Source organism: Neoarius graeffei, chromosome 25 (assembly GCF_027579695.1).
Source record: "Neoarius graeffei isolate fNeoGra1 chromosome 25, fNeoGra1.pri, whole genome shotgun sequence".
Taxonomy (NCBI): Eukaryota; Metazoa; Chordata; class Actinopteri; order Siluriformes; family Ariidae; genus Neoarius; species Neoarius graeffei.
The window spans coordinates 7,158,429-7,423,369 of NC_083593.1; the positions used below are offsets into that span (position 1 = coordinate 7,158,429).

The 264,941-nt window shown below is 42.2% G+C and overlaps 6 protein-coding genes across 12 annotated transcripts; 2 read left to right on the top strand and 4 right to left on the bottom strand.

Moving 5' to 3' along the window:
* Positions 1-2,033: 2,033 nt before the first annotated feature.
* Positions 2,034-2,987, bottom strand: LOC132873801 (uncharacterized). Its single transcript, XM_060909601.1, has one exon. It carries the CDS (start codon positions 2,985-2,987, stop codon positions 2,034-2,036), a length of 954 nt encoding a protein of 317 aa, XP_060765584.1.
* An 8,411-nt stretch (positions 2,988-11,398) lies between these two features.
* LOC132873802 (alpha-1A adrenergic receptor) lies at positions 11,399-12,364 on the bottom strand. The gene has a single exon (XM_060909602.1). It carries the CDS (start codon positions 12,362-12,364, stop codon positions 11,399-11,401), a length of 966 nt encoding a protein of 321 aa, XP_060765585.1.
* A 6,228-nt stretch (positions 12,365-18,592) lies between these two features.
* Positions 18,593-84,575, top strand: cplane1 (ciliogenesis and planar polarity effector 1). Of its 5 annotated transcripts, none has more exons than XM_060908843.1 (52): positions 18,593-19,168; positions 22,236-22,371; positions 26,597-26,716; positions 26,809-27,041; positions 27,173-27,273; positions 27,369-27,525; positions 27,618-27,721; positions 28,438-28,620; positions 30,861-31,110; positions 31,720-31,872; positions 31,974-32,662; positions 32,769-32,959; positions 33,117-33,197; positions 33,314-33,454; positions 35,281-35,448; positions 35,534-35,762; positions 38,036-38,166; positions 38,290-38,507; positions 46,692-46,856; positions 47,000-47,123; positions 47,201-47,310; positions 47,398-47,544; positions 47,665-47,794; positions 50,313-50,637; positions 50,823-51,678; positions 54,603-54,766; positions 54,916-55,055; positions 59,910-60,010; positions 60,110-60,171; positions 60,866-61,049; positions 62,013-62,327; positions 62,405-63,010; positions 63,176-63,342; positions 63,579-63,660; positions 64,148-64,199; positions 65,300-65,482; positions 65,602-65,673; positions 68,029-68,159; positions 68,372-68,573; positions 68,733-68,980; positions 70,753-70,843; positions 71,280-71,459; positions 71,951-71,986; positions 72,111-72,144; positions 73,905-74,033; positions 74,147-74,309; positions 74,410-74,465; positions 75,633-75,764; positions 75,867-76,027; positions 76,122-76,217; positions 76,720-76,883; positions 84,116-84,575. In XM_060908843.1, exons 1-52 carry the CDS (start codon positions 19,088-19,090, stop codon positions 84,245-84,247), a joined length of 9,306 nt encoding a protein of 3,101 aa, XP_060764826.1. In that variant the 5' UTR covers positions 18,593-19,087; the 3' UTR covers positions 84,248-84,575. The 5 variants fall into 5 exon arrangements, with proteins under 5 accessions (XP_060764826.1, XP_060764829.1, XP_060764828.1 ...); XM_060908846.1 differs by having other exon boundaries at positions 68,781-68,980; XM_060908845.1 differs by having other exon boundaries at positions 65,348-65,482.
* A 2,039-nt stretch (positions 84,576-86,614) lies between these two features.
* LOC132872966 (WD repeat-containing protein 70) lies at positions 86,615-171,308 on the top strand. Of its 2 annotated transcripts, none has more exons than XM_060908104.1 (18): positions 86,615-86,851; positions 98,174-98,230; positions 98,341-98,424; positions 101,408-101,495; positions 101,595-101,817; positions 102,702-102,761; positions 103,415-103,548; positions 110,164-110,317; positions 115,196-115,272; positions 131,457-131,631; positions 148,717-148,816; positions 149,416-149,500; positions 149,620-149,758; positions 158,285-158,385; positions 158,961-159,040; positions 159,989-160,105; positions 160,642-160,804; positions 170,923-171,308. In XM_060908104.1, the coding sequence occupies exons 1-18, from the start codon at positions 86,800-86,802 to the stop codon at positions 171,008-171,010; spliced, it is 1,977 nt and encodes a 658-aa protein (XP_060764087.1). In that variant the 5' UTR covers positions 86,615-86,799; the 3' UTR covers positions 171,011-171,308. The 2 variants fall into 2 exon arrangements, with proteins under 2 accessions (XP_060764087.1, XP_060764088.1); XM_060908105.1 differs by having other exon boundaries at positions 86,616-86,851; positions 101,598-101,817.
* A 5,881-nt stretch (positions 171,309-177,189) lies between these two features.
* Positions 177,190-185,617, bottom strand: gdnfa (glial cell derived neurotrophic factor a). Of its 2 annotated transcripts, XM_060908147.1 has the most exons (3): positions 185,602-185,617; positions 182,266-182,475; positions 177,190-177,997 (listed from the first exon to the last, which is right to left on the bottom strand). In XM_060908147.1, exons 2-3 carry the CDS (start codon positions 182,459-182,461, stop codon positions 177,459-177,461), a joined length of 735 nt encoding a protein of 244 aa, XP_060764130.1. In that variant the 5' UTR covers positions 182,462-182,475; positions 185,602-185,617; the 3' UTR covers positions 177,190-177,458. The 2 variants fall into 2 exon arrangements, with proteins under 2 accessions (XP_060764130.1, XP_060764129.1); XM_060908146.1 differs by lacking the exon at positions 185,602-185,617 and having other exon boundaries at positions 182,266-182,487.
* A 49,004-nt stretch (positions 185,618-234,621) lies between these two features.
* LOC132873005 (macrophage mannose receptor 1-like) lies at positions 234,622-249,702 on the bottom strand. Its single transcript, XM_060908175.1, has 7 exons — positions 249,661-249,702; positions 241,068-241,089; positions 237,137-237,178; positions 236,443-236,832; positions 235,941-236,285; positions 235,387-235,749; positions 234,622-235,286 (listed from the first exon to the last, which is right to left on the bottom strand). The coding sequence occupies exons 3-6, from the start codon at positions 237,174-237,176 to the stop codon at positions 235,388-235,390; spliced, it is 1,137 nt and encodes a 378-aa protein (XP_060764158.1). The 5' UTR covers positions 237,177-237,178; positions 241,068-241,089; positions 249,661-249,702; the 3' UTR covers positions 234,622-235,286; position 235,387.
* Positions 249,703-264,941: the final 15,239 nt, after the last annotated feature.

The following is a 264,941-nucleotide window of genomic DNA, read 5'->3' on the forward strand; positions in this document are numbered from 1 at the left end:
CTTCCTTCAGCTGATCTTACAGACGTAAGTGCGTGTGATTTGGATAAGCTGCCAATATATCTTTTCAAAATTTCTTCTTCTGTGCCCTGATCCAGGCTGGAGGTGATGTGAGTCTGAGTGTGCTGAGGTGTCTTCACTGCTGGAAAGCAGCTAATTGTCACCTTTCTTAAGATTTGATAGGAAGCGATTTAAGAAAAATAGCTTTGCATGATAAAGGCGGGTACAATGCAAAATATTTGGTTGAACTTGGAGTGAATTATGTCAATTTGTTTTCCTAAAAGTTGAAAGAATACAGCATATAATGGGTCATGAAGTCTTACCCTCTCAAACATCTTGTGTCTCCATGTCACTTTCACTCTTAGTCAATTTTTTTTTTTTTAAACCGAGTGACCAAATTTCACATGATACCTCAGGCCAAATACCCCCCCACACACACACACACACATCCATCCCCTCATTTGAGACCTGCACTGATCTTTTCCTTTGTTTTCATGCATCCCTTTTTTCTTCCATACACTTCCATTCATTTTTAGCCCCATTCAAATGAATGAAGTTCTGCTCAGTAACACTTCAACACACATCCACCAAACTTCATATGGCATCTCAGGCCAATGTACCCATCACACACGCTTGATGTTAACGGTCTGTTGCATGACACTTCCTTCTCATTCTCTTCAGAGAGTGCACATTATTATTATTAAGATATTAATTAGGGCGGCACGGTGGTGTAGTGGTTAGCGCTGTCGCCTCACAGCAAGAAGGTCCGGGTTCGAGCCCCATGGCCGGTGAGGGCCTTTCTGTGTGGAGTTTGTATGTTCTCCCCGTGTCCGCGTGGGTTTCCTCCGGGTGCTCCGGTTTCCCCCACAGTCCAAAGACATGCAGGTTAGGTTAACTGGTGACTCTAAATTGACCGTAGGTGTGAATGTGAGTGTGAATGGTTGTCTGCGTCTATGTGTCAGCCCTGTGATGACCTGGCGACTTGTCCAGGGTGTACCCCGCCTTTCGCCCGTAGTCATCTGGGATAGGCTCCAGCTTGCCTGCGACCCTGTAGAACAGGATAAAGTGGCTAGAGATGAGATGAGAAGATATTAATTAATTTTCTATAATCTTCAATTCCCTGGTTAAAATGTTTTGTACCAGAAGGATCATGTTTTATTCCATTTTGCTCCATCCTAAGTGCAGGTCACTATTTTCACCAATATCGCTTCACAAGTATCTATCCTGATTACCTGTCATTAATTTCCAAATACTGTAGCTCATACCACATTCTTTACAAATTGCAGATGGTAAAAAAAACCACAATCTTGAAGCAGGTTTGTTCTCATTTCAAAGTTTATCAATCCCCCCCCCAAAAAAAAAAAAAAATAACATTCAAGTTTTTTACATTCCGTGTGGCTGTATACTGAATAAAATATTTGGTTTTCCCCCTTAAGGGATAATCACCATTACACCAAATTAACCATCTCAACCTCCTCTATGACGCAAAAACAAATTGCTGGTGCTCTGTGTACAGATAATTGAGAACGCGTCGGTTCATAATTCCGCACATGACAGCATGATTAATGCTGTGTAACTGATGTCTGACAGCAGAGGATCAGTCATGATAAAGTGCTGCTCAACTTTAATGACCAGTTTGACCAAATGAAAATAAAAAGCTAAAACAAATCCTGCAATATCATATTTATTCTACAGCAGCTTATTTTAGTTATAGATTGGTACCAGATTTCAGATAGATTTAGTACTAGATTATGAGCAGGCAAACTAAATAAAATAAAACAAAACAAGAAATTACATGAAAAATGTGAAATTAAAAAGGAAAAAAAACCTGCAATTAAGAATAAGTGACCAACCATTTTACATAACATTATTACAGTTAGATGTTTGGCAGATAATTTTCCAGCATGACTAGTGTTTTTTTTTTTTTATTTACCTATAGTCTATTTTCAGTCTCTTTTTATTGTATGAGGAATCTAAACCCTTCATAAACATATACATTAAATTACAGCTTACTGAATTACTCCTATCACACATCCTTAATGTCTGGAGCAGGTCAGCTTTTGTACACCGTACAAGTAAATATAAGGGATAATGCATGTATAGGATGCTCCTACAAAGCTCTCAATGTCCTCTAACGCACTGGATGTGAAGATGGGCTCAAGGATGCTGACAATGATGTGAATTGCCCAGCAAATTAAGAAAAAAATGGCCACTGCCAACACACTCTTGGCGGCCCTCACCAGACTTCCCGATTTGGCTTGTGACTTGGATTTGGTAACTGTTGACGTATTATTACTGTTGTCTCCACTTTTCTCAGTTGAGGTGTTTCCTTCATTGCTGACTTCTGCACCCATTTTCTTCATTCGGTTTTCATTCTGCAGCAGTGTATTCGCGATCTGGATGCTTGCATAAAGAATCCCGGCAAGCGGTATTGCGTTCGCAAGCATGACATAGACCACCTTGTAAGCCTGATCGGCTTCCTGCGAAGGCAGCTCTTCCTTGCAATCCACTGTAGTCGTCACGTTCTCATTGCCTTTGGCAACTAAGAAAAAACGAGGAATGTTGATGACAAGTGCAAAGGTCCAGCTTCCTGTCAGCAGTGCAGCGGTAAATTGGAGGTTGTCCATTTGCACAGGAGCTCCTCCGCGCTTCAGGGAGCCCACGAGCTTCTGATGCCAGTACATAGTGATGAACATGGTGGTCAAGATGCTACTGGTTTCCGAGAATTCAGGCAGGAAAAAACGAAAGCCACAATACACCACAGGTGTTTCCACAGGTAAATAATGATCAATGTCAAAAATGTTGAAGATGTCCACCGTGTAACTCGTGATCAGATTGGACACGGCCAAGTTTACGAACAGGAGGTCGTTGGTTTTGAGCTGAGAAACGGATTTTGGCAGGGAGCAAATGCACAGCCAGTTGTTACCAATGATTCCAGCCAGACACAGAATGCTCCTGATTATAATCTTTGTCCAGTTTTCTGTATCCATCTCCATCTCAAGTTCTATTTTCTTTCCAAACACAGTGACTGGTGCAGCTGCCTGGATAATCAATGTTGCTGTCTAAACCACAGCTCGGTGAAGTCTGAAATTTATACTGAAATCAGCAGACATCTAATTTCATCACTGGCTGTGGTATGTAGATCTCCTCCTACCAGGTGCAAATGTAGGCAAATGTGTGTTTTGAAAATTTGCTTCCATTGTCAACAAACAAAAATGTATGGGCAGTCTATGTTAATTTTGCACCAACAGACAGACTTTCAGGCAGTCAGCCTGTATAGTTACAGTCAGAAGTTTACATACATGAACAACAAATGTCATGGCGGTATTGGACTTTCGATTATTTCTTCGAACTGTTCTTTTTCTGGGGCAGAATGATTGCACAACATGCATCTTTAATAGAAAATAATTTGGTGCGCAAGTTTTAATTTATTTTAGGTTTTCTGAAATCAACACGGGGTCAAACATTTACATACGCCCATTTAGATTATTAATTCAGTGGTGCTGAAAGTTCCAAAATGTCTTAACTTGCCAAGGCTAAAGCCTCTTAACTTCCTGTTAACAATCATGAATGACTACAGCTGGTAGCTTCTCTGTGCCAACATTCAAAGGGTTGGTTTGACAGAACTCGCTGGATTGACCAATACGCAGTACAGTGTGAAAGTCCAAGGAGCTCAGTGCAGATCTGAGAAAGAGGATCAAAAATTTTTTTACACAACTCAGGAATGTCTTTTGGAGCCATTTCTAAAGAACTGCAGATTCCAAGATCATCAGTTCAAACAATTTTGGAGCAGTAAGAACAAGTTTTTGAGAGGTGCAGTCACTTTGCTGGAAGAAGACCTAAACTGTCTCCTTCAGTTGAGAGGAAATTGGTCTGGATGGTCAGGAACCACCAAGGTACAGACCAGCTACAGACAGGTACAGAAAGCTGTCTATGGTCAAGTGAGTTTTACACTGCCATGGACTGAGGAGGCTGCCATCCAAGACAGAAACTCCTGCTCCAAAATTGACATCCTTCAAGTTTGATTAAAGTTTGCAACTGAACACATGGACAAAGAAAAAGCCTTCTGGAGGAAATTTTTATGGTCAGATGAGACAGATTGCATTGTTTAGCCACAATGACCAGAGGTACAGAGGAACACCGTACCAACTGTTAAGCATGGTGGTGGTAGCATCATGCTCTGGGGTTGTTCTTCTGCCAGTGGAACTGATGCGCTGTACAAAGTAGCTGGAATAATGAACTTCAGAATTCATAACCTCAAGTCATCAGAACCTTGGACACAATAGGGTGTTTCAACAAGACAGTGGCCCCAAATTTCCATCAAAGCTGGTTGTGGAGGATAAAGCAGGTTAACATTTAAGTTTAAAACAAGTCCTGACCCCAACCCAATGAAAATATGTCAATTACGCCACATATCGGTAAGTAAGTTGGGTCTGTACTCAGAAAAACGCTCTTAATTGAACTCTACCAATTCCACCAAAAAGAGGGGTCAAGTAGCCAACCAGAATTCTGCCAAAAGCTTGTGGATAATTACCAAAAGTATGTGGTCAAGGTGAAACTTGCTAAGAGATGTTTGACTAAATATTAGGCGTGCTGTTTGTATACTCTGTATGTATAATTTTGACCGTTTGTTGATTTTAAGCAAACCTGAAATAAATGAAATCTTGTGCACCAAATTCTTTTTTTTTCCTATTCAAGATGTATGTCGGGCAGCACGGTGGTGTAGTGGTTAGCGCTGTCGCCTCACAGCAAGAAGGTCCGGGTTCGAGCCCTGTGGCCGGCGAGGGCTTTTCTGTGCGGAGTTTGCATGTTCTCCCCATGTCCGCGTGGGTTTCCTCCAGGTGCTCCGGTTTCCCCCACAGTCCAAAGACATGCAGGTTAAGTTAACTGGTGACTCTAAATTGACCGTAGGTGTGAATGTGAGTGTGAATGGTTGTCTGTGTCTATGTGTCAGCCCTGTGATGACCTGGCGACTTGTCCAGGGTGTACCCCGCCTTTCGCCCGTAGTCAGCTTGGATAGACTCCAGCTTGCCTGCGACCCTGTAGAACAGGATAAAGTGGCTAAAGATGATGAGATGAGATGTATGTCATACAATCATTTTGCTACAGAAAAAGAACAGTTCAAAGAAGTTACTGAAAGCCCAATACTGCCATGGCATGTCCATGATGAGTGTATGTAAACTTCTGAACACAGCTGTGTGTGTGTATATAGAACATATCAATCCTATGTAATAAAGCGTATTATTGCACATGCATTGCATGGCCAAAAGTTTGTGGACACCTTACTATCACACCCCTATATAGTTCATCCCCAAATTGTTGCCACAAAATTAGAAACGTAGTTTTAGAGGCTGTCTTGGTATGCTGCAGTATTACAATTTCCCTTCAGTGGAACTAATAGATGTAGTCCAAACAATGCCAATGAGCACAAAGTGAGCTCCATAAAGACGTGGTTTACCAAGGTTGGTGTGGAAGAATTTGAGTGGCCTGCACAGATCCCTGATCTCAGCCCTACGGAACACCTTTGGGATGAACTGGAACATCAGAAGGGTGCAGGTTACTATAAGAGCAAAGGGGGGCTAAATCTAGAATGTTCAAAAAGTACATGTGGGTGTGATGGTAAAGTTTCCACAAACGTTTAGCCGTACTGTACAATGTACCTGCCTGCTACCCTGTAGAGCAGGATAAGCGGCTACAGATAATGGATGGATGGATGGATGGTGTGCCATTATGTTGTAAAGTTTTTCCAAGAATTGTTACCTTTTTTGACCTCATTAATGCTCTTGTGATTGGACGGACAAATCACCATAACCACATTATGAAATCTAGTGGAAAGCCTTCCCAAAAGTGTGAATGCTGTGATGGCACTGAAAGGGGGGGGACCAATCCGTCCATATTACTGCCCATGGTTATGGAATGGGATGTTCAAGAACAGATCGGGGTATGATGGTCAGATGGTCACAAACTTTTGATCATATAGTGTAAGTATACAATAATGTTTTTTACTTCATTCATCAGTGGAAAAGGACCAGATGATATTTGGGTGGGGCAGCATGGTGGTGTAGTGGTTAGCGCTGTCGCCTCACAGCAAGAAGGTCTGGGTTCGAGCCCCGTGGCCGGCGAGGGCCTTTCTGTGCGGAGTTTGCATGTTCTCCCCGTGTCCGCGTGGGTTTCCTCCGGGTGCTCCGGTTTCCTCCACAGTCCAAAGACATGCAGGTTAGGTTAACTGGTGACTCTAAATTGACCGTAGGTGTGAATCTCATCTCATTATCTCTAGCTGCTTTATCCTTCTACAGCGTTGCAGGCAAGCTGGAGCCTATCCCAGCTGACTACGGGTGAAAGGCGGGGTACACCCTGGACAAGTCGCCAGGTCATCACAGGGCTGACACATAGACACAGACAACCATTCACACTCACATTCACACCTACGCTCAATTTAGAGTCACCAGTTAACCTAACCTGCATGTCTTTGGACTGTGGGGGAAACCGGAGCACCCGGAGGAAACCCACGCGGACACGGGGAGAACATGCAAACTCCACACAGAAAGGCCCTCGCCGGCCCTGGGGCTCGAACCCAGGACCTTCTTGCTGTGAGGCGACAGTGCTAACCACCCGTAGGTGTGAATGTGAGTGTGAATGGTTGTCTGTGTCTATGTGTCAGCCCTGTGATGACCTGGCGACTTGTCCAGGGTGTACCCCGCCTTTCGCCCGTAGTCAGCTGGTATAGGCTCCAGCTTGACTGCGACCCTGTAGAACAGGATAAAGCGGCTAGAGATAATGAGATGAGATATTTGGGTGGTGGTGGTGATGGTGGTTTGTTTACTCAAAACTAACATTGATGAAGTGTAGAGAACCATTAACACACAATGGACATCATTTATCTATCTTTTAGTCAAGGTGTGTGTGTGTGTGTGTGTGTGTGTGTGTGTGTGTGTATCCCAAACCAAACGAAGTTTCAGAAACGCTGATTTTCAGCATATTTGCATGTATATATCGATCACCCGTAAAGTGCAAAGCATGTTCCTGACACTTATTGTTTGCATGTAGGGATGCCCAGCCCACAAAACTCCATAAAAGGTAAAGTATACAGAGAGCTGAAAGATGAAATGAACAATGAAAGAAAAAAATGGAAAGGCAGAAGTGGAAGTTAGTTTAACTCCCTTCCAGCCAGTCCTGCATTTATACAGTGACTTTGACGTCAATCACATCAATAACTGGCTTTCGCAACATTTATTTGATGATGCTCATAGTCCTTAATTGTGATCCTATAGCGGAGACTCCAAAGCACTTGTAGAAGTCGCTCTGGATAAGGGCACCTGCGAAATGGCAAATTTGAAGATTATTTCCAAGTGTCATAGAGAGAACGGGAAACAGTCTGTTCTGATCCACTGTCTGGAGAACATAGAAGGGAAGCTTTTACTGAACCACTAACTGTTCTACTTTATCACAGAATTGAGTGACGATATGAACATACAGCAAGTCCAACAGAGTCGGAAATTGTTCTCAGTGGAGACGACGTCGACTCTTTGTAGGGTTCTATACAGAATCATTAATTGTTTCCTGAGAGAGACAAATTACTGATTTTGTTGTGTGTTCATTCTTGACATTGTGTCTCCAAGGCCAACAAGTTTTAGTCATGAATGCAACTTTTGCTTGATTGCCTGTTTTATGTGTTTGTGGATCTGCATTTGGCTTCACTTCTGTCTGGCTTTTCACCCTTTTAAATTCATTACTGGTACTGGTTCAAAATTGCTTAATGAGTCATTTAGTTATATACGTTTTCTTTTTATAGTCAGGTTGATTTTTCTCCCTCTATTGCTATTTTAGTGAAGAAAAGGACAATTCTATTTGAAGAGAATACTAATTCATTTTCAGTAACCTTAAAGTGTATGTAATGCCTTATTGTAATGCTCATCTCATCTCATCTCATCTCATCTCATCTCATTATCTCTAGCCGCTTTATCCTTCTACAGGGTCGCAGGCAAGCTGGAGCCTATCCCAGCTGACTACGGGCGAAAGGCGGGGTACACCCTGGACAAGTCGCCAGGTCATCACAGGGCTGACACATAGACACAGACAACCATTCACACTCACATTCACACCTACGCTCAATTTAGAGTCACCAGTTAACCTAACCTGCATGTCTTTGGACTGTGGGGGAAACCGGAGCACCCAGAGGAAACCCACGCGGACACGGGGAGAACATGCAAACTCCACACAGAAAGGCCCTCGCCGGCCCCGGGGCTCGAACCCAGGACCTTCTTGCTGTGAGGCGACAGCACTAACCACTACACCACCGTGCCGCCTATTGTAATGCTTTAAAATGAATATATATCATAAGTAACAACCAAAATGAATTAATAAAACAGGGGGGAAAATAATATTAATGATTTGTTATTTTATTATCAAGCACAAAACTATCAATAAGTCATGGCGTCCGAATCCCGGAAAAAGGTAGCCTTGCCCCAGGGCATGTCTCGCATGACATCATACTGTATATGGAATCCCAGCTATCTGGGTAATTTCAATTCATGTGGGTCCGTGCTTGGTTACTCACTGAAATTGGATATTATTGTTGGAATCTTACAAAAATAATGATGAGCTGCGTTGTATTTGGATATTCAAATCCATATACAAAAGGGCATCAGTTCACAAATTTCCAAGACATGATACGAATCTAAAGCAACAGTGGGTGAGGTTTGTGCAAACAAAGCGGGCAGATTTCATGTCACCTACTACTAATAAATTTGATTCATCGAGTGTTCATCACCAGAACGACCACATGGGAATTATTGGAGCAAAATAGAAACCCGTTTATTTAATAGATTCAAGATTCCTTTATTGTCACTGCACCGTACAGTACAGTGAAATTGAAGCACGCAATCCAGTTGGTGTATTCAAACAAACAGTATTAACGGAAAAAAAAAAAAGGCAGATCTGTACAAGATAAACATTCAGGTAAAAGATAAACAAATCTATACAAGATAGATAGATAAGTCAATAAAAAAAGATAAACATGTCTTTTCAAGAACTGCTTAAAAAAAGTAGTTCTATGTATCTAGGGTGTGACCTATTGCACAGTAATAAGTGAATATATTGGACAATTACGCGTGATATTTGCACATTTGCCCATGCTGACAGAGTGCATTTGAGCAGGAACGATATAAATAAATATAGGTGGTCGAGAGAATACGGTGCATGTGGTTGTAAAAACATATACTATTCGGGTAAGAGGTAGGCATGTAGAGGTGTAGACATTTGATCTGACATTTGGACAGTTTGTCGTTTCCCCCATTATCACCCACTTCATATTTTCTTTCAGTAATTACACTGAATAAGTGTACGTTTTAAAGATTATACTTCTGCATTTGTTGAGGTACATGTAAATATTTCCTTATATTTTGCATCGGGGCGGCACGGTGGTGTAGTGGTTAGCGCTGTCGCCTCACAGCAAGAAGGTCCGGGTTCGAGCCCCGTGGCCGGCGAGGGCCTTTCTGTGCGGAGTTTGCATGTTCTCCCCGTGTCCGCGTGGGTTTCCTCCAGGTGCTCCGGTTTCTCCCACAGTCCAAAGACATGCAGGTTAGGTTAACTGGTGACTCTAAATTGACCGTAGGTGTGAATGTGAGTGTGAATGGTTGTCTGTGTCTATGTGTCAGCCCTGTGATGACCTGGCGACTTGTCCAGGGTGTACCCCGCCTTTCGCCCGTAGTCAGCTGGGATAGGCTCCAGCTTGCCTGCGACCCTGTAGAACAGGATAAAGCGGCTACAGATAATGAGATGAGATGAGATTTTGCAGCAGCCAGCTTAGAATAAAAATCCACAAACCAATCTGTGTTTCCAGTTCTCTCTGGCTGGTGGTGCACTATCGGTGCTGAGTGGGACTGTCATGAACTGAGTGAACTGGTAGTTTCTCATCTTGGAGGCTTGAAAAGATTACCATATACTCTAGAATATCCTTGATAATCATTTGCCCCTTCATCTGATATACGTATAAGAATCCCAATCACTATCAGACTTCTCTCAGAAACGTGATTCCATATCGAGACTGGTCTAACCACTGCTGCGCACATGAACGAAATTGATACCTCAATTGTTACACATGTGACGTCACGCACCCCTTCGGGATCTTCCGGTTCAGTCTTGGCAGATTCTGTGAAAATTGGCTGATTTTATTGATTTTCCATTAATTTATGGCCTTTTGGATCAGCTATGGTTCGAAAACACATGATCAATCAACATAATGATTGTTGCTTTGTACAAGGAAAAAAGTGTGGTTTAGGGACATTAAATTCACTTTCAAAAAAATTCCCTGGTTAAAATATTTGTAGAAGAAGGATCATGTTTTGTTCCACTGATACTGGTTAAGGTTCCAGGTCACCATTTTTACTGATATCGCTTCACAAGTATCTAACCTGATTACCTGTCATGCTAATTTCCAAATATTGTAGTTCATACCACATTCTTAACAAAATGCAGATGGTAAAAACACAATCTGGAAGCAGGTTTGTTCTTATTTCAGAGTTTATCAAATATTGTTTTTCCCCAGAATATCTTTACATTCTGTGTGGCTGTATACTGAATAAAATATTTGGTTTTCCCCCTTAAGGGATAATCACCATTACACCAAATTAACCATCTCAACCTCCTCTATGATGCAAAACCAAATTGCTGGTGCTCTGTGTACAGATAATTGAGAACGCATTGGTTCGCAATTCTGCACGTGATTAATGTTGTTGTAACTGACGTCTGACAGCAGAGGATCAGTCATGATGAAGTGCTGCTCAACTTTAATGACCAGTTTCACCAAATGAAAGTAAAAAACTAAAACAAATCCTTTAACGTCATACCATTTATTCTCGTCTCATCTCATTATCTCTAGTCGCTTTATCCTGTTCTACAGGGTCGCAGGCAAGCTGGAGCCTATCCCAGCTGACTACGGGCGAAAGGCGGGGTACACCCTGGACAAGTCGCCAGGTCATCACAGGGCTGACACATAGACACAGACAACCATTCACACTCACATTCACACCTACGGTCAATTTAGAGTCACCAGTTAACCTAACCTGCATGTCTTTGGACTGTGGGGGAAACCGGAGCACCCGGAGGAAACCCACGGGGACACGGGGAGAACATGCAAACTCCGTACAGAAAGGCCCTCACCGGCCACTGGGCTCGAACCCGGACCTTCTTGCTGTGAGGTGACAGTGCTAACCACTACACCACTGTGCCACCCTAAGTGAGCTACTATTTAAAAAAAATATAATTAGTTATACAGTATACTCTCAGCAGATTATCGCATTATTAATGGATTTTTTTTCACCTACAATCTATTTTCATTCTTTTTTCCCCATTGTGTAATATTTCAAGTTTAAGCCCTTCATGTACAGTAATAAATTACAGCTTACTGAATTACTCCCGTGACACGTCCTCTGGAGCAGGTCAGCTTTTGCATACCGTCCAGGTAAATATAAGGGATGATGCATGTATAGGATGCTCCTACGAAGCTCTCCAAGTCCTCTAACACACTGGCTGGTGAGACGACCCCAATGATGCTGACGATGAAATGAAATACCCAGCAAGCTAAGAAAAAAATGGCCACTGCCAACACACTCTTGGCGGCCCTTACCAGGCTTCCTGATTTGGCTTGTGACTTGGACTTGGTAACTGTTGATACATTATTACTGTTGTCTCCACTTTTCTTGACTGAGGTGTTCCCTTCATTTCTCACGTCTGGACCCATTTTCTTGAATCGCTTTTCATTCCGCAGCAGTGTAATCGCGATCTGGATGCTTGCATAAAGAATCCCGGTAAGTGGTAACACATTGGCGAGTATGACATACACCGCCTTGTAGGCTTCGTCGGCTGCCTGCGAAGGCAACTCTTCCTTGCAATCCGCAGTCGTCGTGTTCTCATTGTCTTCAGCGACGAAGAAAAAATGAGGAACGTTGATGACGAGTGCAAAGATCCAGCTACCTGTCAGTAGCACGGTGATGAGACGGAGGTTGTCCATTCGCACAGGACCTCCTCCGCGCTTCAGGGAGCCCACGAGCTTCTGATGCCAGTACATAGTGATGAACATGGTGCTCAAGATGCTGCTGTTCTCTGAGAATTCGGGCAGGAAAAAACGAAAACCGCAATACACCTTTCCCATAGATAAAGACTGTTCAGTGTGGAAAATGTGGAGGATGTCCACAAAGTAATTAGTGATCAGATTGGACACGGCCAAGTTTACAAACAGGACATCGTTGGTTCGGAGCTGAGAAACAGATTTTGGCAGGGAGCTAATGCACAGCCAGTTGTTACCAATGATTCCAGCCAGACACATAATGCCTCTGATTATAATTTTTGTCCAATGTTCTGTATCCATCTCAAATTCTCATTAAGAGCCCTCTTCTTTCCAAATGCAGTGACGGATGCAGCTGTCTGGATAATCGATGTTACTGTCTCAACCACAGTTTGGTGAAGTCTGAAATTTATCCTGATCTCAGCACACACCTAATTGCCTTCATTGTGGCTGTGGTGTATAGCTCTCCTCCTACCGGCTGCGTATGTCTGCAAGTGTGTATTTGTCTTGCAGGTTTATTTTAAATTTGTACTGACAGACAGACTTTGACACGGTCAACTTATATGTAATATAACGTAGTAGAACTATCCTAATTCTAAGATCACCCACCCGCCGAAGAATCTCACTGTATTTGCATGATTTATTATTATGCTGAAAAATGTAAAACTTGTGTGCATGCATACATAAACACAATGCAAAGTATAGTGTAGTTTTTTTTTTCTTCAAAAAAGTTATTTTTCTTTATACTACAGATACTTTGCATGTTCTGCACAAGCTCGTCTTTCCGAGCAATGAGTTTGTCTGAATCCCAAATCAACTCGTTTACAATTTTATGACGTAGAGTATGAAACGATGGTTTAGGCATGATTCAAAGATAAATTCTTCTGTAATACATGAGAGAGCAGAAGACTTCGACAAATGGATCATGAGCCCATACTATAAGGCTGAAGATTTTCATTTGTTCATAAATACAAAAACATGACTCATATAGCAGATATAACAACATGCTGAGATATACACTACTGTTCAAAAGTTTGGGGTCACCCAGACAATTTTGTGTTTTCCCATGAAAAGTCACACTTTTATTTCCCACCATAAGTTGTAAAACGAATAGAAAATATAGTCAAGACATTTCTCTGGCCATTTTGAGCATTTAATCGACCCCACAAATGTGATGCTCCAGAAACTCAATCTGCTCCAAGGAAGGTCAGTTTTATAGCTTCTCTAAAGAGCTCAACTGTTTTCAGCTGTGCTAACATGATTGTACAAGGGTTTTCTAATCATCCATTAGCCTTCTGAGGCAATGAGCAAACACATTGTACCATTAGAACACTGGAGTGAGAGTTGCTGGAAATGGGCCTCTATACACCTATGGAGATATTGCACCAAAAACCAGACATGTGCAGCTAGAATAGTCATTTACCACATTAGCAATGTATAGAGTGGATTTCTGATTAGTTTAAAGCGATCTTCATTGAAAAGAACAGTGCTTTTCTTTCAAAAATAAGGACATTTCAAAGTGACCCCAAACTTTTGAACGGTAGTGTAACTGAATATTCATACGACAGATTGGAAATGCTTGGGTTTTTTAAACAATGTTTTCTGAGGCTAAATAAAACTATTTTAGAAAAATCAGAAACCTTAACAAGGGTCATAAAAAGAGTGAAAAAGAGACAACACAAAGATTGGTTTGATGAAAACAATGACGCCATTACAGCCCTGTTGAAACAGAAACACGACAGTTTCCAGGCAGTTCTCAGATGACACAGCACAAAACCACCAGCGCTACAGAGCTTTTCGGAACAAATGCCAGACAGAGCTTCGTCGCATGCAGAACCAGTGGTGGCTTGAACGCGCACATGATATTGAGAAATATGCAGAACGCCATGATCCAAAGAGTTTCTTTGAGGCTGTGAAGTTTGCGACTCAACGTCGATCGTCTGTTCTGACACCCATCAATGATCTAGCCGAAAACCACCTCACAGAGAAGGATGACATCATATAACGCTGGAAAGTACCTTTCAGTACTCTTCTCAACCAGCCAAGTAATATCAATCCATCAGTTCTGGATGACATCCCTCAAGAGGAGATCCTCACTGATCTTGAAGCACCCCCAACTGAAGAAGAGCTTTCCAAGGCCTTGAAACAACTAGCCACTCCAGGTCAAGACTGCATCCCAGCAGAGGTCTTGAAAGCTGGTGGTCCAAGGCTACACGCTGAACTACTCGGATTATTAACAGCTATCTGGGAACAGGAGCAGGTGCCCCAAGACTGGAGAAAACCCACACGGACACGGGGAGAACATGCAAACTCCACACAGAAAGGCCCCCGTCAGCCACTGGGCTCAAACCCAGAACCTATCTGGGACAGCTAGTATAGACACACAGGTGATAATCTCATCTCATCTCATTATCTCTAGCCGCTTTATCCTTCTACAGGGTCGCAGGCAAGCTGGAGCCTATCCCAGCTGACTACGGGCGAAAGGCGGGGTACACCCTGGACAAGTCGCCAGGTCATCACAGGGCTGACACATAGACACAGACAACCATTCACACTCACATTCACACCTACGGTCAATTTAGAGTCACCAGTTAACCTAACCTGCATGTCTTTGGACTGTGGGGGAAACCGGAGCACAGGTGATAATTTAAAATAAAAATAGTATTTAAAAAATAATTTATTTCAGTCTTCAAAGGCGGCATGCAAATGTAATTACGGCGCGCACAGACTTATCACTTATCTACACCGACTCACATAAAATACTTCCTTTTGAAATAGATAAAATAAATCACAATTCCACCTTACCTTTGAATCGTGCTTTTAGGAACAGCATTTTCTTTCATCATTTGTAATTCTTCCTCATTTACGGTGAAGGCGATTGGCTGCCATTTTGCCGAGTCACTCGAGGTAATTATTGAGGAATAATCCAAATCTCTCAACCAATCAGTGCACATGATTTCCTATAATCACCTGTGTATTTATTTATACTGAAGACAATTCACATCTATTACATTTGGAATTACAGAGTACTGGTCAACTTGGGGCGGCACGGTGATGTAGTGGTTAGCACTCTTGCTTGACAGCAAGAAGGTTCTGGGTTTGAGCCCCGTGGCCGGCGAGGGCCTTTCTGTGCGGAGTTTGCATGTTCTCCCCGTATCCGCGTGGGTTTCCTCCAGGTGCTCCGGTTTCCCCTACAGTCCAAAGACATGCAGGTTAGGCTAACTGGCGGCTCTAAATTGACTGTAGGTGTGAATGTGAGTGTGAATGGTTGTCTGTGTCTATGTGTCAGCCCTGTGATGACCTGGCGATTTGTCCAGGGTGTACCCCGCCTTTCGCCCGTAGTCAGCTGGGATAGGCTCCAGCTTGCCTGCGACCCTGCACAGGATAAGCGGTTACAGATAATGGATGGATGGATGGATGGTCAACTTTGAGAGGTCAAAAAAGCCAAAAGCTGTATGATTAGAACTCTAACTTCTTATACTGTTATACTTTTGCACATAATTTGTATTTGTCCCTTTTTTCCTTTAATCCTTTACAAACCTGCCTTTTGTTTATCCACAATCTTATTAAAGTATTATTAGTAGTAATACTGTAATAATACCTTCAAAATTGATGCCTGTCCAGTTGAATCTGTAAAGACGACACCACCCTCATTGGACTCATCTCTGATGAGGATGACTCTACCTACAGGTAGGAGACTGACCATTTGGTATCCTGGTGCAGGCAGAACAACTTAGAGCTTCATGCTCTAAAGACAGTGGAGATGATTGTAGACTTCAGGAGGAGCTCTGCCACACCCTCCCCATCGCCCTGTTTGACTCCCCAGTAACCTCTGTGGAGTATTTTCGCTTCCTGGGCACTACAATCACTCAGGACCTCAAGTGAGAGATGAATACCTGCTCGCTTACCAAGAAAGCACAGCAGAGGGTGGATTTCCTGTGGCAGTTGAACAAGTTTGATCGGCCAAGGACAATGATGGTGCACTTTTACACCACCATCATAGGGTCCATCCTCACCTCCTCCATCACCGTCTGGTACACTGCTGCCATCTCCAAGGACATCATTCGCTCTGCTGAGAGGATGATTGGCTACAACCTTCCGTCTCTTCAGGACCTGTACAAGTCCAGGATCCTGAGGAGAGCAGAAAGGACTGTGGCCAACCCCTCTCATCCCAGATACAAACTTTTTGAATCACTTCCCTCTAGTAGGAGGTTGAGGTCCATCAGAACCAGAACCTCACACCCACGCTTTTTTCCCACTGCACCTGGACTCATCAATAAGGTCGGAGACCCCACTGACTCTAACCTCACACTTCCAATCTGTAACATTAATGCACTTCGTCTCCAAACTTGCATGTTTCAAGGTCATGTCATACATCTTCACTCTGTGAACTTGCATTGCACATTCCGAAACACACTGTACAGCTTGGTTATTGACTTAGCCCATTACACATACCGTATTCTCTTCTTCTCACACATTCATATCATATCTCTTCTCCATCCTCATCATATGACCTATTTTTGCACATTCTGGGACACACTCCGACAGCTCATGCACATAACCCTTAAATTTGTCCACTTTGTATTATTTATTCTATCTATATAGCTACGTTTTTGTCTTTGCTAAATACTTCTAGCTTAACTGTTCAAGCACCAATCCATCCATCATCTGTAGCCACTTATCCTGTGCAGGGGCAAGCTGGAGCCTATCCCAGCTGACTACGGGCGAAAGGCGGGGTACACCCTGGACAAGTCACCAGGTCATCACAGGGCTGACACACAGACACTCACTTTCACCAATTAGCCTAACCTGCATGTCTTTGGACTGTGGGGGAAACCAGAGCACCCCATGCAGACACAGGGAGAACATGCAAACTCCACACAGAAAGGCCCTCGTCACCCGCTGGGCTTGAACCCACAACCTTCTTGCTGTGAGGTGACAGTGCTTAATCACTACACCACCATGCTGCCTCAGTCACCAAAGCAGATTCCTTGTATGCGAGAGCGTACTTTGGAATAAACTTGATTCTGATTCTATTATAACATTCTACTTCCTACTTTTTAATGCCCTGATGGGAACATTTTCTTTCTCAGATGCATGTTTGAAGTAAATTACTTTTTTGATTTGTTTATTCAATCTTAAAATGGTTGTGCAAATAACATAATATATGGATGACACAAGAAAGTACATTTACTTATTTCCATTGTGGTCCATCATCTCATCTCATTATCTCTAGCTGCTTTATCCTGTCCTACAGGGTCGCAGGCGAGCTGGAGCCTATCCCAGCTGACTACGGGCGAAAGGCGGGGTACACCCTGGACAAGTCGCCAGGCTATCACAGGGCTGACACACAGACACTCACTTTCACCAATTAGCCTAACCTGCATGTCTTTGGACTGTGGGGGAAACCAGAGCACCCCATGCAGACACAGGGAGAACATGCAAACTCCACACAGAAAGGCCCTCGTCAGCCGCTGGGCTTGAACCCACAACCTTCTTGCTGTGAGGTGACAGTGCTTAATCACTAGCACCAAGCACCAATCACCAAAGCAGATTCCTTGTATGTGAGAGCGTACTTTGGAATAAACTTGATTCTCATCTCATCTCATTATCTCTAGCCGCTTTATCCTTCTACAGGGTCGCAGGCAAGCTGGAGCCTATCCCAGCTGACTACGGGTGAAAGGCGGGGTACACCCTGGACAAGTCGCCAGGTCATCACAGGGCTGACACATAGACACAGACAACCATTCACACTCACATTCACACCTACGGTCAATTTAGAGTCACCAGTTAACCTAACCTGCATGTCTTTGGACTGTGGGGGAAACCGGAGCACCCGGAGGAAACCCACGCGGACACGGGGAGAACATGCAAACTCCACACAGAAAGGCCCTCGCCGGCCACGGGGCTCGAACCCAGGACCTTCTTGCTGTGAGGCGACAGTGCTAACCACTACACCACTGTGCCGCCCTAAACTTGATTCTGATTCTGTTATAACATTCTACTTTTTAATGCGCTGATGGGAACATTTTCTTTCTCAGATGCATGTTTGAAGTAAATTACATTTCTGATATGTTTATTCAATCTTAAAATGGTTGCGAAAATAACATAATAATATATGGATGACACATTTATTTATTTCCATTGTGGTCCATTATAAAAATAAAAGAAAATACACGTAACATAGTTCAATAGCACCAATAAAAAAAAAAAGTTAATGGTGACATCATTATACCAACCACTCTGTTAAACATGGGCTCAGGAAAACCAATGAAATAATGACATAAATTATGAAATAAAAAAAAATTATAAAACATAATTAAGCAGTTTACCTTGAAAAAGGTGGACAATTCTTAAATGATAGGATTAAATAGGTTGTTTGATTTGTGGCTGATTTTATTTTTATTTAAAAAAAAAAAAAATCCTTTTTTGGACCACTCTCCTGTGCGCGAGCTCGCTGCGCGCTCTCGTGTCGGCGTGAACGCGTCTGGTTCCATGGCAACGAAACGGGAATCTGTGTAGTACCGGAAGTGGAGGGAAATTCGAAAGAAAGGGGAAAAAAACCGTTATAAATTTTATACAAATACTCACTTTATTTGTTTTTAGAGTGTTTGGGATAAATATACACTTATTATCAATAACAGAAATTGATTCGTTATTGATAAATAATAAAGTTTTCCTTCTTTTTTTGGGTCTGTTTAAACGCCTGGCTTCTATCACAGGGTTCCATCTCAGGTTGCTAGCTTCTTTGCTAACAAACATGACTCGGTATTTTTTTCCCCCCCGGTACAGTAAGTCTTTTTAATGTTTTAGATTAATTTAAGTCTTTGTTTTTACTCCCAACATGCTTATTATTTTATAATTTTACCACTGGACGTGAATTTCTGACCGTTATTTCGGAATTCTGTCGGTGTTTAGCGAGCTAGCTCAAACCAACATGTCCTCATTTCCAACATGAAGTGTTTCAGTGATTTTAAAAAGCAGTAAACGTGGAGCATCTGAAGTCTCTCATAATAGACACCAAACATGGAGGTGAAGTTCGAGGTGTTGGTGTCGTCCAGCATCAAGAGGAAAAAACCATGGCCGAGATTTTGTTGGCTGGGAAAGGTGAGACTGACAGATTTATTCACTGAGGGCTGACAAGAAAGTGCCTTTTTAGTTTAGTTTAGTTTGTCACAGTTGCAAAATATTACAAACCAAAAATATTATCTATTTACACAAACAAAAATCAAACAGAAAAAAAAAATACTATGAAACAAAAAATAAATAATTTGTGACTGGAAAAGGAGACAGGACTCTTGTCCCAATTGCCAACCCTTCCCACAAAGGACAAAAATATATACACACTAATTTGAAGAAATAACAAATTTGTACTTTAAAAGGAGTTCATTTAGGCTAAAAAAGTAAATCTTAATTTGGGTGTCTAACTAAATAATAATGAGATACATATATGAGTGATTCCACGCTTATGGGTACTGAAATGGGGACATGAACTTATTCACCTAAAACCATTTCTTTTTTTACCATCAGGTCACAAAACATGTAATCTTTAATGAATGATATGTTAAAAGATAACTTTAATTTTCTGAGATGTAATAAAAACATATTTATATGCCAAAGTCAGAACGTAACAGAAGTGTTGTGGACATATATATTCTCAATTTTAACAATGTAGAATTACTTTTTGAAACATAGGAAGGTGATGTTTTAGCAAATATAATTAATAAACATGTGTAGTAGAATAAACATACACATTCTTTCAATAAGATTAACATGGTATAGAGCTAGATTGTAATTAATTTGTAACAGACGCGAGATGGACAATCGTAACAGAAGTAATGGAACAGACATCATTTTGGAACTCATAGGCTTGACTTTGGCATATAAATATGTTTTTATTACATCTCAGAAAATTAAAATTATCTTTTAACATATCATTCATTAAAGATTACATGTTTTGTGACCTGATGGTAAAAAAAGAAATGGTTTTAGGTGAATTTTTAAAAATAAGTTCATGTCCCCATTTCAGTACCCATAAGCGTGGAATCACTCATATAAAATGACTAAACCTACATATAATTAATACAGTTTATGGAGCTTGATAAAATGCTTGTTTCGTGTAGCAGAAAGAGTTAATGCAGGTTTTGAATTTGTACAGAGACTTAACATTTCACTTCGCTTGGGAGGTTGTTCCACAGATCGATCGATCTTGGAAAGAACGAAGACCTGTAGTACAACCCCGATTCCAAAAAAGTTGGGACAAAGTACAAATTATAAACAAAAACGGAATGCAATGATGTGGAAGTTTCAAAATTCCATATTTTATTCAGAATAGAATATAGATGACATATCAAATGTTTAAACTGAGAAAATGTATCATTTAAAGAGAAAAATTAGGTGATTTTAAATTTCATGACAACAACACATCTCAAAAAAGTTGGGACAAGGCCATGTTTACCACTGTGAGACATCCCCTTTTCTCTTTACAACAGTCTGTAAACGTCTGGGGACTGAGGAGACAAGTTGCTCAAGTTTAGGGATAGGAATGTTAACCCATTCTTGTCTAATGTAGGATTCTAGTTGCTCAACTGTCTTAGGTCTTTTTTGTCGTATCTTCCGTTTTATGATGCGCCAAATGTTTTCTATGGGTGAAAGATCTGGACTGCAGGCTGGCCAGTTCAGTACCCGGACCCTTCTTCTACGCAGCCATGATGCTGTAATTGATGCAGTATGTGGTTTGGCATTGTCATGTTGGAAAATGCAAGGTCTTCCCTGAAAGAGACGTCGTCTGGATGGGAGCATATGTTGCTCTAGAACCTGGATCTACCTTTCAGCATTGATGGTGTCTTTCCAGATGTGTAAGCTGCCCATGCCACACGCACTAATGCAACCCCATACCATCAGAGATGCAGGCTTCTGAACTGAGCGCTGATAACAACTCGGGTTGTCCTTCTCCTCTTTAGTCCGAATGACACGGCGTCCCTGATTTCCATAAAGAACTTCAAATTTTGATTCGTCTGACCACAGAACAGTTTTCCACTTTGCCACAGTCCATTTTAAATGAGCCTTGGCCCAGAGAAAACGTCTGCGCTTCTGGATCATGTTTAGATATGGCTTTGTCTTTGAACTATAGAGTTTTAGCTGGCAACGGTGGACGGCACGGTGAATTGTGTTCACAGATAATGTTCTCTGGAAATATTCCTGAGCCCATTTTGTGATTTCCAATACAGAAGCATGCCTGTATGTGATGCAGTGGCGTCTAAGGGCCCAAAGATCACGGGCACCCAGTATGGTTTTCCGGCCTTGACCCTTACGCACAGAGATTCTTCCAGATTCTCTGAATTTTTTGATGATATTATGCACTGTAGATGATGATATGTTCAAACTCTTTGCAGTTTTACACTGTCGAACTCCTTTCTGATATTGCTCCACTATTTGTCGGTGCAGAATTAGGGGGATTGGTGATCCTCTTCCCATCTTTACTTCTGAGAGCCGCTGCCACTCCAAGATGCTCTTTTTATACCCAGTCATGTTAATGACCTATTGCCAGTTGACCTAATGAGTTGCAATTTGGTCCTCCAGCTGTTCCTTTTTTGTACCTTTAACTTTTCCAGCCTCTTATTGCCCCTGTCCCAACTTTTTTGAGATGTGTTGCTGTCATGAAATTTCAAATGAGCCAATATTTGGCATGAAATTTCAAAATGTCTCACTTTCGACATTTGATATGTTGTCTATGTTTTATTGTGAATACAATATCAGTTTTTGAGATTTGTAAATTATTGCATTCCGTTTTTATTTACAATTTGTACTTTGTCCCAACTTTTTTGGAATCAGGGTTGTAATTCTACTTGAACTTCACCATTGGAACAACATTGTTCTTGTCAAAATTTCTTGTTTGGTACCTTGTTTCATTACGAACCAGGAGATGATTTCCTTCTTCCATGATAGCTTGTACATTCTTAAACTTGTATAGTTGGACCAAGTCAAATATCTGACGTCTGTGTTCCAGTGGTTGGAGTTCCAGATGAACAGCCTTTCATTGTATGTCAAGTCCTTGAACGAACATGGTGGCTCATCACTGTACATTTTCAATGGGTCGCTGATGTTTGACAGTGTATGGTGACCAAACACCACAGCATGATTATAAATATCTTTTTTTGTTTTGTTTTTCCAGGAGAAAGAAGGTGTCTTTCTTTTGGATGACAATCGAATCAGCGAAATCAGTTTACGCTCAGGACAGACCAAGAAGAAGATCCCAAAACTGCAGCAACTACTACCAAACGTACTGACAATGTCCAGCTCTCAAAATGGTGAGCTCTGAGCTCGATTGATATTTCACAGCATTTCGTAATACACAGTTTCCCCAATACTGCTCCTGGACGACCCTTTTTCCTGCACATGTGAGTTTTTGGGTTGCACGGTCGCCCCACAGCAAGAAGGTTCTGGGTTCGAGCCCAGCAGCCGACGGGGGCCTTTGTGTGTAGAGTCTGCATGTTCTCCCCATGTCTGCGTGGGTTTCCTCCGGGTGCTCCGGTTTCCCTTACAGTCCAAAGACATGCGTTTAGGTTAAATGGCATATCACGGGTAAATTCAGGAGCAAGATCAATCTCCTATTTTATGGGTTGTTTTACAATCAGGGTACAAAGTTTGTGTCACAGGGGTCCAAAATTCAAATTGATTCAAACTGGTTCTTGTACCAGTTTTTAAGTGAAGGACAAGTTAAAGAACAGATTTCAGGTAATTTTTTGACATATGTGTATGGTAGTTTTGTGTAATCTGCTATAAGATGGGAGAAACCAATGAAGTGATTCTCGGAGAGGACATTTTTTTTGACAATTCAGAATCCGCTACTTCTATAGTGCTTTTAAATATAAGGCTGTAAGCTTTGTGTTAGTTGTCTCTAATATTTATGTCCCAATATCTTGACCACATTTTAGGATGAAAATCATTTTAGATATGTTATTTTATATTGAAAAATTAGCTGTCTCGGAGAGGACATTTTTTTTTGACACAATTACATACTAATTTGGGGCGGCACGGTGGTGCAGTGGTTAGCGCTGTCGCCTCACAGCAAGAAGGTCCTGGGTTCGAGCCCCGGGGCCGGCGAGGGCCTTTCTGTGCGGAGTTTGCATGTTCTCCCTGTGTCCGCGTGGGTTTCCTCCGGGTGCTCCGGTTTCCCCCACAGTCCAAAGACATGCAGGTTAGGTTAACTGGTGGCTCTAAATTGAGCGTAGGTGTGAATGTGAGTGTGAATGGTTGTCTATGTGTCAGCCCTGTGATGACCTGGCGACTTGTCCAGGGTGTACCCCGCCTTTCGCCCGTAGTCAGCTGGGATAGGCTCCAGCTTGCCTGCGACCCTGTAGAACAGGATAAAGCAGCTAGAGAGAATGAGATGAGATGAGACATACTAATTTGATCAAAATAGTCTGAAAACTTACTGGCATTGAACATTAAAACTTAACCATGTTTCCAATGATATGGAACCAAATATTTGTTTTATGGTATAAAGAATGATTTAAGTGCATCCCTTTTGGAGCTACCTGTGGTCAAAAAAGCACTTTTTCTAAATGACACGAGTAATTTTGCTAAATATGACATATATTGCCATACATTCACCAAAAATAACGTTATCACCACATTTTTTTTGCATGGTAAATAGAGCTATCACAGGGCTACTATAAACAACCAAGTTTATTTAGTCAAGCCTTTTGATATTGAAGATAAGTGTTAAATGTGATTTTTAGCTTGCGTACCCTGATTGTAAAACAACCTTTAGATTAAACTTTGGTCAAATATCTGTAACATTCTGCATTTTGTGCAATTTTTTTACCTTGCGCAATACCAGAAAAATTCAGTTGAAATCAAGCCATTTGAGGCGAATTGGTCCGCCTCTGAAAAAACTTGGCGTTTGGATTTCCCGGCAAACATTGATTTTCGTGACGTCGCGTGCGGGACGCCTCCTTCTGAATCCTACGTCAGCACTGGTTTGTTTATGAGAAAACGACCTGGTGGTTTCCTGCACATTTCTTCAACGTTATCGCGTAATTATTAAAATGGTTAACGGATGTATCGTAGGAGGGTGTAGCAACACCAATCTTGATGGGATTAGTACTCATCGTTTCCCAAAAGACCGGACAATGAGAGAGAAATGGGAGCGCTTGGTCTACACAGGCTGTGCACTGAAACCGTGCAAAGCTCTCGCAGCCTGCTGGCGCTTCCGCAGGTGACGTCACGAATCTGGCTCCAGACTCCCTTGGGATTTTTCCAGACGCGTTTTGTTATTTGATTTTTTTCTGCTGTAGACAGATGGCCTTGTGCAAAATTACCCTTCTGGATGAGTGTGTAAAGGGACATACTTTTCATATTTAAAAAAAAAACTAAATTGGTCCAGAATATGCCCTTTAATATGGGACGGCCTTGAGCTGAGGTGCCCTTCAAAGTGTTTGTCATATGCACAGTAAGGACATGTTCTCTTGCGCAATGAAATTCTTAGTTTGCTGTCCACCATGAATGCCAATTACAAACAAATAGGCGGAAGAAATAATACAAAGTAAAGGCAAGAAAGTGCAACAAACCAAAACCCAGTATAGTATAAAATAAAGGTAAATGTAGTGCAAAATATGTAGCGTAATACAACCCCGATTCCAAAAAAGTTGGGACAAAGTACAAATTGTAAATAAAAACGGAATGCAATGATGTGGAAGTTTCTAAATTCCATATTTTATTCAGAATAGAACATAGATGACATATCAAATGTTTAAACTGAGAAAATGTATCATTTAAAGAGAAAAATTAGGTGATTTTAAATTTCATGACAACAACACATCTCAAAAAAGTTGGGACAAGGCCATGTTTACCACTGTGAGGCATCCCCTTTTCTCTTTACAACAGTCTGTAAACGTCTGGGGACTGAGGAGACAAGTTGCTCAAGTTTAGGGATAGGAATGTTAACCCATTCTTGTCTAATGTAGGATTCTAGTTGCTCAACTGTCTTAGATCTTTTTTGCCGTATCTTCCGTTTTATGATGCGCCAAATGTTTTCTATGGGTGAAAGATCTGGACTGCAGGCTGGCCAGTTCAGTACCCGGACCCTTCTTCTACGCAGCCATGATGCTGTAATTGATGCAGTATGTGGTTTGGCATTGTCATGTTGGAAAATGCAAGGTCTTCCCTGAAAGAGACGTCGTCTGGACGGGAGCATATGTTGCTCTAGAACCTGGATATACCTTTCAGCATTGATGGTGTCTTTCCAGATGTGTAAGCTGCCCATGCCACACGCACTAATGCAACCCCATACCATCAGAGATGCAGGCTTCTGAACTGAGCGCCGATAACAACTTGGGTCATCCTTCTCCTCTTTAGTCCGAATGACACGGCGTCCCTGATTTCCATAAAGAACTTCAAATTTTGATTCGTTTGACCACAGAACAGTTTTCCACTTTGCCACAGTCCATTTTAAATGAGCCTTGGCCCAGAGAAGACGTCTGCGCTTCTGGATCACCTTTAGATACGACTTCTTTGAACTATAGAGTTTTAGCTGGCAACGGCGGATGGCACGGTGAATTGTGTTCACAGATAATGTTCTCTGGAAATATTCCTGAGCCCATTTTGTGATTTCCAATACAGAAGCATGCCTGTATGTGATGCAGTGCCGTCTAAGGGCCCAAAGATCACGGGCACCCAGTATGGTTTTCCGGCCTTGACCCTTACGCACAGAGATTCTTCCAGATTCTCTGAATCTTTTGATGATATTATGCACTGTCGATGATATGTTCAAACTCTTTGCAATTTTACACTGTCGAACTCCTTTCTGATATTGCTCCACTATTTGTCGGCGCAGAATTAGGGGGATTGGTGATCCTCTTCCCATCTTTACTTCTGAGAGCCGCTGCCACTCCAAGATGCTCTTTTTATACCCAGTCATGTTAATGACCTATTGCCAGTTGACCTAATGAGTTGCAATTTGCTCCTCCAGCTGTTCCTTTTTTGTACCTTTAACTTTTCCAGCCTCTTATTGCCCCTGTCCCAACTTTTTTGAGATGTGTTGCTGTCATGAAATTTCAAATGAGCCAATATTTGGCATGAAATTTCAAAATGTCTCACTTTCGACATTTGATATGTTGTCTCTGTTCTATTGTGAATACAATATCAGTTTTTGAGATTTGTAAATGATTGCATTCCGTTTTTATTTACAATTTGTACTTTGTCCCAACTTTTTTGGAATCGGGGTTGTACAAAAATAAGGCAACGATCGGACGTAGCAGCAAGAAGGGCAGTAATGCCCTCCCAACTGCTCCCCGGGCGCTGTTAGCATGGCTGCCCACTGCTCTGGGTATGTGTGCGTGCGCTCACTGCTCATGTATGTGTTCACTGCTTCAGATGGGTTAAATGCAGAGAGGAATTTCACAAGTGTGTCATCAATAAAGTTCTTCTTTTCCAACACCCGTACAGTGGCATGTCCAGGACCAGGATTGGGATTCTGTGTTGTGGTGCATATCTCCAAATATCTTGTGTATCTCTCTGTGCTGTGTGTAGGTATCTGGCTCGCTGGTATATTAGTCTCCGGAGAGGTGTTTCTGTGGAACAGAGACAAAGATTCTTTAAAGATGGTCCCATCTGTGCCTGCGGTGTATGAGTTGACCTCTGCTGCTAAAGGTCTCTGTGTGTGAATTTGTATGACTTGAAATGTCATTTCAGCTTCATGTAAAAGTCTCTTGCTGACCCAGATCTGTCTTCCACATGTGTAGCGAACTCCCGGCGCCTGTCTCTGCTGGTCTCAGGGGACGGACGGAGGGTTCTCGTGGCCTCTTTGACAGGACAGCTTTTCCTCTGGGAATGCCTGGTGCCTCAGGAGCTAAACAGCTTTCGGGATAACACCGTCAAGGGCCGCTGGAGTCAGATAGCACCCTCGGAAACGTCACAGCTTCCTTCTGTGAAAGACAAGGAAGCGTGTCTTCACTGCGTGTTTGTCCAAAGCCAGGTGAGCGCCGCTGAGGTTTGGCTGTTTTCTGGCGCGCATTAATAAACATTTGCGTACTGTAAAAAGTCCATCAGTACATCTTTTCAAACTTTCTCTGCTGTTTTTTTTTTCTTCCCTGTGCTTTTATCCAGGCTGTAGGTGATGTGTGCCTGAGTGCTTTTGTCTTCACTATTGGAGAACACCTGATTGTCACCTTCCTGAAGATTCAATGGGAAGAGACGTGGCAAAAAAGGTTGGACTCTGTCTTTTTTAAAAGCAGCTGGAAAGCAAAATGCTCAGTCGAACTGCGCATTAATTATTAAATAAAAATTTTTGTCTTTTCTCCAGTTTGAAAGAATACAGTGTCAATTGGGTCACTAAATCCTACCCTCTCGGCCATCTCGTGCCTCCGTGTCGGCCTGTGAAGTCAAGAGGTGCGCTAGTACCGGCGTTCTCGCCCGATGGACAACTGTTTGCAATAATCCTTAACCAGAAAGACCCAAGGGTAATGTGTACGAGTTGTCCCGTTATTGATTGAACCATGTATCATTTCGCCATTATCAGGAAGCGTTTCTAATATGTCCTTATGATGAACAGGCTACTCAGGCATTATTCATAAGCGTGCAGAACTTTGTGACCGTATCCAGCTCACTAGGAGGATGTGGCAGTAAAAAATTCTCGATTCCACCCAAATATGTGAGGTGAGTGAAGATGATGGAAGAAGGAGGATTTATTTGTACGTAAAGTGCCATTCCACCATTGGATGTATTTTTTTGGCATAAAATACAATATATTTTATGACAACATGACTAGACAGAGAAATCTTTTAGCTTCAAAATGATATATCAGACATCATTTTTTGACAACGACAAGTATATTAATTTTGCGACCAAAGTCACCTACCCTTTTAATTTCCACGCGGTAGTGAAACGTGATGTCATCGGCAGGTTCCCCTTCTTGTGTACCGATTATCACAGATTATCAGCAATGGCGGATAGAACGCGATTGTCAGCTTCGGAAAAGAAGCGAAGGAAAATAGCAAGTGATGCCCAAAGGAAACGGTCGATGGTGAATATCGGCACAGCAATCGACAAGTGGAAATCGCGTTCTATCCGCCATTGCTGATAATCTGTGCCACGTAACATGTGACGTGGTACACAAGAAGGGGAACTTGCCGATGACATCACGTTTCACGACCGCGCGGAAATTAAAAGGGTAGGTGACTTTGGTCGCAAAATTAATATACTTGTCGTTGTCAAAAAATTATGTTCGATATATCATTTTGAAGCTAAAAGATTTCTCTGTCTAGTCATGTTGTCATAAAATATATTGTATTTTATGCCAAAGAATACATCCAATGGTGGAATGGCACTTTAAGCTTAAAAAAAAAAAATTGACGGCTTGTCTGTTGCTGAAGGTCGTACTGGGTGAGCTGTGCGAGTTGGACGCCGGAAGGTCTCTATCTAGTGTGTATACTGAAGAGAGGCTCTGTTTTGATGCTGGCTCGATTAGGAGGGCTGGTCTCTCTGTCCACGAGTGGGTGTGATATTGAGTTTGGCCCCGCACACTTCCTTCCTCTTCATCCATTAGTCACTTACAGGTGAGCAGAGTTGTAGTACTTCAAGTTTGATTCATCCCAAGTTCATTATTATTATTTTTTTTTCCAATAACACCAAACCCCGAAGTGGTTTATTCAGTTTGCCAACAAGTGCAATTCCACCACCATACAGTCAGCTGTTACTATAGAAACAACAACACTGTAACAGAATGAATGCTTTTTAATATAAACCTATGCAGCCAGGAACTACCGTCATTACTCAAAACCATCTGACCATCAGATTCAAGAATTCGTCTGTTTAAATTTGGTCTCAAATATGACAAGTGGGCTTTGAATTATATTCATGGATAATTAAGTTATTCCACGAAATCGAGTCGTACCGCCGAGCTGGCTATAAGCCATGTAATAACTGTTTTATTCTATCCACATTTACTGGATTTTGAGAAACAGCATTTTTATTTCTCATCTCATCTCATTATCTGTAGCCGCTTTATCCTGTCCTACAGGGTCGCAGGCAAGCTGGAGCCTATCCCAGCTGACTACGGGCGAAAGGCGGGGTACACCCTGGACAAGTCGCCAGGTCATCACAGGGCTGACACATAGACACAGACAACCATTCACACTCACATTCACACCTACGCTCAATTTAGAGTCACCAGTTAACCTAACCTGCATGTCTTTGGACTGTGGGGGAAACCGGAGCACCCGGAGGAAACCCACGCGGACACGGGGAGAACATGCAAACTCCGCACAGAAAGGCCCTCGCTGGCCACGGGGCTCGAACCCGGACTTTCTTGCTGTGAGGCGACAGCGCTAACCACTACACCACCGTGCCGCCCTTATAATAATTCTTGAAAAATAAATAAATAAATATATATATATATATATATATATATATATATATATATATAATTTACCAGCTTAAGGTCGGTTCGTGTCGTGAAGTACCGTGATCGAGGTCTTGAAAATACTGACCGAGGCCTCTGGGCCGAGGTCACGGTATTTCACGAAATGGACCGACCTTAAAGGTAGTATCTCACTGGGTTGCGACAGCTTGCGACCATCATTCGCGAGAGAGTTTCAAAAGTGTGTTGAAACATTCGCGGGGCTTCTCAATTTCCTCACATGAGTCGCAAAGTGTCAAAATAGCTGCAAATGTGTTGCTGGTGTCGCAAAGCCGTCGCGAACCCTTCTCAAGTCAGTTTCCGTGAGGCTTCCTCTACTTCCCTGCCTGCCAAGGGAAAGCCGGGCTGCGACAGCCTGTGGCTAGTTGGAGACACAACAGTTGCGGTATAATATGCGAATATCAATTCAGTGTGATTCCAAGTGAAAATTGTCACTAATTCGCATATTTTATCGCAATTTTTGTGTCTCCAACTAGTCGCAGACTGTCGCAGCCCAGTGAGATACTGGCTTAAGCTGGCAAATAATATATACATTTTTTTTCTTTACCAAATTCTGACAGAAACAAACCTGCTACAAGCTCATCAAAATCCTGTTTGACAAGCTACGTCAGCTCGGAATGTTCCAAAAATAAAACTCGCTTTCGCTGTGAACACTGTCGTTATCGCTATCCATGCTGTAAAATTAATGCTATTATACTGAGAAATGCGAAAATAAACGTTGGCAAAAAATTGCTACTATGTTTGTCGTTGTGAACGAGCGAGTCACCAAAGGTCTGTAACCGGGGTCCGTATCGTAGGATTCCGGACCGCTTGCGAGCCAATCAGAGCGCACGATTTGATGGAAACCGGACCGCGAAAAAAATTTAAAAAGCTAAGTTCTTACCATCAACTACTTTTATTCCATATTTTGTTGGGTTTTGTTTTCGAGTGGTTTTTATTTCGTCCTCGGTTGGTTCAACGACACGCTCCGCCATTTTGTTTTTCTCTACTCACGGTATATGAGCTGATAGCCTAGTCGTAGAGTAGCCAATCAGAGCACACGATTGCTCATATCCAGTGAATGTGGATAGAAGAAATGTTCTTCCACACAGTGCTATTTCAGGTCATTGCTCATTTTCTTTTCCACCGATATTCATTCTGATTTTCTTGTTCTTATCCCTGTCCTCTTTTACCATCGTTCTCTTTTCTTTTCTTGCATCTCTAGTCATCCACTCTCTCTCTTTCCTCTTCCAGCATGGCCATTCTGTGCTCATGTAAGTACAGGAGCAGTAGAACTTCGGTGTAATAATGTGGAAACTCTTGACCTTCACGCAAAAAGAGTTTTTCTTTCTTCGTAAATTACTGTATGTTTAACACGGCTTATGTCGCTCCTGACAGACCTCCAGTGCCTTCACAGCCACCAGATGACGCCTTGTCCAGCTCCAGCGTGTCTCTCCGTGACCCGATGAGACAGCGTTATTCTGTGACCTGGCACCCGAGGCTGCCTTGTCTCATTGTGTCTGACGGCTACATGGTGACGGCGCTGAACATGTCCAGCCGGCCTGCCTCTTCCTTACTGATGAGCAGCGTCCTGATGGAGACGACTCAGGCGCTGGAGAGACTGCGCAAGATCATCCACTCAGAGTTGGTGAGTTGGGGCCTGAATAGCCTGGGAAATCCCATGCTGCTTTGCACAATCGTTCCGATCTGAAAAGACAGCATGGAAACTATGGTCTAAAGGCTCGCCTGAGTTAGGGAGCCAATCAGAGAGTGGGGAGGGGTGGAAAGACGGTGACGCGTACTACTCGACAAACGGAAGCTTGTAGTTTATTTGGGACTGTTTACGGATCACGTTTAACATGGCGGCGAGCGATACGAACCAAACTTTCGATCAAGCTTTGTCTTGCACAAACGGCAGTAATCGTTCGGTGCCATTGTTTTCCTATTTTTGTTTTGCCTTCTCTTTCTCTTTCCTTCTCTTCTTCGTCGCTCTAACTACGTCACCGGGTACAACTGCCATGATTGGCCATGGGCTACGTATACGCCAAATGATAGACATTCGCAACGTCCAATAAACGGCCGTTGACAATCGTAAACCACACCTCCCCTACGAGAAATTCAATAGACGGATTCCAGACCATATTTCACTTGTGATATGGTCTGGTGTTAACCAGACTAGGGCCTGAATGGTACGAACATGCTGTTCTCTGTCTTTGATGGAAAAATACCATGTATGTATGTATGTGTGGTTGTTCAGCCCCAGGTGAAGTCCAGACTGGAGTCCATGTCCACTCTGAAGTTCACAGCCAGTCTGTTGGTGCTGAAAGAAAGAGAGACGCCTGAATCGATGCTCCCTCTGTTTTTACGAAGCGGAAGAAGCACAGGAGGCTCGAGGCTGATGACCGAGAGGGTAATCCGAAGATCAGTTGCATGAGGATTTTGGGAGGTGATGCATGACTTCATCGTTCCTTACTATCAGCTTCTCTCATCTTTTTATAATTGTTTTGTCAGATTGAGGATGACGACGGTGATGACTCGGATGATGATCATTGCGCCGGCTCGGTGATGCAGGACGGGGGCCGGCTAGAATTCGCCTCAATGTTTGACACCCTTCATGCCCAGTCCGAGGCTGAGTTGGAAGATTCAGACCGAGGTTCCTCGGCTCTGTTGGAGGAACTGACCAGGGCACAGCGGAGTTTGCTAACCGCCTGGGCTCTTGGTGTTTCTCTCGGTGGTGCTATGGATCAACGAGAGCGTATGCTGAAATACACCGTCACCTGCGCTGTTCGCTTAGCTCGCCTTCTCTGGATTGCCAATCCATTGATACTGCCTTACAAACAAGATGGCGTGTTTGAATTTTTCAGGTCTCTACTGTCCTTTCTGCCATGGGATTCCTCCCACCAAGGTGGCACCAGCTGCCTAGGGGTCGTTTTGGATCTCGCTCGACGTTTTGTTAATCTTTTTCTCCCGTCATCCTTGCATGCCGTTTGTTCCTCTCAGAACTTCATGGCAGCTCTTTTTGTCCTCCGGGCAGCATCTAAGGTTCTAGACCAGACGCACAGTCTATCTCAGAAAGCAGTGCAGCGAGAAAAGGGCCCTCCTTGTCCCTCAGACATCTTCTCCATCCCGCTGTTACAGGATGACGAGGATGCTGAAACTGTGAGCTCTCGGATATCAGATATAAACAAACCCTCGGTTAGGTACTGCTGATTTTTTTTTTTTTTAAAGATTGTCTCCGAATTAATTGATAAAGCTCGAGTCTAGAATGCTCGCTAATGTTATGAATGGATGATCTCTGGTTTTTAGATTGGTGGAAATATGGCGAGAAATCTACGGACAAGCCTTGCAGTTCCAGAACAAGTTACGGAGCGATAGTAGTTTAGTGAATCGAAATAAAGAACTGGAGAACATGTCGAAGGTCATTTCTCAAATCCAAGAATCGCTACAGAAAGCCGGAGACGACCTGGAGGAAGGTCCTGCCCTGTACAGCATAACAGGTTCAACTCAGACGAACAGTGAACTTTTTTTTAAGATAATTAAGACGGACTTCATCAGTGTATTATTATTATTATTATTTTTTTCGTCATTTTTTTTCCCCCCTGTTGTTTTATCGTTGTTTTGTAGTCAGGAAATTCTGTTTCTCTCTGTATCCAGGAGAGGAGCATTTCATTTCTGGTGAGTACAGTGAGTGCATCCAGGTTTGGCGAGACCAGCTGTGGGAAGAGAGAGCGCGAGGTATGCTTCTTACTACGTCATGCTAACTTCGGTGAATATCCTTTGCGATGAGGTTAGGTTACGTAGCCATGTTCTGCTGTCATAAGCACCTGTCTTTTTTTTTTTTTTCCAAGCAGCTGGGCCAAGGACGGTCTTCCTGGAGACGCGCTACTGTCTGGCGCTTCTGTTTGGCCAGCTGTTTCAGTATAGATTAAGGGAGGCCCAGGCCTTGTGTGACGCCATGGTCAAGCAGCTACTGACTGTAGAAGATATTGTCGGTAAGGTTCGGAAGAATTCTAAAATTGCTACGAATTGAAACCTACCTCGTTTTCTGCAGATAGTTATATGAAAAAACGTGAGCCTATCCTTCAAGTATCTTCACATAAAATTAATCTTTTTTTAATCTTGGACGTTTTTTGTGATTTTACAGTGGTGCTTGAAAGTTTGTGAATCCTTTAGAATTTTCTATATTTCTGCATAAATATGACCTAAAACATCATCAGATTTTCACACAAGTCCTAAAAGTAGATAAAGATAACCCAGTTAAGCAATGAGACAAAAATATTATACTTAGTCATTTATTTATTGAGGAAAATGATCCAATATGACATATCTGTGAGTGGCAAAAGTACATGAACCTTTGCTTTCAGTATCTGGTGTGACCCCCTTGTGCAGCAATAACTGCAACTAAACGTTTGCGGTAACTGTTGATCAGTCCTGCACACCGGCTTGGAGGAATTTTAGCCCGTTCCTCTGTACAGAACAGCTTCAGCTCTGGGATGTTGGTGGGTTTCCTCACATGAACTGCTCGCTTCAGGTCCTTCCACAACATTTCCATTGGATTAAGGTCAGGACTTTGACTTGGCCATTCCAAAACATTAACTTTATTCTTCTTTAACCATTCTTTGGTAGAACGACTTGTGTGCTTAGGGTCGTTGTCTTGCTGCATGACCCACCTTCTCTTGAGATTCAGTTCATGGACCGATGTCCTGACATTTTCCTTTAGAATTCACTGGTATAATTCAGAATTCATTGTTCCATCAATGATGGCAAGCTGTCCTGGCCCAGATGCAGCAAAACAGGCCCAAACCATGATACTACCACCACCATGTTTCACAGATGGGGTAAGGTTCTTATGCTGGAATGCAGTGTTTTCCTTTCTGCAAACATAACGCTTCTCATTTAAACCAAAAAGTTCTATTTTGGTCTCATCCGTCCACAAAACATTTTTCCAATAGCCTTCTGGCTTGTCCACGTGATCTTTAGCAAACTGTAGATGAGCAGCAATGTTCTTTTTGGAGAGCAGTGGCTTTCTCCTTGCAACCCTGCCATGCACACCATTGTTGTTCAGTGTTCTCCTGATGGTGGACTCATGAACATTAACATTAGCCAATGTGAGAGAGGCCTTCAGTTGCTTAGAAGTTACCCTGGGCTCCTTTGTGACCTCTCCGACTATTACACGCCTTGCTCTTGGAGTGATCTTTGTTGGTCGACCACTCCTGGGGAGGGTAACAATGGTCTTGAATTGCCTCCATTTGTACACAATCTGTCTGACTGTGGATTGGTGGAGTCCAAATTCTTTAGAGATGGTTTTGTAACCTTTTCCAGCCTGATGAGCACCAACAACGCTTTTTCTGAGCTCCTTAGAAATCTCCTTTGTTTGTGCCATGATACACGAAATCTCCTTTGTTTGTGCCATGATACACTTCCACAAACATATGTTGTGAAGCTCAGACTTTGATAGATCCCTGTTCTTTAAATAAAACAGGGTGCCCACTCACACCTGATTGTCATCCCATTGATTGAAAACACCTGACTCTAATTTCACCTTCAAATTAACTGCTAATCCTAGAGGTTCACATACTTTTGCCACTCACAGATATGTAATATTGGATCATTTTCTTCAATAAATAAACGGCCAAGTATAATATTTTTGTCCCATTTGTTTAATTGAGTTCTCTTTATCTACTTTTAGGACTTGTGTGAAAATCTGATGATGTTTTAGGTCATATTTATGCAAAAATATAGAAAATTCTAAAGGGTTCACAAACTTTCAAGCACCACTGTATTAAATCTAATATCCATTATTTCTCACCGTCCGCAGACGAGACTCCGTTTGAGTTGTGGCTCCCACAGCGGGTGAACAGCGAGGCTGCCTGTGCTGTGGTCCAGTCTCTCGGCAGGTTCATGGCATCTTACTTCACCAACCAGCCACTGGTCATCTTCCCACCACACAACGTGGACGTCCTGCCTCCTTTACATCTGCCACAGTGTGAGTAACAACTCTGTAAGGGTAACAGATATCACAATACAAACGGTCTCAGCGTTTCATTCACCAATCCGGATTGTTGTTACAGTGACAGGGCAACGCACGGTGGCTCTCTGTCAGAGGCAGGTGGCGGCCGCCGTGAGATCGCAGCACCTCTCGGGTGTGTGGACAGTAGAGTATGCACTGGAGCTCCTCCTGGTGGGTGGGCTGATTCCCGAAGCAGCATGGTTGGCTCAGAGTTTGGGTGATTGGAAGATGGCTGCCTCTCTTGGTCTGGCTTATACCACCTACTGCAGACTGCACTATGATTTCAGCAGGTTGCTTACTGACTGACCGCAACACACTTTGGCTCTATATTTATCAACATTGCATCCATACCAATCTGTGAGTCAGTTGTGTGCGTAGCTGGACAAAGAACCCAACTTCATTACTTAAGTCAAAGTACAGATCCCACTGGTCAAATACAAGTGAAAGTTGTCCAGTCAAATTTTTACTTCAGCACTGAAGTACTTGCTTTGAAAAGTACTTAAGTATTAAAAGGACATTTTCTGTCAACGCATCGTTGTATTATTGCCACAACGCTGACAAAACCTAACGCCGTTACCAAAGACAGAAATGTGAATTCACAAAATGAAAGCATGCTGTGCCATCATGGTGGTTTAACGTTAAGCTAGCTAGTCAGCGAAACTCCACCCGACATGCTAGCAAACTCTTTTCAAACTCGAAATTATATTGGGTATATCTAACGTGACTAGAAAAGAAATGTTTTATGTAAAAATCTATTTCTGAAAGGACTTCAGACAAGTTAACGTTATTCATGTTAGCGTAACTCTGTTTGTTTTTACATGCTAACAGTGTCCAAGTTAACTAGCTGTGTGTTAATGTTAGCAGTGGACAAGGCTACGGCAACTTGGTGGGCAAATCCATAGAAAGTCATTTGACTAACCAGACTGCATAGCTACGTTTGCAACGTTATCGCTAGCTCTAAAAGCACAGACAACTTCGTTGCAAGCTTCCTCTTGGAATAAAACGTTTACAGACCTCAATATGCTTCCGCAGGTTGGATGATGAGTTTTTGTAGGCCGTGATGTGGTTCGTTTTCGGCAAACATTTCAAACGAAACGAATCTTTAATCCTTTCAGAAAACTGAAACATGAGTTCTAGGTAAAGCCATGGGTGTGTGGATTCCCCGGAAGAACCGCCTCCTTCCATTCTGCCATCAACCGATCGTGTTCAATCATTGAACTTGATTTTATACAGTCTATAGATGTGACGTGACCCTAGTGATTACTGATCGGCTGTCTCAGTGTCACCTGTGAAAAAACCAATCACGTTTTAGAAAAGCAAAGAAAAAAACATCCACTTTCAGAGCTTGCTTCATAGTAACGAGTAACAAGGACCTTAATAGAAATGTAGTGGAGTGAAAAGTACAATATTTGCTTTTTCAAATGTAGTGAAGTTAGTCACAAGTTTCCAAAAAAAAAACCTCAAAAAGTGGACCTAAGCTGGGTGCGATTTGCTGGGGGGGGATGGTGGGGATCATCCCCCCCTCTGGTTTTTATCTCTGCTGAAAAAAAATCCTCGGGGACAACCCCGTCAATAAAACAAACAAACCAAAAATAAAGTTGACATGACAGGCATGTTGTGACACGGTTTTCTATGGTCTACATTGCACTCACTTTCAAAATGACCCGAAGTGGCAGCTTTGATGTTCACGAACGTCCCCAGCAAATAGATACATTGCAGATAATAACAATATCTTTGCGTTCTATGCAGGGATGCAAACAGCGCACCTTTTGGCGGATGCCGCCTTTTTCACGGCCGATTTTTTTTTTTAGGGGGGACGTTGGAGTGTCTGATTATAATTTCAAAGTAAATTCTGTATTAAAATTACTAAATAAGCAAATCCGTTACAGTCCACGAAACAGGAAGTATAAGGATGAGAAAAAAACAGTTTAAATCGGAAAGCTGCGCACAATGTGAACTGCGCCATCAGAGCAAACTGTTCATTTAGTATTCATGTATTTTAGTGATTTTCGAGTCACTGTTCATTTAATCCGTAGGGAGAGAAACATCACAGCAACGCGACAAGCAATGCGAACTTTGTTGTGTTCGTGTATTTAGTCAGAGAGATAGGAAGATGAATTTACTATCTCTGGTTTAGTGTTCGTTTTCATTTAGTATTATTCATTTGATATCATTGGATGTTATTGAGCCGTTAGCCTATTGTTACCTTAATTTTGTGACGTTTCATGATTAAAAAAAAAACATCCCCCCTTCTGGTTTTTTGACAAATCGCACCCTGGACCTAAGTACAGTACTCAAGTAAATGTACTTCGTTACTGTCCACCTCTGGTTGTGTGTATGAATTTTTCAACGCAGTCGTGTTGGATTCATGAAAAAAGAATGAAATGTGTATATTTAATGTAATGCGTTAACTCCGAAGCGCTTATTAAATCATGGGACAATATATTTAAGTACAAACGGAGCTACAGTCAAATCCTATTAAAGGCTAACAGACTCACAGAGTGTGGTTTATCTCACCGAAATGTTTCAAAGGTCATAGTATAGTTTTTGCACTTTATTGTAGGTTGAAATGGAGAGAGTTGCATCTTCCTGTAGAGCTGCAGCCTGGGTTTATCTTCCAGACTCAGCTGGAGTCATTATTGGACTGCAAAGCTTCATCTGATAGACAAGACAAGGCCTTCAAAAGCCTTCCAGGTTTGTGCTTTATTTAGTTTCATTTTTCTGCATAATTGACTGTTATGTGTTTTAACAATACGGAGTGATGTCATGATGGCTGTTGCTTTAGCCACCTGTCTGTCTTTTTTTTTTTCATACAAGATCTTGTGGAGGTCGAGGACATGGAGGTGCTCCACGTGTCCGCACAGGAAATCCTGAAGGCGTCGGTCATGGCAGAGGTGGATGTTGTGTCACGGCCTCTCGCCAAGCTGCTGGAATCAGCCAAGGAGCATGCGTCTTCATTCACTGCTCTGGTTCCTACTGCGTTCTACCTCCCTGCACCTCCTTTATACTGTCCACAACCTTCTCTTAACACACAGGTACTCCACTCTGAGCTTAGGCTTTGGTTGTTTCTAAATTGCGGTAACCGTCAGGCACGCTAGCTTGATCCTTCTCTCAGTGCAGCTTTTGATACTGTTGATCACAACATACTGCTATATCGACTTGAACATTGGGTTGGGTTGACTGGTAAAGTTATCAATTGGTTAAAATCATACTTAAAAGATAGAAGCTTCTTTGTTACCATGGGAAATTGTACCTCAGCGTCAATGTCCTTGACCTGTGGTGTCCCCCAGGGGTCGATTCTTGGACCATTACTATTCAACCTTTATATGCTCCCACTTGGGCAAATTATCAAGAACAATTCAATTTTATATCACTGCTATGCAGATGATACCCAAATTTATCTTGCTCTATCACCTAATGATTATGCCCCCCTTGAATGTCTCTACCAGTGTATCGATCAAATCAACAACTGGATGTCACAAAATTTTCTTCAGCTGAACACAGATAAAACAGAAGTAATTCTATTTGGAAAAAAAGATGAAGGACTCAGGATTACCACTATTCTTGACACAAAGGGGATTAAAACAAAAGAAATGGTTAAAAATCTTGGTGTTTTCATTGACAGCGAGCTAAACTTTGACAGGCACATGAAAGCAATCACCAAAACGGCATTTTATCACCTAAAAAACATTTCCAAACTAAGAGGACTTGTGTCAAAAAATGATCTGGAAAAACTTGTACATGCCTTCATCTCTAGTAGGGTTGATTACTGCAATGGCCTTTTCACAGGCCTGCCAAGAAAGACCATCAAACGACTTCAGCTGGTTCAAAATGCAGCGGCGAGGGTTCTCACACGAACAAAAAGAACAGAGCACATTACTCCGATTCTAAGGTCCCTTCACTGGCTTCCAGTAAGCTACAGAATTGACTTTAAAGCATTGCTGCTGGTGTACAAATCTCTAAACGGTACAGGGCCCAATTACCTCTCTGATATGTTGTGGCGGCCGAACCCAATCAGATCTACCAGATCGCAGCAGCAAAATTTACTGGTAAAACCTGTTGTTAAAACAAATGGCCCTTTTCCACTACCCTTTTTCAGCTCACTTCAGCTCGCTTCAGCTCACTTCAGCCCGACACGGCTCGCGTTTCGACTACTAAAAAACAGCACGACTCAGCTCGCTTCAGCCCTGCTTAGCCCCTAAAACTCGCACGGTTTTGGAGTGGGGCTGAAGCGAGCCAAAGCGAGCCGAGTGAGGCTGGGGGCGTGAGCAGACACTCCCCTGTGCACTGATTGGTGAGGAGGAGTGTCCTCACATGCCCACACACGCCCCGCGAGCACGCTGGGATCTGTAAACACCGCAAACCCGGAAGAAGAATAATTACGAATTACGAGAATTTCTGAAGCCTTATGCGCCTCGCCTCATCTATACGCTCTTGCCAGTATCTGTTGGCGTTGTTGGTGACAACAAGCCGCAGCACCAAGACCAGCAACACTAACGACTCCATGTCCTCCATGTTTATTGTTTACTATTCGGGTCGTGAGACTACCGCTTAAAAGGTCACTGATGTCACTGTTTGCGCTGCTTAACGACATCACGTGACGTCCACCCACTTTCGCTAACTCCACCCAATGTGTCCACCCACTTCCAGCCAGCACGGTTCAGCGCGGTTGTAGTCGAAATGCAACTCCAATAGCCCCGCTCAGCTCGACTCAGCTCGACTCAGCACGGCACGGCTCAGCCGCGTTTGTAGTGGAAAAGCGGCAAAAGTGTGGTGAAGCAGCTTTTAGCTACTATGCAGTACAGCTATGGAACCAACTGCCAGAGGACATCAAAAATGCTCCTGCTGTTGGCAGCTTCAAATCTAGACTAAAGACCAAGCTGTTTTCAGATGCTTTCTGCTAAATTATTAATATTGCCATCTCTACATGTTTTAAACTCTTTACTTTTACAGTCTCTCCATGTTTTAAATTTGACTTAACTTTTATTCTGTTTTATTCTGCTGTTTTTTTTTTTTGAACAAGGTCTTTTTATTTGAAGTTTTCACTGTATGCAAAATACAAACAAAATACAAACAGAAACTAATCCCTGGACACCCCCACCCACCCAGCCACCCACCAGACCTGTACCGCTAAATTAAAGATAGTCATCTCATGTACTTGTTGATAGGGTGAGTCAAGTAAGCAAACATAGCAGAGATAGAAAAAAAAAAAAAAACATGACAATAAAAGTAAGGGGTTCATATGTATTACAGGGTTACATTTTCTGCTTCCATTTGATTCACAAAAGCCAAGAAAGGCTGCCAGGTTGCGTAGAATTTCAAAACAGACCCTTGGAGAGAGTATCTTATTTTTCCTAGCTTCAGATGTTGCATAGTCTCTCTGATCCAGTGGGAATATGAAGGGGGAAGAGGGTCTTTCCACCTGAGCAGGATCAGACGTCTGGCCAGTAGTGTACAAAAGGCCACCATATTGGACTTAGAATTACTTAAATTCACAGCCTGTGAAGTGACACCAAATAAAGCAGTAAGAGGGGATGGATCTATCTGTTCCATTAATATTTTAGAAAGAGTATTGAAAATTGACTGCCAGAAGTGATGTAGTTTTGGACATGTCCAAAACATGTGCAGTAGAGTTGCATGAGCTTGTTTGCATCTATCGCAGGTAGGGTCTAACTCCGGTCTAATTTTGGACAGCCTAACCTTTGACCAATGAAGCCGGTGCACTATCTTGAATTGTACAACTGTATGTCTTTGACAAATAGATGATGTGTGAATCCTCCTAATAACTTTCTGCCACACTGCATCTGGGATCTGTTCACTTAAATCCTCTTCCCATTTGTGTTTGAGATAATCTAAAGTTGACAAGTTAAATAGATTGAGAAGGCCATATATCTTACCTATAATCTGCTTTAAGTTTTTCCCCCATCTTGAAGATGGAGTCTAACAAAGATACCTGGGGATATAAGGGGAAGCAGTTGGAATGAGAGGCAATAAAGTTTCGCAGTTGTAGATATCTAAAGAAGTGGGATCTAGGGATATTAAACCTATTTACTAATTGTTCAAAAGAAGCAAAATTATTGTCTACATATAGATCCTGCAATGAATGTATCCCACTCCTGAACCACACTCCAAAGGTTCCATCTGACACCGAGGGAGGAAACATGTGATTTTTTGTTATCGGAGCAAAAAGGGAGAGGCTGTTAAGAGTAAATGCTCTCCTGAACTGGTTCCAAATTTTTACCGAGTGTGCCACAACAGGGTTAAGGGTATAATAAGAAATCTGCTTTGCTAATGGGAGTTCGGTGCACAATAAAGCTGGTAAGGAGGAGGGTCCACAGGAAGTACGTTCCAAGGTTAGCCATTTAGGGGTGTTTGAGCTGTCTAAATCTGACATCCAAAACATCAGTGCTCTAATGTTGGCTGCCCAATAATAAAACAAAAAATCAGGAAGAGCCATGCCACCCTGAAGACGTGGTCTGTGCAATATGCATTTCCGTATCCGTGGGTTTTTTTTGTTCCAGATAAAGGTCGATATGAGCTTGTCTATGGAGCTGAAAGAGAATTTGGTCAGAAATATGGGAAGGTTCTGAAACAGATAAAGGAACTTAGGTAATACATTCATTTTGATGGTACTGATCCTTCCACTCAGGGAAAGGGGCAACAGATCCCAACGTTTAATGTCCTGTTTCAGACCATCTAACAGGGGTAGAAAATTAGCCTTATATAGGTCTTTATAATTATGTGTAACCCAAATTCCCAGATATTTAAACTTTTTTGTGTTTATTTTAAAAGGGGTTGAACTGAGAGAGATGTTGTCTGCAGATACATTGATCGGCATTAATTCACTTTTTTGCAAATTTATTTTATAACCTGATATCTTGCTGAAATTTTCCAGTGTGCCCAGCAGTTTAGGGAGACTTAACAAGGGATCTGAAATATATAGCAGCAGATCATCTGCATAAAGCGATACCTTACACTCTGATCCCCTTCTCTCGATTCCCTTAATATTAATATCCTGTCGAATAGCTAATGCTAACGGTTCTATGGCAACTGCAAATAAGAGCGGAGACATTGGACAGCCTTGTCTGGTGCCTCTTTGTAGTTTAAAATAGGGAGAAAGATTATTATTAGTACGTACTGCTGCCATTGGGGAAGAGTAGAGAACTTTAATCCAGGACATAAATTTTGGACCAAAGCCAAATTTGTCAAGAGTGTAAAAAAGGTAGTCCCACTCCACCCTATCAAAAGCTTTCTCAGCATCAAGAGATAGTAAAATCTCTGGAGTGTTAGATGGGGAGGGACTATAAAGGATATTAAAAAGGCATCTAATATTAAAAAATGAATATCGGTCTTTCATGAAGCCTGTCTGATCAGCTGAAATAATTGAAGGAAGGGCTACCTCAAGACGTTGAGCCAAGAGCTTTGCAAGAATCTTTACATCTGTATTCAAAAGGGAAATCGGACGATATGAACTACAGTGAAGGGGATTTTTATCTTTCTTTAAAATAAGGGAAATAGTTGCCTCTCGCATTGTTAAAGGGAGAGAATTTGAAGAGAATGATTCCTTGAAGACGGATAGAAGAAGAGGGGCAAGTGTTACCGAAAATGTCTTAAAAAACTCTGATGGGTAGCCATCAGGCCCCGGAGATTTGCCACTTTGCATCTTCCCAATCGCCTCTGTGACCTCTTCGACGGAGATGTCGTCCTCTAGCACATTGGCTAACTCAGGATCTATTCTGGGAACATCGAAATTGCAAAAGAACTCATCTAATGCAGACTTATTCTGTGGTGATTCAGAGGTGTAGAGGCGGGAGTAGTAACGAAAAAAGCAAGAATTTATTTCCGAATATTCTGTATGTTTTAGAGCTTTTTCATCACTTATCTCAGATATATACTGACTGGCAGCCTTCTGACGTAACTGATGTGCTAAAATTTTCCCTGCCTTTTCTCCATGCTCGTATGAACTATGTCTGGACTTTAAAATGAGGTTCTCTGCTTGGCGTGTTGAGAGGAGGTCAAACTCTGTTTTAAGCAATAGGCGTTGTTTGACTATATCATCCGAGGGCAAGTGGCTATACTTCGCATCCAGTTTAAGAATATCATCTGCCAGCTGTTTAAGACGCTTAGTGTTAGCTTTCTTCCGCATTGCACAGAAAGAGATAACCTGTCCCCTTAAGTATGCTTTCAGCGATTCCCATACTGTAGAGAGTGACATTCCTGGTGTCTGATTGTGGGCGAGAAAAAATTTAATTTCTGTGTTAATAAAATTTACGAAAGTATCGTCTGAGAGAAGTAACGGATTAAGTCTCCATGGGCGATAGCTAGAATCTGCGCTGGGAATGCATAACTTCAAAATTAAGGGAGCATGATCAGAAATAACTATTGACTGATATTCACAGGCAGTTACCATTGGAAGGAGTTTCTTATCAATAAAGAAATAATCTATCCGTGAGAAAGTTTTATGGACTGGGGAAAAAAAGGAATAGCCCCTAGATGTAGGGTTGAGGAAACGCCAGACATCAGCTACACCATAAGCCTGAAGGAAGAGTTGGATTGTTTGTGCTGACTTTGATTCAGAAGAAGTGTTAGAGGAGCTACGGTCTAAATTTGGGGAAAGTACACAATTTGTATCCCCACCTAGAATGAGGTGATGTGAATCCATGTTAGGGATCCGAGAGAAGGTGTTAATAAAAAAGGTCTGGTCATCCCAGTTAGGGGCATAAATGTTAGCTAAAATAACGGGGAATCCGTACAGTCGACCCACTACTATAATATAACGCCCCATAGGGTCTGACACAGTGTCAGATATTACAAAAGGAATATTCTTACTAATTAGGATTGCTGCTCCCCTTGCTTTAGAACCAAAGTTAGAGTGATATGCTTGTCCTATCCATCCACCTCTCAGTCTATGATGGTCAGTAGTGCGGAGATGAGTCTCCTGAAGGAATGCAATGTCAGCTTTAAGATGACCAAGATGTGTTAATACCCTCCTGCGTTTAACAGGATGGTTCAGAGACTTCACATTCCAACTTACAAAGTTAACAATGCACCCTGAATTCATTCCTAAATTACTTGTATTATACATTAGGAGTCATGTTGGCCAATATTCTATAGATACTCCCCAAAGCCTCAACAAGACAGAGTTTAAAACATGGAAGACAGTCAAAAATATAGCCAAACAAGATAGGTCTGGTAGGTTCCCAACCCCAGCCACCTAACTGAACACGGCGGCTGCAATACCCTTCATAAGCAAAACCACACATTAAGTGATGGTAATGGGGAACAACTTAGTGTCAAATAGGCTGGCCCTTGCCCAACCCTGCACTTAAAAGTAGAACCAAAGTGCACTAAGTCTTTAAGCCACATGCCCGTGGAGCAACATCCCATGCAATACAATAATAAAAAAAAATTCAATAAATAAGAGTAGGAAGAAAAAAAAAAACAATCAAATATAGAAAGAATATACATCATAAATAAACATATGACTCTGGGCATGTACCTATGTACCAATATCTAATCAAAAATATCCATAAGTACCACTCAACTGAAAGATCCTCTATACCCTTGACCTTTAAGTCAAAGAGAATAACCAAATAGTAAAACAAGTTCGGGTGCTTATTCATCTTTAAGCAATCGGTGTGGGATTACATGTCTAAGCATGTATACAAATGAAAAAAAAAAAAAAAAAAAAACCAAAAACATTATTGACAAAAATTTGTACTCACCCCGTAGTATAAGAGAACGATAGTATTATAACATGTAAATCAAGAATATACAAATTAAAAAAAAAAGTAAGTAGTCTTTGAGTAGGACTATCGAATCGTCCATATCCTAATGTCCATCCAAAAGAAAGGAGATGAGAACAAAACCTCACTGTCGTCACTTCACAACATCCGCTGCCGGCACAATAGTCTTAGCATAGGCCATCGCCCTCTCCGGGTCCAGGAAGTCTTTGCTATCTCCGTTATAGGAGATGCGGAGTCGAGCTGGGAACATAATCCCATAGCGGATCCCTTGTCGACCTCGGAGAAGGTTCCTAACGTTGTTGAAAGCGGCCCGGGCCTTAGCGACACTCGCGGTGTAGTCTGGAAATATAGCCACTGGGTCTCCCTTGTACCGGAGCGGGCCTCCCTCTCTGGCTCGGCGCAGTACATCGATGCAGTCCTGATAGTAATGCAACTTGGCGACAATTACCCGGGGTTTTCCATTGGGCTTTCTCGATGCAAGTCCTCTGTGAGAACGATCAATCAGAATATCCTTATCCAAACGCAGAACTTCCTTTAATAGTTTAGAGACTGAAGCAGTGGAGCATGAGCCAGGCTCCTCCGCAACTCCCACTATACGAACATTGCATCGTCTCATTCGCCCCTCCATGTCCTCTGTCTTCTCCCTCAAATTAGCCAACTCTGTTTTAAGCTCAGCAACCGTCGCCTGTAGCGTGGTAACCTCACCCGACCAAGTTGACAAACCTCCCTCCATGTCGCTGATGACGGCCTTCATGTTGTCCATGTCGGAGCGAATGGCCGCAGTGCTGTTAGCAATTTCAGACTTGACTTCTTTCAGCTCGTTTTTAACGAAGTTGAATTCATCAGTGAGTGCATTCTTTAGCTCGGTTCTAATAATAACGGAGATATCTGCCTTCAGTGAGGAGATGATATCCGCTTTCAGGCCCTCGGGATCCATTTCTGACTCCGGCTGTGACGCACTTATCCTCTCACCGCTGACCTTATCACCTCGAGCCGCGGTGATTTCGGGCCCAGCGCTTGTAGGGCCGCAGTATTTATATTTACGGAGCTTGGTCGCCATTGAAGTAATGCGGACAGTTTAACTCTGCTCCAGGGTGTTTCGGTTGCGGTAATTAATGAGATTTGCGACAAAACTACAGAAAGTGCACTTTAAAATAATATTTTTTGAAAAGTTAGGCAAGAACTCAACACAACAGGTCTTACTCCATTGCCAGCTCACTAGCGCCCCCCTGCTGTTTTTTTTTTTAATTGAACTTTTATCTCATTTTATTATTTTATTTCTACTATTGTTTAATAATTCTTATTAATTTTCTTCCCCATTTATTTTATGTAATTTTATTTTCTATTGTTTACTGTTTTGCTTTTACTTCTGTAAAGCACATTGAACTGCCACTGTGTATGAAATGCGCTATATAAATAAACTTGCCTTGCCTTGCCTTCTCTTAACTCGTTCATCTTGTGTGTTTTTGTCAGGACTCCATCGGTGACATCTTGTTGGCTTTGGAGAGGGAATCACGTTGCCATGTAGCTGCAGTGTTACAACAAGTGCTGCTGCTGTTCAGAGCTGCTCACTGCTCCCGGCCAGCTGTGCAGTGGTACATCAGTGGCCTGCGTCGATGCCGTAAACTCTTTCGCAAGGTAAACGTTTTCGTGCCATATTCATTCTCAGAACTCTTCTTTTTCCACAAAGGATCAACTGCTTTTGGACTCCACTGACCACCACAATAGAAAGCATCAAAACAGTATTTTTAACCGCTTGTTTGGCTGCGGTTGGTTCACAGGTTAGGAAGGGAAACATGCAGCCTAAAGACGACCTTCCAGAAGGGTTGAAGAAGTTCACGAATCGTCACGGGTTTTTTCACTTGGGATCCAAAGACATGGACAGTGTCATCATTCAAACCATAGGTGCGTACTGTAGATGCGAGTCTGTAATAACAATATGCAGAAAACCTGTTAGTGACAAACCTGTGTGGTGATCTCAGTGTGCTTTAGGGAATTATGTGGGCTGTGCTGGATGCTGCATGTCCGTGACCAGCTCACAGTGTCCTGTAGAAGGTACCAAGCTACAAGGAACAAGCCTGAAGACTCTCAGGTAAAAAAAAAAAAAATGCTAACAGAATTATATCTCTGTGTTTATAGGATGTTGAGTGTTTTTATATGATGTTCTTTGTGGTTCTAGGTTACAGATAACAGCATGTGTGAAATGCAGGAGGAGGTCCTGCACTGGGCTTGTCGCCTAATGCCTTTCTCTCGCTTCCTTAACGCAGAAGAGACGTTACAGGACTTGGTGCTCAGCCTTGTGGCCGAACTGCCCGCTGTTCCACTGGTGAAAACAAAACCAGCACACATGCAACACTCTATTGCCTTGTTCTCTTCTCAACCACTCCTACACCCCTTATTTGCTTTAATTTTCTTTATTTTTTTCTTTATTTTTCTTTATTTCCAGGTGGCAGAGACGTTAGTCACTGTGTTTCCTGACGAGGAAGAATCTGTCCGGGTGCCTCTAAGAGAGAAGTACACTTCACTGCTGCAAGGGTTAAGATCCAGCACTGTCCAGGCTTCTACATCAACGCAAGGTTAAACAGCAGTTGTTTAATGGATAAATCTGAATTTGCTCCATATTTAACAGTTATTCCACGAAATCGAGTCGTACATGAGCTGATAGCCGACGAGGCGCGTACCACCTAGTTGTCTAAAATCCATGTACAGCGAGATTGAGTGGAATAATAGTTTTATTCTATCCACATTCACTGGATTTTGAGAAATAGAGCATTTTTTATTTTTTGCAAATTTGATAAATAAAAACTTTCTACAAAATATCCGAGACAATCATTTCCGCTAAGACGGACTTCTTAAAACCCTATCGACGGCTGCACGGATTGATTTTAATGTTGGTTTTTTTGTAGAAAGTGCCGTCTTGCTGTCGTGCCGAGGTACAGAACAGCTTTAGACATTTATTTAATTCTTCCTTGGACATTTCAGTGATGTGATTTTCAAACTTCTTTGAGCTTTTGAACCAGTCTAAAAAAATCCAGCAAATTTTAATGCTTAAAGATGAAGAATGTAAACAAACCGACAAAATGACTGGAGCAATTTGTGAAAAATGTGATAATAATAATTCTTGAAAAAAAAAAGATGCATTCTTACCATTAAATACTTTCATTCCATATTTTGTTGCTTTTTTGTACTTTTTTGGGGGGGTTTGTTTTCAAGTAGTTTTTATTTCATCCTCGGTTGGTTCAGCAAAACGCTCTGCCGTTTTGTTTTTCTCTACTCATGGTATATGAGCTGATAGCCTCGTAGTAGAGCAACCAGTCAGAGCGCATGATTGCTCATATCCAGTGAATGTGGCGAGAATAATAGCTATTAGTCGCACACGAATTAATTTCTCATATAATGTACCATGTTATTCTATAAACCCAGTATTAAGAGACAGAGCTCAGTGTTTTTATTTTCTGGGCCAGAAAAATATCAACAGAAGCCTTGTAAATAAACCAACCAAACTTTTTTTTTTCACGGCAATTATATTGTTTTTTTAATATTTTAAGTTCGTTTCTTAGACAAGGATATTTTTTAAGCTTGTTACCTCGTTAACAGTTTCGGCGAGAAATATCCTTGTCTAAGAAACGAACTTAAAATATTTGTAATAGTTAGACATAATGAACATCCACTACGTATATTGTTTTTTTTAGAGGAATTTTTGAAACAGTATGTTTTTTTTAATACACGTTTAGATTTTACATATTGCACCTTTAAGGTTGATTGCAGATTTACTATCTTTAAAAAAAAAACATATATATAATGCCAGTGATTTTTTTGTTGTTGTTGTTGTTTTCTTAAATACAATATTTGTGAGAGATTTTAGATTGTTACATTTTACATATGGGCAATTCCATGTAAATGTCAACCTCACCATGCAAAAATAAAGCAACATGTAATACATCAAAACCACTCCCAGAGATATCACCTAGGCCTGTATTTTACAGATGTGAATAAGTTGAACCAATTTGTAACCAACCTAATATGTCACTGTCAGTCTTTCTTTCTTATAATGTAAAACCCAAGCTAAAATCAACTTTGATCATGTACAATTCTATATTATTGCCACAAGCCACAGAAATGTATGCTAAAATCCACAAAACAGCAAAACAATAGCCATCCTAAATATTATTTAAGAACTTTGATAGTTTTAGCTGATATTTAGAGAGTTTTTCAAAGGGTTATGGTGGTTAAATTGCTGATTTTCTAAACATACGCCATGTCTATTTCAGACGCGTCACATCCGTAACGGAATTTCGTCACATCCATAACGCTGACTTTTCCTTCCGAAACTCTGCATGAAATACAAAATATTTTAAACAAAGATTTTTTTAATATTCACCTTGGACCCCTCTATCAAATGGATATCTCCATTTCGACATTAGGTTTACAATTTCACAGAGTTTGATAAAAATGTACAGTCACCCAAGAAAAGTGATACTTTTTCTGTCACATCCATAACGCATCTTTTATTGGCGTTTTCTGGCATGCCCTAGATGTACTATGGGAATTGTTCTTGTTCTATCACTTCTCCAGTATGGTACAGCCTTAAAATATGCAACACTGTTTAAATACCGGGAGACAATAAAACATGCACTGGGTCATTTGTTGCCATTTTGAGTTCAAGTGTCACGTCTATAACGCTGGAATTGCGATTGCACCTTTAAGGTTGATTGCAGATTTACTATCTTATTTAATAAATAAATAAATAAAATGACATTGTTAGTGATTTTTTTTTTCTTAAATACAATATTGTTATAGATTTTAGATTGTTAGATTTTACATATTGCCCCTTTAAGGTTGATTGCAGATTTACTATCTTATATATATATATATATATATAAAATGACATTGTTGGTGATTTTTTTTTCTTTTCTTAAATACAATATTGCAATCCTGCAGTAAAACTACAGAGTACCTTTTGTTATATGAAATTATATGAATACTATTAAATTATATGAATATACTATTTTCACTCTTTACATTATATTGCATTACAGAGGTCCAGTATTCATAGGATGAGACATGTTCATTTACTTTCCAATTTATGCCCAGATACACAGGCAAGTCGTATGCAAGAGGAAGAGGAGGGAGTGACACTGTTTCTGCTGATTCAGGAGCAGCGGAGGCAGCGGGTTCGAGAGGGGCGCCGTCTGGCAAAGAGCAAAATCCCACTAGAGCGACACATCTGGGAGAGGGAGGAAGAGGACGACGGGGCAGGAGCCAGTGCCATATCTGACCGGTTGTCCCAGTGCACGAGTTTGAGTAACAGCACGCTCACAGACTCTGAGCGCCCCCCAGTGGTCAGTGAGGCTGACATTGCTGATGCAATATTATCAGAGCCTCATTCACCGGAACTGCAGAATGGGCCTCATCACAGGTACACTTACACTCGCTGTCATTACTTTTACATCTTGTGTGAAAAGCCAAAATAATAAGCTTATTAATAGTAATTCTTGGAAAATCTTAAGTAAACTTATTACTAGATGCCTGGTTTTGGGTTACTGATTTCATCTATGAAAGGTTTCAGAGCTTCATCTTGGTTTTTCATCTTTTCTTTTGCAGCTCGGTGTCACGCAAACCTCAGAACACTTTCAAATCAAAAGATGGAAGTAAAATAGTTGGAACACAGCAAGAACATGAAAGTTTGACCTTACCTTCTGTGGGGACATGGGTGTTTGAGCTTGAGGATGAGGAGTATCCATGCTTTTTGGAGCTCTTCCTTAGCTACATTTTGGAAAAGGACAGCCTGGACATGGAGGAATCTGAGCTTCCTCTGCTGATTAGTTTCTCATCATGTCTGCGTGACAGAGAGCTTCACTCTGACATCTTTGACATATTGACGGCATTGAAAAGACGGCAGGCTGGCCGGAGAAAGGGTGTGCGGCTTCCTGTGTTCCGTGCTGGCAGCTGCTTTCACATTCTTCCTGAGCCTCTCGAGCAGCTGCCGTCTGTTGGTCCTCCTCCGTCCGTCCTCGGTGAAACCCACACAGCTCGAACCAGCACAGGTGCTCTGCCTCTTCCTGGGAAGCAGCCAGGTTTGTTTAGCCTCCGACGACAGAAAGAGACGCCACTCGGACAGAATGTAATAACCACGGGATCCAGCTGTGTTCGGAACTTAATGGAACGCTGGCCCTTTAAGACGGTTTCCTGCCCTGATCTGGACCTACAGTTGGAGCTGGACTCCAAATTGGAGGCCCAGTTTTCCCAGCTGGCCAGGCTGCTGGAATGGATGCTGCGCTGGGCAGACAGAAGTGTTTTGCTCACTCATTCCAACAGGAAGAAGACAGGTGGAGCCGTTGAGCCGGTGGTGATTCGGGCGAAAGCCTCGGCTCCTGCAGTGCTCACCGCTCTGAGCCTGCTGGAGCAGAGATACACCAAAGCCTTACTGAGGACTGACGAGCACTATACTCCGATTACGGTGAGAGATTTATATTCAAACGAGAGTGTGGATACACTCCTGTGTATGAACTGGAGTAATGCAAAAGTAGTGAATAATACAGGATGAAGAAGCTATACTTTTAATATAAAGCCTGTATTTAGTGAGTGTATCTGAGTCTAGGCCCAAGTCCAGGTCTTTTTTTTTTTTTTTTTGATACTTTTTATTTAGTTTTTCAATTTAAGAAGAAAAAGAAAAAAAAAACAAAACAAGAAAAACAAGTTGACAACAAGCTGTCAAGAAAATAAATAAAAAACAACATCATGGGGGCTCCTCGATCGATAAATCTATATTAAATGTCCAGTGTCTTTACTAGTTAATGTGACGCGCCCTCAATTGTTTTGATAAAAGCAGTCCATTTCTCCCATTCCCTATGAAAAGTTGCTCCTCTAGATCTGAGAGAGAAAGTCATCTTTTCCATTAAACACATTTCCTCTACCTTGTCCATCCATTGCTTAATGCTTGGAGACTCAGCTTTATACCAGCATTTTGTTATAGCTTTTTTACAAGCCATCAGCAGTATTTTACATAGATACCGGTCTCTTTTAATAATCACATTTTCATTAGGCAGCTGGGCCATAGAAGGTTCACGCTGCACGCTGCATGCTGCACGCTACACGCTACATGCGTGTAAAGAAAAGTGGACAAACGTAGCATGACTTGCTCTGGGCCATAGAACGGCGTTCACGTTGCACGCTGCACACTTCACGCGTGAAGCGAGAAATGAACATGCACACTTTTTTCTAGGCGTGAAGATGGAAATTCCAGTCAATGCATGCACGACCCCAAGGTCACCGCCGCGCCAGCCAATCAGAACGGGTCTAGGGAGATAAAATGGACGACTACCGAGAAAAGTTGATTGAGTTTGTTCGAGAAAGGCCCCTGCTATGGGATCCGCGTGTGGTGGATTATAAAGACAGGGACCAGAAGGCACAAGTTTGGGAGGACTTGAATGAGCGTGTGAAATCACCGACAGGTATGTGTTATAGTCTTCGGGCGTGTGCCGTCAAAAAGCACTGGGCTATCGTTTTGATTTTGATATCAAACGGAAAAGCAGAATGAGGCGATCGTCGTCATCCGAAGAGTCCATATTGTTGGTTACTCGGTCAAAGTAGAACAGACGCAACACGTGAACATCCAAGCAAGAAGTTTAATGGCCCAGGGTCCGGTTCTTCACGTGAACGTGTAGTGTGTAGCGTGCAGCGTGAACCTTCTATGGCCCAGCTGCCTTAAAGACACAAAAATAGAGGATCTTCACATTGTTAGGAATTGTGTATCCCAAGATTTTTCCCATTGTAACACATATATATTACCCCAGAAAGTTTGAATTTTGGGGCATAGCCAAAATATATGGGAGTGGTCTGCGCTCATGTTTCCACACTGCCTCCAGCACTGTTCTTGTGATTGAGAGAATTTGCTCTTTATAAAGGGCGTAATGAAAAAACGAATCAAATTTTTCCAGCCAAATATTCTCCACTTCCTTGAACTTGTAGATGAATGCTGTGCACACCACATAAAGCGCCACTCCTCTTCTGATATTTCTCAGCAGAGTTGTACAGGCACGTCTCACCCTCGTAGAACACCCTTAATCTGGCTGGGAAAGGCGTCTGGAACCGTGTGTTGTTTTCCCGCAGCACCTTCTTCGCTTCTGCGTATTCCCGGCGCTTCTTGAGGGTCTCCGGTGCATAGTCGTGGTCCACAAAAACTCTTCTTTCCTTATACAGAAAACCTTTTTTCTGCCATACCAACTTCAGAATTTCTTCTTTAGTTTTGCTGCTGGAGAATTTAGCGACTATAGATCTCGGGGGAGATTGAGCCGGGGGCTTCGGTCCCAGTGCGCGATGCACACGTTCAATCTTCAGGTCATGGGTGGGGGGCAGCTCCAGTTTCTCCCTCAGCAGATTTTCCACGAATGTTATCATCGATGTGGAGTTGCTCTCGGACCCCTCCTCTATGCCGTGGATTCTTATATTCTCCCGTCTTGCTCTCCCCTCCTGGTCCGTTAGCCTGTCCTCCAGCTTAGCCTGTAGCTTTAGCAGCTCCATCGTAGCTTCTTCCAGCCCCTGCACTCTTTCCTCTGTCTCTGAAATTCGCATTTCGGCTTCTTCGACTCTGTTGTTAGTTGCCTTAATTTCTTCTCGTATCTCTCGAAGAGTATCTACATTTTCACGCCGAAATTCTCTCAGCTCTTGCAATATCATCTGCAGGCTAGCCGTGTCTGCATCCACCTGTTGCTCCGCCATGTCAGGAAGGCCGGGTGTGTCGTCCTCGACTGACTCGTCCTCGGTTGTTTGAGCTCTTTCCCTCGTCTGTGATACGCTTTTTTGTTTTGGTTTGGGCATATTATAAACGCCTTTTTAACTTGTCCTGTTAATAAGAAACAATCCCTCAAAAAAATAACGGCGTTTTCTTGATGATCGGGGAGCTCCGATAGTGTGCTGTCTACCTCATGGCTGCCAGACCGGAAGTCCCTCTTCTGATATTTCTATGTTTAGTTCTTTCTCCCATTTCCAAGTCCAGGTCTTTATATGAAGAAGTTTCTATCTTGACCAATGTGCAGTATCTCTAGGCTTTATTGAACTCAATCAGAATCAAGTTTATTGCCAAGTACGTTCTTACGTACAAGGAATTTGCTTTGGTGATTTGGCATTGAACAGTTAAGATAGAAGCATTTAGCCAAGACAAAAGTAGCTATATACATCGAATAAAAAATAGAAGAATCTGAAATATACAAATCAGAAAAGTGGATGAGTTGGTGAAGTCCAAGCTGTACAGTATGTCCCAGAATGTGCAAAAATAGGTCACATGACGAGGATGGAGAAGAGACACGTGTGAGAGGAAGAGAATGTGTGTAATGGGCTAAATCCCCCCCAAAAAATCAGTGTTTCACTCTCATCCCCCTGCAGGTCCCAGAGAGGGAAGCTGAAGCCACTGTGGCTCCAGTCCTGCCACTGGAGTTCGGCTGGAAGCGTGAGAGAGTGAGCAGTGTGGACACTGGCTATCCTTCCGCCTCAGTAGGGACTCCCATTACCTTGCCTGATCTAGACCCCCAGCATGGACACCCTTCTGAGTGCGTGCTTTTTGAATAAACCCAGCAGAACATTTTATGAATGTTCTGTATAGTTTGGCTTTAACTAATTTATACACTCCAGACCAAACACTGATGACCTGAGCAGCTTTGTGCTCTGGTTATTTTACAGTACTGTGTTTATTGTGCAGGGCGCGTGAGGTCGAGGAGGTTCAGGACGAGCAGAGTCTTTCTCACTTGGGTGAGCATGACGACATGAACACTAGCCTGGAAGTAAAAGATGGAATTGTTAGCAGAGTGAATGAACCACTCCCAGAGGCCGAATTGGATGGTAAGTGTCTTGGTGAAAAACCATTTTGTTCTCAGTTTGTACTTGAAAGTTGCAGTATGTAACTGCAGAGCTCCCTTGAAGATGGTTCGAAACGTTAGAGGGGGAAAAAAACAAACACGCACATTAAGCATTAAAGTGCCATTCCACCATTGGATGTATTTTTTGGCATAAAATACAATATATTTTATGACAACATGACTAGACAGAGAAATCTTTTAGCTTCAAAATGATATATCAAACATAATTTTTTGACAACGACAAGTATATTAATTTTGCGACCAAAGTCACCTACCCTTTTAATTTCCGCGCGGTAGTGAAACCTGATGTCATCGGCAGGTTCCCCTTCTTGTGTACCACGTCACGTGTGACGTGGCACAGATTATCAGCAATGGCGGATAGAATGCGATTGTCAGCTTCGGAAATGAAGCGAAGGAAAATAGCAAGTGATGCCCAAAGGAAACGGTCGATGGTGAATATCGGCACAGCAATCGACAAGTGGAAATCGCGTTCTGTCCGCCATTGCTGGTAATCTGTGCCACGTCACACGTGACATGGTACACAAGAAGGGGAACTTGCCGATGACATCACGTTTCACTACCGCGCGGAAATTAAAAGGGTAGGTGACTTTGGTCGCAAAATTAATATACTTGTCGTTGTCAAAAAATTATGTTTGATATATCATTTTGAAGGGGCGGCACGGTGGTGTAGTGGTTAGCGCTGTCGCCTCACAGCAAGAAGGTCCTGGGTTCGAGCCCCATGGCCGGCGAGGGCCTTTCTGTGTGGAGTTTGCATGTTCTCCCCATGTCCGCGTGGGTTTCCTCCGGGTGCTCTGGTTTCCCCTACAGTCCAAAGACATGCAGGTTAGGTTAACTGGTGACTCTAAATTGAGCGTAGGTGTGAATGTGAGTGTGAATGGTTGTCTGTGTCTATGTGTCAGCCCTGTGATGACCTGGCGACTTGCCCAGGGTGTACCGCGCCTTTCGCCCGTAGTCAGCTGGGATAGGCTCCAGCTTGCCTGCAACCCTGTAGAACAGGATAAAGCGGCTACAGATAATGAGATGAGATGAGAAATCATTTTGAAGCTAAAAGATTTCTCTGTCTAGTCATGTTGTCATCAAATATATTGTATTTTATGCCAAAGAATACATCCAATGGTGGAATGGCACTTTAATCTGATTGCTGCAAGTAGAATGGCAACACATTAAAATGTTTAAATCATGCTTCAGATTTGATTTGTGATGAGTTCTGATATATGACATACCATGTCAGACTCCTGTCTTTCAATATTTTTTCCCCCAGTGACTCAGTTTAGGCCACACCAATTTAATTAGTTGGTTCTTGGATTTTTTTCAGGAAAAATATGAAGCGAGCGAGCGAAATAAAATAAAATAAATGCTCTGATGGTAAAATTAGCGGTGGAAATTAGGGATGTTAACCGATGATCGTTTGACCGATGATTGACCGAATCAACGTCAACCGGTTAATTTTTTTTTTTTTGGTTGTCGGTTAAAAAAAAAATCAATCGTTTTGAAACTGCTGAATTTGGAGCGGAGAACCTGGAATTCTGTGTTGTAAACGCTTGGGGCATGCCATGCAGTGTAAGGACAACAGCTGACAAATCAGAAACACCCATTCAGTCATGCCCCGCCCTCCCGCCCCAGTTGAAGACAGCTGCCACTCGGTGAAAGAAAAGTGTAGACACAGGCTTTTTAGCTTACAAATTACTATTCTGTTTTTTTTTAAAATTATTATTAGAAGGCACATGGAGTTTAGTCCTGCCTTGGCCAGTGCATTCTGAAAGTATGTTTCGGTCTGTAGCCAACAATGCATGTTACTGCAGATCATATCTCTCCACACAAACTAAAGGCGCAGATGCCGACTTTTGGAGGGAAGGGGAGAGAATGAAATGACAGCGGTGTCTGGAGGGGGAGTGACAAACGCAGCTTTTATGTCTGTGAGCCAAGTCGGTGACGGCTTCAGAGCAACTTCAATACCATGCAGTAACGGCGTTATAACGATTGTAGCTAATTAATTAGATTACCCGGCGTTATAACAGCCTTTATTTTAACGCCGTTATTCCCATCACTGAATGGTATGTACTTCTTCTAGCACTTGACTTTATTTTCAGCGCAATCATGGCCAACTGAAACTGTCTCTAAAGCTAGCCGCACACTACGCCGATTTTCAGCGTACCGAGCCAACTGAAGTCGCGAGTCAGGCGTAAAGACTAGTTTTCGATGGTACCGACTCATCTCACAGCCGATTCGAAAAACTAATCGGGAGCCAGACTGATCGGCGAGAGTCGCTAGCAATAGCCAATCATCTCTTTCGCATACAACACGTGATATTTCGTGATCATGTGACTTCTATCTTTTCGAAAAATGAACGGACTGACAATAATGTCAAACTGAACCGTTGATCAAGGGAGCTCCGCGCCCCGACATGCGGTGTGCGCGCGCACTCGGTGCATGCTCAGTTGCGTGAATGTGTCATGCACCGAAAATAAGAGATTTACAAGCCAGGAACGCCTCATGATGCAATACGCAAGAAAAGAAAGAAGATTTACTTCCATTTTACTTTGTATTTGAGTAAAGTGAATAAATAAATGGTCTGTGGAAAATACATTTAATCCTGGGAACTGCGTGCACAGGAGTTTTTGTGTTTACTCCCCCCGGCTGGCTACTTATTTGTCCTGGCTGGCTAGTATGAGGCTTAGTGGAAAGCCCTGGGAATGCGGAAATGTCAAGTTCGATTTTAGATTTACGAACCCGAAAAAAATGTCGAAAAACCGGCATTAAAAAAATTTCACCCGCACAAACGGCACTCACCCGGCCGGTGGACCGGAAACAGAACATTTTTTAATAATGGCCCAAGATATTAACCTCTGCTTTCTTTCAGTCGTGAGTTAGTCGGGGATATGTGCGTGCCCTGTCGGGAGTCGGCTCTGAAATGGGTCGGTTCGGTACCCCGTGGATCGGCGTAGTGTGCGGCTAGCTTAAACTGGAGCCATTTGTCCTCCGCTCCAATACAAACCCCTCGACATCAGTGCCGCGTTTGACTAAATGTTTCGCGCTGTAGAAAAGGTAATGTGAGTGGAGGGCAGCGACTGGGACTGAATGTGCGGATGCTCGCGGTTAGATTTAGAATAGATTCTAATAATTCCAATTCTAGAATTTTAAACTCATAGGTTAACTGACTTTAACCGGCTAATGAGGCTCGGTGGTCGGTCAAGATTTTTTTTAGTTTTCGCCATCCCTAGTGGAAATAGAGGGCTTTCATAATAGAGAAACAAAACAAAGACAATACATTATTGTTACACATTTCATATGGCTCTTTTAATAGAGCCATATGAAATGAAAAAATGAACAAGGGAATAAACCCAGTAGGCCTACAGTAAATTTGTGTCCTGTATTGTCCTTGTCAGCAGGGCTAGCTCTGGCTGCACGTCTTTTATCAGGCAAACCAGTAAACAGATAGGCTAAATAAACGATTGAATTACAGTCAGTTGAACATCTACAATGCACAGAAAAAAAAGATTTGACCAGGAGTAGCTACTTCTGATGGCTAAATACTTGGAATGATTTTTTGTTTGCCCCTCACATCAATCAGTGAAATATATAAATCAAATCCACCTCCACAGAGTTATTGTCCAAGTTGGCACATCGCAGGGTAACAAGCTCACGGCATCTTGAGTACAACTGTGCAAAGTTTCCCCCTCTTGAATTTCGACACGCCTGTCAAAGATTTTACGCTTCTGTTCGCTGAATATCCTAACAATCACAAACACAGGTTTTGCAGGATTCCCCTCCACAGCCATGTTTCTTCCACAAGTCTTTATCTAAAGTGAAAGGGGCGATTTGATTGGTTTTCGATGTCACGTGACCTCAACCTGCAGTCTTCAGTATTTTGAACCATCAGCTACGATGTTTTTCTGTTGGTGGGAGTTTGATTTCGATTTTTTTTTTTCGTTTTGCATTTTCTTCAAGCGGTGATTCCGAGAACCAACTAATCGAATTGGTGTGGCCCTAAGAGCTATTATTATTATTATTATTATTGGCGGCATGGTGGTGTAGTGGTTAGCGCTGTCACCTCACAGCAAGAAGGTCTGGGTTCGAGCCCCGTGGCCGGCGAGGGCCTTTCTGTGCGGAGTTTGCATGTTCTCCCCGTGTCCGCGTGGGTTTCCTCCGGGTGCTCCGGTTTCCCCCACAGTCCAAAGACATGCAGGTTAGGTTAACTGGCGACTTTAAATTGACCGTAGGTGTGAATGTGAGTGTGAATGGTTGTCTGTGTCTATGTGTCAGCCCTGTGATGACCTGGCGACTTGTCCAGGGTGTACCCCGCCTTTCACCCGTAGTCAGCTGGGATAGGCTCCAGCTTGCCTGCGACCCTGTAGAACAGGATAAAGCGGCTACAGATGATGAGATGAGATTATTATTAACCCCGCCGACAGTAGTCGGAGGGGTTATTATTTTCACCTGCGTCAGTCTGTGTGTGTGTATCTCTCTGTCTGTCTGTCTGTCTGTCTGTCTGTGTGTCTGCAAGATATCTCAAGAACCAATGGATCGATTTGGACCAAATTTTGTACATGTGTTGCCAATCACCCAGGAAGGAAACCATTAAATTTTGGAGGTCAAAGGTCAAGGTCATGGCAGAACTTCGAAATTTTCGCCCAATGTATTTTAATAGGGAAAAGGCGGGGTTTGCACTCGTTAGAGTGTCCCTGTCTAGTTATTATTATTATTATTATTATTATTATTATTATTATTATTATTACTTTTTAAACTAGCAACAAAAAAAGCTATGCAGCGCCGCTTTAATTATGAACACCATTTTAAGTCTTGTTTGGTTTCACAGGTGAAAGTAGTATTATGGAGATACTGGAAGAATCTTCAACTGGGCCAAATATCTCAGTACAGATCAGGATGAAGAACAAAACACACAGACCCAGAGATCAGGTGAACTTACGGTACAACCGCCTGCTCAAACAACTGTACAGATTTACTTTGGTTTGTGTCTTAATTCACTGTTTTGCTTTTCGTTTCCCCCCCAAACAGCCTTTAACCTTAGCGGATTTGGAATACTCCAAGGCAGCCGACGACTCCTCCTGTGAATCTCCGTGAGTTTACGCCATGCTTAAATAAATAAATGTTAGTTAATATAGAAATTGATATAGCTTATTCCAAACGCACATTTAAAGTGTGCCAGTTTGGAGTTGACTCTCGAGAATGTGCATGAAAGCACTCGGAGTCATCTCACAGTTGCCACAGTGACAGTACAGTATAAACAGCTCATTCCTTGTGCGTGTGTGGTGCAGTGTTTGAGTAAACAGAAAGCGAAGCATTTGGGATTGTTTTTGGTCAGTAATTATGCACTTTTGGGTCAATCTAAAGATGATCTCTGTGTTGCAGCTCGGATGATGTTAGCACACTGGGTAGTGAACCTGTAGAACCAAGAAATGAACCAGCAAGTATAGTGTAAATTCCAAGACGAGACGATTTATCGTACACTCATCTTAAGTGTCTTTTTCTTTACTTCTCCAAAATGTTTGCTCTCTGTTGACATTTAAAAAAAAAAAGTTATTTGGTCTAAAACTAATGTACTACACCTCCAGTTATAAATATCTTGTATGCTTCATCCTTGGACTCCATTTTGAGAACCAGGGGCGTAGTACATTAGTTTTAGAGCGCTTGTAGGATATTACAGAAGTAGCCAATGGTATTTACTGCAATAGCTAGGCTTATAACTAGTCAAGTGCGTTAGCTTTTTTTGTAGATTCCAATACAGTCCTAACCTGTGCTTTTATTTTTCAGCCCTGTACATGAGGCTCCTGAACCTGAGCCTGTTCAGCAGAGAAAGCAGCAGCTCCCCTCGGTGTCAAATCCTCCAGCTGAACCAGAGTCTGTAAGCCATTCTCAAAGTGTCCAGAATGGAGAAAACGTTGACCCTAACCCAGTCAGACAGCTGCTCCAGGATGAGCTTTTACGATTAGTACAAGTATGTGACGAATTCCAGCTTTTTATTATTAAAGGAGAACTGAAGTCACTCTTAAACTTGCTTTATTTCTTAATTAACCTGTTATTACGTTTTCGGTTTTAGTAACCTTATATCGTGACTCGGATTGGCAACTAATTGCAATTAAATATGATACTTATCGGCCGATTCGGTTTTTAGCCGTGTTGAATTTAGCTCGTTTGGTCCATGGCAGGCTTCGCTTATCCGCGCGATCTTCACGAGACTTGTGCGAGACTTCGAAACGTCAAGTGTCAGCCAGGTGTCAGTGCCGCCATTTTGAAAACTGTTTTCCAAACGAAGTATTGCACAAAAACGAGTTTAAATGACGATTACTGACTACTTTTTTTCAAACTTTCCTGATTGCTATCAAAACAAACGAAACTTCCAGCTTGATTACGTCAGCATTCGAAAGAGGGTGCGCGCATCTTTTGACGACTTTGGCAGATGTCGGTCACTTTGATTTCCGCTGTACGTTTTACTCCCGTCTTACGATGTCTCGCACAGGTCTCAACGAATCTCGTTTATGGCCGTTGCTTTGACATACGGACCGATATATTACAGAGCATATTTCAAACACTCATAACTTGATATAGCAGTGACAAAATAGCGATCAAAAATGCATTCCGGGGGGGCGTCATAGCTCAGCTGGCTAAGGCGCCATACCATAAATCCGGGGACCCGGGTTCGATTCCAACCCGAGGTCATTTCCCAATCCCTCCCCGTCTCTCTCTCCCGCTCATTTCCTGTCTCTACACTGTCCTATCCAATAAAGGTGAAAAAAAGCCCCAAAAAAATCTTAAAAAAAAAAAAAATGCATTCCGATATTTAATAAAATGAGATAAATAGAACTTTGATGATAAAAAAATTTGCCTTCAGTTCTCCTTTAATAGTTGCGCTTTTATTATACATTCTTGTATGATATATAGTGTTGGATTTCCATTTCAGTTGCAGCAAATTAACTTCATGAGTCTTATGCAAGTGGTGGGAGCCTCCTTCGCCAGCCTGCCCCTCTACCACGCCATCTCGCTGGTTCCACAGCTTAATGTTTCGACATCGCTACCTGCACAACCACAGACTCAACCCACTGTGGCTCAGTCCTCAGATCCTCCTCCCCGTGACACCCAAAACACAAGATTAGCGAATAAGCCAGACACTGTTTCTCCGCTACAGAGCAGGAAACCCAGAGCTGCTGATCAGCAGTGGGTGGAAGCAGGTCCTGGACTAAATAGTCAAGAAGAAAGGAGTAGACTCAACCCTCAGGTAAAACCTCTAAGATTTTCCAAAGATATAACTTCTTATTAAATTGCTTACTTCTTGTTCTACTTGCTTGGTCGCAGGAGCTCCGACAACTGACCATTCGTCCTGATTGCTCACAGGAAGAAAGAATTCATTTTATTCCTCCATCTCAAGGACTTCTTACCACAATAGATAATCAAGCTCCGCTGCCGACACCCCAGCGGAATTGTCCCCTTGAAAAGACTGCTCCGATTGTACAGGGGATCAAACTTCTCCGCTTGCCTCCTCCTCAGTCTCAGTCTCGATCTCCTCCTGCCCCAGTGAGGGAGGCCTGGGGTCCGAATTGGTATAAGCCTACTACCGGTATGTACAGGAGATCTGAGCACTATAGGAGGCGTGCTGAGCCAACAACGCAAGCCCAGCAGCGAAATCTGAATCACTACAGCACACAAACTCAAGCTTACACTATATCAGAAACCAGCAGGAGAGAACGAGAAGCAGTCCATCTGCCGCCTGCTCCCAACGCGGCAGTGTCGGATATGGGACTCCCACTGCTGCGTTTTCCTCCTGACATCCAGGTTCAACCCATCCAGCTGCCCCGCATCCCACTGCCTACATCCATTAAGCTGAACACAGCAGTAACCGTAGCCAAGGGCAGCTTTCACAAACCACAGCTACTGCGTGTTGATCCTGAGCCATCTCGTACTGTAAGCATTACATATCTTAATCTATTTAAATCGTCCTCTGTGCAGTCAGGCCTGGCAAATATTAAATATTAATAGTAGATACTGTACATAGAGTCAAGAGTTCACACTGTGTGTGGAGCATTCAGGTGTTTATCGGTGGAATAAGAGTAATTGTTGCTGGTGTAGGGTTTGAGCTACAGCACTCCTCCTCGGCCCACTCCTCGCCTCATCCCGCTGGAGGAGCTGATGGCCTGGGCAGCGGGAAAAAAACAGGACGCGAACGCCAAGCTCCAACTCCTGAAGGCAGACCCAACGACGCAGATCAAACTCACGGCCACGCCCTCCAGAAAAAGGTATCTCACTGAGCTCTTTAAATTGTCCTACCGTAATTATGCACCTATTTATTTATTTATTAATGGTCACTCAACTTTATATTGTGAAATCAGTTATTATTCTGTTTGGCAATGTATTATTTTTTTAGTTAAAAATGTTCAGTCAGCATGCGTATGATTTCTGATCATGACCGTAAAATATATTTTCAGTATGCTCTTTTTTGATGACATCACTTTTACTGCCTCTTCTTCTTAAGGCATAAAAGGAGAGAGGATAAAAAGAGAGAGGAAAAGGTTGTGTCCTTCAGACCAGATGATTCTGTAATCCCTCCATCTCAGGTAAAACAACAGGCGTTATCGTTAAGAAAACACTGCATGGCCTCTTGAAATTAAGAGCAGGAATGTGTTTTTTTTTTCTTCTTTTTCTTTTTACACGTTCTACAGATGAGTATTTGTTTGAGGAATCGTTTGAGTATGATTCACACCATGTTGCTGCAAAATTGGGGCAAATGTATGTCGTCTGTGCGTTCGCATTTCTGCAAAACTACACAGCAAAGCAAAAAGAGTAATAACAGCCGTTTCGAAGCCAAAATAAGAGATGCTGTTCAGATTTTGAAGTTTAAAAGCATGGTTGGACGTCCATGAGAAGCATTAGAACAAATATGAATGAGATTGAATGCATGTCTACAGTATAAAATGTGTGTATTTAAATTGTATGTAGTTTGATCCTGTGTCTGTCTGCTCGTGAGAACATGCACATTGGATTGCTCTGTATAATGAGTCATTTTATTAATAATCAAGTTTTGTTTTTGTTTTTTTTAATCAGGAGCCTGCAGAAGACAAATCTACTTCAAATGATGGCTATGCCGTTCCTATAGGTCAGTATGTACACACACGGGCGCAGATAGAGGGGGGGACGGGTGGGATTCGTCCCACCCAGATTTAAATTCACCTCGTTCGGTCCCCCCCACTTATAGGGAGGAAAAAACGTCTATGCTGTCTTTCTTTGCATAAGGCAAACCTCACGGAAAAATCAAAAGACTAATTACCATTCGGTTTATTGAGGTGCACAGCAGTACAGACATAGTTGCAACAACTCACATAAAACAAAACAAAGACTGATATTCGGTTGGTTGAGCTGCGCAGACTGCACAGGTTGCGAGCTCGAGCTTGGTTGCTATGGTTACTCACAACAAGTTTGACGGGCATATCGGGGACAGCTCCTAGTTCAGGACCCCAACACGGCATGATGAAGGGTGCCAAACCGAAAAGGCAGAAAACGATTGCATCGTTTTTTCAAAAAACAAACTGTGCCTTACTTTATCATATCACCTTGCAATTTTTTTGATAGTCTGTTCAAAGTAATGTCGTAGTGAAAGTAAAATCGTACAGAGTAGAGATGCCTTTCTGGTAGCCTCCTTCTTTCGGTGGCAGCCTGGAGATACAGTGCTCAGAAGGCAGTTTTAATGTTTAATCTGGCGTTCCCTGCCATAATTTCAATGAGCATATTGTTTCATAAGGAAACTTTGCGAAGAGTTGTTGACTGACTGCCGCTCACGCAACACACAGGCATAGTTAGAAAGTCAGGATGCACTGGTTTACACTTTACACACACACGCAGCCCAGCCTCTCGCTATGTTTAACAGTTGGAACTTAGCGGTTTTAAAACTAGTTTTCCTAGGAATTAGTTGTGCGAGGAACTAGTGTTCCTCGCACAACACATGTTGGGGGTGGGGGTGGTTTGCTGGCAGCTTTGTCCCCCCCCAGTTCAAAAAACGTATCTGCGCCCCTGTGTACACACACAGAATCTCTGCTATCCTTTAAACAATTCTATAAAAGCTATGAAAGGAATGTTTAGACCCAAAATACTAATTTTTGTAAGAATTAGGAGTTGCTTAATATTCCTTTGCTGATCATCATATTCGCAGTTTATTTGCTGTTCATTAAAGCTGTAGAGGTTTTTGTTTTTTTGGTGTAGCTGCACCACTGTCAGACTTGACACGCTCCCTTCACTTTGGCTCTTCAGGCTCCTTCGAGTCAATGTTGGCTGGTCAGAGGCTACTGGCTGAAGCTCAGGCCACATCAGCAGAGCTTCACGCTTTTGCAGCCACACACAAACGACCTCCTGAAATCCAGGACGCCTGCACCAACACGGACCCTGGTGGGTGATGCTTTATTATTTTAGACGCTTCTTACTCAAGCTGATAACATTTTAGTGATGGTTTTAAAAGAACTCGACTGTTTTTTTTTGTTTTTTTTTCTCATTTCTGTCTTGTCTAGCCTCACCTCGCAGCACCACTGATAAAGCCGTTTCAGCAAAGCTTCCTGTCTCCCCTGGTTCTCCATCTGCATGTGAGTTCAAAACCATTCTCCATCTTTACTCTGGATAAGATTTAATTGCACATTGGATTTGGGAAAAAAAAAAAAAACAATGCCTGTGGGATTAAAGAAGACGGACAGCTTGAATTCAAGGCTGTCGAATGTGTATATATTTAGTTAAACGGCACGGTGGTGTAGTGGTTAGCGCTGTCGCCTCACAGCAAGAAGGTCCGGGTTTGAGCCCCGTAGCCGGCGAGGGCCTTTCTGTGCGGAGTTTGCATGTTCTCCCCGTGTCCGCGTGGGTTTCCTCCGGGTGCTCCGGTTTCCCCCACAGTCCAAAGACATGCAGGTTAGGTTAATCGGTGTCTCTAAATTGACCGTAGGTTTATTTTATTCATTTATTTATATTGATCCACATCAGCTTCCCCTTCACAGAAGGATGCTGTTCTCCCTGTGGTCAAACTTACAATTCCTTAAATTTTTTTAACATAGACATGCATTTTTACAGACTGTACAAACAAAAACATAAAATAAAAACAAAAGAGGAAATAAAATTTGTTTCTTAAATATGTTGCTGTATTTGGCCCGTTCGCCGGCCACACGCACTAATGCAACCCCATACCATCAGAGATGCAGGCTTCTGAACTGAGCGCTGATATCAACTTGGGTCGTCCTTCTCTTCTTTAGTCCGAACGACACGGCATCCCTGATTTCCATAAAGAACTTCACATTTTGATTCATCTGACCACAGAACAGTTTTCCACTTTGCCACAGGCCTTTTTTGTTCCTCTATAAATAGGATATGTGGTACGATGACTAATTGATGGGACCGTAGGTGTGAATGTGAGTGTGAATGGTTGTCTGTGTCTATGTGTCAGCCCTGTGATGACCTGGCGACTTGTCCAGGGTGTACCCCGCCTTTCGCCCGTAGTCAGCTGGGATAGGCTCCAGCTTGCCTGCGACCCTGCACAGGATAAGCGGTTACGGATAATGGATGGATGGATAAATAAGTTATCTCATCTCATTATCTCTAGCTGCTTTATCCTGTTCTACAGGGTCGCAGGCAAGCTGGAGCCTATCCCAGCTGACTACGGGCGAAAGGCGGGGTACACCCTGGACAAGTCGCCAGGTCATCACAGGGCTGACACATAGGTGGGGTTTACATTAGACCGTATCAGCGGATCATCAGATTAACGTTTTTAAAACGATTAGTGTGCACACAGCAACACCAATACACGATTCGCGTGCACATAGCAACGCCAATACACGGATACGCTCGGCTCCGCAGGCATCCTGCGCTCCAAATCACTCCGCCCTGAACAGCGAGTGCCCTCTGGAGGGTGCGCACTCCGGCCCTGCGCAGCTCACAGAGCGCGCGAGTGAAGTGAACAAGCTGTGATTCGGGACTGAGCCGCTGTGTGTGATCCCAGCGCATATCACTTACTACTTGCAAGTGGAAGGATGGCAAGCCTAAAGACAATCATAACTACACAATGGGCAGTATTTGCATCAGTATTTGCAGTATTTTCATATTTTTATACTCTTTAATGAAAGGTGATACAAGGCGGAAGTCCGCGCCGTTTTTCAGCAGTCGCGTCACATGACCAACGCCAGCGAATCAGGAAGGTGGATGTCACAGTGACGTTGTCCAATGACGACGCCAGCTAGAGCACAGCACAGCGTATCCGCGTATTCTCAATGTTTACACAGCACCGGATCAGACACGATCTGGATTGAATACGTGGACCCTGGCGGATTCCCGTTTCCCGGCGTTTTAATGTAAACGGACAGTGCATCCGCGAAGAAAATGAGACAGATACGGTCTAATGTAAACTTGGCCATAGACACAGACAACCATTCACACTCACATTCACACCTACGGTCAATTTAGAGTCACCAGTTAACCTAACCTGCATGTCTTTGGACTGTGGGGGAAACCGGAGCACCCGGAGGAAACCCACGCGGACACGGGGAGAACATGCAAACTCCACACAGAAAGGCCCTCGCCGGCCACGGGGCTCGAACCCAGGACCTTCTTGCTGTGAGGCGACAGCGCTAACCACTACACCACCGTGCCGCCCTAAATTATTTATTTATTTATTTCTAAATCACAGACATTTTAATACATAATCCACCAATTTTCATCATAATTTAATTATCGGATATTTGAATGCTACTTTTTTTTTTGAGCAGCTGCGAATCAGTGTTTCAATGCACTTTCCCTCTCGGGCATTGCTTTTATTTAAAATTCACAATTTTTTTGTATTAAAAAAAAGTCAGAATTTGGATTCACTTACTATATACGAGAATGTATTGTCATCAAATGCTGTATTGTTCAACTGTTAAAAAGAAAAGGATTGATTTGAGCTTCGTGTGCCACTTTTCCAGGTTCTGGACATGTGGACATTAATGTTGCTCCCGCTGCTCCCCCTGAAGTGTTCCTGAACCTTCCCTCCTCTGAGAGAATGGTTCCAGAGCAGCCAGAGAGCTCCGTTCACATAGAACCAAAAGCCCATGCGGTAAGGAAGGACTGTTTTTGTCTTGACTCATTAAGAAACCCTTTCTCATGACAGAAAGGTATAATTCGTTATTATTAGTGTTGCAGTTTTCATGCACAGGATCTGTCTCACATTGATGATGTGTGTGTGTGTGTGTGTGTGTGTGTGTGTGTAGTGCCGTGTCACTTACTTAATTAATACTGTTCTTTAAATTATTACTACCTCTCTTTAAGAGGGGTCAGGAGCTCATCAGTGTGATCGACGTGGAGGATGGCTCTCGATTACTCGGCCTGCCCTCTTCCCAAACCCCTGTCCAGCACCAATCCTGTTCTCCACCAACATCTGCTCAGCTTCACCTTCTAGCAGCTTCTGTGACCAACTCGACCCAGACCAACACTGAGATCAGACCAGATGAGCGCACTGCGGAATCGCCAGGTAGTGAAATTTTTAAAAAGTGAGATTGTGCATCTTAATGATATCATGTAAAGTAATTGTACGAAGATTTTGGCACATATTTACAGAAAATAGTTTAGGTGAGCTTCCCAATGCCATTTCTTTAATGCTTGAAATACATACATACATTTCTCGTTCCAGGTTATTCATTAACTTGCACTCCTCCTCCACTTGTGCTGTCAATGCCAGAACCCAGCGGAGATCCAATCACAGTAAAGGTGCTGACTGAATTCGGGACACAACAGGAGGCCGTGCCAGAGGGACGCTTGGTAGACCAGGCGTTTTCTCGAAGCCAGGTCTCAGCTTGTATCTCTGATATGGATGCCCGACTGGCAGCTCTCCAGAGCATCGCCGACCACATGGACAGAGAATTTGCCAACACCAGGCTGGTAAGTAAAATCTAGTGTAAATACCCTCCACCTCACCCCCATGTGTTTTTAAATTTATACAGTGGTGCTTGAAAGTTTGTGAACCCTTTAGAATTTTCTATATTTCTACATAAATATGACCTAAAACATCATCAGATTTTCACACAAGTCCTAAAAGTAGATAAAGAGAACCCAGTTAAACAAATGAGACAAAAATATTATACTTGGTCATTTATTTATTGAGGAAAATGATCCAATATTACATATCTGTGAGTGGCAAAAGTATATGAACCTCTAGGATGAGCAGTTAATTTGAAGGTGAAATTAGAGTCAGGTGTTTTCAATCAATGGGATGACAATCAGGTGTGAGTGGGCACCCTGTTTTATTTAAAGAACAGGGATCTATCAAAGTCTGAGCTTCACAATACATGTTTGTGGAAGTGTATCATGGCACAAGCAAAGGAGATTTCTGAGGACCTCAGAAAAAGCGTTGTTGATGCTCATCAGGCTGGAAAAGGTTACAAAACCATCTCTAAAGAGTTTGGACTCCACCAATGCACAGTCAGACAGATTGTGTACAAATGGAGGAAATTCAAGACCATTGTTACCCTCCCCAGGAGTGGTCGACCAACAAAGATCACTCCAAGAGCAAGGCGTGTAATAGTCGGCGAGGTCACAAAGGACCCCAGGGTAACTTCTTAGCAACTGAAGGCCTCTCTCACATTGGCTAATGTTAATGTTCATGAGTCCACCATCAGGAGAACACTGAACAACAATGGTGTGCATGGCAGGGTTGCAAGGAGAAAGCCACTGCTCTCCAAAAAGACCATTGCTGCTCATCTGCAGTTTGCTAAAGATCATGTGGACAAGCCAGAAGACTATTGGAAAAATGTTTTGTGGACAGATGAGACCAAAATAGGACTTTTTGGTTTAAATGAGAAGCGTTATGTTTGGAGAAAGGAAAACATTGCATTCCAGCATAAGAACCTTATCCCATCTGTGAAACATGTTGGTGGTAGTATCATGGTTTGGGCCTGTTTTGCTGCGTCTGGGCCAGGACGGCTTGCCATCATTGATGGAACAATGAATTCTGAATTATACCAGCGAATTCTAAAGGAAAATGTCAGGACATCTGTCCATGAACTGAATCTCAAGAGAAGGTGGGTCATGCAGCAAGACGACGACCCTAAGCACACAAGTCGTTCTACCAAAGAATGGTTAAAGAAGAATAAAGTTAATGTTTTGGAATGGCCAAGTCAAAGTCCTGACCTTAATCCAATGGAAATGTTGTGGAAGGACCTGAAGCGAGCAGTTCATGTGAGGAAACCCACCAACATCCCAGAGTTGAAGCTGTTCTGTACGGAGGAACGGGCTAAAATTCCTCCAAGCCGGTGTGCAGGACTGATCAACAGTTACCGCAAACGTCTAGTTGCAGTTATTGCTGCACAAGGGGGTCACACCAGATACTGAAAGCAAAGGTTCATATACTTTTGCCACTCACAGATATGTAATATTGGATCATTTTCCTCAATAAATAAATGACCAAGTATAATTTTTTTGTCTCAATTGTTGAACTGGGTTCTCTTTATCTACTTTTAGGACTTGTGTGAAAATCTGATGATGTTTTAGGTCATATTTATGCAGAAATATAGAAAATTCTAAAGGGTTCACAAACTTTCAAGCACCACTGTAGATCTTGCTCTTGGGCCGATTAAGCTAGAATGAAATCCTGGACCATATAATCGTGAAGACTAATTTAGTCACACTTCTTCCGTTGTGTATTTCTCTTACAGCTGGTAAATACCATAGACGCTCTCACGCCTGTTATGATGGCCAGTGTGGAAGAGGAGTCTTATTCCAGCCTGATGAGAGCTACAAAGAAAGGTGAGAAGAACTGTTGCCTCTACTGATGGCAAATTGCTGTGGTGTAAGAGGACTAAAAGGCTTCATGATGTGCTGTTGGAGGGAAATAATTAATTCGGGGTGATAACAGGAACCACCACTTTACACCTGGGTGCATGAGTCCACCCTGTCGTTGATTATTTTCCTCTAACGGTAAACCCAAATGTTTCATTCCTGACATGTATTACAGATGTATATCACTTTGTCAGTGTCACAAATGTGTTTGTGTATATACAATAAATAGAGGTAAAATAAATTATCGATGCAACTTTCTTTAAAAAAACCAAAACACGGGCGTTAAAGATAATTTAATATAATTTCAGAGTGATTTACTCTGCGCTCCGTATTCTTTTACTCAGTATAAGTATGTAATGAAGAAATGGAGATTATAAGATGTCTGCTATGTGCTTGTGCTCAGCAAAGAGACGCACAGCTCGAGTGAACATGGATGAGGAAGAAGAAGAGCAGGGCGAGAGACGGGTTTTGTCATCCACACCAAATGGTGTTGTCCCTCCAAGTCAGAGGGGGCACTCCTCTCCATACCCAGCCTCTCCGTCCAGACAGAACCCGGTCCACCAAGGCCACGTTACTCCTACAGGTATCACAATACGTTTCCTTTATACGTCTGACTCAACAGTATTTTATTTCCATCTTTCTAGTCTTAATTTCAGAAGTGTAACTTTAATGAAATACTGCTTGTTTCATGTTTACCTGCTGTACCTCAAGTGCCCTTGACTGTTTGGTTATTTGAACCAATTTGTGTGTGTGTGTGTATATATATATGTATGTATATATGAGTGTTTAGTCTACGTCTAGTTCATATCTAGAGTGTTTATACTGTTTATATTGTCTGTTTGAGTGTTTAGTCTATGTCTAGTTCCTATCTAGAGTGTTTATACTGTTTATATTGTTAGTTTTTTTCAATTATTCTATTTTTATTTATTGCATTGCACCGTGGGTCAGAGAGGACTGAAACTTCATCTGTGCTGTATGTCGAGCATGTATAGCATATTTGACAATAAACTTGACTTGACTTGACTTGAAGTTCTCTTTTAAACTCGGTGCTGAATCTGATACTTTTTTTTTCAGTGAAATCAGAGCAGCCTCTCAGGGATGTAAACCAAGGTTAATTTTTCTTTTTCCTGACACACAGTGTAACCATATAGCTGCTGATTTTTTTTTTAATTACTAGTGCTGCTTCTCATTCTGTGTCATAGCAAAAATCTTAAAATATTTCTTGTGATTGCAGAATTGACTGAATCATCGATGGAGAATTCAGGATTGTAAGTGTTTCTTAATCGATAAACCCTTCTGTCTCTTAAAGCAGATACCCAGAACCTTTTATTTTTAAATAAATTTCTGAGTGGATAGTATCTCCATCCTTGACTCTTGTATGCTGCATAAATGGGAATAAAAAAATACATTTTTGAGAGTTAAAACCAACCGCAAAGTTGGCATTGGAGCTGCCCCGCTGATCCAGCCAGCCCCGAGTGTGTGACGTCACAGCAGGAACCGGTTTTAAGGCCGAGCCCTTTGACAGCTATAGACCAAAGTCATATAAATAAAAATTGATGGTGAAAGTAAGAAATGCTGTTACCGACTTACTCAACTAAGACTGATTTGACTTCATTGATTGATTGTGGGTTGACTCTCATTAAAACAGGATGGGTGTTATAACTTATGCAACATACATGTACATGCATGCATTTTCACTGATAAAACGTAAAAGGCTAATTAAATAATCAGATGAACTGAGACAATCACATTCTGAAGCAAATTAAATAATCTTATACCGGTAACTTAAACACACAATGCAAGTTACATGTATTAATCTAAATGCAGGTAAACAACAAGTGTTTTTGTTGTTTTGTATCCAAATGAGAGTCGCAGCTTATCCGTCTGTGTTCTCGCTTGTTGAAGGCCGATTGTTTTGAAACAATCTGACTTCCAGTTGTTCGTTCAGTTCTCCGTTCATTCACTTCTTCCACGTAAGGGCGAGATATTGCTGCTGAGGCGAGCATATCCAGCAGAGAAATCAGACGGCTGGTCCACTCCTTCTCCGTTTTCTCTGTACTGAATACTCCGCCATGACTGCTCGGCTCAGGCAATTACTAAAACTTAAAAATTAAAAAAATTAAATTACCCGGGACGGGACATGACATCATATTGCTCGGGCAGTGACCTCCCCGCGGTTGTTGCTAAAACCAAGCACAACCCTCGGCTCACGCTCCAGGAGAACTGGTGCAAGTGAACCTACTTTCATTTTCTTGTAGTTTTCTTTTCCTTTAATTGTTGGTACTGCACCCTTTTTCAATACGGGCTTATAGCCAACACTCCTCAACAGATCAGAGGTCTCATACAAGTCTTGAGTAAAATGTGCAGAGCAGAGGAGAGACCACTTCGTAGGCGCCCAATGTGCCCGTGAACTTCTCGCAAAATGCATCCAAATCTTTGCAGTTTGAACATTCTTAGGCCATGAATACAACGTAAATCCACCTTCTGTCATGTTGCTGCACCGGCCAGCAACACATCTACGTGGCACGGCTATAAATTAGCTCAAAATGGAGGATCGGAGTTGCAGTCAGCTCTGTGTTTTAGTATAGCGGAAATGGCGATGAGACCGATAGCCTTCCTGCTGTGACGTTACGGACGTCAAGGTCATTCACTCAGACCGCTACCTATATGAATCATTTTAATCGTAAAAATTACTATATTAGATTTATTGTTGATGCTTAAAACTATTCCTGTGCCATTCTTGGGGTCTCAAGGCATTTATAAACAAAAAGTGAGGCCATGGTTCTGCGCATCTCCTTTAAAGACTATAACGACCAGAAATGAAAATCTGAACTCCTAAACATGGTTTTAGGGAAGTGGAAGGTTCTAACTATTTGGAGTAAACAAATAAAAATGGTGGCATGAGACCGGAAGTAGTAATAAGCGTCACTGCTAGTGGAGATGGGCAGCATTGTTTGTTTGTATTTTTGCTTTTGTGTGTGTTTTTTTTTTTTTTTTTTACTATTATCTGGTGTTAACTAATTATCAGGCTAGCTGAAAATCTTTTGGCCCTGACTGGACTGAGTGATGTTGCGGACATCTTGGGAGATTTAGTGAAAGACGGGGCGCTTTCACCCTCGGCACTCCTTCGCTCTCCCTCGGTGACCTGGACGAGAAGGTATGATCTTATTTCGAAGGATGTGACATCACTTAAAAACGAATAAGTTTACAAAGCCGAAACACACGAACAAGTGGGTGAAGAATGTTTTTCTCTCTTGTTTTGCGGAGCAGCATGCCAGAGGAGCAACAGAGGAGAGGCGTGATGGAGGAAGAGAGGAAGGAGCTGAGGAACTGGATGAGGAGGAAGCAGCGAGAGAGACTGGTCGAGTACCACAAACAGAGGGAGGAGAAGAAAGAGAGGGAACGTGTTCCTTTCACTCCTCGTAATCCACTGGTCAGGCTCCGTCTTGGCTGTTAACGTTCCTTGTATTTACTAATATTTTGCCTGTGTCTAATTTGTATCTAATACAACTTTTTTTTTTATTGTTTCATAGAATCTTTCCACTAGAGACCTGGCAAATAACAGGAAAGTTAAAGAGGAGAAGGACAAGTAGGTTTTCGTGTAAATACATTTGACAGTAAATAAACAATAATGTAGAAGAATGAGCGAGTGCATTTATATGATTATATAGAAAAGTCTAACCAGTCCTCTTTGAGAATTCCACAACACTGTAGTATAATATATATATATTTTTTAAAGGCTAACCCTGTGTCTGAAATCACTCACTCGTTCACTACTCCCTACTCCCTATATAGGGAATTACTATATAGTGAGCTCATTGGTAAAATGAAAAACCGCTTTCGGTATTTACGTCATTACTGCCGCACAATTAAAACGTGGCGGATCAGTCGGCTGGTGGGTTTTCAATATAATAAATGCATGCATGTATTTTTATGATAAATCTATATTATACTGAACGTATTTCCCAGGGCAGCACGGTGGTGTAGTGGTTAGCGCTGTCGCCTCACAGCAAGAAGGTCCGGGTTCGAGCCCCGGGGCCGGCGAGGGCCTTTCTGTGCAGAGTTTGCATGTTCTCCCCGTGTCCGCGTGGGTTTCCTCCGGGTGCTCCGGTTTCCTCCACAGTCCAAAGACATGCAGGTTAGGTTAACTGGTGACTCTAAATTGAGCGTAGGTGTGAATGTGAGTGTGAATGGTTGTCTGTGTCTATGTGTCAGCCCTGTGATGACCTGGCGACTTGTCCAGGGTGTACCCCGCCTTTCGCCCGTAGTCAGCTGGGATAGGCTCCAGCTCGCCTGCGACCCTGTAGAACAGGATAAAGCGGCTACAGATAATGAGATGAGATGAGATGAGACGTATTTCCCACATTAATAAATACAAAGTACCTGTATGTTTCAGTTTTTTTTTTTTTTAAATCAAGGCTGAATACTTTCTTCTTTGCCGCTGCCTTTTATTCAATCAAATTTGAGACTTTTAATTTGATTTCTTTCAGCATGACCACAATGCGTGACTGGATATATTGCTTGGTTAGTGACCATCGGTTGTACACTACTTTTCATGATGGATTGTGGGATACTTTGAGTGCACTATATAGGGTGTAAATAATCCTCACTAAGGTTTCGGACAGCACTACAAAATGGCGTCCTCACTATACAGTGAGTAGGGAGCGATTTCGGACACAGGGTGAGTCTCGCTTCCTGTAAAATAGAAACCTGAACAACACTTGTCGTTTGTAAGAAATCATATCTTTATTTTTAGGGCAGTTCTCCTGGAGCACCACTCCCAGAGAGCACATGAGGCCTGCAGGCTCATCACAGACATGCTTACTACCCCACTCATCCTCCCTGCTGCTTCCAACAGCACCACCAAGACGCAAGACTCCCGGCCTGGGTCAGCATGCACCCTCAGCTTCTAGGGGTCTTATCTCAGGACACTATATTTGCTTGAACGTAAATGGCACTGAAATAAAGAATCCATTTTTATCTGTTACAGGAGTCGGAGCCAATTTCAAGGGCCTGTGCGGAAAAGCCCTAAGAGCCAACGGGGACGAGCGCGCTCTGCTTCAACATTCGGGAAGACTGTGGTTCTGCAGAAGAGAGGTGCATCAGCTCCACCTGGGACCCTGAGCAGCAGATTTGGACTCCATAGACCTGGTTCTCTTCCTTTAACGCCTGCTAATTTTTTCGATTTTGATAGAATTATTAAATTATGGTATTTAACAATGACTATATGTTTATACTTCATCAGTGAGTGCACTTCCTGGTGACCGGCTGTCCCAGGTAACACGGCGAGGCATGCTGACAGACCTAAGAGGAAGACCGAGGGTGAAAACGACCGTCCAGCGTAAGCTTTTATTCATATACGTTGACTTCATATTGACTTAACTACTACTAGCACTCTTGGAATGTGTATTATTATTATCATCTCATCTCATTATCTATAGCCGCTTTATCCTTCTACAGGGTCGCAGGCAAGCTGGAGCCTATCCCAGCTGACTATGGGCGAAAGGCGGGGTACACCCTGGACAAGTCGCCAGGTCATCACAGGGCTGACACATAGACACACAACCATTCACACTCACATTCACACCTACGGTCAATTTAGAGTCACCAGTTAACCTAACCTGCATGTCTTTGGACTGTGGGGGAAACCGGAGCACCCGGAGGAAACCCACGCGGACACGGGGAGAACATGCAAACTCCGCACAGAAAGGCCCTCGCCGGCCCCGGGGCTTGAACCCAGGACCTTCTTGCTGTGAGGCGACAGCGCTAACCACTACACCACCGTGCCGCCGTATTATTATTGTTGTTATTCTTTCTTTTTTTTTTTTTCTGGCAAACCCTAGGCGTCAAAACTGGGTTCAATAAATCCCCAATGGAGCTGAAGGCTGTAAGACAGCAAGAGGAGTCCTGGTTAGAAGACAAAGAGGAAAGAGACGTGGTGAGTCCGTGGGACGTTCCTCCCGTGATCCGAAGAATTCTTGGACTTGACAGCCAAGCCAAGGAACAGGTATGAAGCAAAGAAATATTTCCACAGTGCTAGATGAAAGAATGTTGCACGTGGTGTCCAACCTTATATTTATATCCTAAGGATACACCGAGTACAAAGTCGTTAATATTTAATCACTCATTCCGTGTTTGTGATTGTTGTAGAAATCCAGAAAAGCGTATTGTGACATCATGCATCACAGTAGTTACATCATATTGTCCAGCCACTTTAAAGTGCATATCCTGGACCAATTTCGTTTTTTAAAAAAAAATATAAATAGAATACAAATCCGCACACTTGAAGTCTGTGCAATGATTTCTTTACTGAGATAGCAAGCTTTCGGTCGCTAGACCTTCATCAGGCAGAGTGCATAGTCCAACAAACAGTGCTGAGTTAATACATCTTAATTCGGAGCACCTGTAGTCAGTGCTGCAGCCACTCTGTCAGTAGAGCATCATGGGAAATGTAGTAAAAATAGTCATGAAACATGTACAAAAAAGAACAAGTCCGTGCTGTGTACACATCAGGCTCCCGCCATCATAAAACAAAGCATAAACAGTTCAACATTCAATAAACAATTCAGAATTAAATAAATACACTCACGTCAAAATCCTCGTTTAGACCTGATGGTTGTCGTGCTTCTAATGTGTATATATCCAAAAAAGTTCCCATTGGCATAACTTCTTGTCAACGTCACCCCCTCTGTGTAAGGTGACTTGTTCTATACCTCTAAATCTGAGTGAGGAAACAGGATGTGACTGATCATTAAAGGACATGGGACATGGATTTTTTTCTGGGTATAATTATGTATAAAGGACATAAGAAATGCCATCTAAATCACTGCAGGGCGTCAAAAATGTGAAAATCATCCCATTATTCAACTTTTTTATACATCAGTGTAAAACAATGATTCGTTAATTAGCTAAGCAGTCACGTGACCCGTGACGTAACAAAAGCTTTTCAAGGAGCCAGCGCTTGGGTATCTAATGTAAACTGGTTACCGAAATGGACACCATCGACAGTGACATTCCCGATGTTTCACAGAGATGTGAAGTTAGACCCTATCAATTCGAACCGATAGCTGGAAATTCACATGAACATGGATCTTGTCTTTACTCTGACGGGTCAGATGATTCTGAGAGTGAGGGTTCATTCAGTCCCCATGAAGCTGAAAGCGGTCGGCTCGATAACACTTCCTGGTAAGTTAAAAACAATTCTGCTCAAAGGCTAATGATCTGTTGAAAGAAGTATTATTTTTGTATCATACATTGGAAGTTCATCATAGATCTAGCTAAAGTCCGTTGCAAGCTAGTTTTTTTTTTTTGCTGATATTTTTCGAGATTGATTGAGATACAATGCTTCCAGAGTCCGAGATGAAAACATTCAAAATGGCGAAACGAGTCAGAATTATGATAATCAATAATTGATACACCCAAAATTATAATACTAATCCTTACCGCATGAGGCCCATGGTAAAACCACACTTCCAGGAGGGGCTGCCATCTGCCTCCCAAGCCGGCCGAGAGCGCTCCTCGTCGGGCACGGCCAGGCGGGCGAATGCCCTGGTCCGTCCGCCCTGTCTAAAAAATAATGGTACAACTCCGAGTGAAGGTATCAATGCGCTGTCGAAGCGCGCAGAAGGTGTTAGTACGCCTGTCATTATAGTGCGGACTTTCCATAGCATAGAAAATCGCCACGTTTCAATTTGTGTAACTGAACTTTGTTTCATGTCACTGGTCATATAAACCTATGTAAACAGGAAAAACGCGGAAGAGTTTGGTCGCATCTAACTACAGCCCCCCAAAAATACCGTTGGCCATGCTGAGCCTAGCTACATTGCTAACAGGAGTAAAGGTGATGATACACGGGGCAACTTTTTGGGCAATGTTGCCGAGCAATGTTGCTGGCAACGGGCAACTAGGTGAGACACAGGGCAACTTTTCAGGGCAACTAACAATGGGCAACAACAGTTAGCAACGGCAGTTTACAGTTAGCTAAAAAAAAATCGATGTCTTAATTTTTGCTGTGACCATTTAATCAAGCTGTCTGTTGTTTTTTAGAGCTTTGGTGAGGTAAATTCCTCCATATAGAATATTAAAATAACAACTTACCGGCGTAAAAACAGATGAGGAGTCTCTCTATCTCTTCACTCCACTGACACTGAGTGGCCACCATATTTGTTTGAAATTTCTGATCCGAACCTCACCGGAGGTCACATGACTCGATACTCGCGTTCTGATTGGCTTATCTCAAAAAGTTGCCAGAGATTATCAAAACCATTCAGAAAGAAACAATGTTGCCCAATCTCAATAGAAAAGAGTCAAAACGCAATTGCCCAGCAACATTGCTCGGCAACATTGCCCAAAAAGTTTCCCCGTGTATCATCACCATAACAGCGCGTCTGACTGACTGGGAGGTCGCAATACACCATGATGTTCAATGTACGTTAAACACTCTAAAAACGAAACAATTTTCTTGTCATCCAAGACACAAAAACTATTTTGTCGCATTCGTCATCATCACGATTCACACTTCTCCATATTCATCTACCCACTTGTGCTGTACCCGAAAGTTTTTGTGACGTATGATCACGTGACAGCGGCTCTTCCGGTTGTAAAATATGCATATCGGAGCTCGAGCAGAAATGCCATATAATCATCACGAATATAACGATTTTGCTGAATTTAATAGATAATTTTGTATTTGTTGATGCAATTATTTCATATTTTTAATGGAAAGAAACTGATATAGCGTGCATTTATGTTTCATGTCCCATGTCCTTTAAAATGACAGGCAACAGGATAGTTTACATCTTTCCTCCTAATAGAACTCTTATGTTCACTAATTCTTTGTTTCAGAGGGCGGATGGTTTTACCGATGTACATTTTATCACATGGACATGTTAACATATAGATAATATTCTTTGTGTTACATGTGATGATCCCCCTGATTCCAAAGATTTTCCCAGTTCTAGGGTGCTTAAAAGTGTTTGTTTTCACCGAGTTGTGACAATGAGCACAATTTCCACAGGGATAATTCCCTTCTCTAATGGGAGTTAATAGAGTCTGTTTCGGAGGAGGTAAGATGGTAGATCTGACCAATTTATTACGATCCTGGATCCTGAAAAAGTGCAAAGATCTGTGGTTAGAATATGCCAGTATTTCATAATTGTTTTTTTAATAATGTGGGCCTGGGGACCTGTTTTTTTTTTTATATGAAAGTATGTCCCTTTACACACTCATCCAGAAGGGTAATTTTGCACAAGGCCATCTGTCTACAGCAGAAAAAAATAAAATAACAAAACGCGTCTGGAAAAATCCCAAGGGAGTCTGGAGCCAGAATCGTGACGTTACCTGCGGAAGCGCCAGCAGGCTGCGAGAGCTTTGCATGGTTTCAGTGCACAGCCTGTGTAGACCAAGCGCTCCCATTTCTCTCTCGTTGTCCGGTCTTTTGGGAAACGATGAGTACTGATCCCATCAAGATTGGTGTTGCTACACCCTCCTACGATACATTTATTTTTTATTTTATTGGTTTATTTGATGGGGACATTACATCTTAATGAACATTAGTATAAATACAGTGGGGAAAACAAGTATTTGATCCCTTGCTGATTTTGTTGGTTTACCCACTAAGAAAGACTTGATCAGTCTGTAAGTTTAATGGTAGGTGTATTCTAACATGTGGAGACAGAATATCAAAAAGAAAATCCAGAAAATAACTTTTAAATATCTCTATTAATTTATTTGTATTTTATTGAGAAAAAGAAGTATTTGATCCCCTAGTAACCATCAAGAGTTCTTGTTAATACAGACAAGTTAGACTCTCCAAATTACCTTGTCACCTAAATTGAAGACGCCTGATATCACTAATGACTTGTATAAAAGCCACCTGGCCACAGAATCAATCAGTTTGTCAGACTCCAAACTCTCCAACATGGGAAAGACTAAAGAGCTTTCTGTGGATTTAAGGGAGAAGATTGTAGACCTGCACAAGACCGGTATGGGCTACAAAACCATTAGCAAGAAGCTGGGCGTTAAGGTGACAACTGTTGGTGCAATTGTGCGCAAGTACAAGACTCACAACATGATCATCAATCGACCTAGGTCTGGGGCTCCAAACAAGATCTCACCTCGTGGGGTTTCCAGGATCATGAGAACGGTGAGAAATAGACCTAATACAACATGGGCAGAGTTAGTGGACGATCTTAAAGCAGCTGGGATCACAGTCACCAAGCAAACAGTTGGTAACACTTTACACCGCAATGGTCTAACATCTTGCAGTGCTCGCAAAGTACCCCTGCTTAAGAAAGCACATGTGCAGGCCCGCCTGAACTTTGCCAATGAACATCTGAATGACTTGGAGAGTGACTGGGAGAAGGTGTTATGGTCAGATGAGACCAAAATTGAGCTCTTTGGCATCAATTCAACCTGTCGTGTCTGGAGGGAGAGACATGCTGCTTATGACCCCAAGAACACCATCCCCACTGTCAAGCATGGAAGTGGTAACATTATGCTTTGGGGGTGTTTTTCTGCACAGGGCTACTTCACCGTATCAATGGGAAGATGGACGGAGCCATGTACCGTAAAATCCTAAGTGAAAACCTCCTTCCCTCTGCCAGGAAGCTTAAAATGGGTCGTGGATGGGTCTTCCAGCAGGATAATGACCCAAAGCATACAGCCAAGGCAACCAAGGAATGGCTGAAGAAGAAACATATCAAGGTCATGGAGTGGCCCAGCCAGTCTCCGGACCTGAATCCTATAGAAAATCTATGGAGAGAGCTGAAGCTCAGAGTTGCCAAGCGACAGCCACGGAATCTTGATGATTTAGAGGTCATTTGCAAAGAAGAGTGGACCAAAATTCCTCCTAATATGTGCAGAAACCTGGTCATCAACTACAAAAAACGTCTGACCTCTGTGCTTGCTAATAAGGGGTTTGCCACAAAGTACTAAGTCCTTTTGGCAAGAGGGTTCAAATACTTATTTTCCTCAATAAAATGCAAATAAATTAATACAAATTCTTTAAAGTCGATTTCTTGATTTTCTTTGTGATATTCTGTCTCAGCATGTTAGACTACACCTACCATTAATATTACAGACTGATCGAGTCTTTATTAGTGGCCAAACCAACAAAATCAGCAAAGGATCAAATACTTGTTTTCCCCACTGTACATAGTGTAAAGACATGGGAATTAGCATAACTGCTAATTTTCATCCGTTGTCCCTAGGCAGGTGACAAAAAAATAGCCTATCTACAGACACACATTACAACTAAACATTTACTAAAACAAAACCAAAAAATCACAATGCACAACATAAAAAACAAAACAGGACAAAAACAACAATTAAAAAGAGAGAAAAAAACTGTATCAGATATATGACATATATTAAAAATGAGTGCGATTCTGGTTTACCATCAGCCATGATTTGACATGGACTTTAAATTGGTGGTATGTAGGGTACTCCCTTAATGTAAGTGGTAAGCTGTTCCAAAATTTGCAACTCTTTATATCTGTTAACCATTTTAATAATTACGTGATAACGTTGAAGAAATTTGCAGAAAACCACCAGGTCGTTTTCTCATAAACAAACCAGCGCTGATGTAGGATTCAGAAGGAGGCGTCCCGCACGCGACCTCACGAAAATCAATGTTTGCCGGGAAATCCAAACGCCAGGTTTTTTCAGAGGCGGACCAATTCACCTCAAATGGTTTGATTTCAACCGAATTGTTCTGGTATTGCGCAAGGTAAAAAAAATTGCAGAGAATGCAGAATGTTACAGATATTTGACCAAAGTTTAATATAAAATAGGAGAATTACATTGATCTCGCTCCTGAATTTACCCGTGATATGCACTTTAAACCAGAGGTGGACAGTAACGAAGTACATTTACTTGAGTACTGTACTTAAGTACGCTTTCTGAGTATCTGTACTTTACTTGAGTATCTTTTTTTTAAACTTCAGTACATTTGAAAGGCAAAATCGTACTTTTTACTCCACTACATTTCTATCAAGGTCCTCGTTACTACGTATGAAGCAGCTTTGAAAGTGGATTTTTTTTCTTTTCTTTTCTAAAACGTGATTGGTTTTCCGCAAGTTACACTAAGACAGCCTATCAGTAATCACTAGGGTCACGTCACGTCCATAGACTGTATACAATCAAGTTCAGTGATTTCTCAGCAGTGTTATTGAACACGATCAGTTGATGGAAGAATGGAAGGAGGCGGTTCTTCTGGAGAATGGACACACCCATGAACCCATGTTTCAGTTTTCTGAAAGGATTAAAGATTCATTTCATTTTAAATGTTTGCTTTGTTTGCCGAAAACGAACCACATCACGGCCTACAAAAACTCGCCATCCAACCTGCAGAAGCATATTGAGGTCTGTAAACGTTTTATTCCAAGAGAAAGCTTGCAACGAAGTTGTCTGTGCTTTTAGAGCTAGCGATAACGTTGCAATAGCTATGCAGTCTGGTCAGTCAAATGACTTTTTATGGATTTGCCCGCCAAGTTGCCGTAGCCTTGTCCACGGCTAACGTTAACACATAGCTAGTTAACTTGGACACTGTTAGTTAGCAGGTAAAAACAAACAGAGTTACGCTAAGATGAATAACGTTAACTTATCTGAAGTCCGTTCAGAAATATGTTTTAGCATCATCTTGCTAAATAGAATGTAGAAATCTTTCTTTGCTAGTAGCGTTAGCTACCCAGTATGATTTTGAGTTTGAAAAGAGTTTGCTAGCATGTTAGGTGGAGTTTCGCTGACTAGCTAGCTTAACGTTCAACCACCATGATGGCATGGCATGCGTTCATTTTGTGAATTCACATTTCTGTCTTTGGTAACGGCGTTAGGTTTTGTCAGCGTTGTGGGAATAATACAACGATGCGTTGACAGAAAATGTACTTTTAATACTTAAGGATTTTTCAAAGCAAGTACTTCAGTACTGAAGTAAAAATATGACTGGACAACTTTCACTTGTATCAGAGTAACATTTGACCAGTGGGATCCGGACTGTGACTTAAGTAATGAAGTTGGGTTCTTTGTCCACCTCTGCTTTAAACTATTGGAGTTTGCCTAATTATACTGGATACATGAAATTTTTGCTCCTTACAACTGGTATCGGTGGCAAATTTTTTCATCATGGTCTCGCCTTTGAAATGACAAATTCCACCGTGTAGAGCCTTGCTTGTATCCTGAAGTGTCAAATCCTCATCATTTAAACATGTAGAGAAACATGTTTTTGCTGTCACACTCTAGACAATCCAGGGCTTGGTGGAGAATAACGATGACGACTGGCTGGGCGCCCTTTCAGAAAGCACCAGCAGCATTTTGTGTAAGATGGACTGGGAAGCCATTGAGAGGATGGCGGCTGAAGGAGGAGATGCCTGACTCGATGAAAGGAAGGCTATAAAAAGCTTAAAGTTAAAAAGCATGAACATGTGTGATTTGGAGTTTACAGCTGCTACACACACCTGTGAGTGTTAATCATTGTGTGTCGTTTTAGCTTTTGTATCTGGATCTGTGAGGGTCCGTAAGTACGCTTGTAGCATTTTAATAATCTATCAGGTACTTTTATTAAATGCTAAATATGGTGAATATAAAATTCTAATGTACAGGTGAAAAGTGAAATAGACTGAACTACTTGTACTTTTTTTTTTATATTGAAAGTACATATATCAAATACTTTAATTTATATTTTTAGCATTATCTGGTTTTAAAAAACGTATGGTATGTAAATAAAAAATTAAGTCTGACAGAAAAGATCCAAAATGATCTGAAGGTATGGTATAAAAATTGTTTATGGTTTGCCTTGAGTATATTTAATAAAAGTTTATTTTCACATTACGTAACTGTCGTTGTTCTTCTGTCAATAGAACTGTAAAGTAATAATGCTTGGGACGGTGAAGCACGCGAGTACAGTGGCTTACTGTGGCATTTCACATCCTCTTCCTGTGTCCTTATAGGTTTCCTCCCTTCATCTTCCAAAAACATATATAAGCACGTGGTTAAATTGAGTGTGTGTGTGTACATGGTGCCCAGCCTGGGTGTATTTCCATTTTACACCCAGTGTTCCTGGGAGGAGCTCCAGATCCACCTCGACCCTCAGCTGAATAAAGATCTCATCTCATCTCATTATCTGTAGCCGCTTTATCCTTCTACAGGGTCGCAGGCAAGCTGGAGCCTATCCCAGCTGACTACGGGCGAAAGGCGGGGTACACCCTGGACAAGTCGCCAGGTCATCACAGGGCTGACACATAGACACAGACAACCATTCACACTCACATTCACACCTACGCTCAATTTAGAGTCACCAGTTAACCTAACCTGCATGTCTTTGGACTGTGGGGGAAACCGGAGCACCCGGAGGAAACCCACGCGGACACGGGGAGAACATGCAAACTCTGCACAGAAAGGCCCTCGCCGGCTGCGGGGCTCGAACCCAGGACCTTCTTGCTGTGAGGCGACAGCGCTAACCACTACACCACCGTGCCGCCCTGAATAAAGATGAATGAATGAATGAATGAATGAATGAAAACTAGGACTAACTTCATTTTTAAATGTAAAGGATTTTCTATGAAATCCTAAGCCAACTAAGAGCTACTTATTTCCTTGAAAGAGGAGGAGCTTTGTGAAGTAACGGACAACATGACTGACAGCTCCTGATTGGTTGGATGTTAATGGTCCACATCATTTCTGTTTTCTCCAGTTTACAAGCCAACACTAATGGGGCACCACATTTGAGCTTTCCATCTCAACAGATGTTTTATTGACCGTCCCCCCCAATGGTGCCTACAGACTGAGATTTCAACAATCATATAAGTTTATTGCAAGCCACACTGTGAGACATGGATATAATGGTATAAACTTTGGTACATCAAGTTTGATGTATGTAGAGTACACAATAATAACACCTACTGAATTGTAGGTTATGATGCAAGTCATTAAACAAGAATAAAACATCATTGGCATGCATCATCCATTTGGACTGCAAATGAAGCTAAGCAAGAATCCAGCCCTTGCTGGTTTGGCACCAGTGTCGCACTGATCAGTACGCCATTTCATGCTGAATTCCTATTGGTTGGTAAAAATATATTTCTAGGCTGGGTGGCACTGTCGCCTCACAGCAAGAGGGTTTTGGGTTCAAGCCCAGCCGCCGGTGAGAGCCTTTCTGTGTGGAGTTTGCATGTTGTCCGCGTGGGTTTCCTCCGGGTGCTCCGGTTTCCCCCACAGTCCAAAGACATGCAAGTTAGGTTAACTGGTGACTCTAAATTGACCGTAGGTGTGAATGTGAGTGTGAATGGTTGTTCGTCTATGTGTCAGCCCTGTGATGACCTGGCGACTTGTCCAGGGTGTACCCCACCTCTCGCCCGTAGTCAGCTGGGATAGGCTCCAGCTTGCCTGCGACCCTGTAGGACAGGATAAGCGGCTAGAGATAATGGATGAATGGACGGACGGAGGAGCGAGTCATTGTTCTGACACCAAGATGTGAGATGGAAAATGTAGTTTCCATCCACTTTTATTGAAGATCCTGTTGATTTGAAACCAGGATAGCCTTCAAATCTAAAGGCAAGCATTAATTTAACAGATATAGACAGATTTAGACCATCTTTAAATGGGGGTAAAAACCGTTATTTCATAGCAGCAGGTGGAATTCAGGTTGGCGACTTTTATTTTGACAGCTCGCCTGGACATGACCAGGAGAAAGACTGAAGACGGAAGTGAACGCAGTTCAGAAAGCCTTTTCTTTCGACACCTTGTTAGGTGAGCCTAGATTAGGAAACATCACTCTTGTTGTTTTGTGTTTTTATTTCATTTTTCTTTGACATGACATCCATTTGATTGCACCTCAGTCCAGTAGATGGCGGTAATACACTTTGCTTGTAAACTGCCATAAAACCTGACCGAAGAAGAAGAAGATGACCAGGAAGTAATTTCATGTAATGTTGATATTCGTGAAAAAAAAAAATATGGCGGCTCAGAGAGATAGTGATGGTAGGTTTCTAGTCTTGTTTTTCGTTATTATACAGTATTCTGTTGTAAATTCATGTTATTGTTTATTTATAGATTGATGTACAGAAGCAGCAGCATTATTATTATTATTTTGACCGCAAGTACACAATCAATTAGTCATCTTGGTTGTTAGTTTACTAGCTAGCTAGCAACCTATTTTAACTCATTGTTAATGTTAGAAATGTATTTTATCTATCTATCTATCTATCTATCTATCTATCTATCTATCTATCGGACAAAACAAACAAATACTGTACGTGACTCAAATCTAGAATGGCTGCATGTATGAAACAGGGTTCCCCCTGGGTTCTGAAAAATATTCTCCACTTGTTTTTTCCTTGAAAAATAAAAGTCAAATAAGTATTCTTCACTTTTTCTTAGTCTGCGTTTTTTTTTTAAATTAGTTACCGACTTATCAAAGTAGACTTAATACAGGTTTATACCAACCAAACTAGCACAACTCAAATATTTGTCCAGATGCAGCTAGGCTTGGTGATTTACATATAAAATTTAGGCTCAAATCCAGACTCTAATAACAAAGGGTTGATTTCTGGGCTCCCTGTGCACCATCAAGCTCAAATAAACCTCTTTATTTAGCATGGAATTATTCACAAGAGGTATTAGGACTCCTTTTAGCCTTTACTTCAACACGAAACTTGATTTTCAATTGAACACTCAAGAAGAATAACAGTGAAGGAATCTGGATTTCCTGCTGATAACCGAACCGAACCCAGAATGAGACAGCATTTTTCATCAGACTGTTAGCCAGCCCAGGGGCTGAAGCCGGCTTTCCTGGGGCTTGGATTTTTAAGCCAGATTGGCATCGATAGGTTGGGGATGTTATATCTAACTTTACAAGACATCATCACCCATACACATTTAAAGGTTATGACCTCTTTATTAGTGATTTTGGCACTGCTCTTTTTAAGTACTTAACTTCAGTTTCTGTCTCATCATCATCATCAGCACCCATAATGTCTCAGGAAACTGAAGCATGTGCAAGCAACTGACTTACACTGATCATCACTTTCATAAAGATATCATTTCTCACTCACATATCTCTCCTCTAGGACCACAAAGACACATTCTACCGAACGGTTATTCCACAAAATCGAGTCGTACATGAGCTGATAGCTGACGAGGTGCGTAGCGACGAGATTGAATGGAATAACTGTTTTATTCTATCCACATTCACTGGATTTTGAGAAACAGAGCTTTTTTTTTTCCAAATTTGATAACTTTTTATTCATCACACACTTGTGAAATTCCTCTCTGCATTTAACTCATCTGAAGCAGTGACAGGGAGAACATGCAAACTCTGCACAGAAAGGCCCTCGCCGGTCGCCGGGCTCGACCCCAGAACCTTCTTGCCGTGAGGTGACCGTGCTAACCACTACACCACCGTGCCGCCTGCTTAGAAAGAAAGAAAGCACAACTTTATTCCTGTGAAATTCCTCTCTGAAGCAGTGAACACACACACATACCCAGAGCAGTGGGCAGCCATGCTAACAGCGCCCGGGGAGTAGTTGGGAGTTAGGTGCCTTGCTCAAGGGCACCTCAGCCCAAGGCCGTCCCATATTAACCCTAACCGCATGTCTTTGGACTGTGGGGGAAACCGGAGCACCCGGAGGAAACCCACACAAACACGGGGAGAACATGCGAACTCTGCATAGAAAGGCCTTCACTGGCCACTGGGCTCGAACCCAGAACCTTCTTGCTGTGAGGTAACCGTGCCGTAAACAACAACTTCTTTTGGCTGCTCCTGATTAGGGGTCGCCACAGCAGATCTTTCGTCTCCATTGCTCCCTGTCTTCTGCATTCTTCTCTACCACACCTGCCACTTTCATGTCCTCTCTCTCTCTCACCACATCCACGTATCTCCTCTTTGGCCTTCCTCGTTTTCGTGTGCCTGGCAGCTCCATCCTCAACATTGTCCTTCCAACATGCTCTGCATCTCTTCTCAGGATGTGCAAATACCATCTCTCTTAGCTTAATTCCCAAGCTCTCCACATGTGCTGTCCCTCTGATGTGCTCGTTCCTTATCCTGTCCAACCTCCCATCGCAAACCTTAACATCCTCAACTTTGCCTCCTGTCTCTTCGTTAAGGGTACGGTCTCCAATCCATACATCACAGTTGGTCTCACTACTGTCTTATACATCTTACCTTTCACTTTTGCTGGGACTTTCTTGAAATCCTTCTCCAACTGCTCCACCCTGCTTGCCCACTCTTTCTCACCTCACTATCACAGCCCCCATTTTCCTGCACAGCTGACCCCAGGTACTTGAATTCACCAACTTTCTTTACGTCTACTCCTTGCATCTTCACTACACTCTCATCCCCATTCTCATTGATGCACATGTATTCTGTTTTGCTACTGCTCACCTTCATTCCTCTTCGTTCCAATGCATCTCTCCAAACCCAGCCCAACCTCCTTTCACCACATCACAATATCATCCACAAGCATCATGTTCCATGGTGACTCTCGCCTCACTTCGTCCATCAAGCTATCCATCACTATGGCAAACAAGAAAGGACTCAAAGCAGATCCTTGATGGAGTCCCACCTTCACCTTGAACCATTCAGTCGTTTCAACTGCACACCTCACTGCTGTTTCACTGTTCTCATACATGTCTTGCACCACTCTGATATACTTCTCATTCACTCCACACTTTCTCATATTATACCGTAACTCATCTCTCGGCACTCTACCGTACGCCTTCTCCAGGTCTACAAACACACAATGTAGCTTTCTCTGGCCTTCCCTGTACTTCTCCATTAACATTCTTAAAGCAAAAATTGCATCCGACATACTCTTCCTTGGCATAAACCCGCACTGCTGTTCACAGATTGCTACCTCTCTTCTCAAGAATGTAAACAACCTGGCGAAATGACAGTACCGATGTTGTTGTCGGCAATCCCTCGTATCCGAGTATTTAATTCCTTCTGGCCACATCTGATGGTGTGCTCGTTGATGCCTGATCAGCCCAATTTTAGCCCTGAAAACTTGGGGGCATTGATGGCACTGAAAGGTCGGTGTTGGTTGGGGTTGTGCCTCTTTCTCTTTTCTGCGCTGTTGCTTGGTTTCCAGATTCATTCTTCTGTTCGCTTCAAAGAGTTCCGTCCCTGTACGGATGGTGTTTTGCCACTCGGTGCGCTGCCAAGGCCATCCTTAAAAAAAAAATCCGTTTCCTGTCCACCGGGTGAGCAAAAAAATTTTCAGTAGGGAGGGAGGGATTTTTAATTTTTTATTTATATATATATATATATATAAGTGCTGTCAAGCGATTAAAATATTTAATCGCGATTAATGTCGCAACTGTCATGGTTAACTCACGATTAATCGCACATTTTTGTCAGATGAAAAACCATTGTAATTCTCTTATCAGCATAAAAAAGTGAATGGGCTTGCTCACCGTTCGAACTACGGGGGTACTCGGGGGATCCGAGATCCCCTGAAACAGACATGAGATCCCTTGAAAACATGATTTGGGAAATGTTGGGGGGTCTCTAAAATATTGGCAAAATGATGTTTATTGACATAGCAATCGTGTGTAACGGGAAGCATTTGCATATCCGAAGTGAGCGCACGATGGAGATCTGCGCTCTGAGACAAGCGCAAGCACCCCCCCCCCCAAGGGAATAAAGGGACCCCCCGAAAATATCGGCATAGTTCGAACACTGGTTGTACCAATGTTTTTTTTTTTTAATTGCAGAGCATAACACGTCTTGTCACAGCCACTGCAAAGTGGGGCTGGAGCCGCCGATGGGAAAACGAAACCTAAGCCGAGCACCGTGGCTCTTCGGGGGAGGGCAGAGGACTCTGGCTGTGCGGGGCGTGGCACCATGTCACAGAGCGTTAATCTCGCGATAAAAAAATTATCGCCATTAAAATTGAGTCAAGTTAACGCGTTAATAATGTGACATTTTTGACAGCACTAATATATATATATATATATATATATATATATATATATATATATATATATAATATACTCAGCAAAAATAACTTAACACTCATTATTTTTCAAATAGTGTTTAGAAACTTTTCTTGAAAGAGTTCTTGTTGTGATTATGGTTAAATGCATTGTCAAGGGCATTACGTCACACATTCATTCTACTGGTCGGGCCTACGTAGCACGTGCGAGAGCACTGCACGCTAAAATCACGTTTCCACGTGACACAAGTGATGTGACCTATTGATACACGTGCAATTGATCTCACGGTACCAGAGTAGAGTGTCATCTCAGAAAAACAAGGTTTTATGGTTAATTATTCATTAATTTGCAATGCCACGACTGTCAAAGATTCAGCGTGAACGTGCCATTGGCATGCTGAATACGGGAACATCCGTCACTGACGTTGCGAGGGTTATGGGATGCAGTTGACAGACCATCCATAATCTCCAGACACGTCTCCATCAAACTGGCACCACAGCCGACTGTAAGGAACCCTCCACAGAACTTGCAGGAGCTTGGTGCCATGTTGGTACAAATATGGCGGCGCATTCCCCAAGCTGTGTTCAGACGCATCATCCAATCCATGAGGAGATGTTGTATCGCGGTTGTGAACGCCCATGGAGGACACACCCGATACTGACATGATTTCATTAAGTTGTGACTCTCAGTTTTTGATCATGGACATTGTCGTCGCATTTCCGGTGGAACCGATTCCATGACCAACATGATCTGTATGCTATGGAGCACTTGCATGTGACGTCACAGCCGATCCAGATTGTGACAGACGCCATCTTGTCGGTCAAACGCCATATTCCGCCTTCTACTTCTACTTCTGGTTCTACTTCTGCTTTTACTTCTACCTTTTCTTCTGGAAAAAACCCTACTATATACAATTCTACTACAACGGCTGCGGCTACAAGCTCTCCCTACTGGTGCACGGTTTTTATGTTTTTTGTGTGTATTTTTGCGTGTTGTTCGTCTGTACCGGACTTCAATATCCACTGCAACCGTATGGACTTACTGGACATTGGTTTCCAGCAGAAAATGACGGTTTGTAGCGATTTCCATCGCATGCACAACATTCCGGACGAGAAAAAAAAAAATCATTCCGGACGAGATAGCGAGACCAGCGGGGTCTCCGTGGATTGTTATCGGAAGCAAAGCGAAGGAGGCGGCGCCGGGAGCGGAAGCAAAAGCGAGGCTGCAGAGCCGACCTGTTGACTAAGCTCAGAAAACAGCCACTCAAATCTCCACTGCCAAGCCTCTACCTCTCCAACGCCAGATCCATGTAAACAAGACGGACGATTTGGAATTACCTTATTCTATTCTATAATCGGCTGGTCAGTGCTATACTCAATACTTAAGTGACTTACCCATCCAATGAGGATTCTTGTTTACAAGATGCCACATCTGAGTCACTGACAAATCCTGAATTTCTGTAAAGATAACTGTCCAGAGATTTATAGGCACACAGTGCTTCACCACTGAACAGCGAGGGAAAGTTAATGAGGTAATTATACACGTCCGGGTATTCCGCTGGCAGTTCAAAATCCGGTCATGAAAACTCCATCCGGTAAGCCATAAGGGTCACAAATCTGTAGATCGTTTATTTTAGACATATATCTAGTTATCTGTTCATTAGAAAAATGAGCCGTGTAGTCCGTCGGTTGAAATTGATCCATTCTGTACACGAGTGCAGCAGTATTCAGCTGTGTTTTTTACCGACAAGATGGCGGTTGTGTACTTTCCGGTCACGTGACTGCAAGATCTCTATAGCATCTTTAATGACAAGATAATTGAATGCAATCGTTATTTCAAACCTATTTTCCAAAATGTTTAAATTATTGACTTTGAAACGAGTGTAAAGTTTTTATTTTTGTTGAGTTTATATATATATATATATATATATATATATATACATATATATATATATATATATATATGGGTAAGAAATTGCAATGCTGTGTTTGCTTTTTCTTTCACTGCTTTTTTATTACAAAAGGGCAATTCCATGTAAATGTCAACCTCACCATGCAAAAATAAAGCAACATGTAATACATCAAAACCACTCCCAGAGATCTCACCTAGGCCTGTATTTTACAGATGTGAATAAGTTGAACCAATTTGTAACCAACCTAATATGTCACTGTCAGTCTTTCTTTCTTATAATGTAAAACCCAAGCTAAAATCAACTTTGATCATGTACAATTCTATATTATTGCCACAAGCCACAGAAATGTATGCTAAAATCCACAAAACAGCAAAACAATAGCCATCCTAAATATTATTTAAGAACTTTGATAGTTTTAGCTGATATTTAGAGAGTTTTTCAAAGGGTTATGGTGGTTAAATTGCTGATTTTCTAAACATATGCCATGTCTATTTCAGATGCGTCACATCCATAACGCTGATTTTTTTCTTCCTAGATTCTGCTTGAAATAGAAAATATTTTAAACAAAGGCTTTTTTTATTTTCAGCTAAGACTCCTTTATTAAATGCATGCCTGCATTTGGATATTATGTTTGCAATTTCACAGAGTTTGATGAATATGTGTAGTCACCCTGGAAATGGGGTATTTTTTCCGTCACATCCATAACGCATGTCTTTTTTGTCATTTTCTAGAGTTCTAAATGTACTGTGGGAATTCTTTTTTCCCATGACTTCTCCAATATGAGAGGTCTTAAAAATATACAACAAATTTTAAAATACTGGAAAGGAATAAAAATTAACTAGGTCAGTTGTTGCCATTTTGAGTCCAAATGTCACATCCATAACGCTGGAATTGCTCAAAAGCAGACACATTTAATAAAATATGACAGTTTAATCAACTGAAACTTGTACAAAAACTTTAATATTATTATAAAACCTACCGTGCAGGAACAGGCGTCACCACAGACGGTCCTCGGCATTTCACTGCCTCTTTGATTCTGTCCTGGCGGCCGTCTAAATACCACAAGCAAGTTTGTAATGTTCATTACTACAGTCGTTCTTTCAGTTTGGCCAGTATGTCTAGATAGACAAGGTCCTTCTCTCTGGATGTCTTTTATAATTTCGTTGTGTAATTCGTTCTTTTTATTTGCTACAGGCACAGTTTTTAATTCTGTCCAGCCAACCTGCATTAGTTCCGTAAACGCATTTTTTTGTTCAGTTCCGTTCTCATTTTGAATAGATCCATTAGGTTCTCCTACAGATCTGTCAGGGTCATTAACAAAGTAGGCAATGAATTTCTCATAACAAAACTCAAAAGCTGTTTGTAACGTCTCGGATGGATCAAGATCAAACGAATTTTCCAGTAACGGTTTGTGACGGTCCGACACACGGACTTTTTGTAGTTCTAAATCGAGCGTTAGGCCTAGTTCGGATGAAATTACACTATTAAAATGATCACTGAATGATTTGTTTTTCTGAATCTTTACTATTTTGTTGTTCGCTAGAATACCATTTTGCGATTTCACGCTTAAGCAAATGTTTGGAAACTCCGGATCTCCTTCCTTCATGGTGGCTGCCATTTTTTTGTGCCGCACGGTGCATGCGCAGAGCTGATTCAGTTCTATATTCTGTGTAAATGTCAAGTTCGAGTTTAGATTTACGAACCCGAAAAAAATGTCGAAAAACCGGCATTAAAAAAAAAAATTTCAACCACACAAACGGCACTCACCCGGCCGGTGGACCGGAAACAGAACATTTTTTAATAATGGCCCAAGCTGCTTCCTCACAGGTCTCAGGGTTTGTGTTGGTTGCCTTGAGGGTCTGCTTCTGCTGGTCTTTGTAGCGTAGCATGGGGGAGCCCCGAGGGCGTTTCCCTGTGCGCAGCAGAAGATGAAGTGGTCCGGAAGGAGGCCACTGGCGTGAATTTGTTTGCCAGAATGAAGCCCACACACTTGGCTCCCAGTTCTTGCCTGCGGCGCCAAGGGAGGAGATTGGCAGGGGTTTCCTAGGAGTTGCATTGAGCTGCCGGTCACCCAGTCTGTCGGATGCCACCTTGTAGCCAGCCCGCCTGGCATAGCCTCCTTCCACCTTCACAGCCACTGGGTATTTCAATAAAGTTCACCTGATCCGCCGTTGAGGACTTTTAACCAGAGCCCCTTTCGCCGTCTCATTTTCAGGGTTCCCGTCGGGCCTTCATGGTTACCGTCACGGCCTGGAAGCTCAAGATCCCACCGTACTTCGCCCCAACACGCATTCCCCTACTTGATCTGTTGCCCAGGTGTCATGACAAGGATGTGGGGTTGGATTTCTGACACCTAATGACGATAGCGATTTGTGAAAAATGCTATAATAATAATTCTTGAAAAATAGAAAAAGATACTTTTCATTCCATATTTAGTTGCTGTTGTATTTTTTGGGGGTTTTGTTTTCGAGTTTTAATTTCGTCCTCGGTTGGTTCAGCAACACGCGCCGCCATTTTGTTTTTCTCTACTCACGGTATAGACCCTTCCCACTGACGTCACCGGAAACCGGAAGTAAACAGACCCTGCGCCATATTGGAAGACCAACAAACTCGTGATCGGGGGAAATAACGGCAGCGCGCGGAATTTAAACCCACGAGGCACTTGATTCATCATTAACCTACAATGGTAAACTTTTGTGCTGTGTTAGGGTGTTCCAACAAAGCTGATGGGAAAGGTGAAAAGAAGCCTTTCTACAGAATACCAGCTGTGATTGAGACACAAGGGGAGCAAACCAAGGAGCTTTCTGCCAGGAGACAGAGAATAAGTGCATTACTGAGTGTCTGTGAGCAAAGGAGAGCCTGAACGTTGCAACCTCCCTATTGGCTGTTTATTGGCTGTTTGTAAAAATGTATCAATTGTTGCCCTTCCCACGGGAATCATCGCGGGCTCGAGAGACGAGACCTGACGAGTTAGTTTGTTGGTAGCAGAACAAAATGTCTGGACACAAATCGGGTTTTCAGAAAAGGAAAGAAAATAAACGGAGGGTCGAAAATACAAAAAAGGAGGCAGAAAATGCAAAACGAGTTAAGGTAGGACAAATGGTTACTTTTCTGAGGCAGCCCGCCGTGGCTGCAGGCTTTCAGTTGTGTCATTGAATGGTTACTTTTCTGAGGCAGCCCGCCGTGGCTGCCTGCAGGCTTATTTATTATAGCCCATTTAGTTAAAATAGTTGATATAAAATGTTTATAGTTATGTGATGGTTGTCCTCAGTGTTCGAACTATGCCGATATTTTCGGGGGGTCCCTTTTTTTCCCTGGGGGGGTGCTTGCGCTTGTCTCGGAGCGCGGATCTCCAAACACGAGAAGCCTATCTTACGCACATATCACGCGGACTCCACACACGCATCGCGTCTGAAGTCATAACTCATCAGGGGAAATCGTGTCCGCATTGGCATGTTCAAAAAACAACCTCGCGTCAACAATGATACCACACGCAAGAACAAAAAAAACAGTCAGGCTACTCAACAGCCAACCTGGCAGCAGCAGTCGTTGTCATATCGGTTTATTTTATCTTTGATGTAAACACAACACTTCGGATATGCAAATGCTTCCCATTACACGCGATTGCTGTGTCAATAAACATCATTTTGCCAATATTTTAGAGACCCCCCAACATTTCCCAAATCATGTTTTCAAGGGATCTCATGTCTGTTTCAGGGGATCTCGGATCCCCCGAGTACCCCCGTAGTTCGAACACTGGTTGTCCTGATTTAGACTGGTGTTTTTTTGTTTTTTTTTTGGGGGGGGGATTTGCGCGATGTTGCACCCGGGTCCAGATTAGGGCAGAACCGGCCCTGGCTACATTTCAGGTGTAGTTTGTTTTATGTATGTATATACTTGCATAGATGTGTACTTGGTCTTCCAATATGGCGACTACCGAAATCTCGCGGCGCGGTGACGTCATGTGGGAACCCTCTATATATGAGCTGATAGCCTAGTCGTAGAGAAGCCAATCAGAGAGTGTGATTGATAACAGCCAGTGAATGTGGATAGAATAAGCTAAATTATTATATCACTACAATATTCAGAATCCTAGATGACATCTAAGTCAGTTGTTTTCTATTAGTCTCTTACTTTTTTTTTTGAGGGTGAAAATACCCAGGGGCTTTAGCCCCGAGCGATGGGGCCGAATGATGCCACAGCGTTAGCCATGCAAACCCAACATGCCATGTCGCCCGAAACAGAGCCCTTCAGTTGCTTGCTGGCTGACAGCACTTTCACTCTGGCGTTTTTTTTTAAACCAACCCCAAGCACTGAAGAAGCCCGCCCAAAAACTTCATCAGCTTCGACTGCACCATTGTTTGGTTCATGCAGAGATAATTACGTACACCATCACACCAGGCTGATTTAAGATCCGTTACAATTGGTCAAAAGCTCGGTGCTCATTTGGTCATTACGCGTAGTTGATTTTTATTGGTCACAAGCACGTGTTCATAGCTTACACTCTAGGGAAGTCTCTTCACTGGGGTGGATTTCGGCAAACGGAGGGATATTTCTATAAAAAATGACTTCATGATAAAGATGACAAATACATTCGTCACTGTGACGACTGCTAGTAATTTTCTCTTCATCACTGATTGATTATGTTCGTCAATGACGAGCGCCAGCGGGAACCTTGATGAAATAATGCCTTAAAGGAACAGTCCACCGTACTTCCATAATGAAATATGCTCTTATCTGAATTGAGACGAGCTGCTCCGTACCTCTCCGAGCTTTGCGCGACCTCCCAGTCAGTCAGACGCGCTGTCACTCCTGTTAGCAATGTAGCTAGGCTCAGTATGGCCAACGGTATTTTTTGGGGCTGTAGTTAGATGCGACCAAACTCTTCCACGTTTTTCCTGTTTACATAGGTTTATATGAGCAGTGATATGAAACAAGTTCAGTTACACAAATTGAAAGGTAGCGATTTTCTATGCTATGGAAAGTCCGCACTATAATGACAGGCGTACTAACACCTTCTGCGAGCTCCGTATCAATGCACTGCCGAAGCACGCAGAAGGTGTTAGTACGCCTGTCATTATAGTGCGCACTTTCCATAGCATAGAAAATCGCTACGTTTCAATTTGTGTAACTGAACTTGTTTGTTTCATATCACTGCTCATATAAACCTATGTAAACAGGAAAAACGCGGAAGAGTTTGGTCGCATCTAACTACAGCCCCCAAAAATACCATTGGCCATGCTGAGCCTAGCTACATTGCTAACAGGAGTGACAGCGCGTCTGATTGCGTCTGACTGGGAGGTCGCGCAAAGCTCGGAGAGGTACGGAGCAGCTCGTCTCAATTCAGATAAGGGCATATTTCATTATGGAAGTACGGTGGACTGTTCCTTTAATGTCCAATAAAGAAGAATTTGTGTATATATTTATAATTCTTTGTATCTTTTTTCTGTTTTCAGAACAGAAAGGCGAGGCAGAAGAGGACGTGTCCTCTGTTATGGGTTTCTCTGGTTTCGGTTAGTACTCTTGTTCTTGAACCCCCCCCCCCCCCCCCCCCCCTTTTTTTTTTTTTAAATGATTTCCTTTTCTGTTTGAAATGTAAAATCTGTATATCACATGTGAACAGGTCGAAAAGCTCGGACGTTCGACCTGGACGCTATTTTTGAGCAGACTCGGAGGACGGCCATCGAAAGAAGTCAGCGGGTTTTAGGTTGGTTTTGATTCTAGACCTGAAGTGTCGGAGGCTTTATTGTCCTCACAGGCAAATGTGATGTTCGGGATGAAATCTAGTTCCTAGTCGTATACAGTGCAAATAAATATAGACAATAGACCCCTTCGCAGTAAACGTCATTCATACGCAAGAGGAAATTGCGCGCGCAACCTGGACCCAAAAAAGACTCAGCGACGGTAGAGACGAGAAGAAATATTTGGATGAAATGCCTAGTTGTTGTGTTGTCGGGTGTCAGAATCGTAGCAGTGATGGGGTTAAAATGTACAGAATTCCAGCAGGATCTCACCCATTCCAAAAAAATCGCCGACGTCTATGACTACAAGCCATCAAACGTGTAGACTGGGATGAAAGCACCATCAAAAATGCGCGGGTTTGCAGCGCCCACTTCATCACAGGTAAGATCAGGCTATTTATTAAATCTTTCTTTTTTATTCTTTCTAGTCTTCGTTTATTGATGTAGCAAAATACTTTGGTAACGTTTGTCTGGTTAGCTGGGTCATAGTTACACAATGTAATGAATATCGTTAGCATGTTAACTTAGCTTTGCATGCAGTTTTGTTTGTAGGAGATTACTTACCCTGCCATACATGTGCAATTGGCTGTCAAAACGTAGCCTTGCAGCTTGTTGTAAACCACCCAGGCTTCATACATAGCAACCTTCTGACCTTGACGCTGACTTGGTAAGATTTTTGACTTCAGAACACAGAAGTTTTCATCAGTTTCAGTGTAAAACAAGTTCTGTACATGCCCGCACATAACATAATCATATGCGTCTAAAGCAGACCTGGGCATTTTCCGGCCCGTGGGCCGCATCCGGCCCTTTGGTTCATTCTGACCGGCCCGCGTAAGGTTAATTAGAAATTACAAAATAAACGTATTTTCTAATTTTACCTCATGCATGGACTGAATGTGCATTGCTTTTATTTTGAAGTTGTGTTCAACAAAAACGCAATGCGCGCGACATGAACGTGACATGAAATCCCACGAAACCTAATCCCGCGATAACTACTGTACTTCCGTAATTTGTCCAGACCAACCACAAACTTGTACGTCATCCTTCAAACGGTCCAGCCAATCACATAGTGTGACGTCACCAGCAGGCGCCGGAGCCCGAGCCGATCTGTAGATCTGATTCCTACACCGAATCGACTGATGATCATCTGTCAGCTGTGCTTCGCATCTCCACCTCAGACATTCAACCTGACTCTGATGCACTCGTTAAAGACCAACAGAGACTAGATTTCTCTCACTGAACAAATAAAAAACACCAAATGAGGTGATTAGACTAGAAATGTGGGCATCGTTATTATAATATGATGTATCTTGTTTGATATTTGGAGTAGAAAGACAATATTGTGATCTCTTTATTGTGTTTTGGGCTGAATGTGACTGAAAAAAAAATGGTACAAACGTTCACATTTTGTTAACCATTGTTTTGGGAAATTTGATTGAATAAACGACATTTTTTGTAAGGCAACCTCGTTTTTTCCATACTCTTACCAGTCTTAGCAGCTTGTAAAAACAATGATATTTATTGCTTTATATAAAGAAATACAATTAATATTATGCAGAATTTAGTTCAGCCTTTTGGTCCGGCCCGCCATAAAATTTCCTGTTTCTCATGTGGCCCCATGGAAAAAATAATTGCCCACCCCTGATCTAAAGACTTGTAGGCACGGTTTTTCGTGGGTGTACACTGAAGTCTTGTCAATAAGGTACGAGTATATATCTGGCCATTGTATACCAGGGAACTTACTAACATCGTCCGTCCACTCTTTAATTAAATACGGATCCGGCAGGCGATGCCCACTTGTTAGAGTTAACTTTAGTGCTGTCAAGCGATTAAAATATTTAATCACGATTAATGTCGCGACTGTCATAGTTAACTCGCGATTAATCGCAATTTAATCGCACATTTTTGTCACATGAAAAACCATTGTAATTCTCTTATCAGCATAAAAAAGTGAATGGGCTTGCTCACCGTTTGAACTACGGGGGTACTCGGGGGATCCGAGATCCCCTGAAACAGACATGAGATCCCTTGAAAACATGATTTGGGAAATGTTGGGGGGTCTCTAAAATATTGGCAAAATGATGTTTATTGACATAGCAATCGTGTGTAACGGGAAGCATTTGCATATCCGAAGTGAGCGCGCGATGGAGATCCGCGCTCTGAGACAAGCGCAAGCACCCCCCCAAGGGAAAAAAAGGGACCCCCTGAAAATATCGGCATAGTTCGAACACTGGTTGTACAAGTGTTTTGTTTTTGTTTTTTTAATTGCAGAGTATAACACGTCACAGCCACTGCAAAGTGGGGCTGGAGCCGCCGATGGGAAAACGAAACCTAAGCCGAGCACCGTGGCTCTTCGGGGGAGGGCAGAGGACTCTGGCTGTGCGGGGCGTGGCATTACAGTCTAGCTGCTATCGTTTTTCTAAGCAAAGTATCTGTTCCAAGTTCCTGGCAGTTTCAAAAGCTTATGAAAAACCTACATCATGTCACAGAGCGTTAATCTCGCGATAAAAAAATTATCGCCGTTAAAATTGAGTCAAGTTAACGCGTTAATAACGCAACATTTTTGACAGCACTAGTTAACTTATTTATGTAGCATTCTCGATCTTGTAACGACAATTGTTTTGCATAATCTGACAGCTCATAATGCCGGTCTATGGGCAGCGCCATTGTTTCTGAGTCCAGGCTGCCGCGCGCATCCTAGCAACGGTCGGTTTGTTTACAAACATGCGAAGGGGTCTATAGAATGGCCAATGAATTCTACAATAAAACAAGATTGACTGCGTATGTGAATTAGTGTTACGTCACTAAATAGTCCTAAATGTTGGTTTTAAGTGTACTAAATACTTAAAAGTAAGTAGTTTAGTGATTAGGTTAGAGGTCTGACCCTTTTTTTTTTTTGAGTCGTTTTGGACAGATAACCACCAATAAAACCATTGTGTGTTTGAGCAGAAGAGCGTTACCAGCAGCAGGAGTCCCGGAGTACCGGTCGTAGTGCTGCCTCCAGCCAAAAACAGACAAAGTCTGCTTCTACTTCTAGGTGACTCGAAATCTGTTCTGGGATGTGCAAGCTGCTTTCTAAAGTCCGACCTTCATCCACATGACTGTGAGAGTTCATATATTGATCTTTTGTCCTAAGCAGGCAGAAGGAGAGTGACGACAGCAGCGACTCTGAGCTCATTGGTCCTGCTCCTCCTGCTCTCTCTGCCCAGGCTGATGATGATGATGATGATGATGATGATGATTCGATTGGGCCGCCGCTTCCACCAGGCTTCAAACGCGCTACAGATGATGGCGATGATGACAGCGACGATGATAATGATGACACCATGGAGGAGGAGGAGGAGGAGGACGACGACGACGTAGGTGTTGGTTTTCAGTCTCGTCAAGTTGTAGATACTTTGGAGGAAATGTGCGTATGCATGCGTTTTATTCATCATCGCGCTCTTTAAGTGAAAGCTTAAATCCTGTAAAGGTAATCAAATCGTATTATTTACAACGTGTCATCAACCCCTATATTAAATCTGGAATGCTGTACAAATTTGTATTTGCTTACTTTTGGAATTTTTTTTTTTTTGCAACAGCGTGATGTTTACACTAGGGGGCAGTACATTCCCATCATGACAAGTTTTTTGATTTCACAAGTTCTGTTTGTCGGACTGATGAGTCGTGATTAATATGCAGTAATAATAATAATAATTAGTATCCTGTGACGACAAGCTCGATAGGACTGGATCACTGGAACGGTTCCCTTCCCTATAATGACGTTTAATCACTATTACGTGCGTGCGTGTGTGTGTTACTGTATATGACTGTATTACACACTCCTGTGTGATGCCTAAATATAAAAAGAGTGCACAGATGTGTTTCCCAGCACCGCACGGGTTTTTTTTTTTTTTGACATAACCACTTCATGCCACTTGTGCTCGTTCAGTTTTGTGTGACGGTCAAATCTGTCCCACCTCATGATGCCTCAATGCAATGAAAGTGAAGTTACAGGGGGCAGTGACCTTTACTGGTGACTTAGGTGGCATGATTTGGGCCGTAAACAATCACAGGTGCATGACAACTAAATGCAATAATTTCTGAGAAGGAAGTAATAATATATCTCATTAAAAAAAAAAAAAAATTTTAAACCCTGCAGTACAGAGAATTTCTAATTTTCTTTTTGTCACTTCCTGATAGTTGACTTATGGTATAAATCTCTTTCATTTCTTTCATCTCTCTCTCTCTCCCCTCACTCCAGGACCCAGTAAAGAAGATTCCAGACACTCATGAGATCACGCTTCAGCATGGTACAAAGACAGTAAGTTGTTCTGACCTTTCTCTCCTCTCTCTCTCTCTCTCTCTCTCTCTCTCTCTGTTAGTTTGTAAAGCCTGTAAATGTAATAAAGCTGGATGATGTAACGTGATCTACACTTTGCTGCTGTTGGTTTTCCCGCCTAATAGATTCCTTCAGCAGGCTTGTAAAAGCTCCTCGGTTGGATTTAGCGGAGTGTCTGAGCCACACACAGTCTTAGCAAGTCGAAATTAATCCTTGTCAAAACACTAGAAAAATACCAGGGCTTTTACAGAGCAGGTTTGTTCGGGGTTCGAAAACTCATCAGCCTGGTTGTTTAAAAATCTGAAAAAAAAAAAAATCTGATTTGTTGATGTACATACTAATTTCGCTCCTTCTCCTCCTTATTTTTGATTTTTTTTTTTTGGTTGGATTCTTCCTCGTCTTTTTCTCTTTTTTTCTTCTCTCTTTCTTGGTCCATACTTTATATTCTACATTTCTAATAAAGTCCTTATTGTCCTCTTGAGAAAGGGTTTTGGCAGGTGGCGAATTTTTTTTCTGTCAAGGAAAAAAAAAAGCAGACGTGAGGTATCTTCTCAGCTTTGGGTGATTCTGTGAAACTTTGTTCACTACAGATGAATAACACGTTCACAGTTCTTCCTCTTGGTGTTGTGGTGCAGGTCTCAGCGCTGGGTCTCGACCCCTCTGGCGCTCGTCTGGTCACCGGCGGCTATGATTTCGACATCAAGTTCTGGGACTTTGCCGGGATGGATGCGGCGCTGCAGGCCTTCAGGTCCCTCCAGCCCTGTGAATGGTGAGAACGGTGACTGTAATAAAGATTTTTCGCCTTATTAGATGGATAATCCCGTGAATTAAAATAACACCACTGCTTTAATGGTGATGGTCAGGACAAAGATGGTAAGCAGGTAAATATGTATATACACACGTATATGAGCAGGGAAAGAAAACAGATTAAAAAAAAGCAGTTAAAGTAGGCAAGTAAGTCGTTCATAGGTGAGCAAGTAACTAAGCAGGAAGGCAAGTAAGGAAGTATATAAAATGCAAATCGGTAAAGAAGTGGTCAAAGAATTATGTGAGCAAGGAGGGCAAAGCAGGAAGTAGGGACGTAAATAAGAAAGAAAGAAAGAAAGCAGGCACGTAAATACGTAAGTAGGCCAGTATTTGTGTAAGCGCACAAATGTATACACAGTGGGGCAAAAAAGTATTGAGTCAGCCACCAATTGTGCAAGTTCTCCCACTTAAAAAGATGAGAGAGGCCTGTAATTTTCATCATAGGTACACTTCAACTACGAGAGACAGAATGGGGGGGGAAAGAATCCAGGAAATCACATTGTAGGATTTTTAATGAATTAATTGGTAAATTCCTCTGTAAAATAAGTATTTGGTCACCTACAAACCAGCAAGATTTCTGGCTCTCACAGACCTGTAACAACTTCTTCTTTAAGAGGCTCCTCTGTCCTCCACTCGTTACCTGTATTAATGGCACCTGTTTGAACTCGTTATCAGTATAAAAGACACCTGTCCACAACCTCAAACAGTCACACTCCAAACTCCACTATGGCCAAGACCAAAGAGCTGTCAAAGGACACCAGAAACAAAATTGTAGACCTGCACCAGGCTGGGAAGACTGAATCTGCAATAGGTAAGCAGCTTGGTGTGAAGAACTCAACTGTGGGAGCAATTATTAGAAAATGGAAGACATACAAGACCACTGATAATCTCCCTCGATCTGGGGCTCCACGCAAGATCTCACCCCGTGGGGTCAAAATGATCACAAGAACGGTGAGCAAAAATCCCAGAACCGCACGGGGGGACCTAGTGAATGACCTGCAGAGAGCTGGGACCAAAGTAACAAAGGCTACCATCAGTAACACACTACGCCGCCAGGGACTCAAATCCTGCAGTGCCAGACGTGTCCCCCTGCTTAAGCCAGTACATGTCCAGGCCCGTCTGAAGTTTGCTAGAGAGCATTTGGATGATCCAGAAGAGGATTGGGAGAATGTCATATGGTCAGACGAAACCAAAATAGAACTTTTTGGTAAAAACTCAACTTGTCGTGTTTGGAGGAGAAAGAATGCTGAGTTGCATCCAAAGAACACCATACCTACTGTGAAGCATGGGGGTGGAAACATCATGCTTTGGGGCTGTTTTTCTGCAAAGGGACCAGGACGACTGATCCGTGTAAAGGAAAGAATGAATGGGGCCATGTATCGTGAGATTGAGTGAAAACCTCCTTCCATCAGCAAGGGCATTGAAGATGAAACGTGGCTGGGTCTTTCAGCATGACAATGATCCCAAACACACCACCCGGGCAATGAAGGAGTGGCTTCGTAAGAAGCATTTCAAGGTCGTGGAGTGGCCTAGCCAGTCTCCAGATCTCAACCCCATAGAAAATCTTTGGAGGGAGTTGAAAGTCCATGTTGCCCAGCGACAGCCCCAAAACATCACTGCTCTAGAGGAGATCTGCATGGAGGAATGGGCCAAAATACCAGCAACAGTGTGTGAAAACCTTGTGAAGACTTACAGAAAACGTTTGACCTCTGTCATTGCCAACAAAGGGTATATAACAAAGTATTGAGATGAACTTTTGTTATTGACCAAATACTTATTTTCCACCATAATTTGCAAATAAATTCTTTAAAAATCAGACAATTTGATTTTCTGGATTTTTTTTTTCGCATTCTGTCTCTCATAGTTGAAGTGTACCTATGATGAAAATTACAGGCCTCTCTCATCTTTTTAAGTGGGAGAACTTGCACAATTGGTGACTGACTAAATACTTTTTTGCCCCACTGTGTGTGTGTGTATACAAGTATGCAGGTATGTTTGTAAATAGCTAAAGAAGCAAGGAAGTGGGCATCAAGTAAGTAAATAGACTCGTAGGAACCTAAATAATTCATAAAGTCAGTAATAAACACCTGTCTGATATTAGCCTTGAACTGAACATCTGCTATTAATAATAGACACTGATGAGCCGATTGCGTAACTCCAAGTTGACAACAATTGTGCAGTGTTGATACACTCACCAGCCACTTTATTAGGCCCATCCATCCATCCATCCATCCATCCATCCACCTGCTGCGTGTCTGATGCAGTTCTCTAATCAGCCGATTCCTTGACAGCAGCCCAATGCATCAAATCACTCGGGTACAAATCAAGAGCTTCAGTTAACGTTCACGATGTTCAAACATCAGAACGGGAAAAATCGTGATCTCAAAGTATGGCTTTCTTTCACTGTGGCATGGGTGTTGGTTTGAGCCAGATGGACCGGTTGGGTTTGAGTATTTCCGAAACTGCTGATCTCCTGGGGTTTTCACACACAACAGTCTGTAGAGTTTACACAGAACGGCGCGCAAAACAAAAAACAGTTCTGTGAGTGAAAACGCCTTGTTGAGAAGAGAGGTCAGAGGAAAACGGCCAGATTGGTTCGAACTTTTTTTTTTTGCCGCCAGGAAGGATATAGTAACTCGTATAATCGCTCTTTACAACCGTGGTGAGCAGAAAAGCACATTGGGTTCCACTCTTGCGAAGAACACGAGTCTTAGAATCAAGAACAAGTTCCTATTGGGTTTTGGACATAAGGGCTGGTATTGGTTGCTAAATTCCAGCTTTGTCTGACCCTCTGCGTCTTATTCAGTGTTGTGTTTTCGACCTCAGGAATGCATCGAATCATACAGATACAAATCAAGTGCTTCAGTTCATGTTCACTTCAAACATCAGAACGGGAAAAATTGTGATCTCAAAGTGTGACTCTGCCTGGGCTAACTGGGACCAGATGCAGCGCAGTAGGGCAGGGCAGGGTTTGAGTGTTGATATGTCTCAGCCTTCTAAATAGTGTGTGTGTTTTTCGAAAATCAGGAGTCTCGAGATCTCGAAAGCCAGTTGGCTGAGCTAGAGCGGGCTTTCCTGTGTACGAAGAGAAGGAAGCAGTACTACGGCACATTAAACAGCTCATCAGCTCACAGTGCCGTTCCCCCTCTAATAAGCTCCTGGCTTTGCAGCTATAAAAAAAAAAATAAATATTGCTCATGTGGAGACTATAAAGGCTGTGAATAACTGTCGAGTAACGCTCCTGTACATGAGTCTCAGTCAGGCTTTGACATATCCTCCGAGCTAATTCCGTTGCATGTCGTAGTGACTATGTCTAATGCATTTCAGCTTTCCAAACGGCCCTGCTGAATTTTTTTACGTTGACTAAATCCAGAAACAGGTCTGCACGAAATAAGTGGATGGACTGGAATTGTTTTATCATCATACCCCTGGGGTGTACAGTTGGACTTTGAGTTGTTCTTTTTTTTTCCTTGACCTTTTTTGATTTGCTTTTTTAAGTCCAAAGCCTCTGTACAAATGAAAACCAAAAAAAAAAAAAAACATCTTACACATTCAGCTGGTATTGTATTTCAGATCGCCATGGCTACCATAAGTAATAATGTCTTTTGTTGGCATTTTATTTTATTTTTTTACAGCCATCTTTTCACGATTAGAAGTTATGTAACAAGCTGCGAGGCCGGAAGTCTTGCACAACTGGCAGATGCCTTAGACTATGGAGTCAGACAGATGAAACCTCCTGAGTTTCCTGTACAAAAAGAGCGTGTGGCCCGTCGCCGTTCAGAACGTAGTCGCCATGTCTCGCTACACATCTGTCGCTCCGATCAACTGACCTTTAACCCAAAGGAACCAAGCATGACTTGGTGAATATAACCAATGTATAGACCCCTTTCACATGACGTCACCGCGCCGCGAGATTTTGTTAGGCGCCATATTGGAAGACCAAGTACATGCACTCACAATATAAAACAAAGTACGAGCGAAAGTAAAGTGACACGATGGATGATAATTCGGGTTATGTGAGTACATTACCAGCTGCAGAAAGGGCACGGTATGTGGAGAAACTGACTGTGATTGATGGGTTTGACCCATATGATAAGACTCGCGGCAAGGGAGAATGGAAACATAAGGAGGACCTGACACCAATTCTGCCATCTGTTTGCTACCCAGACATTGTAAACTATTTGTTGTTTACACCCAGTGCCTACACTAGGGCTTTGACTTCGAACTTCGATATTCGAATACAATTCGAATGTTGTGAAAAAAAAGTGATGTTCGAACGAATATTAGGCAGCTCTAAATATTCGAACCTGTATATGGTATCATTAGGCATAATTCTTTTATTTTTGTGAATGTGGTTGTAAACGTTTTCAGTTCAGGTCGCAGGTTTTTTTTTTTTTTAACGTCTGTGGAATTTATGTGAATCGCGAAGGTCATTGTCTTTTGTCTTATCTGGGCACCTGTAGACATTAGCGTCAAGCTGGCAGGCATTGAACAATGGAGTCTGATGCTAGCACGTTGGAGATTTGCACTCCGGAGAATTTAAAAAGTGATGCGTGGTGCTATTTTGGATTCGAAAAAAAAGATGGAGAATGCGATTAAAAAAAAGGTTACCTGTAAAATATGTGGAAACAAATTGGCCTATCAATCAACAACTTCAAACTTGAGGGCCCACTTGAAGACATTGCACGCGGGAACGCTAGAAGGTGAGAGGGGGCTGCGAGAGGGGTCTGTGATACGCCGGCAGGTGAAGATAGACACTCTAATTCCTAATATTAACTCTAATATTTTTCATTTCCTCATCAGAAGTCAGTCATTTTTGCGAGATTGGACAGAGTCTGACTTTATTAAGTACAACATAGGCCTACAATAAATGAAGTGTAATGTAACTGCTGATGTGATTAAATGCAATATAAAATGTGACTTTTTCTTCTGAAAATATCGGTGTTTGTTTTTTTTTCTGCAGATATTTGGTTGGTTTTTGTACACCTGATGTTATAACATAAATGAAATTACTAACGTAGACTATGCGACACTGCGCAGTAATGCTTTCATGTGCTGTTATTTTTGTCAACTTTGGATAGTTGCTAAAAAAAAATAAAAATAAATTATTAGCTTACTTGCGCAAGTAGCCTATAGGCCTAAATTAATTTAGCCTACACATGGTGGAATTTACATACCATGAAGTTCATAAGTTAACGAAGTGAGCACGTAAAACTAATCTGTGATCTTATAACATATCGTGTCCGTGTTTGTTTGAATTGTGAATCAGAGACGCGAGCAGGAAGCAGTGACATGACAGCTGACACCGGTCTCATTCAAAACAAACATTCTCAAAAGCCAACACGAATGGGCTCGGAACGGCAGTGTTATAAACTCACAGATTAGGTGTAGGCCTAGCAGTACCTGCTCATTTTGTAAACATTCCCCTTTGATTGTCAGTGAGGCTACAGTTTAGAGGCTTTCATCAGTACAAGCAACCAGGAAACCGAAGGAACAGCGTTTCACACAAAGGCAACGGACAAACGACGAAGTTTGTGGATTATGTAACGTTAAAAGTGTCAGCCGGTATACTACGACACTGCACGTTTCATTAGTAGTGGTTGTAAAAACACGCCTGAATATTTCATATTTCCTGCACGTAATCTTATTGACATTGACTGAACACTGCCCCCTGGTGGACTGAATATCATATTTAATTTTGATGCCGAGGTGTTAGTGAGGCATTTAAGAATAATATAATTAATAAAAGTTCGAATACTATTCGAATGTCTAGATTAATTTCCAAACGAACTTCGAATATGATTTTTGGGCCAAGGTCAAAGCCCTAGCCTACACTCAGTGTTCGAACTATGCCGATATTTTCGGAGGGCCCCTTTTTTTTCCCTTGGGGGTGTGTGCGCTTGTGCTTGTCTCGGAGCGCGGATCTCCAAACACATGAGAAGCCTATCTTACGCACATATCACGCGGACTCCACACCTCCACACACGCATCACGTCTGAAGTCATAACTCATCAGGGGAAATCGTGTCCGCATTGGCATGTTCAAAAAACAACCTCGCGTCAACAATGATACCACACGCAAGAAAAAAAAAAAACAGTCAGGCTACTCAACAACCAACCTGGCAGCAGCGAGCAAGCCCCAAACCATCCTAAATTATTATTATTATTAAATTGTAGAAGTCTGGGAGGCTTGCTCCTCATCCAGTTATCAACTTGGGGCCAATTTAGCATGTTTTAAATCTGAATTTCTTGCGTTTGCTTACCTCAAAGTGTCCGCAGATCATGCACAGACTTATCCATTATATCCACAGTTTTTTGCCAAGTCTCACACAGGTTTCTTTCAAGTCTACGGTTGGGCCAATAAATCATAAATAAAACAGCTCAGATTTGTTTGTTTAAGTCGTTTGCCACTCCACTTTATTCTCGTGGGTTCACATACCGCTGCCGTTATTATCCCCTTATCACGAGTTTGTTGGTCTTCCAAAATGGCGCAGGGTCTGTTTACTTCCGGTTTCGGGTGACGTCAGTGAAAGGGGTCTATACGTGTTTAATATCATTTTTGTCTTCTTTCCTTTCAGTCACCAAATCAAATCCTTACAGTATAGCGTAACCGGTGATGTGATCCTGGTGGTGGCAGGAAACGCCCAAGCCAAGGTCCTGGATCGGGACGGCTTCCAAGTCCTAGAGTGCATCAAAGGGGACCAGTATATTGTGGACATGGCCAATACCAAGGTATAGTTCCTTTCTGTCCCGTCAGTGACTATAGATGTGTGTAATAGACCTTCATTTGGCCATTTTTCTTGAAAACAAAATTATATCATTATTTTGTATAAGATACTGATCAGCCATAACATTTTGACCACTGACAGGTGGCGTGACTAACATTGATTATCTCATTACAACGGCACCTTTTAAGGTGTGCGATATATTAGGCAGCAAGAGAACAGTCAGTTCTCTTGTTGGAAGAAGGAAAAATGGGCAAACTGCTGAAAAAGTGAATGCTGACACCTTTCTGTTTTAGCCAGCATTAACTTTTTCAGCAGTTTGTGCTACAGTAGCTACACTGGGATTGGACTATATGGGCTAGCCTTCGTGCCCCATGTGAATCAATGAGCCTTCGACACCCAGGACTCTGTCACCGGTTCACCGGTTGTCCTTCCTTGGACCACTTTTGTTCGGTACTAACCACTGCATACTGGGAACACCCCACAACATGTGCCATTTTGGAGATGCTCAGACCCAGTCGTCTCGCCATCGCAATTTGGCCCTTGTCAAAGTCGCTCAGATCTTTACGCTTGCCCATTTTTCCTGCTTCTAATACGTCAACTTCAAGAATTGAGTATTCTCTTGCTGTCTAATATATCGCACCCCTTGACAGATGGCACTGTAATGAGATGATGTAATTCACTTCACCTGTCAGTGGTCCTACACTGCGTTCACACTGCAAGGCTTAATGCTCAATTCCGATTTTTTTTTTTTTTGTGAAATCCGATTTTTTTGTGAGGTCGTTCACATTAACAAATATATGCGACTTGTATGTGATCCTCGGTATGAACGAAAAGCGACCTAAAAGTGTTCCGCATGCGCGCTGCAGGATACGACGACGTCACACGCAGTGAGCATGGCCAGTGTTTACGGAAGTAACCTAAAGTTTCCTGTGTATGACAGTAGCCAGCATGGAGTACCTGGCGATGATGCAGTTGTTGTTGCGATGGAGCCAGAACATGCACAATAGCCTGATGTTAAGGAGGAGGTTGAGAAGGAAGAGGGCAAGGGTTTTGGCTCAGGCGTTCTGCAGGGTAGTGACTGCCACCTCCGTTCAAAGGAACATCAAAGCCATGTTGTTGTAACTTTTCTTGAGAGACCCGCCGCCTACTTCAGCGCAGAATAGTGACGTTTGTGGCTTGTTGATGACGTGTAAGTCGGATAAATGCGACCTGGCGGTTCAGACTGAAGTCGCATATGAAAAGATCGGATAGGAATCGGAATTAGGACCACATATCCAAACGGCCTGGGTCGGATTTGAAAAAATCGGATCTGTGTCGTTCATATTGTCAATAAAAGATCGGATACAGGTCACATATGGGTGAAAAAATCGGATTTGAGTCACTTCAGCCTGCAGTGTGAACGTAGTGATAATGTTATAGCTGATTGGTGTATGGTATGTCGTGTGTGTGTGTATGGTTTTTCATTATTCTAAAATGTTCTGAATTGTAGATTAATACTAAAGTCATCGACGTTATGAAGAAATATATAAATTTTTAATAAAGCTTTTATCACCTATAAAAGCTTTATTAAAAATTAAGTGATGTTTTATTTTCCTGCAACTGTGTTTAAATCAGTTTGAGATATTGAAACCTTGTCATTAATTTTTTTTAAAAGCGTATTTCCTTCATATTTTCTTTTGACATGCCTAAGACTTTATTTTTTATATCCAATCCTATATATATTTTTTTAATTTATATCCACTTTTTTTTCCCTCTATGGCAGACTCGCACTTAAAATCACCATCCCTTAAACGTAAATATAAACTTGAGAGTTTTTGGTTCAAGGATTTTTGGTTTCCAGATAATTGCTGATTTATTTTAAGCCGAATTTAAAAAAAAAAAAGTGCTGTGTGTGTGTGTGTGTGTGTGTGTGTGTGTGTGTGTGTGTGTGTGTGTGTGTGTGTGTGTATTTGCCAATGATCTGGAAAGTTTGTCTTTTTTTTTTAAATTTTGCATGTGTGGATTTCAAAGAGGTTCTTTTTCAGCGATTTTTCTCAGAGCAGTGACCTGGATAGTTTCTGGGTGCGTCCTGTCGTTTGTTTCCTTCATCTGCAGACTGTTTGTTGAAGTCTCGGTGAAGTACGGTTGAAATTCCTGCATCAGTGAGTGGAAGGGTCACTAAATCATGCACCTGGTCAGCTCGCTTTATCTTGGTTCTCTCTCTCGCTCACACACACACACACACACACACACACACACACACACACACACACACACACACGGGTGAATCGACATGCCTCTTTATAACCAAGTGGTAGAATTACTGTGCTGCTCCATTGGCCTCCAATTTGCAAGTAGTTTTGTGTGTGAGCGGTGGCCCAGTGAAGGTGACCCAGGATAATGTACTGTATCCACAAAGCATTCACGGATCTTCTCTCTTTACACACACACACAGATTTCCTAAAATCTAGAGTGACACTTCTTCCTGCTTCTGTTTGTAATTTAGCTGTTTCTCCTTGCGGAGTGCACGGCATGTTTTGCTCTGTGTGTATACAGTGGTGCTTGAAAGTTTGTGAACCCTTTAGAATTTTCTATATTTCTGCATAAATGACCTAAAACATCATCAGATTTTCACACAAGTCCTAAAAGTAGATAAAGAGAACCCAGTTAAACAAATGAGACAAAAATATTATACTCGGTCATTTATTTATTGAGGAAAATGATCCAATATTACATATCTGTGAGTGGCAAAAGTATGTGAACCTTTAGGATGAGCAGTTAATTTGAAGGTGAAATTAGAGTCAGGTGTTTTCAATCAATGGGATGACAATCAGGTGTGAGTGGGCACCCTGTTTTATTTAAAGAACAGGGCTCTATCAAAGTCTGAGCTTCACAACACGTTTGTGGAAGTGTATCATGGCACAAGCGAAGGAGATTTCTGAGGACCTCAGAAAAAGCGTTGTTGATGCTCATCAGGCTGGAAAAGGTTACAAAACCATCTCTAAAGAGTTTGGACTCCACCAATCCACAGTCAGACAGATTGTGTACAAATGGAGGAAATTCAAGACCATTGTTACCCTCTCCAGGAGTGATCGACCAACAAAGATCACTCCAAGAGCAAGGCGTGTAATAGTCGGCGAGGTCACAAAGGACCCCAGGGTAACTTCTAAGCAACTGAAGGCCTCTCTCACATTGGCTAATGTTAATGTTCATGAGTCCACCATCAGGAGAACACTGAACAACAATGGTGTGCATGGCAGGGTTGCAAGGAGAAAGCCACTGCTCTCCAAAAAGAACATTGCTGCTCGTCTGCAGTTTGCTAAAGATCACGTGGACAAGCCAGAAGGCTATTGGAAAAATGTTTTGTGGACAGATGAGACCAAAATAGGACTTTTTGGTTTAAATGAGAAGCGTTATGTTTGGAGAAAGGAAAACATTGCATTCCAGCATAAGAACCTTATCCCATCTGTGAAACATGGTGGTGGTAGTATCATAGTTTGGGCCTGTTTTGCTGCGTCTGGGCCAGGACGGCTTGCCATCATTGATGGAACAATGAATTCTGAATTATACCAGCAAATTCTAAAGGAAAATGTCAGGACATCTGTCCATGAACTGAATATCAAGAGAAGGTGGGTCATGCAGCAAGACAACGACCCTAAGCACACAAGTCGTTCTACCAAAGAATGGTTAAAGAAGAATCAAGTTAATGTTTTGGAATGGCCAAGTCAAAGTCCTGACCTTAATCCAATGGAAATGTTGTGGAAGGACCTGAAGCGAGCAGTTCATGTGAGGAAACCCACCAACATCCCAGAGTTGAAGCTGTTCTGTACGGAGGAACGGGCTAAAATTCCTCCAAGCCGGTGTGCAGGACTGATCAACAGTTACCGCAAACGTTTAGTTGCAGTTATTGCTGCACAAGGGGGTCACACCAGATACTGAAAGCAAAGGTTCATGTACTTTTGCCACTCACAGATATGTCATATTGGATCATTTTCCTCAATAAATAAATGACCAAGTATAATATTTTTGTCTCATTTGTTTAACTGGGTTCTCTTTATCTACTTTTAGGACTTGTGTGAAAATCCGATAATGTTTTAGGTCATATTTATGCAGGAATATAGAAAATTCTTCTAAAGGGTTCACAAACTTTCAAGCACCACTGTATGTGTGTGTGTGTAATATATAGATCCCAGCATCTGTCTGCTTCTATTTAGTCCACTGACAATTTGCTCTCCTGCACTGTCGATAGAGTGGATCAAATGTGCATAGCAAGAACACTTCCTGCGATCCAAACGAAGCTGTGCTGCTTCGAGCGCTGTTGTTTATCTTGCTGTTCTCTTTCCGTATGGGAGAAATTAGCTTTGTCATATCATTAACGACGTGATTAGCGTGCAGTGTTCGGAACAGTAAGGAGAACTCGCGCTTGTTCGTTTGATCTGCTTCTCCATAACAGGCCAAATTGGTAGTGAGGTTCTGGGTATGTACGTGGAGGTTAACGGCAGCTTCGAGAGTTCAAGCGAAAGTGAGGTTTTGGGTGATGTGCTGTATAGAAGGAACTGCATTAGGAGCTTGTTTTTACGACTAATTTTACTGTACAGGAAATGACTTGAAGATGAGTGATCACACAGCTTGGAACATTTGAAGGCGTATGGGAATTTCTGACAAGGGTGTCTTTTGTGTTGATTAAGAATAAATTGCTCTTTGACACGGAATACGTTCACGCCATAGTTCTTTTTTAACCCTCATTTCTCGTAATCGTTTCTCTTTGCATATTTTCACATGACTCAGGTAATTGGTATTGCCTTACTGCACGCATTCATAATGCAGTATAACCCTCGTTCTCTTTGCCTGAGGCACGGAGGTGGCCGATAACAGCCTGATTGTCTCATGTTCCCCTCCACAGGGCCACACGGCCATGCTGAACAGCGGCTGCTGGCACCCCAAGATCAAAGAGGAGTTTCTCACCTGCTCCAATGACGGGTGAGTAATCCTTAAAGATGAGCAGAAATCTGAGTACGGAAATTGGCCCCTTGAGGAGCGCCAGCCCTGCAGCTCAATATAGCTGGTTAAGGATATGAAGATGAGACGTGCTTGCTGCGGCGGCGGCGGTCTCTCTGACTTTGAGTAATATAACCACCCTGATCTTAAGTGTAGGTAAAAAATTTCATGGCTTTGACAGATTTTGCCCTCCGAAAAGTACGTTCGAGTCCTCGCTGAACATGGACTAGGCGATTTATTGAACGTCACAATGTTGTGAGGTGGATTTTTTTTTTTTTTTGAAGACCATTTGCTCTTATAATCCCAGATCATTTTCAGGATCTCTAAGCCTCCCTGCGGGGTTTTGTAGTTACTGAATCTTGCCATGCAACCTCGAAATATTTATTATTAATCCAGCCATTATGGCTATTATAAGGCTATAATAGAACTAATTTTGGTTAACCTTTGGTCTTGGTTAATAACACCATCACTAGTCCTGTCAGGTAAGGAAACCACCAGTGTCTTGAGCAGTCACTTTTAGCCCAGTCTTCCACTGACTGGCTGTAATTCAGGGTTCATATGGCCTATTTTGGTACCAAATAATAAATCAAAGTTGTTGTTTTTTTAATATGATTGAGGTCTTTTAATGTAATTTTGCAGGTTTGGTGCTCCATCAGACTCAGCCCATGTTTACATTAGACCGTATCAGCGGATCATCAGATTAACGTTTTTAAAACGATTAGTGTGCACACAGCAACACCAATACACGATTTGCGTGCACACAGCAACGCCAATACACGGATACGCTCGGCTCCGCAGGCATCCTGCGCTCCAAATCACTCCGCCCTGAACAGCGAGTGCCCTCTGGAGGGTGCGCACTCCGGCCCTGCGCAGCTCACAGAGCGCGCGAGTGAAGTGCACAAGCCACGATTCGGGACTGAGCCGCTGTGTGTGTGATCCGGTGTGAATGGTAACATAAAAGAAGAAACACAAACTTCTTTCTATTATCTCTGTAATTGGTATTTCAGGGATGTGTGAGGATAATATTCACGTGAGGGGCTGAAAAGGCTGAAGGTGAAGTGGTAAACTCTAAAACTTGTTAGCCTATGCTTTGGCCCATGCTTGAAGCCTTTTGTGACAAAATAAAAACTTGTGAACTCTGGTCTTTTTTACACTCCACTGTTTTACACTGTTATTTATTGATTCATTAAAACGTAATGGTTTTGAGCCATCTAAAATAGCGAAAGCGGGCATCTCGCATTTACTGCCCGGGCTCCATCCATTGACAAGACGGGGCGTCAATTTTTTTTCAGCGCGAAATTATGGCCCTTTTCCACTACCCTTTTTCAGCTCGCTTCAGCTCACTTCAGCCCGACACGGCTCGCGTTTCGACTACCAAAAAACAGCACGACTCGGCTCGCTCCAGCCCTGCTTAGCCCCTAAAACTCGCACCGTTTTGGAGTGGGGCTGAAGCGAGCCAAACCGAGCCGAGTGAGGCTGGGGGCGTGAGCAGACACTCCCCTGTGCACTGATTGGTGAGGAGGAGTGTCCTCACATGCCCACACACGCCCCGCGAGCGCACTGGGATCTGTAAACACCGCAAACCCGGAAGGAGAATAATTACGAATTACGAGAATTTCTGAAGCCTTATGCGCCTCGCCTCATCTATACGCTCTTGCCAGTATCTGTTGGCGTTGTCGGTGACAACAAGCCACAGCACCAAGACCAGCAACACTAACGACTCCATGTCCTCCATGTTTATTGTTTACTATTCGGGTCGTGAGACTACCGCTTAAAAGATCACTGATGTCACTGTTTGCGCTGCTTAACGACATCACGTGACGTCCACCCACTTTCGCTAACTCCACCCAATGTGTCCACCCACTTCCAGCCAGCACGGTTCAGCGCGGTTGTAGTCGAAATGCAACTCCAGCAGCCCCGCTCAGCTCGACTCAGCACAGCACGGCTCAGCCCGACTCAGCCGCGTTTGTAGTGGAAAAGCGGCAATAGACCGTGAGCCAGGGCCTCAAAATATGGAAACAGTTACCGAAAAAGTGGCAAAGGCTACCATACCTTTTCTGAAAGCTTGGATTCTCAGCTTTTCAGTGATGTATGATGGCCATCTGACAAGAGTAGCAGTTTTGAGTTATCACACATAATGTAAACTAAGGTTGAGAAAATATTGCATATAAATCAAGCAGAACACTGTATTCATTTTGTAATGTAAATTCCATGAAAGTTGGGACCTGATATGAATTATATGTGGTGGACATGTATTAAGGACCCTTTGAAATATCTCAAAATGCCGAATAACAGCTTTTTCTAAAAATGTTTTACCTCAGACTTTCAACTCGACATGTCAACAAATTAGAATCGTACACTACTGTTTTGTCTTTGAAAAAACGCCATGTCTGTTATCAGACTGAAAATCCCCCCTCCAAATCAGATAATATGGGTAAATGGTACGTTTTCTGAATCCTCAGGGTCATGCCAGTATTTCAGTGTTTGGATTTTGTTTTTCTGGTGCCACAGAATTAAAAGACAAAGGATGACTTAGGCGGAAATGGAAGGAAAATGTGTGTGATTAAAAGTTTGAAGAGCTCCAGGGTTGGCTGTACTCATCTAAAATGCTCACAAAAGGATTTAAATGAAAGCTCAGAGTCTCCCCTTTTAAAATGACGGCAAACATCTCATCTCATTATCTCTAGCCGCTTTATCCTGTTCTACAGGGTCGCAGGCAAGCTGGAGCCTATCCCAGCTGACTACGGGCGAAAGGCGGGGTACACCCTGGACAAGTCGCCAGGTCATCACAGGGCTGACACATAGACACAGACAACCATTCACACTCACATTCACACCTACGGTCAATTTAGAGTTACCAGTTAACCTAACCTGCATGTCTTTGGACTGTGGGGGAAACCGGAGCACCCGGAGGGAGGAAACCCACGCGGACACGGGGAGAACATGCAAACTCTGCACAGAAAGGCCCTCGCCGGCCCCGGGGCTCGAACCCAGGACCTTCTTGCTGTGAGGCGACAGCGCTAACCACTACACCACCGGACGGCAAACATAACAAAATAAAATATTCCAATATGTCCAATATAGATTTTGGCAATATCAGTGTTCTGCTTGATTTATATACAATATTTTCTCAACCTTAGTTTACATTATGTGTGATAACTCAAAACAGCTACTCCTGTCAGATGGCCGTCATACATCATTGAAAAGCTGAGACTCCAAGCTTTCAGAAAAGGTATGGTAGCCTTTGCCACTTTTTCGGTAACGACCAACCCCTCTAGGTCACGGACTAACAGTAGAGAGTGGTTTACAGTTGATGCTGATGTACCACTTGCACTAATACAAACATTATCCTTAGAATGAGCATGTTAGGGGAAGAGGACGCTGCAGCTGTTAAGCTGGATGCAGGCATTAAATGCAGCTGGAAGTGGGCCTGGCTTAAGCTGGAGGGCAAGGTATCTGAAGGGACAAGAGGTGTCCTTTCATGTTGGGGATTTCTTTAAGAAAATTGACAGAGGGATTGGCCAGGTGTGTCCTCTGCCACAAGGACATAAATTATGCAAACAAGGGCAGCCATGCTTTGATTGCTCACGTCCAAACTGCGATACATCAGTGTACCGGAAGTATTTCCTCCGCACCACCAACGCCCGTCGCCCGACAATACCCCACCCCCGCGCGTGCGCACCCTTCTCACCTTTTCAACCCCTGACCCATTTTCATGCCTGATCTCCACTTTGCCACATCCAATATGGCGGCGAGGATGACGTATGATTCTACGCAGAAGGCGGCGTCTGTTTATATGTCTATGACTTCACGGTTGGCGGGATTCTCGCAATACGGTGTGCGCATGATCAAAAGTGGAAGGAAGTCTCGCTACCACAAGATAACGCGCGATTTCATAAGATTCTTTACTGGCTGTCTGTGGTGTACAGTACGTTTGTAAATGTTATGCGCTCTTTTATCATCGTGGGAATTGATTATAGCTCTAAATAAATATTGAAGTTTTTTTAAAGAATCCGTATAACTTTATTTATATGCCCGTATACTACGTTTATTGAATCAAATCCGTATAAAATACGGACATTCCGTATAAGTTGACATGTATGCAGATGTCATTATAGAATATGGACGTGTGAGTGTTCTTCTGCTTGCTTGGTGATGAAGCATAAAAAGCAACCCCAGAGACTGATCAATAATCAGCAATCTGGTTTTATGCTGTATAATACTGGGAAGGGGAAAAAATTATATATATATATGTGTGAGAGAGGATATTATACAGTTGCGTGAAGATATGAAGTTGATAACATATTCACGAGTGAAAATGTTTTCAAAGCGTGAAGATAAACTTCATATCTTCACGCAACCATGTAATGTTCTTTATATGGCCACATTCCACACACAAAATATACGCAAGTTAAACAAAAGAATTTTAATTTTGAACCGGTTCGCCATTTTGATAACACGCGTCTAGTCAGCGGGAAAACACTGGGAGTGACCTCATCGGAGTGAAATATCGGGAAATATTATACACACGACACTTTTTTTGATGGAATAAAAACACGTGTTCTATTCCCTTTTAGCAGGTTTCATTCATTTGGTTTGATAGCATGCAATATTGTTAGCGGTTTACGATATTGCATGGTTGTCAAGATAGTCCGGGAGCCATGGGGTCGGACCCGGAATTTTTGGTTAAAGTTTTTTTTTTTTTTTGCTTTATCTTATAGATTTGAGGTAGCTCTTCAAGATTTAAGAGGGTGCCCGGTGATATCCCTTGGGCAATTTAATATATTAACCCTTTAATGCCCTATATGCCCAAATAATGGAAGAAAATACAAAAAAAATAATATCAGTGTAAATACTGATATTAAATGCACCAAGTTGGCTGTATCTGATAGGTATTCACATTTTTCTCTATATTTGTCATTCAAATACATCAAATGTGGATTAATTAACCCTTTCATAACTTTTCCAAATTAGCGATTTTTATACAAGTATTACATAAACTCTACAGTTAATACAAAATAATGATCAATATCTATGTAAGAACTATACAGCATGCAAAAGAACTATATACAGCATGCACACACACACACACACACACACTAATGACCAATAACTATGTAAAAGAACTATATACAGCATGCATACACTCACACCAATGATCCACTATGTAAACGAACTATATACAGCATGTATACACTCACACCAGTGATCCACTATGTAAAAGAACTACAGCATGCAATAGAACTATATACAGCATGCATACACTCACACCAGTGATCCACTATGTAAAAGAACTACTGTATATACAGCATGAAATAGAAATATATACAGCATGCATATACATTCACACCAGTGATCCACTATGTAAAAGAACTATATACAGCATGCAGTAGAACTATATACAGCATGCATATACACTCACACCAGTGATCCACTATGTAAAACTACAGTATGCAATATATCAAGCATGCAAAATGGCATATACAGCATGCGCACGCACACACAAGAATAGCAAAAGATACTGATTTTCAATTAACCAAATTGGCTGTACAGTATTCACGCTTTACTGTCATTCAAATTAGTCAAACGTGTAATTGACCCTTTCATAAATTTGCAAAATTAACAATTTTGATACAAGAACTACAGTACATAAAGCATGTACGTGCATGCATGCATGCACACGCACACACATACACATGCACACACACTAATGAGCAATAATTATGTAAAATAATTACATACAGTATGCAAACACACACACAAAACACAAAAACTATTTAAGGAAAGAACTAAGAGTTCAGATGAAAAAAAAAACCCTCTAAACCCTTTGCCATTGCTTAGTGTCTGTAAAAATATGCTTATGTACTGGATGCCAGCTAGTACAGAGGAGAATGTTAAGTAAACCTTACTCCCCAACGTTTTAAAAGTCGTGCTAGTCAGTGGAAGAGCAGTGTGGTTTGGAGTGGGGGTGAATCGGGGACAATGCCCTGAATTTTATTAGGGAACCAGGAACATTACTATTTCAACAGTCAATATCGTAAAAATAAGCAATCTATTAGCTTAATGTATTAGCTTAAGGAAACCTTTCTGCCCAACGTTTTAAAAGTCGTGCTAGTCAGTGGACTGGCTAGTGCACATGACTCTCAGTCCACAAGCAGTGTGGTTTGGAGTGGGGGTGAGGGTAAGGTTAACAGACTTTTGAGATGATAATCGGGGACAATGCCCTGAATTTTACTAGGGAACCAGGGACATTACTATTTCAACAGTCAATATCGTTAAAGTAAGCAATCTATTAGCTTAATGTATTAGCTTAAAAAAATCAGTGACTAGCATTTACTAGGTGAGAGTTGGGTGTGCTAGCCAGTGTTGTGAAACTATGGGTCTAGTTCACTGGTGAGCAGTGAGTACGTCACTGCTCTTTCATGATTACAGTCAAATAGTTTCTCTGCTTAGCTTATGCGTGCTGTGATCTTTTGGGGGCAGTGTGATTGACAGAGTTAGCAAGATAGCTACACAAGTTGGCTTGAATTAGCTAATTGTGTCCCTCATATGCCCCTGCAGAAGTAAACACAAGGATGACAATGGAGTGTATGCCTAATAATTTAAGGCTCGCATTAACAACCAAAGTAATAGAGTAATAAAGGGCTTTTTGGTATAAGCCCCGCCCCCAATTGCATGGCCACACCCCCAACCATGGCTGGAACCCCACCCCCAGGCCTTAAACTCATCCTATTATGTTAACAAACACAAAAATAAGTATGATATATAGACTTTGGTGAACATAAAGTGAAGAATGTCAAAATGTCAGAATTTAGGCTATGACTGCAGCACATCCAACAATAAAGGGCCAATATCCGGAATTGCCCAAGGGATATCACCGGGCACCCTCTCTTATCTTAATGAGTAGACCTTGGACAACAACAAACAGCAAAAAAAAAAACTTTAACCGACGAAGCCAGGTTCAGCCAAATTTGGGCCTTTGGCTCCCGGACTAAGACAACATGACGTCACTTATGCACTCACGAGCGACTGGGACAATTTGTAAACAGACATGGCCGCCAGGTTTGCGTCGTTAAATACAGATTTTGAGAGAATTTTGAAAGAGAAAGATGCGTTGAACACCCGAAAGGAATGTGTATGAATAATAATAACATTGGCTGGCTTTTTTTCATGGTATATTGGATATATTCCATTCAGCTACTCGTTTTCGACTCATTCAGTATCATGCTAGCTGAATGGAACGTATCTGGTATACCACTCAACACCAGCTAATATTATTTAAATATGTTACTCAGATCCATGATGTATTTCATATGAAACGTACAAGTTTTTCAACACAAGAAGATAAACTTCAGATCTTCAAGCCAACATGTGATGTTCTTTTTATGATATCGACACATTCACAAACAAAAAGCACCCAAATTTATCAAAACAATTCATCAATTTCCTCAAGAGTAGCATATACATATATTTATGGAAAGGTTTAGGTTCTCTATGTCCCGGATCTAGCTGGCAAATGTTTACAGTGTGGCCTACAGTTCCACATATGAAGCCAATTTCTTCCAGTTTTCCTTCCATTCTGGAAATTGTCCTGTACCACATTGTTACTGGTGTTGCTGGCTGTTGAAGAGGTGCAAAAATGCTGAGAAATTTTAAGCCAAAGCAGCTGCAGATGTTCGCGCTTCCTGGCTGGGCGTTGGTTCAGCACCACAGGGGTGGCACATATATCTGGGGGAGTTCTGTGATAAACTCGTGTACCCTTGTATTTCATGCCCCTGCCCTCACTCTCACTCGTCCAGACTATGGGCATCTCAGAAAGAATATAACAGCAATACTTGGTGTTAAACATGGGAAGGGATCGTCAGTGGTTGTATCCACCACTCAGCTCAGTGAAGCATGTCTGGTTCGTCCAATTGGCTGTGGGTTGAAGATACAAGGTACCGTATGCTAATGTATAAGTATTCCCTGACCACTGGTATTGCACCACAGCTCTTCCCAGCAGGGCAACACCCATAGTAACACTTTTTCCAGGCCAGTCCCAGGACACCAAGTGCCTCGTCTCGTCACGTCCTGTTAAATCGCGATGGAGTTTCCTGTGAAGTTGTGTGGTGAAGAACTATGTTCTGTGTCCTTTATAACATTCAAATTTCATCGAATTGCTTTGTAGGATGCTGTAGCTTGAAAACATGGAAAGGAATTCTCTTTGGTATCACACGTTCGTCCTTTTTTTTTTTTTTTTCCTCCCCCAAAAACAAAAATTTTACTCTCATGATATTAAATATACTCAAATCTGATTGTCATGAACATGTTTGTGAGTATTAGGACATGCACCTTTCAGAAATTTTGGCTTACGATGTTTAAAGTGCATATCACGGGTAAATTCAGGAGCAAGATCAATGTAATTCTCCTATTATTAAACTTTTATCAAATATCTGTAACATTCTGCATTCTCTGCAATTTTTTTTACCTTGCGCAATGCCAGAAAAATTCAGTTGAAATCAAGCCATTTGAGGTGAATTGGTCCAACTCTGAAAAAACTCGGCATTTGGATTTTCCGGGAAACATTGATTTTCGTGACGTCACGCGCGAGACGCCTCCTTCTGAATCCTAGCCTAGTAAACTAGACCCACCCGCCTAGCGGCCAAAAATATTTTTGCCTACGAGTGGGTCTAGCCTCGCACCATATCAACAAAACACCCCGGGCATCAAATCGTGCCCGCCAATCACAGTGCAAGGTTTTTGTTTGGATTCTTTGGTCGGGCTTTTGCAGGAGTGACGACAAGGCTGTGCGACGCTGGAGAAAGCGCAACAGGAAAGATGGCTACCGCTAGTGAACAGCGCGCGTTTGACTCCGCTTTGGAATCAGTTTTAGAAGAATTAGACTTGGAGTTTTCATTGAAACATGAGCAGGAAGAGGCTCTCCGCTCATTCCTTTTCAAGAAGGACGTTTTCGCTGTTTTGCTGACCGGCTATGGCAAAAGTCTGATCTACCAGCTGGCTCCGCTCGTAGCCAAAAGGATGGGGCTAGTTTGTGCAGTACGAAGAATTAATAAACAGCTTTGAAACATTACTTTTTGATTGTTTCTTATTTTCCCGTTATTTTAAATTTAAGGGAAATTATTTCACCAAACACCACTAAATAAAAACTCTCAAACAGTTTAAGCAAACCCTTGAAAAACACTTGGAAAAAAAATAAGAGTGTATGTTAAGTATGTGGTACAGACTCCAAACTTGTGGTCATTATCTTCAAACTACTTAATATCTAGAACCTGTTTATTAATTAATACGCATTTTGAAAAATTATTTATTTCAAGGTCTCCCCCACTGCTTTCTGTCGCTCTGACTACGTCACAGTCACTGTTGCGCTGATTGGTTGGAGCGTTGGCCTATACGCACAGAGACAGTTTGAAAGACAATGGGTTGTTCCTACCCACACCCTTCGGAAATGTCTACGAGCGAGGCCAGACTAAATATTCACATTTAGTCTGGCTTGCCAGGCTATCTGAATCCTACATCAGCGCTGGTTTGTTTATGAGAAAACGACCTGGTGGTTTTCTGCAAATTTCTTCAACGTTATCGCGTAATTATTAAAATGGTTAACAGATGTATCGTAGGAGGGTGTAGCAACACCAATCTTGATGGGATTAGTACTCATCGTTTCCCAAAAGACCGGACAATGAGAGAGAAATGGGAGCGCTTGGTCTACACAGGCTGTGCACTGAAACCGTGCAAAGCTCTCGCAGCCTGCTGACGCTTCCGCAGGTAACGTCACGAATCTGGCTCCAGACTCCCTTGGGATTTTTCCAGACACGTTTTGTTATTTTATTTTTTTCTGCTGTAGACATGGCCTTGTGCAAAATTACCCTTCTGGATGAGTGTGTAAAGGGACATACTTTTCATATTTAAAAAAACCCCTAAATTGATCCAGAATATGCCCTTTAAATTAAATTAATTCAGAATTGCATTGAAACAAATGCTACATACCTGTTGGTGTGCTTTCAATAAGTTTAAAGTGCAGCTCTGAAAGTTTAACTTCCAGTTGGGTTTATTCAGCCTTTTACTTTCATGAGGTAGCTTTTATCACCCACAGTATGCTGCAGGCAAGCTGTAAAATCTGATATTTTTTGGACTGACTTCTGGGAGCCAGTTTCTTCTCTATAGTTCACATCTGTAACATCGACTTCAGAATCTTCTGCTGTAGAAAAGTTGCTGCAGATTCCCTGAATATCATGTTGGATGTTGGTGTCGGGATCTGGCCCAGGACAAAGATCTATCCGAGCCTTTAGTGGTGGTGCACCACGTGTTCCTGCTGGCATTCCACTATATTGAAAAAAGTTGCTTCTTATTTGGTGTTTCACACTGTTGAATCCAAAGGTGTCTAAACTGGCAGCGAGAGGGTGAAAAACAGGATTCAGCTGAAATACCGTTCCATAAACCTTTCAGGTTGTAGATAAATGTCTCTTTCTGCTATGCCTGGCTTGCCTCTTTAGATTCACTTTACTCATTTGTTGTAAGATGACCCTCTTCGACACTCTGGGACAACTTTTATATCTTTTCATTTTTTGCATACCAGAGTTGTCACCACAATATGTACCCCATTTTTCTATACGTAACTCTTTGCTCCTGCACCTTACCAGGGCCCAATTTGGGCCTTTCACTAATCTAAGCTCTACCTTCCAGAAACATGTTGGGGCATTGGATGGGAGACATGTCAGGTTCATCTACAGTCCAGTGAGTCTGAAGCTGTACTCCTCTTTACAGATGAAGTGTTCCATGCCCTTGTCAAGTAACACGCATACCATTCCGACTTTTCAGTTTTTATGACTTCTTGTGAACCCCACTCCTCCACCTCATAGATATTCTAACGGACGTGTCCCGTTCTTCAGCACCTGATTGGACGTTAATATTCACCACTTGGGAAACCCCACTAAAAAGAACGATTGATGGTGTGTGTCCAGGTTTAATACAAGTCTTTAACAAGCTCTTGTTGTAAAACCTTGTTAACAGTCTGTCCTCCGATGAAGGGCTTTCTTGTTAAGAGGACTCCCTACTGTCCACCCCAGCCTTATTTCTTCCCCCGTCCTCTTCTCTCGCTTTGGACCGAGAATACAACAAGGCGAGCTTCTCTTCATAATCAACAGGGTGACAATACATCGTCAACCTCCTAGGGCCTCAACACTCCATCCCATTCAGGCCAATCTTCTGCTTTGTTCAGCCGCTATTTTATACTGACATCCTTATCCATCCATCCATCTGGGGAATTTTTCCAACCACTTGTGTATCCCAGGCAGAAACGCCAGCCTTCGACAAGATAGCATCTGTACAAGTGGAGAAAGGTGAAGGAGTGTGTGTGTGGGGGGGTGTCTTTACCCAGCTTATAGTTCTGGGTTTATGTGTGAAAGGATGTCTTGGGTCGTAAACTGCTCACGCATGACTGCGATTGTATTGCTACCGTCTTTTAAGGCATTCCGTCCTCGGTGTGGGTGAAATTAACACATTAAAAAATAAAGAGGAGGAACAAAAACCAGTTTGGATAAACAGGCTTCACTTCCATTTTGTGATCTAAAGAATTATAAGAGCACTTCATTTGCAATTTAGTATACAAACCCTCCTGAGAGCTGAGAGACAGCCAGGACCCTAAGGCCACTGTATCTCTCGTCCTGCAGAGACTCAGATTGTTGGCGCGCCCGCGTCTAAGGGCCTCTGCATGCTCTTGCGACAAGGCTTTCGCAGATAGCTTTTCGCAGACAGTTGTAATTTATCGTTGAGCGGGGAGTAATAGGCGTGCGCGATGTTATTCACCGCCACAACGCAAGGGGGCGCGAAGTCGCGAAATCGCTAGGAGTAGTTGGTGGGTGTGGTTAGTGGAGTGTTTATCCTCTGGTTACTTATAATGACTAGAACTGGAGTCGTATAGATGTACGTACTTCCTCACTTCCTCGATCAACCGCTCTTCGTGCTGCTCCATCTTCGCTCGTGTTTTTAAAAATGGCGGTAGTGAAAACAAACCAAACCGGGAAAGTAGGGAAGCGGAAGTGCGTGTACAGCGGATGTAGAGTTGACCAATCAGAGCCCTCTTGTCTGCGACGCTGTCTGCGAGGCTTCTGCGGTGGTCACAATTTTTGGGAGGTGCGCGCAGAGCGTCTGCGAAGGAGGGGGCTTCGCAGACGCCATCTGTGACGCCATCTGCGACGCCATCTGCGACGCCATCTGTGAGGACTGCGTTGTCAGCATAAATTGGCCTTAAGACGCACTACTTCGAATAATGAACGCATTGTCGAGAGGGGCAGGGGCCAATATGGACACGAGCATTTTATACCCTATTTGGAACATTTCGTGGCGTATTACAGACCCTCCAGGATTTCGCGACGTTGCAATTTGCAACTTCAACGCAAATTCAACCAATCCCCGCGAATTCAGGGCGGTGTTGCAATTATATCCAATCACCGCAACTTTCCCGCAAATTTGACCAATCGTTGGCGTCGTCTTGAGGTGACGTTGACAAACTACCTTCCGCCATACTTCCAGTGTTGCCAGATTGGGCGGTTTCCCGCTCAGTTGGGGGGTTTCAAGTGCATTTTGTCAGGTTTTAAACATATTTTGGGCTGGAAAACGTTAGCAGTATCTGGCAACACTGCTTACTTCCATGTTTCTGTTCAAGAGAAGCAGCATGTGTGAGTCAGTGTTTATATAGGCTTAAATTCTGTTACTGAAAGTGTGTTATGTTTACAGTGAAGGACTGTGCGCACTTTATTTTTTTACTTAATACAAGAAATTAATGGATGCCAACATTTTTGCCAAAATGGTATTTTATTTTCCATTGTTTAGGCAGCTTCAGCATCATACTGTGAGATTCTGTTCAAATTGTTTTTTTTCTTCTATGAAGCCTGAGCCATTTATTTTATTAGTTTATAATTATCGTTTAATTTAGTCTTCAGGAGAGACTGCCTGCACACAGTACTAGCATTAATAGTTTTTTTTTCTTACATGAAAGCTGAGGCATTTATATTATATTTTAAGGTAACTTCATGTTGTGCTGTGAGGTTCTCTGCACTTTAACTTTTGAACCAACAGGTGCATTTGGATAAGTAAAGCCTATTTTTCTGCATTTTTGTAGTCCTGGTAATCTTTTATATTGGTAAAGTTGTTTATAGGACCATTTCTCAGTGTCTGTTTTTTTAATCAATAGTTTTTCAGTAATAACTTAATATTTAACATATCACTCAATTTTAATCACAAAAAGAGAAAATCGCAACAATTCCTCGCAACTTTCACTTCCTCCTGCAATGTAATCGCAACAAAAACCTAAAAAACACCGCAACTTTCATCGCAATTTTTTGGAAAACCTCAGCAACATCAGACATTTTAGCCCACAACAATCACAAAAAAGGCCCGTGAAATCCTGGGGGGACTGACATTACTTGACTTCATGGTCTCAATATCGAAAATCTTGCACAAATATGCAACTTCCAACATAATTATCTGGATATTCAGCAGATTTCAGCATCGGATGAATTTGTTTTGACCGCCGCCATATTGAATATATGTCGGACCCGTTCGTGTATTTACACCGCCCCGTTTGTAGCGTCCCAAGCGAGTAAAACCTGATCCAAGTCTTTCGCTAGGTGGCGTCTTACGGTCTATGTACGAATATTCGAAAGAGACAAGAAAACATGGATAAGAAAAAAAGAAAAATACATCTATTTTGTCATTCTTCGGCAGAAAGAGAGTACATTCACCTGAAAAAACTGATACCCCTGATACCCAAGGTAGTCAGTCATACTAGATTTACAACAACTACTACTGCAACATCAACTACTACAACAGCAACCACCACTACTACTACTACTACTACCACCACTGGTGATGACTACTACTACTATAGACCTACACCAAACTGAAAACAAGTTAATAAAATAAGTTATAATTTACAAGGAGGAGATAATATAGATGTGATATATAGTGACCTGTGGTTGAATTCCAAAATATTGCCACTGATTAAACAATATCTCAATATATTTGGTTGAAGTATTGATTTTTGTCATCTACATTGCTTCATATGGCTTCTAATACCAAAAAAAAAAAAAAAACAGAATTGAGAAGAAAAAAACAGCCCCTGGGCTGCCCCAGCTGTACATTGGGCTCGCTTCGCTCACTAGGTTCGCTTCAACTGAAGGATAATCACTGGGCCCCCCATTGTAGAAATGGACCCCTGTTTTTTCCCAGGAGGGGCCCTGTGGGCCCCTTGACCTGCAAAGCAATCTGAGTCTCTGGTCCTGTCGAGGTAAAGTTTTTCTATTTTGTCAAGGAAACCAGGATGCCACTGAACACTTCTCAGTTGTTCCTTTTGTTCTCGAGGAAAGGTTGTGTTACTGGCTCGGATGGGTGATGTGGGCAGGAGGATCCTATGTAAACAACACCGAAGCAACTCCGATGAGACAGGTGGAGCCATCTGTTCCAGTTAGAGTCAGCGATTACTGCCATTGACAAACGACTGAATCATTGCTACTGTCTAGGATTGAGGCTCATTGATCCAGTGATTTTGCCATCCTTGACCCATTTTTTACAGTTCTGTTGGGCTACTAACAAAAGGGTATTGCTGTCGCATGTCTGAATTTGTTGCTGTTTATTTATTTATTTTTTTTATTTGCTGTTTGCATAGTTAATTTGTTTTTACAGGCCACAATAAATGTCCTGTTACGTGATGAATTCCCTGCCATCCTCAGACAAGCTTTTGGACGTTTTTGTTTCCTTTGTTTACTATGACTATGTAGATGTTGTCTGTTGTTGCCCAAATGAGGATGGGTTCCCTCTTGAGTCTGGTTCCTCTCGAGGTTTCTTCCTCGTGTCGTCTGAGGGAGTTTTTCCTTGCCACCGTCGCCACAGGCTTGCTCATTGGGGATAGATTAGGGATAAAATTGGCTCATGTCTTGGGCCGTTCAGATTCTGTAAAGCTGCTTTGGGACAATGTCTATTGTTAAAAGCGCGATACAAACAGACTTGACTTGACTAGATGTGTTGGAATCCAGTCGTGGCCTCTATCGTAGCTATCGTTCGTTGTGCATTCAGGACCCTCTGACATCAGGAGTCATGGCTAGTTATAGCAGACAGTGGCATGGAGAAGTACTCGGACACGCTTAGCCTGCTCATCCCATTTGCTCATCTTTGAATGGGTTGACTCACCATGACCTCTTACCATCAGCCCTTTCCCTCTGATGATGCATCTCCTCTTTCTTGCATAAGCTCCCAGTCTGAGTGGTTTGAAGTCAGTGGTGAGGAGGTCTTTTTGAACAATTCTAAGGTCTTCACTTCTGTCAGCAGACCATGACATCACGAAGCGGTGTTTGCCTTTGTAACCAAGGTAAAAAGACGTTGGCGGCAGACAGCTGTAACAGCCTGCTTTTGACTCTTGAAAGACAGCTATGATCCATTTTACTATGTTCTGTCTTTCCATCTGCCTTCGCTGTATCTGTTTCCCCTGTTCATCCTGTCAGTATGCATACTCTCCAGTGATCTGACCTAAATAGAACCCAACTGGTACGACTCTTCTTTTTTTTGAATGCTTTTTTTTCCTTGGTTGCATTTTGGCGGCTGTATTAGCCAGGTGAATCAGGTGTGTCAGCATCCTGCACTAAAACGCAACCTTTAGTATCTGGTAATTGCATTGCATTTCGTTTCACTTTTTTGTTTTTTGTTCCCTTAAATTCTCCAATGGAAAAGATGTACATGTGTCTGTTGTGTGTGTGCGCGCGCGCACGTGTTTTTTTTTTTTTTTTTTTCCTGTCCTCCCCTAACATCTCTAATGTGTTCAACAGCTGTAGGGAAGAAAATTGGAATTTCATGGAACCTCCGAATATGCCTGTAATGCTGATCTACCGTACCCCTGTGTTCCCTTACTCCCCTCTCTTCTTTTATGATCCCTCTTTGTTGATGGAATATTTCAGCAATACGGGCTGAGAACTCGGCAAAGGGCTCACAGTAGCTCGGTTTTGAGCATCCAGCACTAATAGCCTCCACCCGATAGTAGATGCACGCATACAGCTGTTGAATTTGGCCAAACAAGCATTTTCCAGTGTTGTTTTTTTTTTTTCTTTCTTTTAATGTCCACTAAACACTGAAAAAATTTCCCATTTTGTGACTTGTGCTTTGGCCTCTGTTTTTATTAGGACTGTTCGGACCTGGGACTTGAACAATGAAAAGAAGCACAAGTCCGTATTCAAGCCTCGATCGATGCAGGGCAAGAGAGTCACCCCTACTTGCTGCACCTACAGTCGAGATGGCAAACTGATCGCTGCAGGCTGCCAGGACGGCACCATTCAGATCTGGGACAGAAATTTAAGCGTGAGTCGACCACTGTTTCTAAAGTCATGTCGAATTTCTGTAATTGGCATAGATAATTGGAAGCAGTTTTAGTGTACTTTTGTTTTCATGGCTTCTCAGCTGGATGGTTAAGTGGTTTGGATTCTTGCCGTAGGTGGGCTGCTTCCCTCCTTTTTTTTGCAGGGAAATGTTTTGTCTTGAGAGATAAAATGGTTCTGACCACATTCGTACCAATCCTGGTGTGCGGGAACCGGAGGTCAGTAAACGCCTTGACCGGGACTGAAGAGGGTCAGTGTTTAGTGCAGCCAGTGACACTGACCAGGTCTCTGCAGTGTTAGGAAGTAGGAAGGTGGAGGTTACGGAAGCACTCATCTGTAAATAAGCTGCCTGGGTGTCCTCCTGCCTAGTCTCAGGCCTGACATGGATGAATAGAAACTGCGGTCAGAGTTGATTTGTGCTGTGTACTGGTCTCCGAGCAGATGTGGGGCCATTTGAGGATCTGTGCCTTTTGTTCAACCCTGAGGGTGGACTGGTCATGTGTATTCGGTTCAGAGCGTGACCCAGAGAGCAATGGAAGGTATGCTGTTCTAAAGCCAGAGTTGGTGAACTCTGTTGGACCTCGGGAATATAAAGGTTGAGGGGTGGTTCAGGTCCACATTTTGAGTTTATGTAACTAAGCTGGGTGAATGCTAGTCTTTTTGGCAGAAAGATTCTCGAAGCTTGTGCGTGTTTGTATTTTTAGTCATGTGTGTCTCTGTGAAAGGTATGATAAGGAGCTGTCTCATGGAAAAAACATTTAGTGATGTGTTGTAATTGAAGAGAACTATACCGAGGTAGCCTGTAGGGCTAATTATAGTTCGCATAGCTAATTACACTCAAGTAAACCGTAGATTTCTTTTCTTTGACTCAGACATTCTGCTTGTAGGTTTTGGCGCCTGGGTTGCCTGTTTAAGATAAAGAACAGTACACATACGGAGACTAATTCTGTATCAGTTTCTGTAAAGGTTGAGCACTGAGCTGTGCCCGAGAACTCGGTGCATCTGTGATCCATAGCATTTGGTTTAAACTTGTGACCCGAATGGAACCAGACCACTGATCAGACACTTCTCTCTTTTTCTGCGTGAAGCTCAGGCTGCTCTATTGTCATCATCTGCCAGCCTGAGAACCCTTGACCTCAAACTTCTGCTCAGTTTTCAAATCTGGGAGAAAATTACCAAGTGCTGCTTCCTCTTGAGGGATCGAAGAGATAGAATGGACAGATTAGGTACTCCCTAGTTTTTCATAAACTCACTCGCAGCTGTCCTGTTGCAACCTTACCAATGTTAGCCCGTTTGTGTATTTTTGATTTTATGATAGAAAGTGTTCCTAGAGCAAGATTTTTTTTTTAAATGTTTGTTAGTTTTTTAGTCCCGCAGAAGTGTCCCAAAAGGTTTTCCCATCAAACAGAGAGCACAACTGATGTTAAGTCGAAATGTCTAAATGGATTATTGTTATTAAATGACAAAGGCGTAGGCCGAATGTGGGCTTAATTGGTAGCAGAAACGTAAGAAGTAAATGCAGAGCATATGCACCAAACGTGATCCTTCCCCTTTAAAGCCCTGCCACTTGTCTCTCTCTCTCTCTCTCTCTCTCTCTCTCTCTCTCTCTCTCTGGAACGTTGAATGAGTGTGAATATGTATGACCTTGTCATGGGCGGGGCTTGGGGATGCTGCAGCGACCCCTAGGATACCCAAAGCGACCCCTAAGGATACCCAAAGCACCACCAAGAAATGTTTCTGGTTTATTTTTAATTTTGAACAGGTGAAAAACTAGAAATTGTATTTTGAAAAATAAATAAATGCATTAATAAAACAAACAGATTACCGTATTTTCTGGACTATAGAGTGCACCTGTATATAAGCCGCATCCGCTCTATTTTTAAAAAAAATTTAAAAAAAAGATATACAAGCCGCACCGGGCTATAAGCCGCAGATATCTATGTTGAAAAATTAGATATTTACTGCATGTACAGAACGATTTTGTACTGTAAATGTACATGTATGTACCTGAACAGATTCTTTCCGAACAGTGCCTTTTAACACGGCAGCAACTTTGCTGATTAAAACGGAACAGAACCAAGAGAAAATAACCGGTATTTATTTACCTTCATTTCTCCTGTGTTTGAAACCACAAGTCACTTTAATCATCTTCGCTGGATTTGAAAATAATTACCAGTTAGTAATTTGTCGTGCGTGTTCTATCTGCTAAAGATCTGCTAATTCTTCTTTGCATTGATTTTTCGTCTATCTTATTTTTGATTCTACTTCCGGTTAGAGCGCCCCTAGCGGTGGAAGAAAAATCCACAGAATAGCCGCACCTTTGTATAAGCCGCATGGTTCAAAACCTAGGAAAAAAGTAGCGGCTTATAGTCCAGAAAATACGGTATTTTTTGATTGAAAAGCAAATCCAACACAGGTGAGCTGATTCAGCCAGTGGGCGTAGCACCCGTCGAACATTTGACCTTTCACATCCTTTTATTTATATTTATAATATATATTTATTAGTGCTGTCAAGCGATTAAAATATTTAATCGCGATTAATGTCGCGACTGTCATAGTTAACTCGCGATTAATCGCAATTTAATCGCACATTTTTGTCACATGAAAAACCATTGTAAATTCTTTTATCAGCATAAAAAAGTGAATGGGCTTGCTCACCGTTCGAACTACGGGGGTACACGGGGGATCCGAGATCCCCTGAAACAGACATGAGATCCCTTGAAAACATGATTTGGGAAATGTGGAGGGGGTCTCTAAATATTGGCAAAATGATGTTTATTGACATAGCAATCGTGTGTAACGGGAAGCATTTGCATATCCGAAGTGAGCGCGCGATGGAGATCCGCTCTCTGAGACAAGCGCAAGCACCCCCCAAGGGAAAAAAAAGGGACCCCCTGAAAATATCGGCATAGTTCGAACACTGGTTGTACCAATGTGTTTTTTTTTTAATTTTTTTTATTGCAGAGCATAACACGTCTTGTCACAGCCACTGCAAAGTGGAGCTGGAGCCGCCGATGGGAAAATGAAACCTAAGCCGAGCACCGTGGCTCTTCGGGGGAGGGCAGAGGACTCTGGCTGTGCGGGGCGTGGCATCATGTCACAGAGCGTTAATCTCGCGATAAAAAAATTATCGCCGTTAAAATTGAGTCAAGTTAACGCGTTAATAACGCGACATTTTTGACAGCACTAATATTTATTTGTAATTCCACGTGTGGAGACTCAATCAACAAATGCGTTGATTTGTTATAAAGATGTCTAACAGTAAGTGCATGATTTTTAAATTTTTTTTTCCTTCTCTGTTGCCATTTTAAATTTAATGCGTTTGGTGGTTGAGGCACAAATTCCGACTCCATATAGTTATCTATATGCGATGCTCATTCATTATAATTTTAGCTCTATGGAATGGAATACTGTTGTTTCATTAGTCGAGATGTTGGTAACTGGCAGCTGAATTTGTGATCTTAGAATCCGAGGCTGAAACTTGCAGAAACTTCTGTGTCTGCGGGATAATTGTGTGAAATTTTATATTCAGAGGTGTGTTTACGTAGGCTGGCTCGTGAACCTTACATCTATACTCCATGGGCTTAATATCTCGCCTTGTGTTTAGCACAGAATGGCATTGTAACTGTCAAAGAGTGGTTACTGCGTAGGTGTGTACACGTGTCAGCGGTGTTTAAGTCGAAATTAGAAGGGAACTCGAAGAGCGTAGACCTCCGCCAAGGCCAAATGCTGCAACGTTCGCGAAAGTGAAACTAGATTCGTCAGGCTGCCCTGTGAGTCGGAGCCACTCCAAAATTTAATGGGTTCTTCCTTTCCCTATGGTACACCTTTCCACCAATTTCCATGAAAATCGGGCTGGGAGTTTTTGCGTAATCCTGTTTAAAGTTGGACAAACTAACAAACCAACCAACCAACCAACCCCCATAGCACCAGCAAAAGAAAATCTCTGGTGGTCCCGTTCCTGGACAGCACCTGCACGGAACCTTCATTGTTAATCTATAGACCATAAGTGACGGATCATGGTTTGTTGTTTAGAACCAGGTAGAACAAGGCAGGTAATGGACTCGAATGGAATACCAGAAGCCTTCATTGACCACATTACCCGTTATATTCATGTGTTCGAGTGCAAATCAGGCTGATGTATATACGTCGGGGGGTACAAGAGTTAAAAAAAAAAAAATAGTTGTTTGATTTAAGAGGTGGGAACTGTAATGTTCATCAATCTGTTGCTGTTTACTTTTTAATTTTGAACGCATTTCTGTTCCCTTTTGCCTTGTTGCACCTCAGATGAGGAATGACCTGGCTTGATTTGGGTTTTTGATTTTGTCTGAGAATTTTCTTTCCACCATCTTTTGGCTAAAGGCTCACCCTCCAGTGTTATTTATTTAAGAAGGACTTAAGAGCTTAGCTTTAACACTCCGCAGAACCCCATGTCAATGGCTGTAAGTTATTTCTATTTAGATAGGAGACGATGTCCCCAGGTGTCTTGCATTCCTGGCTGCTCAGCTCGGGTCCTGCATTTCATGCACAAAGACAGAATAAGTAAGTCAGCAGCACGATGTTATTTGTCCATGCTGCCACGTTCGTCCTTGTACCGAGAGAATTTGGCAAATATTTTAAAACTTTTTAATCAGATAACTCAATAAACATGTGGATGCAAATACATTATTCATTGAATAGACGTACTGATCAAGATTGCCAGGCTCTGATCTCAGACCCCCGGTTGCATCTGTCTGCAGCAGCTGACCCACAGACATTGGGCAAAGAACATAATTTATTACAGGTTGCTCTTACAAACTAAATATTTAACCAGCATTCCTTAGCAGCTTACAATAACAACTTGCTTTTTTAAGGTCCAAGCCTTGGCCCATGTCTCATCTTCTAGGATGTGGTCCAGACACTACCTACCCTTTACATACTAAAGGTCATGAAGATGGCGACAGCTATGGCAGGGTCATTCTTGCATTGAACTCACTCTGCAGTTCTTCTCTTGTATTATATTCTATCGTGCACAATCCGTGATAATCCAGGTTACAACCAAACCTAGAGTACCTTCTAAACTTATTGCATCTTTCTTTGAATATTCGAACCGTGTTCTGAACTATAACATCCCGCTTTGCAAAAGATGAGATCTTTTCCTTAAGCCACTGGCTTACCTCCTCATCCATTACTCATAAGTTTAACATGCAGACAGACAATATCAATTTGCCGGATAATGTTGGACTCAATCATGTACCATTTACTGTTATTGGGATAGACAAGCCGTCTTCTGGGCGGCTGCTGGTCTTGATTGGCTTTTTGATGTCGATCGCAGTGATTCCTTTGGCTTTACTCAGGTTCAATACTGATTGCTTGTTTGTTCCTGAAATATCTTTGGCCTCTGCCAGTGTTCCAAAGCTCCAAGTTTACTTTCTGATGGTTTCTAGGTAACACGCTCTCATTTGACTTGAACTCTCAAGAGCATCTTGTTTATTACAATTACAACGTGTATAAGAAATGTGTGAATTCGTCAAGAAAAGCTCGGGATGCACTGAGCCCCGAATTTGATACAGTACCAGCAGTCAAACTTTAGCTATCTGCCAGTACCCAAGACCGATCCCCTTAAGCCCTATTCGGACTGAATTACAACCCCGATTCCAAAAAAGTTGGGACAAAGTACAAATTGTAAATAAAAACGGAATGCAATAATTTACAAATCTCAAAAACTGATATTGTATTCACAACAGAACATAGACAACATATCAAACGTCGAAAGTGAGACATTTTGAAATTTCATGACAGCAACACATCTCAAAAAAGTTGGGACAGGGGCAATAAGAGGCTGGAAAAGTTAAAGGTACAAAAAAGGAACAGCTGGAGGACCAAATTGCAACTCATTAGGTCAATTGGCAATAGGTCATTAACATGACTGGGTATAAAAAGAGCATCTTGGAGTGGCAGCAGCTCTCAGAAGTAAAGATGGGAAGAGGATCACCAATCCCCCTAATTCTGCACCGACAAATAGTGGAGCAATATCAGAAAGGAGTTCAACAGTGTAAAATTGTAAAGAGTTTGAACATATCATCATCTACAGTGCATAATATCATCAAAAGATTCAGAGAATCTGGAAGAATCTCTGTGCGTAAGGGTCAAGGCCGGAAAACCATACTGGGTGCCCGTGATCTTCGGGCCCTTAGACGGCACTGCATCACATACAGGCATGCTTCTGTATTGGAAATCACAAAATGGGCTCAGGAATATTTCCAGAGAACATTATCTGTGAACACAATTCACCGTGCCATCCGCCGTTGCCAGCTAAAACTCCATAGTTCAAAGAAGAAGCCGTATCTAAACACGATCCAGAAGCGCAGACGTCTTCTCTGGGCCAAGGCTCATTTAAAATGGACTGTGGCAAAGTGGAAAACTGTTCTGTGGTCAGACGAATCAAAATTTGAAGTTCTTTATGGAAATCAGGGACGCCGTGTCATTCGGACTAAAAAGGAGAAGGACGACCCAAGTTGTTATCAGCGCTCAGTTCAGAAGCCTGCATCTCTGATGGTATGGGGTTGCATTAGTGCATGTGGCATGGGCAGCTTACACATCTGGAAAGACACCATCAATGCTGAAAGGTATATCCAGGTTCTAGAGCAACATATGCTCCCATCCAGACGACGTCTCTTTCAGGGAAGACCTTGCATTTTCCAACATGACAATGCCAAACCACATACTGCATCAATTACAGCATCATGGCTGCGTAGAAGAAGGGTCCGGGTACTGAACTGGCCAGCCTGCAGTCCAGATCTTTCACCCATAGAAAACATTTGGCGCATCATAAAACAGAAGATACGACAAAAAAGACCCAAGACAGTTGAGCAACTAGAATCCTACATTAGACAAGAATGGGTTAACATTCCTATCCCTAAACTTGAGCAACTTGTCTCCTCAGTCCCCAGACGTTTACAGACTGTTGTAAAGAGAAAAGGGGATGTCTCACAGTGGTAAACATGGCCTTGTCCCAACTTTTTTGAGATGTGTTGTTGTCATGAAATTTAAAATCACCTAATTTTTCTCTTTAAATGATACATTTTCTCAGTTTAAACATTTGATATGGGGGGGCGTCGTGGCTCAGGTGGTTAAGGCGCCATACCATGAATGCAGGCGACCCGGGTTCGATTCCGGCCCGAGGTCATTTCCCGATCCTTTCCCGATTCTCTCTCTCTCTCCCGCTCATTTCCTGTCTCTACACTGTCCTATCCAATAAAGGTGCAAAAAGCCCAAAAAAAATCTTTAAAAAAAAAAAAACCATTTGATATGTCATCTATGTTCTATTCTGAATAAAATATGGAATTTTGAAACTTCCACATCATTGCATTCTGTTTTTATTTACAACTTGTACTTTGTCCCAACATTTTTGGAATCGGGGTTGTAGTTTTACATATGTAGAAATTTAATTATTGGCAGAGTAGCTCTGAAACTTTAATCCCGCCATATTTTACCTTCTATAAAATGACCAATAGAAATAAACCCAGACAGTATACCCTGTCCAACTGACATGTTGGTACTGTTGTACCCTGTGGGAAGAAAGTTTGGCCCTTATGAAGAACTACTTTATGTGCACAAGCTGGTGTTTCCAGTAAATATCGGGGTGCGATTCTATTCCTTGAGGAAAATGCTGGATGATTATTTAACAGACGCTCTTATCCAGAGCGACATACAACATACCCTGGGGAGCAGTTGGGGGTTCGGTGCCTTGTGCAAGAGCACTTCAGCCATTCCTGCTGGTCCAGGGAACTGAACCGGCAACCTTTTGGTCCCAAAGCTGCTTGTCTAACCATTAGGCCATGGCTTCCCCACTCCTTCAGAGAGAGACCACGGCATCATTTCCTGTTTTTACTTTCACAAGGCCTTAACTGTTTTCACCAAGACAGAGGTGCGAGACTTGGATGCCTGAAAAAGGTCCATGCACAAGTGTTAAAAGTGTCGAGTCTATTGTCATTGAAATATATTGGCGGCAGAAATTACAGCCGACCCATATAGTAGAACAGCCTGACTGGGGATTTGAGACTTTCTCCTCCCTCCCTCCCTCCCTCCCTCCAGAGTTTTCCTGCCGTACGTTTACCAGAACCATGCACTCTACTCCCATTGTTATTTCAGGATCTTCCTGTCATCAATTTCTTTTCTCTTTTTCCCTTTGTGAATTTGTTTCTATAATGCCCCCTCCACTGACCAACTTGTGTCCAGCTGTGCCTCAGGTGACCGATGTTTTGAACGTAAAGCTCTGAGCAGCTGCTCTAATTTCTTAATCAGCAACATGCAAGAATCTAAGCCACTACATATGCATGCATAGACATTTAAAAGTTTTCTGAAACTTGTGTGTGTTTGCCAAGCATCCAAAAGTTTCTCTTTCCATTCCATTCATACCATATTTCCCGCCTTGTTCTTGTTAACAACACACCATTCAACCTAAAGGCCCAGTATCAGATACCATTCTGGCAATCAAAGGTATAAATGGCAGAAGATCAAGTCTCGAATGTGAGCAATGGAAATGACATTGAGCGTTTGACAAGCAGCAAACATCCCTGTTTCACGATTTGATTGTGTTCCTCCTGCTGTGATGGAGAGTATTGACTGAATTCCTTTTAACAGAACATCTGGATAAGTTTGCTCACACTTGAAAAGTTTTCTCAAGGCAAAGTCATAAAAACGAAGGAGACGTTCCAGCTTTGTGTCAGAGCCTGAGTTTTGGCCCGACCAACATTTACTCTGGTTTTGGATTGAGAACTACGTTCCAGTCATTGCTGAACCTAAGTGTCTTTTTATATGCCTAACTTGCACTAACAAAATGAGGAAATGTCACATTAATTACTTAAGTAGTTCTAGCGCTACTTATAGTGGTGCCTGAAAGTTTGTAAACCCTTTCGAATTTTCTGTATTTCTGCATAAATATGACCTAAAACATCACATTTGATCGTTTTCCTCAATAAATAAATGACCGAGTATAATATTTTTGTCTCATTTGTTTAACTGGGTTCTCTTTATCTACTTTTAGGACTTGTGTGAAAATCTGATGATGTTTTTGGTCATATTTATGCAGAAATATATAGAAAATTCTAAAGGGTTCACAAACTTTCAAGCACCACTGTAGCTATAAATATTAATACTGTGCTATTAAAAAAAAAACCCTTGAAACCTCATTCTCATTTGAAACCTTCTCACGATCTAAGGTAGATTTAATAGGCTTGTTTTCAAACTGTCATTTCAGCCCAAACCTTTTTGCAAAGAGGAATTGATTTGGAATTGGTGAATAGGTTCTTTTGAAAAATGTTCTTTTGTCTCGAGATTAGTTGACCTTAAATTTTACTATTGAGGTAAAAAAAAAAAAAGATTTTCGACTAACAGTCTAATTTTGATGAGCCAAAGTTAACCCAGCTGTCTCTCCCTGACTTTTCAAAAGACAAGCCAGAGCACAAAATTTGCTCAGGCTGATTCTTCGTCAGATGCTCAAGTTGATCGGATCAAAGGTCAGAGGTTTGCTTTTGGTTCCCCAATAATTGGGGTTGTTGGTCAGGCCAAAACCTGACCCATTTCCTCAACTTTGGTAGAAACGCCAACCTCTTTACCGTCATGAGAGGGCCTAAGGAAGGTAGCTGGATGCGTCACGTCAACCCTAATCAAATCTCCTGATTCAGGGCTCTGCTGCAAACCAAATGTACCCTCAAGGCTTCACATGACCTTCAGGAGCTGCAGTGTTCCACATGCTCTGCTGCCAAGCACTGTAACTGGAGAAGGTGCTGGGCCAAGTAGCTTGGCCTCTGATGTCCACCTATGATTCATGGACCTGTACACTTTTCTGAACACCAGCTTCAGAATGTTGAAGGCTGCCATCCAGTTTTCTGTCTGAAGTTTTGTGGATGTGCACTTTTACAAATCCTAGGCTATGAAGTTCAGCATTGACGGTGCTCAGTCCTTGGTGCAAAACACCTTCAGCGTCCAGTCCCCCCCCCCAGTTCTCAGGCTGCTTTCAGTTGAAAATGGTTCAACTTTTGGAACACCAATGTTACTTCTCTCTCACCAACCAATCATAATCGAGAAGGGAGCAGAACTTATGACGGAACTCTTGCACAAGTTGGTTGGACTCTCCCAGCTGCTTTCTTGCATTGTTTATCTCATGCACCCAGACTCTTCCCATGTCGAGAGCTGCTGCCAATACCAAGACGTGATTTCTTTCCATCATTTTAGCTAATGTTTCTAAAGTAAATAGAGACCTGACGTTCACAACAAAGGAATGCAGAAGTGCTACAAGATGTTTTTTTGTAACCTAGCAACCAAAATCGCTTGAGAGAAGGTCTCTGGAAGCGTGAAGAAAACGAGGACATGGGCGCTGCCAGGACAGAAAACGCATCTGGCGGACACAGGCCCTGCATCTGGTTTTTACCTTGTTTTAGACTTTTGTTTGAAACATTTAGTTGCGTGTAAACTGTGTTTCTTGGCCATGTTTGATACAGGTCTGCCCTGCAAAACCAAGCCTACACTGAATATCAGAATTCGTCTTGAATGAATTTAGGCTCTGTGCTCGCATGTTGTTGAGAAGTTTGGGAATATGTTGGAATCGTCTCTGCAAACATTTTCGGGCGCGTGCCAAACTTGACGGAGATAAGAGGCCAATGTACCATCCCTTTCTTAATTTAACACACTGCGTCGTCATGAATGAATTCAAACGAAGTGGGGCTGGCAAGCTTTAATAATCAGCACAGCCATGCTCCATTAACACACTGAGCAGGTGGTGACAGACAGATAGTGTTTTCAGCTTGGCGACAAGACCCCAGCAGAGTGGGAGAGAAACACAGACCAATTAGATGAGAGAAAATTGGTCTGGCAAAGAGCAGTATTGGGTGCTGGGGAACGTAATTATGGAGCTTAAAGTGCGTGAAGCAGTGTTATCTGCTCAGTCCATGATAATGACTTCTTCTCTGCTCCTGTGAGCGTGCTCAAGACTGCACCTCCATTACTCCGTAACCCCAGGACATCGCCCAAGTGTACTGACTGTACTGGTGAAAACATTATCAGAAGATTCCAGAATGCACTGTCAGTATATGACGGGGTTGCCCTGAGTTAGTGCAGAGATTCAGCTTATCGAGGTCGCGATCTGCAGAGTCGGAAGTTGGTGCCACTGTTAGCCAGCAGGCGAGTGGCACATGTTTAATCATGGCAAGTCAGAATTTCTTCACTAAAGAAACCTTGGATTCCACTGAAGATTGTGTGTTATTTCGAAAGATAAATATGCAAGCTGTTCACAGTGGAGGTTTCCTTTAAAGTGCATATCACGGGTAAATTCAGGAGCAAGATCAATGTAATTCTCCTGTTTTATATTAAACTTTGGTCAAATATCTGTCACATATTGCATTTTGTGCAATTTTTTTACCAGAAAAATTCAGTTGAAATCAAGCCATTTGAGGCGAATTGGTCCGCCTCTGAAAAAACTTGGCATTTAGATTTCCTGGCAAACACTAATTTTCGTGACATCGCGTGCGGGACACCTCCTGAATCCTACGTCAGCGCTGGTTTGTTTACGAGAAAACGACCTTGTGGTTTTCTGCAAATTTCTTCATTATCGCGTAATTATTAAAATGGTTAACAGATGTATGGTAGGAGGGTGTAGCAACACCAATCTTGATGGGATTAGTACTCATCGTTTCCCAAAAGACCGGACAATGAGAGAAAAATGGGAGTGCTTCGTACGAGGCACCCGGAAAAATTGGCTACATGTTACAGACTACAGCATTATTTGCGGTGCTCACTTCACAAGGCCCGACGACTTTGAGAACTATTTGCAGTGGGAAATGGGCTTCGCGAGGCAACTTGATCTGAAAAAAGACGCAGTTCCATCTGTCAGAATGCCCAAAGCAACACCGTCTCCATCAGTGTCAGCGTCACCAAAGGAGCCAGCCGTGTTCGTCTCCCCTGACAGAAGGCGAAGTGCCGCATCCACTGAGGCCCTCGAAGCCGAGGACCAAGCAGAGCCGAGAAAAAGACCAAGAAATTCGTCAATTCACAAGTTGACTGTTGCCAGGGTAAGAAATAATTCTGACATTATATTCTTCATCCAAAGGTGAAGTAACATTGCGCTCAGGTGACAATTCCATATTTCAGTGCAAAATCGCTAGCTGCTAAACTTGGTCTACGCAGGCTGTGCACTGAACCCGTGCAAGCTCTCGCAGCCTGCTGGCGCTTCCGCACGTGACGTCACGAATCTGGCTCCAGACTCCCTTGAGATTTTTCCAGACGCGTTTTGTTATTTTATTTTTTTCTGCTGTAGACAGACGGCCTTGTGCAAAATTACCCTTCTGGATGAGTGTGTGAAGGGACAGACTTTCATATAAAAAAAAAAAACGAAATTGGTCCAGGATATGCACTTTAAGGACCTGATGATGCAGCATCTAACAACAGTTGTTTTCGAAGGCTCTTCTAAAATGATACAGGAAGTTCTTTTCCTCCTTTCCCTACACCCATCACAACCAGCCGAAGCGCCTCATGGTTATAAGCTAGGATTATTTTCTGTCAGTCTTTATTTCATTTGGCCTATATATATACGGTACTGTGCAAAAGTCTGTTGTCCAAAAATGGTGTAAAAAGTAATGAAACGAAATGTTTCAACGTTAAAAAAAAATACTATAAACCGCAGTAAGCTATGATAAATAAATGAAACAAAGTCAATATTTGGCATGAGATGACCCTTTTGCTTTAAAACAAAACAAAAAATTAGTAGTCTCAGGTACAATGAGTGCTTCATTATGTTCATTTCATTCATCTCATTATCTGTAGCCGCTTTATCCTGTTCTACAGGGTCGCAGGCAAGCTGGAGCCTATCCCAGCTGACTACGGGCGAAAGGCGGGGTACACCCTGGACAAGTCGCCAGGTCATCACAGGGCTGACACATAGACACAGACAACCATTCACACTCACATTCACACCTACGCTCAATTTAGAGTCACCAGTTAACCTAACCTGCATGTCTTTGGACTGTGGGGGAAACCGGAGCACCCGGAGGAAACCCACGCGGACACGGGGAGAACATGCAAACTCCACACAGAAAGGCCCTCGCCGGCCACGGGGCTCGAACCCGGACCTTCTTGCTGTGAGGCGACAGCACTAACCACTACGCCACCATGCCGCCCCGCCTTCATTATGTATTCTTTTTTAATCTAAAAAGCGGTCTTTTATGTAATATGCTGCTCATATACAAACTTTTTTTTTTTCTGCAATATTTCATTTTGTGCTGGGGAAAAAAAAACCCGGAACGTTTTGGAACTCTAAAATGTTTTTTGTACTGACTCGATAATGTAGAAGTCATAAAATAGAAATCTATAGCAAATTTTGTATGAAAAAAATCGGTTGCCTACATATACAATATGCATACACAGCCTGGCTTGTTGCTTTGTGCATTTTGCCATATCAAGGAGAGACAAATTACGATGAAATATTTCTATATATCACAAGAATATGAATTATTTTTCTCACAAAAATATCCCGGCGGGTTTTGGTAATTAGTTGGATTAGGTCCGTGCCCCCTTTGGGGGTCTCCTGATGAGTTGTCACACTTTGTCACTGAGGCCAAGTTTACATTAGACCGTATCTGTCTCGTTTTCTTCGCGGATGCACTGTCCGTTTACATTAAACCGCCTGGAAACGCCGGGAAACGGGAATCCGCCAGGGTCCACGTATTCAATCCAGATCGTGTTTGGTCCGGTGCTGTGTAAACATTGAGAATACGCGGATACGCTGTGCTGAGCTCTAGCTGGCATCGTCATTGGACAACGTCACTGTGACATCCACCTTCCTGATTCGCTGGCGTTGGTCATGTGACGCGACTGCTGAAAAACGGCGCGGACTTCCGCCTTGTATCACCTTTCATTAAAGAGTATAAAAGTATGAAAATACTGCAAATACTGATGCAAATACTGCCCATTGTGTAGTTATGATTGTCTTTAGGCTTGCCATCCTTCCACTTGCAAGTGGTAAGTGACTTGCGCACAGCGGCTCAGTCCCGAAACACTGCTTGTGCACTCCACTCGCGCGCTCTGTGAGCTGCGCAGGGCCGGACAGCGCACCCTCCAGAGGGCACTCGCTGTTCAGGGCGGAGTGATTTGGAGCGCAGCTGCTGAGGAGGAAGCGATGAGCCGCACTGACACATTTCAACTTGCGTGCCGAATTAATCATGTGATTAGCGTATCCGTGTATTGGCGTTGCTGTGTGCACGCTAATCGTTTTTAAAAACGTTAATCTGATGATCCGCTGATACGGTCTAATGTAAACCCCACCTCAAGAATACAGTAGAACGTTCAACAGAGAGGTGCTAAGAAGTCGATCAGCGGATTTTCCGGCCCATCTTGAGAACAGCTATTGGACGTGCTCTTCGGTTAGTGCGTCATTCTGTGCTGAAAAGAAAAGTGGACAAAAAGAGCTTTTTATAGTGGAATAGTGTTCATGACTAACAGCTGATGTGGATTTTATATGCGTATTGTACTGGAAAGCGGCTTTGATTTGGTTTCTGGTGGTATGTGGAAACGAGGTTTTTTTTGGCGATTTTAATAATTTGGAGATTAAGTTTGGAGTTCCAGCAAAGCGCACTCTGGACCATTTCGATTAATGACGTTGCCCACATGTTATAATTTTCTATTTAAAAGGAAATTTCCTGTGAACGAAGCATCACTAACGAGCTTTTATAGATTTTATCCCATGGGGAGCGAGGCACGTGTCCATTCTGTCACTGCAGTCCTTTACTCTAGCAAGCACCGCTATTGATGGTTCTGAATAGAGGCTTTTACTGCCTGTTTTGGATTAACAGTTCAACCATTTCCTTCCATCGGGCTTTACTGTTATCTCCGTGCATCAGTGGATGACCAAACATGACAGAAGAGCAATAAATGTCACATAGCATAAGGGCTATTATCCACATCCTTAACTGCAGTATAGAGCATGAAATAAAGGCGCAATTACTGAAATTGCTGCACTTAGGGCCTGTGCATGGCGACGCTTTAACCAAGTTCGTGTAGTAACAGCCTCCAGTAATCGTCAAAAACTTTGTTCTTTCATGCGAATCAGAGCAAGACACTCGTTCACATGGTGTGAACGTAAATGAAATGAGTGCAACGTTCTGTGAATTGTGCACATGGAGGTATTTGTGTGTGTGTGTGTGTGTGTGTGTGTGAGAGAGATGCAGGATTTTTTTTGTTTTTTCTGTGACTCAAGGCTTTAGCAGAGTGTTGGGATCTTCATACTGCCATCGAATGGGACATCGAAGCTTCATCTCCACCCTCGAGAGAATATCTGGGCTTCAGATGGCTTAGTACAAATGATTACAGTAATAAAGTCACTTTCATTAGCGAGGAGTACCATTTTGCTCTCCATTCCAACATGAGATGATTTTATGAGTTTTTCAAATATTTTTATCATCATTTATTATTAGTAGTAGTCAAGTCAAGTTTATTTGTGTAGCGCTTTTAACAATAAACATTGTCGCAAAGCAGCTTTACAGAATTTGAACGACTTAAAACATGAGCTAATTAATCCCTAATCTATCCCCAATGAGCAAGCCTGTGGCGACGGCGGCAAGGAAAAACTCCCTCAGACGACATGAGGAAGAAACCTCGAGAGGAACCAGACTCAAAAGGGAACCCATCCTCATTTGGGCAACAACAGACAGCCTGACTATAATATTAACAGTTTTAACATGAGGACAGTTTCGTTGATGTTATAGCTCTTCATTGATGGAAACTTGAGTGCAAAACTGTTCATGATAACTGCAGTCCTAATGTTAGCAAGTCAACTGTAGACCTCAGCCATAAAAGCATTACTGTAAGAGTCCAGAGCGTCCTCCAGGTATAACCCTCAACTGTCCTCATGGGGCCGTCCTTCACAGGAGCGGTGCGATAAAACTCCAACCAGACACAGGGGATCACGCAGGTCCGAGGGGCAGAAGAGGCCAGCATCTCAATCCCAGGACCAACATGTAACTCAGAGGGACAGATTGGGGGGGAAGAGAGAGAGAAAGAAAACACATGTTGTTAGGTATGCCCTAAAAATGACAAGTATTAAATCTGTGTGGTAGGCTCGCAGAGACGAGAGTCTTTACATCAGGCATAACACACAACAATGGCATGTTAATATGGTAAAATATATCATGACCTGCTCTGGCTGGATGCTTGATTGGGTGATGGGAGCACACTCCTCAGCAATGATGAGATGCGGATGGGATCCTTAGGGCTGGCCAAGACAATTCAGTTACATTTCACCGGGTCTGGGACATGCGACAGAAAGTCTGACAGCCGATTCCCTGCAGGCTACGATAGCCAGTCGAGGTCTCCACCCTCTCCACCAAAAGATTTCCTGTTGACTCCATGTAACTCAGAGGGACAGATTTGGGGTGGGAGAGGGGAGGGGAGGGAAAGAAAACACAGGTTGTTAGGTATGCCCAATGCCACCTGAATAAGTAGGAGCAGTATACATATTGCACCGAGTACAAGCAGGGACTCCGGCAACTAACTATGACAGCATAACTAAAAGGAGAGAGCCAGAAGGTAACGCAGGCCTGAGGGAGCCCTGGGACATAAAGCAGCAGCCACTACACCGTCAACAAACTCGAATGAGCAAGCGAGTAGGGGACTGACAGCATCCATACATCCCAGTTTACCGAAACACTCTGTCTGAGGACCCTCCAGATCTACACCTTTACCTCATAAACACCATTAACACAAGGCTTGACTAAACAGATATGTTTTCAGCCTAGACTTATTATTGCTGTATTGATTCCTAAAAGGGTAATGTTAACAACGTGGCAGAAATCTGCTTTTGTAAGTAAACAAGGATGCGCATTTTTTAATCAAATCCACTTTTACATCAAAACAGTGGTGAAATTGTGGAGATGTAAACATTCCCTGGATGGAAGTCAAGTATGGTACGTTTTTTTTTTGTTGTTGTTGTTGTTTCCCCCCCATGTTTTACACACACTCATGGATGAGAAATGAGAGTGGTGGATTTTATTTACTTGCAAATGTTTTTTCCTTTTTTTTTGGGGGGGGTCTCTTCTAGGTTCATACCAAGTTCCATTGCCGTCAAGCCCACGCTGTTGGTTCGGACACATCCTGCCTTACCTTCTCCTACGATGGAACCACGCTCGCGTCACGAGGAGGTAAGATACGCTCTACGTCACCGGCGTTGCTGTTCGAGAGAACGAAACGCTGCTGTTTCACCCCTAACCATTCCCAACCTCGGGGTTATAACGTCTGACCCTGACCACAAAGCTGTATTGTTCCAGAAAAATAAAGATCTTTTCTTTGCTCTGAAACCAAATTGACATGCCACTCTTAGGATGGCTGGCAGGATTGACATGGACACACTCGCTTGGGTTTTGGCTTGCATTACAGGCCTTCCTTTGAGCATGCACTTCCCAGCTGGCTCGTGTTCAAGCTGGCTCATGGAGCTTTAGTCAGCGATCGGAGATCCCCAGTCCAGGCGTGACTTAACCTTCAGCTTGACGCATCCGGGTGAAGTCTGACCTCAGAACGGTCTGCCTAGCCGCTCTAGTGTACACTGACTCTGATTCACGCGCTAGCACAATCGATCGTATTCAGGTCCCCCCCCCCCATTCAATTACAAGCGAGAAAGAGGAACGTCTTTGATTTTTTTTTTTCTCCCCCTCTCTGCATTGATGTTCAAATTGCTCATCTTTGGCATTCAGTACTGTTCTCAATTTTTGACATTTTCTCCCGTTTATCTGCGTGTTTGCAGGGGATGACACGCTAAAGACATGGGACATTCGCAGCTTCAAGAAGCCACTCAATGTTGCCACGGGGTTGTGCTCATACTTCCCAATGTAAGCCTAGATATTCGTTTGTTGCTTTTACCATGTTATCCGAGCATGTTGATGAAGCAGCTTTAAATAAAGCACTTAATCACTGATAAAGCCGTGTGTTATCTCGTGTCTGAGCGCAGGACAGACTGCTGCTTCAGTCCTGATGATAAACTCCTGGTGACGGGTACTTCAGTGAAGCGAGACCAAGGGAACGGCAAACTGGTCTTCTTTGACAGAGAGTCCTTCAAGAGAATATACGAGATCGAGGTGGCTAGTACGGTGAGTGTGCCAACTGTATACACAAAACATTTTTTTTTTCTTCATAAATTCAGTTGAGATGATACATCTGCCCTGAGTCCAGAGTTCTGTAGGCGACCTTTTATCTCCCAGAAACATGGACGGTGGTGGAAAAAAGGTCATGGTTCATAGATTTACATGTTAGTTTTAATTCTTTGTTTAGTCTCGTTCAACAACCAGAGAAACAGGGATCCCAGACGTCCGCTATTTAGCGGAATTCCGCTATTTTTCTAGCCAAAGTGGTGGTGTTTTTTTTTTTTTTTCTTTTTAAATCTCTTGTATATCCGTTAAAAATATGTTTAAGTAAAATGACCAGCAGAATACGTTCTGATTTGGTTTGCTTGTTTAGCGTTGTTTTTGTCAGCTTCGTTTGTTCTCGTTGACATTCGGGAACACTCGGAAGTTAAATTGATGTAAATATCACGAGACTGTACGCGATAGAACGAGAAAACAATATGGCTGCGCCCATTTGCTAGAAAATGTGTTTTAATTCCGTTCGTGCTTTTGTTTCTAATGCGTTGAACAACTTCATTCAATATGTCGTGGAAAAAAGATATCGTCCATAAAAGAGATAGCGGAACAGTGTCCAGGTTAGAAGAAGTATATTCTTCAAAGCTACATTTTCATCTAATTTTTATAAATAACAATTTTTTTTTTTTGCCACTTATGTCATTGATTACAAAATATGGCATCAAATAGATACACATTATTGTTAAATTCTGTTGCTTTTCTATGTTAAATCTATGTAAAAAATGTGTTCTATAGCATCTTTAAATGTTAAAATCTCAACAGCTTCAGGGGGCTTGCAGCGCCCTTGACCCCTGCTGATAGTTTCTTACATTCCTCTATTTTTTTCAATTACTGCTGGGATCCCTGGAGAAAGAGAACATACAACATGCCAGCCAACCACGACGTGTTTTGTTTTGGAGCTTCGCTTTTGGCTTAGCAACATGCCAAATGATCCATTCAACACATTTCTCTGGAATGACCGACAGTTGCAAAGGTCTTTGGAAGTCTCCAGTATTAACGGACGCACTGGAAGCTCCACCTCCTTCGCCCATCTCATATTCGTAATCTTGTCTCTTCTTGATTTTCTTGCTTGAAAGATCTGCTGGAGCAGTGCCTTCGCTTTGGGTTGACGTAAAAGGACAATGTTTTAAGCCTAGGTCACAACCGGACGTACGATTTTTTGGCCGTGCGATTTTTGGCGTTTCCCAAATCGCTGCTTTTTTTTTTTTTCGTGGAGAAAGACACGTGTTGGCCGTAAGTTTGTCTTGCAGCCTGAAAAAAACGTAAGCGCCCGCAGAGTTTGTTTGACATGACAAAGAACCTCTGCGGCCGGTCTGCGGCTCGAAAATCAGCACGTCACACGCGCGCCCTCCATGCGTTTTCATGTGCGCCCTCTGTGCGTTTCTTGCGTTTTTTGCACGTAGACCAGCCGTAGGAGCACGTACGGCCGGTTGTGACCGAGGCTTTAGGTTCGTCTTTATACAACCCCGATTCCGAAAAAGTTGGGACGCTGTGTAAACTGTAAATAAAAACAGAACGCGATAATTTGCAAATCATGGAAACCCTATATTTCATTGAAAATAGGACAAAGACAACATATCAAATGTTGAAACTGAGAAATTTTATTGTTTTCTGAAAAATATCTGCTCACTTTGAATTTGATGTCAGCAACACGTTTTCAAAAAAGTTGGGACAGGGGCGTGTTTACCACTGTGTTGCATCACCTGTACTTTTAACAACACTGTAAACGTTTGGGAACTGAGGAGACCAACTGCTGTAGTTTTGAAAGAGAAATGTTGCCCCATTCTTGCCTGATATACAACTTCAGTTGCTGAACAGTTCGGGTTCGGGGTGTCCTTTGTCGTATTTTGCACTTCGTAATGCGCCAAATGTTTTAAATGGGAGGCAGGTCTGGACTGCAGGCAGGCCAGTTTAGCACCCGGACTCTCTTACTACGGAACCATAATTGAGTTATTTTGATCAAGCAAAAGTGAAGACTCTGGATAGACGGATTCAAAGAACAATGAATGGGAGAAGGCAAACTGAAACAACTCTATATCTACATAAAAGTTGAACCTCGCAGGGATTCGTGTAGTCGCTTATTTTCCATGGAATTTATTAACGCGCATACTTGTTCTATGTTTTAATTAAGTTGCTACATTAGTGCTGCTTTTTGGCAACCCATTGGAGATTTGACGAGCTAGCTAATGAATTTACAAGTCTAAATCTTTCACTACATGCTACCTGTTAGAGCTGCCAGGAGATTGATGTAATTTAGATTTTTTTCAATAACTAATTCCTGACAGCACATCTCGGCACTCTTCTTGAGTGTTGGTTTGAAGCGAGTGAAACATCTCTGTCAGGACCTCTGCATATGAAAGATTGGGTGAAAATCTCCAAAGCGTGTGCTCTGAAAGTCTCCCGAAGGCTCCCTTGGCCATCCGTGATGGAATGCGCTCTTGAGAAGATTTGTCATGGGAGCGCTTCTTGAATTTAGATTTCCCCGTCACTTCTTCTCTAGTCATAACACTGCAGTCTGAAGAGGCCCTGTTAGCCTCCATCTTCCCTCCATCTGGCTTTCCATCTTCAACATCTTCACTACCATGGTGGGAACCTGTCCTGCCTTCTGGCTCGCCAAACCCGACATCAGTAAAGTCTCGAGCACTGAAGGGCATTCCCTTTATGTTTTTTATCTCAGGAATGGGCTTTACACTTGTGTAAAAGCTCATGTGATCTCTCCGAGGTCCACACGAGTTATTTATCGGATGATTTGCCCTGGTGCGACCCTGACGAGCTCGCTATTTATCATGTTTATCCAAGGTTCTCGGCAGGACAGCTGAAGAATTTAAGTGCCGTCTCTTTATGAAGTGGCGCGCCAGGCTTGTGAAAGGAAAGGCCACTAATCATCCCGGTGTAAACATTTGACATAACCTCACAGCGGGGTCGTGCTCTGGGTAGAGAGGTGGGTGGCAGCGAACACGTTTTCAGGATTGTTTGCGTATTGTAAATACGCTTTTGGCTGAGAAGACGTTTTCCTGAGGTGTGAAATTGGCCAAGACGTCCAGTTCTTCATCAGGGTTCGAGAGCTGCGTAGGACGAGTGTTTGCAATAAGGACAGCTAAAACGAAACCTTTTTTTTTTTTTTTTGCTAGACAGTTGATATTTAAGTGCAGTTAAGATTTTTGTAGATATAGATGTAGACACGGAGTGGAATTGCACCGTAAAGCCGAGCCGATGGATTTAGCGGATGCTAAAATTGTATACAGTCCAATGTAATCAAACCGCACGAATCCACTAAAAGCTTGTCCATTGCAGATTTATCCATTAGGACACATTGCAGGTGTGTTAGCTTTTGATGTTTGACTTCTTCATGTGTCCCAAGCATGACACAACCCAGAAGGACGGAGACGGCGTGATAAAACATTTCCTCCAGCCGCCTTCGGAGCGTTATTTTGAAAGATTCGTCCAAACATCACTGACAGCCTCAAACCTGTATCTGGCTTGTTGCTTCGTTCCTTTTGTTGGTTCATGGGTTTGATGAATTCCTGAGGGTTTTTCGGGGGGCCTGGGGCTGGCATCCAGACCACACATTTGCCGTTCTCATAGCATGTGTCACACATGCGTATTTGTTTGCACGGGACACTGTATACAGCTCGTGCTTGACAGATCTTGAGAAGACAAATCTTCTCCTTCTCTTCCTGCCTTTGATGGTGGACTTGTGTGCCTTAACCTTTGGCGTGGAGGTTGAGGCGTGGCTGGATTTTTTTTTTAATTTATCTTTTTGGGTTGTGTAGTACGGTGCTGTGGTTTAGCAGACTACACTCCAGCATTAAAGCTCCTCTTTATCCTTCTCGGGTCTGCAGAGACTCTCTTTATGGCACTTGTTCAGTCTGGCTCAAACCTCCAGCTTGCACGACTGCCCACACTGTTTAGGAAAGATTCAAGATCAAAGGGGATGCCTCGGTGTCCCACTATAATTCCTCCAAATGCTGTAATGCGTTCTGGAAAGGATCGGATTCTCACACCACGCGCTTCACGCAAGGATCCTGGCAAATCCTAGCTGCAGGTTCCTCGTACCGTTCCATCACATCATTCCATTACTAGCGCAACAGCATGGTTCTTATTTTATTTTCTGCCACCGTGATGTTCAGTTCTCCAACCTGATTGGCCAGACTGTGTTGAGCTCTAACAATAGTGCCAAACAGGTTTTTGCTCAATCGAATACGTTATTGTTTCTATAGCAACAGCTAATTCGTATGTCAGACACCCCAAATAACGTATCTATAGTAATGAAGTTCAAATTTACGATGACTCTTTCAGTAAGGAGTCTCCAGTGTCGGCGCATTGCAAAGAATAGTACTTTTTTTTTTTTTTCCCACCACAGGAAAGTCTTCAGAGGATTTTCCAGCTACGTTTTTTTCATTACAAGAGAGAAAAGTGAGTGTCTGGTGAACGAACGACTGTTTGTACATGCTCTAATTAACAATTATTCCACAAAATCAAGTCGTACATGTGCTGATAGGCGATGAGGCGCGTAGCAAAATGCCCGACAAAATTATTTCTGCTTAGGGCCACACCAATTCAATTGGTTGGTTCTCGGAATCGCCGCTTGAAGAAAATGCAAAATGAAAAAAAAAAATCGAAATCAAACTCCCGCCAACAGAAAAGGTTACGTGACGTCGAAAACCAATCAAATCGCCCCTTTCGCTTTCGATAAAGACTTGTGGAAGAAACATGCCTGTGGAGGGGAGTCCTGCAAAGCCTGTGTTTGTGATTTGTTAGGATATTCAGCGAACAGAAGCGTAAAATCTTTGACAGGTGTGTTGAAATTCTGTTTACTGGTTTTACTGTATTGTTTGGTCTATTTCCACTGCTAATTTTACCATCGGAGCATTTTTTAATTTTAATTTTATTTTTATTTCACCCGCTCGCTTCATATTTTTCCTGAAAAAATCCGAGAACCAACTAATTAAATTGGTGTGGCCTAGGCGGACTTCTTAAAACCCTGCACAAGTTGACTTTAGTCTTGGTTTTTTTGTAGAAAGTGCCGAGGTATAGAATAGCTTTAGACGTTTATTTATTTAATTCTTCCTTGGACATTTCAGTCATGTAATTTTCAAACGTCTTTGAGATTTTGAACCAGTCTGAAAAAAATCCAACAAATTTTAATGCTTAAAGATGAGGAATGTAAACAAACCAGTGAAATGGCGAGCAATTTGTGAAAAATGCGATAATAATAATGCTCGAAAAAAAAAGACGTTCTTGCCATCAAATACTTTCATTCCATATTTTGTTCCTTTTTTTTTTTGTATTTTAGGGATTTGTTTTCGAGTCCTTTTTATTTCGTCCTCGGTTGGTTCAGCAAAACACTCCGCCATTTTTGTTTTTCTCTACTCAAGGTATATGAGCTGATATTCTAGTAGCAGAGTAGCCAATCAGAGCGCGCGACTGCTCATATCCAGTGAGTGTAAACAGAATGATGCGGGTTATAACAGGAACCGGAACTGTTGTGGTTGTAAAACACCATGCTGTTGGAAAACAATAGCATTCGTTATCCTTTCCATCGTACCACATTACACCGTGATTGATCGTTTTCCTGTCACAGCTCACCGCCAGATCTCAATATCAATCTTAACGTCTTGATTGACGACGAACCGTTTAAAAATGTCCTGCAGGAATTTCACTCGCCGCTAAAGCTCTTCAGAATTAGAACCGAACAAGGTGCCAAGGAAAGCGAGCGGTTTGTGTGTGAGGCGTCCTGCTTGCTCAGTTTGGCTAGTCGCAGCACAGTTGTTAGCCAACAGAGAGCAGACGTGTCGGGGGATGGGAGGAGAAGTGTCTGCCAATGGTTTAAACAGCTGATGCGGTAAGCGCACAGTAGCGGCGCCACTTCCAGTACACTCCCATGTTAATCAGTGTGGCCTTTTCGTGTGCATGATAAGCAGCTCTGCTGTAGAAAAAGCAGCCTTTTCAGTATACTCTCTGCACAGGACGTACAGCGCATACACTATTCTGCACGTCATCACCCTTCTTTTCCCGCTGGTTATTAGTTTGTTGTCGAAGAGACGTGATAAATCATGCTTCGTAGGCGTAATTGCAGGGTCGGAAGGTTTCACTATAACTTTTCACAGCTTTATACAAACTCAAACTTGATCCAATAAAAGTGAAATGGAAAAATTTTGGTCTTGTGAAGCAGTACCTTTGTACTTTGCACATATCGACAGTAATCTGGTATATTGCTCTAACTGTTGTTTGCACTCGAGCTGATATAGCGCGCGCACACACACACACACACACACTCCCATTAGGGAGGTTAAATCCAGCTGCATGTTTTTGGACTGCTGCATCACATGGCAGCGTAACACACACTCGAAGGAAAGTGCTATCTGCCCTCTTCTACATACATGAGTAGGGAGTATACTATCTTTCCCACCCAAAGAAGGGCGAGAGAAAGCACTTCTGCTTCTTGATACTTATCATATTACAACACTGCAACTGTCATATTTACCTCGTCCGCTACGGAGTAAGTGGGACGAGGTATTGTTTTCGGTCGGGTTTCTTTGTTTGTTTGTTTGTTTTTTTTGGTAAACGATATTACCGGAAAACAGCTGGACCAATCTTCATGAAACTTTCAGGATAAATGGGCATTGGTTTCAAATCGAAGACCCTCCAACATTTTAAGGGTCATCCAGCCAAGGTCACCGAAAAGGTCGAAATCGTTTTTGTTGTGTCATATACAGGCGCTAGTCACTACGTCATCGTGCTGTAAGAATGCAAGTGTAACGATCGTGCACTGCACATGCACGTACACGTGTTCCGATTAAAATGGCCGGTGAGTGTATACAATTCGGTTCACCATTCGGAATAAATGGACTAGACTAAATAAATCGCTTTCAGACATGTTTATGCTTATTACAGAGGGAAAGTGCGTTCCACTGAGCTCTAGCGCCGGGCCATTTCCAGGAAATAAGAGTTTGGGTCATGGCAGCAGCGTGTGTTTGTCAGCCTCGGTTCGGAGGTTTCAGTTTCGAAAACTGTAAGAGTAGAATAGTAGACAGACACTTACTTCTGTGATTTTTTTTTTTAAATTGTTCATTTTTGGATTACGCTTCATTTGTGTCGCTACTGTCTCGTAGAGTAAATATACTGTATATATGCTATATTTACTGTATGGACATGGATCAGAAAACAATGTTATTTATAAGCAATAGCCACATGTACACATAGGGTACCTATTTTTTTCGCGATGTCTTCCTTCATATTCATCATCAACACTTATTTCTATTCCTTTTTTTTTTTTTTCCTGCAGAAGCTCGACTTTGCACGCGGTCAATCCGAAGCTGCTATATTCGCAGATTCAGTGCCCCGTGTCATTCTCGTGGAACGGGATTCTCACGAGCGGCTTTTGATTTAACGAGCTCGCTTCGAAGACGACACCGAGCTTTATTCTCCTGTTGTGCCTGAAGATGCACCGAAATCAAACCATGCGTACGGTCATGACATAATGGAGCCAACATTACAGAAGGATTATTGGCATTCCTGCAAAGAAAAGTCTGTCATCATTGGAGAACTTTCCAAATCATGAGAACGAATCCATAATACACGCAGGCGTTTAAGTAGATATGAGAATGCAGCAGGCAGGTTGACCTGTAGTCCTCCACACATGGCTAGCAGACCCAGCGGGATGATGATGATGATAAAGCTTTATTCTGGGTCAGGCGGGCTTAGCGGAGCCAAAGACGGCCTGAACAGCTGGACACTAATCAGCTTTCCTCGTCCACTCCCTCTGCTGCTCCTGTGAGTCTTTCTTTTCTGACCCGTAGACTTTCTCTTGCGCTCTCCGCCACTAGGACTTGTTTAGAACAAAGCCGACTTTCCTTTCCACTCCCTCCCGTGCCTCGAGTGTTTCTTCCTGTCTTGTCTTTGTGTGTTGCTGCAGTTTATTTTTGGAAGACTCGTATCTGTCCTGTATTGTACTGTTTACTATATAAAAACGATTCGATCAATTCGTCTTGTGTGTACGGGACTGCCTAATATGCGTAATGCTTTATTTTGTAAATATAAATACAGTCCTTGGCATTGTGGTTCTGCTTCTTCACGGTGTTGTGAAAGGAATCAAGGGGATCATTTCTTCACTGTGAAAAGTTAATCATTAAAAAAAAAATACTCATATTGCACCGTCTATGATATATCTGTGTGTCTCTCTCTCTCGCTCACACACACACACACACACACACACACACACACACACACACACACACACACACACATGGTCACATCCTCCATCTGTCACACAGAGAATCCAGGCCTCTACCCAAAGCCCAAATATAGTCAACGGCAGCGTAGTGTGATGGAGAATCCACTCTCGCTGCTTCTCAGGCTTACTTTTTGGCGCTTTCTCATGACCGTCTCATTCCTTTTCTCATCCAGACTGATTTTTTTTTTTCCTTTCCCTTCCTGTTTTTCTTCCTCTCTCCATCTCTGTCTGTCCCTCTCCAGAGTGTGGTTCGCTGTTTGTGGCATCCGAAGCTGAACCAGATCATGGTCGGGACGGGGAGCGGCCTGGCCAAAGTTTACTACGACCCAGTCAAGAGCCAGAGGTGCGGTGAGCTCCAGAGTCCCTCCTCTTCCAACGTCTTCGCTACTGCACAGGGAGAAATATTAGCTGTGCGCGCGCTCAGATCAGTAATTACTCTACACAGGGGTCAGATAGAGTAGCGAGGACCACGGGAGAGACAGAGACCGACAAGTGTGTTGAATTAACTACCGGTCGTCCCATCAGTTCCAGCTGGGAGGCTGTCAGATGGAACCGCTCATTAAACTGTCCCGTTTGAGTCCATTAGCCGTGATTACTGAGGGCGAGGACGAGGACAGCAGGGCCTCACACAACACGCAGCCTGTCTGGAAAATCAATGCTCGCAAGCAGTAATGGGATTTCCTGATATTGTGTGTTTTTGTAAACAGTTGAAACGTTTTCTCAGAACATATTTATCGTTCCTTTATCAAGTGTCCTCCGTCACGTAAAGCGTATCGTGACTCCTGGTGTTTTTAACATATAATTCCGCTCCTGTGGTTCAGTTTCAGTGCGTTCATTTTTTTTTAAAAGAGAAAACTAAAAGAGATTGCAGGGAAAGTGTCACTCACATGCTCCTGTTTTGGGACTTTTTTTTTTCAGGGGCGCCAAACTTTGCGTAGTGAAGAGCAAGATGAAAGAGAAGCATGCCGAGACGCTGACACAGGACTACATCATCACACGTGAGTACCCAAACCATATAAATGCATACACGCAAACGGACGCACACATGGTTGTGTGGACATACTATACACACTGCGTTTGCACTAATAGAATGGTCAGACGGGTTTGTATGGAGACCAGAACTGCCCTTGAAGGTGTCACAAGCCCATTAGTGTGTGTGTGTAAGTGCTTTCCATCGGATTGCTGTCTCACGCGGCCCTTCACCCGCGAGCCATGATGCCATTAGCGCCCGTCACTCCATCCGCCACGCGCCTGGCATGAGGGCTCCAGTCAGGTCAGCGTGTGCCACACACAAACCCCAAACACGTCCTGACTCTCCACCCACATGACACACACAGGTCGCCGTCAAAACTCTCATTTCCCTCTGTGGACCATTAAGGACGTTCTCAAGCGGCCGTAGTAGCGTTCAGCATTTAGCGCATGATTTAACAAGTGCGCCGTAAGCCGATAGGCTGAGCCGAGTGACGCATCGTCGGATAGCCATGGAAAATTCAAGGAGGAAAGGCGCGTTGAGAGAGAGAGGAAGGCAGAGAGCGATTCAACGTGTCACCACTAACCTCTTTGCTTAATGTAGCATGTAGGAGAAGAATTAACACTGCACAGTGACAACAGGGCTCCTGAATGGAAAATCGCTTCATCTTTCCTACTCCTGATTTTTTTTTTTTTCCCGTCTTTCTCACCCCCCACATGATCCCATGTCCGCCCTTTCCCTCACAAGAGTCAAGTGATGGTGTTCGAGACACCGTGAAATCAGGAAACGTTGATCAAATGTAAATAAAAACACAGTGAACGAAACACGTTACTGCTGTCTGTAACGGAGCTCGGTTTACAGTTTTGTTTCTTTTTCCTGATCTTGATGATGTGCGTTTGTTACTGAGTTGCATAGTTTGCTTGATGCATATATGTGTATTTATTTGTGTGTGTGTGTGTGTTGGTTTTTTTTTCAGCCCACGCATTGCCGATGTTCCGTGAGGCCAGACAGCGCAGCACCAAGAAGCAGCTGGAAAAAGACCGACTCGATCCTGTGAAATCCCACAAGCCCGAGCCGCCCGTGTCCGGCCCAGGTGATGTAAAACCCCTAGTGAAGCCGCGGTATCTTCCGTGCTCACTCCTGGCCGTGGTTCTTAAGATCCTGGCTGTCGCGGGATCTAGAGTAAACACGCTGTAAGATTACATTAAAGACTTGGCTCAGGACCAGGCACGACTCTCTTTGGCACCTTTCCTCATTTCTGTTCGAGGCGAAAGTGCGGCACTGGTGCCCAGAGCGTTCTGGTTTCCTCAGCTTTCTAAAGCTCTGCTAAACCTGTCAGTCATACAGGACGAGTCTCCCTTCTCGCATGAGCTCACTCAGCCTCCTGATCTCTAGGAGATTCCCGCCGAGCCGAAAGCAGGTCTCCGTGACTCCCGTGTTTAAACATAATGTAAATGTAGTGACGCCAAGGAAGGGAGGCCCGGGTTTTCTTGACCCATCTGTCTTTACACAGGGCGTTTAAGTTGGTATTGGTGTCGGTATTTACTGTACGCGAAAGACATGTACGTTTGACTTGTATGTTATGTTTTGCATCATGATGCCTTTCTTCTGTGTGGTTTTGGCAAGCAGGCAGGGGGGGTCGCGTGGCAGCGCACGGAGGCACTCTGTCATCCTACATCGTGAAGAACATCGCTCTGGACAAGACGGACGACAGCAACCCCCGCGAGGCCATCCTGCGGCACGCCAAAGAGGCAGCAGAGAACCCCTACTGGGTCGCTCCTGCGTATAAAATGTAAGCAAGCAGTCGGTTCAGGATCAAGAGGTAAAAGCAGACAGCTTGGGATGAAAGACAGATTAGATTAGATAAGAGGAAAAAAGGAAAATGTTGCAGCTGACATGGAGCCCCACACACACACACACACACACACACACACACACACACACACACACACACACACACACAAGGCTATTGTCACTGACAGGTCCTGATGTCACTAGAAGCCTGTGTGTGTGCAGGTGTGCGTGACTCAGGTCAGGTTGCATCTGCGTATCGCATCCTTGTTGTCACGCCTCGGCTGACAGATGCATGAATGTTTTAAAAAGCTGTGTGTGTGTGTTTGAGGGACTACCTGAGACGGCTCATGTTGCAGATTGAGCTGAAAAAGAAGCAGAGGAAATGGAATCAGCGTTTATCAGATAAATAGTACATTTAGCGTGCCTTAAATGGTTTTTGATGCACAGCTTTTCTTCATGCTGGTCACCGGTTTCAACGACTAACGCAATCGTAAAATGATCTAATATCGTTTTTAACTCGCCCCAAATCTAATTGCATTAATGTACTATCCGGACTGTACAACCCCAAATTCCAAAAATGTTAGGACGCTGTGTAAAATGTAAATAAAAATGGAATGGAATGATTTGCAAATCTTATAAACCGATATATTTTTTTTTCCACAATAGAATGTAGACAACATATCAAATGTTTAAACCTAGACATTTTACTATTTCATGAAAAATATTAGCTGGTTTTTGAATTTGATGGCGGCAGCACGTCTCAAAGTTGGGGCAGGGCAACAAAAGGCTGGAAAAGTAAGTGGTACTGAAAAGAAACGGCTGGAGGAACATTTTGCGACTAATTTGGTTAACTGGCAACAATTCAGGAGCATGATTGGGTATAAAAAAGAGCATCTTAGAGAGGCGGAGTCTCTCAGAACTAAAGACGGGCAGAGGATTACCAATCTGTGAAAAACTGAGTCTACAAATTGTGGAATAATTTCAGAATAATGTTCCTTAACATAAAATTGCGAAGACTTTGAATATCATCATCTACAGTACATAATATAATCAAAAGATTCTGAGAATCTGGAGAAATCTCTGTGCCCAAGGAACAAGGCTGAAAATCAATATTGGATGCCCGTGATATTCGGGGCCCTCGGGCGCGGCACTGCTTTAAAAGCAGGCATGATTCTGTAATGGAAATCACTGCATGGGCTCAGGAACACTTCCACAAATCGTTGCCCGTGAACAAAGTTCCATAAATGCAAGTTCGAGCTCCGTCATGCAAAGAAGAAGCCATATGTGAACACTGCTGAAGGTTACAAATGACCTACTCCTCACTCTGGACTCGGGTGAGAATGCAGTCCTGGTTCTGTTGGATCTCAGCGCGGCCTTCGACACAGTGGACCACAACATCCTCCTTAACCGCCTCGAGGGGCGGGTGGGCATCAGTGGCACAGCACTACTCTGGTTTAAATCATATCTACTACACAGAACTTTCTCAGTCTCTATCGACCACTCCTCCTCTCCCTCAGCCCCGGTCTCATATGGTGTCCCACAAGGTTCCATTTTGGGCCCGGTGCTCTTCTGTTTATACATGCTCCCCCTTGGTGACATAATTCGCCAACACAATGTTTCATTTCATTTTTATACAGATGACACTCAGTTATACATACCATTTAACATCAAAGGAAGGATTCCACCCAGTGTTTGTTGGACTGCCTGGATGCCATTAAGTGTTGGATGACCAAGAACTTTCTCCAACTCAACGATTCTAAGACTGAGGTTATCATTTTTGGTCCCCCCAAATTAATCCCCTTTGTGACTTCTAGTTTATCTACCCTCTCACCTTTTGTGAAACCATACGCCAAAAGCCTCGGGGTCATCTTCGACTCCGAACTTTGTTTTAAGAGACCGATAAACTCAGTCATTAAAAACAGCTACCACCAACTCAGTCATTACCCGCCTTAAGCCCTCCCTATCATTCCAGGATTTAGAAACCATTATACATGCCTTTGTAACATCTCGCCTCAACTACTGTAACGCCCTATATTTTGGCCTCCCCCAGTCTCAGATAGCACGCTTACAGCTGGTGCAGAATGCTGCTGCTAGACTTTTAACTGGTACTAGGAAGCATGATCACATCACCCCTGTCCTCTCCTCTCTGCACTGGCTCCCCATATGTTTTAGAATCCAATTCAAAATACTTCTTTTAGTTTTTAAGTCTTTGCATGGTCAGGCCCCTTCCTACATTTCAGGCATGCTGCGACACCACTCTGCACCCAGGTCTCTCAGATCCAAGGCCTCCTCCATGTTCCCCGGTCCCGTCTCATACATAAAGGTGACCGAGCCTTTGCAGTGGCAGCCCCACGTCTTTGGAATGGTCTGCCTCCAGACATCAGACTCGCTCCCACTATCACTACTTTTAAATCTAGACTGAAAACACACTTTTACACCTTAGCCTTTGCTTCTTAGTTCTTAGCTTTCTTCTCTCCCTTAAAGGGCTGATGACACGAACATGACTCTGTGCAATTTCTTAAATAAACTATACAACATGGCAAACATGTTAGATTTCTGTTATAATTGCGTGAAAAGAAGCTGTTGTTACGCAAATATCCAACTTTTAATTGCACAGCGCAAGAAAACTGGGTCCGTGGCTTGCGGCCATGTTGTGACGAACACGCTGCGGTTCACTGGCTGTTCTACTCTGGTTCTACTCAATGGAAATGGCGCATGAAAACGCCGGTGAACTCTCTAGTGCTAGCGCTTCCTTTTCTGGGAGTCTAGAATTGTGTTGATCTCTTCCGAATAGAATCTATGATAGCCTACCCTCTTTACCCTTTGCCTCTCGTTGCTAGGCGGCAGTTACATGAAAGCCGCAAGCTTTCACAAGCAAATACATGACTGATATCACGACGACTTTATGATTACATTTATGATTATCATGTAGAATCTATAGCTCTACGTACCTTTATCTTATGTCGTTTCACAACACATGTTCTGACAGGAGGACTGTCTTTGGATCCGGCATAGCTACTAGTAGACCCCCTCCGGAATACTGGCAGTGTTGCCAGATTGGGAGGTTTCCCGCCCAGTTGGGCGGTTTCAAGTGCATTTTGGTGGGTTTTGAACATATTTTGGGCTGGAAAACTTCAGCAGTATCTGGCAACAGATACTGCTGACGTTTTCCAGCCCAAAATATGTTCAAAACCGCCCAACTGGGCGGGAAACCTCCCAATCTGGCAACACTGTGTAGGCACTGCTGATGGTAGTAACACACGTTTGTGCTGAACTGAACACCCAAGAGATTCCTTGAAGCTGGGAAGGGTGTCAAAACAATCCAAATCGAAGTGTTCAGAGCACAGGACGGATGTTGGTGAGGGCTCCCACTTGTCATGAGCGCGCCTGACTTGCCTCACCCACTTCGCATGCAGCTCGGGATCTCTGGGAAACTTGAATAAACTTACCCCATCCTTGTGGGTTTTGGAGCAAAAGCCGGCAACACAACGTGAAGGCATAATAACTAATATATAATAATGTATAATAATACTAATAATGATAAACTGAACACCTGTCGCATCAACAACAAACTGGTAAGTTAGGAGGAAGGTTCTTTCGCTGACGTCATATAGCTCCTCCTCCTCCTTCGTCTCCTGGGTGCTGCAGCCCCGTCAAATTTGCCCAAATAGCCGCATTTTTTATCATAACTTGTAAAATAGGCGCCTTCGTGAATTAATATATGGATCATCGGGAATTACTTTTTATGTTATAAAACATCGCCAAAGATGTCAAAAACGTGTCATCAGCACTTTAAGCCACTGCCCTTTAACACTTTTTATGTATCTAAATTGCTTTTTAACACTTTTTATGTATCTTAATTATTTTGTGCTTCATCTTTTACTATGTGTTGGTCAATGCTGTCAGTGTTTTGCCACTGTACACTGCGCCCAGTTGTCTTTGTCTATTGGAATGCTGCTAAGATGTTTTCTTACTATATGCTACTAATATGCTTTATTGCTTTTATTTTCTTTTATTGTTTTAGCCAGACACTGTACAGCACTTTGGTCAGTTTGCACTGTTTTTAAATGTGCTTTATAAATAAAATTTACTTACTTACTTCCTTACTATGATCCAGAAACACTGTTGTCTTCTCTGGGCCAAAGCTCATTTACAATGGACTGAGGCAAAGTGGAAAACTGTTCTGTGGTCAGACGAATTGAAATTTGAAATTCTTTTTGGAAACCGTGGACGTCGCGCCCTCCGGACTAAAGAGGAAAGGAACCATCCGCCTTGTCATCAGCGCTCAGTTCAAAAGCCTACGTCTCTGATGGTATGAGGGTGTATTAGTGCCTGTGGCATGGGCAGCTTGGACATCTGGAAAGGCACCATCAATGCTGAAAGGTATGTACAGGTTTTAGAGCAACATATGCTCCCATCCAGACGACGTCGTTTTCCAGGAAGGCCTTGCATATTTCAGCAAGACATTACTAAACCGTATACTGCATCTATTGCAACAGCATGGCTTTGTAGTCGAAGAGTACAGGTGCTAAACTGGCCTGCCTGCAGTCCGGACCTTTCACCAACTGAAAACGTTTGGCGCATCATGAAACGAAAAATACAACAAAGACGACCCAGGACTGTTCAGCAGCAAGAATCTTATATCAGGCAAGAATGGGGCAACGTTCCTCTCCCAAAACTCCAGCAGCTGGTCTTCTCAGTTCCCAGACATTTATGGACTATTGTTAAAAGTAGAGGTGATGCAACAGAGTAGTAAACATGGTCCTGTCCCAACCTTTTTGAGACACGTTGCTGCCATCAAATACAAAATTACCTTATTTTTGAGGACAAAACACTTTCTGACCAGTCAGATTTGAGGATTCAACAGCGCTGTGGTATAAATAAATCATACTTAATCTATATTATCATCTGAAGCACTTCGAATGTAAATTTCTTCACACATCTTTGCCCAGTCATGTATGAGAGTCTGGATGGAGATTACTACTGTTGTGTTGTTTTTTTTTTTTTTTTTAAGCTGAGTAATGTAGTTCGGTCTGCCACATAAAAGGTTACTGAGGCGACTGAACTCGATGCAGTTTGAGCCAAGTGTGTAATTTTGGTTTAAATTAGGCCTACTTATAAACATCCCACACTTGTTAAGCACGTTAAGGTATAATTTAATTACGCTTAAATTAAGAAAGGGCACAGTAGGACTTCCTGGTGATTTTTCTTTTTTTTTTTCCACTCAGGTTCACACAAAACGTCTCAGCAAAGTTCCAGCTTTACGGAATTATTATTATTTTTTTTTTAAATGGATGTTAAAGCCTTGATTTTATGTTCTGTTTGCAAGTAATAAACACGACCGTGGGATGGCGGACTCTTGGGCGCAGACATTTATCTCGTTTGTATTAACATATTTTCCATGTATGGATCACAGTAAAGACGCGGCTTTTAGTTCCCTCGAGAACTGAGAAATGCTTTCTTTCCAAGTGTTGGCTGATAAGAAGCTGTCAGCCTGCTATCGCTCCATCTCTCCTCCGTCGTTTTTTTCCCCACCGTGGGATGTTTCCCTGGACTGGAGCAGATGAATGAACTGATTTTCACAGGTGGTCTGTTCAGAGTCCACCCTGACGAGGGTGATCAGAAACGCATAGATCAGCTCTGAGTGTTAGTGAAGAGATTTACGCCTTCTGTGCTGATTAATTATTATTATTACTATTATTACCTCTGTGGGTGTCTCAAGATTGGATTAGTCAGAGCTGTGAGTGTTTCAAAGGTGACTTGTGATGCAGGTTGATCCTTGCAGATCTGCTGCATTGTAGATGAGTTTGTTTAAGAACTCGTACAACACAGGAAGTAAAAAAACCACCACCACAGTGTTGCTATCATGAATTATTATACATACAGGACACTTTTTGGATGGAATAAAAACATGTGTTCTATTCCCTTCTCACAGGTTTCATTCATCTGGTTTGATACTGTAGCATGCAATATTGTTAGCATATCGCTTATCCTACGTGTATGATATCACTCTATCCAATGGCGAATGAGCGTTGAATATGGTTTACGATATTACATGGTTGTCAAGACAACATGACATCACACGTCGGAGCTGATGCGAATATCCAATGAGAGAGTTTTCTGCTGCGCATGTGCAGAAGCATTTCTTTGTTCACCGGGAAAGAGAAAGACGCGTTGAACACCTGAAAGGCTACCGAAACTTCATGAGAGATTCTTCACGCATATTTACAAGAGAGCATACCAACGGACATCGAAAAACTGGAAAAGGGACACATTGAAGGCGTAAAACTTCCATGCTAGTGAGCGACTATGACAATTTGTAAACAAACATGGCCGCCAGCTTTGCTTTGTTAAAAACGGAAGATTTTGAGAGAATTTTGAAAGAGAGAGACTTTTAGCTATTTCTGTTTCTTTTAAATACCTGATGACAATTTTTGGGGTTTTGTTTTCGAGTAGAGTTTTTATTTCGTCCTCGGTTGGTTCAGCAACACGCTGCGCCATTTTGTTTTTCTCTACTGACGGTATATGAGCCGATAGCCGAGTAGTAGAGTAGCCAATCAGAGCGCACGATTGCTCATATCCAGTGAATGCGGCTAGAATAATTGTTTATTAAAAAGCGGGTACTTTTTATCTCTTTATAGTTCCATGTAATGTTCATGAAACACGTTGGCATTAGTTCTAACAGCTATCAGTATTCATTGTCTCACTTTTATTCATCTTATTCCAGAGAAACTGCAAAGCGTAAATGTATCCATCCTAAAGACCTTCCTTTATTAGGAAACGTAGAGGAACAGCTTTACTTCCAAACGTTACACAAGTAAATCTTCCTTTCACCATATCACTAATTAGGCATTTTGGGGTTTTTTTCGATAACAGAATGCTCTTTAAAGGAACAGTCCACCGTACTTCCATAATGAAATATGCTCTTATCTGAATTGAGACGAGCTGCTCCATACCTCTCCGAGCTTTGAGCGACCTCCCAGTCAGTCAGACGCAGTCAGACGCGCTGTCACTCCTGTTAGCAATGTAGCTAGGCTCAGCATGGCCAATGGTATTTTTTGGGGCTGTAGTTAGATGCGACCAAACTCTTCCGCGTTTTTCCTGTTTATATAGGTTTATATGACCAGTGACATGAAACAAGTTCAGTTACACAAATTGAAACGTAGCGATTTTCTATGCTATGGAAAGTCCGCACTATAATGACAGGCGTACTAACACTTTCTGCGCGCTTCGGCAGCGCATTGATATCTGAGCTCCGTATCGATGCGCTGCCGAAGCGCGCAGAAGGTGTTAGTACGCCTGTCATTATAGTGCGGACTTTCCATAGCATAGAAAATCGCTACCTTTCAATTTGTGTAACTGAACTTGTTTCATATCACTGGTCATATAAACCTATGTAAACAGGAAAAACGCGGAAGAGTTTGGTCGCATCTAACTACAGCCCCAAAAAATACCATTGGCCATGCTGAGCCTAGCTACATTGCTAACAGGAGTAACAGCGCGTCTGACTGCGTCTGACTGACTGGGAGGTCGCGCAAAGCTCGGAGAGGTACGGAGCAGCTCGTCTCAATTCAGATAAGAGCATATTTCATTATGGAAGTACGGTGGACTGTTCCTTTAATTCCGTTTATTATTGGCGTTAGGTTATACAGATTATCGACCGAACAAGTCTGTGTGTAAGTTGTTGCTAGAGCAGAGGTGGACAAAGTGCCCAACTTCATTACTTATGTCAAAGTACAGATCCCACTGGTCACATGTTACTCCGATACAAGTGAAAGTTGTCCAGTCAAATTTTTACTTAAGTTAAAGTACTGAAGTACTTGCTTTTAAAAATACTTAAGTATTAAAAATACATTTTCTGTCAACGCATTGTTGTATTACCACCACAACGCTTACAAAACCTAATGTTGTTACCAAAGACAGAAATGTGAATTCACAAAATGAACGCATGCTGTGCATCATGGTGGTTTAACGTTAAGCTAGCTAGTCAGCGAAACTCCACCTGACATGCTAGCAAACTCTTTTCAAACTCAAAATCATATTGGGTAGCTAACGCTACTAGAAAAGAAAGATTTCTACATTGTTTATTTGGCAAGATTATGCTAAAACATTTCTGAAAGGACTTCAGATAAGTTAACGTTATTCATGTTAGCGTAACTCTGTTTTTACACGCTAACTAACAGTGTCCAAGTTAACTAGCTATGTGTTAGCATTAGCCGTGGACAAGGCGATGGCAACTTGGTGGGCAAAACCAGACTGCATGGCTATTGCAACGTTATCGCTAGCTCTAAAAGCACAGACAACTTCGTTGCAAGCTTTCTCTTGGAATAAAACATTTCTATCCCTCAATACGCTTCCGCAGGTCAGACGACGAGTTTTTATAGGCCGTGATGTGGTTCGTTTTCGGCAAACAAAGCAAACATTTAAAACGAAACGACTCTGTAGTCCTTTCAGAAAACTGAAACATGGGTTCATAGGCCATGGGTGCGTGCGTTCTCCAGAAGAACCGCCTCCTTCCATTCTGCCATCAACTGATCGTGTTCAAATAATGCTGCGGAGAAATCACTGAACTTGATTTTATCCAGTCTATGGACGTGACGTGACCCTAGTGATTACTGATCGGCTGTCTCAGTGTCACCTGCGAAAAAAACACTCATGTTTTAGAAAAGAAAAAAAATCCACTTTCAAAGCCGCTTCATCGTAACGAGGACCTTGACAGAAATGTCGTGGAGTGAAAAGTACGATATTTGCCTTTCAAATGTAGTGAAGTTAAAGTCATAGGTTTCCAACAAAAATAATACTCAAGTAAAGTACAGATACTCAAAAAGTGTACTTGAGTACGGTACTCAAGTAAATGTACTTCGTTACTGTCCACCTCTGTGCTAGAGATGATGAAGCTTGAACATATTGTGTGAGAAACTATCTCTAGATCTCAAACTGTACGTTTTAGAAATTCGAGATAAGATGAATTCCCCATCACTAACGTTTGTATAGTCCGTTGAGCAGTCCTTGCGTTGTGATGCGTGCCGAAGCGTCGGCTTGTAACTTAATCTCCCGACTGCAGCCTTTTAGAGCTACGAGTGTTAATGACACTGTCGACACTAACAAGAGCTATTGTAGCACTTCCATGCACAAATGATCCCGTTTCTTCCTTTGTTGGCCCACCTTAATTGCTTTCCTCAGGTATCGGCCTGATGGGGGTGCAGACGCGCGTGCGCACACACACCTACCTGACCTCACCTCAGTCACCTGCCCACACAGAAATCCTACCCAGCTGATACACGAGAACCTGGAAACTGATTGCTCGTCCAATACACGACTTCTCTTGTGTCGTCCATCACCACCGTCTTTGTCTTGTGCTGTTACCTACAACGTATCTGTCATTAAAGAACCCTCGGTTCTGCTTCCACAGTAATTACTCGCACTGCTGGTCTCGCTGAACTCGTCAGAGAATACGCCAGGCCTCAGCGATGCGATGGGTTGTATGGCAACAGGTCTCTGTTAATCAAGTGCATCCAGGAAACGTAATTTGTTTGAAATGTACAGAGCTGGTTATGAGGTCAGTGTTGGCCTTTAGAGCAGAAAGGTACTCGATAAGGAGACGTCGGAGCACAATACTAGCGTTGACGTTATCTGCGTTTTGGTTTTTTTTTCCCTTTGTTTTTTTTTTTCCTCCCATCCTCTCTAACCAAAACTACCATGACTCAGTGAGGACCAGATGTTGCATTTTAATCACTGTACGGAATTGAGTGATGAAAATAGGGGAATGGTTTCAACCTCTCCCTCTCTCTCTCTCTCTCTCTCTCTCTCTGTCCTGCTTGACTTTTTCTCCTCCTCTGTCATTTTCTCCAGCCCTTCCTTCTTAATCTCTTTCTCCAGGGACCTTATTCAAACACTCTTCGATCGAAGCCTTGCCATGCCAGGAGTAACAGTAGCTCCGAGCAGTTTTTCACCGCGCGGCCTTTATTTCTGTAGTTCATCCATGATTTGTCATTTATCAAAGCACCTTCTTGTTTAATTTTTGCATCCAGATTAAAAAAAACAAAAAAAAAAACACTTTACCAGATGTGGACGAATTGCCGTCATCGTTATTATTTACACTCTTTTCTTGTGCAGGACGCAGCCGAATCCATTGTTCGCGGAGGACGAATCCGAGGACGAGGAAGACAGTCAGGAGCCGGAGTGGAAGAAACGCAAGATCTGAAAACGAGAAGGCGACTTTACCGTTCTGCTCATGAAATCAGTGGAGCGTATATTTTACCCTAAGCATGTTCGCTTGTTTTGGTGTGTGTGTAAAGGAAAGAAATTGAGGAAGGGATAGAAAGCGTCAGCATCATGTACTGCTCATGTGTAACTGATTTTCATATTAGGTAAACGTGCAAGTACTGAATGTACAGAATGTCGGTTTTGGATACTTTTCGGTAATAGCTTGTTTTTAAAGAGTTTCACTTCGTATTTTTGTGTCGTGTTGCAAAATAAACATGCAGCTTGTGTGGTCAAAAGCAGTGTGTGCCAGCGTGGCTTTATTTCCCCCAAAACTCTTTCCAGAATCGGTTCACCTTTTTTGGTTAAGCATCATCAAGCTCTTTCCAAATGATGTGTGTCCGTCCATTAATTTCTCTAATAAGGGAATGTGGTGGTTTGGGGGTTTTTTTTTTTCTCTCTTTCTTTCCTCACGTTCAAAACACGCACCACGTTTTGTCGCAGCTCAGCGAACTCAGATGTTTGTGCTGAGGTGACTCCCGGCTTGTACACAAACAAGAGACTGCCGTGTCACAACAGATTCCAATCTGCTGAGTCTCAAGAGCTCGGATCCATCCATCTTCCTGTCCCTGAAGCCCCTCGCTCTCGCTTCAGCCAAAGGCACTCTCTTAGTCCGTTGGTTAGCTCCTGGTGACGTACCGTCTTCAGTAAATATTTATTTTGAAATCATTTTTAGCTACTTTTCCAGTTCTTCAAAAAGCTATTTGTGCAGAGAGAACTTTTTTTTTTTTTTTGCTGAAAAACACGCAGTTCTATTACAATAACAAAATGTCAGCTGTTGATTCTTTTAAAAGCTGGATTCAGCATCTGATGTCTGAGGATCTAATTTTTTGGCTAATCAAGGAACGTTTTTATGTGTAATTATGGCAAAGCAGTCTTCATCATCATCTCACTCATGTTGGCCCTCATGTTGTTCCTATAAATATTTCGTCTCTGATGTTCTGTGCCTACTTTTAGGTCTGTTACATAATAAAGAACTAATAATAAGTGATGAACGGGGGGGGGGGGATTTTGTCGGAGACATGGAATGCATACTTGTGCTCATTACCACTCTGTGGAATTTACCCTCTGGTTCACCTAGCAGAACATCAGCAGGGATTATTATTTATGTATTTATTTATTTTTAGACATGATATTGCCATAGTATCAGTTGCAAAGTTTTGTTTGACCCACCAAAGCGCGATGAGTCAATCAAGAAGCTTCTCTCCTTCGAGCTTCTGCTCCATTCATAATATTGATAAAGCTTTCAATTATACGCCGAGCTGTAAATTTCTCCAGCACTACAAGGAGAAAGCATTCACTCGGGAGCCTGACAAGCAGTAATGTGTAGGAAAGCCAGCCCTGCGGCCCAATCCATCAGCGCCTAGTCCGAGTGCTGATGTCAGCAGCTGTCCGGTCCACTCCAGTATCCGTTTCTATCAAAGGAATGTCGGAATGCCACACTGTGTGATGTCATGGCATAATCATGCCTGCTGGACTCACCACGCCACTTTAGTTGTGGCCCAAGGGGTGTGTTGCGGGTTTGCAGGCCTGCCAAGATCTCTATATATCAATGGGAGCCTGTCAGCGGATTGGCCTGCGTCCTTCTTGTTTTCACGTTGAGCTCAAATGGCAGGCCGTAGTATTTTTCTGAACAGTTAGAGCTACCAGTGATTATTCATGAGAGGATGTTTTCTTGTATCACTCGACCTTGCAGAATTTTTTCAATGGCAAATTTTGGATATTTACATACTGTGTGTATATATATTTTCTGATCTTTGTGTGTGAAACATCAGGTTCTGAAGCAGGACATGTTCCTGGATCGTTTTGTTTCAGAGACCAAGTTTCTTTTAACCTCCTAGGGCTTAGCGGTCACATGCGTGGACAGCACTTTATGGAAATTCGGAACAAGAATCCACATATGTGGACATACTTTTTGATGCTTAGTTTTTATTCTAATCAGGTTCTAATAAGCCCAAATAGCAAAGAGAAATAAAAAATGCATGTAAAAAAAACCAGCTTGGGCCTTAGGAGGTTAAAGCAGCATTGTCGTCTGAAAATTCCTTCCAGAACACAATGTTGGCTTATAGACAGGAAAATCATGTGTTTCAGTTTGCAAAATCGAAAATATTGAAACACATTTGGTTGCAGCAAGCAATTAACCCCCAAATCTGTGAAATGTACAGTACTGTACAAAAGTCTTAGGCGCATGTAAAGAAATGCTGTCGACCAAAAATGGCTTAAAAATAATGGAATGAAATGAAATGTTTCAACATTAAAAAAAAAAAAAAAATTACAAGCAGCAGTAAGCCGTAACAGATGAAGCAAAGTCAATATTTGGTGTGAGATGACCCTTCGGTTTAAAAAAAAAAAATGAATAGTAGTCTCGGGTACAATGAGGTCAGTTTTATGCGGAAATGAGCTGTAGGCTTTACTGAGCATCTTCCAGAACCAGCCACAGTTCTTCTGGACACTTTGTCACACTCGCTTCTTAATTTTACACGAAAACTCAGTAGCCTTCATTATGTTTTCTTTTTTAATCTGAAAAGTGCTGTCTTGTGTAATATGCTGCTCAGATACAACCTTTTTTCCTGTAACATTTAATTTTGTGCTGAAAAACAAACGTTTGGAACTCTAAAATGTTTTTGGACTGACTCGATAATGTCGGAGTCATAAAATAGAAATCTCTAACAAAGTTTGTACGGGAAAAAATAGTGTGGCTCAGGCTATATCTACAATGAGAGAGTACTAAGAGCCAATAGAATCGACTGGAATATTGAGCTACACCGTTTTGCCGTTGTCAGGAAGTCGACTGGTGCGTTGCGGAGGAACCCAGAAAGTAATGATTGCTTAAACACCAACTTGATGAACTCAGCTTCACCAGTTAGTGACCAGTTTTTCCACAGAAATAGGATTGATGCGATGCTAGTTCAGCAAACCTTTTTAGGAACTAGCCCACGGGTTTGTACACCAAGCCATTATGTAATCAGATTCTAACTGCACCAGTGCTAGCACCATGTCTGTGGAAAGGCGCCAATGGAGGCCAGCTGTAAGGTTGAAGTGTCTTGATGCAACATTTAAGCTTCGCTCCGCAGCACAGCTTTTTTTCCTCCGAGCCAAATCCCCTCTGCTTGGTGGAAACATTTCCTCCAAGTGCCCAGATTTACTGTGTCTTTCTTTACAACCCATGATTGTTTACTGTACGATCCTGAGCCTGTCTTTAGGAATGTAGAACAGATTTCTTCAACCTAATCTATTCTAACAGCCCCGAGTCACACTGCAGCAGGAAAAAAAAAAACACTACTACTGACGGACTACACTGAGAGCTTTCCTCCTTTCTATCCAACTTGTCCTGATGGTGTGGACATGTATCTGGTTATAAAAATAATCATAAATCATCTGTGAACATGAACATGGTCAGAATATAAAGAATATTCTATCTACATTCACTGGATATGAACAATCGCATGCTCTGATTTGGCTACTCGACTACTAGGCTATCAGTTCATATACCGTAAGTAGAGTAAGACAAAATGGCGGCGCGTGTTGCTGAAGCAACCGAGGACGAAATAAAAACTACTTGACAACAACAACAAACCCCCCCCCCCCCCCCCCCCCCCCCAAAAAAAAAAGGCAACAGAATATGGAAAGAAAGTATTTGATGGTAAGAACTTTTTTTTTTTCAATATTTATTATAGCAGCATTTTTCACAAATTGTTCCTGTCATTTCGCCGGTTTGTTTACATTCTAAGCGGAAATTATTTTATCGGACGTTTTGTATAAAGTTTTATTTACCGACTTTGTAAAAAATAAAAACGCTCTTTCTCAAAATCCAGTGAATGTGGATAGAATAAAACACTTATTCCACTCAATCTCGTCGTACGCAGCTTATAGTCAACTCAGCGCTACGGCGGCTATCAGCTCACGTACGACTTGATTTTGTGGAATAACTTAAATATTCCTCGCATTTTTTAATACCTTGAAGTTTTTTTTGGGAGGGGGAAATATGAGTGTTATTGATTTCTTCTGACATTTAAGTGATAGAAACAAGTTTTATTCTGTAAAAAGTTATAAAATGAATATTGTACAAAAATAAAAGTCTGCAGAGAGCTTTGGTTTAGTAACACGAAACAAGTAAGACAAGTTGTGTTTTTTTTTTTCTTTCCCCACAGGACTGGCAATACACTGCAGGGCGGAATTGTTAGTCAGCTTTCTTTTCATATTCTTACTGGAAATTTTCACCACATGTTTTAAAAGTTGCTTTGCATGTATACACTTTTTTAAAGAGTTTGTAAAAAGCTTCTACAAACTTAGTCACAACAAGACGACATTTAACGGTTGAACAAAGCGTCGTACACCAGGACAGAGGATAACAGGACACGACATGGACACGGGTGTGTGTGTGAGGATGGAGCCACGGGGCTGAGCTATTCAACACGCCGTGTCACTTTACTCATCAGAAGATGGTTTAGCGAATCGTGATTGAGCAGTTAAATCGAGGCGACTTGTGATTTGAGGACGATGAGGCTGAACGTATTGAACAGAACGTCTGAATTGTATGGATTTTTTTTTTCGCTCTGTTTGTGTTGCTTGCGAAAGACCAGGTTTTGTTCTGTAATCCCAGGAAATATTGTGCCATTCCCATAGGGCCTTTCCATGTGGCAGTGAGCTACAGTATGGAGAACAAACTCAGTCCCCTCGTCCCATGACGTACACATCACCAGCTGTTTCTGGTAGTGTGTGTGTGTGTGTGTATATGTGACTCTTCATGAAAGCCCTGTTTCACTGTTTGTGTGTAAGTTTGGATCTGGACTTTGTACTACGCCTGTCCTGCTTTTCAGGCATGTGGTGGGATACAGAGTGGCTCAACTTTCTTTTAACGAGGTTTGTTTCCGTTTACCTGAGAAATCCAGACAAAAATCAGATTTAAACTGTTGTGGAGCATTCTTTCAAGCACAAGACCCATTGGAAGGGTTCGTGAGGAACCTCAAGGACCTCCACCACGTTATCACCTTCCTGTCTAATCGGATGGAGATTTCAGTTTCGACTTTACTCTAGGAAGGATGTTTTCTATTTGTGATGATGCGTCTCCATGGGGCACAGCATAGTTGTGCTCAAAACCTTTGCTGTAGTGACTTTATTATGGTTGAAACTAAACATTGGGCAAGGACTGTATTTTCTCTCGCAAACAGATAATTGGTGGAAAGAGCACTTGGAGGACCGATGTTAACGTTTTTTTGTTTTCCCCCCAAGCTGCTCTGATTGAGTAAACACGATACTGGTCTACCACAGACCTAACTTTTTTTTTTTTTTTGTCTAATTTAGATGATTTTTTTCCTCACTGGTGCCAGATATAGTGAGGTGTTAGATGTGTCTGTCTTTCAAAATTAGATGTCAGCTTTTCTGTGGTTATGGGTTTTTTGTTTCAAAGCGTAATTGGTCCACTTGCCTTTGAGTTATTTCAGGGTTGTTGTTGTTGTTTTTTTTTAACGAGGTTGGACCATACAATTTCTCAAAACCAAAAAGTCAGTCGAGACGCTAATGTACTAATGTCCTAAAATGAGTAATTGATGATTTTTCCAGCCCAGATAAACCGTGAGGTCTACGTAGATGATCGCATCAGCTGCTTTTTCATAAAAACACATGCTCCACTTTGGCACCATCCAAGGTGAAGAGGGGAAAAAAGCTTCACAAATAAATAAGAGAAAAAAACACTCTAATACAATGGATTGCAATAAATAACAATAAGTTAATTAAATTTCAATAAATACATTTTCCATATAGACTATATATATATATAGATAACTTTCTGAATATTAAACATTTTTTGTGATGAGTCTGTTCTGGCTGCTGCGTCTTGAGTCTGGGTTGTGAGATGCGTGCTCTGTCTCGTCCGCACTGGCATGTTCGGCTATTTCTTCGGAAGGGCTTCAAATAAAGATCCACCGTTCTGTGCTCTCCACAGACGCCTTCATGCCGACACCACTTGCACCCATCTCGAGCACTCCCACACAACTGAAGTTATAGTTTGTGTATACCCAGACTGTCAGGTTGCGATTTTTCTGTGACTTGCTGATGGACTATGTTATTGTTGCCATTTAGACAGCATTTACATTTCAATCCCTGCTTATAATACTCTGAAGTGGTTTTGTAACAGTGAATACTGAGGTGTTGCTCCTGTCGCTGAAGTACATTTCCTGAAGGGTTGTTTTTTTTTTGGACATTAAATCTTTCTCCTTCGATTCTAACGTGCACCTATGTGCAGGAAAAAAAAACCCCCAATGACACACTCGAGACCTGCACTTTTCCTCCGAGAAGCAGCATTTGTCTCTGCACTGGCTTTGAGCCCTCTGGAGTGCGAGACTTTTGTATTTTGTCCAAGTGTCTTTTCGCTTCCCCAAGCGCACAAATCAGACGCAGGCACACTTCTTGGCGGAATGCTTCTTGAGAGTGTGGTACTCCAAACTGTCGTCCAAGAACGAGAGGTCATCGTCGAACGCTATGGGTCGACAGCAGGTCTGAGAAGGCGACTCTTTGTCAAGCTTCTTATTTTGGGTGAGGTTGTTCAGGATCTTGTCGTAGTTGGTCTCCGAGTCGTAACAGGGACCACTGCAGTACCTAAATATCAACTCCTCTTTGGTCCGGTAACCTAACCCCAGGTCTGTCACATTGAGGTGGATCTCTTTCAGAAGGCACCCGCGCCCTTGACCTTTGATCAGTTCATCCCGATTCCCTTTACCCCCTCTGCCTCCACCTCGTCCTCGACCTCTCTTCCTTTCTCCTCGTCCTCTCACTCCTCTCTCTGTGTTTGCTGCTCCTCTACGCCTCCCTTTTTCTTTCCCCGTGCCCTCAAAGTCCATCTCAGGAGAACGCCGCAGTCTGCCAATGGTTGCTGCAATGAAGTCCATTACATCATCAAACTGGTCTGGATGCAGTCCATTGATGTCATCTTTAACAGATAAACCAAGAGAAATCATCATAAGTCATGTCCTGGACTTGGGTGTGTTTTAAACTGTGTCTACATATTTCTATAAGGTGCAATATGATAAGCAGCTCCTTGTTTTACTGATTTGTATTTTCTACATTCTGTTCTCAAGGATGTTGAAAATGCATTTGGATTATGACATTGAGGTACAGCAGAATATATCTGTTCATCCACAAACTCAAAACATACGCACTGTCCTGCGTTTGAATAAAATGTAGCATCCTTTGATCTACATGTAATACACAATGATTTCATTATAGAAGGAACTCCATGAAGTTCCCTCTCTCACATGTCTGCTGAACAGACTGCACTATGGCATCTGGAAAAGCTCTCCTGAGACTAATAGGTGTTTTTGAAGCAAATTTTATTATGACTCAACAAGTAATTAAATCAAAAGAAAGCAAGAGCCCTTAAAATTCCATTAAGGTCCACTCTGAGTCAGGTAAGTCGAGGTAAGAAAGGGTATGGAAGGGTTTACCGGAGACAGGCAAGTCAGAGGACTGAAGGTTTTTCTTGTCCCAGGTCAGTCAAGGTAAGGAAGAATTTACTGGAGTCGGGTAAGTCAAGCGATGTTGGAGAAGGTTTTACTGGAGTCAGGAAAGTCAAGGTGGGGAAGAGTTTATTGGACACAGGTCAGTCAAGTTGGGGACGGGTTTACTGGAGCCAGGTAGGTCAGGGTAAGGAAGAGTTTACTGAGGCCAGATAAGTCTCAATAAGGAAGAGTTTACGAGAGACAGGGAAGTCAAGGTAAGGAAGGGTTTACTGGAGCAAGGTTGGTCACAGTAAGGAGGGGTTTACTGGGGCCAGGTAGGTCAAGGTATGGAAGGGTTTACTGGGGGCCAGGTAAGTCTAGATAAGGAAGAATTTACTAGAGACAGGGAAGTCAAGGTAAGGAAGGGTTTACTGGAGCAAGGTTGGTCATGGTAAGGAAGGGTTTACCGGGGTCAGGTAGGTCAAGGTAAGGAAGGGTTTACTGGGGGCCAGGTAAGTCTGGATAAGGAAGAGTTTACTGGAGACAGGGAAATCAAGGTAAGGAAGATTTTATTGGAGCCAGGTAAGGAAGGGTTTACTAGATCCAGGTAAGTCAAGGTAAGGAAAGGTTACTGGGGCCAGGTACATTGAGATAAGGAAGAGTTTACTAGAGCTGGGTAAGTCAAGGTAAGTTGAGGAAGGGTTTATTGGAGCCAGGTATGTCAAGGTATTAGAGTAAAGGTTTCAGGGAACATACTACAGTGGTGCTTGAAAGTTTGTGAACCCTTTAGAATTTTCTATATTTCTGCATAAATATGACCTAAAACGTCATCAGATTTTCACACAAGTCCTAAAAGTAGATAAAGAGAACCCAGTTAAACAAATGAGACAAAAATATTATACTTGGTCATTTATTTTTTGAGGAAAATGATCCAATATTACATATCTGCAAGTGGCAAAAGTATGTAAACCTTTGCTTTCAGTATCTGGTGTGACCCCCTTGTGCAGCAATAACTGCAACTAGACGTTTCCGGTAACTGTTGATCAGTCCTGCACACCGGCTTGGAGGAATTTTAGCCCATTCCTCCGTACAGAACAGCTTCAACTCTGGGATGTTGGTGGGTTTCCTCACATGAACTGCTCGCTTCAGGTCCTTCCACAACATTTCCATTGGATTAAGGTCAGGACTTTGACTTGGCCATTCCAAAACATTAACTTGATTCTTCTTTAACCATTCTTTGGTAGGACGACTTGTGTGCTTAGGGTCGTTGTCTTGCTGCATGACCCACCTCCTCTTGAGATTCAGTTCATGGACAGATGTCCTGACATTTTCCTTTAGAATTCACTGGTATAATTCAGAATTCATTGTTCCATCAATGATGGCAAGCCATGCTGGCCCAGATGCAGCAAAACAGGCCCAAACCATGATACTACCACCACCATGTTTCACAGATAGGATAAGGTTCTTATGCTGGAATGCAGTGTTTTTCTTTCTCCAAACATAAAGCTTCTCGTTTAAACCAAAAAGTTCTATTTTGGTCTCATCCGTCCACAAAACATTTTTTCCAATAGCCTTCTGGCTTGTCCATGTGATCTTTAGCAAACTGCAGACAAACAGCAATGTTCTTTTTGGAGAGCAGTGGTTTTCTCCTTGCAACCCTGCCATGCACACCATTGTTGTTCAGTGTTCTCCTGATGGTGGACTCATGAACATTAACATTAGCCAATGTGAGAGAGGCCTTCAGTTGCTAAGAAGTTACCCTGGGGTCCTTTGTGACCTCGCCGACTATTACACGCCTTGCTCTTGGAGTGATCTTTGTTGGTCGACCACTCTTGAGGAGGGTAACAATGGTCCTGAATTTCCTCCATTTGTACACAATCTGTCTGACTGTGCATTGGTGGAGTCCAAACTCTTTAGAGATGGTTTTGTAACCTTTTCCAGCCTGATGAGCATCAACAATGCTTTTTCTGAGGTCCTCAGAAATCTCCTTTGTTTGTGCCATGATACACTTCCACAAACATGTGTTGTGAAGCTCAGACTTTGATAGATCCCTGTTCTTTAAATAAAACAGGGTGCCCACTCACACCTGATTGTCATCCCATTGATTGAAAACACCTGACTCTAATTTCACCTTCAAATTAACTGCTCATCCTAGAGGTTCACATACTTTTGCCACTCACAGATATGTAATATTGGATCATTTTCCTCAATAAATAAATGACCAATTATAATATTTTTGTCTTATTTGTTTAACTGGGTTCTCTTTATCTACTCTTAGGACTTGTGTGAAAATCTGATGGTGTTTTAGGTCACATTTATGCAGGAATATAGAAAATTCTAAAGGGTTCACAAACTTTCAAGCACCACTGTATGTGGTGAGTGTGAGAAAACTTGTAATTCTTCATGTCCTGGGATTATCTTTTTACTTTTTCAGTTTATATAGCAAGCAGACTGGCTTTGCCCTCAGATAGGTGGAGCTGTCTGAATTTCATTAACTGTCCCCTGTAGATTCTGACACCAGTAGTGTTGTACAATCCATGTTAATGCCTGGCTGGCTGGCTCCGTACAACAGTACCAGGTGTGATCATGAACACTGTTTATATACACACTGTCCTTTGACAAAAGGACTGTCTTTTGTTGTCCAGAATGACAGGGCTATGATGCCCAGGGACATGCAAAATTTGAGCTGTTTACAACTGGCGTTCTAGAGTTGAACACTACTTCTGAGGCACTGTAACATGGTCGGCTGGGCATCAAACCACTGAATTGATTTACTTAGCTGACTTGAGCAAGAGTTTTGGTTTCGATACATTGGTGTATTGTGAAAACCAGACATTCATAATGGCATTTAAATGGATACTATTCCAGACAGTGATGCTCGTCACTAAACATCGGAATGGCGTTAAAAGATGCTGTTCTTAAGATAAGAGGTGGAGCGTTCAGCAAGATATGTCTCACTTAGCATTCCATGCCTTATCTAGAAAATTTGCAGGTTTACTACTGTGTAAAGACAAGCTAGTGTCATCTTTAGTTAAACAAATGGAGATTCCTCCCACACAGCTGTTGAAATGGACATAAACACAATGAAAGTACGAGTGTTGCCTAAAACGTCCATCCTCTACAAAACCTTTCCCTACGGATGCTCATTTATCTAGATTCTCAGCAGCGTTGTGGTTATGGACATGGGTATTTCATAGTAAACACATTCTCATTTACTGAGCAAAGCACTAATGAGGACCAACCATTCAAAGAAGGAATGTCATTTTGGCCGTTGCTGTGCCTCCTGACCTCTCCTGTTGTCTTCGAAAAGTCATTATCATGTTTCGGAATGTCAGATACTAATTAAACCATCTCTGACCATTGTGTACAAAGTACGGCTTTGCAAAATGCTGAAAAATACGATTACATACCTCTACTAAGAGAAATCTTTTCTAAGTGGTTTCTGCTAAATAGTTGCTAACCATAGTGGTTTACAAACTCTAGTTTCCCTGCAACCACATTTGGACAGCAGTCTGTTGGCAATTGTGTCATTGTGGGAAAATTTTGCATGATCATCCATGGCACAAGAAGAATGGCTTAATATAATTTTTGTTTGGGAAAATAAACTGATAAACACGTACTGACAGTCCAATGCTGAAAGGTAAGATATCATACTGATATCTGTATTTTTTCAGCTGATAAACAAGGTGATGTCTCAAAATAATAAATAAGTATATGATCATCATCATAAGCACTATTCACTGATTATTCACCGACTTACATTGTTCTTCCATGGAGCCTTGTTTCAGACTGTCTGTTTCGAGATGTGAGTTTATGACTGGGTCCAGGACGAGCAGCTCACTGCGACGCTCGGCTTGAGGAGCTCTCCTGGAAGGCTGCAGCTGGTTGAAGAGAGGGCGAGCGGATACAGAGCTCAGGAGCAACAAACACGTAGCTAGAACATCCCATAACTTCATTTTAGACTCAGTTCCTACGGAAGGAGCTGCAACGAAACAAAGATAGTTCGGAAGCTTGTATGGTCGTTAATGCACATGATTAAGTGAGGAATTCTTTCCATTCCTCTTCTGACAATAATGCAATCAATAAGTGTCGAGTAAGCTCACGTATGAAATTTGTGCACTATGATTTGGGGAACAATATCCACAATATTTTATTTTCTCCTGTCCTGTTTCTCCCCCCCAACATTGCTTCAGACATTGCATGGTGCAAAACAGGCTCCAGAATATTCGAACTAAATCTGATTAAAAGTGAATGAATAGCCAAAATCCCAAACGTTCTTAAAAATGTTATGGATTTCAAGCATGTTCATTCCAGACACATTATTTATAACTTCTCAGAAAAATGCAGTACTGTTTCTGCACATTTTCAGTTAATGCTTAACAGATTTTTGTCAATATGCTGAAGAGAAAATGCTTTGTGGCAGACCAACTTCTGTTCCCTATTTACAGTTCCAGCCTTCAGCACAAGATAGCTTTATAGACGACATCGAAAGTTGATGATAAAATGCTTTTTATCATCATAGATAAATATTGAGGTTGGTGAGGAGATACTTGCGTTACAGTTTTGCTTGATTTGTTATATGTGGCAAGAGAGATGAAGTTGGGAAATCTATATAAAATTCTTTTTCTCAGGATGAGATTTGATTGCATTGGGAGCAGATTTGTGTATATATAAAGGCAAAACGGTTGAAGAAATGACTTCTCTGAGAAGTTAAATGGATGCATAACAGAACCCCAGGGCTGCATGTGAGGTTATGACCCAAAGTCAGAGTAGGAACTGAGAGAAGCATGCAGCTCTGGTGCCACGAATGCAAATAAACACCACACAACTTCTGCACTCACATCATCATCACATGCATCATGCATGCACGACCCTGGTGATCTGGGTTTCTGTGCAGAGCTCAAATCGGATCCATATATATATATATATATTTGAAGTAATTTCTGCATAATTTTGACTCACCTTAAATTGGGCCCATGCAGACCTGCAGTTCACAACACATAAACGCAGTTCTAGATGGCTCCAAAAAGCATTAGAGAGAGTGTATCCGTGAGGGATCCCCCCCAGAATATTGTCTTTCCTCATCCATTTATCCACAGTATCCAAGTTGCTGTGTTTCTGTCTCTACAGAGAAATCTTGGGCTCGTCTGTGCGCACGGAGTCGCGCGATAACCGGATGCTGCTGAGCTCCGTGTCGGTAATCTGAGAGAAATCCACCATCACCGAGTGCCAAAAGCTAAATGAAGACATCAGGGCTTTCCGAGCTGCCGTGGGATCAGTCTACTGTTTACTTCTGAGCGCAAAACATCGTTGCGCAACAAAGAGCGAAACCCGAGGGCATCCTGCGCTCAGGGGCACAAACCCAAGTACATTCCTCCTCGGGTCAGCTCGAGACTCAGACCCAGCGCAGCGCATTGCATGCCTTCCGTCACACCCGCGATATTCCGGCGTGAATCAGGTCCATTCGCGTCTCCCCGCAGCACGCAGATGCGCCTTTACGCGTGAAGCTGTGCCACCGACCGCACGCGCTTTAAATAGATTAATGCCGCTGACGTTTCTTTAAGTCCAGCCTCCAGCCTTCAGTTCCACCAGAGCAGCGCGGTATGTTGTCTGTTCATCGATATCGCGATTTTTATTTATTTATTTGTGTGTAATACCGGTATAATATCATTGATACCGATATAGCTGCAATCATGAGCTCTGGACCAAAACTGATGCACTCTGAGAAAATCAAAGTACCAAACTCGACTTTTCCGTGTCGCAAGACTGAAACTTTTCAAGTGCAGAGTCTGGACCTTCAGTAGACCTTTGCACCTCTGAACCTTTTCAGATCCCTGGAGTCCACTTTTGGGCCTCTCATTAGACTTTCGCGTAAAGGCAAAGCAAATTGATTTACAAAGTGCATTTCATACACGCAAGGCATTTCCAAATCAAATCAACAAACACAGAGACAGAAATACATGTGAAAAGAAATGAAACTAGACTTTCCTGCAAAGAAAAAAAAATGTAAATAGATAGATAGTGATTGAAAGAGAGAGGGAGTGAAAGACAAAGGGGTTAATCAGTGTTTAAACACAAAGAAATTAAGAAAGAGATGGAGAAGGTGATGAAGATGGTAAGATGGACAGAAATAAAGAGAGAGATTAACTAGATAGATAGATAGATAGATAGATAGATAGATAGATAGATAGATAGATAGATAGATAGTAAAAGACTGAAAGAGAGAGTGAAAGACTGAAAGAGAGAGGGAGTGAAAGAGAAAGGGGTTAATCAGAGTTTAGACAAATAAATTAAGAAAGAGATGGGGAAGGTGATGAAGATGGTAAGATGGACAGAAATGAAGAGAAAGAGAGATTAGATAGATAGTGACTGAAAGAGAGTGATGAGATAGACTGGTACCAAAATTCAAAAAAGTGCTTATTTAAAGAGTTAAAGGCATTTTTGAGACAAAGTCGGCAAACAGTCTTATTTTGTCAATTTGGGTGTGCCGAATTCAAATCTGCAATATGCCGAGCTCTATCTGACCTCTGTTGACCTCTAGAGGTCATTGAACTTTGGGCCTGTAAACGTCTCAGCTGAACCCAGTTTCTCAGCTTTCTAAGGAATGAAATGTACTAAAATGATTAATGAAGTTAGCAAATGGCCTTGTTTGTTAAATGTTTGGGTGCTGAATTCATTTTTCATTTGTAAAACGACATATGACCTCTGATAATCTCAAGGTCATTAAACTTGGCCTATAGGCCTATGCATTTAACGGCATTTTTAAACTGACTTTACTCCCCCAAAAAGAATATGAACAGGCAAAAAACAAATAGAAAGGAACAAAGACAACATTAAATGCCAGTCCATGTACATGTGACTTACTTTTCACAATGAGAATGCCTCGGCGATCACCTTACATAACATTGCATTACATTTAGCGGTTATTGTTTATACAAAGCTACTGAAAAAAGGACAGATTCAGCAGCATACAAAATGTGGGGGCATACAGGGTATACAGGTTAATCAGGGTTAGTATATATGAGAGTTTTTTTGTTTGTTGTTTGTTTTTTGTAAAGGCTTTACCCCGTTTAAAACAAAACAAAAAACAAACAACAAAGAAAAAAACTCTCATATATACTAACCCTGATTAACCTGTATACCCTGTATACCCCCACATTTTGTATGCTGCTGAATCTGTCCTTTTTTCAGTAGCTTTGTATAAACAATAACCGCTAAATGTAATGCAATGTTATGTAAGGTGATCGCCGAGGCATTCTCATTGTGAAAAGTAAGTCACATGTACATGGACTGGCATTTAATGTTGTATTTGCTCCTTTCTATTTGTTTTTTGCCTGTTCATATTCTTTTTGGGGGAGTAAAGTCAGTTTAAAAAATGCCGTTAAATGCATAGGCCTATAGGCCAAGTTTAATGACCTTGAGGTTATCAGAGGTCATATGTCGTTTTACAAATGAAAAATGAATTCAGCACCCAAACATTTAACAAACAAGGCCATTTGCTAACTTCATTAATCATTTTAGTACATTTCATTCCTTAGAAAGCTGAGAAACTGGGTTTAACTGAGACGTTTACAGGCACAAAGTTCAATGACCTCTAGAGGTCAACAGAGGTCAGATAGAGCTCGGCATATTGCAGATTTGAATTCGGCACACCCAAACTGACAAAATAAGACTGTTTGCTGACTTTGTCTCAAAAATGCCTTTGGGTGTCACAATTCTGGATTTTGGTACCAGTCTAAGAGGTCATCAGAGTTTAGACACAAATTATGAAAGAAATGGGGAAGGTGTTAGATAGATAGATAGATAGATAGATAGATAGATAGACAGATAGACAGATAGATAGATAGATAGATAGATAGATAGATAGATAGATAGATAGATAGATAGATAGATAGAGAAAAATTGAAAGACGGAGTGAAAGATTGAAAGAGAAAGGGATTAATCAGAGTTTAGACACAAATAAATTAAGAGATGGGGAAGGTGATGATGGTAAGATAGACAGAAATAAAGAAATGGAAAGAGAGATATATATATTAACTAGATAGATAGATAGATAGATAGATAGATAGATAGATAGATAGATAGATAGAGTGCTCAGCGTAAATGAGTACACCCCTTTTGAAAAGTAACATTTTAAACAATATCTCAATGAACACAAACAATTTCCAAAATGTTGACAAGACAAAGTTTAATATAACATCTGTTTAACTTATAACGGGAAAGTAAGATTAATAATATAAACTTAGATTACACATTTTTCAGTTTTACTCAAATTAGGGTGGTGCAAAAATGAGTACACCCCACAACAAAAACTACTCCATCTAGTACTTTGTATGGCCTCCATGATTTTTAATGACAGCACCAAGTCTTCTAGGCATGGAATGAACAAGTTGGTGACATTTTGCAACATCAATCTTTTTCCATTCTTCAACAACGACCTCTTTTAGTGACTGGATGCTGGACGGAGAGTGATGCTCAACTTGTCTCTTCAGAATTCCCCATAGGTGTTCGATTGGGTTCAGATCAGGAGACGTACTTGGCCACTGAATCACTTTCACCCTGTTCTTCTTCAGAAATCCAACAGTGAACTTAGATGTGTGTTTAGGATCATTGTCATGTTGGAAAAGTGCACAACGACCAAGGGCATGGAGTGATGGTAGCATCTTCTCTTTCAGTATAGAGCAATACATCTGTGAATTCATGATGTCATCAATGAAATGCAGCTCCCCGACACCAGCAGCACTCATGCAGCCCCACATAAGGACACTGCCACCACCATGTTTCACTGTAGGCACCATGCATTTTTCTTTGTATTCCTCACCTTTGCGACACCATACAGTTTTGAAGCCATCAGTTCCAAAAACATTTATCTTGGTCTCATCACTCCAGAGTATAGAGTCCCAGTAGTCTTCATCTTTGTCAGCATGGGCCCTGGCAAACTCTAGGCGGGCTTTTTTTGTGCCTGGGCTTTAGGAGAGATTTCTTTCATGGACGGCATCTGTGCATGCCATTCCTCTGCAGCGTACGCCGTATTGTGTCACGGGAAATAGTCACCCCAGTTTGGCTTTCTACTTCTTTAGATAACTGCAGTGAACTTGCATGCCAATTTTCTTCAACCCTTCTCATCAGAAGACGCTCCTGTCGAGGTGTTAACTTCCACGGACGACCTGGACGTCTCTGTGAGATGGTTGCAGTTCCATTGTTCTTAAATTTTTGTACCACTTTTGCTACAGTATTCTGACTGATCAGTAAAGCTTTGCTGATCTTCTTGTAGTCTTCACCTTTGTGATGGAAAGAAATTATTTTCTTTGGGGAATTCTGAAGAGACAAGTTGAGCATCACTCTCCGTCCAGCATCCAGTCACTAAAAGAGGTCGTTGTTGAAGAATGGAAAAAGATTGATGTTGCAAAATGTTGCCAACTTGTTCATTCCATGCCTAGAAGACTTGGTGCTGTCATTAAAAATCATGGAGGCCATACAAAGTACTAGATGGAGTAGTTTTTGTTGTGGGGTGTACTCATTTTTGCACCACCCTAATTTGAGTAAAACTGAAAAATGTGTAATCTAAGTTATATTATTAACCTTACTTTCCCGTTATAAGTTAAACAGATGTTATATTAAACTTTGTCTTTTCAACATTTTGGAAATTGTTTGTGTTCATTGAGATATTGTTTAAAATGTTACTTTTCAAAAGGGGTGTACTCATTTACGCTGAGCACTGATAGATAGATAGATAGATAGATAGATAGATAGATAGATAGATAGATAGATAGATAGATAGATAGATAGATAGATAGATAGATAGATAGATAGTGAAACATTGAAAGAGAGAGGGAGTGAAAGAGAAAGCGGTTAATCAGAGTTTAGACACAAACAAAAGAAAGAGATGGCGAAGGTGATGATAGTAGGATGACAGAAATAAAGAGAAAGAGAGAGATTAGATAGATAGTGATTGAAAGAGAGTGATGGGGTCATCAGAGTTTAGACACAAATTATGAAAGAAATGGGAAAGGTGTTAAAGATTTGTAGATCGATAGATAGTGAAAAATTGAAAGACGGAGTGAAAGATTGAAAGAGAGAGGGAGTGTGTTAGGTCTAAGATGCATTTAAGTGATTAATGTTAGTTTTATAGTTTTAAGTTAGTTTTATAATTACAGAATATAATTTAGGATTGTTAAGACTTTATGATTCTAATGTTAAGAACATATTCTTGATATGAGATGTTTTGCTTATGACTGTCTTTGTTTAGGTTTGTTCTAAAGAATCGATTCAGTGAAGCTTTCGTTGAGATCATAATGAATATACAGAATGTCCGTATTTTATACGGATTTGATTTAATGAACATAGTATATGGGCGTACAAATAAAGTTATACGGATTCTTTTTAACAAAAAAAAACCCTTCAATATTTATTTAGAGCTATAATCAATTCCCACGATGATAAAAGAGCACATAACATTCACACTTTGTGGTTTTTTGTCAAACATTGAAGCTTTGTATTCATTCTTAAAAAGTAACTGGGATATATCATTGTTAATTATCATTCAAATTTTAGGTAAATCATTTTAATTTGCATCTTATAAGGATTTTATAAGGGAAATAAGGATTTTGGAAGTTATAGATTTCTATAACTATAATTTCTATTTCTATAATTTCTATAGATTTCTAACAATCTTAAATCACAATCCTAGCTATAAACTAACTTAAATCATGGCTTTAAATCTAACTTTTAATTCCCAATACACATTGGCTATGCAGCTGTGGTTGTGTGTGATATCAAAGGCCATTGTGAGTGTGTGTGATATCATCGCAGACCCTGTCGCCATCTAGACACATCTCTGATCAAAAATACACGTTTCATATCAAAATAAACAAAATGTTCCCAAACAATGTCCAGCCGAGACATAAGGTCATTTTAACTGAGAAATTAATCCTTAATTTTGTCACAAATATAAATTGCTGCCTTCTTGGTCAAGAATAATACTTATATAAACCTAACAGAGTGAAAGAGAAAGGAGTTAATCAGAGTTTAGACAAATAAATTAAGAAAGAGATGGAGAAGGTGATGATAGTAAGATGGACAGAACAAAAGAAATGAAGAGCTAGAGAGAGAAAGAGAGAGATTAGATAGATAGATAGTGATTGAAAGAGAGAACGAAAGTGACGGGGGGTCATCAGAGTTCAGACACAAATTATGAAAGAAATGGGGAAGGTGTTAGATAGATAGATAGATAGATAGATAGATAGATAGATAGATAGATAGATAGATAGATAGATTTTTAACATTCCTGTATGTTAGTCATGAAGATTCCACCTTTCATTTCGATAGGAATTTGTTCTAGTTTTTCTTTAATATCTATTCTTAATATTCTTTAATACTTCTTTAAAGTGGCGGCACGGTGGTGTAGTGGTTAGCGCTGTCGCCTCACAGCAAGAAGGTCCGGGTTCGAGCCCCGTGGCCGGCGAGGGCCTTTCTGTGTGGAGTTTGCATGTTCTCCCCGTGTCCGCGTGGGTTTCCTCCGGGTGCTCCAGTTTCCCCCACAGTCCAAAGACATGCAGGTTAGGTTAACTGGTGGCTCTAAATTGAGCGTAGGTGTGAAGGTGTGTGAATGGTTGTCTGTGTCTATGTGTCAGCCCTGTGATGACCTGGCGACTTGTCCAGGGTGTACCCCGCCTTTCGCCCGTAGTCAGCTGGGATAGGCTCCAGCTTGCCTGCGACCCTGTAGAACAGGATAAAGCGGCTAGAGATAATGAGATGAGAGACTTCTTTAAAGTGTAGAGGAATGAAAATCACAGCTGAAGTGTCATTTATAAGACCTACACTATAACGTTCTGATGAAGTTTCTACATTAAGCAGTTCTTGAGGAATTACAGTATTGACAGAAAATTGGTTAGAAGAAAAAAAAGGAATAATAATAATAGGAAGAGCCTAGGAATAACAATATCGTGCTTTGCAAACACTATAATTCAATTAAAGCTTAGATTAAAGTCAATTTTAATAGCGTATAAATAAGTATAATATTATTTAAGGGGGGATAAAAGTACAGTGTAAAACATGACAGAACAGAAAGGTTCTCAGGCTCGATTTAAATTTGTCAAATGTTGTTCCACTTCTGAGGCTCTGTGACAGCCAGTACCATCTAAGAGCAGCATAAAAACTGCTTGAAATTTACATAATTTGTTTTAAAAGCGTGCTACAGTATATTCACAGGTATTCCATATAAAAGATACATACTAAAGGGCCAAAATAAGCACCTTGGACACATTTTGTACCTTTATTATGTCTCTTCAACTGGGAACCCAAAATAATTTCAAGTAAATAACTAGACCTTAAAATCTTATTAAACATCCACAGCATGCAGTGTCCTAGGTAAAAGACGAATACTAAAAGTTAGGTGGTACTGTATATATTGTAAAGTACACCGATCAGCCATAACATTATGACCACTGACAGGGGCACGAAGGCTAGCCCATATGGTCTAATCCCACAGAAGAGCTACTGTAGTACAAACTGCTGAAAAAGTTAATGCTGGCTAAAACAGAAAGGTGCCAGCATTAACTTTTTCAGGAGTTTGTGCTACAGTAGCTACACTGGGATTGGACCATATGGGCTAGCCTTTGTGTCCCATGTGAATCAACGAGTCTTTGACACCCAGGACCCTGTCACCGGTTCATTGGTTGTCCTTCCTTGGACCACTTTTGTTCGGTACTAACCACTGCATACCAGGAACACCCCACAAGATGTGTCATTTTGGAGATGTTCAGACCCAGTTATCTCACCATCACAATTTGGCCCTTGTCAAAGTCGCTCAGATCCTTATGCTTGCCCATTTTTCCTGCTTCCAACACATGAACTTCAAGAACTGACTGTTCTCTTGCTGCCTAATATATCGCACCCCTTGACAGGTGCCATTGAAACGAGATGATCAATGTTAGTCACTTCACCTGTCAGTGGTCAAAATATTCTGGCTGATCGGTGTAAATGTAGTGTGATTAAAATGTGCGCCTTTCCCAATCAGACTTAAATAAATGTTACAGAATGTTATGTTAAAGAAACCGATTGCTTGAACATGAACCAAATATTTTCATAATAAGATGTTCAAAAGCATTTGCCTGGTAGTATATCTATATTTCAAGGCAGCTCTTTTCATGATTCTATCATTTGTCCTTATTGTGGAGCCCCATTTTAAGATAAGCTATGAAAACATCTCATCTCATTATCTGTAGCCGCTTTATCCTGTTCTACAGGGTCGCAGGCAAGCTGGAGCCTATCCCAGCTGACTACGGGCGAAAGGCGGGGTACACCCTGGACAAGTTGCCAGGTCATCACAGGGCTGACACATAGACAGACAACCATTCACACTCCCATTCACACCTACGGTCAATTTAGAGTCACCAGTTAACCTAACCTGCATGTCTTTGGACTGTGGGGGAAACCGGAGCAAACCCACACGGACAACATGCAAACTCCGCACAGAAAGGCCCTCGCCGGCCACGGGGCTCGAACCCGGACCTTCTTGCTGTGAGGCGACAGCGCTAACCACTACACCACTGTGCTGCCTGCTATGAAAACATAAGACTCAAAAATGTGCACATTTTATCTGAACCAACATTTTAATTGATATTTGGAAAAGGAATGATGTTGAATTTTGGTCTAAAAGTGTTCTGCCAAGATCTGAACCAAAGGAATCATTTATTGTAATATGTAGCTCTTTGAAAAGGAAATAAAGAGCACAGTTGGATTGCAATGAGTGTGAAGGCTACGGCATATGATTTAGATCATTTTCACCATTTCATCCAGAGGAACATGACACATTGCTCCTGAAGGAGAGAGAGTTAAGGGCCCAACACTAGCAGTACTGAGGTTTGAACTCATGACCTTCAGAGCAACAACCCAGTGCTTTAACTGCTAAGCCAGCACTGCCTCAGGTAAGTGATTCAGTGAACTCTCTGATGCCCTGGGGATGGGATGGCATCAACCCAGAAGAGACCACGCCTAGGGTGGCACGGTGGTGTAGTGGTTAGTGATGTCGCCTCACAGCAAGAAGGTCCGGGTTCGAGCCCCGTGGCCGGCGAGGGCCATTCTGTGCGGAGTTTGCATGTTCTCCCCGTGTCCGCGTGGGTTTCCTCCGGGTGCTCCGGTTTCCCCTACAGTCCAAAGACATGCAGGTTAGGTTAACTGGTGACTCTAAATTGAGCGTAGGTGTGAATGTGAGTGTGAATGGTTGTCTGTGTCTATGTGTCAGCCCTGTGATGACCTGGCGACTTGTCCAGGGTGTACCCCGCCTTTCGCCCGTAGTCAGCTGGGATAGGCTCCAGCTTGCCTGCGACCCTATAGAACAGGATAAAGCGGCTAGAAATAATGAGATGAGATGAGACCACGCCTATCAAGATGGAAATGCTTCGTCATACGATAAAGGTGATCAGTCAGAAGCACTGTGATTTGATTGGCACTGATGAGTATATTCAAGGGGACAAGTGGACACAAATGATGCCAGCAAAAGAAATAAATGTCCACCACACAGCATAACCCTTCTGTATATTGTGAACGGAATTAAACTGCAGATCAATCGATAAATATAACATGACCCAGGCCATAACTCTTCACTCTGTATGAATTACACCTTTCATCTGTGAAATACGGCGTTCGACTACAAGGTGTTTAGTGTCACAAGTAGCTGTTGGGGATTACACTGATGACAAGAGCCAGTAAGGCAACACTGCTCCTTCTGTTACTGCTGTTTGGCACCTGAGGAGCTCCAACCATTCTGTAGGTAATGTAACACCACCAGCTGCCTTTTGATCTTTTCCCAAAGTTCTGTACTTCGCCATTTATATTCTGGACCGCTTGGTTATATATAAATTAGACGTGTAATGCAATGCCACTATCTGTATCTTTATCTGTTTAGCACTCCAAATATTCATATCTGTATCTGGATTTGAAACACAAAGTGGGTGTGGCCTAACTGGAAGGGCTTTTCTTATTATTCTACCTTCTAATTGTGCCCCAGTCCTGTTGCACATCTCTAATCCCAACCAGACACCGTGTGAACATTTCTGGCAAACGTTCCTGTTTCCTCCTATTTGTTTGGAACACATTACCTGTTAAATCCCGAATCTAAATTTGACACAACAGTATTTCAACAAGAAGGAAGTAAAACACGCCCCTCACTAAACTGGTTTCATTGTGGTTGTCGGATGGATGGTTTACTATTCAACTACGAAACGGTCTCAGATTTTCAAAGACAAGGCATGTCTGGTTTTGGCTTTCAGTAGGAATTAAGACGAACGTTTCTGATGCATGTTATTTAGACTGCGTCTCTTTATTTAGCTGTTCAGCCTGGGGGTGAATCTATGGCCTGAGCTTATAGCAGTCATGCTGTGCATTCATGTCATGTACTGTATGTTTCTTTGCTCAATATAATATAGGGCGTTATATAATGACGACACGTAAATATGTGAAGGTAGATCCTTTGGAATTACCTGGATTTCTGAGTGAATGGCTGTTCCACCTGTGATCCAAACATTTGTCGTTTCTATCCAACCAGTGATTCAAACTGTCGACGTTTGCTACTGAGCATGAGCAGAACCTGATCTATTGACAATACCCTTCACGTTCTTTCTCGAGCTGTTTCTGATTATTGTTTCATTCATTTCTACAAAAATATTTTTCTTCATCTATATTTTGGGGTTTTCATGTTTGACTGGTCTGCCTCAGATCCAGTTATAGCTTTTCAACGGCATTGAAAAATATCAACGGCCAAAATACCTTCCGTTGGAGTAAACAGCTACTCATGTTTACTCTTCTGTTTTGGATTATTATCTCATTGCATACATTTTAGATTACAGACAGATGCCCTGACGCGATGCTGTGGAGTTTCCTGATGTTTCTTGGTGACTCAGTGAGGCAAGCCTTCCAGAGTCCGAGCAGTCAAAGCAGTCGCACAATGTTTTCCCCCCATTGCCAGGTTTTGGTGTTGCTATGCTGTGTTTTTGCTAGTTCAAATATGTATCTAGCAAGAAAATCTTTCACACGGTGAAATCTGGACTCATTCCTGAACTGAAATGGTTCTCTTTTGCATGGATCTCAACCACAATTAAATGTATTCATGCAGGTACCCAATCAGAACAATGCATACAATTGTGTAGGTAAGCAACATCAAGCAACAGATTAATTAAAATTCTGCTTGTCTTTGTCTATTTTCTTGGCTGACAGGAATGAAACCTGATGTAGTCTTCTGCTGTTGTAGCCCATCCACCTCAAGGTTCAGTGTGTTTTGAGATGCTTTTCTGCTCACCACGGTTGTAAAGAGTGGTGATTTCAGATCTCGTAGGCTTCCTGCTCTTGATCTGAATGTGCATAATTTTATACATTGTACACAAGTTCATATTAATGACTATTAACAGTATACATTGAACATTCAAAGTTCAACTTGTATGTCATCTCTCCAAAGAACTTAGTTCTCATAGTGCTTTCTGGATGAGCCATGTTTTCTTTTAAAAAGCAGCGGTTTCCTGTGTGGTAACGTCCCATAAACACGGCCCTTTTTTTTTTTTCCTTTTGGTTCACTCATGAATATAAAGATTATCAGATTATCAGTTACGACACAAGCCTTCAGGCCCATAACCATAATGCTGTAGCTTTCTGTCACTTGTTTATTAACTTTTTGTTGATCTACACTGATCTGTGTAGGACACGTGGAGGGTAGGAACAATACTGAATGCCTTCCATGTGTGAACTGTTTGCTTGCCTGTGGACCAGGGGAGGCTTAAGTGTTTAGGAATTTTCGTAACCGTTTAAGTATTCGAATTTTCCAGAGCTTTAGAGTATTGTTATATTGTGGAAGATTCAGATCTCATACTGACGGCCAGACACTGCTGTGGGAAAAGGGGAAATGTGTTTTCTATAATCCTCCACAATGTGCAAAAATGCAATAAAATAAAATCAAATCACACTGAAATGATCTCTTCTGAAGACTTTTTTTTTATAGCGGTGAGGTCAAGCCTTGAGAATATCTGGCCACTTTATTAGGAACACCCTGCTGTTTTATGCAGTTATCTAATCAGCCGATCCCTTGACAGCATCAAATCATGCAGATACAAATCAAGAGCTTCAGTTATTGTTCACGTCGATCATCAGAATGGGAAAAATTGTGATATCTCAGGGCCCGTTTACACGAGGACGCTGTCGGGTAAAAACGACTAAATATTTTATCGGAAGTGCCTTTCGTCTACACGGGGACGGCGTTTCCGAGGCTGGAAAACGGAAAAAATTGAAAACGCCTTCCAGAGTGGATAAGTTAAAAACAGCCCCCGTTGCATATCCGTCTAAACTACCCAATACGCGAAACTCTGCTCGGATCTGCTCACGTCGGATACGCGTTTACGTCATACATATGTCATATACTGTACATGCCAGCCCGGGAAGTAAGAAAGTAAGTAAAAAAGTAAGAGCATGTCTGATTACATCGATCCAACGGACCTTCAAGCTGCTCTGGCAGCTTTAATAAACGTCCAGGAGTCCTTCGAACATCTATACCGAATCTGCACATATACCGTTAATGAACAGAGGCGGGTATAGTATGCTCTTACTTTTTTACTTACTTTCTTATTTACCATAGCCAGAGTAGTCAAAGTTTTCACGGCGCAGATGTGCAGATCAGACAAGACGGAAGACGTTGCGCATGCGTGCAGACATAGCGGAGGTCTTTCACAGCACCACCTAGCCGCCTGGCATGCACATCCAATTGAATTCCACACATTTATGCGTCACCGTATAGACGCAGATTTCCTCCTTGAAAACGGTCGTGTAGACGCGGAAAAAAGTGAGAATGAAAACGGACTTTTGCGTTTTTGTTTCAGACCGTCCCTGTGTAAAGTGGGCCTCAAAGTGTGACTTTCACTGTGGATTGGAACTGGTTTGAGTATTTCAGAAGCTGCTGATCTCCTGGGGTTTTCACACACAGCAGTCTCTAGAGTTTATACAGAATGGTGCGAAAAACAAAAAACACTGAGTGAGCAACAGTTCTGTGAGTGGAAACAAACGCCTTGTTGATAAGAGAGGTCAGAGGAAAATGGCCAGATTGGTTCAAGCTACCAGGAAGGATATAGTAACTCATATAATCATGATTTACAACCGTGGTGAGCAGAAAAGCATCTCAGCATGCAAGAGCAGAAGAGCACATTGGGTTCCACTCCTGCGAAGAACAGGGATCTAAGAATCAAGAACAAGTTCCTATTAAAGTGGCCGGGGAGTGCATTGTGCTTTTGTCAAATGGATTGTTTCAATTTATTAAAATTCCAATCATTTTAATTATTACAGAAATTTCAGAAAATCTAGAGGCTTTACAGGGTGTTTTTTTTTCTCACAATTCCAGCGTGTACATTCGATTGGATCACATATGATTGGATTAAGAAAATGCTGATTGATTAGCTTTAAATTGTTTGAAATTAGATTCCTGGAAAACTACCCAAATATTTCTTTTGTGAATCTGTTTTTTTTTTCCTCTCAATTTTTCCTTGTGCTGTTTTGTGTGTGGTAAAGAATCACTGACCTATTTCGAACCTCTTTTCCTCAAAATATTGATTTGGAAAGACCGTGCTGATATATTTTCCATAAAAAATGGCCAGCTAGGTCTGAAGCTCTGAAATATGAACTTGAACAGGAATGATTATCTTTTCAAATCTTCCCATTACAGTGCCTTGCAAAAGTTTTCATCCCCCTTGGTGTTTGTCCTGTTATGTTGCATTACAAGCTGGAATTAAAATGGATTTTTGGAAGATTAGCACCATTTGATTTACACAGCATGCCTACAACTTTAAAGGTGCATATCGGGTTTTTTTTTATTGTGACACAAACAATAATTAAGATGAAAAAACAGAAATCTGGAGTGTGCATAAGTATTCACCCCCTTTCATATGAAACCCCTAATGCTGGGCATACACTGTGCGATTTTTGGCCCGATTTTGACACGATTTTCATTCGTGCGACTATTTTGGAGATCGGGCCGAGTTTTGGCTCAATCGTGCATCTCGGGTCGTGTAGTATACATGGGGTAACGACAAGCAATTAACACCTCACGACCTCCTCCCGATCGATTGGATGAAAATCAAACCTGTTTGAAATCCTGAGCATCGGATCCGAGCATCGCATCCGAGTATTGGATCGTATAATGTGAGAACAGGAATCGTAAGCTGCGTGCTGTTTACCCCTGCGATTCACTCGTACAGTGTGAGCACCGGCTGAATACCGCGATTGAAAAAATCGCACAGTGTATGCCCAGCTTAAATGAGAGCTGGTCCAACCAATTCACTTCATAAGTCACATAATTAGTTGATTAAGATCCACCTGTGTGCAATCAAAGAGTCACATGTCCTGTCACATGATGTCTGTATAAATCAACCTGTTCTGGAAGGACCCTGACTCTGCAACACTACTAAGCAAGCAACATGAAAACCAATGACAACTCCAAACAGGTCAGAGACAAAGTTGTGGAGAAGTATAGATCAGGGTGGGGTTATAAAAAATATCCCAAACTTTGAATATTCCATGGAGCAACATTAAATCCATTATAGCAGAATGGAAAGAATATGGCACCACTACAAACCTGACAAGAGAAGGCCCCCACCAAAACTCACAGACCGGGCAAGGAGGGCATTAATCAGAGATGCAACAAAGACACCAACGATAACTGAGGGAGCTGCAAAGATCCACAGCGGAGATGGGAGTATCTATCCATAGGACCACTTTAAGCTGTACACTCCACAGAGCGGGGCTTTATGGAAGAGTGGCCAGCAAAAAGTAATTGCTTAAAAAAACACATTTGGAGTTTGCCCAACAGCATGCAGCAGACTCCCCAAACACATGGAAGAAGATTCTCTGGTCAAATGAGACTAATATCGAACTTTTTGTCCATCCTGGGAAATGCCATGTGTGGCGCAAACCCAACACCCTGAGAACACCATCCCTACAATGAAGCATGGTGGTGGCAGCATCATGCTGTGGGGATGTTTTTCATCTGCAGGGGCAGGAAAGCTGGTGTCAGGACTGATGGAAAGATGGATGGCACGAAATACAGGGCAATTCTGGAGGAAAACTTGTTTGAGTCAGCCAGAGGTTTGAGACTGGGACAAAGGTTCACAGTCCAGCAGGACAATGACCCTAAACGTACTGCTAAAGCTACACTGGAGTGGTTTAAAGAGAAACATTTAAATGTCTTAGAATGGCCTAGTCAAAGCTCAGACCTCAATCCAATTGAGAATCTGTGGCATAACTTGAAGATTGCTGTACACCAATGCAACCCATCTAACTTGAAGGAGTTGGAGCAGTTTTGCCTTGAGGAATGGGCAAAAATCCCAATGGCTAGATGTGCTAAGCTAATAGAGACATACCCCAAGAGACCTGTAGCTGTAATTGTAGCAAAAGGTGGCTTTATAAAGTATTGACTTTGGGGTGGTGGTGGGGTTTGAATACTTGTGCACACTCCAGACTTCTGTTTTTTTCATTTTAATTATTGTTTGTGTCACAGTAAAACAACAATTTTCACCTTTAAAGTGGTAAGCATGTTGTGTAAATCAAATGGTGCTAACCCCCCAAAATCCATTTTAATTCCAGCTTGTAATGCAACAAAACAGGACAAACACCAAGGGGGATGAATACTTTTGCAAGGCACTGTACTTCATGACAGTGGTGGCCCACATGGACTGCGTTAATGAAGATTTGCGACGTGGCTGTTGCTTTTGATCGACATTTTATTTTGAGATTTTCATTCCATCCTATAGTGCGACCTGTTCACTGATCCTCCATGAAGATAAATGTATGCAGTGAGGTTATAATCAGCTGGAAGCCCGATACCTACGAGTGAGATCTTGATACAGAAGTGTAATATTTGTGTGTAATTAAAAGTGCAGAAACATGGAGCGTTTCACATAAGTGAGGAATCAAACACTTTGGAGCATGCTGTTTTTGGAAAACAATCAACGACCAGCTAGTGTCATGTGGCTTGATATGAATCGGAGTTTGTTTTTTTTAATACCTTTTTATACCACAGCAGTTTGACAATGGTGACAATTTTTAATGTGTTTCATGTAATGAACCACACGTTATGCTTTTTTTTATCCATTTCGAGTTGCTGCATGAAACGTCTTGCTGTTACATTCCTCGTCTTGTGATGACATCTTGCATGACAGGCTTCTAGTGTTTTTGAGTTGAGTCACTAGGGAACTTTGGGCAATACAAATTGTTTAATTGTTCTCTTTTTATGCCTGTTATAGGGAGAGTGGCCAAAGATCAGAGTGCCACGCGACATGGGTGCCAGTCATATGCATGCGCTTCGTTGGCTTCTTTTCCCATCACGAGGAAAACATTTCATCTTGTCCAGGTTGGAGCACTGAGTAACCTCGACTAGGACGTGTTAAAAGTTCATTTTGGTCAAGATTATAAATGTTTATATGCCTTTAAAACCTAAAGCGTGAAGAGTTTGTGTACTTTATAACCCATGTGATAAATGAGGCACTACTTATCCAGGCAAGCATTTCACCTGCATTTACAGAGACAGAGGCAGGACTTCAGAAGTAACATACAGTATAACACTACGGTTTGACCTTCTTGGAGCACTTCTCATAACAACAGAGACCTCTGGACTGTATCTTTGTATCCAGTGTAATCAGCTTGTTACTGGAGATCACAAATGATCTGCTATACAGAGAGATCGCAGGTCAATGCAACCTACCGTATAAGCACACTCATGTGTAGTTGCAGTTGAAGAAAATTCAACGAATGTTTTTCTCCTCTAGTTTTTTTTTCCCACTGTTAGTCAACTAGCATTAACAGTATAAAATATTGCATAAAGTGTACACAAAATATTTCAGGAAAAGCCTGATTTCTGTAACTGTCTGGCAATTACTCAGAATTTTGCTATAAGAAAAAGTGACAGCATTTGTTTGCAGATTTTCTGAATTCAATTCATCGCTAAACCTGAAGCAAAATTCTACACACATTCTTTATGTCATTTAGCAGACACTCTCTTATCCAGAGCAACACCTGGGGGTCCAGTGCCTTGCTTAACCCATTGACGCCTGAAACGCCTGCAAAAAAACGTCTGCAAATGCCTAAGCCAGTTTTTAGAAAAGGTCCCCATCTGCCTAACAAAAATAATTAATTGAAAACACCCATGAAAAATTCAATATCTCAGCCTCTGAAGCACATAAAGACATGAAATAAGTTGCATTTAAAAGATAAAATTCTCTGCTTTTATTGGATCATGCTCATTCAGCATTAACACTAACACATTTTTATAAAAAAAAAACAAATCTGGCATGCGTCTTGAAAATAATGACAAATCAACAATGCTGCGTTATGCAGCAACCAGCATTTGGGGCAATGTTGCGTGACGCAGCATCCGGCGTCAATGGGTTAAGGGCACATCAGCCATTCCTGCTGGTCCAGAGAATCAAACCAGCAACATTTTGGTCCCAAAGCTGCCTCTCGAACCATTAGGCCATGGCTTTCCCCTGTCTGTTTATGTCTTGCACCCGCACACATGTTCTAATATTCTTTAAATCATAAAGACACTTTCACCCACAAGCTAAGGCCTGAAGCCAAACCCAGTCAAAAAAAAAAAGTCAAACTGAAATTCATGACTTGGGCGAGTCAGAGGACATGCAAAGCTCCTGAGTCCGACCACGTTCACATCTGAAGAGTACAACATGTAAAAAAGATTAGATTTTAGTTGCTCAGTCATTTCAGCAACTAAATTACTTATAAAACAATGCAAGATTCTTGCAAAAAAAAAAAAAAGTTAAGTTTCGATGATGTTCTTGCAGCTATTCCAGATACATTTTATTTCTCTGACAGTAAACACTCAGTGCTTGAAGTTTACCCACCATGCACAGTGTTTAATTTTTCAGCAATGACATTAACATGAAATCATCACTTCTGGATATTATTTGAGGCAAATAGCAGAGGAGCCTCTCCTTCACTGCACCTCTCTTGGCTCAAGTGCCTCAGCAGATCTGATTTTTAAAAAAATCTGGACTCGATTGGAAAGGCTACGGTGTTGCAGAATCACAGCTCCACTGTTATTAGGCTCCGTGCAAGCAGACTGACTTGGGTTTAGTGCAGAGGTCAGAGCTGAAAGAGTGAGTGAAGTTTCCACTGGGCCACGCGCCCGGGGTGTGGCAGCTCGATGTGGTAAACGCAGATAAGACATGACTAATGTTTGGATGCACAGATACATCTGGACTTTCATCAATGAAGGAGGAGGAGTGTGTGTAATCTCAGAGGCCTGAAATGGATTTATAAAGCAGTGCAAACAATATAAACACTGGATAATTTGCATTACAATATTTTGACGTACTCAAATTTGAAAAAACCGGATTTTCTTGTTACGAACATCTGCTGTCGTAACATGATTTTTTTTTTTACCAAATATTGATATATTACAGAGATAATAACAATTTCAGCCAAAATGTTCTTGCTGGGCGGCACAGTGGCGTAGTAGTTAGTGCTGTCGCCTCACAGCAAGAAGGTCCGGGTTCAAGCCCCGTGGCCGGCGAGGGCCTTTCTGTGCGGAGTTTGCATGTTCTCCGGGTGCTCCGGTTTCCCCCAAAGACATGCAGGTTAGGTTAACTGGTGGCTCTAAATTGACCGTGAATGTGAATGGTTGTCTGTGTCTATGTGTCAGCCCTGTGATGACCTGGCGACTTGTCCAGGGTGTACCCCGCCTTTCGCCCGTAGTCAGCTGGGATAGGCTCCAGCTTGCCTGCGACCCTGTAGAACGGGATAAGCGGCTAGAGATAATGAGATGAGATGTTCTTGCTCTCTTACCCTGTTCCTTTAAAAGTCAAAAAATGTTATTTTTAGTAAGAAAAAAGGAACCGGAAATACAGAAAACAAACAAATTTTCAATACGTGTCAAAATATATAGCAGAAAATCTCACCATGTAAAGGGCTTTCCCTTTGGGCTCTCCCCCCCCCCCCCCCCCCCCCCACACACACACACTGCCTGGCCAAAAAAGTCATTATTTATACTTAAGAGCCTTTGATTGGATAATTACTTCAGTGATTAATGTGTTTCAGCTACAACAATTCTTTTAACCTTAACTGATGCAGTGAGGGCAGCATGGTGGTGTAGCGGTTAACACTGTCGCCTCACAGCAAGAAGGTTCTGGGTTCGAGTCCGGTGGCCAACAGGGGCCTTTCTGTGTGGAGTTTGCATGTTCTCCCCGGGTTTCCCCCACAGTCCAAAGACATGCAGGTTAGGCTAATTGGTGGCTCTAAATTGACTGTAGGTGTGAATGGTGGTTTGTTTCTGTGTATCAGCCCTGTGATGACCTGGTGACTTGTCCAAGGTGTACCCTGCCTCTTGCCCATAGTCAGCTGGGATAGGCTCCAGCTTGCCTGTGACCCTGCACAGGATAAGTGGTTATGGATGATGCAGTGAGTAGCTTCTCATTCCTTAAACAAACATATTGGAAGATGCATCCCATGGTTGTGGAACAGATATTACTGTGTTTCAAAGGGTCAACTTATTGGCCTGCATCAAGCAAAGAAAACAACTAAGCAGATTGCTGAAATGACTGGAACTGGGTTAAGTACTGTCCAAAAATAAGTCAAAGTCCTTTCTGTCCAAGTGCTAACCAGGCACATTGGGCAGTGCCGAGCTCCATTTCAATAGCCTTTGGCCTCTCGCCTATTATATAGCTAGGATTACATTGGGGGGGTCAGTCCTCTGGTAGCTGTGAGAGTTTGACTCCCTACTTGCACCTGTATTGTGGTGCACCTCGCCATATTGCAGTAGGTACCATTTTTATGATGGTCTTTGGTATGAACCAACCACAAGTATGGATGGGTTCCCTTTTGAGTCTGGTTCCTCTCAAGGTTTCTTCCTCATTTCGTCTGAGGGAGTTTTTCCTTGCCACCTCTTGCCACAGGCTTGCTCATTGGGAATGGATTAGGGATAAAATTAGTTCATGTTTAAGTCTTTACATTTCTGTAAAGCTGCTTTGCGACAATGTCTATTGTTAAAAAGCACTATAAAAATAAACTTGACAAGTAGAACTCACGACCTCCCAGTCAAGAGGCGGACACGTGAACTACTAGGCCAGTTCGTGGGCTTAATTATTGTCCAACACATGATTAAAACCTGGAAGGATAGTGATGACCCATCAACTTCACGGAAGAAATGCGGTCATTAAAAAAAAACAAAACTCTTGGCTGACCATGATCAGACATCACTTAAACACTTGGTGAAGTTGAATCATAAAACAAAATCAACAGTAGAGTTCACAGCGATGTTTACTAGTGAAAATAAGAGCATTTCCACATACACAATGCGACAAGAACTCATATGACTGGGACTAAACAGCTGTGTGGCCAGAAGATAACCACTTGTTAGTGAGACTAATCAGGTGAAAAGGCTTCAGTTTGCTTGGGAGCATAAAGATTGGACTTTGGAGCATTGGGAAAACGTCATATGGTCTGATGGGTCCAGATTTACCCTATTCCGGAGTGATGGGCATATCAGGGTAAAAAGGGAAGCACATGAATTGGCCACTGTACAAGCCTTTGGAGGCAGTGTTATGATCTGGATTTGCTTCAGTTGGTCAAGTCGAGGTTCCTTATCTGGCAATCAAATGAGTCAGCCGATTATCTGAATGTATCCCATCAATGAAATTTTTTCTTCCCTAATGGCACGGCCATATTCTAGGACAACAATATCAGGATTCATCGAGCTCGAATTGTGAAATTGTGGGTCAGGAAGCACAAGGAATTGTTTTCACACGTGACTTGACTTCCACAGAGTCCTGACATTAACCTCATTGAACGTTTTCAAGATGTGCTGGAGAAGACTTTATGCAGTGGTTCAACTCTCCCATCGTTGAGACAAGATCTCGGCAACTCTGGATGGAAATACATGTTGTGATTTTGTATAAGGTTGTTGAAACAATGCCATGGTGAATGTGTCCTGTAATCAAAGTTAAAGGAGGTCTTATATATCAGAGGTGGACAACGTACTCAACTTCATTACTTAAGTCAAAGTACAGATCCCACTGGTCAAATGTTACTCCGATACAAGTGAAAGTTGTACAGTCAAATTTTTACTTAAGTTAAAGTACTGAAGTACTTGCTTTTAAAAATACTTAAGTATTAGAAGTACATTTTCTGTCAAGGCATCATTGTATTCTTGCCACAACACTTACAAAACCTAACGCTTCTAAAGCAACTGACTGGATTTACTGGATTTATGAAATATGGCATGCTGTGCCATCATGGTGCCAACATTAAGTTAGCTAGTCAATGAAACTCCACCTGACATGCTAGCAAACTCTTTTCAACTCGAAATCATACTGGGTAGCTAAAGCCTAGGTCACAACTGGACGTACGATTTTTTGGCTGTACGATTTTTGGCGTTTCCCAAATCGCTGCGTTTTTTTTTTGTTCGTGGAGAAAGACGCACGTTGGCCGTAAGTTTGTCTTGCAACCTGAAAAAAACGTAAGTGCCCATAGAGTTTGTTTGACATGACAAAGAACCTCTGCGGCCGGTCTACGGCTCGAAAATCAGCACGTCACACGCGCGCCCTCCGTGCGTTTCTTGCGTTTTTTGCACATAGACTGGCCATAGGAGCACGTACGGCCAGTTGTGACCGAGGCTTAATGCAACTAGCAAAGAAAGATTTCTACATTTTGTTTATTTGGCAAGATTATGCTAAAACGTATTTCTGAAAGGACTTCAGATAAGTTAACATTATTCATGCTAGCATAACTCTGTTTGTTTTAACATGCTAACCAACAGTGTCCAAGTTAACTAGCTACGTGTTAACATTAGCTGTGGACAAGGCGATGGCAACTTGGTGGGCAAATCCATAGAAAGTCATGTGACTGACCAGACTGCATAGCTACGTTTGCAACGTTATCGCTGGCTCTAAAAGCACAGACAACTTCATTGCAAGCTTTCTCTTGGAATAAAACATTTACAGACCTCGATATGCTCCCGCAGGTTGGACGGCGAGTTTTTGTAGGCCATGATGTGGTTAATTTTAGGCAAACAAAGCAAACTTTTCAAACGAAATGAATCTTTAATCCTTTCGGAAAACTGAAACATGGGTTCTAGGTATGGCCCTGGGTGTGTGCATTCCTCAGAAGAACCGCCTTCTGCCATCAACTGATCGTGTTCAAATAACTCTGCTGAGAAATCACTAAACTTGATTTTATACAGTCTATGGACGTGACGTGACCCTAGTGATTACTGATAGGCTCTCAGTGTCACCTGGGAAAAAAACAATCATGTTTTAGAAAAGAAAAGAAAAAACATCCACTTTCAAAGCTGCTTCATAGTAACGAGTAACAAGGACCTTGATAGAAATGTAGTGGAGTGAAAAGAACGATAGTTGCCTCTCTCTCTCCCTCTTATATATATATATATATATATATATATATATATATATATATATATATATATATATATATATAAAATGAATTGCATATATTGTCAGTGTTTTTGTTTGTTTTAATTGCTTTGTAATTAACCACTATTTTCAGCCTGTGTTTGTCTACATCTATGAGACTAAATGCTCTAAGTCTGAGTCACACCTCGTGATCAGTTCGAGTTGTGTGTGAACTCTCACTGTGGTTATGTCATGCCTTTGTGTTGATACTGTACCTGCGAGGAGACTTTTGTCTCCCGACCACCTGCGAGTCACACCCTGGCCCCAAGGGGAGTGTACTGGTTTCATTTAGGATGTGTCACTTCTAACCTGCAAGCTTTTAGGAGAAGTTACAGAACTGATAACTGTCTCCTGCCTACGGCGATCCTAAACATGGATTATTCTCCATGTGCTGTATGCACAAAAATATTAACCCTTCCTAGCCATGACCGCTTTATGAATCACAAATCAACCTCAAATGATGTGACTCCCTTCACCTTAATTCCTAGTGAAGTGTGCGACGTGGAACCAGTGCTTCAATTTGAATGATTTAATTTTAATTATTTTATGGCTGTATTATGTAATATTAAAGTTGTTGCCATTGTTGCTATGTCTTTATTATTATAACGTGGGTTTTATACAACCCTGATTCCAAAAAAGTTGGGACAAAGTACAAATTGTAAATAAAAACAGAATGCAATGATATGGAAGTTTCAAAATTCCATATTTTATTCAGAATAGAACATAGATGACATATCAAATGTTTAAACTGAGAAAATGTATCATTTAAAGAGAAAAATTAGGCGATTTTAAATTTCATGACAACAACACATCTCAAAAAAGTTGGGACAAGGCCATGTTTACCACTGTGAGACATCCCCTTTTCTCTTTACAACTGTCTGTAAACGTCTGGGGACTGAGGAGACAAGTTGCTCAAGTTTAGGGATAGGAATGTTAACCCATTCTTGTCTAATGTAGGATTCTAGTTGCTCAACTGTCTTAGGTCTTTTTTGTCGTATCTTCCGCTTTATGATGCGTCAAATGTTTTCTATGGGTGAAAGATCTGGACTGCAGGCTGGCCAGTTCAGTACCCGGACCCTTCTTCTACGCAGCCATGATGCTGTAATTGATGCAGTATGTGGTTTGGCATTGTCATGTTGGAAAATGCAAGGTCTTCCCTGAAAGAGACGTCGTCTGGATGGGAGCATATGTTGCTCTAGAACCTGGATATACCTTTCAGCATTGATGGTGTCTTTCCAGATGTGTAAGCTGCCCATGCCACACGCACTAATGCAACCCCATACCATCAGAGATGCAGGCTTCTGAACTGAGCGCTGATAACAACTTGGGTCGTCCTTCTCCTCTTTAGTCCGAATGACACGGCGTCCCTGATTTCCATAAAGAACTTCAAATTTTGATTCGTCTGACCACAGAACAGTTTTCCACTTTGCCACAGTCTGTTTTAAATGAGCCTTGGCCCAGAGAAGACGTCTGCGCTTCTGGATCGTGTTTAGATATGGCTTCTTCTTTGAACTATAGAGTTTTAGCTGGCAACGACGGATGGCATGGTGAATTGTGTTCACAGATAATGTTCTCTGGAAATATTCCTGAGCCCATTTTGTGATTTCCAATACAGAAGCATGCCTGTATGTGATGCAGTGCCGTCTAAGGGCCCGAAGATCACGGGCACCCAGTATGGTTTTCCGGCCTTGACCCTTACGCACAGAGATTCTTCCAGATTCTCCGAATCTTTTGACGATATTATGCACTGTAGATGATGATATGTTCAAACTCTGCAATTTTACACTGTCGAACTCCTTTCTGATATTGCCCCACTATTTGTCGGTGCAGAATTAGGGGGATTGGTGATCCTCTTCCCATCTTTACTTCTGAGAGCCGCTGCCACTCCAAGATGCTCTTTTTATACCCAGTCATGTTAATGACCTATTGCCAATTGACCTAATGAGTTGCAATTTGGTCCTCCAGCTGTTCCTTTTTTGTACCTTTAACTTTTCCAGCCTCTTATTGCCCCTGTCCCAACTTTTTTGAGATGTATTGCTGTCATGAAATTTCAAATGAGCCAATATTTGGCATGAAATTTCAAAATGTCTCACTTTCGACATTTGATATGTTGTCTCTGTTCTATTGTGAATACAATATCAGTTTTTGAGATTTTGTAAATTATTTTATTCTGTTTTTATTTACAATTTGTACTTTGTCCCAACTTTTTTGGAATCGAGGTTGCACTTTAAGAATTAAAAAGCTCTAATGACTCGGATACAGTTTTAACTTTATACATTCATACATACACGTGCCAGATATTCCTGTTCTCTGCTCTTGTAGCTCATCCGTCTTAAGGTTTGACATGTTTCCATTCTGAGATGCTTTTCTGCTCAGCACGGTTATAAAGAGTGCTTGTTACTGTATCCTTCCTGTCACTATGAGTCTCGGGCTATACTTTGCTGAGGACGTATTATTCTTCCTCTGACATATGACATAGTGTTTTTTAGTTCTGCAGATTTTCTGAAGACTCTTCTTTTTTGGTTGATAAATCCATGCCATGCTTTTGATTTTCTTGGTCCGCACAGTGTTATTATACGTCATACATCTTCACTGTAGCTCACTGGCTTTCGAAAAGCCTGGAGCAGCACAAACTCGACTTTCACCATGAGGATCCTGCATAAACAAGGTCATACTAATTGGCAGAGGAAGTGCTGTGGATTTTTCAAGCTCAGAGAGTGAGCCGAGCCTGAGTCAGGATACTGTTTCTTGCTTTCAGTCGTCCTGATTTAATCCAAGCACACTCATGTGTTTGAGGAGGAGGAGGGTGTCCATCCGGGAGTGCTGCACAGGGAATTGGCAGTGCCATGCTGCCTCGGTAATGCAGTGGATCAAAAAAGACAGGCAGCTGATCCCTTTGCTGGATTGGTGTCATTCTATACCCTGAGGATATATTATAATGTGGCAGCTGGCCTGCTGTACTTACCATGATCATGTATGGCCACAAGTTGAAAAACATAGCAGAGATTCGCTTAAGTAGAATTCGAAAATGTCACCGCTGATGATCATTGATAGGACGAGTCGGCTAATACATTGAAAGTAACAGTGGTACAGAAAGCAGCTTTGTTAGTCTGAAAATGTTAGACCGGATGAAGTCAATTCTATAATTCAACTTCACAAGATTACACTTTGCTTTAATGAACCATTAAGACTTGAATTTAAAAAAAAAAAAGTGTGTGTGTGTGTGGGGGGGGACAAACCTCCCAGACACTGCTGTAAACATTACATACTCCATCCATTATTAGCTCATCTGGCCGACAGGTGATGAGCTTATGTCTTCATGTGTTGTCCGTTGTCCATCTGGTGTCATCCACATTTACGAAAATCACTACTTCTCTCTCAATCCTTCACTGATTTTTATTCTTTTTGGCAGGAAGGTAGGTCTCCCTGGGGTGCATATAGCTTCTACACAGATGTACATAATTGCAATTAACAATGACAATATGGAGTAATTAATCAATTCCAAACGAGCGGTTTCTACACAAATCGCTTCTTCTCCCTCAATTATTCACCGATTTTGATTCTTTCTGGCATGAAGGTAGGGGTACCTAGGGTGCATACAGTATAACTTCTACCCAGATTTGCTTCATTACAATTATTAATGAAGTTAATAATGGACTAATTAAGCCTTAATGAGCAGTTCAACAAAAATCGTTTCTTCTCAGTCAATTACTCGTCGTTTTGGATTCTTTCTGGCGAATAGGTCTATATTCCTAGGGTGTATATCGCTTCTATATATAGCTTGTATATACTGTAGTGTATATAGCGTGCAACATTTATTGCACAAGGTGGCCCATTTTAGATCGTTCCTTCTGGACTAGACGGGCCGGAGTGAGCTACGCCGTCATTGACAGTCTTGTTAAAATAGAAGCACTACATGCTTGTAAGTTTCACAATCAATGATCAGCTCATTATTATTGCTTATAATTAATTTATTAATTTGCAAGTTTTTGAACTGATTTATTTACTTTTGCTTGTTAACAGGGTTGAAGCAGTACATTTGAAGCCTGTGCATGGCTGGTATTGAACTGTGGCTTCGCAAAGAAAATACTGAATCGTATTATCCTAAAGCAGATTTTGCTTTAAAGGGGAACTGAAGGCAAATTTTTGATTATCAAAATTCTGTTTCTCATTTTATTAAATATCGGAATGCATTTTTGATCACTATTTTGTCGCTGCTATAGCAAGTTATGAGTGTTTGAAATACGCTCTGTAATATATCAGTCCATATGTCAAAGCAATGGGCGTAAACGAGATTCGTTGAGACCTGTGTGAGACATCGTAGGACGGAAGTAAAACGTACAGCGGAAATCAAAGCGACCGACATCTGCCAACGTTGTCAAAAGACGCGCGCGCCCTCTTTCGAATGCTGATGTAATCAAGCCGGAAGTTTTGTTTGTTTTGATAGCAATCAGGAAAGTTTGAAAAAAGTAGGCAGTAATCGTCATTTAAACTCGTTTTTGTGCAATATTTTGTTTGGAAAACAGTTTTCAAAATGGCGGCACTGACACCTGGCTGACGCTTGACGTTTCGAAGTCTCGCACAAGTCTCGTGAAGATCGCGCGGATAAGCGACGCCTGCCGTGGACCAAACGAACTAAATTCAACACGGCTAAAAACCGAATAGGCCGATAAGTATAATATTTAATTGCAATTAGTTGCCAATACGAGTCACGATATAAGGTTACTAAAACCGAAAACGGAATTGAATAACACGTTAATTAAGAAATAAAGCAAGTTTTAAAATGACTTCAGTTCCCCTTTAACTCTAGAATAGACACATAAACATGACACTTTGCAGCCCCGTGATATTTTTTATTTGTTTTGGTATTTGTTTGCTAACTGCAACTGAAAATGTGAAACTGTCTCTTCCCTCAGGAGTTCTCGACTGTCGTGACTCTGTAGAATTTGTCTTCACGTCGCTGATCCTCCCCCATATGGCACTAAATGTAATACTTGCATGATAATAGATTAGGGTATCAGTGACGGCGACTGCAGGTAAAGTAACCGAATCCACTTTCGAAGTGACTCTCTACACATCAATCACTCACACGCAACAAAAAAAGGCAAGTTCAAAAGCAGCGTTCAACAAAACAGCCATCAAAGGTGTAGAGTACGGTTTAACAGAGAGGCCTTAAATGGGGTCCTTGAAGACTAATTTTATTCTTGACACAGCTGGATCTCTTCTGCACGTGTATATTCTGGCATCAGCCCCATGCTTAGATGTTACAGATTCAAATCCGATATCAGGAATCCATAAAGTGAAATAATTCTCAAATTAGATGGAATCAGCATCAGACTAGATTTGCTGGCAATGTTTCTACTGTGTATTGTTTGGATTTGTTTTCATCCTGATATTGCAGGACCATCCTGTTGAACAATTACTGAGTGATAGTGGCGTCCTTGACCGTTCCAGTTATCGTGCCACCTATGATACTTGCTCAGTATCGTCCAGAATGCTGATGAGCTATAAATAAATGAGGGGACCTCGGATAATCCGTGGCCTTGAAGCTCACTGTGCACATGATAATGTTAATTGCATTGCAAGGTCAGGGGAAGTAACGACATTTTAATGGGCTTGATTCCAGCACAATCAGCAGGAGTGTAGCAATACCACATTGGTGTAAAGAATGAAGAATGTTTCAGAGGGCATGGCCTAAATTAAAGCCAAATGTCACACAGAGATTATCACCAGCTGATGTTTGTGAGGAGTAGAGGTATACTGCACGTGCTGCGTTTGGAACAAACTCAAAATTCCTCCACAAATGACAGTTTATTGTGTGTGTGTGTGTGTGTGTGTGTGTGTGTGTGTGTGTGTGTGTGTGTGTGTGTGTGTGTGAAACACGGATATGTCTCCATAGCCATAGAATTCCATAGAATTGCCACAAAATGGTGCACTTCAACAAGCCAGTTCCTAGAAACAAAGTCTGTATGGAACAACATGTTCCATCGAAAACGCTATTGCAAATACTTGAAATCCAAATCCAAACAACAAAGCATTGTTTAAAAATATATGAAAATTGAATTTCCACAAATCTGATATTCCAATGATAGCAATGTTAGTTCAGATTTCAAGAGAATGCAACTTTGTAGCTCCACTGCTGTCGTATCTGAGGGACCTCTTGGGTTTTTCTTGCTTCCGTACCTCTCTTGAAAGTTCTTGCTCAACTCTCTGGCCTGTTTTATGTGCTTGACTTGCTGAATAAAGAGTAGCATTTGCGTTAATGGTGGCCTGTGTCTGAGGTACAGAAGCCTTGAACCATGAGTTATGAAAAAAATATTCAAGTTATACTGTACACTCATTGGCCACTTTATGAGGAACTTGTTCTTGATTCTAAGATTCCTGTTCTTGGCTGCAGGAGTGGAACCCAATGTGGTCTTTCTGCTGTTGCATGCTGAGATTCTTTTCTGCTCACCACGGTTGTAAAGCAGTGGCGGCTGCTGGTTTTTAAAACAGGGGAAGCCCATTTTACGCATTCATCGTAAAACCTGTAGGCCGGATATCAAAGCATAGAAAGGTGTGCCCCATTAGCACAGTGAACTAGACAACCCTACCTAGTGGCAGAAAGTATTTTTGCTTGTACATTTCATGTTATAGTCTGGCTTGCCAGGCTAGTGCCTCATATCCTTAATCAAAAATGTCAAACATCCAAAAATCACTGGCTATTCAACGAAGAGCCTTGAACATCATACCCTGATATGCAACACAGTCTTTAACACAACACCCAGCTGTGCAACACATCCTTGAACATCTTCTGCAACACAGTCTGGAAATTCATAACCAGGTAGGCTATGCAACACACAGAACCTTGAATATTATACCCAGGTATAACCTATAACACAGAGCCCACCGTTCTCTTAACATTACTGAACAATATACACACTTCAGATTCATGAACATGAACACTATTTATACACAAATTCTGCCCTCCGCTCCTTTTCCAGAAAATGGTCTGTGACCCTGTCATACCAGCTGGTTGTGCTTTCCAGAGACTTCACCAATTTCTGTTAACAGCTAGCACTGCAGATCCCAATAAGGCTCAAGCTAGCCTACAACCAGATTGAACTACAAATGAAATAAACGAGTGAATTCACGAATGATCAAACTGATAGAATGGATGAAAGTTAACGGAGCACAACGAGTAATATTTACATTTATTTACAGAGTAATGTACAGAGACATCAGTGAGAAGAACCGTTTATATGAAAAGAAATTTGGACAGCACTTTGGCACACGACTACACTTTCTCGACATCCGCTAGGGACTGACTGATCTCATGCTTCCGTGTTCCTCGCCGAAGTACCGCCCTCCTCATGTCTTTCAAACACCACCTCCAATAATCCTTTATCAGCCCAGCTTCTTGTCCCTCCCACTGTCTCGTTTAGTCCCAGAGAAGCCCGGCTTCCCTGGAAGTGACGATTTTGTTGATTTTAACCAATAACAACTAGCCGAAATTGGCTGTTCAGAGCTGTCTCGTAGACTGCAACGGATACCCGGCTGCCAGTCAGTGCTGCCAGATACTGCTGACGTTTTCCATCCCAAAATATGTTCAAAACCCGCCAAAATGCACTTAAAACCGCCCAATCTGGCAACACTGCTGCCAGTCCATAGAACCCATTGAAATAAGAAAGGTTACAGCCTGGCAGCAAAGGTGATTCTCATAGCGAACTGCAAGTTCGTCAGACATCACTCAAATAAGTTACAGGATAGTTATGAACATAAATACAATCTTGGGCATATATTATGTTATGCAAGTTATTGTTTTAATGAGAATTCAACGTCGTAGACGCCACAGTTTGGGGAGAGAATTTTAGGGGAAGCTTGGCTTCCCTTGTTGTCTCTGAGAAATCACCCCTGTTGTAAAGAGTTGCTATGAGTTACTATATCCTTCCTGGCAAAAAAGCTTAAACCAATCTGGCCATTTTCCTCTGTCAACTTTGTCCCTCTTATCAACAAGGTGTTTGTTTCCACCCACAGAACTGTCCCTCACTCGACTCTATGTTTTTTGTTTTCCGCATCATTTTGTGTAAACTCTAGAGACTGCCGTGTGTGAAAACCCCAGGAGATCAGCAGTTTCTGAAATACTCAAACCAGTCCATCTGGCTCAAACCAACACCCACGCCACAGTGAAAATCACACTTTGAGAGATCACAACTTTCCCCATTCTGATGTTTGACGTGAACATTAACTGAAACGCTTGATTTGTATTTGCGTGATATTATGCATCGTGTTTTTTTAATTTAATACCTCATTGTTTTGACTTAACATCAAGATGTTATTTCAAGATATTCTATGATCTGTTATTTTAATTTGACATATTTTGTTTAAAGACATATCAATAGCAAGAACTTTGGTACTGTAATAATGAGATATTAACTTGAATAAATGCATTTTTAAATCTCATCTCATTATCTCTAGCCGCTTTATCCTTCTACAGGGTCGCAGGCAAGCTGGAGCCTATCCCAGCTGACTACGGGCGAAAGGCGGGGTACACCCTGGACAAGTCGCCAGGTCATCGCAGGGCTGACACATAGACACAGACAACCATTCACACTCACATTCACACCTACGCTCAATTTAGAGTCACCAGTTAACCTAACCTGCATGTCTTTGGACTGTGGGGGAAACCGGAGCACCCGGAGGAAACCCACGCGGACACGGGGAGAACATGCAAACTCCACACAGAAAGGCCCTCGCCGGCCCCGGGGCTCGAACCCGGACCTTCTTGCTGTGAGGCGACAGCGCTAACCACTACACCACCATGCCGCCCGCATTTTTAAATCGAAATAATGAAAATATCTTTAGAAAATAAAATGTATGGAGTTAAAATAAAATATAAAGTCAAAATAACATCATCTATTGGAATAAAAAGGTATTAAGTCAAAAATAATGAAATGTGAAGAAAAATAAAGATAACTTCCCTAAATTTCTCTAATCCTGTACTCTTGTTTTCAAGTCTACAATCTTTCTAAAGTTCTCCAATTCAGTATTTTTTGTACCTTTGTAGAGTAGCTTCACAAACTCGCCTCTAATCCTCTCATGTTAAAACATACAGTATAAGTCTGAAGCATTTGGTGTTATGTATTTTAAACAGTACTGTTGTTAAAATCTTGGCACCCGTGAAAGAAATCACACTTCCCCACCTTCTAAATTCCTAAGTCAAGTCATTTATTTGTATAGCACATTTAAAACAACAGAAGTTGACCCAAAGTGCTTTCCAGAATGAGGCAGATAAAAAATTACCTTAGAGGTATACATGGATAAAGGAAAAAGGAAAATAAGCTAAGTAGATCCCCGTGGAAAACACACACAAAATAAATAAATAAATAAATAAATAAATAATGGGGGTGGCACGGTGGTGTAGTGGTTAGCGCTGTCGCCTCACAGCAAGAAGATCCGGGTTCGAGCCCCGTGGCCGGCGAGGGCCTTTCTGTGTGGAGTTTGCATGTTCTCCCCGTGTCCGCGTGGGTTTCCTCCGGGTGCTCCGGTTTCCCCCACAGTCCAAAGACATGCAGGTTAGGTTAACTGGTGACTCTAAATTGAGCGTAGGTGTGAATGTGAGTGTGAATGGTTGTCTGTGTCTATGTGTCAGCCCTGTGATGACCTGGCGACTTGTCCAGGGTGTACCCCGCCTTTCGCCCGTAGTCAGCTGGGATAGGCTCCAGCTCGCCTGCGACCCTGTAGAACAGGATGAAGTGGCTAGAGATAATGAGATGAGATGAGATAATAATAATAATAATAATAATAATGAAATAAATATAACAGAATAAAGTAAAATAAATAAAAAGATCAATTTAAACTCAAAATAGAAAAAAATAGCATAAATAAGATGATAAAAATAAAATCAAAGTAGTAAAATCATGATTATTTAAAAAAATTAATTAAATTAAGAGTGGACTTGACAAAAACCATGGGGGCAAACTCAAACTGAACTAAAAGCAAGGGAAAAAAGATGGGTCTTTAAAGGATATGGGACATGGATTTTTTTTCTGGGCATAATTATGTATAAAGGACATAAGAAATGCCATCTAAATCACTGCAGGGCGTCAAAAATGTGAAAATCATCACATTATTCAACTTTTTTTATACATCAGCGTAAAACAAGGATTCGTTAATGAGCTAGGTGGTCACGTGACCCGTGACGTAACAAAAACTTTCCAAGGAGCCAGCGCTTGGGTATCTAATGTAAACAGGTTACCGAAACGGACACCATCGACAGTGACATTCCCGATGTTTCACAGAGATGTGAAGTTAGACCCTATCAATTCGAACCGATAGCTGGAAATTCACATGAACATGGATCTTGTCTTTACTCTGACGGGTCAGATGATTCTGAGAGTGAGGGTTCATTCAGTCCCCATGAAACTGAAAGCGGTCGGCTCGATAACACTTCCTGGTAAGTTAAAAACAATTCTGCTCAAAGGCTAATGATCTGTTGAAAGAAGTATTATTTTTGTATCATACATTGGAAGTTCGTCATAGATCTAGCTAAAGTCCGTTGCAAGCTATTTTTTTTTGCTGATATTTTTCGAGATTGATTGAGATACAATGCTTCCAGAGTCCGAGATGAAAACATTCAAAATGGCGAAACGAGTCAGAATTATGATAATCAATAATTGATACACCCACAATTATAATACTAATCCTTACCTCGGCTTTCAGTCGCTTAGCGAATGCACCTCGGCATTTTTCCACATGAGGCCCATGGTAAAACCACACTTCCAGGAGGGGCTGCCGTCTGCCTCCCAAGCCGGCCGAGAGCGCTCCTCGTCGGGCACGGCCAGGCGGGCGAATGCCCTGGTTCGTCCGCCCTGTCTAAAAAATAATGGTACAACTCCGAGTGAAGGTAAATTTGGCTTGGCAATTAATTTCGTTCAGTACCTGAGTATTAAATTTGAAAGAATCCTCTGTGAAATGGTCCGAACACAGTTTGTGGGAAACAGTAGGTGCAAAGTTTTTTCTACGGCAGTAGTGAGCCCACACTTTCCTCAGCTTCGGGTCCTTGGGGAATGCAAAAAAACTTACTCCAGGGCATTTCTCATTGGAATTATTGCAACCATAAGCAGCACAATACACCATGATGTCCAATGTATGATGTCCAATGTACTTTAAAGACTATAAAAACAATTTTCTTGTCATCCACTTCTCCATTCATCTACCCGCTTGTGCTGTGCCCGAAAGTTTTTGTGACATATGATCACGTAACAGCGGCTCTTCCGGTTGTAGAAAATGCATATCGGAAGTCGAGCAGAAATGCCATATAATCATCATGAATATAACGATTTTGCTGAATTTAATAGATGATTTTGTATTTGTTGATGCAATTAATTAATATTTTTAATGGAAAGAAACTGATATAGCGTGCATTTATGTTTCATGTCCCATATTCTTTAAATTTGATTTAAAATTGTCAATGGTGGTACAGGACTTAATATGGGATGGGAGGTTATTCCAGAGCCTGGGGGCAGCAACAGAAAAGGCCCGGTTGACTTTGGTTTTAAGGCATGTATTGGGGACTGTGAGAAGATGTTGTGATGATGACCTAAGTGACCTGGGAGCAGAGTATGGAATTAGCAGATCAGTAATGTATTGTGGAGCCAATCCATTGAGGAATCAATCCATTAAATTCCTATTTCACTTGCGGAGGCCAAGAAACTTAACTTGGACTCATTTACACTGATCAAACAAGGTCAGACAGGGCAATCAGAGCGCAATCAGGGAACAAGATTCTTCCAGTTATTGAACGGATTTGGACAGCTGCAACATTTTCATGATTTTCTTAAAGGTTGGCCTTTGTTTCGTTAATTAGTGCCCTCCTGATTTTTTTGTTCACTCTACGTACTTTGCCACTTCCTCCTCTTTATATTTCACCATGAAAGCTCATACCAACGGGACCAATGTTTCTCATCACAATAATTACAAAAGAGAGGTTCAATAGGATACAGTTTATAAAGAATTTTATATTTAGCTCCATGATCCTCTAAACTCCAATCAAAGAGCTGCACCAGACTCCCATTAAGACTTTATGTAAGGGCTTTTTACCACAGTTATGTTTAAGATCACACCTAAAAAACAAACCTTACATTACGTTGTTGAGTAACGCCAAAGTCGGTTTCACCCAGGTTTGTAGTACTCAAGTCCGATTCGTGCCCTAATTTTAAGGACTTGTAATTTGACTTGGACTTGAGCACTGATGACTCGGACTCATGCATTAACCACATTCGGACTCGTAAATTGGAGATGTTTTTGTCAAGTTTGTCTTTATTTTTTGTAACATGCCATAATGATTTGGCATAAAAAATTTATATTTATATCTACATTAATTTTTATACTAATTTTGTGCAAGAGAATGCACATTCACCAGTTCATACGTCATGTTCAGGAACAAACTAACATTAATAGCGCTAAAATGTCTGGAGAGAACGCCCCAGGATTGTCCACTTTGCTTATACAAAAAAATGTGTTCCGTATGTAGAAGAACTATTGAGGAGACGATGGGGACAACCTCAAACTTCAATCGTCATTTGGCAAGACTCCACCCAGAGAAGGAAGTGACACGCTATGTTCATTGCTCTGTTGATAGTGGGCGGGGCTTGCAGAGCGATGAACTAGCTAGTGTTAACCTTCTATCATGTTATTTGCCCTGTTGATAATGGGCGGGGCTTGCTGAGCGATGAACAAGCTTTTATCTGTAGTCTATTAACTAAAATGGGGTAGTCAAGCAGTAACGTTAGTCCAACACAGTAGCAGAGACGCTTTCACATAAAGGCAGGAACAGCTACGGTCAAATGGTGCGGTTGGAGTCTTGTTCTCAGACTCGACTTGGATCAATCGTGGACTCGACTTGAACTTTTCTTTAATGACTTGGACTTGACTTAAGTTGAGCACTGGGGACTCGAGACTGGACTCGGACTCGAGGTTTAGTGACTTGACTACAACACCGGCTTCACCAATATTTAATCACCAAGATAAAAATGACCACTCTAAACTTGCTATGCTTGGTTTGTTAGCCATTTAGAGAACGAAAGCAGACATCATGGCTTTGCCTCTTTTTGCTACACAGTGCATAGTCTACAGATATCCACACTTACTTTTCAGCGATTCATATACACCATTCATGTATGTCATGTATCATACTGAATTTCTGAATGTTAACCACTTCTTGGAATAAATTTATGCAAGGCGAGTAATTTGAGACATGACTCTTGTCTCAGCCATGACTGCTTGTTATATCAGTACTCAAAGTCAAGTACTATGTTTTCAAGTCTATGCTTTACTTGCCAAGTATATGTATCAGGAATTTTTCTTGGTGAGTGCCCATGTAACATACTAAACATACACCAAGGACGGAGTGCAACGGAGTGGAGGTGTAAAAGAATGGTATAGTAAGGTGCACATTATTGTACAGAAGATCAAAATGTGATACTGGCTTTGAGGTGTCTGGTGTGATTGATGAGGTTCACCACTTTGGGGGACAAGGTGTTTGTGTGCCTAGTTGTGCCTTTACATTACAGGCATTTATCCAGGGTAATGTACAACACACCCAGAGCAGCCCAGGGAGCAGTTGGGGGTTAGGTGGCTTGCTCAAGGGCATTTTAGCCATTCCTGTAGGGCCAAGGAATCAAACAGGCAACCTTTTGGTCCCAAAACTGCTTCTCTAACCTTTAGGCCATAGCTTCCCCCATGAATTATGGCTTATGGCTCCCCCCATGGCTTCCCCCATAACTTAGTTGTACCTTGATGACTCTGCTGGAGGGAAAGGGTTGTAAAAGGTGATGCCCAGGGCAAAAGGGGTCAGTTATAATCTTGTTAGCACACTTCCTGACTGTGCTACCATAGCTCTCCTGAAGAGCTGGAAGAATACTGAAGAGCATGTGAGATTGAGGGGCCAAACTATGGTGAGGTGATGATGGACACAATGATCACAGGGTAGAACTTCAGAAAGGAGAACCTCTTCTGCTGTGCTTGGCAGTGGAGTTGTGTCTCCTTCCTACCTCAGCTCCCTGGGTATGATAGTACCCAGGAATTTGAGTGGCTTGAGTCAGATCACAGAGCCAATGATGACTACAACCTCTTGACAACGATTTCAAGAGTCTTTGTGGTGTTGAGCATCAGATAGCCACTTGTACACCAGTTGCTCAACTTCTTTTCGGCAGGGGCTCCATCGATTTTGAACCATTGGTGGGATCATTTAAAAACTTCAGAATCTTCACAGATAGCCACTTGTACACCAGTTGCTCAACTTCTTTTCGGCAGGGGGTCCATCGATTATGAACCATTGGTGGGATCATTTAAAAACTTCAGAATCTTCACAGACAAGTTCATGAATGTGTAGTCAGTTGGTATACTGACTAAAGAGAAGAGGTGAATGTCCACAACCTTGAGGTGCTCCTATACCAAGGGTCAGAAAGTCTGATGTGTGCTTTCCAAGCAAAAACTCCTCTCTCCTGTCCAACAGATGAAATCTGGCAACTCAACTGTGAGAGCTTGACTTGCAGTAGCTCTGGGTTGATGCTGTAAAAAACTGAGCTGAAGTAAACAAATTGAACTCCTGTCAAGATGCTGTCTATGAAGTGCAAGGTCATATTGATTACATCATCAAGAGATCTGTTGGCTCTCTAGACTACCTGCATGGGGTCCAGCAAGGGATCAGTAATAACCTTCAGATTAGCTGAGACCAGATGGTTGACTACAGAGGTCATTGTAACTGGTTCACATGAAGCCAGCCATGGCATCTTATCCAACTGTTGCTCATGTTATATCACAGGGCAGCTGAACTCTCAGCAGAAAGCTGACCTTTTCCACATACATGAGCTGCCCTCTTTCGCGTACTACCCTCCTCCAAATGCCTGAGCTCACAATTGGCTAAAGTGTTGCTATATGACCGGAAAGAAAGTAATGCCATCCCTCCCACCCAGAGACCAGGGCCAGTTTTGCTCTCCTGGGCTCGTGGCCATAGATGACTGCGGCATCACCAGGATTTGAACTTGATATCCTTGATGATAAGGTGAGTGCTTTTCAGTGGGGCAAGTGGAACCCCAAATGATGTACTAGATACTGCAGAGAAATAAAGTGTTCTACTCAACAAAGGCCACAGGAACAAGACTGGCCGATGTGCCAAGCAAGAACAGAGCAGAAAAAAATTAGGAGCCAAAAATCATTGGGTAAAAATCTTTAGATTTTAATACTGGTTGTTATTCCCATGTAGGCTCTTTTGTTGCAGTTCAATGACACACAGAAGCTTGCCGTTTCTGTTTAGTGCAAACATTAGTGCTTGATTTGAGACATCCCTATCTCCCAAAATCAACAGTTAGGTACACAGACTATAGTCTTAGAATTTTGATCATATATGCGATATATATATATATATATATATATATATATATATATATATATATATATATATATATATAACAATCACTGCATACATACTTTAATGCTAATGAAACTTTTGTGGAAGGATTTAGATTCAAGTTTACAGTTCAGGGACACAGTCACCTGATTGAGTGTCTCTCACCCTCCTGCTTACTCAGGGCCTCTGTGGACAGCTGTGTCTTAAACTACATTTGCTATGGGTGTTAGATTGCAATGATGAGCTACTAGTGTAGGTAATATGATTTTTTTTTCCATATGCCAAGCCAATGTTCAAAGATCGAATTAGAGAAGGACGTTTCCTGAACCTGATGAATCTGAGTGTAACACAAACAACAGAATGAAGGACGTATGTTACATACAAACTTATTTTGCGAGTGTTTCCAAACAGCTTTTGTTATCAGAGATTTAATGTACAAGTACATCATCGGTGACTCTGCCCCAACCAAGTCTGGCAAAAGCCAAACAAATCGCTAGGCACACGATCGTTTCACCATCCAGAGGCAAATTGTGTAGAAGGATCAGCGACATGAAAATAAATGGGTGCCTATAGACAGTACGAGGGTAAGTCAAAAAGTTCTAAGACAAATGAAAAAAAATCTTTATTTATGAAAATAGCAAAGCTATTTCTCTACATATCCTTCATTTAAGTCTAAACACTTCTGCAAGCGATGTTTCCATCGGAGAATTCCTTCTTTGTATTCCTTTTTTGAATTCCTTTTGAAATTATAACATCTGTCTTAGAACTTTTGACTTACCCTCGTGTTTATACACTACCGTTCAAAAGTTTGGGGTCACCCAGACAATTTTGTGTTTTCCATGAAAAGTCACACTTTTATTTACCACCGTAAGTTGTAAAATGAATAGAAAATATAGTCAAGACATTTTTCTGGCCATTTTGAGCATTTAATCGACCCCACAAATGTGATGCTCCAGAAACTCAATCTGCTCAAAGGAAGGTCAGTTTTATAGCTTCTCTAAAGAGCTCAACTGTTTTCAGCTGTGCTAACATGATTGTACAAGGGTTTTCTAATCATCCATTAGCCTTCTGAGGCAATGAGCAAACACATTGTACCATTAGAACACTGGAGTGATAGTTGCTGGAAATGGGCCTCTATACACCTATGGAGATATTGCACCAAAAACCAGACATTTGCAGCTAGAATAGTCATTTACCACATTAGCAATGTATAGAGTGTATTTCTGATTAGTTTAAAGTGATCTTCATTGAAAAGAACAGTGCTTTTCTTTCAAAAATAAGGACATTTCAAAGTGACCCCAAACTTTTGAACGGTAGTGTAAATGGTTGGCAATATGAAGTTAACAAACTACTTAGCATAGTAAACCTTTCAGCCATGTATCAAAAATAAAGAGGAAGCAGTGCTAAAGTCAGTCCTTGCTGGGAAAAGAAGCGTCACATGGGAAAGCTAAGAACATCGTCACAGTTTTCCTGGGGAAAAAAAGTTTTCCAACTTTATAAAAAGAAATGATTAGCAGCTAAAGTGAAAATATGTATGTTTATGAATGTTTTAGGCAACGTTCTTAGTAGGTAAAAGTGTACCAAAAGTAACTTCATGATAATCTTGGATCTGTTTTTTTCCCCCCAGAACTAACTAAAAGTAAGCGAGCTAACACACCATACATGCTAAGTATCTTAGCCGTTAGATTCATAGAACTGACGCTTGGTTTGATCTTACAAGAAGTCAAATAAACTGCCTTCTTTCTCCACTCAATTCTACAACAAATTTATAACAAATCCAGATGCATAAATTTACGACCACTGAAGTGTCTATTTCTTGACTTTTAAATTACGCTACTATTAGCGTAATTTAAACCACTCTGTGGCAAAAAAAAAAAGGCAGACCGCCACCCTACAACTTTTCATCCAGACTCGACAGGCAGTGTGAAATTCAGCCTCACCTGCCTACCACTGTTGGCTGTAATGAATGTAGCAGTGCTTGTGATATCCACCTGTTCAGCACCGATGCTTCGTTGCCCTGCACAGTTCTTTTGAAACGCATTCTCATGTTGCAAACGCTTGTCGTTTCACGTGTGTGCCAGAAACAAATTCGGATGGAGGTGCAGAGATGCCTTATTACAACACAGCTGCCCCGAACGTCTTCAAACAGCTGAGAAAACTGGAGATGAGGGGGACCGGTGACCCTATTCATGCACAGAGCTTAACCTTTAGATTAGAGTTTAAACTGAGGTGCAACAGCTGCTCAAATGAAACAACTGAAACAGTGATGCATTTATCAAATTCAACATTATTCTTCCAAACTTCAACATTTTTTTTTATTAAATCAAAGCTGCCAAAACTCATTTTTCATAACAAATGAGATTTTTCTTTTTACTGTACCTTCAAAAATGGAAGCGAAGGTCAATAGTAGGGTCAATTATCTGTCCTTCATACATACATTCCAGTATTTTAACATTCCGGTCTCCTCTTTCTTCATGTTTTATGTCCATCACCTGAGGTGAACGTGCCATAAACAGACAGCTCGAGACTTTTGTCTTGGAACTGCTGAAGAGTTGAACTGTATTCTACACATTATCTTAACAAGTGATAGAGATGGAACATTGGGGGGGAAGGGAGAGGGGGGTGAAAAAAAAGGAGCAAAAAGATTTCAAAAGAGAAACGGGATCCCTGTGTTCCACAAAGAGAATTGGCTTAAAGGGATCATTAAGGCTGGAGAAAAGCCCAAGCTTCTTGAAAGCAGATGGGACTTTCGGGTTGATGCTGGAGGGCAACACACAGAATAAGGTGAGAGACCGCAAGAGGGGCCCATTGGTGACACATGTCCCGGCTAGGCTGCCTTTACTCACCTGGCCTTTGGTGTGTCATCCGATTTCAGAGCCTTGGAGACAGCAAAGACCAAGTTGAACTATCCAGTATTTTGGCAAGGACGTGACAGATAAGAGCAAAAATGATCACAATAATAAAGTGAACCACAGGGAATCAGTGGCAGGTTTATATTGATGGATATTTTGGGAATGAAAAAGATAAAGCTGATCAAATGGCAGCATGACTGTTCACTGGGTCACGGTAATATTTGAGCTCCCTGAAACGAGGAAAGAAATTCTGTCAAGTAGTCTTGGGCGGGGGGCGGCACGGTGGTGTAGTGGTTAGCACTGTCGCTTCACAGCAAGAAGGTCCGGGTTCGAGCCCCGTGGCCGGCGAGGGCCTTTCTGTGCGGAGTTTGCATGTTCTCCCCGTGTCCGCGTGGGTTTCCTCCGGGTGCTCTGGTTTCCCCCACAGTCCAAAGACATGCAGGTTAGGTTAACTGGTGACTCTAAATTGACCGTAGGTGTGAATGTGAGGGTGAATGGTTGTCTGTGTCTATGTGTCAGCCCTGTGATGACCTGGCAACTTGTCCAGGGTGTACCCTGCCTTTCGTCCGTAGTCAGCTGGGATAGGCTCCAGCTCACCTGCGACCCTGTAGAAGGATAAAGCAGCTAGAGATAATGAGATGAGATGAGTCTTGGGCAGGTTGGGCGGCACGATGGTGTAGTGATTAACACTGTCACCTCACAGCAAGAAGGTTCTGGGTTCGAGCCCAGTGGCTGATGGGAGCCTTTCTGTGTGGAGTTTGCGTGCTCTCCCTGTGTCTGTGTGGGTTTCCTTTGGGTGCTCTGGTTTCCCTCAAAGACATGCGGTTAGGTTAACATGGGGTGACCTTGGCCTGAAGGTTGGGCTGAGAAAGGCACCTACTGTAAATCCAGGGTATGTGTGTGTGTTCACTGCTTCAGATGGGTCAAATGCAGAGGAGGAATTTCGCTGTGCTTGAGTCTGTGCTTGAGTGTCCACATGATAAATAAAGGCTTCTTGTTCTACAAACAGATAAAGATCTGTGATAAACATGTACTTTTGTAATAATGGCTTTTTCTGATGCTCCAAGGTTTGGGATCATTTTTATAACCAAATCCTGATTTATTCTTGTTTTGATAGCATTCAGTTAATTATGAGACTTCCAATGGCAACTGGTTGTACCAGAACTATCCATCTATTATCCATAACCGCTTATCCTGTGCAGGGTCGTGGGCAAACTGGAGTCTGTCCCAGCTGACTATGGGCGAGAGGCGGGGTACACCCTGAACAAGTCACCAGATCATCACAGGGCTGACACATAGAGACAAACAACCATTCACACTCACATTCACACCTACCGTCAATTTATTTTAGAGACACCAATTAGCCTAACCTGCATGTCTTTGGACTGTGGGGGAAACCAGAGCACCCAGAGGAAACCCACTCAGACAACATGCAAACTCCGTACAGAAAGGCCACTGTCGGCCACTGGGCTCGAACCCAGGATCTTCTTGCTGTGAGGCGACAGTGCTAACCACTACACCACCGTGCTGTCCTGTACTAGAACTAATTTAGTGATTTTCCAGAAATGGGCATGGATACTTGTTTTTCTCCTTCAAGTTAATCTTGGCCAACTTCTACCCACCAGCCAACTCTCCTCGATCATCTGACAGCTACCAAGAGCTTCAAGAGGCCAGATAACAACATCTTTTTGAACTGCTGCTCATGCAGTGGAGAAAATTCGCCCTTTGTCCACATCCATGAGCTCATAGATGCTTGCTGTTGGCAAGTGCTTCTGTGATTGACAAGAGAGGAAGTAGGTGCCATCCCTTGTACCCGGAGTGCAGGGCTAATTTTGTTCTCTTGGACTCCTGGCCACGGATAACTGTAGCATTTTCAGAATCTGAACCCGCAGTCCCTGGAGGATGAGCTATTTTGTGTATTTTCATGTTATTCATTAAGACAGATTCCCAACACAGATTATTAAGGGAACTTGATCTACGTTTTTAACCAGATAAATGTGTGGTGGCTGTGTTTTACCTGAAGCTTTCAGAAGGAGGTTTAATGGAGGCTGGAAGGTTTTACAGAGGCGTTAAGGTAAAGTGGACTATCAGCCCAGACAATCCCCCCGCTCCACTACAGGGAAAGTGGACTAAGATCAAAGTCTGGTCTACTCCAGGTAGAAACTTGTATCTGTGCTATTCCTGGAGGAGTCTGAGACAGAAATGTGCGCTCAAACAATATTATTTGCAGCTGTGGAGGTGTATTCAGGACCGCCAGTGTTGTTTTTCCAGGCTGTGTCTGTCACGGTACTTTTCCTGTGTGTCCACAGGATGGCAGTGAGTTACAGATGCAACATGAAATGTTTAAAATGTGTAGTCAAGCAGTGTGAGAGTTAACGACTGTTGTATGATAGATTGTAGTCCTTTAATGTCAATGGGAAAAATGTATTAGAATAATCTAAAGTAAGATAATGCAATAATTACACAGACAAATCTGTGTGTGTATGTGTGTGTGTGTGTGTGGGGGGGGGTGTTTTTATACCTTGGAGGAAAGGAATACTGTATATGATAGCTTTTGTCCTTTAATCCTTTAATGAAAATACTCCTAAAAACAGCATACACTATACTAGGAGGAAAAAAAACCTTAAAAATATAAATAAAATATATAAATATAGTGGTCAACAAAATCTATTTACAATATAATCTAAAAACTTATATAAAATACTTGCTTATGACGTAATGGCTGCAAGAGCAATGGATTTAAAATTATTTAAATTTACATCATCATTTATAGGTAAATTATTCCATGTTGTTATCGTCCTTGGATAAAAAGAAAACTTAAAACCATTATTTGATACACTGATTTGATGAAAAGGACGAGTGTTTGGTAGTCTAGTAGCTCTTGTAATTTGACGCACTTCAGGAGGGAAACAAATGCCAACATGTCCATTTAAGATCTTGTAGAACATACTGGCTTGAAAGAAGAGTCTGCAATCTTCAAGAAAATCCCAACCAAGACGCTCTATCATTGGAGTCACATGACTAAAACGAGAATAGTCATTGTAGACGGATCGTGCAGCGCGACGCTGGACCATTTCAATTTGGTCAATACTCTGCTTAGTATAGGGGTTCCACGCACTACAACCATATTCGAGCTTTGGACGCACCAATGAACGATAGGCTTGATCTTTAACTTTTGGATCACATCCACTAAGGATACGACGCAGTAGCCCAAGAGTTGAATTTGCCTTCTTGCAGATGTTATATGCTCATTCCAGCACAAGTTATCTGCCACAGTGATCCCAAGATATAGTGCTGAAGAGACTCTAGAAATAGACTGTCCATTTAAGACGTATTGGAAGTCAGTAGGTACTTTCTTACATGTTACACCAAGATGATAGCATTTCTTCACGTTAAAATTGAGTTGCCAAGTTTTTGACCATAGAAACAAGGTCATCCTGTGTTGATTTTGTGAGGACATATGGTTGATACCACGGGCGATTGCTCTCAGACAACGAGGGAGGCTCAGCCTCCTCTAAAAATGACGAACATTGTGTAGGATGAATTGCGCTAGGCTTATGTTATAGCCGACCTTATAACATTGCTATTTCAGATCCAGAATCATAGAAATATATGTGCTCAACCCAACTACAGTGCAAAATCATTCCGTTATAACTTTCCCCAGTTCGCCTAATGTGTGCGTGAGTTTTTCCCCCTCGTGACAGCGCGATGCAGCCCAGCCTCAGTGGACTTCAATGGCATTTGGGAGCTATGCGCTTTTCAATATCAAAATGCAAGACGGTTATTGGACAAATACTGCGAAAATGCCCGCCCACGGACTCCCAGCCTCACAGTGGGAGGGACATGGCAAAGCTTTCCGCGAGGAGACTGGTGATTGGTGAAAGCGGCCGGATATTTTCTTTGATTGACAGCTCGTTTGAAATATAGACAGGCAGCGGTGAATTTCAGTTCAGTCCCATGCGGATTCACAAGTGCTGTGGTGTATTGTAAGAGATCAGCTTACAGTTCGATTTCATTCATTACATACGGTTTCTACCAGCTTTTTTAGTTTGTATATATTTTCATTGTAAATAAAGTGTAAATATAGTGTTGTCAAGTTTGCTATCTTAGTTCCAGAAATTTCGTTTATTTGAGTGACTGAACTTGAACTTGAGGGGGCTAGTCAGCTAGCAAGAAAGCTGCGCACGGATGCCGAGCATTGCTGATTTAATTTTGGCGAAGCCATTTGCCAGTCTTCCTTTCGAGGAAAAAATTTAAATTAAAGAGCAGGGTAGACCAACGCCTCAAATTGACTTGGTGAAAAAGGTAGGGAATAATACTCGTTCCTTTCAGCTCTCCTGGTACGAGAAAGTGAATTGGCTAACAGCCAGTGACCCACATCAACAACAGTAAATAGGCTACTTTAGTAATATGTCATGGATGGACCAAAAATATAGAATCTATTTAAAATGTTTATGCTGAGTATATTATATTGGAATATATATTTTTCTGGATATGAATTAAACACAGCTACAATTTGGAAAACATTTTTAAACAAAAACACAGCCGAGAACATTTCACACTACAGACCTGGATTAAAAGTGAAGGGTTATCAAAATTGTCAATAAAACATTTCTCAGTCAAAATAAGTAAAATATAGGGAAAGTGTCATTGAATGAAATGTGTGGCACCCAGCTCTATGTTTGGCTCCCCAAGGTCAGTGCTTGTGCCTATTCCAGAACACTCTGCTGTTACTGCTGAGGTTCCTGACAAAGAGCTGCTTTCAATAATGATCAATTTTTAAACAACATGCCACAATTTTAAAATATAAAATGTTAAACTATACCCCCCCAACACCACCATCATGTATATTGGACAGTAGGCTAATGGGCCAAAAAAACCCTGTTATTTCACAGTTTGTGACCCTGCCAACAACCAGCCAGATCAGAGGCAAGAGTATGGGCAAAATTGATGTGTTTTTTCTTTTAAAATCTGGAAATATCGTAACCGACCAGCCTCCCCTGTTCGAAAGACTACCAGCCACCACTGTCTCTCACCTATTTCTCCTCGTGAATTTTAGGAGAAAAGGATCAGAAAAGGATCATACAGAATAGAAACTAAAATGAGAAGCTCAATTTTGTCTCCCAAGCTGTAGAAGAATAAGCTTTGAGCAGCAAAAGTTCCCTCTGGGCTGGCTTTATTATTTTGGTGCTTTTGTATGTTTTTGAATGTAACATGGATGTGTGTAGCCATCATGTGAACATGTGCACGTCAAGATCTTTCCATAGTCGCCACCGTCTTTTGACTAGTATTTTTGTTATAAAGTACCGTCATGATGAACAACCGTCATTTCTTGGAATCCTTTCACTGAGTTTCTGTCATTCGGTGTTTGTTCCATGTAAAGGGGAACCACTCCGGATGGATGGTTCAGGCAGTTCCCCTTTCATGGAACTTGAGGCACTTTCTGGCCAAACAGTTCCAGAAACTAAAATGCTGGAAAGCTCCCTGAGAACTCCTTCAAGGGTTTTTTTCTGTTTGCATTCACACCACCAGTACGAACACTGACTCCGGCTTGCGAGACTGATGTGAGAAGAAAAGAGTAGAGGAGATTTTTATATTTTGTTGAGAAGTGTCAAAATCATGCTGTAATTCCTCTGTCGTATATACACTCAATAAAGCCTGGACTTCACTTTTGGTCCATTTGTCTGTATTTTTCCTTTTTTAATGCTAACATTAAGAGCTGTTGTTTACAAGGCTAATTGTTTTGACACAGATTTTTAAAAATGGTGTTTGCCTGTGCTGCACTGGCTCATGTTCGACCAGTCAACATACACTTACGTCACTCATGGTTCCTCTTGTGCTGGAAGAGAACCTACCCTGAAGTAGGAGCCAAAAAAGTCCCTGAAAATGGCGTTCTAACAATTATGATCGTTCTCGGTTCCTGCAGTGCTGAGTAATTGCAAGTAAGTATGTAGTTTTCAGAGAAATCCATTCTGATTTGACTTCCTGTATGGGCTCGTAAGGGACATCATGACTCAAAGACAAGTGTGAGTTCCCAGGCTGGATTATTTTTTGCAAAATTACAGAGACAACATATCACAAGGTTTTGACTTTGGCATCTGTGCTGTAGATGCATCACAACCTGTACTCGGTGTGTACAGCATGGAGTCAAATGGCATTATGGGTAATGTAGGAAACCATTAGCTAAACTGAAAACAGGCTAACATGTTAATGAAATAATTTTAAACCAGTAAACCAATGAAAATAATTCTCAAATAAAATCTTTTCACACAACTGAAGATGCCATTGTTTATAAATGGGTTATATTCATTTATATCTCATCTCATCTCATTATCTCTAGCCGCTTTATCCTTCTACAGGGTCGCAGGCGAGCTGGAGCCTATCCCAGCTGACTACGGGCGAAAGGCGGGGTACACCCTGGACAAGTCGCCAGGTCATCACAGGGCTGACACATAGACACAGACAACCATTCACACTCACATTCACACCTACGGTCAATTTAGAGTCACCAGTTAACCTAACCTGCATGTCTTTGGACTGTGGGGGAAACCGGAGCACCCGGAGGAAACCCACGCGGACACGGGGAGAACATGCAAACTCCACACAGAAAGGCCCTCGCCAGCCCCGGGGCTCGAACCCAGGACCTTCTTGCTGTGAGGCGACAGCGCTAACCACTACACCACCGTGCCGCCATTCATTTATATATATATATATATATATATATATATATATATATATAAAAAAATGAAATCTGCTGTAATTGGTTCAGGATGGATTTTTTATGCACATGCTGCTTTAGCACTGGTGTTGGGATTAATGCTTCATTCGGCCCAGTAGTCTGGAGAAAAGTTCAGCTAGTTGTATTGCACAGATTGGAACGCACTCTTTCAAGTAGGAAAGAGAACAGTGGCGGCTGGTAGTCTTTCAAACAGGGGAGGCTGGTCGGTTACGATATTTCCAGATTTTAAAAGAAAAAAGAAAAAACACATCAATTTTGCCCATACTCTTGCCTCTGATCTGGCTGATTGTTGGCAGCGTCACAAACTGTGAAATAACAGGGTTTTTTTGGCCTATTAGCCTACTGTCCAATATACATGATGGTGGTGTTGGGGTGTGTGTGTATATTTTAACATTTTATATTTTAAAATTGTGGCATGTTGTTTAAAAATTGATCATTATTGAAAGCAGCTCTTTGTCAGGAACCTCAGCAGTAACAGCAGAGTGTTCTGGAATAGGCACAAGCACTGACCTTGGGGAGCCAAACATAGAGCTGGGTGCCACACATTTCATTCAATGACACTTTCCCTATATTTTACTTATTTTGACTGAGAAATGTTTTATTGACAATTTTGATAACCCTTCACTTTTAATCCAGGTCTGTAGTGTGAAATGTTCTCGGCTGTGTTTTTGTTTAAAAATGTTTTCCAAATTGTAGCTGTGTTTAATTCATATCCAGAAAAATATATATTCCAATATAATATACTCAGCATAAACATTTTAAATAGATTCTATATTTTTGGTCCATCCATGACATATTACTAAAGTAGCCTATTTACTGTTGTTGATGTGGGTCACTTGCTGTTAGCCAATTCACTTTCTCGTACCAGGAGAGCTGAAAGGAACGAGAGTATTATTCCCTGCCTTTTTCATCAAGTCACTTTGAGGCGTTGGTCTACCCTGCTCTTTAATTTTAATTTTTTCCTCGAAAGGAAGACTGGCAAATGGCTTCACCAAAAATAAATCAGCAATGCTTGGCCTCCGTGCGCAGCTTTCTTGCGAGCTGACTAGCCCCCTCAAGTTCAAGTTCAGTCACTCAAATAAATGAAATTTCTGGAACTAAGATAGCAAACTTGACAACACTATATTTACACTTTATTTACAATGAAAATATATACAAACTAAAAAAGCTGGTAGAAACCGTATGTAATGAATGAAATCGAACTGTAAGCTGATCTCTTACAATACACCACAGCACTTGCGAATCCGCATGGGACTGAACTGAAATTCACCGCTGCCTGTCTATATTTGAAACGAGCCGTCAATCAAAGAAAATGCCCGGCCACTTTCACCAATCACCAGTCTCCTCGCGGAAAGCTTTGCCATGTCCCTCCCACTGTGAGGCTGGGAGTCCGGTGGGCAGGCGTTTTCGCAGTATTTGTCCAATAACCATCTTGAATTTTGATATTGAAAAGCGCATAGCTCCCAAATGCCATTGAAGTCCACTGAGGCTGGGCTGCATCGCTCTGTCACGAGGGGGAAAAACTCACGCACACATTAGGCGAACTGGGGAAAGTTATAACGGAATGATTTCGCACTGTAGTTGGGTTGAGCACATATATTTCTATGATTCTGGATCTGAAATAGCAATGTTATAAGGTCGGCTATAACATAAGCCTAGCGCAATTCATCCTACACGATGTTCGTCATTTTTAGAGGAGGCTGAGCCTCCCTCGTTGTAGCAATCGCCCGTGAAAGAGAAAGTTGCAGCAATCGATTGGCTGTCTCACCTCAACAAGGTTCTATGATTGGTTCTACAACCCCGATTCCAAAAAAGTTGGGACAAAGTACAAATTGTAAATAAAAACAGAATGCAATAATTTGCAAATCTCAAAAACTGATATTGTATTCACAGTAGAACATAGACAACATATCAAATGTCGAAAGTGAGACATTTTGAAATTTTATGCCAAATATTGGCTCATTTAAAATTTCATGACAGAAACACCTCAAAAAAGTTGGGACAGGGGCAATAAGAGGCTGGAAAAGTTAAAGGTACAAAAAAGGACCAGCTGGAGGACCAAATTGCAACTCATTAGGTCAATTGGCAATAGGTCATTAACATGACTGGGTATAAAAAGAGCATCTTGGAGTGGCAGCGGCTCTCAGAAGTAAAGATGGGAAGAGGATCACCAATCCCCCTAATTCTGCGCCGACAAATAGTGGGGCAATATCAGAAAGGAGTTCGACAGTGTAAAATTGCAAAGAGTTTGAACATATCATCATCTACAGTGCATAATATCATCAAAAGATTCAGAGAATCTGGAAGGATCTCTGTGTGTAAGGGTCAAAGCTGGAAAACCATACTGGGTGCCCGTGATCTTCAGGCCCTTAGACGGCACTGCATCACATACAGGCATGCTTCTGTATTGGAAATCACAATATGGGCTCAGGAATATTTCCAGAGAACATTATCTGTGAACACAATTCACCGTGCCATCGCCCGTTGCCAGCTAAAACTTTATAGTTCAAAGAAGAAGCCGTATCTAAACACGATCCAGAAGTGCAGACGTCTCCTCTGGGCCAAGGCTCATTTAAAATGGACTGTGGCAAAGTGGAAAACAGTTCTGTGGTCGGACAAATCAAAATTTGAAGTTCTTTATGGAAATCAGGGACGCCGTGTCATTCGGACTAAAGAGGAGAAGGACGACCCAAGTTGTTATCAGTGCTCAGTTCAGAAGCCTGCATCTCTGATGGTATGGGGTTGCATTAGTGCGTGTGGCATGGGCAGTTTACACATCTGGAAAGACACCATCAATGCTGAACAGTATATCCAGGTTCTAGAGCAACATATGCTCCCATCCAGACGACGTCTCTTTCAGGGAAGACCTTGCATTTTCCAACATGACAATGCCAAACCACATACTACATCAATTACAGCATCATGGCTGCGTAGAAGAAGGGTCCGGGTACTGAACTGGCCAGCATGCAGTCCAGATCTTTCACCCATAGAAAACATTTGGCGCATCATAAAATGGAAGATACGACAAAAAAGACCTAAGACAGTTGAGCAACTAGAATCCTACATTAGACAAGAATGGGTTAACATTCCTATCCCTAAACTTGAGCAACTTGTCTCCTCAGTCCCCAGACGTTTACAGACTGTTGTAAAGAGAAAAGGGGATGTCTCACAGTGGTAAACATGGCCTTGTCCCAACTTTTTTGGGATGTGTTGTCATGAAATTTAAAATCACCTAATTTTTCTCTATAAATGATACATTTTCTCAGTTTAAACATTTGATATGTCATCTATGTTCTATTCTGAATAAAATATGGAATTTTGAAACTTCCACATCATTGCATTCCATTTTTATTTACAATTTGTACTTTGTCCCAACTTTTTTGGAATCGGGGTTGTACAATAAAACAACCAGCTCTGAGGACAAACACCTTCCACTCTCCAAATATGACGGCTGATTCAATGGATTTAGATGTTATTTGGTGTTGGAGGCCAAAAGAAACCATGAGGAATTCTAACTAGTAGAAATAATCTCATTTATAAATCATAACCAACACTACCATTGTTATTTCCTTAACCCTAATCCGAACTGTTTATAACAGTGTTCGCATTATTTACAGAAAATTTAAACAGGTGTAGACAGGTAATTATAAATATTAAATTAATAAATAAAAACAAACCCCCAACAGAATACTTGAAATTAATTTTATTTGAGAAATTCATTCCAAAAAGACACAACACTCAATATTTTAATGTTAAAAAAATTAAATGATCTGACAGGTATAGAGAAAGTCCAACAAGCCCTGATTAAAAATACAGTTTTAAAAACACACATTAATCTGTTCGTATATACAGACAGACTTTTTGAGGTGAATGAATAACAGCAGAGAATCATCCAGTCAATAACAAACCGCATAGCTTTCTTCCAGCAGAAAAATCTCTCATCAAGGTATTTAGTTGTAACAAGCATCCTGTATTTATGGCTTTATGGTGTTTAAGCTGAAATATTACGTAGCTGCTTCGACTTTAATTATCCAGAAAACATAATAAAAGAAACGTATACATCAAATAGACTGTAGTGCAATACAAGTAAATGCCTTCACCTTGATTCCCCTAAAAACCCGATATTACAATGGAAAACATTATCAGAGTGAGTATCATCTGCATGAAGAACATCATGCTTGGAAAATATGAAAGGAGTAAGTGTGCCATAAAGATTACATACAGGACCAAAGATTTTGATAAAAAGAAGAGATTATTTTAAAAGCTGTATGGGAAAAGGAGATGAGGATTCGCTGATGCTGCACACAAATGATGAGAGCCACAGATTGTCTTCAGCCTTCAAGTGTGAACATACTGTATACAGGGTATTATAAATGTGTTAGATCAAATATATCCTGTCGAAAATGTCTATGGCATCATCAATAACAACAACAAACAGCACACTGAGACAAACCTTAATATGTCGAGCAGATGAAGTTGAGTGTGTCGTTCTGAGGCAGGCTGATCCACTGCTGCTCTCCTCCAGACTGCACTGCGCCGGTTCTCTCCTCCTGGCTGCAGTCTTCGAACCCTGTCCCATTCCCCGGAGCCCAGTCCTGGTAGCAGATCACCTCGCCAGTCACCCAGTACCAGAAGCCCAGAGCGCAGGTGTGACGCAGGCCGAGCCACACGTGTTCAGTGGAGGCACCTTGAGCCACTTCCTTCACCCAGTGCTGCGTCTCTTCAGTGTGCACTGAGACCAGGTCATGATGATGGCTCCTGCAGTATCTCAGAGCTTTTTTCCAGGTCAGATTCTGCCTAACAAGGATGAGATTTTCTGGAAATTGTAGGGAAGAAAAAAAAAATCATAATAAAAATATGCATTCCAACATCTTCACAGTCGATAATACACAGTGTGAAATTCTTCAGTCAGTGTTTTATATATATTTAACATCCCTAAAAAGGTTTCAGTTCATCCTGTGTCCTAATAAATAAACAGACGTGTTGAATAAGTGTAATGTAACTCACTCTCATGACAGATGAATGGGAGTTTTTCTGTGCAGCTCACATTACTCCAGTAGTGTGGCTCAGACACAGACACTGCAGTACAGTTCAAATCTTCACTGGATTTGTTAGAGCTCCAGTATCTGAATAAGGAATTACTCTTATCTGACCATTTCCAGGAGTCATTAAACAGACCAATCCAAATGTCCTCATTTTTTGAACTTGTAATCATTCTCCTGATCTCCTCATTCTCAGTTTGGTTCCTCACACTGACCAGGTCGATGTGATTCTTTCGGCAGTAGGTCTGAGCATCATACCAGGTCTTTGTCTCATTAATAAATATGTATCTGTCAGTGTTTGTGTTCTTTTCTGAAAGACATTTAATTTACATCATGAATAACTTGTTCATGACTCAGATTGATGTCTTTTCTGCCATCAGATGAAAAATATCAAGGAAAGAAAATGTATTACTGTAAAGCCATTGATTTTTTTCCCCTTTTATTCACATCTATTTGCAAGTTCTTACCTTCATAACACACAAAAGGAATTGTATTGTTACACTGGACATCATACCATTCGCCACTGGATTTTCCCATTTTAACACAGAACTCATTTTTAATGAGGTTGTTTGGTTCTTTCCTACTCCAGTTTCTGTAAGTGTCTCCGTCTCTGTAGAAAGTTTGGTCTGCCAGAGACCACTGCCATTTCCCAATGCCCTCTCTCTGTAGACCGATCCAAGCTTGCTTTGGAGTTTCCTTCTTCAGTGTGTGATTCAGCTTCATCATCTGTTCCATGTTGTTGATGGAGGCCAAATCAGTGTATTTCTCTCTGCAGTAAGTCTGAGCTTCACTCCAGGTTTTATTCTCATTCACAAAGTGATAGCGGTGAGGAATATCTGCCCCGATACCACATACTACTGTGTACAACATAAAATGGATATAATATTTAAAAAATGAACATTATAGATGGTGTATCATGAAAGAACAAAAAGCACAAATGCCAGAAATGTGCATCTCGATTCTCATAAATAAAACACACATTAAATCATAATCACACATGAATATAATTGGATCTCGATGAAACACACGATGTTGGTATGTGCCTCAACAGCTTCATGCACAAACGCTGATTAAACATTGTCTTAAGAACTGAAGAAAACCAGATTGTCAGTCATGATTCTCTAATAAACACACACAGTTTATAGTGCACACAACACTGACCTGAGAAGAACAGGAGAACAAAAACCCATTCAGGATTCATGCCTGTAAGCAAGTAAATAAATGTATTTACATGTGTAAATCACTATTACTTATTAAAATTAATACACATGCAACATCACTCATATCGAAAATGTCAATAAAAATTGGTGAGTAGATGTGAAAAGCTCATCAAAATACATTGATTTTTTCTAAATAAATACATTTCATTTTAACCCAGTTATTTCTGCATGATTATACATTACATATTCATACACGTTCTGCATTTCACTTTGTCTGACTAAGAATACACACACGAACCAAAAAAACCCAACAACATCAGGATGGTTCCATGTGTGCTGGAGATATTTGTGGGGGTAAAAACAAACAAACAAAGATTGAAGAATAATAACTAGACTGCATTTCTACAGAGAAAATGCAAAGTGTGTGCAGAGGGTCACCAACAGAAACTAGATCAGACACGAGACCTCACACTCTAAAATCTGCATTTTAAATGGCTGAGCTCACAGCGTCATTGCACCAATGCAGCAAAGTGTTAGCATGCTAACTGCTAATGTGCCAATGCACTAATGCTAACATGCAAACTGCTACCATGCGGGAATATTAACTGCTAGCATGTGAACAGCTAACATGCTAAGGCAAAAATACTAACAGTTAATATGTTATAATGGTATGGCTAACATGCTAACTGTTAGGCCCTGTCCACACGGCAACGGATTCAGGTGACTCCGATACAATTGCTTATCGTTTAGGCCTGGCGTCCACACGGCACCGGCGTTTTGGGTGCCCAAAACGCAATCTTTTTGAGAACGGGTTCCAGAGTGGAAAGATCTGGCAACGTTGCCGTTGTGAAGTCGTCTGGATGAGTAGAACGGATTTGTTTACGATGACGTCACAACCACATGACTGTGAGTGCTTCACGCCGGGTAGAAGTGTAACGAATATCACCAGGAAAAAGCCTTACAGAGCACTAGTGAGAGTGAAACACGAGCTTGGATATTATTATTCTGTTCAGTGTTAGTTCACAGTAGTAATGTAAGAAGCAGAATAGTGACAGTAATAGTGAAGCAAAAACATGCAATTGTACAAACACTGCAGCTCTACAGCAAAATATTCATTTATGAAATGGTCTGATTCTTAACACCAGTAGTGCCAATGATCTCATTGCGGTGTGAGTTGTCAACAAATCCTATAACTTGGTTCATGAAACGCGCTTACAAAATATTTTCACTGTGAATATTTATTGTGTAATGGTGCAATCCCGCCAGCAAAAATAGGGGGGAAAAGGAGCGATCTCACCTCTTCAGATGTTGATTTAAGTCCGACAATACATTCCTTAAAAAGGGCGTAGAGGAGCAAATTAATCCAATTTATTCCGGACCATTAAAGACGCCGCCTTCCGCGTAGAATCATACGTCATCCTCGCCGCCATATTGGAGAGGTCAAAGCGGAGAATAAAGATTAGCTGCGTTTAACTGTACCAACAGGTTTACCGTCCAGACGAGATCATATGGGATTACCTTTCACATGTGAGAAACAGCAAATTAATTCCATCAACGTGTATCATTCACTTTATTCCGGACCATTGAAGACGCCGCCTTCCGCGGAGAATCATACGTCATCCTCGCCGCCATTTTGGAAAGGTCAAAGCGGAGAATAAAGATTAGCTGCATTTAACTGTACCAACAGGTTTTCTGTCCAAACGAGATCACATGGGATTACCTTTCACAGGTGAGACTGGAAAAATACTTTTCATTGTATTTGGTCATTATAATGTAATTTTACGAACAGATTTTCCTGACTTTGTGGCTAATATGAAGTCTTGTGCATAATAGTTTATGCGCATGCGTCGTTACTTCTTCTATTGTTCTGGTGTCTCCGAAGGGACCGTCTTACAGCGCCCCTAGAGGTGTGGCATGTGTATTGCATCGTTTTCAGCAAGCGTTGCGTTGCCATATGGACCTGATATTTTACTGATTGTTGCCCATTTGGACGCGATATATTTTTAAATAACATCTCGTTGCCGTTGTCGTGTGGATGTAGTATGCTAATATGCAAACGGCTAACATGCTAACACCCATCATGTTAATAGCTAGCATGCCATCATTAACATATTGACTGTTAGCATGTTAATAGCTGCTATGCTAACGGCTAGCATGCTAATATGCTAACAGCAACAATGCTAACAGGTAGCATGCTAACATGTGAACAGTTAACATGCTAATAAGCTTTTTTTATTTATTCGTATACAATACAATTATACAAAACAATGACAATACAACAGTGGCGGCTGGTAGTCTTTCAAACAGGGGAGGCTGGTCGGTTACGATATTTCCAGATTTTAAAAGAAAAAACATCAATTTTGCCCATACTCTTGCCTCTGATCTGGCTGATTGTTGGCAGGGTCACAAACTGTGAAATAACAGGTTCTTTTCGCCCATTAGCCTACTGTCCAATATACATGATGGTGGTGTTGGGGGGGGGGGGGGGGGGGTATATTTTAACATTTTATATTTTAAAATTGTGGCATGTTGTTTAAAAATTGATCATTATTGAAAGCAGCTCTTTGTCAGGAAGGAACCTCAGCAGTAGAGCTGGGTGCCACACATTTCATTCAATGACACTTTCCCTATATTTTACTTATTTTGACTGAGAAATGTTTTATTGACAATTTTGATAACCCTTCACTTTTAATCCAGGTCTGTAGTGTGAAATGTTCTCAGCTGTGTTTTTGTTTAAAAATGTTTTCCAAATTGTAGCTGTGTTTAATTCATATCCAGAAAAATATATGTGAGTCACTTGCTGTTAGCCAATTCACTTTCTCGTACCAGGAGAGCTGAAAGGAACGAGTATTATTCCCTACCTTTTTCACCAAGTCAATTTGAGGCGTTGGTCTACCCTGCTCTTTAATTTTGATTTTTTCCTCGAAAGGAAGACTGGCAAATGGCTTCGCCAAAATTAAATCAGCAATGCTTGGCATCCGTGCGCAGCTTTCTTGCTAGCTGACTAGCCCCCTCAAGTTCAAGTTCAGTCACTCAAATAAACGAAATTTCTGGAACTAAGATAGCAAACTTGACAACACTATATTTACACTTTATTTACAATGAAAATATATACAAACTAAAAAAGCTGGTAGAAACCGTATGTAATGAATGAAATCGAAATGTAAGCTGATCTCTTACAATACACCACAGCACTTGCGAATCCGCATGGGACTGAACTGATGTTGCCAGATACTGCTGACGTTATCCAGCCCAAAATATGTTCAAAACCCGCCAAAATGCACTTAAAACCGCCTAATTGGGTGGGAAACCCCCAATCTGGCAACACTGTACCGCTGCCTGTCTGTAGTTGAAACGAGCTGTCAATCAAAGAAAATATCCGGCCGCTTTCACCAATCACCAGTCTCCTCGCGGAAACTGCCATGTCCCTCCCATGTGAGGCTGGGAGTCCGTGGGCGGGCATTTTCGCAGTATTTGTCCAATAATCATCTTGCATTTTGAGATTGACAAGCACATAGCTCCCAATCCACTGAGGCTGGGCTGCATCGCGCTGTCACGAGGGGGAAAAACTCACGGACACATTAGGCGAACTGGGGAAAGTTATAACGGAATGATTTCGCACTGTAGTGGGTTGAGCACATATATTTCTATGATTCTGGATCTGAAATAGCAATGTTATAAGGTCGGCTATAACATAAGCCTAGCGCAATTCATCCTACACGATGTTCGTCATTTTTAGAGGAGGCTGAGCCTCCCTCGTTGTCTTAGAGCAATCGCCTGTGCAATACAACTACACAAAAAAAAAAACAGAATTCAAACACAACACCGAATTTAAAGTTGAGTGAAAAACCAAAATTAACAGTGAGGAATAGTGTATATGGAGATGTCCGTGTATGTGTGTGAGTGAGTGTATATGAGTAGTACTGACTTACTGTTGGACCGGGTAGATGGAGGCTAGATCGCAGAGAAGGAGGGTTACAAAGGAAATGAGTAATATTAACATTATGTAGGATAATAAGAGAAATAAGAATAGGGATAAGAATAAGAAAAAATTTGATTAACTGACTGATTATAAGGATTGCCTGGGCACCCAAGTATGACCACGGTGTCGTCCCGCCCCCGCACAAGATACCACAATGAGACGGCAGAGGGAAGGCCCTGTGTGCTAACCAGCCCACGGCCCTTGGCCCAGGGCCCCCAGCACCTCCGCCCCACCACACCTCAACTCCAGACCATCACGCAACATACCGTATTTGTCCTATATAAGAATGTAAATGGCTATATTGTGGGCTCTCTCTAATGTATTGCATTAAAAGAAGTGTGCGCTCAGGGTGAGTCTCTGCCCAGATTTCGCCCTGCACGCCACAACAACCCTGCGTACTCATGGATATATGCCTCCTCTAAATTGTGTAAGCATTAAAAGAAGCAAGGCATGCAGTGAAACACCTGCAGAGGCATCTGCATGCACGCCTCGCTTGCCCTAGTCTATTTGTTGTTCTTGTTATTGGTAGATGTATGATGTATGCAAACTAATATGTAGTGCATTTAAAAGAGAATAAGGCATGTTGCGTATTGCCAGGAAGAGGTATGTGTGCGCGCGCAAAGGGCGAGTGTGCGACGGGGGCCTAGAACCCACGAATACCCCACAGCACAAACCAACACCGGTCCCATGTGGCAACCTGACAGGACCGGGCTGCCCGAGCCACCCATGGGGCCCAGGCAGAACAGGGATGAGTGAAGTAGAGAGAGGCAGAGAGAAAGAGAAAGGAGGAAAGGAGAGGAAAAAAATAAATAAAAAAAGGAGGGGGGAAAGAGAGATTTATAGGCTAGAGATAATGAGATTATATATATATATATATATATATATATAGGGCGGCACGGTGGTGTAGTGGTTAGCGCTGTCGCCTCACAGCAAGAAGGTCCTGGGTTCGAACCCCGGGTCCGGCGAGGGCCTTTCTGTGTGGAGTTTGCATGTTCTCCCCGTGTCCGCGTGGGTTTCCTCCGGGTGCTCCGGTTTCCCCCACAGTCCAAAGACATGCAGGTTAGGTTAACTGGTGACTCTAAATTGACCGTAGGTGTGAATGTGAGTGTGAATGGTTGTCTGTGTCTATGTGTCAGCCCTGTGATGACCTGGCGACTTGTCCAGGGTGTACCCCGCCTTTCGCCCGTAGTCAGCTGGGATAGGCTCCAGCTTGCCTGCGACCCTGTAGAAGGATAAAGCGGCTAGAGATAATGAGATGAGATGAGATATATATATATATATATATACACACACAAAAAATAATAATAATAGTAAAAATAATTGTTCCAGCTACCATCCGCCGCCCTATTTTATATAGCTATTTACATGTGGAGGCGGCACGGTGGTGTAGTGGTTAGCGCTGTCACCTCACAGCAAGAAGGTCCGGGTTCGAGCCCCGTGGCCGGCGAGGGCCATTCTGTGCGGAGTTTGCATGTTCTCCCTGTGTCCGCGTGGGTTTCCTCCGGGTGCTCCGGTTTCCCCCACAGTCCAAAGACATGCAGGTTAGGTTAACTGGTGACTCTAAATTGACCGTAGGTGTGAATATGAGTGTGAATGGTTGTCTGTCTGTGTCTATGTGTCAGCCTTGTGATGACCTGGCAACTTGTCCAGGGTGTACCCCGCCTTTCGCCCATAGTCAGCTGGGATAGGCTCCAGCTTGCCTGCGACCCTGTAGAAGGATAAAGCGGCTACAGATAATGAGATGAGATGAGATGAGAGATTTACATGTGGATGTAAAGTTGTGAGTTGGATCTCAGGTGCAGAGGGTCAGGTCATAACTGTAAGAAGATGATGAAGGGTGTCCAAGGGGAGGGTGTATCCTGAGTGTTGTTTAAGTTTGGAGTGGATATATTGTCCAATGATATATAATCCGATAACAAATTTTTCCAGTGAGTGATGTGTACAGTATTCCTTGATTTCCAGTTCGTAAGGATTGTTTTCTTGGCGATAGTCAGCGCTACTAGCAGTATTTTATTCAGTCCCCCCAGGATTTCGCGGGCCTTTTTTGTGATTGTTGCGGGCTAAAATGTCTGATGTTGTGGGGGTTTTCCAAAAAATTGCGATGAAAGTTGCGGTGTTTTTTAGGTTTTTGTTGCGATTACATTGCGGGAGGAAGTGAAAGTTGCGAGAAATTGTTGGGATTTTCTCTTTTTGTGATTAAAATTGAGTGATATGTTAAATATTAAGTTATTACTGAAAAACTATTGATTAAAAAAACAAAGACACTGAGAAATGGTCCTATAAACATCTTTACCAATATAAAAGATTACCAAGACTACAAAAATGCAGAAAAATAGGCTTTACTGATCCAAATGCTCCTGTTGGTTTAAAAGTTAGTGCATAGAACCTCATAGCACAACATGAAGTTACCTTAAAATATAATATAAATGCCTCAGCTTTCATGTAAGAAAAAAAAACCTATTAATACTAGTACTGTGTGCAGGCAGTTTCTCCTGAAGACTAAATTAAACAATAATTATAAACTAATAAAATAAATGGCTCAGGCTTCATAGAAGAAAAAAAACAATTTGAACAGAATCTCACAGTATGATGCTGAAGCTGCCTAAACAATGGAAAATAAAATACCATTTTGGCAAAAATGTTGGCATCCATTAATTTCTTGTATTAAGTAAAAAATGTGCACACAGTCCTTCACTGTAAACATAACACACTTTCAGTAACAGAATTTAAGCCTATATAAACACTGACTCGCACATGCTGCTTCTCTTGAACGTATACACGGAAGTAAGGCGGAAGGTAGTTTGTCGACGTCACCTCAAGACGAAACCAACGATTGGTCAAATTTGCGGGAAAGTTGCGGTGATTGGATATAATTGAAGCACCGCCCTGAATTCGCGGGGATTGGTTGAATTTGCGTTGATGTTGCAAATCGCAACATCACGAAATCCTGGAGGGTCTGTTTATTGCATGAGGTGCTTACGGTATATTGATTGCGGTTGTATCACCAAGTATACATAGGGAATGGTAGAATGGTAGAGAGTGATTCTGCGACACTTATCCAAAACCTGTTGATTGGAGTGCAATGCCAGACAGCATGAATGTATGTGTCTGGGTTATTTTGCATACAGTGAGAACCAGTGGTGTAGTGGAGATTTTTAAAGTGGGGGTATGCGATTCGTGACGTCATCGATTTGATATCATGTCAGAAGCGGTAGCCTTTGTTTGGTCGCCTATGTTTGGTATGAATGATTTGTATAAATGTTACGTTCTTTTAACAACACAAGAGGGCACAAGAAGACACTTTTTTTCAGACATTTTTGTGTGCGCAATTTTCATTCGTGTTTGTCAGTACAGCCCAACTGTTATGGTGAAAAGCCGCGGTTTATTTTGTCTCCAATAAATATGCCGAAATGGCTAAAGAGGAACAAATTCGCCTTCTCCTTCCAAATGCATCGTCGTAGACAGCACCACTCTGCTGCTGGAACTCAACATAAACCTTGCATAGGTTTAACATGGACTATCAGGCGTGAAGCCGAAATATTGGAAATTATGATACACGAACACCTTTGTTCATGTTCAATTCATGTTCATTTGAGCCGAGCTGCATTCGGAATTCGATATTTTTACTAGCCTACTTACTGCCGTGGCAACAGCTACAGCATGTGTCCAGAAGTTCAAAAAAAGTCACGTCACTCACTCACATCGCATACAAACCAGCAATGGGCTGAAATTTATTATAAAAGGCACCAATCGAATAAATCAAGCATTTAGTCTGGCGCGATTGAGGCACCTGCGTATACAAAATACATGACATGCAGCCATTGGGTTAAGCCCTACCATGCACTCCTTCTTAAAGACTTGAGTATTTCTTTAAATTTATTGTCTTTTTTTTTTTTTTGAATCTCACCTCGGGAGAAGTGGGTGGACGGCGTACCCCCGCGTACCACGCCCACTACACCCCTGGTGAGAACACAAATCAGAGTCAAAGCCCATTTTATATAGTTTCTGTGCTGTGAAGTGAAATCTGTGAAGAACCTTGTACTGTGTTAATTGTAGATTGCTATTTTTTGTCATGAGGTTGATGTTTTTACAGATTTGGGTCCAGAAGTTGGCACCAGGAGTAATGGACAAATCTAAGTAAGTAAGTAAGTAAGTTTAATTTGTATAGCACATTTAAACACAGCATACACTGACCAAAGTGCTGTACAGAGTCAGTATTAAAAGACAAATGATAAAAAATAAAAATAAAATAAAATAAAATAAAACTATAATAATAACAATAAGCTGATGGTTAGGGAAAGGCCAAGGAGAAGAGATGGGTTTTTAGCCTAGATTTAAAGGCAGAGATGGAGGGAGCAGATCTGATGTCCGGTGGGAGCTGATTCCAGAGACGTGGAGCAGCAACAGAAAAAGCTCTGTCACCTCTCTGCTTCAGCCGCAAGCGAGGTACATGAAGAAGCCCTGTGCTAGAGGATCTTAGAGACCTTTGGACTGAGTGGGGCTGTAAAAGGTCATTAATGTAGGCTGGGTCCAGCCCACTGAGTACTTTAACAACAAATAATAAGACTTTAAATTGTATTCTGAAAAAGACTGGGAGCCAGTGCAAGGAGGCCAGAATGGGAGTGATGTGCTCACGTCTCCTGGTGCCAGTTAACAGACGTGCAGCTGCGTTTTGGACCAGCTGTAAACGTCTAAGTGAGGTTTGAGGGAGGCCAAGATAAAGAGAATTGCAGTAATCCAGTCGTGATGTGATAAAAGCATGGATGACTGATTCCCATTTGTGATATGGTAGGCTTAAAGTTTTTTCTAAACGAGATATAATTTTGTATATTTTGGAAAGAATTTTTTGGGGAGAGGTAATGTTGATCAACTCCATGATTGGTGAGGGGATGTCTAGGTTAGCCGTCTGGATATTAATTTTAGCTTGGATAGATAATTTAATTTGTAGGTATTCTAAAAAGTGTTTACTCTCAATGACGTGCTTCTGGACCAAACAAGGGAATGAAGCCAGATTTTTGTCTTGAATAATGTGATGAAGTTGAGTGATGCCCTTGCCTATCCATGTGAGAAAATTGAGTGTTTTTTTTGTTGACAGTGAAATCAGGGTTATTCCAGATTGGGGTGCGATTTGACGGTGCTTCAGGTAAATCAGTGATGTGATAGAATTTCCACCAAGCTGTCAGACTAGATGATATTTTTAGTGCTTTGAAGGATGGATGTTTTTTAACTGACTGACTACAGAAAGGAAGGTCTGAGATCTGAATATCCTTGCAAATGGTTTGTTCTATGTCTAACCTGGTGTTGTCTGAGGGGGTGGGATGTAACCATTTGTATATGTAACAAACCTGGTTGGGCAGGGCATAATGTTGGAAGTGTGGAGCCTCTAGTCCTCCGAGTATTTTAGGTTTTTGTAGAGTGGTCAGTTTGATTCTTGGTGTCTTATTTTTCCAGTAGAATTTAATAATTGTTGAGTCTAGTGATTTAAACCAGGAAGGGGAGGGCTGTGTCGGAATCATTGAGAATAAATAATTTATTTTAAACGAATTTGGCAATCCACAAAAACAATAAAACAGTTCATGAGCGATTTTGGCCTTGTTGATAGTTGGCGGCTTCAGCACCCAGACTCTAAAGACTACTCTTTTTTCTCACCAGTCCACCACTGGGCAATTCCATGTAAATGTCAACCTCACCATGCAAAAATAAAGCAACATGTAATACATCAAAACCACTCCCAGAGATATCACTTAGGCCTGTATTTTACAGATGTGAATAAGTTGAACCAATTTGTAACCAACCTAATATGTCACTGTCAGTCTTTCTTTCTTATAATGTAAAACCCAAGCTAAAATCAACTTTGATCATGTACAATTTTATATTATTGCCACAAGCCACAGAAATGTATGCAAAAATCCACAAAACAGTAAAACAATAGCCATCCTAAATATTATTTAAGAACTTTGATAATTTTAGCTGATATTTAGAGAGTTTTTCAAAGGGTTATGGTGGTTAAATTGCTGATTTTCTAAACATACGCCATGTCTATTTCAGACGCGTCACATCCGTAACGGAATTTCGTCACATCCATAACGCTGACTTTTCCTTCCGAAACTCTGCATGAAATATAAAATATTTTAAACAAAGATTTTTTTAATATTCACCTTGGACCCCTCTATCAAATGGATATCTCCATTTCGACATTAGGTTTACAATTTCACAGAGTTTGATAAAAATGTACAGTCACCCAAGAAAAGTGATACTTTTTCTGTCACGTCCATTACGCATCTTTTATTGGCATTTTCTGGCATGCCCTAGATGTACTATGGGAATTGTTCTTGTTCTATCACTTCTCCAGTATGGTACAGCCTTAAAATATGCAACACTGTTTAAATACTGGGAGACAATAAAACATGCACTGGGTCATGTGTTGCCATTTTGAGTTCAAGTGTCACGTCCATAACGCTGGAATTGCTCCACTCTTATTCCCGCATTGACCATTTTCTCACTAGCTATTCTATCATGCCAAATATCTCTGATTCAACAATTCATCCCATAGTCATTAGTGATCATGCCCCTGTAACAATCAAATGGAACAGAACCCCCCCCCCCCACACACACACAGAAATAGTAATAGATGGCGCTTCAATACTTCCCTCTTGCAAGACCCCAAATTTAACAGTTTTATTAGGAAAGAGTGGGCATACTTTCTAGAAATGAATGATTCCTCTGGATCATCTCCTTCCCTTCTGTGGGAAACAGGAAAGGCAGTGCTTAGAGGAAGAATAATCTCATTTTCAGTATACAAAAAAAAAGAAAGAAAAAGAACAGGAAGTAGAACTAAATAACAAAATGAAACAATTGGAAGAGATTGATGCAAGTAACCCAACAGAAGAAATGCAGATTGAACTAAGGAAATGTAAATTCAAAATCAATGAAATACTTAATAAACAAACTCAATTGATGAGTTTGTTTATTAAGCTAACCATTAAGCTAACCAGCTTACCTGAAGAAATAAATCAGGTTTTCTACAATTTTTACAATAAACTATACTCTTCAGAAATAAACCCCAACCAGGACACCATTGACTCATTTCTTAACAGCATCAACTTACCACAACTTAATGAAAACCAAACAAATAAACTAGAGTCACCTCTAACTCAACAAGAACTGTTCGAGGCTCTTAAACGTATGCCTAATAACAAAGCACCAGGTCCAGATGGCTTCCCTGCGGAGTTCTACAAACAATTTTGGTCCATTTTGGCTCCACTTTTTATCAGGATGATCAATGAATCAAAACAAAACAAAAAAAGACTTCCAGCTAGTATCACCACAGCTTCAATTTCACTCCTCCTTAAGCCCAATAAGGATCCAACAATGCCATCCAGCTACCGGTCAATCTCCCTACTCAATGTTGACAATAAAATAATCACCAAAACGTTAGCGCACAGATTAGAAGAGGTCTCCCCATCCATTATCCACCCAGATCAGACTGGCTTCATCAAAGGCAGAATTTCTTCCTCCAACACCCGTAGATTGTTTAACATAATGCATCACTCCTCAACTTTACAAGAAAAAAAAACATTATAGCAACTCTTGATGCGGAAAAAGCTTTTGATAGGGTCAACTGGAATTTCCTGTTTTCCACATTAGGGTGGTTTGGTTTCGGGGACTCGTTTATTAATTGGATTAAGATTCTCTACACTTCATCCTCAGCCACAGTGATCACCAATGGACTAACATCACACAGTATCACTCTGCACCGGGGAACTAGACAGGGATGCCCACTCTCCCCTTTATTGTTTACCATCTTCATTGAACCTCTAGCTACTGCCATCTGTCAGAACCCCCACATTAAAGGAGTTCAGACTCTAAATATGCATCATAAAATCAGCCTCTATGCCGACGACATCCTACTTTTTCAAGACCCCACAGTATCAGTAAAAGAAACCCTTAAACTTATTGACACATTCTCTAATATTTCTGAATACTCAATCAATTGGAATAGGTAAGTCTGCAATTCTTCCACTACACTCCAACAGCTGGGATGTGACAGCCCATTCATCACCTATCCCACTATGTACTAATTATATTACATATTTAGGGATAAAGGTTTCCTCCAGGCTGTCAGATTTATTTAGTCTAAATTTTACCCCCCTGCTCAATTCAATAGATGATGATCTCCAGCGATGGATGAACCTTCCACTATCCATCATGGGCAGGATATCAGTCGTCAAAATGTCAATATTACCCAAGATAAATTATTAATAAGCTAAGACAAACATGTTATGACATTGTGGCAGCGGGGGCGTGGTCAAGTGCCGGTCTGTGACAGGAGGGTGGAGCCAGGGAAGGTGAGTGGCAGAATCACTACACCTGACAGTAATTAACCTGTGTTTGTGTGTCTTCCCAGTAACCGCGCCCTATTTAAGGAGGCAGAGGGAGAGCAGAGGGGAGCTCTTCCCGGGACAAGAACACAGCGTGTGTGTATTTACCCGAATAGAACTGTTGTTATACTGAAAAGTCTGGCAATAAAAGCCTATTCTTACCTGAAGCTTTGTCCTGCCGTCCTCTGTGCTCCACCCACACCTAAGAGAGCTCTACAGTGGTGCCGAAACCCGGAAGAAAGGTGGAGCACCAACCCAGCAGCCCCATGGAATCCTCCCCGTTTGCGGACCTGGTCCACGCCCTCGCCACGGCTCAGCAAAGCCAGCACCAGGTGTTCGTCACGCTCCGAAAGGAACAAGAGCGGCACTTCGAAGCCCTGGTGCTGGCCCAGCAGGAAGATCGCGAGGCGTTCCGGCATCTCCTCGCGTCGGCGGGGTCCACCAGCGCCCCGGCCGCGGGCCCGTCTCCCCTCACCGTGACCAAGATGGGCCCGCAGGACGACCCCGAGGCGTTCCTCGCATTGTTTGAACAGGTCACCGAAGCCTCGGGGTGGCCGATGGAGCAGCGCGCGGCGCGCCTCCTCCCCCTCCTGATGGGAGAGGCGCAGCTGGCCGCACTACAGCTCCCCGCCGACCGCCGGCTGGCCTACGCGGACCTTCGCCGGGCCGTCCTCCAGTGCGTGGGGTGCACACCAGAACAACAGCGCCAGCGCTTCCGCACGCTGCGGTTGGAGGAAGTCGGCCGGCCGTTCGCGTTCGGCCAGCAGCTCCGGGATGCCTGCTGGCGGTAGCTGAGGGCCGACGATCGCAACGCCGAGGGAATCATCGATCAGGTGGTGCTGGAGCTGTTCATCGCCCGCTTCCCAGCCGGAACCGCGGAGTGGGTCCAGTGCCACTGCCCGGCGTCGCTGGATCAGGCAGTAGGACTGGCGGAGGATCATTTGGCGGCTGTTCCGGCGGCAGGACAGCCGATGACGTCTTCTCTTCTCTCCTCTTCTCTCTCTCTTTCTCCCCTCCCTTCTGTGTCCCGTCCTCACCCCATTCCCCCACCACGGAGACGGGGGCCGGCTCCACCCCAGCCGGCCCGCCGCACCCGTGGTGCCCTCCCATTTCTCCCTTCTGTGTCTGTCTCTCCCCCCCCTCAGGTGAGTGAGCCCCAGAGCACCGGTGCAGAGGGAAAGCCCGGGCCGGTTTGCTGGCGCTGCGGGGAGCCGGGCCACCTGCAACAACAGTGCGCAGCAATGGAGGTGGGAGCAGTGGTACGGATCCCCGACGCGCCAGAAGCTGCCCTCGATCGGGCCGGAGCGTATCGCATACCGGTGAGTGTCCAAGGGGCTACATATCAGGCGTTGGTGGATTCTGGTTGCAATCAGACCTTGATCCGCCAAAGCCTGGTGCAAGACGAGGCATTGGGGGGAGCACAGGGGGTGAAGGTGTTGTGTGTGCACGGGGATGTTCACAGCTACCCTTTGGTGTCGGTCCACATATTTTTCAGAGGGGAAAAATCTATAGTGAAGGCGACGGTTAATCCTCGCCTTACCCACTCTTTAATTTTGGGGACTGATTGGCCGGGATTTCGGGGTTTAATGACGCGCCTAGTAAAGAGTGGGTCCTGCCATTTGACAGGGGGAGGTCCCGGTGTCGCTTTGGCTGGAGCTGCTGTCGCAGAGCCGTCTACGTCATCTCCGCGACAGAGTGAGGAGCCGCCGGCTCCTCCTCTTTCTGTTGGGGAATCCCTCGCGGATTTCCCATTAGAACAATCGCGAGACGAGACTCTGCGACATGCGTTTGACCAAGTGAGAGTAATCGATGGTCAAATGCTCCAGCCGAACGCTACCCCGTCCTTCCCCTATTTTTCTATTATGAAGGATAGATTATACCGAGTGACGCAGGACACTCAGACGAAAGAGCGAGTCACACAGCTGTTAATTCCAAAGAGCCGCCGGGAATTGGTATTTCAGGCGGCTCACTTTAATCCCATGGCTGGACACCTAGGGCAGGATAAGACACTAGCCCGAATAATGGCCCAATTCTATTGGCCGGGGATTCGCGGCAATGTCCGTAGGTGGTGTACGGCGTGCCGCGAATGCCAGTTACTAAATCCAGCGGCCATTCCAAAAGTGCCTTTGCGCCCCCTACCATTAATCGAGACCCCGTTCGAAAGAATTGGGATGGATCTCGTCGGGCCATTAGATCGGTCAACACGAGGGTACCGCTTTATATTAGTTCTGGTGGACTATGCAACGCGATACCCGGAAGCGGTGCCTCTTCGCAATATCTCAGCACGCAGTATTGCGGAGGCCCTCTTCCGTGTCATCTCCCGAGTTGGAATCCCGAAAGAGATTCTGACTGACCAAGGCACCTCGTTTATGTCACGAACACTGAGCGAACTGTATGGGCTATTAGGTATCAAGCCGATCCACACCAGCGTTTATCACCCACAAACGGACGGTTTAGTTGAACGGTTCAATCGCACCCTCAAGAATATAATCAAAAAATTCGTAAGTGAGGATGCACGTAACTGGGATAAATGGCTCGAACCCTTGTTATTTGCAGTGCGAGAGGTCCCCCAAGCCTCCACGGGGTTCTCCCTGTTTGAATTGTTATACGGGCGTAAGCCGCGCGGCATTTTAGATGTGCTGCGAGAAAATTGGGAGGAGGGACCTTCACAGAGTAAAAACGAAATTCAGTACGTTATGGACCTGCGCGCAAAACTCCACATGCTCACCCACCTTACTCAGGAGAATTTGCGGCAGGCCCAGGAACGGCAAGCCTGCCTGTACAACAAGGGCACGCGCCTTAGAGAGTTCACTCCGGGAGATAAGGTACTCGTACTGTTGCCCACGTCGAGCTCCAAATTAATCGCCAAGTGGCAAGGACCCTTTGAGGTCACACGGCGAGTCAGGGACGTCGACTATGAGGTGAGGCGAACGGACGGGGGGGGGGGCGCTACAGATCTACCACCTCAATCTACTTAAACTCTGGAATGAGGAGGTCCCCGTGGCGTTGGTGTCGGTAGTTCCGGAGAAAGCGGAGCTGGGGCCGGAGGTTCAAAAAGGGACATTGGCATCACGTACCTCTCCGGTCCCCTGTGGAGACCACCTCTCCCTGACCCAACTCACAGAGGTCGCCCAGTTGCAGGCCAAGTCTTCGGATGTGTTCTCGCCCCTGCCCGGTCGCACTAACCTCATAGAACACCACATAGAGACGCCCCCGGGGGTGGTAGTGCGTAGCCGCCCTTACAGGCTACCCGAACACAAAAAAAAGGTGGTTCGGGAAGAACTTCAGACCATGCTCGAAATGGGCATCATCGAGGAGTCCCACAGTGACTGGAGCAGCCCGGTGGTCTTGGTACCTAAGGCCGACGGGTCGGTCCGGTTCTGTGTGGACTATAGTGTGGGTGCAATCAGTTAATTATTGAAATTAAGTGATCAATCTCGTTAAATCAGTCTCATTAAATTTTGAAGGTCAATAATTAAAATGAATCAATCCCATTGAATCGTTTAATTTGACTCGTTTGAATTGAATCATACCATAGAATCAGTCTCATTTGAAGTGAATCATTCAGTGAATCGTTCAATGAATCCTTCAATGAATCATTTAGTGAATCGTTCAATGAATCATTTAGTGAATCGTTCAATGAATCATTTAGTGAATCATACCATTAATCCTGGTGCTTAATAATAAATTACCAAACAGCTAAATTATGGTATATTTCCAAATTATTACGATCACTTACCATATTACATAACATATGCACCCTTTTTGAATTCTTTGAGAAGATTGGGGACTTCAGATATTGTTGTTCACACAAATAAACACAGTTTGTTTAATAAATGAATTTATTATACAAAGATAAAAAGATAAAATAATAAATCAATATATACAAGCAGTGAGGTGTGTGTGTGTGTGTGTGTGTGAAGGACTTGACCATGTGTTTAGCCTCGTGTAGCTAACTACACGTGGTGGAGGCCTAGCTTGTTGGTAGCTAAACAAAAGAATGTTATCTAAACAGAACAAAGGATTAGCTCTGTGTTTAGCCTTGTGTTGCTAGTGTGAGTTTGCTAAAGGCCCTATGGCCTAGTTAAAGTGTGTTTATTAGGCCTGGTGAGGCCTACTGAGCACGTGTTGCTAAAGACAAAGGGAAGCTATCTGAAGTGTATCAGGCCTGTTGAGCACGTGTTTTCTCAGTAACAAGAAGATTCCACACTCATAACGTTACCAAACTCACTGAAGCCTTGATAAGGTCAAAATGTATGATAAGGAAATGAAGGTGTTAGTCAGAATAAGAAAGCATGCACAGCCTATCTATTAAACAATTGAGAGAACATAGAACTAAAATAAATCAACACGCTGCGTGTCTAACAGTGTAACAGATAAACCTGGGTTTAAATTCACACTATTTCAAATAAAAGCAAATTCCTAAGACTATCCTAATTATGCCCAAATGCCAAAATTTTACTTAATCCTGCCTTTAGCAAGATATGAAGAACTATTCGCCGGTGTAGTTTCAGGCCTCGCCATGGGAGCACGTGAGCCGCTCGTGATGGAGGCGTAGAAAACTTTCGGGTCCAGCGGAGCACTCGGGTGGTTCCCGTGGAAAGCAGAGGATTCTTGGTCCGAACCTCAGCGTTCGTGAGGAAAAGTCTCTGATCAGAATAAGATGCACAGCGCTTTTGAGTTAAAAAGGATTCAATCGCTTCTTAACTTTTAACTGCCTGGGCTGCAGTCGTGACGTCACTTCTAATGCAAGTAAACTGGTTGTAACTCAGGTTGAGTTTAAAGATCGCGCGACTCTAGAGTTTACCTTTGCCAAGGGTAAGAAAGAAAATCGCGCTGAGTGATGGATCTTGCAAGAAAGAAGACGTCTTTTTGGTGGAGAGTGCCTCTTTATACGTCCAGATCCATCGGAAGCCAGACGCGAGAGACAAAATGGCAGAGCTTCCGCTTGGATTTATGCGTGCATGGCAGACTGACGTAGGTGATCCCGCCCACGCGTGACGTAGATCACACGGAAGTTGCCTGGGAATTGTAGTTCTGACACAAGATGGCGGCATGATACCTACAATAGAAAAGTCAACGCGGTGTCTAAATTCGACGCGTACCCAATGCCTCGTATTGACGAGCTGCTCGATCGACTAGGCACGGCTCACTTTTACTCGACACTGGATTTGACGAAGGGATATTGGCAGATCCCCTTGACTCCATTATCCCGGGAGAAAACAGCCTTTTCCACACCGTTCGGCTTACACCAATTTGTCACACTTCCTTTTGGGCTATTTGGGGCACCCGCTACGTTTCAGCGGCTGATGGACAGGGTCCTCCGGCCCCACGCCACCTATGTGGCCGCATATCTTGATGATATTATCATTTATAGTAACGACTGGCAGCGACACTTGCAACACCTGAGGGCCGTCCTTAGGTCGCTGAGGCGGGCGGGTCTCACTGCCAACCCAAAGAAGTGTGCGATTGGGCGGGTGGAAGTACGGTATCTGGGCTTCCACTTGGGCAACGGGCAGGTGCGTCCCCAAATTAATAAGACAGCAGCGATTGTGGCCTGCCCAAGACCAAAAAGGGGGTGAGACAGTTCCTGGGGCTGGCTGGCTACTATCGTAGGTTTATACCTAATTATTCGGACGTCACCAGCCCGCTGACTGACCTCACTAAAAAGGGGGCGCCAGATCCGGTCCAGTGGACGGAGCAGTGCCAGCGGGCTTTCTCTGAGGTAAAGGCTGCACTGTGTGGGGGGCCACTATTACACTCCCCTGACTTTTCTCTCCCTTTTGTGTTGTAGACCGACGCGTCGGACAGAGGGCTGGGGGCGGTGTTGTCCCAGGAGGTGGAGGGGGAGGACCACCCCATCCTGTACATTAGCAGGAAGCTGTCGGTGCGTGAGGGGCGCTACAGCACGATTGAGAAAGAATGCCTGGCAATCAAGTGGGCGGTCCTCGCCCTCCGTTACTACCTGCTGGGGCGCCCTTTCACCCTCTGTTCAGACCACGCGCCCCTCCAGTGGCTCCACCGCATGAAAGATGCCAACGCGTGGATCACCCACTGGTATCTGGCACTCCAACCCTTCAATTTCAAGGTGGTCCACAGGCCGGGGGCGCAGATGGTCGTGGCGGACTTCCTGTCCCGTCAAGGGGGGGGGGGAGTCAGCTGCGGGCCGGACGGCCGCCCGGCCTGAGTCGGGCGGTGGGGGTATGTGGCAGCGTGGGTGTGGTCAAGCGCCGGTCTGTGACAGGAGGGCGGAGCCAGGGAAGGTGAGTGGCAGAATCACTACACCTGACGGTAATTAACATGTTTGTGTGTCTTCCCAGTAACCGTGCCCTATTTAAGGAGGCAGAGGGAGAGCAGAGGGGAGCTCTTCCCGGGACAAGAACACAGCGTGTGTGTGTGTATTTACCCGAATAGAACTGTTGTTATACTGAAAAGTCTGGCAATAAAAGCCTATTCTTACCTGAAGCTTTGTCCTGCCGTCCTCTGTGCTCCACCCACACCTAAGAGAGCTCTACAGACATGTTCACTGTTAGCATGCTAACATGCGAAGACTAATGTGCTAAATGCTAATGGTTAATGTGGTGTATGTGTACGTGTGTGAGCACACACATATTCCTAATAAAGTGGCCACTGAGTTGAAGTGCTTTTAGTTGAAGTGCTTCACACACTAATTATTTTTCCCATATAGAATTTAAAAAGGGCGGCACAGTGGTGTAGTGGTTAGCGCTGTCGCCTCACAGCAAGAAGGTCCTGGGTTCGAGCCCCGTGGCCGGCGAGGGCCTTTCTGTGTGGAGTTTGCATGTTCTCCCCGTTTCCGCGTGGGTTTCCTCCGGGTGCTCCGGTTTCCCCCACAGTCCAAAGACATGCAGGTTAGGTTAACTGGTGACTCTAAATTGACCGTAGGTGTGAATGTGAGTGTGAATGGTTGTCTGTGTCTATGTGTCAGCCCTGTGATGACCTGGCGACTTGTCCAGGGTGTACCCCGCCTTTCGCCCGTAGTCAGCTGGGATAGGCTCCAGCTTGCCTGCGACCCTGTAGAACAGGATAAAGCGGCTAGAGATAATGAGATGAGAATTTAAAAAAAGATACTTTTATTAAAGTTATTTTTCCTCATATGTTCAAAAACTGAAGTGTGAGTTTGTGCAGGCTGCGTCAGAAAGACTGTCAGACACCATGGGTGCAGCCTGCTGTATAACTGTAACATGTTTCTGAGGCTCTCAGACCTGTTCAGAGTCACTAAGGACAACAACACTGAGATTGAACGGTATGCATAGTAACCATATAACATACCATAGTATGGTAATCATGCTGACTATGATGGAGCAAAACAACTGAAATAGAAGATGAATGAAAACAAACTAAATTAAAAAAAAGTCTTTCCAGCTCTGCACAGTCAGTCAATGATAAAACATCTTTAAATCGTACAAAAATCTTTTCTGTTATAATCGTGCTTTGGAGACCTTTCAGTAAAATGAGGAAACGCACTAAAATTACATTCATATGAAGTCCATGCTTCCAAAACACCGCATATTCTCACTTCAGGTTTTTATTAAAGCAGTCACAGCTGAGCAAAACTTTCAACATGGTTAAACACTAAAAGAGACAGAAAGAGCTTGAAAAACCCTTTAAAATGACACCAAGGTCAAGTTTATAAGTTGAGAAATAAAACACCGGTCATTTGAAACTTGCAATCATCAACATAATTGTGTCGTTTGTTTTTCACTGAAATTCAGACAAAAGTTGTGGCCTGAAGAATAAAAATAAGGATTTATTGTCATAACCTTAATTTGAGATCCTGACCCACCTAATACACTGCTTTATGTAAGAAAGTGAAGTTTCTTTGGAAGTTGTCATGTGAAACGTTCAGGAATCAAACTTCCTTGTAATCTCTCATTATTATTTATGTTCTTGGGCCATGGAACCAAATTTTACAGGCAACAAAACTCATGTGGTCTTCATTCAAATTCACTGAGATTTCGTTCACTTGTAGTTCAATATATAAGCTAAAAGTCTATTACAGTTTAAAGACTGTTTTTAGTGAAAGTTGCGAGAAATTGTTGCGATTTTCTCTTTTTGTGATTAAAATTGAGTGATATGTTAAATATTAAGTTGTTACTGAAAAACTATTGATTAAAAAAACAAAGACACTGAGAAATGGTCCTATAAACAACTTTACCAATATAAAAGATTACCAGGACTACAAAAATGCAGAAAAATAGGCTTTACTTATCCAAATGCTCCTGTTGGTTCAAAAGTTAAAGTGCATAGGACCTCACAGCACAACATGAAGTTACCTTAAAATATAATATAAATGCCTCAGTTTTCATGTAAGGAAAAAAACTATTAATACTAGAACTGTGTGCAGGCAGTCTCTCCTGAAGACTAAATTAAACAATAATTATAAACTAATTAAATAAATGGCTCAGGCTTCATAGAAGAAAAAAAAACAATTTGAACAGAATCTCACAGTATGATGGTTACCAATCGCGGGGATTGGTTGAATTTGCGTTGAAGTTGCAAATCGCAACATCGCAAAATCCTGGAGGGTCTGAACAGGGCAAAAACCAGAGAAACAAATAAAGGTTTAAAGGATAAATGAAGGTTTGATATGTCAAGCTAATAGACACTGGAGTGTACTTTACATTGAGTATGGCTTCTGAAAATCCTCAGCTAGAGTTGATGTGAGTGTGTGAACCTGTCCATGTGTGACCGAGTCCAGGTGGAGGTGATCAGTATGTGACGTGGTCGAGATGTTCCTGGAAGCCATGTTTGTAGGCTGCAATGTGTTCTGCGAAGTTGAGTCTGATGCTGATTCTGGTCCTGACGTGATGGTAAAACACACAATCTCGAGCAAAGCTATTTTTTTTTAAACAAACATCTCTATATCCCAGGAGAATTAAACAGACCCTCCAGGATTTCACGATGTTGCGATTTGCAACTTCAACGCAAATTCAACCAATCCCTGCGAATTCAGGGCGGTGTTGCAATTATATCCAATCACCGCAACTTTCCCGCAAATTTGACCAATCGTTGGCGTCGTCTTGAGGTGACATCGACAAACTACCTTCCGCCTTACTTCCGTGTATACGTTCAAGAGAAGCAGCATGTGCGAGTCAGTGTTTATGTAGGCTTAAATTCTGTTACTGAAAGTGTGTTATGTTTACAGTGAAGGACTGTGTGCACTTTACATTATTTTTTTACTTAATACGAGAAATTAATGGATGCCAACATTTTTGCCAAAATGGTATTTTATTTTCCATTGTTTAGGCAGCTTCAGCATCATACTGTGAGATTCTGTTCAAATTGGTTTTTTTCTTCTATGAAGCCTGAGCCATTTATTTTATTAGTTTATAATTATCGTTTAATTTAGTCTTCAGGAGAGACTGCCTGCACACAGTACTAGCATTAATAGTTTTTTTCTTACATGAAAGCTGAGGCATTTATATTATATTTTAAGGTAACTTCATGTTGTGCTGTGAGGTTCTCTGCACTTTAACTTTTGAACCAACAGGTGCATTTGGATCAGTAAAGCCTATTTTTCTGCATTTTTGTAGCCCTGGTAATCTTTTATATTGGCAAAGATGTTTATAGGACCATTTCTCAGTGTCTTTGTTTTTTTAATCAATAGTTTTTCCAGTAATAACTTAATATTTAACATATCACTCAATTTTAATCACAAAAAGAGAAAATCGCAACAATTTCTCGCAACTTTCACTTCCTCCCGCAATGTAATCGCAACAAAAACCTAAAAAACACCGCAACTTTCTGGAAACCCCCCCGCAACATCACACATTTTAGCCCGCAACAATCACCAAAAAGGCCCGCGAAATCCTGGGGGGACTGATTTAAAAAGCCCAATCCTGGAGAGTTTTATCTAAATATTATGGTTAAAGTCAGAGAAAGACTGAACTTTTATTAGAGGGGTGAAGATAAACACTCTGCAATCCATGGATGAGAATCACCGATGCGTCTGCGTCTGTGAATATCAAACGGCACACCCCATGGTCCATTCTTACAATGCCTTCATTTGTGACCATTGCAATAGCAAAATCGTGCAGATAGGCTTGGACTCAAACAAAATCGCAACACACGCTCATGCTGGCATGAAAACAGAACCCAAAAACACCTGTTCTTCGCAAACTCTCTCGAGAAGAGCTGTGCAACTGAAATAAGCTGATCCATTTTGGTAAGAAACATAATGATTTCAAATAACACTTCACTTATTTGTATAGACTACACATTATTTCTTATATGTGTTACAGTATAGTTACAGAGTATTGTACCTTTGATATTATATCGATATTAATGGTACTATTTGATTCTTACTAAACTATACACACATAAAAAATAAGATATCCATACCTGTAATGTTTCTGATGGACTTTACTGGAGCAGTGAATATAAATCCTCCCAGGATGTGTGTTAATGTGTGTTAATTTGTCTTCTTCTCACCTTCTGCTCCTGAACTGGACAGACATGTCATTATATCTCTGTCATCTTTCATCAACCCCACCCATCCCTTTGCTTTCAGGGCTTTATTTTCCATCAGCAACAACATCCACAACTTGCAGGCTCTCAGTTCTGGTGAAAAGGAAACACCAAACCCTTTGCATAAGCTGGCGCCAGATGACAGAGACCTTACTGCTTTAATGTCTCAGCAGTGATGAACTCCATTAACCCCTGAAACGCATGTTCTCGTTTGTCCACTGCATGGTATCAATTTCATATTGGCAAACTCATAACTTTTATCAAACACTGTATACAGTGAATATGATATGATGGTGATGTACTGTATACTGTAGGTCTCTTTGTGTTCTTTTTTTTTCTGTCTTCTGTTTCCACACAGCTGTTTTTCATATTACCTAAGAAACTGATGATATCTCATAATCAGGTGTGTGGCAGTGTTTCAGTCCTCTGTGCTTTCAGAAACTGATCAGTTTTCATCAGAAGTACAGGATACGATGTGTGCATTTTAGGTGTCATGAGGAATCTGTTTGCATAAAGTACAGCTACGTGCCGTGAAAGTCATTACAGAATGGAATCTTTTCTTCTTTTACTTGTTTGCATGTATACAACACAGCTTAACAGAGAGAGCTGAATTAATGACATGCAGCTTATCTTCATTTGTAGCAAAGTATCCCAGAAGGTACGGTAAATGTACATCAGACTGCACCTCTAAATGTGAATTTACTGAACAATGTACCTCAGAATGGAGCTGCTGGGCCTCTTATATAGTGTATGTAATAACTAGTGCTGTCAAGCGATTAAAATATTTAATCGCGATTAATGTCGCGACTGTCATAGTTAACTCGCGATTAATCGCAATTTAATCGCACATTTTTGTCACATGAAAAACCATTGTAATTCTCTTATCAGCATAAAACAGTGAATGGGCTTGCTCACCGTTCGAACTACGGGGGTACTCGGGGGATCCGAGATCCCCTAAAACAGACATGAGATCCCTTGAAAACATGACTTGGGAAATGTTGGGGGGTCTCTAAAGTATTGTCAAAATGATGTTTATTGACACAGCAATCGTGTGTAACGGGAAGCATTTGCATATCTGAAGTGAGCGCGCGATGGAGAGCCGCGCTCTGAGACAAGCGCAAGCACCCCCCCAAGGGAATAAAGGGACCCCCCGAAAATATCGGCATAGTTCAAACACTGGTTGTACCAATGTTTTTTTTTTTTTTTATTGCAGAGCATAACACGTCTTGTCACAGCCACTGCAAAGTGGGGCTGGAGCCGACGATGGGAAAACGAAACCTTAGCCGAGCACCGTGGCTCTTCGGGGGAGGGCAGAGGACTCTGGCTGTGTGGGGCGTGGCATCATGTCACAGAGCGTTAATCTCGCGATAAAAAAAATTATCGCCGTTAAAATTGAGTCAAGTTAACGCTTTAATAACGTGACATTTTTGACAGCACTAGTAATAACATATCTGTGACGAATCTCAGTCATCCAGGTACATAGTAATCTGTGGTTGGTTGAAGAGAGCAACTGGACTTGCTTGAAGATTCTTGAAAATGTTTCGCCTCTCATCCTAAAGGCATCCTCAGTTCTGTCTGACTAAAGGGAGTATCCAGTATTTATCCTCTCATGGATCATAGAATCCGAATCAGAATGCTGATGGCTGCATTGTAGGTGGCTGATAAAAGATGTCATAGACACCCACCTCTGTTCAATGATGGTCGTTCCAGGTTGAAACGTTTTCAAGAACCTTCAAGCAAGTCCAGTTGCTCTCTTCAACCAGCCACAGATTACTATGTACCTGGATGACTGAGATTTGTCACAGATATGTTTCTACACACTTTGGGATGAGTTCCCTTCGACTGGTGCGGGAGTATGAGAGGACTTCCAGAAAACTGGCAGACATCTTAGCCAGAGAGGATCGTTCATTTTTGTCAACCTGGAACGACCATCATTGAACAGAGGTGGGTGTCTATGACATCTTTTATCAGCCACCTACAATGCAGCCATCAGCATTCTGATTCGGATTCTATGATGATCCACGAGAGGATAAATAATGGATACTCCCTTTAGTCAGACAGAACTGAGGATGCCTTTAGGATGAAAGGCGAAATGTTTTCAAGAATCTTCAAGCAAGTCCAGTTGCTCTCTTCAACCAACCACAGATTTGTATGCAATGACACTCTCGATTTCGTTGCAACTCTAAAGCTTCGGAGACCTTTCGCTAAAAACAATATGTAATCCTGGCTAAATGAAACCACACATGCTCTGAGATGGGAGTGCACGATGGCTGAGCATTGGTGGAAAAAAGACAGGCTACATGTATCTTATGCAATTTTCCTAGAATTCTTGAAACAAAATGAATCCACTGTAAAGACCGTAAAAAAAAAAAAACCACCATCAACTCCATCCTCAATCCTGTCATCACTACTTTCCTGGAAGCTTCACCTGACATGTGTGAGTTTTTCATAAATTTCTTCATCAGTAAAATCCAGGATATCAGGTCAAGCGTTCCACCTCCATCAAAGATCATCTGCTCCAATACTACCATTCAGCCATCTTAATCACTTCCAGCCAATTATCTCTTTCTCAGCTCACTGCGATCATTGTTCTATATTTGAAGCCAACAGACTGCACATTGGACGCCGTCCCCACATGCCTTTTTATGGAGGTTTTTGCTACAGTTGGTCTCCTGGTTCTAGCCATAATAAACAGTTATTTAATAAATGGTAGTGTACCCCCATATCTCAAACACACCATTGTTCAACATTTACTCAAGAAGCTCAATCTCAATCCCTCTGTTCATCATGGCTAAAGGCCTATTTCTAACTTCTCATTTCTTTCCAAGGTCATGGAAAATGTTTTCACTCAGCTCTTCTCTTATCTACACTAATTTAACTGAGCACTACTCAGAACTGTTAAAAGTCACAAATGACATTTCAGTGAACACTGATTGTGGTCTATGTGCAGTTTTAGTCCAACTGGATCTCAGTGCGGCATTCAATACTACTGACCAAAACATCTTGCTTCAATGTCATGGTTCTTCTCTGAACTGGTTCACCCCTGACCTCAAGGGCAGAACCTTTTCTGTTAACATTGGCAGTTCCTTCTCATCATCTGCACCCATTTCAAGGTTCCATTTTGAGCCCCCTTTTATATTCCCTTTATATGCTTCCTGTAGGTTCTATCTTTCAGAAATATTGTATTCCTTACCACTGTTATGCTAACAATACACGGTTCTATGTCCTTATTAAACTTGACAAAACCTGTGCCATAAGTAACCTGTTAAACTGCCAAATTGACATGAACTGCTGCATGGCAAATAACTTCTTTCAGCTGCATGAAAATAAAACAGAAGTCATTATCTTTGACCCTGCACCCTCTCTCACTGTTGTTGGTAATCAGCTTGGTTCACTATCTATCAATCATAAAGGCTGTCAGAAATCTTGGTGTTATTCTTCTCATCTCATCTCATTATCTCTAGCCGCTTTATCCTTCTACAGGGTCGCAGGCAAGCTGGAGCCTATCCCAGCTGACTATGGGCGAAAGGCGGGGTACACCCTGGACAAGTTGCCAGGTCATCACAGGGCTGACACATAGACAACCATTCACACCTACGGTCAATTTAGAGTCACCAGTTAACCTAACCTGCATGTCTTTGGACTGTGGGGGAAACCGGAGCACCCGGAGGAAACCCACGCGGACACGGGGAGAACATGCAAACTCCGCACAGAAAGGCCCTCGCCGGCCCCGGGGCTCGAACCCAGGACCTTCTTGCTGTGAGGCGACAGCGCTAACCACTACACCACCGTGCCGCCCGGTGTTATTCTTGACATGTCTAAATTTTGGGAAGTGGATTGATGTCATTGCCAAGAGCAGCTTCTTTTCATCTTTGCTCTGTTGCCAGATTAGAAAGATTTGGCAACTGTTGTCCATGCACTGATCACTTCTCTGTCTTTTGGTCTCCTGAAGCTGACTGTAGCTCACCTATAGCTCATCCACAATGCATCAGCGAGACTGCTAACAGGAGCTAAAAAGAGAGACCACAAATCTCACCTGTCCTGGATTCACTGCACCGGTAGACAGTTAGCTTTTCAATTGACATTAAAATTTTATTGTATGTTTATAAGGTACTGCATGGGCAGTCTCCACAGTACGTTTGTGAACTCCTGGCTCTGTACTCTGCTCCCAGGACACTCAGGTACCCCAGTCCCAGTTAAAATAAAAGGGAGATCTGCACTTTCTCAGTTGCTGCCCCTCACCTCTGGAATGGACTCCCTCTTGGTAAAAGGGCCTACCTCTCCCTTGATAGTTTTAAATCTTGTCTTACTGTAAAACACTCCTACTCTTAGGCTTTTAGTGGAAAATAATATCTCGAGGTACTTTCCAGGTATAAAGTGTGCATTTATTCAAAAAATAATGTTCAGCTGTTTTCTATCTTATGACTATCTATTCTATGTTCTTTTATTATTGGTTCACTGTGCAGAACCTTTGGGACAGCTCTTCTTGTTTGTTAAATGGGCCCTAGAAATCAAGTTTACTTGACAATGTACCTTGGAATATGAAATTACCTCAAAAATGTACCTCAGATTGTAGCTACTTCCCAATGTGAATATACCTAAGCATGTAAATGTACCTTTGAATGTGAATTTACCTCAAAAACGTCTTTCAGAATACACCTCAGATGTAAATATATCTCAGAATGTGAACTTACTTTACAATGTGTCTCGGAATATGAACGTGCCTCAGATTATACATACTTCACAATGTGAATATATGTCAGAATGTACCTCAAAATGTGAATGAATCTCAGTAAAATTTACCATCGGAAAGCTTATACAAGGCAATTTGGTTAGGAGGAGTGATAGGGCCTGGTTTTCCCCCAGCTTGTTTAGTCTTATCCTGTGAGTGAACCACGGGCAATTGCTCTAAGACAACGAGGGAGGCTCAGCCTCCTCTAAAAATGACGAACATT

What these genes read in the sequence shown, in the direction of transcription:
- LOC132873801 (XM_060909601.1), bottom strand. Translation starts at nt 2,987, where the DNA reads ATGGATACAGAAAACTGGACAAAGATTATAATCAGGAGCATTCTGTGT.
- LOC132873802 (XM_060909602.1), bottom strand. Translation starts at nt 12,364, where the DNA reads ATGGATACAGAACATTGGACAAAAATTATAATCAGAGGCATTATGTGT.
- cplane1 (XM_060908843.1), top strand. Translation starts at nt 19,088, where the DNA reads ATGGAGGTGAAGTTCGAGGTGTTGGTGTCGTCCAGCATCAAGAGGAAA. An exon ending in GCGTGTTTGTCCAAAGCCAG is followed by an intron (nt 27,042 to 27,172) that starts GTGAGCGCCGCT and finishes GCTTTTATCCAG; the next exon opens with GCTGTAGGTGATGTGTGCCT. An exon ending in ATTCCACCCAAATATGTGAG is followed by an intron (nt 27,722 to 28,437) that starts GTGAGTGAAGAT and finishes CTGTTGCTGAAG; the next exon opens with GTCGTACTGGGTGAGCTGTG.
- LOC132872966 (XM_060908104.1), top strand. Translation starts at nt 86,800, where the DNA reads ATGTTGATATTCGTGAAAAAAAAAAATATGGCGGCTCAGAGAGATAGT. An exon ending in TCTGGGACAGAAATTTAAGC is followed by an intron (nt 131,632 to 148,716) that starts GTGAGTCGACCA and finishes GGTCTCTTCTAG; the next exon opens with GTTCATACCAAGTTCCATTG. An exon ending in TTGTGCTCATACTTCCCAAT is followed by an intron (nt 149,501 to 149,619) that starts GTAAGCCTAGAT and finishes GTCTGAGCGCAG; the next exon opens with GACAGACTGCTGCTTCAGTC.
- gdnfa (XM_060908147.1), bottom strand. Translation starts at nt 182,461, where the DNA reads ATGAAGTTATGGGATGTTCTAGCTACGTGTTTGTTGCTCCTGAGCTCT. An exon ending in AGGCTCCATGGAAGAACAAT is followed by an intron (nt 177,998 to 182,265) that starts GTAAGTCGGTGA and finishes TATCTGTTAAAG; the next exon opens with ATGACATCAATGGACTGCAT.
- LOC132873005 (XM_060908175.1), bottom strand. Translation starts at nt 237,176, where the DNA reads ATGAATCCTGAATGGGTTTTTGTTCTCCTGTTCTTCTCAG. An exon ending in TGTTCTCCTGTTCTTCTCAG is followed by an intron (nt 236,833 to 237,136) that starts GTCAGTGTTGTG and finishes TGTTGTACACAG; the next exon opens with TAGTATGTGGTATCGGGGCA. An exon ending in TCCTTTTGTGTGTTATGAAG is followed by an intron (nt 236,286 to 236,442) that starts GTAAGAACTTGC and finishes AATGTCTTTCAG; the next exon opens with AAAAGAACACAAACACTGAC.